Genomic DNA, 243793 nt, shown 5'->3' with positions numbered 1-243793 from the left:
GAGCCCGAAAGGCCTCTGTCAAGCTGTACACACACGTAAGAGCACAAGCACACATTCCAACACAATGCAGGAAAGCGTTGAGCCTTCAAACTGCAGTAATTACTTGCTAAAGATTGGAAGAGTGCTGGCTTTGTTCCCTGCTCAGGCAAGGGGCGTGGGGTAAGAGCCAATGAGGGGAGAAAAACATGAAGGATAAGTTTGCAAGAGAGGGGGCCATGTTGAGGCCAGTGTTGTCTTTTCCTACCACAACTTCATGCACATCGACTCCGCTGCCACAAATGTGGATCCAGAAGGGTTAACAGGAAGCACAAAGAGGACTGTCGATTGGTGTTTTGGGAAAAGCATCAGTGGGAGTAGCAGAAAGGATTTTGCATCTGTTTTTGTTGTTGAGCAACATCAGACAACATTCTCAAAAGAAGATAACAAAGAGGTAAGAACTTAATAGGACTAATATACACTGTTGATGTAAACAGAATTAATGAGACTAAGTGTGGTCAGTTTGAGGTGTCCAAGTGGAACCTACAGCCACAGAGAAATGGAAGGGACACAAATGAAGAAAGAGGACGATGACAAGAAGGAGAAGACAGAAGAGGAGGTGGTGCACCTTCGGAGAGAGATTGGCCTGCTGTCTGCGGTGTCCTTCATCATCGGCACAGTAGTGGGCAGTGGGATCTTCATTGCACCCAAGGGAGTCCTGATGAACAGTGGCAGCGTGGGGCTGTCTCTGCTGGTGTGGGCACTGTGTGGGGTCCTCTCCATGTTTGGTAAGATGGTTGATGGTATAATTTATCTTTGCTGTCTTGGTAAAACACTGTTATTGTTAATTTCTATGTGTCACTTGAACTGGTTTTTATATTGTTGGTTGTTCAGTTACTTTATGTGTTTGGTACAGTGAGTGCCAGAATATGACAAGAAAACACAATATGGAACAGAAAAAACCCCTGTAAAGACTTCAACGCATATTTTGAATCATTTTAAAGCAAATTTTTAGTATTTTTATCCTATAATATAGAATAATTACATAAAATTATTAATTGTCAAATTTGGTAATTAGTCAACTTTTTGGATAGCATCACGTAAGTGTACATCTGATTACTCAATTTCATTTTCAATATGTCTTTCACTGCATTTTTCAATCCATCAGTTTATTAAATTATTAATTGTAATAATTAATCACTGAAATTTATATAGTCATCTGTTGGCACACTTTACACTCCATATGTACAAGGGTCACCCACATAGCCTGTATTAAAAAAGTGACATCACCCATTGGTTTGTGGACTACAGTTTCGAAGCCATGTTGGTCGTCACCATCTTGTTTTTTGGAACTAGAAGTGCCAATGTTTGGACCTGAGGGTGGAGCTGGGGAGGAATATGTGTTGTTACAACGGACAGGTTGCTGACCGTGGTAGTGAAATGTCAATCACAAGGTAGCCATGCCCTAATCATAATTATAAATAGGACCATAATTTACAAAATGAACATCATGATGTGTTGAATAAGTCTTGAAACTAGCAATTGAGACCATAAACTCGTTAGGAAAGTGTTTACTGAGGTAATAAATCATATAAGAAGTAGGGTCATTTTGTTCTATAAAATCTGACTTGCTGGCCATCAGAAATAATTAATTTCACATTTCAGACCCAGAGGTTCCTGCTTGGTTACCCAACATTAAACTGGACCAATTTGCTGCAAGTTGTTCACAAGTCACACAAGACAAGAGTTTACAGTCATGATAGTATCTCTGTGAGATATTTGTACTATCTTCACTATATTAGTTTAGCATGTTAACTTGCAAACATTTCCCCTATTTAGCTATTTAGCACCACACTCAAACTTCAGTGATGCTGATTGAAATGTATGTTGTTTTGCAGGTATTTGGCAGGAAAACAAAGTAATGGACAAATTAAAACTTTGACCTGATGGTGGTAGATGAAAGGGCAGGGGATTAACAGTTATAAGGATTTATCCTGTAGGGGCATGAATGTGTGTACCAAATTTTATGGCAATCCATATCTTTCTAGGGTACTGTGTGAATGATAGCCTGACAATAGCAATCGAAGAGCAACATTGCTAAAACTAGCTGCTTTGTATATTGTACAGTCTTTGTATAATGTTTGAATTCCAACATAAATTTGAGGATGATCCACATTTTAAAAGTTGAATTACATTTCATAATCTTCCCTGGTCTGCTCTGTTCCATTAGGGGCCCTGTGCTATGCTGAACTGGGCACCAGTTTTAAAAAATCAGGGGGCCACTACACTTATCTACTGGAGACACTGGGGCCACTGCCTGCCTTTTTACGACTCTGGGTTGAGTTCTTATTCATCAGGTAGGTTAGTTTCGTTTTGTCCTGTCTGTTCTGACTTAATCTTAAATCACACCACATGACAAGCATATTTACTATTCCCAGGCCAGCTGTAGCTTCCTATGTCTCTCTGGCTTTTGGCCGCTATGTGGTGGAGCCGTTCTATGCACCTTGTGCTGCTCCCATGGTGCTAATCAAGCTTGTCAGCATCCTCGGAGTGAGTGAGTGATTTTATACCTCCTCCTTCAATCCACTATACTATTATACTACTCTATATGTCCATGTAGTGCAAATGGATAGATTTTCTTTTACCAGTTGTTTGTCTTTGTGCCTCTGTAGCATTTGTCGTGGCAGTCAACTGCTGGAGTGTGACCTTGGCCTCTCGCACTCAGGTCACCTTGACTTTCATTAAGATGTTTGCTCTGGTCCTCATTATCGTCCCTGGTATCATTGCGCTGGCCAAAGGTGGGAAGATGTGAGAGTTACACCTGAGAATGCAGGTGGATTTCCAACATTTAGGTCCTGTCAAATGACATTGTTGATATTATTCATTTATTCTCTCTCTCTGCATCTACTTCAGGAAAAACTGAGAATTTCCAGAATGGATTTGAGATTGACTCATTAACACTGGATAGACTGCCATTGGCCTTCTATAATGGCCTATATGCCTACGGTGGATGGTAAGCAATAATTTACAGGTGCTGGTCATATAATTAGAATATCATCAAAAAGTTGATTTATTTCAGTAATTCCATTCAGAAAGTGAAACCTGTTCATTCCTTTTAATTTTGATGATTATAATTCCACACAGAAATGATATATTTCAAGTGTTCATTCCTTTTAATTTTGATGATTATAACTGACAACTAATGAAAACCACAAAATCAGTATCTCAGAAAATTAGAATATTGAGAAAAGGTTCAATATTGAAGACACCTGGTGCCACACTCTAATCAGCTAATTAACTCAAAACACCTGCAAAGGCCTTTAAATGGTCTGTCAGTCTAGTTCTGTAGGCTACACATTCATGGGGAAGACTGCTGACTTGACAGCTGTCCAAAAGACGACCATTGACACCTTGCACAAGGAGGGCAAGACACAAAAGGTCATTGCTAAAGAGGCTGGCTGTTCACAGAGCTCTGTGTCCAAGCACATTAATAGAGAGGCGAAGGGAAGGAAAAGATGTGGTAGAAAAACAAGCAATAGGGATAACTGCACCCTGGAGAGGATTGTGAAATAAAACCCATTGAAAAATGTGGGGGAGATTCACAAAGAGTGGACTGCAGCTGGAGTCAGTGCTTCAAGAACCACCACGCACAGACGTATGCAAGTCATGGGTTTCAGCGTCAGAAGCGTCTCGCCTGGGCTAAAGACAAAAAGGACTGGACTGCTGCTGAGTGGTCCAAAGTTATGTTCTCTGATGAAAGTAAATTTTGCATTTCCTCTGGAAATCAAGGTCCCAGAGTCTGGAGGAAGAGAGGAGAGGCACAGAATCCACGTTGCTTGCAGTCCAGTGTAAAGTTTCCACAGTCAGTGATGGTTTGGGTGCCATGTCATCTGCTGGTGTTGGTCCACTGTGTTTTCTGAGGTCCAAGGTCAACGCAGCCGTCTACCAGGAAGTTTTAGAGCACTTCATGCTTCCTGCTGCTGACCAACTTTATGGAGATGCAGATTTAATTTTCCAACAGGACTTGGCACCTGCACACAGTGCCAAAGCTACCAGTACCTGGTTTAAGGACCATGGTGTCCCTGTTCTTAATTGGCCAGCAAACTCACCTGACCTTAACCCTATAGAAAATCTATGGGGTATTGTGAAGAGGAAGATGCGATACGCCAGACCCAACAATGCAGAAGAGCTGAAGGCCACTATCAGAGCAACCTGGGCTCTCATAACACCTGAGCAGTGCCACAGACTGATCGACTCCATGCCACGCCGCATTGCTGCAGTAATTCAGGCAAAAGGAGCCCCAACTAAGTATTGAGTGCTGTACATGCTCATACTTTTCATGTTCATACTTTTCAGTTGGCCAACATTTCTAAAAATCCTATTTTTTATTTTTTTTATTGGTCTTAAGTAATCTAATTTTCAGAGATACTGATTTTGGGATTTTCATTAGTTGTCAGTTTTAATCATCATAATTAAATGAAATAAACATTTGAAATATATCAGTCTGTGTGGAATGAATGAATATAATATCCATGTTTCACTTTTTGAATGGAATTACTGTACTGCAGTAGCAACCCTGGCTTAAAATCAAAACTCGTTATTGTCTTCTTTTATCATGGTTCTTTACTCTTTGTGGCAGTATATTCTAAAAGTCATAGAACTGTATGTTGTGTGGACGGACTTTTCCTTTTTCCTTTAGGTTTTATCTGAACTTTGTCACAGAAGAGGTCATAAACCCAAATAGGTATTTTACATCTGACATCTGCTCCACTCAATTTAATTTTTAAAAACCATGTTGCCTTGAAAATACTATTATATCTCTCTGCGTGTGCCCTGTCTTGTTAGAACCATCCCACTGGCAATAATCTTCTCCATGGTGACTGTGACGATCTTTTATGTGCTTGTTAATGTGGCCTACTATACCATGATGACTCCCGTTGAGCTGCTGCTTTCTGATGCTGTGGCTGTGGTCAGTGATAGTGTAGAGCACCTGCATTTAACAGTAAAATCATGAGAAATACATGTATTGTATGTTTAAATGTTGGTACCAATCCTGTGTCTGTATCTCTGCAGACGTTTGCGAATCGTGCTCTCCAGGGATTGGCATCTGTGATTCCCATTCTTGTGGCCCTATCCTGCCTTGGAGCACTTAACGGTGGCTTCTTTGGGTCACCGAGGTAATCTGGGCACAGAAAGGTTATTATTGTAATTTCTGTGTGTGCTTTAAAGCAGCAAAGAATGACTGCTAACAGCCTGATTGTAAGGCTTACTGTTTGTGTTGCAGGATGCTGTTCGTGGGAGCCAGGGAGGGCCACTGGCCCCCTATCTTTTCCATGATTCACATCCGCAGAAATACACCTTTGCCCGCTGTGCTGTTACTGGTAAAGTACTATAAAGATGACAGTGTTTAATATTATATTAAATTATCTGTCACTACATGGACAGACAGAAAAAAGAGCAATAACATTTCAAGACAAAGCAGCAGGTATAAGTGTGCAAACATCCAAGCATTGTCTTATATTTGGATGTTTGACAAATTAAAAACATTTTAAACTCAAGGTCCACTTACAAGCCCTTTCCTGTGAGCTTTCATTTGCACCCCATAGTCTTCATCAGCAGATGTTTGCATTGACATTTATGTTCAAGGTCAAGAATGAACTATGTTGGATTTGAATTTTAAAATATGTAAAATTTGAGTTTGTTTAATATACCATTCTGGTCAATACAATGCAATGTCCTTTATTTTATAATGACGTTTAATTCAAAATATGTTATTTTTAGAATTAGTGTCAAGAAATCTGATAAGCCAGAAACAAAAAATATTCTGGGAAAATCATTTTATATTTGCATGTGTTTATGTGTGTGTATTCTGTCTTAGTTTTTTAAAGACGTACAGTACGGTAAAGGGTTCTGGGACTTCCTATAAAAATGAATATGGAGACCTGTATCTGTAGTCACTGTCAGCTATGCAATTACCATATTTTACTGATTCTATTTGAATTCAGTAATCCCTTGTGTTTACTATTGTACTTCTTCACTGGTAAGAAATTAAGAAATGTTTCTAAAAGGGAACCTGCTCTTAATTCTCATTTCTAGTGGTACCTAAATGCTTAATAGAAAATTATAAATTGTGCAAATAAAAAATGCTTTACTCTCGGCTACATCACCATATAGAACCAACAGAGTATAGATATGTCATCACAGCTGTATTGTCTGTCTCCAGTACCCCTTGGTGGTGTTGATGTTAATTACTGGAGAGATCTATCAGCTCATCAACTTTGCATCCTTTGCTCGCTGGTTTTTCATCGCCTTGGCAACCTTGGGGATGCTCATCCATCGATATCGCTTTCCCCTTCACCCAAGACCTTTCAAGGTAAGTTAAAAAGATAGATATTTCCATTATTACTGTACACTAAACTGACTAATCATTGTTTTTTTTATAACCCAAAGGTGCCCCTGGCCATCGCAGTCACCTTCACAGTAGTTTGCTTCTTCATCGTGGGTCTGTCTCTGTACTCGGACCCCTGGAACACAGGACAAAGCTGTGCTCTCACACTGACTGGGGTCCCAGTGTACTATGTGACTGTATACCGCTTTCGCTTGCCCCATAGATGGAGACGAATCTTCAGTAAGTATTACAAAAATCTGCACACTCGTCCTTTCTTAAAGTTTATTTTTTGATTTGTTTCAAAAAATAAGCTTGTATGTAAAGGGGTCAGAGTTTATAATTATGTTGGACTTAACAAATGTAATGTGTGACATAGAGGTCGGTTGCTTGTAGCCTACAGCATAGACAAGTTTGTGTATAATAGAGCGAAGGGAATAGACACAAGAAATAGTACAGGACAAAGACCCTGTTAAACCCAAGCCCACCGCTTACTAAACCCCATTCTGGACATTTTATCTTTAGCTTTGGGAAAAATAAAAAGCTGTCTATCTTTTTATAATTCTGACTATCTTCAACATTCCCAGACTACTGCAGCAAACAGCTGCAGATCCTTCTTGAAGTGGCTCAACAGGAGGTCCAGACATACTGAAGACCCCAAAGACCGCTTTCTTCTGACAGACTTCCTGGATACCACTTTAACTATTCCTAGAACCTTTTATTGTTTACAGTATAAACCAGTGTGTTTTAAGTGTCCATTTTGATACTAGGAAATTTCAAGAAATTGGAAAAAGGTAGTGTAAGATTTTACTTACAAAATAGGATATTAAGGTGAATTGTCAGACACTTTTGCTGTGCCAGTTTTTAACAGCCATTGCCACTGGAACATGAGGTACATTTCTTATCATTATCATTTTTATTTTTACAAATTTCTGTAAGAACCAATAAATTCATTTTTTTTTAATCACAGAGACAATCTATAAATGGCTTCAACCTTTATTCAAATATAAATAAAAATAGGCAACCTTGCCATGTAGTTTTTTCAGATACAATACACTGTAGGTTGTCTATTTACATTGATTAAATGTGAGCAGAGCAAGGCAAATCAAAGCATGCTTATAGTCAAAAACATGACCTTCATGTTTGAGATACCAACACAACAGATTTATTGTACAGTCAGAAATACCAACTTTAGAACACACCAAGGCACATGCTTTGAAAAACATTTGCTACAACCCCTTTTCACACTTGCCTGCCATTCTGTACCAAATGTAAACAACTCACTGCAATGCACAGCCTATTACAAACATGAAGAAATGATTAAAGCCATACATTATTTTGTGGCTTTTTTCAAAAATGGGTATACATGTCCCATTCTATCCTCAAACTATGGTGATAACATGAGGAGTCACTGCATGGAAAATGTACCTCTCTGCAGGTACAAAGAGCCCCCTAAGCTGATACTGGCACACAGATGAACAATTACTGTAAGGATTTATAGAGTCAAAAGGTGAAGACAGTTCTACCATTAATGTACATCGACAATTCTACTGCGGTTAGTGCTATTTTTATTACTTGCCATTGTTTATTGCTAAACAATCCTGCATCACAATCTAAAAGTCGATTCCAGGAGGCCGCCTGAACAAAATGGCACAGAAGCATCTCACTGGGTTATCAGGCAATATATCGTCTTTTCATTTACATATGTAAAAGCTAAATTATATATTAAAATGTGCAAATCAACATACATATTTCTCTTCTCCAGCAATTCCTTCAAGAGTACAGACAGTTATGACATGTAGAATAAATGATAAAGAAAACAAGACCATGTGTGACTTTTTCAACATAGAAAGTTTCATGGATACAAACAAAAGTGATACAAGAGGCAGTTAATAAATGATGAAACCAATAAAAAAATAAAATTAGGCCAAAGGTGAAGAGAAACATCCAAAGTGAGGGACAACAAGTGAGCAGCTTGCTAATTGGACCTGGCAATAAAAATTAAAGTGTCCCAATCATTTATTAAATTATTATTTTACTTTTCTTCAAACATCAGACAGAAACATTTAGAAGAAAGCAAAGCAGATGCAACAGAAAAGCAAATTTAAATGATACTTAAACAAAAGAGGCAAACCATTTTGGCACTTACTTGAGTATTCAAGCTATAAAAAAAGGTTCAAATGAACGGCTGCAGCAGCCGAATTGAAGGGTACATCCATTATATTAAAGCGGCACTTTGTTAGCTTTTGTTAAGTTGTTTTACCTTGGTAATAGTGAAAATATCAAGTGATCAGATAATATGAATATATTGCCAAAGTGATGAAATTAATTAACTGTGGTGCTTTACCACACTCAACCAGATCAATAAAATAATGTCAAACTATAAAACATTATGGATTTTACCTTTAATCCATACAAATCAGTTCATTTAATAGTTATATTCAAGCTAATTAACTCAACTGCTCACTGGCAAAAACAAATCACTGTTAGTATTGATGATATTCCTAATATACATTTGCCTATGCTTAATATTCTTGGCTATATGCCTTATTATGTATCTACTTATATTTGGTGTCTCACTCTGACAAAGTTCATTAACTTCAGTTACCACTATGAGTAAAAAATGTAATGTTCCTTTTAATTCAGTTGCTATAGTCTCCATAAACCATATTCAAATCCAACAGTTTCCTAAAACATTTGTGTACAGACCCCCCCCCCCCCCCAAGATTGGTGATTTTACATAAATGTGCATCTGCTTTGCCGTTTCTGAGTTTGGTTTCTTAACTATAGTGTTTTGGAAAAACTACATGTCATGTTTTTTTTATCCTCAGGCTACTTAAGTTGAGGGATGTACTCAGACCAGCTGATATTGGCCATACCTAGGTCCTCATCATCCAGACCAGAGAAGCTTATGTCCACTAGTATCTTGCTCAGGCTGTCATTCATTGTATCCAGGACGAGGCCCTCTGTAATGGAGCGGTTAGCCGGTGTGGTGCATCCCACCTGAAGCAGCTCTCTGGAGCAGCTGCTTGTGAGGCTTTCGTTGGGACAGTCTGTTGGTTCGGTCACTCTGGAGGGAGCGGATGTGAGCAGCTCTCTGGGGGAGCTAAACAAAGGCAAGTCTTTAAAGGGAGTGCTGTTGAGGCTGAAGGTGGTATAGTCGTGCCGCGGTGTGACTGCCGGGCCACCTGGTGTGCGAATGGGGCTGAAGTCCAGAACGTTTTGGCTCCCTTTACCCACAGGGGTCACTTTCCAGGGCTCGGGGACGACATTACAGGGGGGCTTGCTGGGTGTGGAGGAGGTCAGGTGGCTGCTACCTTTTATGGGGGTCTTGAAGGAAAACTCCCGGTCGGGGCTGTGCTGCTCATGATGGTGCTCATCCAGCTCATTATCTCTCATGTCCTGGAAAGCTGACGCATCAGAGGCTACACCAGAGTCAAAGAAAGTGTTCTCAGGGCAGAGGAGGACAGGCTCCTCGTGCACAGAGTGAACCAGGCGCTGTTTACGTCGAGAGCTGCTGGCTTGTCTCTTCGGAAAGGACTTAGGTGTCTCACATTTAACTGAAACACATACAGTTTCCTCCTTTACCTTGAGGTCTTTGTTCTTCTGAGGATACACTGTCACAGTTGGGACGTCACATTGTGTCACCTGTCAGACATACAACCATGTACTTTACTATTCTACCAGTAACTGTGTCATCACACTCAAACCCCAACACATATTGTTGGCATGACAAAAATCTAAGTCTAAATCTAAAGCTGATTGCACATGTTTTGATAGTGAAAAATCTAAAACGTATATTTGATATTGAATACTAACAGACCTTCAAATCACCAGGAACAACATCAAGACTGTGCGTTTGGATTCGGACATAATTCTGCAATGCATGACAAAGTCTTTACCTTAGGAGCTATCCGCACTCTCTTGGCTTCTCGTGGAGTGTTCCGTTTCTGCTGTGAGCAGGAGGGGGGGAGCTGGGCCGTCGAGGACGGCAGGTAGACGGAGGAGGAGACGGGCAGCTGGATAGGAACAAAGTAGGAATCGGTTCGAGGGAGAAGAGGTTTCATCCTTCTCTCTGAGCGTAGAAAAGACAAAAACCGAAGACCATCTTAATGACCAAAATTCAAATTTAAAAACTGACATCACCGACATTTTTGGTCTATTTTTCCCTCTCCCCATTTAACGCATATCAAAGTCCTTCCACCTCGGTTAACTCACCAGTGCCAGTCGGTGTTTTTCTTGCATCAGGAAGCATCCTCTTTTGTTGCTGTAAAAAATGAATTGACTTAATTTTTGTAGGGTTTAGCAAGGTAGAACAGATGAAAGTCAAAGTTAGACCTCTTTATTGACTGTCCCTACACTTAACGGAGGAATGACATTTCTTAGTATATAGTCTTTCAGCCTCCCTGCTGCTCATTTCACCTCCTGCAACAAAACGATTTGCCTAGACCTTAGACGCCCAGCTGCACTCTTTGGGTCTGGTGACAAAAAAAGGCAAGTGAAAGAGGACTTCTTCTGATTTTCTGTCCCTTTTCTTCTGCCTGACTGCAGAGACGAAGACTGTTCCTAGAGAATTGAGAGAAGGGTAAATCCATCTTACTTGGTGTGGAAATAAAAGCATTGGTACCGGAACAGGAGCAGTCATTGGGTCACAGCCAGGCTGTAGAGAAAAGTGTGGAATGAGATGGCAGAAAACCACAAATAAATTTGAAAGCACTACAACATTGGGTATGACAGATAAAAGGACATTATAGTTGTTAAGGAAGATGGTCACATCAGAAATGTTTTTAAAAGGTAACAGCATTAGGGATTTATCCTAAAATAGCTTGCTGTCTTGTGTTTAAAAAGTCCATGAAACAGCATTAATGTCATGCGACCCAAATTTTTCTCATCTAATCTAATATACAAAATGATGAACAAAAAAACAACAACAATCAAATCAGTTTCAGGGCTTCCTTCATTATAAGAGGTGGAAGAATGTGAAAAGGGTGACAGCGGTAAGAAGTCAGTTGTACTTGCCTTGTACACCTGATCAAGTGTAAGGCATCGATTGGCCTCAGGCCGGATAGTCCAGGAAGAAATTTTACCATCTGGTGACGTCTCACGAATGAACATGTCATGTAGAGAGAGGTTATGGCGGATTGAATTCTGTAATTATAAATGAGAAAGATTTTTTGAATGTGTGTTTCAGCAAGTGATACTCAAAGACTTTAATCTGTTGTCTGCTATATTGTATGTGCTCATGGATTATACATTTATTCTTCAGTTCTAAAGTACCTTCCATCCTGGTTTGGCTACCTCTCTGAAGTAAGGGAAGTGGTCCTCGATCCACATGTAAATCTCTTTCAGTGTCATCCTCCTGTTCTTCCGACTATTGATAGCAAACTGGATCATGGCCATGTAGGAGTATGGTGGCCTCTCTGACATGGGTTGCTGAACAGCTTCTGCATCCGTTTGTGTATCTTGTGCCTACAAAAGAAACAATTTAAAAGAAATAGAGGCTTGAATACATGGTAGATGTATTAAACTGTAAACACATTTAGATTAGTGTTATCATTTTAAAAGTAGCCTGGACAATACAGAGATGTCTACTATATTTTATGCATAAAAACATCTTAAATCTCACTTCAGTCAGGTTAATGAACATAAGAATATGAAAGATTTTACACATTAGATGTAAAATGTCTGGCCCATGTAAACGACAAAAATCAATCAATAACTTAATAAAACAACAAAAATTTAAGTCGACATGCATAATAATGTTTTTGTCTCTATATTTTACTCTTTTTTTCTCCATTTAATTACTTCACATAAGATCTTACAGCATTATGTTAGTTTTCTTATATGAGCTGCTACTAATATTTTATTTACTGTTGTGGAACATCTACACTGGCAGTTACCCTCAAATTAAAATCACAGTCAACACTTTTAACTTAACCACTTCATCATCAAATCATTTCAAATCTAGTAGCACAACAGTTCTATGCATTCTCAATACTATGGAAACCACACTGACATGACATTTTAGAGAGACAGACTAGTTCAAGGATGTTGTTTAGGCGACATGCTGAGACAAGCCTGAGATCACTGATCCCTACACACAAGCATAATGTTTTCACATCAACATTACAATCACAATGAGGTGACAAGAAGGCAGACCTGTGAATTTGAGTTATGGTTCTCCTTGTCGGTCATCTGCTTGGCAGGTTCTGGTTCCAAGGCACATGTGCTCATCCTGCCCAGCCACTGAATGTTGGTGAGGCTGTCATCTAAAGGACCACAATCCAGATCCTTATTCACTAATAAAGAAAAGTAAAAACCATTATAGCTTAAACAAAGGAAGGATTAACATTAGCTAACCAAGTCAGTGCTAATAAGACTTTTTGGTACAGTCATTAAAAAAAAACATTAACACTCCACAATTATACTTGAAATACCATTTAAGGAAGAATTTTTTTCCATACATAGTTTAATTCCAGTGAGAGGTTTAGCATCCGGGGAGTGCATAGATTCCTCTGCTTTCACTGGTTGTCCAGCTGTAGTCCTTGTAGAGATGTCATCCCCTTCAGCTGCAGTCTGACAAAAAGATCCATTGTCAGCACTGCCATTCCCACTAAGAAGGATGAACTTGTTTGGTCCCAGTACACCAGATTCTTTGCCTTTGGCAGTGAGGACCCCAATAACACTTTGAAGGTCTGCAGTTTTGGGAATGACAACCACCTGTGTATCAGACATGGAAGGGTGATCCATAATGCGGATGCCATCAGGGAAGCACTGACTGGCAGCTGAATTAGAAGGTTCTTTGGAGCCTGATGCACCAGGTTGGCTTTGCAACTCAGATGCTGGCGGATCATTTTGCTGAAAAGGCAGCTTTCGTCTTCTGAGGATCAGGGGTCTCCTTGGGCTCCGTCTCATGGTCATTAAATCATTGAAAATGCTCCTTGGTGTTCACTGGTTTTCTGTACAAAAATAGCACAAAGTCAAATACTTTGATTATTTTGAAGCCTGCTATACAATGGTAAAAATAAAGTCTTTTGCAGCAACTACCTAGCATGTATCATACAAACACACAGTCCTAACTAGAAATACCGGTAGATTACCGTTTAACGTTACCTAGCAGACGGTATGAATGCCAAGTTACTAGTTAGGGTTAGCTAGTTAACAGTTAAGCCTTTCTGTATTCAAACCGTTCCTCTGCCCGCTAATTGACACGAAGAAATCAATTCTTATCAAACACCAGTCAGAACACTGCTGTGATGGGCTGTATGTTAACAATAGATCTCAGGATGAAATCGAGCTCCTCATTTTCCGTGTGTCCGTTTTTTAGCTGTGCAACTGGTCAGTTTAGCAGCCTATTTTCAGAAAGTGCTTAGTTATGTTCCCTGGCGACTCATGCCTTCTAGAACAACAGTCGTTAACGTCAAATGTCTTTAGTTGACGACGTGTTTGGTGTAACGTTAACTGCAGATTTCCTGGCAAACATCCAACGTTTGTATGGATTCATAGTTGACTTATTTAAATATAATAAGACAGGTTCTCAAAAAATAAAATAAAATAAAAAAAACCCTCGGCTACTTGATAGCCCTTCCAACTCATAGAATTCCAAATTATGCAGCCAATTCATACTGCTTTCTAACGTTATCGCCCTCTAGTTAACGTTAACGTTATCTAACGTTAGCCAAAACAATTAACTTAAGTTAAGTGGTAATGAAGATAGTGAAAATGATCTTAAAACAAGCGCTGCATTGTTTATGAGCTGTGCCGAATTAAAGGTTTGTTTGTCATTATTGACAAAACATTTTAAATTATTTTTATACAGATGTGCATTTGAAGAAAAAGTAACAATGCTTAGACTAAGTTCAATGTGGCATCCCTTTGTTATGGACACTTCAATGAGGAAACGTCTGAAGAAAATACAGATTAGCTTTGCACCTGGCAAGCCCAGCTAACGTTAACGTCAGCTATCTATGGCTGGACGCTAAGCTAAGTTAGCTTACTAAGGTGGCTGGACATCACGTAGTAGCTAACATTAAGTTAGCTAGCTAGCTAGCTAGCTACATACTTTATTATAACGAACAACAAAACTAGATAAAGCCAAACCTTCATATTACTGTGATGTTTCCGGCAATTCCGCTTGGCTGTACTCCTACCAGTAGTGGAACGACTCTGTTCATATTCGATATTAAATAAAAGGATCCATGATATCTATGCTGTTCTTTCACTTTAGTTTTATTTACATGTCGTCTGGTCGATTCAGAAACGTTTTTGAATTTTGGCGCTGTGGGTGCAGCCTCAGTCTCTTTGATCACATGGTACAAATGTGCACCAATAGCAGCAAGACAAAAACCCACCATGTGCACCAATCAGAGGCTACTTTGGTGCAAACCGGGAAATAATAACTATCATGAAGACGGAAACAAAATAAGTTAATAATAGACGACGATAATGGAATAACTAACTTTTTATACATATATCAGTTGTTGGCGATGATAGCTATGTCATGCGCTACGTACCACATTAAGGTATGTATAATATCGGGCTTGTAGCTGCGAATAAACATGTTCGAAGATAACGTTAAACAGACGGCTGTGGATATCTAACGTTAAACAGTAATGTTAATCTGGGTTTGCGAATAGTAAAAGTCTGATATTTGCATTCCACCAGGTCTTCATGAATTATTTCTATTAATGCCCCGTAAAGCCGTTAAAACAGAGAAGCCTCCCCTGCTGTTCCTGGAACGGTCTTTGTGTGGAGCCAGACTCCAAAATGTGCCTGAAGTCCGAGCAGCACTCAATCCCAAAGATTTTTTCACGGAGACACAAGAACACAACAGCTCAACTCTTAAGTCTTGGGTAAGTTGTTTTGCATAAGTTGTTCATTAATTTTGGCTCTGTGGTTGAAGACACTGCTATTCAGCAACAGAGCTCACTGTTAAAGTGTGATTAAGCATGTGACTGAATCTGTTCAGTGTCTGCAGATAACCTGACTGTTATTTCACACAATATTTGTTAAAATATTTGTACTTTTAATCTTTTAGGTAAGTCCACAATTTGATAGTTCAGTTGCAGCTGCACCTCCAGCGAGACGAGGGAGGAGGAAATGCCACTCTGCCACAAGCATCCTTGACAGTTGCAGTCAGTTGTCCAGGAAAAACAGTGTGTGCAAATTCCCCTCATTATTGTTTCAGACAAGGTCAAGAGACCAGTCTCACCAACCGAAGAGTACACGCACAAAGAAGGCTACAGAGTGTTCTGCTGTGTCTGATGTGGGAAATCAACCACTGGGCTCATGCCGAATCAAAAGGACAGTTTCAAGTGCACAGTACTCAGACACACCAAAGAGACAGACGAGCTCTCTCAGAAAAGGAAATGGTGAGAGACTTTCTGATGGTGCTGCATCCTCCAGCAGATTTTTGGACCCACCTGAAACTCTGTCTATTCACGTGACAGGAATTCCACCAGATGGTGCTTCAACACCTGCCTCAAATACGTTCAGCACCACTGAGGTCAGCAGTGTTGGTCCACCACCTGATGTGGATACGCCAAAAGTAATGCAAGAAGGGAGCAGTTCTCCATCCTCCACCCCCTTACACTTGCTACTGCCTCAGCTGTGTACACCACCATGTAATCAGCCACCTGACATTTTGGTGGCTGACACACCAGAGAGGGATTATGGGGTGAAGGTGACATGGAGGAGGAGGAGGGGTTTGATGTTGTTGTTAAAAGAGAGGGGCCATCTCTCTGCTTCAGACACGTTAATTCACAGATGATGTTGAGAGTTGGTAAGAAGAAGATTAGGCAATGGTGTCAACAAGAGATGAAATGTTGATTATTCATTGGACCACTTCTATGATCTGTATTCTTTCTATGAACTATTTGTATTGGACTGAACAGAGCTGCTGCTTTCTAAAGTGATGATGACATTTCAATTTACTAACTGTTTACGTCATTTAAGATTGTTATGAAATAACACTCTCACCAACCCCCTCTGCACAGCAATTATACTTATGATTGTAGAAATCAAATGACCAAATCAAATAAAAATTGCAGTTATTATTTTAGTATCCAAGAAGCAGGTGTTTTTTTCCATAAGAGAATTTTGTTAAGACAGATCCCAATTATACTGTAATGTTATAGATTATGTTAAACCCCAATTGTGAACTCTTGCAAAACAAACCTATTGTTTGTTATTCTTATGCATCAGCATATTAATAGCAGATATATGAAAAAAGGTTGTGTTCATATGGACTGTAACTGATATCACATGCCCAACATTGAGCAAACACTTTATCCTTTTGCCAGTGACATGAAATCTTGAGTCACTGGTGTAATGGAGGATCATCTGAGCACCGCTGTTGGTGAGCGTAAGCAATGCTGTATATAAATTAAAATTTCTTTGTCTCTCAAATGTATTGTGTAAAATATGTGGAATAAATGTATAAGTCTTAGTTTATTAAAACTTTTCTATTGAATTTAGTTCACTTTTATTACATTTTATTTATATAGTGCCAATTCACAACAACTGTTATCTCTTTGCGCTTTTCTTTTAGAGCAGCTCTGGACTGTACCCTTTGTGATATTCTTCACAACAACCCAACAATTCCCACCACTAGCAAGTACTTGGCGACAGAGGCAAGGAAAACCTTCCTTTTAACTTGACTTGACTTGTAACCACAGATCCAGGCTAGAAACACCTGCAGAAAGTGATAGGAGGAGAGAGGGACAAGAAAGCACAAGACTATGGGAAAGGGAAGATGTCTAGTTAGTAACATGCATTGATGGGATGAGGTTGCATACAGATGGAGAGAGAGAGAGAGGAAGAAAGAGGGAGCTCAGTGCATCATGTTAAGTCCCCCAGCAGTCTAGACCTCTAATAGCATAACTAAGGGATGGTTCAGGACTCTCCTGAATTGCTGCTTATTTTTCTGACCATTTCAGATATGAAGGATTACAGTAATATGAATAGATGTCTTGGTGTGTTCATTGAGTTTCTTTAACTATTTATTGTCATGGTAACTGACTGTGCCAAAATGTTTAATTACATTTTCTGTGACAATCCGTTTTCTTTTCACGCCTGTGAGGCGCATTTGGAATTAAAGCGATAATATTTTTCAAGTTAAAGGAACGATCAAGAGCTCTCTGCGGAGGACAGCTGTCCAGCCCTCTCCTAGGTATGAGCCAATTAACTTCTACCTAAATAATCGGCGGACCAATAGGAACGCCCGTTCTTAGTGCGTTCGGTAACTAAGGGCTGCGTTACAGAGGGCTCAGCCGCCTCCACAAAAAGTGTACTGCTGCACGAGGATCTTCCTTAGCAACCGTGGATAAACATGAGTTACTACAGCATAAGGTAAAAATAAAACATACATTGCTTGTACGGTTGTGTTAGTATTTGTTCTGTTTGGTCAACTGTGGAATGAAAAGCTAGCCGATGTAGTTACCGTTTTCTTTTACCCGACAAACTTAACTGTCGCCCCCCAACTTTTATAAAGGCACCATTGCTTAGTAGAGGTTGGGCTGAGGCAGCTAACGTTAGCTTCTAATGGGAGCAAGCTAGCTATAACATTCCGCAGCTGGCAGAAAAACAACACAGTCAACGTTACCATGTCTAATTTTCTCATTTTGACGATATGTTTTAATTACTAAATGTCAAGCGTAGTGGGCGAGCCACGGCTCGTAGTGTCACAGCACAAATTGCTGCTTAACCATTTTAGCTGAACAACTGAAAAAGAAAGAAATTCATCAGTTGACGCTAACGGTACCACAAGTGGCTAACGTGCTTTATTAGTGTTAAGGTTTGCTTGCAGACAACGTAACTGAAGTTATACACTAGTCTGTTTGGATGGAACAAACGTGGAAAGCAGTCGACTGCAGTAATAATGATCGAACGCATCTTATCCAATAATGTAAAAACCGACTCATGTATGTTTAGGTTATATATATATATAATAGCCAGGCATTATTTATTTAAACCTCCAGGGAGTGTTGTTTCAAATTAAAAAAAATTCTGAGCGATTTCCGTCGATACATTTGAGGTAAAACCTTTTTATATACAGTCTATGGGTAAAACATAATTACACCCTGCCTCCCTGAATAATGTAACGTTAGTTTGGATTGCGTCGAGTTTTTGAATGTAGGATGACTAGATGAAATCCAGCACTCTCTACTTAATTACAGTGTATCAAGTAATCTGCATCACGGACAGTGGGTAGTCCATGTGGAAGCCACACTCTTAACTCCACTTCAAAGCTCTGGTTTAGTGTTGAACACAGTGAAGCAAGAGGCATAAAGGGGAAAAATGTTTGCATGCCTGTTTGAGCATGCCTTCTATGTAGCCGCTGTCATTTCTATGTTATAACATTGCTGTAAGGTAGCATATGTCCTCACCTACCAAATAAAGCTATATACATAATACATTAATAACACAGTGTATTATGCTTCCTATAGTGCTTCCTATAGTTCTCTGCAGATGTCCACTCAGCTGGTCGTCCAAACAGGCATTAGGTTTGTGTCTGTATGTCTGTGTTCATGACAGAAGCTGTGATGCACTGTTTCAAGCACTAGAGCAGAGGTCTGCTTTCATCTTGCATGTAGATAAAAATCAAAGCAGCTCCCACCCTTTCCTGTTACAGCCCCAGTCTGATTATTTGATTGTTTTCAGTTTCTAGACAAGGGCTGTCTTTCAAGGCACAGACACACAATGCAAAAATAATGTTTATTCCAGTTACAGTGATGTTGAAAAGCTAAGTTTTTAAATTGTGTATTGCAATTAAAACAAATAGGTGGCTTGCTTTATAATGGAATATTCTTATTCAGTTGTCTTTGTACTACATAAATCCATAACCTGAGAGGTGCCAGTCAGTGTCATTTGGTTCCTGAGTTAGAAAATGCCTTGGCATAGCACCCTTTCCCCTCCAGGTGTCTAACAAACACTGCCATTCCTTATTAGCACATATATATTGTTTAACGGGTTTCAGTTGAAGCAGTTAGAAATCCCAGAGTCTGCTTGGAGAGCTGACGCATCTGAGGCGGGACAATTTACATAACAGCATCGCAAATGTAATGTTGCCAGGACTGCTTACATGGGTGTCGTGTTGACAGTGGGATGCTGATGAAGTTTCTGGGTCCTGTGTTGCACTGTCTCACATCATTTCCAGGGTTAATGGCAAGAATGTAGCACACAACCAAAATGAGAAATGGGACAGCAGCAGCATTGAACATGCTCAGAAAGATGACTAATCCGCTTCTTGGTTGCCAGAGGAGTTAAGCTGATGATACACGGGGCAACTTTTTGAGCAATGTTGCTGGGCAATCTTGCTAGTGGCTAGTCCGACTATGTTTTGAACAGATAGCGGCGGTGCGGGGCGGGTGGCGGAGTTGCGGGGGAAGGGGATTACAGTAGTAATCTTTACTCATTACCATTGACGGCAACGTTGCCCTGCACGATTGCTCTAAAAGTTGCTACGTGTATCATCAGCTTTAGTTATCAAGCAACTAACTTGTGGCTTTTTCGCAAAACATACATTAGTGGTTTACAGGACTTGTTAAGTGTAGCAGTCTAAACTACCAAATGTATAATATATCTAGTCCCCAAGAGATATAGATATATGAAAATAAATTCAGTACCCATCTTAGTTGACCATTCTATTATAAATCAACTAATTAAAGAAATCTCCACAATGATGGCGGTTGACCTCTGTGACAAGCACGGTTTGTGGTTGAGTTGTGATTTACTATGGTTGTCCAGTAGATTCCAAACACACATGGCCCAGCTTGCCAGAGCAATCCACTCTGCTGCTCATGAACTGAAGAAACTTCCCTGCTATTTGTAATGGACTCACTTTCTGCTTATTGAATGTTATAGCACTCCATACATTTCACTGAAGTTACAGTTTCTGCTGCATGTTTGTGATAAATCTGTGCTTCTGTGTGATGTTAGAGATAGATTTTGAATTTGGACAGTGTCTGACATTTCTGTAACGCTTCCTAAACAAATTAAAGCATCACTGTAGGAGAGCCATGAGGGGAGTGTGTCCCTTGGGGACTTTAAGGGAAACTGTATTATTATCAACTCTTGGCGCTTATTTCCATCATTTGTTTTGAGCTCAATAATTACTCCCTCTGCTGAATGAGTCCCCTGCTTATCATCTGTTGACTTATATGACATTTCAGGACAAACACACGCAAACATACTCTTCATTTTCTCTCTGCTTTCTTTCTCTTGCTCTTGCAAATACGCACAGAAAAATGAATGGGAGGCTCTGGTTTCCTAGCAACTAGATTACGGCCCCCACTCCATTCTGTTTTTAGAAACGGTAATCTATAGGTTTCAGATTATTGAGTTTCCTTTTTAAAACAACATGTGCTTTTCAATATTATTATGAGGAACACAGACTAGGATATCTAACTAATACAGCCTAACATAAAGTAATCCAGTAATGTAGACAGGGCATTCATTTTTAGAAGAGTTTGGGCTATTTAAAGCTCAATAAATTCCAACTTTTGCACATAACTGAGATGCCAGACAGAATGTGCATCTGTGGTTTGATATATGCAGTGCCCCCTTGTGAGTCAGAGGAAATGAGCTGTGACTAATTGCTGAGTCTTTCAGAAAGTTACTTAAAGTAGTCTGGCAGTAAAATAAGGGAACTTAGGTGATAGCAAGTAGTCTAACAATTTTTTAAAAGACATATTTCCAGCCATTGGGAATGAATTAATTCACCACTGCACTTATGGCATGAGTCCTGCTTAAGTAACTGAAGTTCACTGAACATAAAGACTGTTCTCTTAAGGTTGATCTTTACAACACTATTATTTATGCCTATCACTTCACACCTATCCCTAGCTGAATCCTTGTGCATTACTTAAAGTGTGAGGTCATGGTAACAGCCCCAAGCCTCCCAACTGTCACTCCCCTGGGTGGGACGTAGCTAGTCTTTGTCAGTGACATAAGAGCAGAGATGTTGGAGCTTGCAGGGCTCACCGTTAGATAGGACTGCACAGTAACTCTGAGCTCCAGTGCAGATGAAGGTTTTTGTGGCATTGTAGAGAGGAAAGACCGGGACTAGCATTCCTGCAGCCGCATCCATGGACACTGTAAAGAATGGGGGATCTCAGCCTGTCTACAGCCGCTGGTCATACAGGTAGCTGCACACACACAGACACATATACATTATGATCTTGGTGCTGCTGGTTGAAAATAATCTTCCCTGTGCCCTCCAAGACTTATGGCTTATTTGTTCCAGTAGGACAGTTGGCTCCCGCATTCACACACACACACACACAGACAAACACATTTTTGCTTTAGTTCCCGAAGGTGTATTGACTTTTCAGGTTTGAGAATTGCAGAGTGGCCTGTTGCCAGGACAGAGTTCAGCGCTGCTATAATGTTTCTTCCAGTCACTGCTCCATCTCTCTGGTCAGCTTAATGGCTGACCTGCAGTCAAAGATGTGCCTCTCGCTCATGTTTCTGCCACCATGTCGTTACTTATTCAGAGCATCAGGCTGTGACTGTGCTGTAACCGGAGTTGTTGATTTGCGTGTGTGTGTTTGTGTCGAATGTGTTTTTTTTTAGTTTTTTGGTATGCTGCTGGCCGCTTGACTGGAGGGCTCATGTGGCAAAGGATTTGCTTAGCATATCCATCCAACTGATTACTCAAACTGCTGAACTGTGAATGTCTAACTGTGACTGTTAAATGTTTCCTCTTTTCCTCTTTTTTTGTTTCCGCATTTTATTCGTCAAGGCTCAGCAATATCTAGAGTCTAATGTAATGGCCTATGTAACTCATGTTTGCCTTTATTAGTGATCCAGTAAAGGGTTCAGCTAAACTTGTTCATTGCATTTGGAGATGCTTGGGATACTACTTAAGGGTTTCCCAAGGTATGTAAAACAAATGTGTCAAACTCTTTTTTTAGACAGCCTAAGCTGCGATGGGGGAAAAAACTCTATAGGGGGACAAAAATGATGCTGAGGGAAGAGAATTCAGACAGCAGTTGTCATCAGTTGTTTGCTCCACACCCCCTGCAGCTGTAAACTGCACTGCTTTATGTTTGCTCAGTTGTAAAAAAACAACATTTTGTGGACTTTTACTGTTGTGGCTGATCAGTTTTACATAAGTGAACTATTTAGGTGAAAAGCCAAAGCCCAGTAGGTACTGCCCTAGCTTCATGCTGGGCAAGGGCAGATACTGTGCTTGTTCTTTCACTCTTTCAACATGTATTTCGGTATAAATTTTCTCTCTCTGGAAGACATGCGCTGACCCGTAGGGAATTAAGCATTTAATCTTATCAGTCCTCCTTTTATTCTGTATCTTCTCTAAGTTGGAAGCTGAATTGCCCGTGGCAGATATTAAGTTATGCTCATTCAACTTTCAAATTCCCTTTTGAAGTGGCAGAGTGGAAGGCGTTTAATTAAAACGAATAACAGCCAAAGTGGACTGTGTTCCGATAATAAGATCCCTCTGGTTAGTGCTTTGCAATTTCTTAATAACTATGATATTGCCATCGTCACTGGTCAGTTTGTTCTCTTTTGTACCCTGAATCCACAGTGGTGTGATAGACTGTTATTACCTTTTCATAGTATTAAAATCATATTAGATCTATGATACTATACTGCACATTCATATTTGCCTCACACAATCCTCTGACCAAATGTTGTTTGAATAAATATTTTGTTTTTGATGTGCAGCTCAAAACAAATTACCCGCCTTGGCAGACCCCTCCTTCCATCAGTCTGCAAATCTTCACAGCGCAGGGCTAAGGCCTCCAATTACAGTGAAGCCCAAGATCTGGCTGCAGGTTTTTAATCAATGCTGGTGGAGGTGGACTGTTGACGGAGCTGAATCTCCATGGTTACCTTGTTCTGACACACAGGGAAGGGACAACACCGGCGTGTCCTTCTCTTGTCACCCAAGCTGTGATGGACTAATGAAACATTGATCACTCACAGCTGTGATGAGGCACTCTGTGCGTTGTTTGCGTGTTTCATGTTCTTATTTCCTGGTGACTTTAACCTGTTTGCACACTAACCCATGGGGATTTGTATCACAGAGCAGTCTCTACCCGTGGGGACCTCAACTTTAGCCCACAGGTAGATACTGCTTTTTGAGGATAAAGATGTGGTTTTAGGGTTCAGGTTACAGTTAGGATTAAGGTTAGGCTTGTTGTTGTGATGGTTAAGGTTAGGGCAAAAGTTCTCAAACTTTTTTCTGTCACGCCGCCCTTTAGAAGCTAAAAAACATTCAAGCCACCTGACGCCAGCAAATGAGGATTTCATTTTTACCAATCATTAACAACACAGGGGATTGAAATAGAACAAAAGATTCCACTGGGTTAGGTTGAGGGGCTAGGGAATACATTATGTCAATGAGATGTCCCCTCGGGGATAGTGGAACAGACGTGTGTGTCTGTGTGTGTGTGTGTGTGTGAGCGAGTGCACTGCATATGCAAATGTTTTCCAAGAACATTAGTGGGAGAGGGCATTCTCTCAATCCCCAACTGGTCTAAGTATTTATAATAATACTCTGACGGATGTTGTCTTTTATTTTATGTTGCACCTGTTCTACAGATGTCCTCTGTCTTCATTATCAGCTCGATTGACTTTATTGGAAATTTACTGTCTTCCTAAAGCCTTCAGCTTTCATTTAAGATACAAATTAATCATTAAAAGCTTAGAGGAATATGGAGTCCCATGGAGTTCTTGTATTTTTTAAATCTTGGTTCTGAACATGTTTAATTCTTATTTCCACATGTCCTGTGCTACTGTCTGCCTTGCTGCCAAATTGCCATTTCCCTGAAGACCCTCCAGCTCTGCTAGCTTCTCCTCTAACTCAACAGCAAGGTAGGCACAATACACAATAATACACACACTCACTTACACAAGATGGTCTTGTGGAAAAAATTGTGGTATGAAGAGTATGATGAAAATCACATAAACAACTTAGTGTGATTATGTTACTGTAATGGTGATTGTTGGAGAAAGAATAATCACAGTAAGATATGTGGAGGACATTTTAGTTGTGAAGGGCATTTTATCTATGATGTAAACAACTTCTGTCTGAGTTTTTGCTACTTTTTTGGACACATGGCAATTAAACTGTTTCAGGACATGTCGAAGATGTTTCACTGCCAAGACTCTTTAATCAGTTACTATTGCTCTCAAGGCTACAAACAAACTTAACGTGCTTAGCCTGCTGCTACCAAGTGGCATGTCTTTGTCAGGGAGAAGATGCTCTACTATTTCGAAGCCACCATAAAAAAAATTCAGACAAAGATTGCCTCAGGAGTACACCACAGCACCACTACAACAGAAATAATTTGTTTAAGGTTGAAAACAGTAGAGGATGTGTCTTCAGCCATTAATCAGACACAGTTTTTGGCACGACCCAATACGAAATATTAGAAAAAATGTAAACAGAATTATTTATGCTTTTTTCTTCTTATTGGACATGATCACATTAGTTCGAGCCATACTGTTTTGTAAATGTCCTTTGGTAAAACTTGTTGAAGTATCCTAATCCACAGGTCTCAGGCCTGCAGACCATAGGGACTTCCCCAGGTCTCACTGTTGAGGTCACCTGCACAACTTTCACCCATCTCTTTCCTCACCATCCTAAATGACAGTCCCATATGTGCAATTAAAAACTACCATCATCCTCTACCCTCTAGCCCTCTACCTGTCACCAGCACCTGTTCTCAGGTGCCATAATGGCCTTCCAGGGGACCCATCTGTTTGCCAATGTCAACAGTGAGGGATACTTGAAGAAGGATTTACAAGCAATGATGATGACTCACTTTGAAGTAGAATCGACAGATCATGACTCAAGCCTGTGGTGGCTGTGGGGCTACAGATGACGATGTTAACATTGTGGGCTTAATATGAGTGGAATAGGAGCGCTTGGGTTCTTCTCGGTATAAATGGGTTTCTGAAACTCATCACCTTTTGGCATCCAGTGATTGTCCTTCAGAGATGAGCTGTGATGCACCTTAAGTAGCGTGTGTCATCACCTACGCTGGAGCTGCTGAAAGGATATGAGAGTGCCTGGGGGAGATGGAAATAAGGAGTGAGAATGAGAGAGTCAGATATCTGATAAGCCTCATCCTATTTATCCTTTATCCTTTTCTATAAAAAGCTCATTTCAGCCCAGCAGAACATGTGATGTACTTGACAGGAAAAGATAAATGAGATGAGAAATGGTTTTGGTGACCCACACATTACATCAGCCTATGTGAATGACGTGTGTGTTTGACAGAAAGAAGTGAGTAGGGATACTGTAAGTCACTGACGCTGACTTTGACACTACAGAGTCCTGCTGTTGCCCTTCTCTCTCCTCATGGTAGCCAAGCAACATGGGCCCGGTCCCTTTAGATTGGTGTCCAGGGTGAATTCCCAGAGGACTCAGACTGCAAGGCGTTCTCTCAGCTGGAGTTTTGTCCTTTCTCTTTGTCTTGCTCCATTTGTGTCTCTTTCACAAACTTGCTTTCTTTTTTCAGATAATGAGTCATACCATGTTTCACCAACTAGCTTTTTAACCTGTAAATTTTGTCAGTTTGTGGTTTTAGGTTCTAGTCTATATAGGGGCACTATTTGCTATTTTAGTTTTACTGTAGGCTAAATCCTTATAATTATTTCTACATTGCCGATTTATGCTTTTAAACCTGCTACTGCTGTGACTAAACCCTGTTAATGGCTTAATTTGTTAATTTCATAGGAGCCCTTACAGGATACAATTTATTTAATCCCTTGTATTAATGCAACAGCAGTGGTGACCTCTGCTGGTTTCATAAGGAAAGTTCAGTGTAGATGCGTTTACAGATGAGTGTGTGAAATCTCTTAACTCTTTATAAGAAAGGTTTCTCTTTTTTCTCTGTAGTGGCATCGAAGACGACAGTGCCAGTCTTATGCAGCAGAAGCTGGAAAAACAGGTAGGAAGCCAAATTTCATTCACAAATGAGCAACACACTCTTTTTGACAATTTACACTTTTGTTGCTTCTTATCATTTTTATCAAGACTTTGATGTCTTTTGTCATTGATGTCTTTTGTCATTGTACTTTAACAAGAATATCTGGTTTAGTTCATAGCTATTATGCTGCATCTTTAGTCAGATTAAGCCTTCTAACTCACACATAGATGGTGTTTCAGATTGAGCGCTAACCTGTTGTGTTTGCGAGCACCTAGCCAAGATTCCGATAAAATTGGAGGGCAGATGACCTTGCATTCTGTCACACTAGTGTCACCAGGGGGTGTCTGCTGTTGGCAGGAGTAGCTTCAACATCACTGCAGTGGTGTGCAATTTAGTGATTAACATTGTTGGTACTGAAATCTCCTGTTTTTCCCCTGCCCAGTCACTTGGAATTTTAATACTTACTTTTATCCACCCATTACCTGGCATAGCCCTACTTCTGTCACACATTTGTTCTCTTTTCATCACTTCCCCCTGCGTCTCTGTAAGATGCTTTATTCAAAACCGTGCTGAAGAGCTGCGGTGCAGAGCTTTGATTTAAGCTGGAAGCCACACTCCACTATCTCACACATTAAGCAGGAATGAACAGGAGGGCCTAATTGGTGAGTTCAAAGAGAGAGAAGGATTTAGTGCGGGATGCCTGGCTTTGTGTGTGTGTGTGTCCTGGTCCCACTGCGGCTCAGTTGTGCTGCATACTTTCAGTCGGAGTCCAACCAGCTTCACTTAAGAGTCTTCTGTTCTTACGTAACTATTGAGGACAAGGGACAAACACACAGTGGCGCCCCCAGAAAATTTTCCTAGGGGTGGCCAGATGGGACCACTGATAAAACGGGGATGGCACACTAAAACCAAGAATTGACTGAATTTCAGGAATTCTATCATCCAGTATATAGACTAATGAGAAAACTATGTTAAAATATGAGTTATGGAATCACAGACTGATATACTTTGATTTCTTATTTTACAGTTAATGATACTAATTGTCTAATAATTTCCATAGACTAAAAGCAGTTCAGGTAACATTTTATTGTGCTATTTTATTGTGTTATGTATCTGTATGTGTTAGACAATTGTTCTTCAAATACACTACTTGACCTTTTCCTTAAAAAAACAACTACAGCTTTGGAGTTCACTGATTGCAAAGAACAAAACATTTACTGGGAACAAGCCTACTCAAGATTACAGACATCACGGAGCATAAATATTTTTCTTTCATATTAGACTATATAGTTATTTAATTGAAATATACAATATGTGTCTGTACAGAGTTGTTGTGTGATTATTTATTAACCATACTATTTTATAAAAGTGGTTTCAAAACATAGATGCCAGTAAAACTACTACACTCTCTCTAGCTACTGTGTTTTTAACATGTCAACAAACAGCATGGCTCTACCGAGAGAGAGAGTAGTGCATTGACACAAGTTACAGTGCCACTGTCACAAACCTAAATTAAGAATGCAATATTTAAGCTGACACAACCAAGCTCAGAACAAATGAGCCTACAGGGCCATAAGCAAACAGCAGTGAGCTCAACACCACTGAAGTCAACAACAACGCGCACAGACAACATTTTAGGGATCCAGACCCTTTCTATAGCAGCTTTCCACAGAGATCCTGCAATCAAAAGGGAAAGAAAGTCTGCCAATATATATCCCCTTTCCAGCTCCGTACCTTTCACACAGGGCAGCAAGCTGGCATATTGGCATAATAATGTTGGATAATAAAGCAGCATGAAAGCAGCTATATGACAACAACATCATGACAACAACCGCAATCCATAGCCTAGTATCAATCGATCCAGCACAACAGTTTGTCCCATGCACGGACCAGCAGCACAGAGTCAGGATGATAAAAGATGCTGTCACTCACCAGAGCTGAGGCTCACTTGAGGAGAAAGGCAGCGGCACAGCGATCTTTCGTCTGGGCAAACTTCTGGATGACTGAAGTTTTTCATTATGATCATTTTGATTATGATCTGACTGTCACTGAGCTCCTAGCTGTTTTCCTCCACTTGTTTGTTTGCTCAATGGCTCACCTGTGTTGGCCAGTGAACGTTAAGCCCAGTTTCACAGCATCGTCCAGATGACTCCCGCTGTTCTCATGTTTTGCAATCCTCTCAGAAAGATGAAGATGAAAACAGTCACAGGATGGTCTTGTTTGAAGCCAAAGGCGCTTATCAGGTCACGCACTGTCAGTGGGACAGTGTCCGTTTCATGTTAGCTTGATGTTAGCGATGGTGCTAACCTGTTGCTATCTGCAGTCTCATATAGCTCTTACACACAGTACACAAACCTAGCCTACTGACTGAATTGCACTTTTCTGTCTTCTGCAGCATGTCTAACTGTGCTTTCAGACCAAAAGCAAAGCGAGCGTTCAGGGCGGTGAGTTTATATACAAAGTCAATGCAAAGACGTGTAGAGTCGCGATTTCCTGTCGGGCGACACGAAGGGGGCGGTGCCTGCAACGCGAAGGAAAATTTCCAACTCGAGCGAATTTTCGCGGGTTCTGATCGCCTTCTCGTGTTGTGTTTGAACACTTTCAGCAAATGTACTCAGGCGAGGAAAGCGTCACAAGGATTAAATTTGCGTTTGGTCTAAAAGCTCCATAAGTTAACCCTAGAGAAAAACACACGCTGGAAGCAGCAGCCTGACCCATAACTCCGCTCTGCTCTGCCTGTTATGCCCACCCCTTAACCAATCACAATTTTAAACGAATCGGAGCCCTCTGTTAAAATAAACATCACAGTCCATCACAGCTCTGGATCAGAGGTTACCCTCTTAAAGGGACAGAGCCTAATATGACAACACTTATATGCTGCTAAGCACCTTTTAACTCAAACCTAGGAGCTACATAATATATACAGTATATAGCATTTTATGCATATGCTGCTCGCCAGGGGGGGCCACTGGGGTGGCCACCAATTTTATTAGGGTGGCCATGGCCCCCCCTGCCCACCGGAGGCGCCACTGCAAACACATGCACTTGAAAGCACCATTGGGGGGCATGTCACATGCAAGTTAGGGCTGTGCAATTAATAAAATTTTAATCTAAATTATGATTTTGTCTTCCAAAAATAAGTTAATCGAGATAAAACGATTATTGTGCCGCATGCCTTTTTGCAATGAAACTTGTTTTGTCTCATAAATCTAGCGCACCCCTTTCCTTTACAGTGGTGGCTCCAGCCCTCCCTAAAAGCCCAAACTCCCCCAGAGCCAGGCTGTGATGTTTAGTTCAGTTCCCAGCTCCGTACCTTTCACACAGGGCAGCAAGCTGGCATATTGGCATAATAATGTTAATTCCTAACTTGCTAGTCACCATTATTATCTTAAGCCTATGACATTTTGCACTGCATAAATTAGCCCTGCAGCTAGCAGACTAGACACCGTGTTGCTGTCATCCTCTTGCGCTCTGGATGCTGTTTAAAGTTTAGAATGTTGGATTACTATTTCTAATTTCATGAGCTATTTGGATTTTTAGGGTAATGCATATATAATATTTTTTTTAATTAAGTATTCAATTTAAAAGTTCAATAAATGAATGATGTTTCCTATGTCAATGAATTATTGATCTCAATATTGACCAAAATAATTGTGATTATGATTTTTGCTATCTTTTCACTGTATTTTCTAATGTTTTCACTCAGTTGTTGTGTTCCCCAACCCATTTCAAATAGTAAAAGGAAAACCATTCAGACAATAATGCCAGGAGCACTGTGGCTGTGACCGTATCTCTGACTTGAGCACACATCACAGCTCCCCTCCTTCTCTCTCTCTCTCCTACTGGAGCGCTAATGAGTGCTGATTCAGTTAGCAACGGTGACCGCACGTACATGCTGGCGCTCAGTATTTGACTGAGAGACGGACCTTTTTCTGCCGGAGGACCACATAGTACAGAGGAGGTTGTTGGTTAATCGATTGTCAAACTTCCAGTTCCAGATGAGGAATGAGGGACAGGGAGACACAGTCGTGCCCAGCCGGAGTGCTGCTCTTGCGGGGAGAATGTAGTTTCATCTGACCTCAAGACAAATGGGACTTGTAATGATTTTTCTTTAGAGAAAGCTATTAACTTTCACACACAGGGTCACACTTTTTCAGGATGTCAATGGAACGGGTTGGTAACTTCTAATTTTTATTTTTCTGATATATTTTCTTTTCATTTGTGTGAGAAAAGCAGTTTGTTATCTATCTATATTTATACATGACAGTTTGAAATAGGAAAGAGAAATCTGTCACCCACCAACTGACTATATGACTGAGTTCAATTTCTGATGTCAGATTATTTGCAGAGACAAACATTGAAATGAAGTATGTCTCTACAAATAAGATGCACACTTTAGTCTGCTTTTTCTCATGTTTTGGCCGATACAGGAAAGAATGTTGAAGCCTGAATGAAGTCACATCCTGCTCTCAAAATGCCAAGTACTGAGCCTTACAATAGACTGGCTTAAAATAGCAACTAGAAGAGAAGGCAACACATACTGGTCAGACTTTGATTATATGAAAAATTAGTCCAGAGTGTAGGCTGACAGTCCAAGTTAAAAAGATGTCAGTAAACTTTACTTTAGTCTCACTTTCAGGTTTTTCAAATGCATTTTCACTTCATTCAATAATCAGTGTCTTGACAAAAAGCAGAAAAAGTAAGATCACACCAACTGAATCTAGAAAATAACTCCTGACTTAAGAAATTCTCTAAAATATTATGTTTATAGGCCCAGTATAGACTACAATAAATTTTTTACATGATAAACTTCAAAGCAACATTTTGAAGCTCTGCTTCAGGCCAGAATAATATTTACATACACCTTCACCAGCAGCAGTCTTCTGTTGTGTTTTTCCCAATCATCATTGTTATGCATCTTGAAATTTGGCAGTATTTCCACATCCATTTATTACATTTGATCATTATAACAATAATGATGTTCATTATGATAATTCTGCTTTATGTTTTATTCATTTACCGCCTGTATTTATAGCCATAAAGCAAGTATGCAAATTCCGGTCCTCTTAAAGCGGTCTTTTGAAATGATAACAAATCTATGTCCAGATTATAAAGCTCTCAGACCTACTATACATGTATGCATTAAAGAACTAATGTTACTAGTAATACCATCTCTATTGCTTAAACATCCTTTTTTCTTCTTTTATTACCTCTTGCTGATGTTCATAGTAGGGTCATGGGCTATATATTGTCTCTTTGCACTCATGGAGATTGCTTTTTATGGTGCTGGTGATGTAAAATGTTTCCATTAATCCACTTTTTCACTTATAAGTCATAACAGTGGTTATTGTAGTGGCAGTGGTAGTGATAGATGTTGCTGTGATTGTATAAAGGAAAGGAAACAGTGAGATAGATTTCTTAGACATTTTCTGGGTGTTAGCACAATGACTGATGAGCTATGAAAGCTTTTTGGTGTGGCAAATATGAGAGACAAGGCCTCCTGGTCTCTTTCAGCTCAGTAAACAGCATCACTAAACAGGACTTGTTGTTGTGCATTTGACGCACTAATTAAAACACTTGCGTAATCCATCTGCTTTGGCCACAGAGTCCAGAGCTTGAGGGGAGTAGATACAGCATGACCAGGAGGAATTTTCTGTCCTTACTGAAACTTCAACAGACATCACAAATCACTATGTACTATACCACACACTATCTGAAGCATATAACATGTATGTGTTGTCATCGGTTAAATAGCAGTTGAAAAGCAGTTAAGGAAATGGGGGAAAAAAGCTTCATGTCTCTGATCTCATTTAGTTGGATCCTGAAAGACCTCACTCATTTCTTCACCAAATCAAAGGGATTTTAGCCATTATTCGGTGCAGAATACAGCAAATACACCAAATGAGACTCTGGCAGCATCCATTATTCCAGCTATTCAGTGAACCCATTCACTGCACTCAGTGGTATTTTGGCCTTGGCATGATTGTGAGGTTTTATTATGGTGTTATTTTTTGCCCCTCTCTTTTTGCTTCACTCTTAAGGTTATTTTTCTGTTGTGTGAGTCATCCTGTGTTCACATAACCTGTGTGTGTGCTCAATTTTTTAAGTAAATCAATTTCTAATTTTCTATACCATGAGAGGGTTTTTCAACATTTCCCTTTCAATTATGTAAAATATTCTTACATTGAGTCACATATTCCATCATGAAGCTATGCAGTAATTTATCCTGCCGCCTAACGGGCCTAGACAGGATGTAGCCCTCTTTCCTTCTACTGTAGGACCAGAGGGTTTACAAAAATGCGTACTGTATTGTTGTGTGGCTCTTGAGATGGCAATGTTGGTCAGTGGGTTAGTCTATCAGTGCAACACTACCACACACTGTATAATGTTATCCTCTTGGCCATTTACAAAACCTACTGACAGGCTCAGGTTGTAACTCATCATGCATACTAATGTAATTACCGTCAGCTCATAGAGTCAATGTTTACCAGCATGGCTAAATGTTCTCAACCTCTTGTAACATTTATTAGAAGCCACGTGCCTTGAAAGTGAGCATATAGCACATAGAATAAGGTTCCACGCCATTTCTGTTGCCCTGTTTGGTCCACAGAGGGCACTGCTGGAGCAGAAGCAGCGGAGGAAGCGTCAGGAACCTCTGATGGTTCAGCCCAACACGGAGGTTCGGCCCCGACGCTCCAGGACACGGCGTGGTGAGGAGCAGGCCCCTCTGGTAGAGTCTCATCTCAGTATCACCAACGATGTCATCATGGATGGTGAGAAAAAACACCTGTAGCCTATTGTTTATTGTTTTTTTTAATGTTGCATAATTTCAATTCAATTTACAACACATGACAAGATATTTATGTTAGGTCATGTAAAACCACATAGACTGCAATTTTCACACAGTCTTTCCTCTTTGCATAAAAGAGTAGGCATTGATCTGCTACATTCTGTTTAAATGAAGAAGAAGCAGAATTATTTCTTTGAAAGACAACTTTAAATGGGGCCACTGCTACGCAACATGATGCATAAAATATATTAAAGGTAGTGCAGTAATAGATATTACTGCACTGTACACAAGATTTTTGTTGACATGTGAGGTATCCAACAACTTTCATTGCAGTAGACTTTCAGAGGAAATTAACAAAATTAATGTTGCAATAATTAGCACCGTCTCATTGTAACAGCATGATGCATCATTTACTAAGACATTCAAAAACACATTTAAAGGTTCAAGTTCCATATTCCATTTAGTCAGAAATTTGTTTAGTGTTTTATTTGAACAAATTCTTGAAAAACATACAGTATGTTATCCAGTAGGATCACATGCTAAGACACATTTAGGTACAATTTCATGACATCCATATTCACTTTCATGTCATTCAGGCATGTGAACTGATTACAGCAGAATTATACACAGACTATAAACAAAATCTAATTGAATTACTGCTTGGAGTCTGATGCTGATTATATGTCTACACACCTCAGTCTGTCCAAAGTAACAAAGGGGTACACCATACAATGCTTTGGGACAGAAGTGGACGTGGAACAGTTTAGAAATACCTGATTTAAATTGTATGTTAAGTAAAGAATTCCTTTAAGGTTCGGGGTTAACAACACCTCAAGCAAATCTTGAGCTAGTTAAAGTAATGTAGCTTTTCAGCATACTGTATGTGATGACTAAGGTACAGCGGATCTCAGACACAGACAAACAGTTCTGACAGCTACATAACAACTGACTGTTCTTCTCTGCTGTAGGTATTGATGGCCCAGCAGCCTTCTTGAGCTCAGAAGCCCCTGATCTGGGAATGAAAATCCAAATCCTATCAGTGAGCCAGTCCCAGCCTCAGTTCCCGTCACAGCCCCTGTCTCAGCCCCAGTCTCAGCCTCAGTCTCAGCCGCAGTCCCCCACTGCTGAGGAGCCCGAGAGAGATGGAGACACTGAGACACTGTTAGAGCCCAAGACCGATATCCATGAATTACTGCAGAAACAAGGTAAGACCTGGCTGAGCTTAATACTTAAAGCTTGGGTAAGCAATGTTGGAGAACTTAGCAAGAAACAGCTAGAAGTACTGAAAACTGAAAAAATCCCACCCCCTCCCTTCAGGCAGTCCCTCCAAAGCCACTCCCCCAAAACACATTTTCATGCCCAGTGAGTGCACAGGCAGAGTGCGCTTGTTGTTTTATTGTTGTTTCTGTGAAGGAAAATAAAAGTTTGCATCAATTGTTCACCCTTGAAGTGTAGATTTCCAGATATAAATAAAAAGTTTGTACTTATTACTTTGGAATAGAGCTTCAATAGTGGTAACAATTGTTTAAAAACATCTCTGGATGTATAATTAAATTCTGAGGTATCCTCTCGCATCCTTATTAAACGTAAGCCATGCCTGTCATGGATGAGAGGATTTTTTGGATTTTTACACTTTGTTTTCCAATAAGCAGCTGTAGTCAAAATGATATGACGGGTACACACACTACAAGCAACCTCATATCTTGTAAGATTAATTCTCAGTGAGAGAATGTTGAGTAATTGATGGGAAATTACAGTTTATGGTTTATATATCCTTTGATTAACTTCATGAAGGATTAGTGAGGCACTAATTTTCTATTAAAACATTTTAAATCCACGTAGCCTATTGATTTTTTTCTGTGTTAAGGGAAGATACGCCAAATTTAAGAGCCAGTGTGGTTTCATGAGTACGCCTGCTTAATTATTTGCCTTCACCACTCACTCTGTGAACTTCCTTCATGCTGTTTTACAAAAAAGCAAAAACAAATAGGCAAATTTTTCAAGAAAGAATATAAATATAAGCGAGACTGACAAAAATGGAACTAGAAAGGAAAGTTATTCAGATCAGGATGATAGTCAATCAGCTAAATCTTTGAGTGTCTAGTGTTTTTATATACATGTACAACCTTTCTTTTTATCAGGTAGATCTAGATCTCTTTTGAAAGAGAGAAACACTACACTGTCAGAAACAATCGCAGACATCTCTAAAAGGTCAAACATTAAAAGTGGAATTATCCAATTGGATGAGACTTGTAAATGCTAATGTACTATAATGAATCTCATTGATATGGTGCAAAGTACTGGAAGGCGGTCTACCCAAGTTGAGTATTTACTTGTGCGGTGTTGAGAGTTAGCCAGTTCTGAGATCTTAGTTTAAGTTTAACATATCCAGGATACAATTTCGTTAGCTGGCTTTACTATCCCTAACAATCCTAATCAAGCTAAGCTGTCACATGATGCTGGTTATAAACTCAGTCAGTCAACCCACTCAGGGTGGACGAGTCTACTGGCAGAGTGTCATCATGAGCAAACTATGTTAGACAAATACGACATAGTTAAACACACAATCCGTGCTAAAAGTAACACAGCTGCAACTGCCACATGCAGAAAGACAGAAAGAAAATCGCAGACAGTGTGAATGTCTAAGGTAACAGGCGTATAATATGAATGTGTTGCTTTGATGTGTTCTTATGGCATGTATGACTGTTTTAACCTTATTCTTTCAGCTCGGCTGTGTCGGCATTTCCACATTAAAAGCCTCGGACACAAAATAAGTGGTTGTTCATTTCCCTTTCAAGAACTTCACATCCCTTCAGAAATCATATTCATTTATTTAACACACTCAAAAATGTTCCAAACATATTTCTAAATTAACTTCATAAAGCAACGGAAGATCTATTCATGCCATAAAAAGTACTAAAATATCGGTTGAAAGACTGAATCCCAACATTGACTGACCACATTTCCTGTACCCAAATAGCAAAAGGTGGGCACTACATGGCCAGTCTCTTTAATATAAGAAAGAAATGCAACCTAAAGTTATAGTAAATAAAATCATATTAAACTGAATTGTTACCATGGCAGTGTACGCTGGTAAAAAGTGAACCACAAGGACTGAAAACCCAGGGTTAAACCTGAAGTTAGCTCGCAAAGCTCAAATCCTGCTTTGTAGTAGAGGCCCCAGGTCTGATGAACACAGAGTAAGATATTGAGGCAGTTCCTCATGAAATACCTTTATAAACAAAAATAATATTGTGTAGTTTGCCTCTTGTTGCTAGTGAGAACCAGGCTACTACTGTATCCACTCTGTGTTTATGTAGGTGTCACTCAGCTATAGTATTGTTAAGAAAAGTCAGATTTTTGACTACAATTTTAAACAGTCTCCTACTGTAGTATGGAATAGAGATACAGACAGTGGTTTGATTGATGGTGACGCAGTGAGAAATGGGTCATTTAATAATAGGCCAGGGCATTGTTCATACTGCAGTGCTCATCTATGGCATCATTATAGCTACTGCCACCCACACTCACCAGCCAGCTGGCAGGGATTCATAAAGTTTATGGAAGCTGTATTCAAATCTAGCCCAGAGTAGATTGGGTACTCAAATCCACCTGCTACTGCGGAGCAAAAACAAGTTTCTCCATCCTAAAAACATATTCACTTTCATTTAAAGCAAAAAGGTTAATTGTTAAAATAGCTCCACAAATGTCATAATGTTGGCATTGCAGAGCCACAATTGAATCCTGGTTCAAATAATAAAACGCTGCTCTAGTTATCATGTCTTTGTTCTGGGCTTTAGTGCGACGCGATGCCACAGTAGCAAATGTCATTGTCCTTCTCAATAATGCAAGGCCTCATTTTTAATGCCAGCTCAGTTTAGCATAAGAATATGTCCTGAGGACTTCCAGCAGGTATTTTTGGATTCATGTCCTTGAATAATACCCCAACCCCTGAGGAAATGGCAGAAATAAAAATTTTGAGCCACATTCATATTTGATCAGCTCATTCAATCAACATCTGTCTGTAAAATTGAATATTCCTGACCTGCTGTGTGGTAATTATTATGTGGATGTGTGTCTATTTTGGTTTTATTTAGTAGGTTGCTGGTTAGCCCAAGTCCTCCCTGACATTTACAGATAGTTGATTTGATAAGCCTCTGGGTCACATAACTTTGTTCTGTGCCCTGGAGTCACTGTTACAGGGAGGCTAACATTCTCAATCTGTTCATGATGGTTGTGACTTTTTCTCAGTGATAGCTGCATATCCTGGGTTCATCTGTTGTAAATACCCCAGTATAAATATTGTCTTTGTGTGTCACATTATTATTATTGTTCAGTTCTGCATAGGCCAATGCTCTTCCACCCCTCCTACTGTCTAACCTGGGTGGAAGGAGAAAGTGTCAGAAAGTGTCAGAAAGTGTGTGTGTGTGTGTGGGGGGGGGGGGGGCAGGCTTTACCAATGGTGGGAAAAATTGCTTTCATATATTCACTTTAAAGGTGACGATTGGATTACGGTAAATAGGATAGACTTGTATAACATTCTTTATAGTTTCATACCAACCACATTATTATTATTATTATTATTATTACATATTTTTAACACTGCAAAGCTGTGTGGAAACACAATCCCGCCTGCTAACTGAGATCTTTCCAGAACAGTGGACTGCTGTCGTCCTCTGACAGCACATTAAAATAGGCTGTAACTGCAGCCAAGAGTCACGTCTTGGCCGATAAATCCAATTATCAATGAAGAGACAGATGTCTCAAGCAGTTTACACTGGCTGCGGTCAGCTAGCCCCATTTTACATCTGCATGACTGCATGGAGCTGTCTCTTCACAAGTACACAGATGTCGTGGGTCATTTAATAATAGGTTTGGAGGGACATCAGCCCAGTCATCTCTTCACATTAATCTCACCAATGCAGAAACTGATTTAGAAAAAAAAATGCATTGTTTGTGACAGGTAGGGCTTCAATTGAGGCCACTAGCCAAATGTGACCTTTCGTACGGTGAGTGCTGAGCAGAGCTTAACTGAATGATCACATTGTTTTGTTTGATAGAGAGCAGTTTGGATTGGCTCAGTCAGATTCACAAGACTTTATCCACTTTTTTTTTTTTTTTTTTGCTGTTGAGAGTCTCATACTTTTTAAAAGAAATACCACGCTAAACATATTAAAATACAAAAGGGAGTGATTTTAACTGTATTATGCAGTATTTTTGCTTCAGCCATTGCTTAAGTATTGCATCAGTTCATGAGAAATGAGTTGTGAAATATCAAAGACCATAGATGAACCAAATAGCTGTGAAATCCACCTTGGGGACAATTTTGTACCAAAACTAAAGAAATAAAATCTTTGATTCTTTTGTAGTTGGGAATATACACAGAGCCTCTGGGATTTATGTTCCTCCTGTCGTGAGTGAATGAGCTTCCCAGCATTAAACGTGTAAAAAGCCTTCATGTATCATTAAAGCAGTCTCACACCTTTGCTCCTTCTCCCTCAATCAGGTCTGTGTGGCAGTATGAAATTCGATGAAGCCAGCGAGCACGAGGACGATGTGGAGGAGGAACGGACACGTTCTCTGTCCCCAAGTACAGATGCCACCAGACCCTCCTCTGCCGCCAGTGGCAAGGACATTCCAGTGAGTAGCCCCGATAAATGCACTCACCAGGAAGCCTAGTACGTGGGCTTCATAATCCCAATCCCATTGCTAAATACTGTGCGAAAAAAACTGTTAACAAAAGGACTGTACTGTATTTATTGTACCCAGGAGGTGGTAACCCCGGGATCACCCACAGCAGACAGCGTGCTAATTGATGTGGCCAATCTAGAGGAGTTTGTCTTTCGTCCCGCTCCACGTGGTGTCACTGTTAAATGTCGAATCACACGGGACAAAAAGGGCATGGACCGCGGCCTTTACCCAACATACTTCATGCACATGGAGAGGGAGGACGGCAAGAGAGTGAGTGTGGGCCATGGGTCTTATGTTGTTGCAAGGAATTGTAGAGGGATTAGTCGATTAGTTGACTGGCAGAAAATTAATCAGCAACTATTTGATCATCAAAACATATTTCATAGTTTTTCAGTGTAATTTTTTAAAGCAAAAATTAGATTTTCTGTTTCCAGGTTGATGAAGACAACTTGCTCTTTAGGTGCACTAAATCTGATCAGCCCAAGTTGAATCTGATATCAGAGAAGCCTTTAGCACAGCAGGCATGTGAGGATAAAGTCATACCAAACATTTAAAGACCCCCCCACCTTCTCAACTTCAGGTCAGACTCATTGTCTGCAATTACCGGCCAAAACCAGTTTCTTCCCTTGCACATCACAGGAAGACTTAACATCTTCAAGGTCCTCAGCTTATCTTTACTACCGGACAGCCTGAACCTCCTCACGCAAAGCTGGCCAAATGTGAAGGTCATCAAGGCCCCTCAAGTTACTTGACAATACAGAAACCATACATTTCTTGATATCTAATACATTTTTCTACAACACAGGTTGTCAAAATTGTGGATTTGATGCTTTTCATATATTCTAGTAAATTGTCCATCTTTGGGTTTGGTACTATTGGTTGGTGAAATCTCTGGGAAATTATTATGGCATTTTTCACAATTTTCCATCATTTTATAGACAAAACAATGAATCGAGACATAGTTGGCACGTTAGTCTACAATGAAAATAATCATTAATCATATTAATCATAAATAATCATTCATTTCTAATGAATTGTTATACAAGCGATATATAAAGTGAGTAAGACAAATGGACTGTAAATGGAAAATTGATCAACCAAAATAGTTCAGAAAGAGTAATAAAGAGTAAACTACAAGATAATTCACCTCTAGTTAAGCAGAGTACAGTATCTGTGTACAGTACAGACGTAAATATGTTCATTCAGCATTTATTTCCGTCTCTCTTTCCAGGTGTTTTTGCTGGCAGGAAGGAAGAGAAAGAAGAGTAAGACGTCCAACTACCTTATTTCAGTAGATGCCACTGATCTGTCGCGAGAGGGAGAGAGCTTCATAGGTAAACTGAGGTAAAACCAAAATTGTTCTTAGATCTACCTGTGTCCCTCTTGAAGGTCATACTGATATCTGCCTAAATTGCTTCTGAAAATCTTGTTGGATTAACTATTCATGTTTTTTGTACATGCTACTAAACTGCATTTTGTGCTGACTGTATGACTCAAATTTAACTTAATTATAATTCACACGTCTTGGACAGACATTGGCATTATGCCCGCACAATGGGCAAATTACAACTCTTAGTAATTGCTGTTGCTGAAATTATAGCTTTCCGTAGTTATGTTTGGTTGGTTTTAAGAAGGTCAAGCACAGTGCTTTTGCCACTCCACATGACTCAAATGTTAAAAATACTGCCAGCAATTCACAAATGTGAAATGGTGGAAGGTTTTCATCACCAGTGTGTATTGTGTCAGGTCCAACCTCATGGGCACCAAATTCACAGTGTATGACAACGGCACCAATCCCTGCAAAAACCCCGGGGCGCTGTTGGAAGAGAGCAACACACGACAGGAACTGGCTGCCATCTGCTATGTGAGTGAATGACAGACACACACAAGCATTTGCTGCGACAGTTCAGTCATAATATTAAATGAAATTGTCACACGCTCTGTACCATTTGGCAGGAAACCAACGTGCTGGGATTCAAAGGACCACGTAAGATGACTGTAATTATCCCGGGCATGAACATGAACTTTGAAAGAGTCCCTGTAAGGCCTCAAAATGTGAGTCTGATGGTCCTAGAATTGTTTTTAAAACATCTATTCTTTGTTTAATGTGATGTTATATACACATTTATATTCATCTTGACTAAAAAAAATAAAAAATCTGTTTACCTGTAGCCAAACTGACATTTTGCAAAAGTTGTATGAATCATATCGAGTGACATTTCAGTTTTTCTGGTATGTGAACTGCAAAGACATAAAGTGTATGCGTTTTGATTTGTATTCTGATTTGCTCTGAACAACAGCATTGACTGAACATGGATATGCTTGCATTACAGGAACAGGAGAGCCTCCTGAGCAGGTGGCAGAATCACACACTAGACAACCTGATTGAGTTGCACAATAAGGCCCCCGTGTGGAACGATGACACCCAGTCTTACGTGCTGAACTTCCATGGCCGCGTTACTCAAGCCTCAGTCAAAAACTTTCAAATAGTCCACGACAATGACCGTAAGTACCCTCACTCTCTCTCTCTGTACATACTGCATCTCTGTTTCTCTACAAGGAGACAAGGGCACGTAGTAAAACGCTTGTGTGGGAGTAGATTATATTAAAGAGAATTGATATTTGCTTCACTCTTTTCTACACATTTGCAGCATATGCACTGCTCAGGCTTACAGTGATGATAACATGCTGTATGTTGTACTGTTCCCCTAACTGTAGCTGACTACATCGTCATGCAGTTTGGCAGAGTGGCTGAAGACATCTTCACTCTGGACTACAACTATCCCATGTGTGCTCTTCAAGCCTTTGCTATCGGCCTGTCCAGCTTTGACAGCAAGTTGGCCTGCGAATGAACCAGTTGTACCTCCGCGCCACCACTTTTCCTGTCCTCCCTCAAATCTCTTATGGCCAGACTATTTGGAAGCCGACAGAGACGACACAGAAGTTAACTAACAAACATGACACTGAAAAAAGAACAAGAGGATTCTGAGCAGAGGTGTCTGCTCTGTTGGCCAATCCAACAACCCTCTTGGTTCCTGTGTGCTGTTTTTTCAGGCCATTTTAGTGGGTTATTTCAATATCAGTGTAACCATTTTGTACAGTATATGTGTACTTGTACAAATGTATACAACTTAAAAGGGAAAAGACAAGACATCTGTGTGGAGATGCGAAATCTGGTGCAAAAAGAACTGATGTTTTAAATTTAAGACTGAAATATTGTTTGAAAGGCAGTGATGTGTGTATTAATGATGTGATTTCTGTTACCTTTAAATTTGATTTCACTTTGTTTTTTTTGTTGCCACACTAGCACCATGGCTTTAAGAGTGGCACAGTCAGGTGAGATCGCTCTATGGAGCACATACCGTTTTAATTACAAAACATGGCCTTTCCTCTGGCGCCACCCTCTGGCCAAACTTTAGAGTCATTTGGTAACCAGGAATCAAATATTCTTGTCTGTTAAGTAATGGGCATCACAGTCTGGGTGCTAGCCTGACATCTTTAAATGTTTCTACATGGTTTAATCTGCCATCTACACATTTTGACACCATTCCTTTATCATCATGTTGTCGTCGCTCTTTTTATTATTGTGTGGAAGGTGCATAATCCCGAAGAGGCCTGTCTTATGGTTTTTGTGGGTTTTTTTGTGTGAATATGTGTCATTTTTATCTTGTGACTGTGATTTTTCTTTGTCATAACAAGTTAGATTATCATGAAAAAGAAAACAAATGCAGAATTGCACAAATTTTAAGAGAAAGTAAATACATACTGTATATAAGAGAATGCCTTCCTTTTTTAAATATTCTAGTTGTCGTTAAACAACATAAAATGCTTGATGTTATTTCAAGACATGGACTTTCAAAATAGTGGATAGAATAGATAGTTAAGTATTAATACACTAGACAGAGCTTATATTTTCATTGGTACATAGATACAGAAGTCACACCAGACTTTTATGTTTGTATGAAGAGAAACAACAAGAGGTCTACTGTATCTATTGTATTCAAGATATAAGTGGCATTTTACTGTTTGAGATGGAGGTAGAGCCAAGTTTCTACAGTCTACATGTTGTCTGTCTCAAAATCTCTATTTTTTAATCTCTTCTCTTTAATGTGGAAACTTAAGGGAAATCAATAAAGGATAGGAACCCTATGTGGCTTTACATCATTAAAGGTCCCTAATATTTTGGTAATCAGAGTACTGTATGTCTGTGAAGGAAGTGAAAACAAAATGAAAACGTCTGTATAGTACATAGATCTTGCAGGTCATTATTGCTTCACACCCAACCGTAAACAATTCACTCACAATTACTTTTGAGTCGGTCTAATCTGGATCCTTCCGTGGGACAATGGGACGAGGAGGCTTTTCAGGGGTAGATGTAACTACTGTTTGACTAAGGTGTTCCTGCTCAGAAATCCTCCCTAACGTGCAAAACAAACAGATTTAAATACCTGGTTGGTTTTAAAGAAATTTGAAATATTCCAAACATTTTCAAAATAACTGTGTGCCAGGAATTTATGAAAGTCCTGTTTTGTCATCTTGTGCGCAGTGGAGTTTTGAAGCGAGAAAAAGATTCATCGAATATATTTTGAAATATAAATGCTTTTACTACAAGACACAGGTAAAACACATTCCAGTCTAACGTTTGAAAAAACAACAACAACAAAAAAAAAAACATACAATCAGGTATATGGCTGTATTTTAACAGATAGAAATATAACAATGGATGGTCAAACTTGTTTATCATGTTGAAATGCAGAGATGAATGTATCCAGTGAGGGGTTTATTTTCATAAACCTAACAGATGTCAATTTGATTCAGAAAAACAAAAGTACTCATTTCCATTGATGTAAAAATGTTTGAATAACCAAAATAAAGTGCTTTGTGAGTTTGAACTACATTTTAACTGTCTGCTTACATGTCTTCATTGTTGTCAGGGCAAACATCATTGCATATAATCTATATATTGTGCATTTTATCCAAGCGAACTGAGCATTTACTGAAGCTGTTGATGATAAAATTTGATAACATTTCAGGTCATCTTAAAACTGGATACCTTTAACGATGTTTATGTATGAACAATTAACATCAACTAGCTCTCCTGCAATCAATGCCTTTTCTTTTTCATCAAATATCAATCTCCTTGGGCAGGTCTTTATACTTGATGAGGTAATATGGGTAGCACTGACAGCTATCAAAAACTACAAACATGGTGGGTTGGTCCACGTTGTCCACACAGGTGTCATACAGACGGTACTCCTGCCGCTTCGAGATAAGTGGCGGCGGCCGGCGGTAGTTGCTCTTCCCAACACTCACCTTCCCTACCAGGACTTTGGCCAGGAACGTGTGGCGGACCTGATCTGGCCCCGTCTTAGCTGAGTAGGTGTTGGAGAAGGAGGCGGTGGTGGCGAAGTAGGAGCCATAACCGCAGGATGCTCCGTTGACCCCGGCCAGGCGAGGGTCAAAGTTATTGTGGCAGATTTCCTCTGAGGCCTCTTTGGTTGTCCCGTGGAAGAGATGTCTCTCCAAAGGCTCCTTGGACTTGGAATGCTGCTTCTGCATGTAAGCTTTGTGCCTGTATTAATAACGCAAACACATGTGTTTTGATGTACCTTGTGTCTTTTGTGTCTCCTGCCTTTTTACTTCACTCACATAAAAACTTAAAATATAGATGGATATTTAGACTGAACATGTTCAGACGTACTGTGTATATTAGTTTGCCAGTATTTTGTGCTGAAATGAGCTTTTGGCAAATTATTGTCTTTGTTTACCACCTTAGGTTGGATATGATTGTTTAACTCCAACATAAGTCTTGGTATCAGTTAGGACCCATAATTAATACAAGCACAACTTTAACTTGAGTCTTTAAGGGTTGTAGACTAGATACACAAACATCAGCTGTACCTTTGGTACTTGTCCCAGTGGAGGAGGTTCTGGACCTGCTGGATGCTGATGATGTCCACCTTGGTCTCTGGTAGGCTCTCATGGAAGAGGTTTTGGACGGCCCTGTAGGCCTGTGTGCCGGCCGGAACATCCACCAGGCTGTAGTCTTGCTCTGAGGCCAGACACCACACTGGAGGATACCATGAGCTGAACTCCTCTAGGGGGTCCACGCTGAAGTTGGCTGGTGGGGGATCACTGGCAGTCTGGATTCCTGTCCTGGGTGTGGGGAGGAAGGGAAGATACTAACGTGGGTTTCTATCGTAATTCTGCCTACACTGCTATTTCAGTTGATTGAAGCCAGTATTTGAACTGGACAATAGAAATTACATTACCGTACTTACGCTCCTAACTATTGTCACAATCATTTTATATGAAAATACTCAAATTTCTATACAAAGTTACACACATTGTTTGTCCAAAGTGAAGAATTGGAAAAGCATCTGAAACTGTATTTGTATACATGGGCCACAGAAACTTTTCTTTAAAAAATCCATTAAAATTTAAATAATATAAACAATATAAACAACAAACGGTTGCATTTAATCTGGTTAAGAATGTTGTATTCCTTTCAGACCTTTTGACTAAAGAGTACAATAAATATGTAATAACACATTCTGCATCAGAGGTGAAAAAATTAAATTAAAAAGGAAAACTAACACCTTTTTTTGTCAGGAGCAGCTTGCAGGTACATATGAGAGGAAGAAGGGAACAGGGGCATGCTAATAACTGCAATGCTATCTTTTTGTACGCATTAATGTTTCAGCACATTTTACCTTGTTCAGGGTATCTGATTTTGTGCCGATTTAGTTTGTGGACTCTTAGCACACATGTTGATAAATGCAAAGAAACTACTGAAAGTGAGATTAGTGTATTTTCTACCCTTTTACCTTTGGATTCTTCACTGTATCTGCTGAGCTTGTTTCCGCACCACAAACAAAATTTGGAAGTTAAGACGTAAATGCTCTACATTGTTTGTGAATTGAAGACAAGTCGAGAAAGAGAAAAGATCCACAATACTAACTGCAGGTATGGCTGCATGGAATCAGGGGAGCGGTAGACGGGTCTGCAGCGAACTTCCCTCTGGAACCCTGTGGTGACGTTGGTCTGAGTCATGGTGGTGAAGTCAACCTTGTACTCCTGTGAGCCAATACAGAAGGAAGACTCTGGCTCCTTTTTACTCATCTTCTTCAGCAGACAGGTGGACACAGTCTATGAAGAGATGAGCCAATCAATGACCAAGCAGATGGTGACAGATGGTATTGGGTGCAACTTATGGCAAATGAGACAGTGGTTAGAGATAAAAATAGAACAAAACAGGACTATGAAGAGCAGAACAAGAGAACTAATAAATAATAATAAAATAGAGGAAACATTCACCTTGTTGTACTCTTCCCACTCGAAGTTGTTCCACCAGTAGATTTTCCATTTGCTCGGAAAGTAAGGGTTGCTGACCAGACTGTCTGAGTTTGTCAGTCGTCTAACTGCATCATATTTAGATGGGTCATCCAACTCCATCGAGTCAAAGTTCAGAGTGTAGCGTACATGCCTAAAGAAACACATTCCCATTTGTTTTTGACTCAGGGTGAAAAACAGCAGAAAACATCTTCTAACAGCAACATGCAATAAGCTTAAAGCAGAGATCTGACCCCAGCTCTACCCACTTACTCACCCATCCTTGAGGTAAATGACCTCTTGGGTGACATCACTGTAGATCCTCTCCAGTAAGACCTGAGAGTGAGGGGCGATGTCGATCCACTGGTGTGTGATCACACTCCACAGCTGCCAGTGAAACGGGTAGGGAGTGTGGTGCATCTTACACTTCTTCCCGGCGTGACACATATTCAAGAGGAAGTTGTCACAGATCTGGATGTCAGCCGAGCTCTTCGTGTGGAACGGAGACAGGACAGGCACCTTGGATGGGGCTTGCAGCTTGGTGGGGGTGGCTGTCGGGGTCTGGATGGCGGGCGGGACCTCTTTCTTCGTAGGGGTGCTGGGCAGACAGGCAGGCTGTGGTTGGGTGATGATGAGAGGCAGCGGACAGATGAGGGAGGTGGCTGGGTTAGGGTTTGGAGGGCTTGGCAGAGATTGGGTACTGTTCTGAGAGAAGTTGAGCACGACACAGGAGGTGTTCTGGGAGGCGCCATACAGCTGAGCGATGGACTGGATGACCATCTGAGGCTGCAGCATGCTGGAAGAAGGCGCTGAGGTCTGTGCCACGCTCGACGGACTCTCACTTTTGCTGGAAGTTGTGGTGGTGCTCTGCTTAGAGGTCACAGGGGTCAAGTGGATGGTCATGCTGTAGGGGTTGAAGGTCCAGGCAATGTTGAGGTGCTGAGATCTCAGGGCATCCCAGACTGGGAGGCTGGTGTTGGTGTCAGCAGGGATTTCCAGTAGGAGGAGAGACGGGCTCAGCAAGGTGACTTTAGAAGATTTGGACTGGGACTCCAAAATATCCTTCTCTGACTTTCTCTTCTTTGTTCTGGTGGATGAAGGCATCTTGGACCTCCTGTAAAAAAAAAAAAAACATTTAACAATAAATTTTTTGTATTTTTTGTAAAAACGGTTAAAGTTAAAGTGGTTTTCTTTATGTCCATTAACTGGAGGCCATAATTTATGTAATTTAACTTTACCAACTGCTAGCTAACAACACAAACTTTATATTTTAACACACTTGTGAATTTTAAAGACATTTTTTTGCTATTAGCTAACTTTCACGCACTATTAGCATTGCGGCTATAACTTAAGTAATGTTAGCTAATAAACCGATTTGTAAGCTACTTAACGAGTTAAGGATTATCCAACCTTACCGTCAGTCCAGACACCTGCTGAGGCCTGTAACGCTGAATCACCAGCTTCACACAAGTCAACTGCACTCAGAAAATGATGGAAGAAAGAACTTTGCTATCGGTAAGAAAGCAAACACTATATCGACGTGCCGGGCTACAAAGTTTAGTGGGTGGGGTGATGGGGGCAGTATTTTGCCAGTAATTACACATACAGATAAAATGTGCATGCTTAAAGTATACACCATGATTTTCTGAACTTGAATTGAATTTTTCGATAAGCAGATATAAAGAAAGAAAACAAGTTTCTTGTTTATTTATAATAGTCAAATTGTAACGTTAAGTAACAAAAGCTGCCAGGTGTTACACATTGCACTTTAGTTTCATATATTGAAATACCAGACATGAGTGATTTTATAAATACTGTAGGCTACCATGTAATTTTATTATAAAATAGGGAAATTATTTCACATTTCTACCATAACCCTAAGATGATAGAACACGATTTACACACACACACACACACCTTTAATTTTCAACATGTAGCATAAGGCCTACACTACAGGCAGGACTTTTAGGTTGCAAAAAAAATCAAATCAAAAAAAATCAAGGGAAGTCATGATCTTTGCAAATAATTTATTTCTAAAAGGGAGCGCTCTCAAATTTCTGTTACATCATTAGTATTTGCACATAAAGCATAGTCTATTTAGTGTTTTAGTGCCATATATCTGTAGTTATTAACAATATTGGGCTAAGTTTGATCCATCAAATTACAGCTGTATTAATTCATTGTTTCAGACCACACCGCACCATTATAAAAAGTAAGCAGTCGCTTTCTGAAAAGACAAAGTATTCATTCTGTTATAAACTGGAAAACAAGGAAAAGGTTGTCAGACATTGCATTGAACCAGTAAGGCAAGTGCTGAAATTATGCAATTTGTTTTTAGATTCTTAGTGCTTTCTTCATACTATTAAAAAAAAAATTCCTATTCCTTTTGAGCCGAACAAAACTAAAAAGTTGTGAAATTCAAATGTACTTTCAACAATACAAAACAGCTTTCACAGTCACCTCCAGTGGTTCAATCATCAAAGGACACTGCTGACAACCCACCCAGAAGTATGGAAAGACTTTTTCAGTGATGGAGTGCTTGAAGGTGTAGATGTTGGTGTTGTCATGTGGGTCGTAGAAAGACACCCTGCCCTTGTCACAGTCCAGCTGCACTCTGATCTTTTGCGGGTTCCTCTTCAAGTTAAGCCTTGTTAAAGGAGAGGTACCTGCAAAGTACATTTTGTGGTAGAAGTACACGCACAGGTAGCCGTTCTTCAGCACTGAAGACACTTTCTCTTTCTTCTGGACAGATTCTTTTGCCACGCCAACAACCCACGCTGTGTTTTCTCCCACAGTGACGTCCCAGGCATGCTTGCCTGAGGTGAAGCCCTCGTGGCCCAGTACACCGGTGTCGGGGTCATACCTTTCCGGGTTGTCGGGCAGCTTCTGCTTCTCATCACTGTCACAGACGCTGGTGAGGTCGTCTGACAGAACGAGCCACGGGGCAGCAGTGTTGGGGTTCAGAGTCACTGGGGCTGAAGAAATGGCAGATTGTCAGCTGTCTCCGGTAACATACTCATTCAGCATCACAACCCCCCCGCGGGATACATGAAGCAAGATAAACTGCATCAGAAAGTTTGAAGAATAAACCTCACCATGGCCTGAAAAGTAGGCTAGAGTATGTACTCACTGTATTTGACGATTTTATGCATCTTCTCCCATACGTGGAACCCCAGAGATCCCACGTATTTGGCCACATCTAGGAGTTCTCCGGTAGCCATAACTGGATCTTCGATTGGGCAGTTAGCTCTGCAGGGAGCAGAATAAGGCAGTTAATGCCTTATTATGAAAGCAAAGAAAAGAAAAGAAATAGTTTAAAACATAAAAGCTTTCTTCACCTTGCCAATGTCCTCTTGCATTTCTGAAAAAAAAAATTAATAACAATAAAAAAAAAAAGAGGCAAAATTTTAAAATGCATTTATATGCAAGTAGGCATGCATTTATTCAAACATTTACAAACTTACATGAAGGACCGGGATACCCTCCAAAGCTAGCTCCTCCTCTAAAACTCGGATGGATTCAGACACAGACATTATATCGTTGGTTATTTCTTCAATCTTCTGCCTCATTGCTCGACTCTTTTGCTCTTCCTCCTCCTTCAGCGCCTCCATCCTGGCTTCCTCCTCTGCTTGTAGGAAAGTGTGAAGCTTTTCAAACTCCTCACGGGTCCGCCTCTCCACAAATCGAGCCTGGACCTGAAATAAAGACTGCGTAAGCATGGCTTGGAAATGGCCGCATGACCTCTATATCTGGTATGATTTTTCATGAGAAATTTCATCACGAATCATACTCCACCTGAATATATGCCACAGTGTCCTCATAGCTTTTCTTCATTTTGTCAAAAGCATCCCTCTTTTCTTGCAAAGAGGTGAGGGCTGTCTTCATTTTCTCCTGAGTAGGTAATTAAGAGAACATTTATTACATAAGTCCTGTTGAAAAGAAAGAGATTAACCTCAAAAACTTAAGGCCAGTAACATCTTTAAACCTAACAACTCATAACAGCTACTTAGGGAACTCAGAGACAGCCCTAAGGAAAAGCATATCAATATATCACCTGAGTAAGTATTTACCTTCACATCTACAACAGCTTCGCTGACAGGGCAGCAATCATGCTGTTTGTGCTTCCTTGAGGTGTGGCAAACCACACAGATGGGCTCTTTGTCCAACAGGCAAAAAAGTTTGAGCTTCTCCCCATGAAGAGGACACATCTCCCCTGGATCACAGTATAGCTCTCCCGCGGTTTCCTTCGGCCCCTCACTCTCCTCGATGTAAGATTCACACAGGTTCTTCAGGGTGAGGCTGGGTACAGGGTCATCCAGAGACTGGGCTCTGCACAGAGGGCAGTCGCGGCTCCGTCCACTAGTCCAGTACTGCCGCAGACAGGGTGCACAGAAGCTGTGACTGCACTTAAGGACCACCGGGTCTCTGAAGATTTCGCAGCATATGGGACAGGAGAGGTCCACCTCTTGGAGTGAGAGCCTGCCCGCCATTTTGACACCAGCACTGTTTTCCTCTGAAAATGAAAGTAGGGCAAAAGTGCACGTACCGATCAAGTACAGGGAATGGCCTTGTCTACACCCACAAGCACTTGCAATGTCATCTATTTACTTCACCCCATGAACAATACTGTACACAAATAAGTCTTTAAAACCTTTAAGTGAAAACTGAATACCCATCAGTTCCACAAGAAAAGTTACATACAAACATACCTGACAACCAGAGTCCTGTAACAGATGAACGTACTTAGATACGAGCACTTCCTGCTTCCTGTTATGTTGAGTCACCCAAAGGAGGCGGAGTGTCAGAGGCAGAGTAGGCATATTTAACCCTTAACTAACCCTTACATCTATTATCATCGTATTTACAGTCTAAATCAATGGTTCCCAAGGGAGAAAAATGTGTTAACTGATGATTAAAAGGACAAAAAAAGAAAAAAAAAGTTTTATTATGTCACTTTTAAAACTATGTTTAGTTTTTCTCATTTGATTTAATTTTTCTCTTTTTCTTTCTAAAATACTGCATTATTTTTAGCTGTCTATGGGGAAAAATCATTTCAAATGAAACTATCTAAAATTTGTTCTTTAGTTGAACTGCTTAAAACCTTTGCCATGGGGAGGGTGGGGGAGTGTAAGTAGACACTGTTTCAATTTAAGGGTCCACAAACCAAAAAGGTTGAGTACCACTGGTATGAATTATGGTTTCGGTAAGATCCATAATCCAGACTCTTTAAAAATGAAAGTTATTAACTCTGTGCTCAAATTCAAACTCAAAGATTCAAACTCAAAACTCAAATTAAACAAATTAAACCATAAATATGAAAACTGAAAAACTGTAAATTATGCAATACAGTTAAAGCCAATATGAAAATATGTTCATTATGAAACACTGAATAGTCATGTGGGATGTAGTATTTAGGTCCAAAACTGCAGCCTGTTCTCATTCGTCACCGTGACACTTTTATTAAGCCCTAAAAACCTCCCTCTGCATATGACGCCATCTTGTGGCAAAGAACAGCAAAAGGTTTATCTTCAGTGTGCAACTAATGGCTACTGCCACACATATTATGTGGTTGGATGGGCAGTGTAATTACTTTGCAAATTCACTTTTTGCTTGTTATGAGGGTTCACTCTGCAGTCAGTGGCCATCACACTCATTTGATATTTTTATTTTTCATTTAATGGCAAAATACAACAGTTTGTAACATACTGCTTTCCAATTTATGATCATTAGATTTGCATTAAAATGAAGAAAGCTTATCTGTGGAATACGTCTGCTGTAGTGGTAAAGCCCTTAGTCAGACGCCATTTCTCATATTTCTTTCTTTCCATCCTCTTTTATCACACAGTATACTGGAACTGTCCAGAAAGCCTGTCCTGTATTTGTTGCTATTATTATGCTCCAAAGAACAACAACAAATAGACAGAGAAAAATAGAGTCTGCAACTTGATAGATGCATTGTATAACTCCAGAGCATCAGAAAGCACACCCTATTTATCTTTAGTGTTCATTCTGTCCTCTTGGAGTCCAGTTGTACCCATTGACAGCCTCCACATGGTCTCTGAGAATGTAACTTGAAAATTGCATGTGGTAGAAACTTCTTTTGATTGGTTGGAAGCTCCTCGTCGGGCCTGATAACAAGCTGTGCTTGGCCCTTTTGGCCTTCTCTGGTGAGTGATTAGAGCCCAGGACTCCTCACCGGGTCAGCACTATAATCACTTCACATGCAGTAAGTCGTCACATTAAGGGATCCTCCTGCATTTAAACTCTTTATCCTCTTTAACTTTGCATTTAAACTCTTTTGGACATAAGGAGCTGTTTTTAGAAATGTGGGAAAACAAAGACAATTACAATCTCATGCTGCACATTTTCTTTCCCAGAAAACAATTTAGTTAATTCATTTCTTGCTATTGGCTTATTTAGAGGAACTGTAACTTCTTTGTAGCGGCTATATTTGTGGCATGAGTTACTAACTAAAATTATGAGGAGAGCTTATAGCGAGTCTACATCACTTTTGAGAGAAGAAGTAAACATTTCTTCCTTCTAGCTAATGCTAGCTAATGGTAGCAAACTTTAAGTTATTATTGTTATATAGGCCATTTCTGAGCTAAATTGCATCCTTTAATTGTCAATTTTAGTATCACTGGCTCATGTTAACTGTCTTATTTGGAAACAGAAAAAAAAAAAATCTAATTTTTACTTAAATTCATCTTTATTGTAGTCAAATTTTTGTTATTGTAGTTACAAATTAAGTTAACACATATGAAGAACACGTCAACACAAATGTGTTCGCTGTGTGATTCATGCTATTGTACTTATTGTTCATTAGTTATATGTTACATTTTAGCTGTCTAATTCAGCTCACAGGTAGGGATGAAGAGCTTGCTGAAAAGAAACTGACAGGACACTGACATTGAAAAATATAATCCAATCTCTCGCTGTCACTTTTTGGTATGCCACAGAGACTCAAGAGCTTTCATTTTGACCCAGAGCTACAGAAGGTGATTTTACTGTTTGATTGGAATGAAAACTTGCAGTCTTACCCCTGACTGATGGAGTAGTCTGTACATGGCCATCCTGTCACCTTCAAGAACAATGTGAGCATAAAGTCAGCTTTCCAAAAGTTACTTGTAATTGAGTTTCATTTTTTTCAGTTGAAGAGACTTTTGCCCTCTTTGCTTTTTGTGACGTGTGACAGGCGACACAGATGGGCTGTTTGTCATCCATAAATGAGGTTTTGAGTTTCCAGCAGATGTTCTGGTTGTTAGTTTCTTCACTTTCCTCCTGGAATGACTCAGAGTTTTTTAAAGCAGGATGAGCTCCGCTTCAGTTGGCCAATAACATATTTATTTTGTTGATATTTAATGTAATCGTAAATAGGCTGTCATGTCTCTGCAAGCCTTTCACTGTTCATACAGTGAATTACAATTTACATCAGACATCAATGCAATGCCATTCACTGTAACTGTGGTATGATTATGACTAAAGGTTTCAGTGCTTGGTTCAATTTTATTTATTTATTATCTGCTTGTTATCATTCTCACACAGTTTCATAGCTCTTTATGAGGCACATGTCAAGCACATGTGTCATGTCTGCTGTCTTGATTGTAGTATTTGTCACTTCTGATGTATGCAAAACCTGACAGCACCTCTATTGCCTTTATACTGAATTGAAACCAGTCGACATGTTTCCCTGACCACCACTAGAGGTCAGAATGTACCCACTTATGGCAAAGTCAGCTAAAGCGCCATAAGATACTGAACTTACGCTGCAGCACTCAAGCAGAGATGTTCTTCTTACTTTGCATCATAATGAATTCAGATAAACAGACAAATATCAGGGGATGAGATATAATCCATCTTATCCTCCAGCGATTGGGGCTTTGAAAACACCTGCGCTACCTCAGGATAAAGCAGGTAAACGCTAACATTTACCTGGATATCACTGTCTGTGGCCTCTCCTACCCTGTAAATTGGTTGTCAGCCAGTGTGACCCAGGCTAATGGTGATTCATTATTGCTCACACCCTGCTAGTGTTCACAGAGCTTCATCTGGGCTGAGGGGGGAATGGGGAGGGGGGCCATGTCAATCTCTCAGCATCTAATGAGGACAGGCAGGCTAACACACAGCAGAGATAACACCAGTCAGACCTGTGCCACCGCCTGATACCTTACAGAGAGCATTAGCTATACTCTGACATCACTTTGACGGAGCTGAACTGCAAATACCATCGGTTGATGGAGCTCCTTCTTTTTAGGTTGAGGAAAATACTAATGACTGCGGCGGAGAGGGAGCATTAAAAACATCATCAGTGAAGCATAGCATTTATTTCACCCATGTACAAACCTATGTGTACATGAGTGAAAAAATGTGACAAAAAGTCAATAGTCTATTACTCTGCTGTGCTGCGCAGTAAAGCTGGACAGTAAAAAGTGAACTAAAGCCAGTGAATTATGGGGAATTGTAAGATGAAGGAGGATAAATGAGAGAGAGCTAAAGAAGACATAGAGAGAGATTTTATTGTATGGATTGATGTTGTTGGCAGGCAGTTCACCCTAGAGTCTCCTCAACTTCATTATTGGCTGTGTGCTTACACAGCGCATCAGATTCCTGTTACGAAAATGGTAAAACATATCCCTTTATTAATGTACCACTTACTAATCATGCACACTTAATAGTTATAGTGATTAATGGCTTTTTAAATACTCGATAAATTAAGTAACCACAAACATATGCCACGTAAATGACACAACGTAGATAAATCTACATTCATTTCATTTTGGCCATTTGGGGGCAGTGGAAACAAGCTGTAAACAAAAAACCAACCTTTTTAATTTGTATGGTGGACTTAATTATAATAATACTTTTTTTTCAACATGTGGGTGCCTTTCATTGCACTCAGGGACATTTTACAGATTAAAGCAGTTAAAATACATTTCAAGGAGGCAATACAATAAAGAAAATCAAAACATGACACAATTTAAAGATTAAGAGAAAATAGAATAGAAAGAGAAAAACAATTTTAAAAAGCAGTTCATCATGAAGCCGGTGGAAGGTGGAATTAAGTGTGGTAGGCCTTTCGAAATAAGTGGGTTTTGAGCAAAGTTTTAAAGGAGGATAGGGACTCGTAGTGGACATGCTGGCAGAAGGAATGGAAAGTAGTGAGGAAGAAGAGGATCGGAGAGTTCGGGATGGGGTGTAGAAGAACTTTAAAATCAATACGGTATTTAACAGGAAGCCAATGCAGTTGTTTTAGAAGTGGAGTAATGTGGCAGCAGAGTTTTGGACCAGTTGGAGTTTATGAATGAACTTGTGAGATAGACCAGAGAGAAGGGAGTTGTAGCAAACATTTTCTTACTTACAACAACATTAATATTGAGTGGTTGTGTTTCAGTCTGTTGAACATGAGTCCAATATTCACTCTCTGCCAGCTCCTGAGGGAAACATTTGGCTCTTTAGCGACTAAATGCCCCTCTTTGTTTGCTAGCTACTCGCTAACATTGTCTGTCTACTGTTTGGTGCTGACCAATTTAGTATTGTTTTTGTCAGAAAACAGCTTCCTGCTGTGGCTGGTGAGACAATGAGAGCGGTGAAACTGAGAAAACCTAAACAATGAGTAAAAAGATGCTGAAACACTCTCTGGAGTGGAACTGTAGAGTCACATAGTCATTTTAATCCATTGTTAATCTAAAAAAAATTTGATTATAGCAGCTTTAAAGTTGTATTAAAGAGGTTAACCTTAGCAACAGGGATGATTTTTCATTTTTCATTTTTCATTCAACTTGGCACACCATGTTGTTGTTATTAATGACTTCAAACCATTACTGAACTCATTACTTACAACTTATTAACCCTTTATAAACTGTGGTGTCCGAACGATAATGCTGCGATGATGTGTTGAGAAGAAATCCGCTTGACACTGTTCTTGATTATAAAAGTTTATTACATCAAGGAATTCAGCATCAATTACAAGCTCTGCAGCAGCTTGGAGAGTGACCCAGCCCGATGGCCACTCTGTCTCTCTGTACATCGAACACAGCTTATATAGGACATGTTTAGGTCTCTGCTAAATACCATATAAGGGCACAGTCCCTTCATACACACTAACCTCTACTCCCCCTACTACTGGGTCAGAGGTCAAATTTCATAGAAGGGTTCACTCTTTGCACACCCATCAATCATTACTTCCCCATAAGGGTTCACTGTCCCCATAAGGGTTCACTGTCCCCAGCTACAGAGCATTATGTTAAACTGTAATGGTCAAATGCACATATGTTATACACCACAAAACCTCAACTACTATAGGCCTACATTATTAGGTAGTGGTAGCCTGGTGGTTGTTTTAGAACTTCCAAAGATGAGTTCAATTTTAAAAGCCAAGCAAATGTATGCCTCTCTTTAGTCACATGAATTTGACTGTTGGACTGTATTTGCAGCCTGTGTTTATTTGCCACAATGTAAGAACTATACAAATGTTAGCTGTAGCATGCTAGCTAGCAACAGACACAGAGCGTGTGTGTGTGGAGTGTGCCTGTGCTGTATTGGTTAGACAGCTTTGCTTTTTACTGATTTCAACGTGTCACAAATTCAAGTTCTTTCAGTTATATTATCTTCTTTTCTTCTTGTCTCCATTTGTACATGAACCGAGGTGATACCGGTTGATTGAGTGCAACGTTTTGGTAACAGTTGCGCAGATACGTCTTTGCCTCAATTCTTGTCTCCTACCTAGGTGAATTAGCATCCATTCACGTCACAACTTTGATATTCTATGCGATCGCACTGCCTCTAAAATTCACTTCAAATTCAGTCTGACCTCAAGTCAACATTTTCAGTATAATATGTTTCGTTTAGCTGCATCGTGCCTCAGTGTATCCGATTTTGAATGATTCTTATTAACAACACAGATTTCTTACTGTGCTGTTTGACTATAGCCATGGTTGATACACTACTCAAACATATGTGAATAACATTCCACTGAATACTGAAATTGCTGCAGTAAAAAGATTACAGACAGTAGGCAGGAGCTGAGTCAGTGTGTAGTGTGGAGAAGACATTATAAGATTAATCTCTTAGTTTAGTCATAATTGTAATTGTTAACCGAGAGACAAGAGACAGAGACAAGGGCACCAGAACTGAATTACACTTTCTGCCATATCAATATTTGGTCTTTTCAGATTCAAATACTTGTGAGGCATTGACAAATCGTTTTCATGCTCTTCACATCGTGACTCATGAGCAGCGGGCTCCATCGTCATCAGAGGGAAGTACTATAGCACATTCATTTCATAAGAGGATGCTTTCATTCTCTTCTTTCACACATGAATTGAGTGCTCCATATAAATTGGATTAAATGCACAATTTCGCTATGGCTTGCAAGGCACTCTCACCAAAGACCAGGTACTCTCTTTTGCCACATATTGATTTTCCCTTTTGGTAATGGCTGAGAAACTTTTGACAGCAATTTCACAAGGACACTGCAAGGCATGTAGGGTGTACATGCCTTGCAGTACATTAATGTGCATGCCTACACATAAACATCCCGCCATTTCCACAAACACAAATGTAGATGGGAAATTCTATCTTATTGGTGTGGCTGCTGGAAAGCCTGGGGCTCAGAAACCTCCTTGAGTCTCTGGAAGGTCTCCAGACCCTCCAGATTCACAGGAAAACCATGGTTATCAGTATTTCCCTCCCTCTCTCCTTCACTCTCTCTCTCTCTCTCTCTCACACACACACACACACACCTGCATACTGCGACCCAACCCACTGGAGTTTAAAGGAGAGACATCAATTCAATAAGCCCGGCCTAACAGGGACAGCCCAATACACCACAACACAGCTGCTCTCTCTATCTCTTTGCTAACCCATTTCCCCTCCTGGCTTCCTCCCTTCCCTTTAAGCTCCAGCTCAGCAAAGCAGAGTGATGACAATTTTGTTTTAGCCGGATGAATCTGCTGTCTGTGATGACACAAATCTTTATTAGGTTTTTCACTGCTCTGCTATCAAAAATGGCATAGAAAGTGTCAAGAAATGGTGCCCGTGTCTGGAAATTGCTCACAATAATTTCCTTCTAGAATTGAATTATGTGTTAGTTTTTTTCTCTTCATGTATTCTTGAATAGGCAAAGTGGATTAATGGATTTTCTCTCATTGCTGTCCTTCCTAAGATACATAAAAAAAGGAATCTCAAACAGATCAAATTGTACATTAGGCATGTAAGATGGATCTTGTTGATGGCTCTGTGGAGCTGTGCCCGGACTAGAAAGACCATGCACTGACCATCTCTATATGGGTCATTTGGCTCAGTCCAGGCCAGAGCCGCCTGTCACCATCGATGTGTCAAATCAGCTAGGGCATGAAAAGATAGGCTGCGGGGCTGAAAGCAGGGATCTAGCCCAACTAGTGAAGCAGCAGAACGACATTATCAAGCTCGAAGCCCGCAGAACACTAAATGTGATCATCACCTGCATCATGGCGGACCTTATCTGGTGTATCATTATCCACTTTAAGGACTAGAGCAAAGACCTGTACGTGATTTTGTTCTCCAGGAACAAATTGGCCCCAGGCTTCCCTTCATTTCATCTATCGAAGGGAGGCACAGGTCTCTTTAGGGCTCAGATGGATGTGCTTGCTCTACCCGTATGACATCCAATGGGTCTGTCACGTGATAGTGCACATTAAGAACTGATCTGGAAGACAAATACCCTGCCCTTGATGGCTGTATGGATTGCTGAGTGAAACTGCACAACCCCCCACTGACCTCTACAAGTCCTCTATGTGTATTCGCGTGTCACAGTGTGTGTCAGTATGTGTTCCTAGTGGGAGTGATATAAGCACAGGACAATACATCGACAAGTGTATAATGCACATTATTTGCTTGATATATGACCTGATGGTTATGACCTGGACAAAACAGAAGCATAATACAGAGCCCAATTTAAAGATAAATAAGAGCTGATTGAAATCAAACACACCTATGCTGGTTCAAATATTTGCCCTTCTTTTCCTGATAGGACTTTTTTTGACCTTAGCGTTAATTAATATTCCTGAGGCTGCACACATCATAAATTTCAGCCAGTGACAATTCTGTGAGATTAGATTAATATATATTTTTTAATCTTAGCTGCAGGGAGGATATGAATGATATAAATCCCCAAAGCAAGAAAAAGGATTGGAGCTTTCGCCTGACTTAAAGGTGTCGAACAGTCCACAACGGCAGTAATCCTGTAATCTGGGCAGTCAGCAGCACAGCAAAGGTCCTTAGTATGTACAACACACAGAGACACACACCCAGACTGATACAGAAACACAGTGCTGCCATTAAGACTACAGCTGCCACCAGCAACACCACCACCCACATCTCGCCTGTCATCATATACAACCTCTCATTGCTCCACTTTATCCTTGCAACCCTTTGTCCTCATCTGAAATCATCAGGGCCACTGTGGGAGCTCAGTTTCCTTTTCACATTTCCGTGTGTTTTCTTACATTTGTTCATATGACGTGTTTCATTTTATCCATTTATACAAAAGTTAAAACTTTTCCCATTATACTTTGTAGCTGTCATTGTATCATCCTATAGGGTGGGTTTGAAACAGGACTAAGTGTCCGATATGATAGGAGGGCCCACATTAGTAGAACACTGAATACAGTACAATCAGTGGCATTCAAAGCTTTAGAAAGCCGATTCATCCGGGATAAATGTGCACTTGCAGGACAATTACATTATTATCATTATAATAACAACACATAAAATTACAAACAGTTACGCATGCTGTGTTTCCTGTGAATCCCTAATGCGTAGTTAGGCAGTATAAATCTAGCATGAGAATGGTGAATTTATTGAAATGCTATTGCTGAAACAAAGCCGAACAGAAATTGTTTTAAAAAATAAACTAATAAAACAATATTTGTATTTTTGTTTAAACATTTTAAAATGGCAGTTAATATTGTTACAGTTGTAGAGGCATGTACACAAACAGTATATAATTGTACACATGTGAATATAAAGAGATCAAAATAAACAAACAGTTGGTAGTTCAGATGCTAAACAAAGATACTAATATATCCTTAGAAATTCTTTTTGACTCAGGCCTGGGTTGCATCAGTATGAGTAGTAGTGTTGAATGTCAGAGTAAGTACACACTGACATATTCTCTGGTCATGACCCATTAAAATGACTGAGTTTTCTAAATGTGCTAGTCCTTTGAACATCATCATCTTGTTTGCAGAGCCTGCTGGGCAGAAATGAACACACATTTCTCCCAGTAACCAGCCTGTCCCCTCCTACTCCCTTATGTGTAGGTTAGCAGAAAAGATTTCGAAGCTTGGGATAAGAGACACGGACATGTTGCCGGGATACCAGAGGGCTGAATACATTGTGATTGCATCTTATGCTTAAAGATGTACACTGAATCGGATTACGATGGTTGTTTGTACCTTATTAGTCTGACATTTCTACAAGAGGAGGACGGTGTCCCCAGATGACTCAGAGAATTGGCTGCATTTAAATGTCAAGCTACAAGGGCTAATGATTTTTGTGTCTTGACATGTTCTAATATGCTTATGACAGCGGAAAAAAAAAACGAGTCTAGAAAATTGGAGATTGTGGAGCAAGCAGAGAAACTGATAAAAGACCTTCTTTTTATCACTGTGGTTCCTTTCAAGAAGAGGAGACACAGCAAACTCTTCAAGTGAAGCCCCGACTGAGTGCATTTGATGATAGCAATTGAATAATGAGACTATCCGGAAGCTTGGCTGCGTTCTCGAGTTGAAAAATCACAGGTTTAGCGTGGGTGAGTCAGAACAATGCCCTGTTTGAAGTCTTTGTTGTGGTCCTTTTTTTTCAAATATTAATAACTTTTTGCGATGGCCTAAATTTAATGAATGTCACATCTAGTTGAAGGCGGCTCCTCTGTTCCGAGCTGCGTTTGCTTCCTCAAAATGTCAGCACTCACAACAGCAACACGATATTCTTGAAGAATGAAGAACAGCATTTCTTTCATATGAATGAGAGATAACTCAGACTTAAGCCTCCACGGCACTAATATGATGGCTATAATGTGGCCTATAATACGGCAACCTTATTTATTGACTCATGCTGCTGTAGGACTGGTCTTGGCTTGCTTTAACCACAGCAGAAGCTATAATCAGTCATCGATCCACAGACAGAGGAGTTCATGGTAGCTGTATACAGTCAGGCCTATTCAATTTTGATAAAACAATGATGTATAGTGGGTGAGCAGTAGGGGAAATGAGCTGATTCAATTGTTGTTGGTGTTCCCTCCCTGACCACACTGTGCCCTCGGTGAAGGTCATGCTTTATTGAGTGTTCGGCAGCACTTGTGAATATAACTATGCAGTTACGTGGAATAGTGTTATCAAACCTGTTTGTGGCATACTTTTTATAGTATACTTCACAACATTCAGAAATGGTTCATAATATACAGAGAGAAATAATCTTTCAAAAACTTGAGGTTGCAAAAGCTTATCCATAAGGAGGAATAAATTTGGTTGTTGACAGGTGCACATTCTGGGAGCCTGTTGTAAATGAAGCACGTAAAGTCCCATTATCATGAGGTTAGCAGACAGGTGGAGTTGTGATTCAATTTAAGGCTACAGGAGTTTAAGTTGTGTGAGAGAGACACCGCAAGCTCTACTGTAGTGGAGGTAGTATTACATCAAAACGGAAATACAGATATTAATTTTGAAGCTAAAGATTACCTTAATGTGGGAATGTGTAACTTTTGAAAGAAGAAATAACCCACTACTCTTATTAATGAAAACATCATTAGTCAGTAACACACCCTTTCTCAGTTCAATACACTCAGGGGTTTTGCCGCTATAGCCTTACTTGGCCTCATATGACCAGTAGCTTAAGGTGGCTAATGTTAGCAAACTTTAGATATATATTGCTGCAAAGCTGACATCCTCCTGAGTAAACTAGTGATCAGACTTTATCAACATGTTCTCATCTCAGGGCGTCAAATACAGATGCTTTCAGAAAGCCTGACAAAGCATTTCTTTAAGTTTAGGCACACACCCCAGCGATGGTTAGGGCTAGGGACTGTACCTTTAAGATTAACATTGTTAGCTACTTACACTATGGTCCTAGAGATGCGGTTCTGGTCTACTCTGTGAAAACCCACTGGGTCACATATGAAGGCTGAAGGGTACCTTTTGCGTCAAATACCGACGCTTTGTCCGGCTTTCTGAAAGCGTTGGTATTTGACTACTTACTACTGCCCTGCTGTTACTCTTTATCGCATTTACCATTGTCCTGTAATTGCTTAGTAGCTGTTCAAAAGAAATCCAACAAACTTACACTTGTAAGTGTAAATCTGGCAGTGTGAGAGAAATGTTTGCGTTTATTGGGTCACATAATTTTCACTTTACTGTGTTGGCACCATGTTTCTCACATGTCTTTGTGGCTTTCCAGTTTCATTTTTACATATTCAACACCATTCTGGTTTGTGTTGAACTCTAAGTAACAGAAGTCCCGTCATACCCCCCCCCCACCACCACCAGTGCATCAAAGTTTCCCATTTCATCCATCCATCTTCATCCGCTTATCCGGGATCAGGTTGTGGGGTTTCCCATTTCAGTACATTTTAAAATGGATCTAAGTACATATCGTAAATAGCTGGATAGCTAGATAGAGATTAACTGCGAATTAACTTCACCCTGATGTCCCCTCTGCCATGTTGATAGATTCAAGCCTCTTCACAGTGAGTGATATGCGTGACATGCCAGTGCTTCGGTCAGTTGTTTCCAATCTGTCAGGCTCTTGTGACTCATGTTATGGGGTGTTAAAGGGCAACACACTCTGGCATAACCTGGTTGGACTAGGGCTATTCTCAACCTCATTAAGTGGTAATCACAGAGCTCCTCTCAGGCCAGACGCATTCTCATCTGTATGCCAGGAGGTGCTAATACAGACATCGATGTGGCGGGTGCTCTGCTCCGTCTGCTTGGCTAAAATTTACCTAAATAAAACACAAGTGAAACACACCACTGCAGCTGCTGTACTTGTACTTGTGATTTTCCTCATGGTGCCAGTCATCAAGTGTAACTTGTGAATGCAAATAGCTTAAAATAGTTCATTTTTAATACTGATGCAATCCAGGATTATGTGAAAGGCCTATCTTGGAAAAAAAACAAAACCATTCAGATAAGTCTTAGTGGAAGTAAAAAAAATAAAAAAAAAGTGTATGAAAGATGTTGCTTTTGTAGTTAAATTTACAAACTGCTACGTTCCTCCGGATGGTAAGTCCAGGGGGAGGAGGAGCAACAATATTTGAAATAAAAACCGGGGCAAAAGAGGAAGTCAGGGTTATGTGCAAACTAAAGTGTATTTATTCAATATTGACAAAGGAAAACCAACTCAAAACTACTCTCTCAAAATGAGACAGCGAGCCAACAAGGTAAAGCAACAATAAACACAGGGTAAGTAACTGAGGGAGCAAGGTTCAACACTAAATGAACAGATGAAAAGTCCTCTCTCCACTGAGGAGGTTAAAACCAGACACTGTTCTGGACTCACGGAAGATCTAAGCTGGTGTTCAACCCACTGGTTGTGGACTGCTCACAGGTGTTGACCTGCAGTGTGGCCACAACAGGTAGAAATAGAAACAGACCACACACTGTGGGGGGGGAACCCAAGCCTTCTTATCCTCCAGGCACTGAGTGGTGATCAGGCACACCTGCTGCCACTCACTCATGCAGCTGAGGCACGAGGGGGGGGGGCACTACCTGAGAAGGAACACGCCCCAACCCAAACACATGACCCTTAGGGTCGGAACACAAACCCACTTAACCAATTACAATAATGGAGACCATTTGGGAGGCTGCCTTTTAATGCAGCACATTTAATGCTTGTAATAAGAATGCATCATTGGTATACCTCAGTGATAGATGAAAAGTCATCAGCAAGCATTTAAGCATGAGGCACTGCAATGCAAAGGCTAATCCTTACACTTTATCTCTGCAAGAATTTCCATTTCAATCCATGACAAATTGTTCACTACCAAAGCACATTCCTATTGAGGCTGCTGCATGTGGCATCATTAAAAATGCATGTTAATCAAAATGAGCAGATAGTATTGTGATCAAAGTTAAATCCCTATTTAAACTAGAGTCTTGTCTGTAATTTGAGCTGGACATTCATGTTTCTCTCTAGCTGCTGTAGCTTCCTCTCAGCATTAGAATCAAGTCTTATAAGTTGATTAATGTGCCTCTTATTTACAAACAAGTGAGTCACATTAATGTTGATTAGGGAATAAATTGACTTTTGCAAACTTCAATGAAATACTGCCTGAAGACTGGAGGAAATTCTCAAGTTTGATTAAAAGACAGATAGCTTGCTATAATTCCCTGCTGTTTTTACTGTCAATAATGTACTTCATGTGTTGAGTATGAGTGCTATAGTGTGAGTAACAGAGGAAGAACATAAAACCCTGTGGTCTACAGAGTTCTGATTGCAGATGGTCTGAGCAGTGTTGTCAGATGGGCTTTTATTTACTTTACCACCTCCTGGATTGACAGTGAGCACCTGCAAAGGGCAGGAGCAGCGCCCGCTAAGCTGATGTGTGTTTACATGCTTGGCTGACTCAGAGAGGAGCCCACAACTGGAGAAATGAGGCCAGGGGGCCCCGTTGCCAATCACAAACACTTTAGCTGTCTCGCTAAATCCCCCCAAAGAAGAGAGTGTCAAAAATCTAGACAAGCCCATCACTTTTGCATATGGTCCCCATCACCCAGATACTGTCTCATTACTGAAAGTATTTCTCAATCTTTTTATAGAAAGGGAGAACAGGACCGACTGTGGTTGAATTGCAGCTGTGGCTCAACCCTCTGGCGAGGTTGCTAGTGGTAATTTATTTTCTCATCGATTGGGACTGCAGGCCCTTCCCCTGAACACTGGCGATCAGCTGCAGTGAGACAGAGGTGTTTTATTATGAGGATATTGACTTCTATCTAAATTCACTTAAGTACCACAGATAGGTCATCTTTATAAAGCACGCTGAGGCAAGGCGACGGTCAGAGCAAGTTGCAACACAGATGCTTGCACCTGTGCATCATCACACAAGTATCAGGAACATCGGGTATGTGGCAACGGAGCCTGATGTCCCCAGGTCAGTGCTAGTTTCCTTCAGTGTTGCCTCGGAGGAGGTGGAGAAGGAAGGTTCAGCGTTTGGTCACAGAGCTATTTCCTTTTCCTTCTTTCTCTCAATCGGCAGATAAAATTCCTGTGCAATGCCAAGCAAACAGCCCCCAGACCACTGGCTACAGACTAGATGACAGCGAACAAATCAAACAGAAAGACGAGTGCTCCCTTGGGGATTCAGTCTCCATCAGTGATAGCAGTGATCCCAGGCAGTTTTTATCCTCCCTTCCCTTGCCTTTTTTGCTGCTAAGCTTGGCACTAATCCTATTGTTAAAGGTGACTGCCGGGAACAGCGAGACGCTCCGAGCACAAGTACAGAGCTCTGTGTTTTTTGGATGATGACACAAAGTTACTTTTACAGAACCGGGCAGATTTTATGTCATTTAAGTTTTTCTCACCTCTCTTACTCCGGCCCTCATTCTGTCTTTTTTCACAGCAATTCCCTCACTAATTGGCCTCAAAGCTACGTACTGGGGGTGAGAGTTGCATTCAAGTGCAGGCTTTCTTTCTTTTTGAGAATTTGGTTTGTTTTGACAACTGAAAGTTTGAATTGTTAACATATCTTTGAGACCCTGGAAATCAGGAGGAATGTATTTAATGCCCAGTAAAGAAAAGGGTGAAATGAAATATGTAAGGCTGTGTTTATTTCACCACAGAGGATATACCCAAAGGGGAGAGTGAGAATCCATAATCTCAACAACAGTTTAGAACAAAATACCAGAACTACGTGTCTTGTTTTTTAAGGCAGACCAACTTTAGAACCATCCTTTTTGGAATTTGATCACCTCATGTTGAGGTTTTGAATTTAGCAAATATGGAACCTTAGGAGATCCAACATTGCTCAGGTATAAACAAAAGTTTGTTTGTTGTTGAACTACTGTGCTCCAGCGAAGAATCCCTTGCCCTCTATAAACTTACTTGGCCCTGTGCCTTTCCGTGTCTTTCACAAGTTCATCATTCTTGTTTGAACTATGACTTGCTTGAAGCTTTTTTCCATTTTCATTTTCTGTCATCATCCCTCCTACCAGATCTCATACTCGATTATCTGCAGCGCTCACCATCAAATAACTACAAGAAGGGTCACGTACATTTTCTATTTCCAATCTAATCCTTTTCTTTTCTTTTTTTTTAAGAAAAAGACATTTTATAACCTTGCTTCTGCTCTATAGCATAAGATTGAAAAGCTATTAATGAGAACATACGCAGGCCATACTGGGAATACAGAATTAAGCCATTAGAGATTAATGAGTTTTCGGGGGGAAGCGTATGGAGGCAGATAAACGCTGGGCGACGGGACCAGACTGTGTGCTGGGAGACGAATCGGGCGAAAGCTGTTTTCGCCCACGCTGTCACGCTCCACCGGCCAGAGTGCTGGAGTGTTTTGGCTCCTTCAGATTAATTGTCAGTCATAAATTAAGTTCTGCAGTGTTCAAACAGGACGGCCAGGACAGGGGCTTTCACTGACATGGTTATACATGAGTATAGGAGAGGACATGTTTGATTTGTCTGGTTGCAGCCACATTAAAATTCTGCTGAAAAAGTTCTGAGGCATTGTACACAGCAAAATAAACCCTGTACTGCATCAAATTTCCATTTGTATGACTGGTAGAAATTCCCGTAGTCTGACACCCAAGGGTAACTGAAAACGTGACACCCTGTAAGATCCCTGAGGATCACTGGTTTCCAATAAGGACAATCACATTATCATACAAAAGAATCAGACTAATAAATCAGCATTCATTCATTTAAAGTCTTATTATCTTGCTAATCAATACATTTTCACCATTACACTGCAGATTCGGATAGTGTATGATGACTAATTAGCATCAAATGGATTTTAAATGGAGATTAAATACAGCATTAAGGCCTGAATAACAAATGCAGCTGCAGTCTTAGAAACATTAGAGGTAAATCTTTGCTTCATACATTGCTTTATAATGAAAACGTGAAAAAGTCATGCCCGAAGTTGCTAGCCGCTCAACAGCTGAAAAAGAAAACATGCCGATCATATTCCACAGGGAATGTTGAGAATGGTCTTTGGAAAGAAAAAAATCTCTTTACTTTTATTAGCTGGGGCACAGGCATATAAATATTAATATTCAACGAAGAGCTTATGCTTTATTAATGAAACTGAGCTTCTTGCGAAATTAAATGGGCATAATGGGATACCGTTCATTATCCCATGCTGAATAGATGAGAGCCATAAACTTCATCAACAGATAAAGGTTGTGCTTTGAGAAAGATTCGTGATAGGAATCTACTTTACTGAGGTGTTTGTGTTGTGCTTGTGTCTTGTTAGAGTGTGTGCTATTATTTGCAGTGATCAGGTCCACTGAAAATTATCAGAATTAAAATGGACTTTTGATTTCTTAAAGCTGTCCTCATCAGTGTTTTAAAGTAACAATAGATCAAATGACTGTGTAATATTAAAAAAGGAATCACAGTGAATTATTGCCCAACTCTGCAGTTCCCCTCAGGTCTATGGAGTGTTTTAACTTCTTTTAGCTTATTGTTTTGGTTCTCTGGTCTGCAACTTTACTATTACTTTCACCACTCTCGCCAACATAGTTTCCAGCCCCAGCAGGCAGCTGTTTTCAACAAAAAAACTTACCTGCTCAGCACCAAACACAGACTGGTGAGCATAGTGGAGCATAGATATTGCCCTGTTTTTTCCTTCTCCCTTCCCCCTGTCTAATTACAGGAGTGGAGTCAAGTATGTGGGAGTCAAGTACCAGTGGCCAGCCAATCAGATCCATCTAGACCTGCTATTACTGATGCCGGCTCTCTCCTCCAGTCAACGGCAGATTGTAGGCTAACGTTTCTAGCCAGTCATGCTCAAGCCAGTTTTTGACAGTCTCTGTAGAATGGCTCTGAAACTCTGCTTACCCTGTTTTCCTGACTCCTGCTGCCTCTGCTCTGCTCCTGCTTCCACACGACTCTGCTCACTGGACCCCCTTTCAGACAACCTTTTGGACTCACTGAAATCTCCTGAGTGACTTCCTTGGCTTGGTTTTTTGTGTGTAGAGTACTTCTTTATCCAAAAAAAGGCTGGAAGGATACAGGGTGTTGTATGCTGTACAGATTGCAAAGCCCTCTGAGACAAACTTAAGGTCGATATAAATAAATTCGACTGCAGAGAGCTGAATACAAAATTTAGCTGGATACAGATTTAAATGGCGGTCATGGCCCCACAGATGTTCAGTGTGTGTGTGTGTGTGTGTGTATGTTTGTCCATGTGTGTTTTGTCCTGTGTCTGATAAGACTTGTGGCCTAGCAGGGTACATTGTGTGAATCACAATATCATGACATTTTGTTCCTGCATTTTGTCCTCATACACTCTCTTGCACAGCATGGGTATTGCACAGGTGTGCCTTAGGCTGGCCACAATAAAAAGGCAACTTGAAAATGTGCTGTTTCACTGTATTGGGGGGGTCTGGGTGGTCCGGAAAGCAATCAGCATCTGGTGTGACCTCCATTTGCCTTACACAGTGTAACACATCTCCATCGCATAGAGTTGATCAGATTGCTGATTGTGGCCTATGAAATGTTGGTCCACTCCTCTTCAATGGCTGTGCGAAGTTGCAGTCAGGTCGAGTAGAGGACGACGAGCATGCAGATGAGCTTCCCTGAGACGGTTCCTGACAGTTTGTGCAGAAATTCTTTGTTTATGCGAACCGACTGTTGCAGCAGCTGTCCGGGAGGCTGGTTTCAGACGATCTTGGAGGTGCAGATGCTGGATGTGGAGGTCCTGGCTGGTGAGGTTACATGTGGTCTGCGGTTATAAGACCGGTTGGATGTAATACCAAATTCTCGCCTTTGGAGATGGCTTATGGTAGAGAAATGAACAGTCAATTCACGAGTAAACAGCTCTGGTCGACATTCCTGCAGTCAGCATGCCACTTGCACGTTCCCTCAAAACTTGCAACAATCTGTGACATCTTGCTGTGTGATGGAGCTGCACATTTTTGAGTGGCCTTTTATTGTGGCCAGTCTAAGGCACACTTGTGCAATACCCAATCTGTCTGATTAGCATCCTGATATGCCACACCTGTGAGGTGGATGGATTATCTCGGCAAAGGAGAAGTGCTCACAAACCCAGATTTTGACAGATTTGTGAATCTGTTTGAATATTTGAGAGAAATAGGCCTTTTGTGTACATCGGAGTTCAGTTCATGATAAATGGCGGCAAAAACAAATGTGTTGCATTTATAATTTTGTTCAGTGTATATCTAAACAGCTTTTGACTGATTTGAGAGTATGTTCTGAGACACAGCTTTTTCCTCTCCTTCTCCTACAGTCATATATTCAATCTCCATTTTTCCCCAGACATGTTGCACAAATTGAATACTTGCTTTTATATAAAGGTGTGGAAAAATTGCTTTTCTGCTATTTCCTGGTGCTCTCATCTGTGCAGATACTTGGTGGTGTTTGTGTCAGGGAACGATGGGGTGGAGGCAGAGTCGATGGAGCAGTACTTTAAAAAAAAGAGTGAATGAAATGCTGTGGCTTATTTTGGCAGGCTGATTTCATTTGGTTTCATCAGACTCTCACCGCAGACAGGCCAAGTCACTGCCGTCATCTTATTGGGCTGCCAGTGGACACGTACTCAACGAGAAGGGTTAGTGGGGCTTAACGGTGATTTCATCCCTGGCTCTGATCATGCTCACAATGACAGTAGCAAGCGAGAAAAAACAACGAGGGATCTGTTGGATGTAATATAAAGATCACATTTCACTCAAACCCTTTATATCTGTGTAAACTGGTTTCCGGAGCTCCTTTTGTGCTTTCATCCCAACAGAAAATCAACTCACAGAGCCATCAAGGACAATTTGTCATAATTTTTTTCTTTATTTATCATATCTCATTTAATCAAATGAGGGAAATGATATCTTCGGAGGATTTCCTTCTGGATGCCACTAAAGCATATTGCACACTTAGGGGAGGGCTGGAGGGGGGAAGCAAATGGATGAAATGTATTATTAATGAGTTGAACATGAGCAGTGGAATATCGTTATGGGGTGGGGTGGGGGGAGACAGATGCTAAAATCCCAACCCTGCAACATGATGCTAAACATGTGGAACTGCAGTGTTAACAGCTCCACGCAGCATCCAAGGTTTGTCAGTTTGGACCAAATTGCAGGGTAACAGTAAACAGTTTTGCATTCAGTGGTTTGAAAAATGGTTAGATTGTCATTCCCTGTTCGTAGACTGAAAACACATTGCTTTTTGATGTCATTTGGCCATATGTGCACTGATGTGATCCTTCCAATTTCTCAACTTTGTAACTTAAATACTTGTTCTTGTCCACAAATCAATACCTTTTTTCTATTTTCTACCTTAATTTAGATTTTAGATGAGGCCATATCTTTCTTGGGCAGATACCCCAAACAATCTCAAAACCCCTTACTAACGAATCCATTATTTTGCAGATAGCCTATTGCCCACCAATTTTTTATTTTTTTCAACTTAAAACCTCTTTGATGACTTTCGAAACAAACTTTTAGTTGCTAGGCAAAATGTAAATCTTGAATATTTAACTAATAGGACTGTGCACTGAAAGAAAGCACATCTTTAATCCAGCCTGGACAAACTCTGTCTTCTGCAGTACATGTGATTAACAGCTTCTTGTGGTGAGATTGTTTTCTCAACTGCTGCTTGCAATGAACTTTGAATATGACCAAGAACCTCCTCAAAGTGCTCTGAAAAATTTTATTATCCACAGTGTCATGAAAACTGGGCAAACTCTGCCTGCTGATGAAATTATTTTGATATGATCAAAAGCTCCAGAAAAGGTTTTCTCAACTTTTAATCCAGCTTTAAAAGGAAAATGTTCACATGCATTCATTTTAATGCTCCTCATGCAATTTGTTTATAGAGACTTTACTTTGACCTTAAGGATCTGAGACTTGACTCGTCTCAAATTTAACTTAACTTAAAAACAGCTCTGGTGAGAAGATTTTGGTGCTAGTTTTAAGACCAAAGTTTCAGTGTTTGTATTTGTCCATCGCTTTGAATTAATGATCTTGAGTCTTTGTTACAGTTTCTAATGGTTCTTGAAATTGTGTAATATAATCACACTGTGAATGGCTCTGAACAGCACCTTCACAACAGACCCTGGCACTAAAATGGGTTATCTACTGTAATAAATATGAGCTAAAGAGCATGCTTTTTGGTACTATGAGGTATTTTCTCGCTAGACACTCAATCAAAAACCCAAGCCAAGAAAGATAATGTCGTGTAAAAATTCAAGACTTGGGCCAGATAAGAAAGCTTGAACTTTTACCAACATTTTTATTATCAACAAAAACAGACACCAATTAGAATACAAAAGTTCCACCGGAGTGTGTCAGAGATCGGTGCAAAATAGAGCCCCATTCTGTTACCAGAACAGAGACCCTAGTCGACATGAAAAACATGTAATGACCTCCTTTTATAGCTCTGTTTCTTGGCTTCACATCATCTCTTGGCTCTCTTTCCTACTGCTCCTGAATCTGGGAAAGTCCAAGATTTTCACGTGCCTAAGCATTTGGTGGGAAAGTCCCTGACTGCCTGCCTGTCTTTTGCATGCACTTTGCTTGATCATGCCATTTCATCCATAACCTGACTTTTGTGGAATAAACTGCTGTTTTTTGTGCTCTGTGCTAGAAACAGGACATTCTTACTGTGATGGACTGTATGTTTTGTAATACAATTTGCACAAAATCTGCTTCTATATTTTCCTTTGCACGTGTTTATGATGCTGCCTCACTGTGCTCCCTCCCTTTTCTCCCAAAGCACACGAACTTGCTCACACACACACGTGTGCCTGGGCAGTTAGATACAGAAAGGAGCACATACACTCAGAGCTGTAGAGTTTTAACACTGTGATCCTAACTTTACACTATAAAATAACACTTTAAATAATGACAATGTAGACCACCATTGCTCTAGTAATTAATGATAACAATTTAGGCTATAATGCTACAAAATAATTCACAACAAAGACAGCCTTATAAGTTGAAATATAAGGCCATTTCTCTGTGCGTGGACTACAGAGAGTTTACAGAGACTGTCTGACATCAGTACACAAGGCTTTGTGGAGAGAGCTAATGGTAGACTTTATTGATTGTGTGTGCTGTAATCTGTCGATCTAGGCCTGTCCAGCTGTGGCAGAGTGCCTGGGCTGCTCTATAGGGTCATCTCCAGCCATCTGCCATTCCAAACACCCTTAGAGTATATCCACAACTTATTACCACACTCCCTCTAAAAGGATATCTGGCCACAAATGAGAGCTAAAATGGATCTAACCAGAAACATGAGAGGAAGAGAGAGACTACAAATTAACCGGAAAACAACTGTACAAATGAGTCTCAGGTTTAATGATCTAGAGCTTGACAATTAAAAGGATCTATCACAGCTCTGGCTGTGACTCCAGTTTTCCTGTGTTTTCCCTTTCTCCTCCTCCCTTGTGTGTCTGTGTGTCTGTGTTTATGTGTTACGGGCGTGCCTGGCGCCTGGCACCTAACTCGTCTCCTCACCTGACTTCATCGGCCAATACTTCTCCAGTGACACTGTTTGTGTGTTTTCATGATTTTTTTCACCGTTGGGACTTTTCTAAAATATGTTTCTTCTCTGCTGCAGGATTCCAACATTTTTGCTCTGCCATTCACCACTTGCCGCTTCAGCTCCAACCCTAGTCTAACTACACCCCTTCAGCCAGCCTGCCTTCATCTGCCCAGCCAGACCCCGTCGCCCATTCATCATTTGTTCATTAAAAACTCTTTTTGCATATACTATTCCCTCCTTGTCTGTGTCCACTCCTGGCTCTGCACACAAAACAAAACCTAACAGGAGCCTCATTTTTCACTGTTACCATTAAAGTTTATACCCTGCTGACTTTTTTTCTGGTGATAAATTAGCCACTCAGATCTATAATCAAGTACGACTGGCGTTTGGTTTGGGGCTGAAAAGATTAGCCAAAGTTACTTGCAAAAAGTAATTATTTTACTAATCACTCATCAGCAAAAGTAATTGGTTACATTACTGATTACAGCACTAGTTACTTAGCCCAGTTCTGACAAAAGTGCCTTCACACAACTCCAAAGCCTCACACCCGTCATCTTCTGTTATAACCATGCTAACACACGGCTCTATAGATGGCAGTATTGCTTCGTCTGTAGGTAGGTCACACAACACTTTAGTCCAGACAGAAATATTGTAACAACTATTAGATAGATTGCCATGCAATGTTCTACAGAAATTCACGGTCCCCAGAGGATGAATGGCTTTAATGACTTTGACTTTGACTCTGACTTGTCCTGTAGTGCCATCAGCAGGTCACTTCTCCTGAGAATTATCTCAACATCTACTAGATGGATTGGCACAACATTCAGTATAGATTTTCATGGTTCCCAGATTATGATCCCACTGACTTTGGTGATCTTTTAGAGCCTCCACAAGGCAAACATTTACCAGTGTCTAATGTTAGCAAGCCAGCTAAGAACACACAACATGGTTGAACATATAACCTGTGATGCATATTTTTCATATTTTTCAACATTTTAAAATCTAAATGTTTAATCTATTTATTCAAAAAAAGCAATTGATAGTTTATTCTGCAATAGAAATAATCATTAGTTTCAACCCTGTAATGTTCATCTCATTGCAGCTTTAAGTTGTCATGAAAAGCATTGATTGTGGGCACTTTTTTCACTGTAATCATGCAGTCTCGCTGAGATAAAGATTTTTTTTTCTACAGAGACAGATCTGAGAACAAAAAACATTAGAAATGAGACAACCACAAAACCAGAATACAAAAAAAAAACACATTTAAAGACAACCATTCAGTGAAGTGACAGAAACACACAAAAGCTGAAAAACAAATCCAGAGCCCAGCTGGTGTTTGTCAATATTTTATTGATTGCTGTGGTTGGACTCACTTTTCCATGGATCAACAAGATATTTTATATAACTCTGTGTGGTTTGACTGGGCTGCTGTTCCTAGCTTGCTCACTCCGTGGGCTCATCCAAGGCTCCTACAGTTGCATTTTGTTGTTGTTTTTGCTCACAGCTCCTGAATCTGCCTATCTGTTGGCGTTTGGATCAGTGTCTCTCAATCTCTCCCTTCTCTTTCTGTTTATATGTATCTGTGTGTATCCTTTCTCTCCCAGCTCTTTCTCCTCGTCCCCACGGATCTCCCAGGCACTTTGGCTCTTAACTGCTCTCTCCCTTTCTCTTTCTCTCACACTCTCATCGTCCATCTCACATCTTCTCTCTGGTGTCTCAGTGAGTGCCAGGCAGGGTGTCCCTGGAGTGACCTTGGGGGGTAATGAGCTCCTGATCACGAGTCAGGAAACCCGGCATTCAACACCCACTCCACCACCCTCCCCTCACCCCATGCAACACACACAAAAAAGAAAAAGAAAAACTACACAGCTATCGCATGCTCAGCCCACAAAGAGAAATAGTATTGGAGAGACAAGGCAGCAGGGCAGAGGTGCAGATGAAAAGAGACTAGAGAAACTACTTCTTCAAGCTCTGATATACAACTACCAGACCTCCAAAATAAAGTAAGTGGATTTTCTTTTCTGGGTGCACACTTACTGATGCATTGCTTTCGTTGGGTAGGTGTGATGCGATGGTGAGGTGTTCACTTGAGCAGGAAAGCAAGCAGAAAAGTTTGGAGTTGAACTGTGTTCTGTGCAGAAAGACTCGGTGGTACAGATGGCATGAAAGCCATTTTTGGTGTGTGTTTCTCAATGTGTGTATCTGTGTGTCTGTTGGGGGTGGGATTTATGTGATTTCCAGAGCTGCCAATATCAACCCTTCAAGGTCTTTAAATCTCACTATAAGAAAACTTTGGGTAATGTTGCATGAGAAACTCAGTTAAAGTTTCTCTGGTGATCAAAACAGTTATTTGCATTTGTGCATTTCTCCTGATATTTCTCTTTTTCGTTTTTCTGTTTCATATTTTAGCGAAAAGCTTCTGTAGACATGGTCCTAATCGCTTCTTTGTTGCTCTTCCCATTTTAAGCAGATTTTTCCCTGAGGCTGTTGATAGGAGATAATAAACACATGAAAACATAAAAGGCTATTAAGCTTAAATTGCTGAGAATTATAACCGTGGATGGAAAAGTGGCTTGTAGACATGTTTAGTAAACAATTGGAAAGTCCCAATAATCCAGCAGCCATGGGCTACGGACTGTGGTTTTAAATCATTAACAGAGCAGTTTCCTCAGTGATTAAACTTCAAACGTCCATATGTTTTGTACATTATTGCTATCAGCCAAATATACACAAGTAATAAGTAAGTAGTATTAAATATGTGCATGTGCGCTGGTTGAAGTGGGCCACTTTTACCAAGTATGTCGTAATTTGGGTCAGGCCTGACTGGAATGACAAACCCAGAGCGGCTGTATTGTATGAGCGCTATGTGGTCCGGCAGACCTTCTGCTTGCGTTGCCATGGCTTTCTTCAGCACTGGTATAGCAACCCGAGTCAGACCAAACAGTGTTCCTCTCTGTCTTATGGGCATTCCTGCTGCGGACAAAAGCCTTCTCCAGCTCATTCTTGCTCGAAATGAGGTGTCCGCTTCATTTCTTTAGAATCAACACATGGTGTGGTCCTAATGAAAGAGCCGGGGGAGATTAAACATGAGGTGGAGATGAGCTTCAGAAACCAGCTTTGGTCCGTAGGAAGTCAGAACACAATGTGGATTAAGCTGGATGACAGCCAGCGGGGCCAAACTCATAAAACTGCTTCATTTCTAAATAGGTGATGGCATTTTCCTTCCATGGTGGCCACTTGGAGGCCTTTAAGAGGCATTTTACACATTCTGCCCTTTTCTCTTGTGAAACGCTTGCCCCACAGTCTTCACCACGTGATCTTGCCTATATGTCAAGACTAAGCACAAAGCCAGTTCATTTCCGTCTGTGTCTTCACAAATGCTTTGACGAGACTGTTCTCCATGGAGGAGCTGGAGCAATAAGGCATAGAATTGCGCTGTTAGGACCCTGAGAAGTCCGCTCCAGGGGGGGAGGGAAGCGCTGTGAATGAAGCCAATTCTTGTCTATAGGGCACAAGTAAGTGAGCGAGAGAGAGTGAGAGAAAGAAAGTAGGGGGATGAGGATATACACAAAGATCCTCACATTGAGTGGCTGGTTTATTCTTGTGGGGTACGCACTGACCCCTCACATGTGGGATGAACAGACTGAGCCTTGATGGGGTCCGGAGGGCCTCCAAAGAAAGGGAGAACAGGATAAAGAGAGGAATAGAAGTGAAGAGGAGGGGAGGGAAGCCAGTCGAGAGAGGCCTGTCAAGGAACCATCCTTCATTCTATCCAATTGTAGACGTCATTGCACATAGTTGCAATAAAGTTGCAATAAAGTAGAGCTGAAAAAGGTAATGATATGACCCTTAAAGGATAGTTCTGGTATATTGCAATTTCTTATTTTCTTAGTTTTGGCCTCAATTCCTATTCTAGTTAACCAAATGAATTACTGTGATCCAGGAACATGATGAAAGGGCTTTAAGAAGTTCAACATAAACAATCATACATCTTTTACATCACAAGTGACAGATTTAAAAAAGAAAAAGAGTTTTTAAATCAAAGCAGCAGAAGCAGAGACATTCTGACAATGTGCATCAAACTCCAAAAACACTACATCCCATTTTCACAGGACAGGTTTGTAATTTCCTGAACTTGATGCCTAAAATTGGTAGAGTGGCCCTTTAAACAACCCCAGACTAGTCAAACATATATGCAATAAAAAACAATGTGCAGTTATTTCCCAGACTGTCCATTGCAAACATCGATCACAGGTAACGGACTGACTTCCTGGTTAAACCTTTACCTTTAGTCGTGTGCGTGTACGCAGTTTTCCTGTGAAAGGAGGGATTATCATCACCATTTTGAGTGCCTCCTGTTTCAGTTTTACCTCTGAATGAAGTGGTTTAGGTGCTCTGGTGAAATGATTGGCTTGTTTACAGTCTTTTTGATAGTCTGACCACTCGGTCTTTCCCTGCTGCACTTAATGCCTAAACTACAAAAAGTTGTGTCATAGTGGAATTATCTTTGAACTTGTTAAACTTCTTTAACTATAGTCAGGAAAAGCAGAGGTGATCACAACCAAAGTACCTGAGCATGTCTTTTATTATCTTTTATTCAGCGGTGGCAATGAGCAGTGACTGCATGGGGACTGGTACCTGAGGCTGTTGGGTTAATATTTGTGTGTGGAAATACAGACGTTCTCATGGAGACGTGAAGCAAGCAGCCATCTCATTACAGGCAAGAGCGAGACAATCAAAGCTGTCTGCAAAACCTCTAAGCCGTGATGAGAGAATATTCCTCTTGTGTGGTGTTGGTCCTCATTGTCTGAGGGAGCCCATTGAGGAGGCTACTAATGCCTTTTGTGGATGAGTGTATATACATGAGTCAGGGTTTGTGTTTGTGCCCAACTGTTGAGGCATGTTGTGAATTTTTCAGTTGCTTTTTGATCAGAATCAAACATCCCCCATCTAGCTTTGCACGCAAAAAATGCGATAATTTATTTCCTTCCTCACATTCTTATGGATTTTCTACTTTTCCTGTGGAAAAACAAATATCTAATTGTGGCCTGCATCTCTTCACCCTCTCGCCCTGCTGTTGGCTTGATCTGGTGTTTGATCCTCGGGGAGCTAATGATAACCTGAGGCGTTCCACTGTAATCATTCAGCTCATTAGTGTCCCAGTCAGTCACACAGCCACCCACACACACTTACGCACAAATGCACAAACATACACAAACTGTCCCCATGCCTGTCGGTAGGCTACTGAAAGAAGAGAGGGCAAAGGTCTCAGGGCTGGAACATAAGTTCTGTAACTACTGAGAAAGTAAACTGGAGTCCAACTGTATATCAGATTTTAGCCCATTTACTACAAATGACTTTACAACTGATAACTAATCATTTTCCAAACCATACTGACATGTTTTGAAATTGTGTATTACCTTTAGTATTTTGTCTACAATTTATCGAATCAACCTCACATGGCAGGTGTGTTTCCTGTAATGTGCAGTTCCACCTCAGACAATTACAATATTGTGATTTTTCTTTAATTTAAGTCAAGAAGTGAAACTTTCATATATTCTAGATTCATTACACATAAAGTTATAAAGCAATATTTCAGGTCCTTTTTCGTTTTAATCTTGACGTTTACAGCTTACAGCTCATGAAAATCAAAAATCCATGTCTCAAAATATTAGAGTAAAGAATTAAATGTCAACCTGAGAAGAGCCTTTAATCTCTCAGTCTGGTTCAATACACAACTACATTCCTGAGGAAGACTTCTGACTTGATAGTTGTCCAGAAGATATTGACACCCTCCACAAGGGTTTAAGCCACAGAAGGTCATTGTTAAAAGGGCTGGCTGTTCACAGAGTGCTGTGAAAGTTGACTGAAAGGTTAAAGTGTGGAAGGAAAAGGTGTACAAGCAACAGGGATGACCGCAGCCTTGAGAGGATTGTCAAGCAAAGCCGATTCAAGAACTTAGGGGAGCTTCACAATGAGTGGACTGAGGCTGGAGTCAGAGCATCAAGAGCATCAAGAGCCACCAGGCACTGGTGTGTGGCATCCTGAATCAGAGACAGCATCAGAAGTGTCTTACCTGGGCCAAGGAGAAAAAGAACTGGACCATTGCTTAGTGGTCCAAAGACCTTTTTCAGATGAAAGAAAATTTTGCATTTCATTTGGAAATCAAGGTGCCAGAGTGTGGAGAATGATTGGAGAGGCACAGAATCCAAGTTGTCCAGTGTGAAGTTTCCACAGTCAGTGATGATTTGGGGTGCCATGTCATCTGCTGGTGCTATTTTTGCTGAAAATAAGGTTGAGGACGTTGATTGATGTAAAGCTGTAAAACAAAAACAGTGCACTGAAAGACCCTAAAAAGCTCTGTAGAGTTGAAGGAATCTGCAGAGTTGGTTTATAATTTTCTGTGGGTTTATCGCTTCGAACAACCCCTTTCACGTTACACAGTAATTTGACCCATGCTTTATGTAAAAACATTGATTAGAGCAGCTTTAACTATGCATTGTATGGAAATAAGGAGCTATTAGGGAGCTTGAAAATTTGCAGATTAGCTTGTGTGCCGAGATGCAGTAGCTGTGTATCTTTAGCAAATGTCATACAAGGAATACAGGTCCTGAGGGTGCACCCTGTGTGTGTACAGGCTTTAGAGAGTGACACACGGGGGGTGGGGGGGGGGGGGGGGAGGGTTGTGTTTGTATCCCTCTAATGAACTGATCTTGTCTCTCTCATGTACCATGTCATCGGAGGAAAAGCTGGATACTCGCACAGTGAGTTGGACAAACAATGCTACATCAGTTGTACTAACAATGACAAGAAAAACAAGAGCATATTGGAAGCATATGCATATTAACACAACATGAATGCAGTGGTGGTTACTTATAGAAATGAATTTCTGTTTTTAATATTATATTTAATATTCCTCTGTCAGTCTGCCTCTTGATGATAACAGGTGCAGCAGAAATAAAAGTAAGCCACCTTATCGACTTGGAAAACTTTCTCCTCAGTGCAGAACCTTGCTTAATGGCTCAGAGGTAAACCCTGAGGGGACTATTAAATAACATACAGCCAATATGCTGCCAAAGCTTCACATTAATGATGTAATCTTTTGTCTCAATCAATACAATCTCATTTTATTTAGAGGCATTCTTTAGCTGCTTCGTAGCCGGGAGTGGATTCGACCCGGCCAGTAAGTTATTAGCAATATGATAATCATTTCTACAGAGGGAATTTGATTCTTACAAGGTGTAAAGAGTGTGTAGGTTATAAAAGAAAGAAAAAACACCCATGGCAGCCATCTTACTCACAGGGATGCAGGGATTTGTTGTGATGTGGCTGCTGATGTTAAATGGAAAGTTAAATTGATCGTGTGAATCACTGTGGGACACCGTCTGCCACTTACTCTCTCCATTCCAATCCTACTGCTAATTGGATGGCTAATGGTGGCGTTGCACTGGGGTGACAAACTTCTCTGATTAGAAAGGTTTGCATAGTTTATTACGAAATTCAGTCTTTTAGGTTTTAGGTGCAGTGATCCCATGAAAAATAGATCCAATTTCTTTAACATTACTCTGTTCAAATGATTCAGTGAAATTATATGTTTAGGATGGAACATCTCTGCCTTTTCCTTCCTGCATCTCATTTTATTAGGCCTAAGAGTGGTTACCAGGCTGCTTAAATGGCCAAATCTTCAATACTTAAAACCAAAATAAATTTTAACAGTTTATACAGCCTCTTAATGCCAAAGGGGGTGTCTAATCCTTGGTTGAATCTCAGCAGGTTTTAATCTGGCCCATTGGAGAGTTTCTGCAACTCTGGGATGTCTTCATGTTCCTCCCTCAAGGCACTGCATACTGGAGACAGTATGATTTGGAAAGTTAAACACCTAAGATGGATGTGCAGAGGATTAGACAGTCCCACTCTATGGTCAAAAACACCAAGGATGGTTTTATGTCCACCCACCAATAAGTGATTAGAAACCAGGATCAGTAAGGGTGTGTTCAACAAAGCCCTAGGGGAGAAAACGTTCAGTCAGGCACTTGTTCCTTGCCCTAAATGCCTTAAAATGTTGCCAACTGTCCCTTTAGTGATAACTGAATTATGCATTTAAAATCCCTAACTAGAGTGTTAGAAGGTTCATCCACATGGAGGGAAAGGGAGAAGGAGAGAGAAGAGAGTCGAGTGGGAAGGAATCATGAGAAAGGGAGAGAGGCGAGAGAGAATCATTAGTCATCTATTAGTATTCCATCCACAGCTTGTGCTGCGAGACAGCCGGTCTGTCCAAACAAACAACCAGCAGAGGGGGGATGCCTCATTATTACATCCCCTCTTTTTTCTCACCCGGAGTTCACATTCCATCTGACCATAAACACCAGGCCAGGGCCGTTGCCTTGCCCCCTGTCTCTACTGGGGCTTGGGGATGTTAGCGGGGCTAGTAAAGCAACAATTCACATGCTGTTCAGTACATGACAAAGACAGTACAGTACAAGCCAGCGTCCTGGGAGAGGGAAGACAAAAACACAGTGTGAGTTTATAATGTTTAGTCCCCTGAGCGTTTTCCATTGACCATCTACAGCCTGATGTAAGGGACGTCTTTCCACCCTTGAGACGACCGCTCTTCACGCGCCTGCCACTGTCCTTTCCCAACAGTTTATCACTGCATCCCAGTGCTCCCAGAATAAGGCAATTTCACTCAGCTGGCACACAAGCCTGAACTATTGAACGTTAAGACACTTTGACAGAATCTTTGAATGAAAGCCATGTTTTCATTCAAATGTTGAAGATTTTGGCAAAAGGCAATGTAAATCAGTTGCTTTAACTACCTTTCTGTGAAAATATTCATGAGGGCATTATATAATTAATGAAGCATGAGTAACAATGATTCATTAAGGCATGTCGCTTCCCACCTAAGATGGCATTTGTGTTTTGAATTAATATGTCTCTTCTGATGTTTTTATCAGCCTTTATGGTTTATAGAGAAGGAGGTAACATGCGACAAGGGACATCTCTGGAAAGGGATGTTGCAGTTATTTACTTGGCTATTTAAGGGTGGCAGTGGCTTAGAGGTAGAGTTGGTTGCCCACAAATCAGAAGATTGGGTATCCTTTCTTGCATGTCAGATTTTAAACCCCTACCATTTGCACCTTGGAAAGTTATATAATGCACTCAAGTGACCTTAAAACATAATCATCAGGGAATATAAAGATTAGAGTGCTGCCTTAATTTTAATAGCCAATTCCCCCTACAGTGCAGTCCTTGATGCTTCTGTCTCCCACTCTTGGCTTGGCGAGGCTGCAAAGTGAACAACCAGAAGAACAAGTTGGCGTAGTAACCAGGACTTGATCCCACACCAGCTTCTAACGTAACAACACTGCCAGTTGGGGTTGAGCATAGTTGCTGGGAATTATATCACACAGGTTCCCTGAACAGTGTGCTGTCATAACTGACTTTAATACCATGACATTTAACTCAAATATACTTATATATCAGAAAAATATCAGAAACTATTTTGTGCCTTTATGGTTAATCAAAAGGCACACATCTGCTCTCTTGAGGGCCTAGTAATTGACAACCTAAAATCTAAGATTAGTTTTTGTGTCCTACTGCTGCTGAATATAAAACGACTAGATGATTACAATCGAGTTGTGAAGTTTACTTTATTGTTTAACTTGTCATGAGCATTTGTCACATTTCTCCTCTCGTTCACCTAAATTTTTTAACAGTCTGGATGATATATTATTGATTAAAACAAACAAACAAATTATGTGTCCATAAGGCTACATTTTTACTTCTTAGTATAGAATATAGTCCTTATCCTGTAGCTCTTTTGACTTTGTACACTCTGCAGAGACAACCAGCTCTGCACTCGACTTATCAAATCAACGCATGTCAGTTTGGGGCACTTGCATGTTCTTTTCACACAGGGTGAAACTACATTGACTGCAGTGACTTGTGTGACACACATTAAAGTAAAAGAGGGTGTCAGCAGAAGCACAAGTCCCCGCCACACTCTGCAGTGTTTGTACATGAGAACTCAATGTCTCCTTTGACTGCTCTAATGCTCACTGGCAAGTTGAAAGGTCATGTTCAATGCCCTGGGCTGTGGCTGTGGGCAGGAACCATTTCCCCACCACCTTACAACTCTACACCCAACCCCACAGCTGAGCACAGCCCTGCCTACTGCCATTTGCACAGCAGCTCTGGGTTGTGTTTTCACTTTGAATGGGAATGATTGGATCTGTCTATGCAGCAAAATGGATTCCTTTATTTATTTGTAAATTGTGCCACATATAGTATCGCCACGGCTATGGTTTGGTAAATAAAGCTGGAGCAAATAGTGTTTTGTGCAGATGAATGTAGACAATGACAGCGGCGGGCACACTGGTGGGGTTCCTGATGGATGGAAATGGCTTACTGCAGAGGCAGGGTGATGGTGAATAGGATGGATCTATGAGGTGGACATCAGAAAAGACTGTGTTGTGTATGTGAGAAACAAGACTAAATGAGTTTGGGTGGAAAATGGGCCATATTGTGGAAGAAGTTAAAATCGGGAACATTTTCATTTCTTATTATAATACAGTCGCTACCTTTATAGTGAAAATAGATGTTTCAGCACTCTTTAGTGTATGTGGCTCATTTGAATATTGAAGTGTTCAATGTCCTGTTTTATAACACCACTGACAGACAACAAAGTACACAAACTGGCATGACTGTATTTCAAATTTATGATTGCATTTAGAGTAGTATTCTGTCATTCTGCACTTGTTTTAGCATGCAAACAAATAGGTGACAAGAGATTCCAACTGATTCACAGAAAGCTCTTTAGCAAAATAATCTGTCATGAACTTCACTGACGTTCATTGGCCTGAACCATCAATCGAATTGCAAACAAACAAGCTCCAGACGATTTTATTGTAGAATAAATTAGGCTGTGTGGATGCTGTGTATTGAATTCCCATCAGCCTCTCCTGCTGACGTCAGAGGACCTCAGGCGGTGGATCTCTGTGGTGCTGCACGTGCCGTCCCTAGGTGACTGCTCTCCACTTAAAACTCAATCTCTCTTTCAAACACACACACAGACATACGCATACACACTGTTTGGTTTCACTCTGGGACCTGGATGCATGCAATGAATGGGCATCACATATAAAAAAGTTATTTACATGTTTATTAAGTTTGGTGTTACGGCAAGATTTGTAAGGACTCTTTGGAATACAGGTGTTGTTGTAAGGCAGCTGGTAAGAGTGATGTTTTAAAGCTGATTACTGAAGTTTGCTCCTTGTTTGGTTGTTGTGATAGACACCCAGACAGTGCACCATCCTACATTGATGGTGTAATGAGTGTTATTCTCAGATCAGCAGTTCACACTTGAGGGCAAGACCGGACTGTGAAGAATTGTTTGAGTGTTTCCAGACTCTACAGGTTATGGACAGGACTTATCTCTGTCCAGGAAACTTAGCAGTGGAAGACAGTGCTAGATGAAGGCAAGACGCCCTGTTTGCCTCCCCAGTTCCATCTCCTCGTGCCAAATGGCCCCAAAGACAGTGCAATAAAAGTGAAGGATTTGCTTCGGCCAAAAGTCACGTCCTTGACAGATCCAGGATGTCCAATCTTCCTCTGTCCACCATTCTCAGTAAATAACTTAAAGCCCATGCTTCCTCGATGGCTGGAAATAAGACTGTCACCAGATCCGGGAATATAGTGCATTGCAGGCATTTTTGATTCATTGAGGGTCGTGCAGAGCCTATCATTGCAAACTGGAGTAAACAAATTAAAAATAGCAGTCTCTTTGTCGTAGAAGGGTTTCAACAACAAGTTATCATATACAAACCACAAAAGGGCAACTAAATATCAGGACGCCATCCTGATAATTAGTTGCAGCTGTTTCCATCTTAATTATGTCGAATTCTTCCTTAAACTCTTGTTTTGTTTTTTCCAGATCTGTGCTTTTTATATAAAAAAGAATCCCCAACATTCACCAATAATGTTATATACATATAGCTTATATACTGTACATGACCCATCCATCGTCAAACACTTATCCTGGAGCCAATCCCAGCAGACATTGGGCAAAATGCAGGGTCTACCCTGGACAGGTTGCCAGTCTATCGAAGTGCCACACATAGACAAACAACCAGTCAAACTCACACCTAAGGACAATTTAGGGTCTCCGTTCAATCCTAGTCCGCATGTATTTGGACATGGTGCTGGAGCACCCAGAGAGAACCCACACAGACACAGGGAAAACATGCAAACTTGCCAAAGCAACTGGGGTTTGAACCCGCAACCTTCTTGTTGTGAGGCAACAGCGCTGCACCACCATGCCGACCCTGTACATCATCATGAAATAATTTAATAGCAAGAAGTTGAATAAAGCAGTAAAAAAAATCTTGCACTTGGGGCAACAAAATAAGCTGCAAACATAACATTGACATCAATGGCGGCTCCTGACAGATTTCTCAGGAGGGGCAATTGTTGTGATGATGGTTAAGGTGACCAGTTCAATGGTCTTATTCTGCTATAAGACAAGGATTGTTCCTTAGGCTACATACTGTACAGTATTTGTGAACAGCTACATATCGAAGTTCATTGTCAATGACTACAATGAATGAACAGTCCACAGTTAAGATCAACAGACCTTTAGACCTTTGGATGTAAAGGCAACTACTTTAGCATTAATGAAAAAAAGGATGACTCTCACAATCATCTGATTTATCTGTTACAAATCTTTTATTTAGGAACAACAAATCCAGAATAAAGCACAGTATTTACACATAAACAACAAGGCGTGTAAGGGGTAAAAGGTATATTCTATTGTTTTTGGTTTATTTTCTGTGTTGCTTTCCTACGTCTCCTTTCTCTTTTTACCCTCCTCTGACAAGATGCCAGTGGTGGCCACATCTTGCTACCTCCTCTTTCTTCTTCTTCTTTCTTGTTACTGGTTAAGTGCAGCTAACTTTAAATTGACTCCATCAACACATATAAAACATGGTTTAATAACAATCACATTTAACATAAGCATAAAATACGGCTTAATAATAACACAATTATTAGCTTAGCCTATAGCATTGTACGGAGCAAAAATTAGTTAGGTTAGGTTAGTGCGGCTTTAACATATTCTAGTTCCTGGTTAAAAGCAGTAGAAAGCAAGTTTGTAAGAACTGAATCAAATCTTTCATAAACATTTTGTTTCCATTTTACACCAAAACCACACAAATAGTTAAAATGACTATTACAGCTAAATATTTGTGAAGTATTCATTGAAAAAGCATGACTTGCAAAGTTAAGTAAAGGATTCATGTCTCATAGGAAAGTACCTTTTGACACCATATTTTCTGAGAGACAGAAGTGGAGTTTTGACATGTTTGAGAGGTTCTTGTAGTCGGCGAGTATTACATGCCTGTTTCACTGAATGAATTTTGATGGGCTGCTATGGTCCAGGCGTCTTTAACAGTCCCGACAAGCCTTTGTTCTTTCCCTGTTTTCATGTCTGATCCCCAACAGCCCACAGGGGAAGCTCTGTCGGCCGTTCACTCCAAAAGCCTTTCTGTTTGATCAACCTCTAACATATTTAAACAATTTAGGCAGGGATGAGTGCAGGTAATTCAAAGCCTGCCAAAAGAGTGTTTTGGGGAGATGAGAAGGCGCGCGGGTTCACTAGCAGAGAAACTTGGCTTTCTCATTTCTGTGCTGCTGCATACTCCAAAACTACCCATCAACATGAACATTAACCCCTAATGTGGCTGACATTTCACATCTACAAAAAAACATTTCAAATGAACCTCTCTCCCCCCAAACCACCTCTACACGTTCTCTGATTCCCTTTCCTCAGGCAATAACCTATTTCACCCAGTAGAGGTCAGTGTGTAGCTGATGAGGTCATCCACTCAATGTGACAGCTACAAGGTAGAAAGGCTTTGTACACCTTCACTGGAGGTCAGAGTGAAGAGGGGGCCAGGGATATCATTTAGTCCAGTCTGAGCAGGAGAATCACTGCAAGGGAATCAATGGGAGCAGCAGGAAACAAAGAAATACATAGTGTTTGACAGAAAGGTAAGGTAAATGTTAATCTACATCTCTGACATTGTTTGAGGAAGAAAAACACAGTGAGAGGGAGAGAAAAGCTCTGTTCAATATTGCCATGAAAGGACGTTAACAGGGGTGTCATTAGTTACTGCAACAGTGCAGATGAAAGGTCAAGGCCATTATGGATAGATCATGAGAGCCCTCTACTGACAGTTAAATCAAAAGAAACCAATATTACCATCAAAACAAAGTCTCCTGCCTACAATTTCTGCCCCACATTAAGAAGAAAAATAGACTTTACTGAATAGGTGTGATTATTTTCCATGGTTGAGTCATCAGAAATAAGCTGCTTTTCCCCCCTTCATGTGGAGAATTGAAGTGGGACTGGGAAATTCTAATCATCATTTAGTACTAAAATCTTATTTCAGACACCCACCTACTGCTGTAAAAGAAATGAATAAATGATTTAGTGATCAAAGGGGATGTGTGGAAGAGATTAAGATAGTGTGAATATGTTGAAACTATTCACAGCCTTGAGGAAGGGCCAGTGAATTATTTTTAATTTTGACCCTTTACAGTTGAAGCTGTGCAACTTTATAGCCTTTTTATCCAGCATGATCCTGCAGAAATAACAAATGGCGCTCTTCAGTGTGCAAAATAAGTCTGACAGGCTCACACATTGCGACTAGTCAATTCACTTATTTATTTAAATGTGTCACAAGACAACAGTCTTGACAATTAACTTATCTCTCTATAGTGATCAATTTTTTCACTTAATTTAGGAAAAATAAGATGCAGAAATTATTATTTAAATGAACAATTCAAGTTACTTATTCCTTCTGCACAATTTCACACTCCAAACCATTTTATTCAAAGAAAGAAAACTAAAGAGCGGTTGACAGTATTCAGCGACAGATGTAGCAAATACTGGTGGGAAAGACAAAAAAAACCAAATAAAGTTCACTCCCCCTACTCCAAATTCACCTCAACTCTGTCTGGCTATGTTTTGGTTTCAGACAGGCTGCCAGGGGTATTTAAAGAGAAAAACTGCAGGGAGAAACAAATTCCCAACAAAAGCAGCATAGAACCACCGTTATTGAGCGATGCATCTAAAACTCCCGTCCACCTGGGAGCAGCATGTGAGTGAATATTAAGCAACCAAACATTTCAAACTGGAGATAGAAATCGAACAGAGGGTTTGGATGTGCACTAATTAATCCACACGTGTTGGGCACATGCAGCGCAAACTTAAGGGTCACTGACTAGTGTCCTTGGGAGAAAATAGTTGAATGAAATGACCACTGATGATTGCCTCCTACCAAATCTTACAGGTTTGTGATTAAAAGGCCTAAACTCGCTCGGTTGCAGTCATCCCTGAAATTGGACGGATATCGAGGTAATGCTGTGACTCAAAGGGCTGTAGAGACAGACTATTATTATATTTGAAAATCAATAGTCTTTTCGTAGGCATCACTTGGGGGGCTTGACTGGTGGCACACTGCTGTGTAACGTCTGTCTCGTAGATGTTGAACTGTATTTCTCTTCGCTGCAGCCGTGTGATCTGAGGTGAGCCTCAGCCTGGAGGGAAATGTACTACTGTTTGCCTTTGTGAGGCTTTCGTAATCTGCAGTCAAGCTTTGTTCCAATGCCACACAGGCTACAAGGGAACCAACAGGGCTTTGGTGCTTCAGCAAAACAAAGAAACCATACTGTATCTTTGTTATTCTACATCACAAGGCATATGGCCCTGTACCTTTAATACTTATTTCAAGAAGGCATAAAGAATTCACAGTATGAGTCACAGTATGTGGGCTCAGGAGAGGACCGGTTTAAATGTAATAGGTAAATATATATAGCATGTACTGTATATATTCTGCAGTATCTATGCCAGCAGAGTGACACTAATACTTTAAACACAACATTGCATCTCCTCAAAATGGTGGGAAGAGCTGTCAAAACTGTCCACTACAATTTGTTTTGCTAGTGAGTAAACACGCCCCCCCCAACTTTCTCAGTTATTGTCTTGCTTTGGTGTCAGAAAAGTCAGAACTTCTCATCTCGTGCATGTCTCAGTAACAGCGCAGCATAGCATGCCTTGCAAGCTAATGTTGCCACCTCAGTCACCACGGCTTCCCTCAAGATGCAAGATGAGATCTGCAGGCAGAGTGTGAGAGGAGGGTGAGGAGGGGGGAGAGGAACATTAATGAATCCTACACTTTCACTCACATCTTCTCTCTCAACTCGCATATATAAATGTGCGACACTCTCTGTAAAATAAAACAGAAATAGCAAATTAAATTAAACGTACGAAAGTAGATTATTCTGTCTTTGACTTTGCCACAAACAACAAGGCAGCGCAAACAGAAAATAACCCTCTACCTCGCATTACTCAACATTATTTGGCCCAAACCTGACGCATAAACCTGTTTAATCAGTGTGGCTGGCAGAATCTAGCCGGTAATGTGCTGTAATGCCTTTTGGATAAAAATATCCAAAAAATGTCGCATCCACGACTCCTTGGCATTTGTAGATTTCTAAAGACTGAGCTTGAAACTCTGTTGTATTCTATTATGTGAAGAGTGTTGGCTGGGTTTAATTCACATGAATATTTAGACCTTGTGGGCTATCACACTGACAGAAACGTCTGGCTTGTGAGGCTTCTCTAAAATCCATCCACATTAATTTATCTTTTCTTTATTTTGTTAAGGCTTTGCATAGTTCCAATTTCTCATCTGTCACAATTATATCACAGGTGCCATGCCATTCAAGGTGGTGTCCTAGGCCCTCATATAGATTTTGTATTTGCCTCATCAACTTGGAGGCAAAGTAGTACTGTAATGTAATAATGTTTGTACTTCTCACTTCTGAATGTGAACAAACGTGAATGAATGTGTGCTCCTTGCAGTGTGTCTGCCCACAAAGTAATAATCTGTGACATTTTTCAAGATACATTTTGATTTCTCATCTTATGAAAGTATAGATGTGCTGCTTCAACCAGCAGGTGTCTGTTACTGTAGTTGCTCCTTGGATTTTGAGAGGGGGATATGACGTTTTTTGTTTGTTTTACATATATGAAATCTAATCTGAGTAAGCGAAAGCCACCAGTAGGAGCTCAAAGTTCAAGAGAAAATGAAAAAGACAAAAAAAAAAAAAGACTGAGAGTGCCCAAACACCACGGTAACAAAAGCACATACAGCCTTACAGTGTGTGGCTTTTACAGTAGATTTTCCCAGTCTGGTGTGAAACCTGGCCCTCTACTGTGCTGTTGTTGGACGTGTTGCTGTGACCATAATGGTGTGTGTGAGAATCTGGTGTGGGATTACAGGTAACTGAAGGCTTTATCGCTCCACTACCAGCTGTAGTCGTGCTCCCTCTCAGCCTCGCATTGTGTGACGCCTGGTTTGGGGGAAGTGGGTGGTAAACCTCTATGGGGAAATTATGGTGTGTGTGTGTGTGTGTGTAGGTGGTAGATGTAGGTTATCTGCGAATGTAATCATCGTTAAATCCAGAGGATGAGCAATGAGCTGAATCAGAGGTCGTACTGTTTATAGCCAGCACAAGGGAAACATCGCTTCTTAGTTTCCCACAGCCACACAGGGGACACCATATGATGAGACATTTTTGGACGTTGGGGGACACTAGAGCAAAGTTTGGAATTATAACTTAACACCGTAAATCACTGTTAAAACAATTTGGGGTCACAATTTTAAATTTGGTTCTGAATTAAAACATTTAGGGCAATCATTGTTGGTTGCCATATCAAATTTGCCATTATATGGATAATAGCTGGATATGTATATTATATATAACATATTTAGGGATTATGAAAACAAGTTTTAGGGTCACTAAAAAAATTTGAAATTTAGGGCATTATAACAAATATTTGTATCATATGTAATTACAATGTTTGGGGGCTGATTCTTTTTGGAATTTGCTGGTGTTAACATTTTTTGCCCCCATACCAATTTTTGGGATTCGGTAGTGCTACAAAATATTTTAAGATTATAACAACACATTTTATAGAGTACCTATTTTGGGATTAATGTACACCAAACAAAATAAATTCAAATATTTCAAAGCTTTAATATCCTGTGATTCTTCAGGTGTTTTTGTATTTAAGCTTTTATATTGACACCTTTCATAATAATAACATGTACCAAACACTTCACATGTAAATGTACATATAGGGTTCTTGCATAAAAAGTGACAAAATATGTGTGATCCCCAGAAAGAGATGATGTGGGCTCACATGGAATCACTGCGCAGGTCAGGGTGATGGGTGGGTGTATAGACTTTAAAGCAGCAGAGAGTCTCTCAGCATCTTACTCAAAGAAAGCACTGGAGCACACAGATACTTAAAAAGTGATTGTTTTGCTGCACGTCCTTGCATTTTGATGTGACTGCATCATCATCAGAGTCAAACTTCTTCTTTCTGTTCTACTGATCCTATTGTGTGTGGGAAACCTTCATTCATGTACTTTTTTTTAACTCCAGTGATTACGTGAAAAAGTTCTCATCTCTGAACCAACTTTTTGTGAGTTTTTCTTATTTCACCCAAGCGTGGGCCTTATCCCCAAGCTCTTAGATATTCAGTTTCAGTTTTAATTAAAATTTTAACCATAAAATATACAGTAAATTTAAACCACTAACCTGTCATGGTGGCAATATTAAAGGACTCTTCAGTCAAAATAATGCAATCCTGTACTAGAAGAAGGCAGAGCTGGACTTGGACAGAAAAATCAGGCATTGCTATTTTGGCCCAGACACAATCGGCTGAACACAGTTAACCATCCTTGCCCCCCCCCCTAATTGTGCTTACTGTACTATTCTACCAAACCACTAAAGGCTGCAATTCTGCAACGTAATCCTTTGAGACAAATGCGCACACTAGCGTACATCGACTAAAAAGAACAGAAAGGCTTGGATGCTTGGACTGTCACATCATTTCGGCTCTTTTATAACAAATAGTTGTTTGCTACTATATTAATGTTCAGAATCTCACAAAGAGAAACTTTAAATCTGTTTATTAAATGTAATGTAACTTTATACAGAGGAACTATATGTGTTAAATAGTTAGTTATAGCTAAATTAAACTAAAAAGAAGGGTGGCTGTGTAAAGTAACTCTCTAAATGGATAGAAAAAGACAACACATTAACATGAACCTTTTTGTAAGCTCAGCACAGTACATAAGTGGTTTGTGCTGTAAGTGGTTTGAAATCTTTCTGTGGACATTCTTATTCTTGTTTAAGCCATAGAAACTTGTAACTATTGGAATTTACTGTAACTGCAGATCCAAATTGACCTCAGCCTCTATTTCCCCAGCACTGGAGGTTTAAGAATGAACAGGACCACAGACTGAAATTGTTCATGCCATTGTGACTCATGATATTTTGTAAGTTACTTTCTGTTTAAAAGCTTGCTCACAAACTGGGAATTCAACAGACACAATCATGATGTAATAACACTGTTGCACATAGGTGGTTGCTGAGTTTGTAACCGCATAAATAGTGCTTATTTTAGGCCTAGTTTTGTTTTGAAAAACGGTAAACTTTTTGCAGCCATTTTCAAGCCTACTGGGAGCTTGATATAAGGTGCATATTTTGGCTGGACTATCATTCTAACATCCAGGGAGGAAGTGGTGCAGTAATTAATACATTGTAATGTCATTCAAATTGACTCTTTATTAAATACATTCGGGACTTACTCACTGGCATTCATGTATGGTATGCCACTGCAGAAAGGCTATTTGTACACATCTTCACAGTTGGAAAAAAAAACTGTAAACGAACCTATAGATAATGTTGAACTTTATAAATTAAAACGTTATTCATATTTTACTGTATTATTCATGGGTGATTCATGAACGGCAGGCATATCTGCCACAGCATTATTTACCTTAATCCACTGCACATTAATTGCATTCTCACTTTCAAGAAGACTGTGATTTCCAGGCTCCTTAATAAGCTTTCACTGCCTTTCCACTCCAAACATGAAAATTCACAGCCTGTTTACAAGCAAAATTAAATACACAGAGATACCAACGGCATTGCTCAAGTGGACAGAAATACAAATTCTCTCTATATCTCTCAGCTAAATGCATTGAATAAGAAGTGGAGAAAGGAACAGATAGCGGGAGAGAGAGGCAGACATGATGGAAAAGAAAAAAGAAGGGAGGATGGCTTAATCAAAAGACGGACAAAACCGCCCACACTGTGTGCAAAGGCTTTCTCATCCAGCATTTTTTAATGAAGAAGTGACTCAAGGTGCTTTCAGTGGGAACACGCACACACACGCACACGCACATAAAGATAAATGTTGCCTATACAATTACGCAGACACCTCTAAATTGGTGCCTTTGGAGAGTAGGCAGGAGCGAGCGCCTGAGAGAGGAGAGAGGGAGGTGGTGACTGTTGATGCTAACAGCGTGTGGCTTGAGGGACAGAGCTGTTTCTGGGCTGTCAGCAGCTGCCAGGGGGATCAGGCTGCACAGGTCCAGTATCCAGACAGCCATTATCTAAAGGGAACAAACCCTGTTAGTTCTCAGCTTTCAAAAGGCACCCAAACAGAGAGAAAAGCACGAGGACGAGGAGTGGCGATAAGACTTCCTCTGCAGCCAGGCTGTACAAAGGTGGTTCAGCTGTAGCTTTCTTTACTGAGAGGAATGTAGATGAATGGTCAGGGTGAAAATACATGAATACAGCACAGATCAGTGTGATCTAAAATGATCAAACCTGCTGACTCACAATATTCACACTGTGTAGTCCTTTTCAGCATGTTCTCTAAATGTGCTACATTTGTCAGAATGTAGCCTGTGAACCCTTCTTCTGAGATCTAGTACATGGAGAAATGAATACTGTTGCAGCTTGAGTCAAACCTAATGTCAGTTTGTGTTTGTATAAGTCCAAGAATCTGTGATCTTAATATTGCGTGGATGAATGCAAATTTGACCAAACTCTGCAATATTTGAACAAGACTTTTCCAGTTCTGTAAAACACAATTTACAGATTACCTAACATTTTTAACCCTAAACTGCTACAGTGTATTAAGACAAACATTAGCTGTGGGCCCCTATTGAGCCCCCTTAAAAAAGACAACCTTCAACGCAGCTAATAATTATCACCTGAACATGCTTTACATAGCTTTACAGTAAATTTCAGCTGATTGTTTAGCTGTCTGGCTCACAGACAGCTAAACAGCTGTTTGGCTTAGCTGTTTGGGTTACTGTCATGACATGATTTTCAGCCATAGCAGGCAGCTGTTTTCTATTTTTATGACAGGGACTCTTGAGTGTCTACTTATCGGGACCTAAGAATTAAAAAAAAATCTCTAATATTTTCGTTGTGATATGAGTAAAACTGAAGCAGGCTGACTTCACCAGAAAAACGACCTTATATGTCGTTTGTTCAAGTAGCTTATTGCAGCCCATGTTTACTTTTATTGTGGCCATGACTTCTTGTGGCCATTTGATGACAGCAAGGGAGGACATCAGGTGACGTAGAATGAAGACCGACGTAGTCCATGTTAGCAGGTGGATGGGATGGATGGATGGGTCAAATCCAAAACTTGCATACATGAGACTGGTGTTAGAGTCCCATGTGAAACCAAGTCAATGTTGACGTAGTTAGAGTTTTAAGTTAAATAGTGTTACTGACTTACATGACTTACATAACACACTTACTTGAACCCAAACCCTGATGTTTTTCTAACCCTAACCAAGCACCTTATCAATGTTAACCATATGTTTAATGTCATGTGACTTACATTATGTCATGTGACTTACGTAACGTAGTTAAGGTCAGTACCTTATCTTAATGTCATATCATGTCGTTTTTGGAGGCATTGACAAACAAACTATTTTGTCGTTTAGGTAGGAGAACATGTTGAACTCAAGGCCGGTCCACTTCTTAAAACTGAGATAAAACTTTCAAAACAACTCCAAACAGTGGCCATCTTTCAAATGTTTGTGCTATCATTCTTAGCGTCCTAATTTTGAACATTCTCTAACATTTGTTTGAAATGTTTACCCCTTGAGCCAGTGCTGAAAACATGTTTTTTTGTGTTTTACCAACCTGTCTCCACTAAAAAGAAGACGTTATTGAAAGTTTAATCCCCCAGTTGTGGCCCCCCAGGCTCTCTTTGTGCAGCCTTTTTTCTATGTGAAAACATGGCTAAAATATTACAAAGCTGAATAGACTGATAAAATGAGAGGGAGGGAGTGGAGTTACATTTGCAAAGAAAGTTGAATACAGGCTGTGGTGTTGCAGTTTTCTAATCCTAAAGAAGGAGGGTAATAAGGGTAATAAAGCATACCAGTGACTGGATGAGGCTCTTAATGTCCTCATATGAGTGCTAATAATAAAGAAAAAGGGGGCCACAGAGATGAGTGGGAGGATAAGTGACAGAGTGGGTGTTTGCAGGCGTAGATATAATATGATCAGCGTAATGGAGGTATTCATGCATAAACTGAAGTCTTCAATTTCAGCTGTTTCAGCTCAGATGCTCTCACAGAGCCATTGTTTGTCACCCCTATTATTGTGTTTTTATCATTAAACAAGCCCGTCATTCTGCACTGCTGTTCAAACTGAGCTCCGTTCTCAAGACTTGGCCTCAAACACAGTACACACACAGAAAGGCACAAACACACAGACACACACACACAAACACACACACACTCACATGGAGTGCCGCACATGCTGTTTTTGTTCGCGGATCCCTGGGGGCTCCTCCAGGGCTGTTTTGAGAGATAGCGGGGACCCTCTCTCCCCCACTGTCTGACCTTTACAAAACACAAGTCACAAAATGTGTGGCATTTTCCTCTAATCATCAGCACCTAAACAACCAACATGAAAAATAGTGGTTTACGTCAATTAAGGAATCCGACAGCCCCATGAGAAATGATTCTCTTTTCTTCAATGGCAGTAAATATAAAACCCAGAGGTATTGTACTGATCAGCATTTCTTTAGCTTTCTCTTATATGATTTACTATATATTTATCAATATTCCTGCTGTAATCCTTCACACAACTGTTTATGCCCCCCACCCCACCCCATGTAATCCGCTGTATTCTTTTGTGGCTGCATACTGGAGCGATATGGTTGACTTTACATGCTTGTCTGCTTTTCTGTCTCTTTCAAAGGCCCTCCTCCGTCCTCTAGTCAATACACTTCTCATTTCATCTGTGCTGGAATCTCTCAAAAGCTCAGCTCAAGAAACACACGGACCGAGAAACTCCTAAATAAATCCTTTCAATATGCCCTGTGTCTAGATGAGGCATTCGCTCTTCTGAATCACAACTACTGAGATGGGAAAGCCACTCAGAAGTGGATTTTTCTGCCTGACTTTTCCCAAGGACATTGTGCTCTGTTCTCTGTCTGTAACTAAAAATAAACAAACAGTGAACCATATAAGTCAATAAAATGTGTTTTCTAAATATCTAAAATACTTTTGAGATGTTTTCGGAACAGAAACCATCCTCCAAGTAAAACACATTTGTGTGTGAGATGTTTTTCAATTTCTGTATTCAGTTCATGACCTCTTTGTTTACCAGGTAAGTGTCATCAATTTTGCAAGACAGAGGACAGGCATCGGTCCAACTGAGATTTCTTTTTGTGTGAGAACTTTCAAAGACAGCAACAGTACAACACAGCAAGTAGCAGCAAAAACTAACAGTATCAATATCAAAAATAGTTCAAATACTACAACAAAAGCACAAAGATCAAACAATGCATAAAACAAAATAACAAAAATGCAAAAATGTGCTCGTAAAGCAGTATTTATGTTTGTTGCCTACTTGGGGGCGACAAACAAGGCATTCATGTTAGAAAATGGTTACACATCCAGCAGACAACAAGGAGCAACATACGCATTAATTAAGAGTCGTTTCTCTGGCCAGCTGATGGGTTTTAAGACCAATATTCACTCTCCGTGTAGCTCTCTTTTGGTTTCCACCTCCTGTTGAGAAAAATATCTGGCTCTCTAAGTGCCCCAAAATGATCACGAGCTAGTTGCGAACTGTGTCTTTCTGCTATGTGGTGCTGGGCAGGTAGCATAAGGTGGGTTTATCAGAGCATTTCCTGTTGATAATAGCTGCCTGCTGTTGCTGAAAATTAGGTTGATGAAGGTGGAGAACCAAAACAGTGAACTGAAAGATGCTAAAACGCAGGGAACGGCAGACTCGTGATATATCTATGTGGGTTCACCCTCTTTACATAACACATAAACTCATTTTCAGTTGTTCATATAAAATTATTGATTAGAGCTTTAAATAAAGAATCGAAATCTGGCTTACACAGTAGAGACACTTTCCCTAACTTTGTTCTGAACCAAGGGGCAGAGAGCAAATTCCAGAGATTTGAAACTTTGAGTTTTGAGATTTGAGTTTAGGAAGGAGTTGGATCAAGGATATCTTTATTATCCCCGAGCAGCAAGTTGCTGTGCAGTCAGCACAACATTCATCACACAACCATCCAACAAGCAATCTATACATAGGCAAATAACCATAGTTAACATGAAGTAAATGATAAAATAACCAGCAGTGAAATAGAATCAGTTTGAATTATTTAAAAGGCCAGTGGCAGCTAGGACAAATTAAATTTTAAGTATCTTTGTCCTGTATGCCGGCGTACTCTATTTCCTTGAACTCCTTAAACAGAGGGTGGGTACAATCAGGCAAGATTGACTGGGCCTTCTTCAAAGTCCTAACCTTATACAAATGCCAAAGACCAAAGGTTTTAAGGTTAACCTGTGCCAGCTGACAAATGAGATTGTAAGAACAGATTCAAACAAACATTTTCATAAAAGTGGTATCAACTTTAAAACTCAGAAGCTTATGATAAGCACATACGCTGGCTCTCCTACACAGAGTCCACCAAGGCTCGAAGGTCAGCTTGTCATCAGTAGTTGTGCCCAGATATTTATACTGCTGAACAACTAACAACCTAATCATCGATCACCACAGGAGGACCATATCTTTAGTTATAGTGGCATTTATGTCCAAAAAGCACAACTTACGCCACTCTCAGAAGTTCCATCACATGTGCTGGCATGTGGAAAGTAAAGGCACACTGAGATGCACACAGCTGCTTCTTAACTGTTTTATGGACTGTGTCTGTTGCTTTTCCCTTCCTCAGCAGAGGTTAATTTACTTTAGTTTGCAAGACTTTGTGTTGATTGGCCCCACTGCAGATGTGTGCATTTGTGTTTTTCCTCCAGGCCTATGCTAAAAATTGGGACACAGACATGTGAGTTGTGTGCTTGTCTTCTGCATAGTGAAGAGACAGGTGAAGATGGTTCTTTCCTCTCCAGGTCAATTTTTGCACCAGGGATACACATATGTGACCTAAGTTACTATTTCCATATGAGAGCAGTGTTTGGGAAGATAACTGTGGATGCTACACTTTCCTTCCGTTTGCACATTCATGTGAAATATACCTCCAAAATTGAAAGTAACTATGAAAAGACGGAAAAGCTAGAGGGAGAATTGGGGAAAAAAGCTTATTGCACAAGACAAAACATGCTTATTGCAGCATGTTTTGCCTTTGCCATCCACAACGTTCCCCTCTGCCTAAGTATGCAAGTGCCAGTACACATGGGGAGTTATGTGTTTTTTCTCACTGGCCTGTTGTTCACTCTTGTACAGTCAATCAGCCTTACGTCATGGAACATGTTTGGCTGCCATCCCTCTTTTTACTTTGCAGATGAGATAGGTGGAACATGGTGACTTTTTCCTGTCCTGACCTGCTATCACAGTTTGTCGCCTGTTACAGGCTGTGTGAAAAACAACAATGGTTATATATTGTAAGTCTGGCTCAATACTCAACCCCTGACATGTTTACCTACCATTCCATTAATCACTGAAGATGTAATAAATTCATGGCCTCTTTATAATTAGCTGAGCAAGTATACACTGTAAATGCAAATGTTGATATTCAAAGTTGAGGGACTAAGCCAGGTGGTTCCACATGTAGTGGGATTGTTATGCCAAGATGTAAATATGTACCCTTTTATATTGAGTGGAATGTAAGTATGTCTGAGTGTTTATATCGAGACAACCTTTCATTTTAATATAGAACATTGGTCTAAATTTTATTTGATATATTTTTCTAAATTCAAATGATGACATAAATTTGCAATAACTGAGTGTGTGGCCCACCTGGAGGCAGCAGAAACAACTTGTGAACTCAACATTGTCATATCATCACCTTTAAAGTTCATATGGTGAACAGTTGTCCATCTGAACAGCCAGCAGTTATGTAACAACACACTGTCTCTACTGACCTTTGAGGAAAATATATGTTTAGCTCTTTAGCTGCAAATTCTCCACTATGTTCACCAGCTAGACACTAACTGTATGTTTGGTGCAGAGCAGGTAGTGTACAGTGTACGTTTTTAGAGCTTTAGAGCTTTTCCCTGTAAACAAAACAGTATGGCTGGAGGCCGGACAGCTAAACAATGAGCTGACACTCGCTACATTTGTTGCAATGTGATTATCAGAATATAGATTATAGCTGCTATAAGTTTTTCTACTAAAATGCCATATGCATATTTGTGCATTCTAAATATTGTTTGCTGCTTTTTTACATTACTCAAAGGCACATATGGACTAAAATAAAACATTATATAACACTTCATATTAACACAACTGTAAATATTGTGTGATGGATTCAGAGAGAGAGAGCTGCGAAAAGCTTGCCTTTGGAAACCCCAGGGAAAAAGAGTTATTAAAAAAACAAGTATAATTCATGTACAGCTAAGAGATATTAAAAACATACGTGTGTGCTGATAATATTTGTGTTCATCATTAACACACCACAGAGAGGCTGTTGCTTAATTACATGCTCCCCATATGTATGTACTGTATACAAGTTCTCTGATTAAGAACTTTGAGGTGTTAATGATTTAAATTAAAGAAACCAAAGTCCATTCCTAACTGAACGATAACGGTGGAAATCTTTTCCCTCATCCAGTACAGCTAATAACCCATGTGATCCACCTAATTGATTCGTTAAACTGCTATATCCTTCATTCCTGCACTGTGGACTCCATCGCCTCCTGCCTTTGTATCAGACGCAATAAAGGATCTAATAGTAAAAACAGATTCTCCTTTATGTACTCAGCAGGGATTACGTCAGTCCTAATGAGAGAGAGGAGAGTGATGGAGAGCGTTTTGCGTCTCCAGAGGGGTGGAGCGCCTTGTGTTTATTTGTTGGAGCACACAAGGAGTCACTGAAGGTCCATCGATTTGTGGCAAGCATTGGTTTTCCTCCTCCATTCCCTTAACCAGGAACACACATCTGGGTCTGGATCAATGGGGCGAATTGAGGGTTTGATGGGACTAATTCTCACTGGCTCATACGGCGTATAGGCCAATGGATGTTTCTGATGTGCCAGCTAAAGTAACCCCCACGGTGTAAGGTTTGCAAACACTCAGTTCTCCTGTTCCTGTCTTAGCTAAATGGGGAACTCTACTAGAGTTCGTCTCGGGTTACGTATGTAACCCGTGTTCCCCGAGAAGGGGAACGAGACACTGGGTCAGTGACGACACTATGGGAACGCCTCTGGGCGTGGCAGAGCTGAAATCATGAATGAAACTACTCCAATCCTATTGCCGTTGCTAGAACGGTAGCGTCTGACGGCGTAACTGGAGGTATATATAAGCACGCCGGCACACCGGACACATTAGCTCTTCTCGGGGAACAAGGGTTACATACGTAACCCGAGACGTTCCCCTTCGAGGGAACTCGAACTGCATCGGTGACGACACTTTGGGAACGAGAATACCCACTATTCCACACCGAAGCCTCCGCCTGCCCCCCCAGCGTGCAGTAACCTTAGGCATGACTAAGAGGAGAGCGCACGGGTGCCGGGTGCAGAAGGAAGGTCCAGACTGGATGAAAGTGTGAGGAGTGGCCCAGCCAGCTGCCTCACACAAATCCTGGAGCGAAGCCCCTACGAGGAGGGCCCTAGAGGCCACCATGCCTCGAGTAGAGTGCGCCCTTACGGCCAGAGGTGAAGGTAATCCGCGCACCTGGCCAGGGAAATAGTCTGAACAATCCAGTTGTTGATCGTGTGTTTAGAAGCGGGGAGCCCAGCCTTGGGGGACCCGAAACACACCAGCAACTGGTCTGCTTTCCTCCACTGGGAGGACCTCAGAGTGTAAATACTCAGTGCTCTGACCTGGCAGAGCAGATGAAGTCTCCCGTCCTCCGCCGTCACATGAGGTGGGGGATGAAACGCCTGCAGCACCGTAGACCCTGCCAACCTGGACAGAACCTTAGGGACAGGGGTGCAGGATGGCTCTGACCCTCCCCGGGACAAACTCCAGGGATTGAGGAGAAACCGAAAGTGCCTGGAGATCCCCCACCCTCCTCAGAGAGGTGATAGCGAGGAGAAAGGCCATCTTAAGGGTCAGGTGCTTGGCCTCAGCCGACTCCAGGGGTTCGAAGGGGGCCTCAGCCAGCGCTTCGAGAACCACCGCCAGGTCCCAGATGGGAAGCCTGGAACGAGTCACGGGTCTCATCCTCTGGGCTCCACGGAGGAAGCACACGACCAGTGGAAGCCTCCCCAGAGGCCCATCCCTCAGAGGAGCGTGGAACGCCGCCATGGCACCCACATACACCTTTAGTGTGGATGGGAAAAGGCCAGCAGAGAAACGGTCCTGGAGGAACTCCAGTGCCGTAGTCACCGGGCAGGTAACTGGGTCCACTGCCCGTTCTCTACACCAGGTGGCAAACACATTCCACTTCAGGCCGTACGTCCTTCTCGTGGACGGGGCTCTGGAGCTGAGCAGCGTCTCGACTGTTCCCGCCTTCAGGCCCGCCTCCAGGAACTGGGCCCCCTCAGGGGCCAGACCCACAGTCTCCACAGGGCGGGGCAAGGGTGAAAGACCTGGCCCTCCACTTCCTCAGCGGGACCTGCCATGGCGGGCCCTCGAGGAGCGATATTTTGTCCGAGAACCACACTCAGCCAGGCCAAAATGGGGCTACCAGCTGGAGGCTGACACCGTCCTGACGGACCCGCTTCAGAACCGCATACCGGAAACGCATACAGACGCAGCCTCGGCCACGTCTGCACCATGGCATCCAGCCCTAGCAGGGCTGGGGGCGAGAGGGAGAACCACAGGGGACAGTGCGTAGTCTCTCGAGACGCAAACAAGTCCACGTCGATGGGGCCGAACCTTTCGCACAATAACTCCACCACCTGGGGGTGGAGTCTCCATTCCCCGGGCCTCAGCCCCTGTCTCAACAGCAGGTCTGCACCCTGATTCTGGGTCCCAGGGACGTATGTCGCTCTGAGGGACAGCAGTCTCTGCTGGGACCACAGGAGGATCTGATGTGCCAGTTTGCATAACGGGCACAAGTGCAGGCCACCACCGCCGTGTTGTCGGTCCTGACAAGGACGTGGCGACGTCGGAGAGCGGGCAGAAAACTCCTCAGAGCTCTGAAAACCGCCAACATTTCCAGGCAATTTATGTGCCAAGAGAAATGAGAAATGATGCTCCTGCCAGGAGCCTCTCGCAAAGCGGCCGTCCATGACCGTGCCCCACCCCGCGAGTGAGGCGTCTGTTGAAATAATTGTCCGGCGACATGACGCTCCCACCACGGGACCCTGGGACAGGAACCAAGGCTTCCTCCATACTGACAGGGAACGAAGGCACCTGCTCGTAACCCGTATCATACGGAACGGTTTTCCCCTCGGGGAGAATCCCTTGGATTTTAACCACCACTGCAGGGCTCTCATGTGCAGCAGGCCAGACGGGATTATGCTGGATGCTGCCGCCATGAGACCCAACACCCTCTGAAAGTGTTTCACAGTGATGGTGCGGCCTAGCTTCACTCTGGTCACCGAGGACAAAATGGACCTGACGCGTGCAGGCGACAGGTGGGCCCGCATCGTCGTCGAGTCCCACACCACCCCTAGGAAGGCAGTCCGTTCTTCGCGTTGAGCCACAGCCCCAGACGCTGGAGGTGGGCATCCAGCCGTCTTCGGAAAATAGAGCCGCACAGGACCCCAGCCCCCTCGAGAGCTGACAGGAAACACACAGGGCATGAGTGTCCCCAGCCGTGATGTAGCGTGGGCATGGAAAGACACACTGCCTGAACTGCTCACCAGCCATCTCCTCTGCTTCTCAAACATGCCAGAGTGCCTGCTGAATAGAAAAAAGCTAATGTGTCCGGTGTGCCGGCGTGCTTATACACACCTCCAGTTACGCCGTCACACGCTACCGTTCTAGCAACGGCAATAGGATTGGAGTAGTTTCATTCATGATTTCAGCCCTGCCACGCCCAGAGGCGTTCCCATAGTGTCGTCACTGACGCAGTTCGAGTTCCCTTGAAGGGGAACTACACAAGTTGTTAAATGTGATCTCATTTTGCTGGAAAGAACATTATAAAAGTATACATTTATAGTTGTTATATCACCTTTTTTGATCATTTATTCGTCCAGTCATTTATCAAGCAAATCATTCTTGGTTCTAGCTTCTCAAATGTGATAATTTGATGCTTTTTGCTGTTTATATTACTTTAAATTAAGCATCTGATTATATAATTGGCACGTGAGTCAAGAGTAAAGCCCTAATCTGAAAGTGGGGTTAATTGTTTCAGTGAAGCTTCAGCACACATTTCATACACACATTAAAGGCATGCTTTAAAAGTTGTCTTGTTATTACAATGAGCACTCTCTCTTTTAGAACCTGTCACAAAAAAAAATCACAAACTCTACGTTTTTCTGAAAGGTAAAATCGTGCTATGACCTCTGAGGCATGATTTTCTTCTAATAGAAGCATTCAGTTCACTAAACCTTCAGGTATTCAATAGCCAGCATCACATATCTAGCTTAAAATTTGAATAATGACTGATGACCCTTCTCATTTGTCTGGCTCTATGGGTATCAAGTTTAGCAGAACACTTAAATATGTCTTAATCCTTCATATAAAAAAAACGGGGGGGGGTTCTTGCAAAACAAAACACCACCTCTTTGATGGATGACGTGATCTGGGGGACAATGATGCATTGAGCCAATATAAAAATCCAGTTGCTTTAGCCTAATTATGGGGGTTTGAGTCATGAGAATAAGAAAGTCGTGGTCAGGTTGCCAGGGGCCAAGACGTGAAAGGAAAAAATGTCAGTTGGTGATTTAAAAAACAAAACAAACCTCCTCTTCTTTCTGTCACAAAGTGTCGAGGTGTAAGTGTGTCTGACTGTGTGTGTATTGAGGAAAAAAAAGGGGAAAAGCATTTGTGGAAGAGCGCAAAAAGATGTCCTTTAAGTTGGCAATCCCCAGAGTTTCTTATCAAAGTGGTACACAGGCAGCACACATGCTGGACGAATGATAGGCAAATGCTCCAATCCACCCAGTCATCCATTATAGGTGCTGTCATGCTCTGGAAATAGGAGCTACATGGTTGGTAGAGACTTCCATTTAATTTATTGACCTCAAGAGGAGGAGAAACCTGTCGTCTCAGAGGATTCTCTCCAGCTACAGAGGAAATGGTTGATTCAGTTTAATTCCAAGACTTAACCTACTGTATGGAGTGCTCATTCAAAGTCATCAACCTCATCCTTTTTTATGCCTGCACTGCACCGAGAGCCCATCACTCTGTGTATGACTAACTGAGGAAAAGGCTTTCTTATCTTTTGAAAGGCCACAATGCCTTTCTCTTGGAATATGATCTTTATCGGGGAGCTTTCATTGGGTTTTCTCTCTGAAACACATTGTATACACTTCTTACAGTTGGGATTTTTTTTTCTTTATTTGGGTTATGGAGAATAGTTTTGAATGTTTTAAAAAGAGTCAATATAAAAAAAATCTGGGACATGGAGTCTGAAGTATTTAATCAAAATAGTGTTCGTCTGAGCGCTGCCACAGTCGGAAAAGTATAAAATCAATCGTGTGAAGGATTTAGACGGCTTTTCCTGGCAGGCTGACTACAGCAGCTGCCATAAGGCTCATTATGAGTTTCTAAGAAGTGCTGGGAGACATTAACTCCTAGGTAAAATGCACTACAATAACACCTAATTAAATATAAGGTTTGAATACCTATTTTAAATTTCAGAGCGCTTTCACCGTCCTCTAAACAGACTTAACTTATTCTTAAGTGAGTGAAATGAAAAGTTCATTACACAATAGGGTAGGGGTCTCTGAGCCAACTTATGATTAATTAAAAATGGCAAATGGATATTATCTCGCTGCCAGGCTCAACCTTTCTACAGGAATTTGAGCACAGGGGAGCATTTTTGGAGCCAGACACTTGGTAATTGCTTCAGTCTCATGCAGTCTCTCCTCTCAGAGAGCACTGTCTGCTGGAGGATTTCTCTCAAAAAAAAGGGGAAGGGGGGGATGTAGGCAGGGAAGTTGAAGAGAGTGTATTTTGTGTAATAATTTCTGGTGATAGTAACAGCTTTCTGCTGATCCAGAACCAACTGGAGGATTACATAATAAAGGCTAGTTTGATAATGTGGAGTACTTTTTAGATTTTTTAAAACCTTCAACCAACTAAAACCTGTCAGCAGCTCTGTGCAAACGAGCAAAACAAAGGTTTTGTCTGGACTACAAGTAAATTGGAATTGTTTCTCGAATCAAATCTTTCTCATTTGCAAGTGATCATATTGAATTTGTGTGTCCCATCACCAACTTATCTGAATGGGTTACTGCGGTAATGACTTAGGCGTCAGTAACCACATATGGTGGTGAGGCGGCTATCCAACACGCAAGCATGAGAAAAGGCGATCCATCCAAATAATCATGCTGCCCTCCTCTATTGCACCAGACAAACTTAGCGACAGAGTAGTTCTGCAACAGGATTCTGTTCAGCCACTCTGATGCACTTCCGTAACTCTGGATTTAATGTTGTTTGCTGTGATGCAAAAGACACTTTGAAATCTGATTTTATCCAGAGTCTCCAAATGTAGCTTGAATCAGATTAGCAAAAATTTCATTTGATGTTTTCTGCTGTCAAGACTTTCTAAAATCAATGTGGATACAATTGGATATACCAAACAAACGTATTTGGTCTTGTAATCTGAACAAGGCCAAAGAGACAGACAACATTGTTTTTCATGAAAATTGTATAGTGGCAATATATTGTGGCCTCCCAGTCGTTTTGCTCTTTTCTCGCTTTCTTACAGCAGGCGCAATTTCTGTTGAACTACAAGCCTCTGCATCTTCTGGCAGCTAAAACGTGAATACTCACACTAAAAATAATAATAATAACTCACTCTAAACCACCTATTTCGCTCTTCAAACATGTTGTAAATAGGACTAAAAGCATTTTTTCCCTAATATCACTGTCAACATATCTTTTTTTTGGGTAGAAATGTATCTCATATCATATAAAATATATTAGGACAACAAACAAACATTGTTTTTTTTCCCACCTGTTTCACAGATGATAAGAACTTTAGGGAACTTGTGAAGATTATCCAGGCAAATCCTTATTTTGACGTGTTATTAAGTCATAAACACAGGAAAGAAAACTAATTAGATCAGACTTAGTCAGACTAAATGGATCACCAAAATAGTTTTTTCTTACTTGCCTATTAGGGCTTCCATATTACTGTATGGAACTCAACACAGGTAACACCAGCCCCTGTTTCTACACCTCAAGGATACAGACAACACTTTTTGTGAGTAATAACCATGTTGAATGTATTTCCTGTATTTCAAAAAATTTGAAAAGCACTTTTTTTCAACATTTTGGCACCTGCTTTGCTTACATCCGTATTTACTTGCTAGCAGTGTTCTTCTTTACTGCCTTTTGTTGGCACATTGAAGTGTTTCTTGGGTCATTACCGCCACTTGCTGATCAGTTAAATGATGTAAACCACTGGCATTGGTTCCACAAACAGACATCCGTCAAGGAAGAGGCAGAAGGCCCAATTTCTCCATTGATAACAGCCTTGATAGTAAATTCAGCCTCTATCTCATATTCTGAGCAAAGGTTGATTTAACTTCAGCCAAGGTCTGTGACATCTTTAATATAGTACATTATTAATAATCAACATTATCAACATGATATTTTTGAATGTGTTGAACGTCTCTTCTTGCTTTGGACTACAGGGGGTAGAGAAATAACAGTTTTGACAAATCAAATCAAACCCGTATGGTGACTGTATCTACCTGTGACACGGTTTCAGAGATTGACAACAAATACAACCGTGACTGACAGTGTAGTGGCAGTGCAGACAATCAAAATGTTGATATTGGAATCCAGCACAGTGGAAATAACACAAGATGAAAGATGGAAATACCCCAGGCGATTCTCTCTCTATCTCATGGGACTTGGGACAACTATGGTTCTTTTTCTCCTTTCTCCTGAGCTGAATGTATCAAGTTCAGGTTCAGGAGTGTTCAAAAGTCATGAGTTCTCAAAATGCAGTTTTTTGAAATGTAAGAAATCATAAATCAACATAGAAGTAGGGATAAACTTTACATTCCCCAAATAGCAAACACTGGTAACACTTTAACTGTGTAAAGAAAGCCTCTAACGATAGTCTTGTCTCTCTTTCAGAATGACTGGACAGAAGCACTTGACACGGGTGGCTGTGATGGCACTTCTGGTGCTAACGGTGATGGCAGCTGAAGGAGGCAAAGCAGAGAAACAAGGTGAATCTTGTAAAGCGAAGGACTGATTCTTCAATTATGGAAACATCTACAGAACAAATCTACAAAAGGTTCAGATTTCCTTTGTAGCGTAGTTTGAAATTAAACGGGAGCACTGTGATGTTCTGTATGAAATCCATTTTAAATGATTACATTGTTAAATACATTTCCTTTAACAAAGAAAAACATAAAATGTAACTGATGCTTCACTGGTGTCAAATTATGACTTGGCATTTCACAGCTTGTTTGATGATAGACGGAGAAGCATGTCTGTCTGTTAACCGCACCAATATTAAAAGGACTGCTCCTGGAGTGGCATACAGTGCTCATCACCCCACAGAAGTCTGCACTGTGAGAAATGTTCCTCTTTACAACCTATTCTGCTGGACACAACAAAAAATAGCCTTTGGGGTTGAAGTAATTTGTCTCCTTTGAGAATTTACCATATCTTACAAGAAGTAAGTCAGACACCTCTTGGGTAACTTGGGCAAAGGACAACAACATTTAGCCTAATTTAAATTCAAGAAAAAAATGTCTGCAGTTCTGGTTATACAAAACATATTAGAATCTTGGTTATTAAACAGAAACTGCAAAGTGCTACTTGCAGTGTTTATAAAAGTATTTAGCCCCTCCTGGGCTTTTTCAGATTATTTCAAGGCAGTTGTAATGGGTTTAGGTGCTTGTGCTAATTTCCAATGCAAATGAACTTTTTTTCTTGAATTTAAATTAGGCTAAATGTTGTTTTCTTTACCCAAGTGGGAGTTATCTGACAAATTTTGCCTTTCTTGCAAGATATTGCTGTTTGTTTCTGGTAAATTCTCAAAGGAGACAAATTACTACAACCCCAACGGCTACTATTTTCATTTCATATATTTTTAAGAGTTGTGTCCAACTGAATAAGTTGTTAAGAGGGACATTTTCACAGTGCAGCCTTTTGGAAGGTGATAGCACTGCGTGTAACTCCTCTTGGGAAAAGTCGTTTTTATGTTGATGAGGTTAATTGACAGACATTGCTTCTCCATCATTAAACAAGTAATGTAAGTAATAAAGTCATATTTTGATACCAGTGAAACATCAGCTCCATTGCATACACTTTCTTTGCTACTTAGATAGATAGATATTTCTCTTTGTTGAATTAAATATTTTTAACAAGTAAACTCATCAACTCAAGACATATAAATCTGAACTTGAGACCTGACTGCAGTGAGACTGGACCTAAAACTTGATCCCTTACATGACTTCCCCCTGAATGCAAAAACCTTAAAGTCTGAAGATGGCTGCTAAAATCCATGGGAAACTAAATATAAGACAATGTCTGGCAAACTTTGCAAGGCCACACATGGACTTGAATATGTGTCTATATTTTAAATAATTGATTATTAGGCCTTAACTTGAAAGAACTTCTCAGCTATGTCAAAACTAACTATTACACTGGTTTTAAAGAAAAATGTTATGGGCATGTCATTTTAATGGGTAGCACTCAGAGATCTATGGACTTGCATGTGGACTTGCTTATGAAGACTTGCTTATGTGACTGTATTGTGCACTCAAAAACCTTACACATGTATTGAGCCTTTGCTTTGACAAGAGTTGTCACTTTGAACACTGCACTACGTCCACTAGTTTCAATTGACTGGAGACTTGACTTGACCTTGCCCCAAAACAACTCTGTATCAAACTTCATCTGGCTTCATCTAATGTTAGAAGGTTACAGAACTGGTGCATATGTGGTCCTTCAGGAAAGAAGGAGCGCAAGTCGGACTGTGGGGAGTGGCAGTGGAGTGTGTGTGTAGCCAATGAAGGGGACTGTGGACTTGGTACCAGGGAGGGAACGCGTACTGGCACTGACTGCAAGCAGACCATCAAAACCCAGCGCTGCAAGATCCCCTGCAACTGGAAGAAGAAGTTTGGAGGTAAGGGAAGACTTTTTAGACTGGGAGGGAATATGGAAATAGGTGCTATGTGGGCTGGAAGAAAAAGTCTACTTTAAATAGTATTTAAATAATCTAAGACCCAGAAAACTTCCCTCCTTCAGTACATGGCTCCCATCCCTCTCACCCCACACCTTCCCCACCTTGTGTGCTGTCATTCACACAAACAATGGTTCCATTTTCACAATAAGAATGAGTAAGCTAGCTAATTAGAGGTACAACAGAAATGTCTGCTGAGGACGTGATACGTCGTCATGGAAAACACAGGAAAAATCATCCTGCTTTGTCATTTGCTTTTTGGGCTTGAGACTGTACAGCCTTCACAGCTGAAATGTCTTACAGTGACAAGCCTGAGGGACTTTTGTTCCCCCAGTAAGGCCTGTCAGGCAGGAGCCCGCTGCTCTGCAATGAGCCTGTCAGAAGTGATGAACACACTGCAGGAAATAATGGTCCCGCTAAATAGCTATATAGATTATGGTAGCAAAAGTTTTTGGAGAAGTGGCAATAAGTTACATGCCTCTGGCCTTTTAAATTGTGAAAAGTTACTTGAGAAAAGAAAAGAAAAAGGCTAGCCCATCTTGTGTTGTAGAAGCTGAAATTCCTTGCAATCTGATCCACTGACCTTTCTTTATTTTGGATATTTTTGCAATTAAAAAGATAAATAAATACTGTAACATTTGGTGCCTATGCCCCACAAAATGTGTCAGAATTGGTGTGAAAAGACCCTGCAATTTAACTCTTGCAGTTAAACCTGGATTCAGATATGGTGCTGCTAAATAAAAGTTCTGCCACTGATGTAAAGACTATTTTGCTAGTAGACTACTATGCCAAGTACTGGTACGCAGCATAGCATTAAGGAACAACACATGACTTTAGGTACTATTACAAGAAAAGAAGCGTAAACTTGGAATTATGAGAGTCGTTCCAGACTATTTTCAAAACTGTTACATGTGATTACAATATTAAACTCCAAGAGATCCTTAAAAACAAACAAGTGAAAACTAGGTTAACAGTGTTTTAAGTTTGCAGCACATGGCCCAAATTGTCTTTTGCAACTCACAGGAATATGAGAGCACAATGCAGGGAGAATATAATAGTTGTGCTTAAAATAGGAGTGTGTGTGCATAACACTGTAAAGCCAGGTTTGTCGGCTGCTTGACCCCAAAAAAGAGGACAACTGTTTGGGACAGGTGACATGGGTAACCAACACTACAGCTAGTGGGTTTCTATACACTAGACCATAGACATATTCGTACAGCGAATGCACAGACGCAAAGCCCAAAACAGAAGTGATGTTGAAAATGAATAACCTAATAACATATAATACAATAAATACTAATAAATTATTTTAATGTGCAAGGAAATATATTATTCTTCAAGACACTGAAGTTTTCCACATCAAAGTGAGATACTTGTCACTACTCGGGGATGCAGACACAGTTGTATAATGTCTTGTCTGCATTTGGAGGCACTCTCCATAGTCTGGAAAAACACCCTAATGTCATCAGTGTTACTAGTTTGGGCTTGAAGACAATATATTTATGCTATATCTAGTGAAAAAACAAAAACAATAATAGCATACAAGCATGTAGAAGGATTCAAAGGCCGTGAAGGTAATAATAAAATGTTTTATTTGATTTTAGAATGTAAAATATAAAAGACAGCTGAACCAAAATATAAAATCCAGACTTTCTTAAGCTACTGTATTTAAAAAACAAAACGAATTACATTATTGTGATGGTAAATATTATCTTTATAATTATTATTATTATTATCATGTAGATGTAAGTGTGTAATACATCAACAAAACTCAATAAATAGCACCAATGTACAATGATAATATTTGATTAACGAAGAATATAGACACCAGGCTGCATCATACCTTATAAAGATATGTAGAGTTTATTCATGGATAACCCCTTGAGGTGAAGCATCTCGTTTTAAAGGGGGTCCATCTGTTTCATTTTTTTCACAAACTGGCCCTGTTGCAGTCATGTGGAGAACTTTTTTTTTTTCAATGCTAAAAATATTGTGAATGATCTCCTGAACTAATTTTGAGTGAAGAAATTGGCAAGATTGTAAAATGATCAGATGTTTTCCAATCATTCTGAAATCTATTCCCGCAAATAGGACTCTGTTTGGATGAAGGGTTGCTGATGAGTCGGTGTGTTCACACTTGTATATGACACCTTAAAGAGGACATGGGCTGCCTGCCAAATTCCCAGGAGCCAGCAACGAAACTCTCTCTCTTTGAGACAAATTATAGAGGCGCAGGGTTTTAAAGTTGGATGCTCAGAAAGTCCCTGTAGGATTCTTCCATCAATGGCCCTGTCACCCCCTCTCTCAACTCTCCGTCCCTCCTCTCCTCACCCCTTCTCTCCCCTCTCCCCTCCTCTGATGAGCACCCTGGGAACTCAGAGGCTGTGACAAGGGGTCTGACGCTTTCATGTGAGAGGAAGCTAAGGAATGAGTGTCACAGCCTCCAGGGAACCCAGCTAGAGTGGCAACAAAATAATGGAAGGAGATATTAGAGACATGGACATACAGTACACAAACACACACACACACACACACACACACACACACACACACACACACCTACACACACTTAGGCTTCTTCACATTTCTATAATATACACCAGCCACTGCTACTATTTTCTAGAGCAATTTTGCATCCTCTGGGGTTGAGATTAAGGTGGGCTAATGAAAGCTCATATGTGAAATTTATTTGATGAGCTGCTGAAAGTACTTTCACTTCTCTGCTGCCAAAATTTTATGTGTGCATTATGTCCAGGATGAATAGGAGCCAGGCTGTTTTTGATTACATTCATCTGTCAGCACGTTTCTTCATATAGGAAATATAAGATCAAATCTGTGAAGCCCCATCTGTTAGCAGAAAGGTATAAGCTTTTTTTTTTTTTTGTCGTTAAAAAGAGTGTCTGGTGATGAGGTTATAGCAGATTTCACTCCGTGGATCTTGGACAGATTCTACTGATAAAGAAGGAGATAATAGTCAAGTATATTAAAACCGCTCATCAAACAGCCATTCAAAGTGTACGACTCACAACTCCTCAGGCTCAAGGGGCCTGTTTCATTGACTGATTACAATTGACTTGCTTTTTATAACAAATATAGAAGCTGTATTTTGTCATTTTACCAGGTTTGTGACTTGATCATGCCTCTATTATGCCTCCTCAGAGCTACTTCACTAAACAAAAGCATCTAATTTATCATCTGATTTGTGTGTGCAGGGGAATGCAAGTATGACTTCCAGGCTTGGGGGGAGTGCGATCTGGCGACGGGCAAGAAGAACAGGACGGGCACGCTGAAGCGAGCGCTCATGGATGCGACCTGCGCAGCCACTGTCACAGCCACCAAGCCCTGTGGGAAAATCCCCAAGACCAAGCTGCAAGGTAAGCTGAAAAGGAATAAATCATCTCTACATAAAATGCAGCCCTCGCTGGACATGTTGAGCTTTTCAGCAACAGTGGGGCACACTTATGTCCCGTTGATAAATCACCACATTGTAAAAGAATATGGCATGAGGTGAAGATTCAGAAACATACGCAAAACATGAATTAATTTTAATGTTGGCACTTAACCATTCAGGGCTTTCTTCATCCGACTGTTAAACAGCATTGGCCAAGATACTTTTTACAAAAATGCAAGTACTTATTATATAGTACTCACTGGAAAAGTAATTATACTATCAATTAATAAAATCGTAATTTTACTAATTACTCAACAGCAAAGTAGTTAGATACTTGTTGCTTTACTTCTGTTGGTCAACTCAGCTTAATCAAAGGTGCCTTTAAACAACTTAAAAAGCTCTACACCCATATTCTGCATAGTCTGTATTTAACTTAGCAAAACTAGAAAATGAGAAATAAGGTTTAACTAGTAGCCCGCCTATGTTTGGGAGATATTTACTGACCATCAACTGCTAGCAAGTTAGCAAGGGTGGAGAAACAGCAGAATTTACACACCCTCCAACTATGAACTACTGTAAACCAGGTGATTGCTAATCTCCATTAAAGCTATTGTCAGATGAGGATTTAGCTTATTGTCAGTCACGGAATGCTAGATCTTTGCTTTTTAAAAATGTATCTGCATTCAAGTCAGACGATAGCCACTGGGTTCTGAGATTGCTAAATGATCTGCAAACAATGACCGGTGGCATAACGTGATGGATAACTTTGAAGTTATTAATATGTTAATATTAATATAAATATAAAATATAATATTAATAATGTGCAACAACTTGATTCCTTCAAGAATTTGTGGTGTACCAACACATCACTGACTTTTTTTTTTTACAATTAAACTTATTGAAGAAGGTTCTATTCTGAAATATTTGTATTTTGAATAAAACTTTTCACCCAGTCCACCCAAATTCACCCAAGACAAACCAAGTCTTTTTACCAGACTTTTTGATGGACTTGATATAATGATAACATAGACAGATTTGTTGATCCTAAAACCTTGCATGCACTACCCTTTTGAACTAGTTTAAAAGTGGGAGTGGAGTGTTATATACTCTAGAGAAATCATGTCAAGGTCAGTTTGGATGACTGACAAAACAAACTTCTGAGAAGAACAGTTTCAGTATTTTCTTGCACTGTCAAATCATTGTAAACAGTTTTAGGGAATGTTAGATTAGTTGGTTGTTTAATTAATCATAGCTGAAGGGATGTTTATCATTTGGGTGTCTCTGTTTCTTCGGCTGATTTTCCTCCTGACAGGCTCGTATATTTTGAGCCTTTTTGAATGTTTGGTGTGTTTTAGCTATAACTCACAGTTCTCTGAAAAATCTGAAATGAAAATACCTGAATTTAATTTTAATTGTGGTGAATTAGCATCAGTACATGTATAAAGGTATATTTCAAAGATAACTTTCTTTATCCACTCACAATTATTGTGTTCAATAGATAATAGTAGAAAAAGTTCAATAGCTATTTATCTTGTCTCCTGGTATGTCTCAAATTGATTGTATCTTTGCTAAATCCAACAAACCCTTGGAAATTATTTAAATCTCAGGCAATGAGATTTACATTTGTATTCAATCCACCACCAGCATGATGGAAATCCACCTACTTAAGTGCTAAGTTGACGTGGTGAGTGACAGTGTTAAAGCAGGGGTGAATAGGTTAACTCACTATTCAAATGTAATTACATGCTTTTAGCTTTATTCAATCATGTCAATGAAACTGTAGTCAGGGAACTTTGTTGCTCCAACTTCCCACATTTTACGGGAAATAGGCAGGTATCGGAAAACTTGAGCTGACTCAAGATTTGAACTAAGGGAGAATATTTAATAACCATGTGGACACATGTAGAATATTTTATTGTCTGCTTCAAATGATTGGAATAAAACTGGTGATAAGAAAGCACTCGATTCATTCCAAGTGAGTCAATGCCCTTTGTTAATCATGTAAACAGGGATGTAACTGACCCAGTGTGAATGCCCCATTGTCCAAACAGGATTATAATGAGTGCAGAATTGCTGCCAGTGGTCATAAACTGCGCCCTTATCACGCTCAGCAGATGACATGCACACAAGGTTTGCACATGGAGTTTGCTTAACCTTACTGTCACTTCGTCAAACAGCCACAGTCAGGTGAAGCCCCAAATTACAATGATAAGACAATGTGAGCACTCTGCGACATATTTATATACTACAGGATGTCTGCAGCGGCAGTGCTGCCAACTGTAACACATCTGTCTGCTCTGATGTTTGTCTTAAGATTTTATGCCAAACTGTATTTGACTTTCAAAGGAGGAATCTGTTAAATTTTTCACTGAGTAGCACATCATTAATGCATTGTGACAGGAAGTTCCTTGAGGAGCTGTACTGTACTTGCCATCTGTGATTCCACAAAATATATAGTACACGAGGCCACTGTTAAAACATGTGTGTGGGTGAATGAGTGTCATTCACTTTATGTGACAAATAGTTATATGTGCTGTAACGTGAGACTGTACTCCCAAGAAACATTATGTAATCTGTCGTTTTAGCAAATGCCCAATAATGACATATGTTTATGTTAAAGTGACAAAGACCTCTAGCAGCCACAATAACCACTCTTCAGCCAAGGGAACTACATTACAAAATTATTATTTCCCTGTTAAAACTGGAGGACTTGTTGTGTAATGTCCATCTATCAATTTGTCAATCCATTTTCTACATTGATTTATGTTGTCCAGAGCATAGACTGTATAAAAGAAGTGTGTGTGCCCACCGTGACGAGTTCCATTGGTTTGTGGACAACCGTTTTGAAGCATCGAGTTTGGCGAGTCTTGGTTTTTTAGAACCAGAAGTAACCATATTTGGATGCAGGGGTGGAACTGGGGAGCGATAGGCATTGCTACACCTGACAGGTCGTGAAGAAGAAGACTTGAAACTAGGAAGTGAGACCAATAACCCATTAGGAAAGCATTTACTGAGGTAATAAATTAAATACAAAAGGAGGGTCATTTTGTCATATTATCATTGACCTCTGTACTTCTTTTTGCAACCAGTGCAATCAAATTTAATTTTTAACATGAAGTTTAAAACTGTAAATGCATATATTCACATGTATTGGATGAGCATGTGTGCATGCAAGTGAAGATGTGTTTGGTTTGCAGCCATGTGTGCAGCACTGTGCACCTGTGCGCATCAATTCTAATGAAGGCCAGATGCGTATACGCTGAGTGACAGCCTAAGAGGTGTGAGAGCTGAGAGCAACAGAGAAGCAGAGGGAGGATGACAGTGGTCGAGATGAAGGGAGGAAGTTGGGAAGAGAAACTTGCTTTCTGAGCGATGTGATTGCGTGATTTCCCATGTCTGCCAGTTGGAAGATAAGCCCTGGGAAGCAGAGGGGTTGCTGGGAAAGAGAAAGAGAGGATGGTGTGCACAATGAGGTGTGTACGGGAAGAGAAATTGTGTATGCTTTTCTATGTGTGTCAGGGGATGGCAGAGATACAGTCCACAGCAGCGGGATCAGAGGGCTTATGAAAAAAACAGAAATGTTTGGCTTCAGAGTCACTGAGATGGAGAGAGGAGAGGCTATCTAACCCCCGGATGGGAGCAGAGATCTGCCCAGCCGAATCTGGAATTCTGAACAGCCACCTTGGGTTTTGGAGATAGGTTTTCCCTGACCGCTGCCGGTTACTGTGATGGAGGTAGCATCTGTCATTTGCAGATTTTGGAGGAAACAATGCTAAGAGGCGCCTTGGGAGCGATCTGAGATTCAGAGTTGCGTGTCTTTGCTGTCTAACCCAGGTGAAACACAGACCCTGCGGAGCGAAAGAGAGAACAAAGAGTGACAGATATGAAACATTATGAATGCCTGTAGAAACCTCAAGGTCCCCGCCTTCTCTTTCAGCAGAACAGGAGTGCGTAGCATGTGAGGGAGTGTTTGGATGCCAGAGTTGATTTTAGGTTAAACAAAAGGCTTTGTAGAAATATTTCTGGCATCTCTGAATTTGTTTAGAGGGATTTTTTTTGCATTAGTCTTTCTGGACAGACAGGTGTTGATGTTAAGTCAGAGCCACACAGAGCATTATTATTACACTCACAATATTTATGCCCAGCAGAGAGGTGTAACTGCAGAAACTGTGACATTAAAAAAAGGTTGAAGTTTGTAGAATGGCCATCAAAACTGTGTAGCAGGTGCCTAATAACCTGTAATTTTATGCCTTTTTAGGCTTTCGATTTGTCTGTGATGATGACCTCCTTGAATTTGTCCAAAGGCAGACTGTATCTTACATTACCCTATCTTATGGCAAAGTGCAAGGAAAATGCAGTACTGTCTTGTCCATTTTTAACTAAATTGTCAGTATGATATATTCATCTATAATGAAAATGAACACATTTCTTGCATTAGCTGTGTAAGTGGCTATCTCCCTGTGACATCTACACTGTAGCTATTACAGTTTGATTCATATTCAAAAAGGCTGTGGTTATCTCTAGCCTCAACTATTGCAATTGCCCTCCTAGCGGGTCTTCCAGCTGGTGTGGTGAAACCACTAAAAATGGATCAGAACACATGTCACTGTCAACTGCCAATGGCCTCCCGAATCAAATTCAAGTCACTAATGCTTGCATACAGAGTGATTACTGGGTCTGTACCTATTTACCTAAACTCCATAGTACAAGCTTACATTCCTTCTCGGCCACTGCCCTTCTCAAACAATGCTGCCTGGCTCTGCCATCCCTACACGCCAAGTCAGTCCCGTCTGTTCTCATCTGTGACACCACGATGGTAGAACAAGTTACCATACAATCAGAGCAGAGGTGTCCCTCTCTAACTTCCAGAAGCTCCTGAAAACTCATCTCTTCCAAGAACACTTCCTCTTTTAACATCTCTAACACCTAATCTCTAACATGCTCTTCTCCTTTTTATCTCCTTACAATTTTCTTGTATTGATTGCACTATTTTGTGAACTCTTACTTCTTTACCTAGGTATTTCCCCATTGATGCCAAATGAGGAAAAATGTACATGTAAAATGTAAAATGTTTTCTTTAAAATAGTTAATATATATTTTCACTAACAAAAGACCACGCCTACGAACGTAGAAGATTTAAAATGGTTTATTGCTTCTAATGGAGCCTAGATAGATTGTAAGAAAAGAAGAAATCGAGTGCCCAGAGGGTGGGCTGAGGGATGTAGAGATGGGGGAGCCGTCTCTTAGTCCGCAGACGTGCGGAAACCCCCAAAGAACTTCACGTGGAAAGGTGTGCGTGAGCGTTTCTGATATCGTTTAGGTCATAACGGATGTAATTGAGGTATGCTGGTGAGGACCAGCGGCCAAGGATTTAATTTTGTTGTCTGGGATTCCCTGCCTGGAGACGGCGGAGGCAGTTCTGATGTGGAATGGATGCCCAAAGTAGAGTTTGGGGGATAAGCCGGATTTGGATAGAATTTGACGGAGGTGTTGGTGAAACCAGAAGAGTGTGGCTACTTCCCTGTCTCTGTGACGAACAGAGGATCTTGGGGGGAAGCGTGGCTGGCTATTCTCGAGTCTACGTAGAGTTGTATTGGTTTGTACGGACTGAGGTAAGGATAGAGTCGGAGGAGGTAGATGGGTTGTGGTAGACCAGATTGATTGGTTTCACTGCGTTTGAGGTGATAAATGAGTGTGTCAGCGGATTGTATGGAAATGACAGGCCATGGTGGCGAATAGACTCGGATGGTATTGGAGGCTGGAGGTGGTGAACTCTGAGCAGCGAGAGAAGCCAAAATGCCAGTAGGAACATGGATTCTAAGACTCTGTCCGCGAATGGAGTCAGATAACCCGATCCGTGCAAGAAAGAGAGTCAGCGATTGTGTTTTTGTGGCCTGGGATATGGGAGGCTCGGATGGTGAATTGGTGCTGTGCTGAAAAACAAGGTGACCCTCTGCATGAATTGCATTATGACTGGGCAATGGGACCGTCCTCTGTTAATTATGTCTACCACTGCACTGTGTCTGTGTATATTGTGATAGTTTTCTTGGACCGTTTAGACCCCCAAAGAATGGCTGTGATAGACTGAGTAGGTGTCGTAGATGGTAGGGGAAGGAGGGAGAATTCGGGTGGCCAGTCCGCTGCGGACCAACTACCGCCGTAGTAGCCGAAGACGACATCTATGAAGAGCTGGATGGCTTCTGGCTTGGTGACGTGGTCATCGTGGAACAGGGAGATGCCGTTCCAGGATGGAAGGAAATGTAACCGTGTTTAAGCTTCATTGCATGCATCGTCTAGTTTGATGTGGGACGGAAGCGGCTATGGAAAGGAGATGTGACGAGAAGTAAAGACCTTGTGGGATGATCTGGGTGGTGTAGTTAAGTGACCTAGTAGTGAGAGAAGACGGTGTGTGGTGCAACGGTGGCCAGAAGGAAATTGGAAATTAGCAAGGAAATGCGGTGGATTTTCTCAGGGGCAAGGATGCCTGGAGTAAACCTGAGTCCAGGGTGATGCCCACGAACTCCAGTGATCTGTTGGGGCCTTCTGTTTTCTCTGGGGAGAGAGGGAGTTTGTGGAGTGCAGAAGTCAAGATGTTGAGGCCATAAGATGGTGGTGTAGTGACGTTAATATATGTTAAATATATATTGTTTGATATATATCAATTAATTAAATTTAGTTATGTCTTATTATTTATTTATTTATTTCATTTTATCTTTTAATACTAAGGTTAGACAAGCTGTGAAGTAGTAGCGCCTTTCCAGAGAATGCCGAAAAGGTGCCAGTAGTCGGGGTGAATGGGAAACACTTCGAAGCACTGGTGATATCTGCCTTGGATGGCTAGGCTCTTTGCCCTGCGGTGCAGGCGATGGTGTGATCGATGGTTGAGTATTGCATTGGGACGTCGGCAGACGTGTGGGAATATCACATAAAAATGTACGGCGAAGTGTTAGATGGTACCAGAAGATGACACCAATGGAAACCCGAGCTTGTGGTGAAAAACTTGCAACAGAGGCAAACATGCCTGAGACCGCAGCAAAAGGTGTGCGGCTGTACGTATGTACTCTGCAGGTGCAGGTCTTTATTATACAATTTATGGTGCACGCACATGAGGAGAAAAACGCGCACTCTTCACTTTCTGTCGGTGTGTTGCTCGCGTGTTTGGCTGCAAGCAAACCATTTTTATTTATTTATTTTTTATTTTATTATTTTTTTAATTTATATTTATTTATTTATTTGTTTTGCGATCTATTTAGAAAAAGTAGGCACACGTGTCGACTGAAGTACTGTATTGACTGGAGATGTTTTGATTCTATTCGATGCCGGGCTGTTTCAGTCGATACTGTAAAGGTAGAGTAGTAGACTGCGAGGGTGCATGCTGAGACCGGATCTGATGGTGTGCCGCAAAGGTTGCAGGTCAAGATGTGGAAATAAACTTGGGGTCTAGAGTGCCCCAGTATGTCCCTTGGTTGGACTGCCGTACGCGGCCGGCAGCTTGAGACGAAAAGAGGACCTGGTAGGTGTGGAAACCGCTGCCGCCGAACCGCAAGGCCAGGTCTAAGATTAGGGACAGGTAATCGTCCAGCTCTGGCCTGCAGTCGGGGAAGACTGAACTTATATTGTCGGGGTATGAAGAAAAAGTGGAGTGAAATTCTGCTGGTGTAAGTACTTTGGATCTGTTAGGAAGGGGTTGCTTGAGTTCGATAGGGCTGGGAACAGTTTGCGGTTCCCTGGGAATAAGCGGGTTATGGGAGGATGGATTAATTGGTGAAGCGAGTTTGATGTGGTTACCGCTGAGAATCTTTTTTCGTGAAGAGGGTGACACTGGGGGTGGTAGGGAGGGGGAAAAAGAATAGACAGGAGGAAAGGTCTGGCCGATGGCAGAGTCGTGGGTCGCCTGTGTGGGTGCGGTCTGGGTTTCTGCGGTAACAGGTATAGAGGCAGGAAGGACTGAAGGTGCCAGAGGAGATGGGATAGGGTAAGTAGAAACAAGGGAAGAAGAAAGGATGCGGGGATGGAGGGATGCGTGTGCTCGGGTTGACAGTGCTGTTCCAGACGTAGGAAACGAATGAGAAAGGGGTTGGGGTGCAGCTAGGTTCGATACGACCTGGGTCTGTGTGAGGGCTGATGAGTGGTTGTATTCTGCGCCTTCAGCTGGGGGATGCGCCGCCGAGTTGCTGTTGTTGCCCCGGAAGTAGCGCTGATGAACCGGAAGTACTGAGGAGGGTCGGCTTTGCGGGGATGCGGGCTGTAGCGATTCCTTGTACCACTAGAAAAGTTTTGCTTTCCTGTCGGAGTGATGGAAGGAGATGTTTCTCTTGTTGAGTTGCTGTTTGGAGTGGAGGGACGGTTGGAGTGCTGGCTCCGAGGTTGCTGGTAGCGATAACGGCGATTATCACTCGAGCGCCTGGACCTTGAGCGGGCCGGCGAACAGTGGCTAGTTGAGGCTGTTTGCTCGGAACGCCAAAGCCGGGATCTCCCCCTGGAGCTGCTGGCAGGCTAAGGCCCAACAATATTTGAATTGCCGGAGATCGTAGCTGAGATCGCCGGGGAATATGAGTAGCTGAATGCAGCTGAAGTTTCAGATGAAGTTGTTTGGGAGAAGGCGAAGACTCCGGTGTATCTGACGTTAGATGCTCATCGAACATGTTGCTGTCTGAGAGGTTGAGAATGAGTTCTGAGTCCGTCGGAGGTAAGTGATTTTGTTTGTTTGTCACGCTCATGAGAAAGCCGAGTCAAGGGGAGGTGAACGGAAACGTTGTGCTTAAGTACTTGGTGTGCGGAAATTGGATGCGTTTGAGGCGTGGTCTTAGTTCCCGAATCCCGAATAGTTTATAAAACTTCATTTAGCAGTAATGTGTAAATTAAACAGATGACAGTAGAGAAATGACAGAAAATGAGGGAGAAAGAGTGCATCATTTCTACAATGTGATTGAATGTTTGTATGTAAAATATGTGTCAGTTAAATTAGTATATTATTTCCCTCTGAAATGTTGTGAAGTAAATGTATATGGTAGCATAGAATTAAAATACCAAAGTAAATATATAAATGTACTTACACTTCAACTCTCAACAAATGTCACATTCTGCTCTTAACTCAGTTTTGGCCAAATGTCATCACCGTGTTTTGGCTCAGGGCTGATTTGAGCTGGAGAAGTCAGCAATGCCTGATCATGAGTCTGTGTCAGAGGCAGAGAGGAGAGGGAGCAGTGTCATGTAGTGTGCAAATGCAGCAGAAAGTACTCCAGCCTGGTATGAGAGTTCCCATCTCATATATGGAGCATACACAACAGAGCGAGAGTGAATCCTTTTCTCCATCTCTCTCCCTTGGGTGCAGAATATGCTGACAAAAACATCAAAGGTAGCGGGGAGGAAAAGAGAGAGAAAATATTCAAACAAATGAAAACAAGCAAACAAATGGGATGGAAAAGTCATTTCCATATTGGAATGGGTGAGAGTGTTTTGCACGTCAAATTCTCAATGCTCATGGAAGTATGCAACCAAGGGGACAAGAACAGATTTCTAAGATTTCCTTGTAATGCAAGTTCAGAATGCAGACCTGCCAACACACACCAGGTTTCTTGTGTATTGTAAGTTCATCACCAGACGCCCTCTTACAATTTATTGTAAACTTTCACACTGAGTCACATATAAGCAAAAAAAAAAAATCAGTTGTGGGTCACTTTGACCTGACGTCTGAATGTGGCCTAACTGGTTGCAGTATTCTTGCGTGGGCGTGTACAGCAGCTGTGGCCTGCCTCTGTCACCAGATTCGTCAATAATTCACATACTACTGGGGATTTTTAAGTTGCATCTTACATCTACTGCTGCAGATATGATCGTATAAGTGAGCACTACATTACAGCAGCCTATGAAGAAAGAAATTTAAATTTGCAAGATCGCATTGAGCTATGGGTTCAATCTCACTAGAGTATAGTGATACTGCTCTGCCCTGCAAGCCACTCAAGGTTTCACAATACTTCTGCTTCCAGTCACATATTGAGTAAGCACATCAGCATCCAGGTAACATTTTGTTTGGGGCTGATCTAAGACAACTGGTTACCTTGGGCTTAGAAAATACCCAAACACATTTCAAGTTTTTTTTCGAGGCTACAGCCATATTTACCACTACATTGCATTAAAGTAATTTAATCTCTTAATAATTTCCTGGGGGCGAAATTCCCCTAGGTGGCGTAGTTGACATTGTTGCAAGCCATCCCCTGCTTATGCCACAGGCTGAACAGTGAATAGGTCCTGTATTTTAACCTAAATGTTGGCAGGTATGAAAATGTTAAAAGGTTGAAACTCTGTTGAAATCTCATTGACTAAGTGTACTTTTGTTTGACATTTGACAGCCAGTTGAGTTGGGAACCTAATCAAAAGTGATGTGGGAGGATCTAAATTTAGTGCAGTAGTAGGAAGTTGCTTTGGATTACTTACATGGTCTAAACAAAACGGTGTGGATTAGCCAGTCTGATATCTCTGTTCAACTTATCATAAAATGAAAAGAGAGAGATTAACAGGAGCAAGAGATTAGCAGTGCCAAGCATCTAAGAAATACAAAAAGATGAATATATTTTGATCTAATTAAGATGTTGCATCTTGTTTGTTTGGCTGTTTCCCACTGTTTCCAGTATTTGTGCAAGCTAGCTGACTACTGGCGTTAGCTTCATATTTAGAATACAGATATGGAGGTGGTATTGATCTTCTCATCCAATTTTTGTCAATAAAGTAATCAAATCAACAAGTCAACTGCCATAAGGCCGAGACTTTAAAAGTTGGAAAAAAACATTACCACTTCCATCGGATCAACCTTACAACTAGCTCATCTAGCTTACTTTTTTTTGCTGTTGTTTCTATGGTGAAAAATATAAAAGTGCACCGATGCTTAACCTATGATTAAATGTTACACAATAATAAACCCATAACATGGAAAACTAGTAGTTTATCTAATTGATCAAACCTCATACAAAATATTTGGTATGCAATTGAATGCAAAACAGTGTAAAAAATTGTCTAATATGCCTCCTTATATGATCCATATGAAATGTAAGTGGTGTTTAATGTAATATATATTTTTATGTTTTAATTATTAAGTTAAAAGAAAAAACAAAAGAGCAAGACCAATTCCTTATTGCTGAAAGGCCAATATCAGGATAATTCAGCCATCCTTAAGTCATCTCTTTTGCAACCACAAAAATCTTCAACAAATGTCAATTTAGATTACCCATATTTACACACTCCTACGCACATACACATCTTTCTGTAACAAGAACCCTGGAACCAAGTCTTGACCCTCAAAAAGCCCTTTAAACTTGTGGGGTCCAGCATTTTGGTCATGCGCACACGCACAGACACACACAAACGTGTATGTTCAAACAATAAAAGACACAAAAACAAGCTGACAAGCAGATACACACAAACATCCCAGCAGATTGACAGTCCAACAAACTGCTAGCCAGGAGCTAGCTAGCCAAACCGCTGCAGGTTGTGCTCTCTTCCAGTTCACCAGAGCAGAGAGGCCGCAAAGCAGAAAGGGAAGCTATGGACTATGGCTTCTGTCATGGCTGCCAGGTACCAATCCACTGTTGCAGTAAGTTGATAAAGCGGGTTTTCACGGGGCATACACCAGGCCACCGAATCAGTCCCCAGGAGAGAACAGGAGGAGGGATTGCATGCGGTGTCACAGCACTAAACCTGCACTTTGGCAAAAAACAAAAACAAATTTAAAACTCTTATGGATGATTATTTGTATTACAATCTGAAGCAGAGCATCTATGCTCTTCATGGACACAATGGGATTTGTCTATTTTCAAAAACAACACCTGCGGCAGAGAAACTGTCAAAGTAAACACTGTGGGTTGTAACTTGTTTGTCTTTTCTCTTCTTGCAGATGCAAAGAAGCAAAAGAAGGAAGGCAAGAAGCGAGATCGCACCCAAATGGACTGATGAGGTGGTTTGTCCCAGGGAGGAAGGAAGAAAAGGATGGAAAGACGTCCACTGCCCTATTTCAACACGGTTCCTCTTTGTATGTCCTGTAGGTTGACAATAGGAGCCTATAGAGCTTTGACAAAATCAGTGGAAATATGACTTTTAGTGACAAAGTTGTTTTACTTTTTCTTCTTTCTAGCACCTGATAAGAAACAACTTGTGTGTTGCAATAGGAAATATAATACTCAGCGGTAGGGACAAATAATGAATATGAAAGAGATTTGTTTACTAGTGTTTACCTAATGATGTAATTTCTAGGATTATTTTCTTAAGAATAAATTGAATAGGATTTGTTTTACAGTTGCATAGCCTAACTCTAATTTGGAAAACTCTTCCATGTCCCGACTTAATGAAGCAGCTTGCTAAAAGTGAAGCTCTAAACATCTTCACTTAATTAATTTGAGCAAAAAGTTGTGCATTTGCAATTTTTAAAGTGGCTCAAGTTCATAGAACACTTTTCCTCATTACTCTGTGCTATATGATATTTTTCTTTTATTTCCAGTAAGAACAAATATAAGCTAGTTCTTTCTGGAGGCTGCATGAAATAGCTACTGTACAAGTGTGCAAACTATAATTGTTTTTAGTTTGTTTTCCTTCTGCTGCTCTGTTGTACCTCAATTTATACCCACTGATTTTTACTCTCCACCTCTCCACTGTAAAAAAATAAAAAAAATAAATAAAAATGAATAAAGTCCTTCCTATTGTAGGCCTCAGATGGAGTTAGAATTTCCCTTTTTTCCTAATACATTTCCAAAAATAAAAATGAACCAAAAGAAAGGAGGCAGAAAATATGTTTATTTTTCACCTTGTGCATCCTGACAGTCAAAAACTCCCAAACTTTAAACACATTTTGATAGATTTTTATTTGAATTTCATTCTGAGAGAATATGGCACAATGTAACCACTTAATGCAGTTCATCTTACAGTGTCGTAGGTGGCCAGCGATAGTGACACTCAGATTCATTGTCCAGAACAAATAATCAATCAAGAATGCATCAAAAAGGAAATCATTACCATTGTTACTGTACAGCAAGTATCATAGTAGGGGAGGGGGAGGAGAATAAATGAGGGATTTTTTTTGGGGGGGGGGGGGGGGACATTCAAATAGTAGCTATTAAAGATGTGTATGTACATTTCAAATGTACCACATCCGAATTACATATAATGTATTATCATAGGTATATACAACGCAAACAATAGACTGTTGAATTTATTTTTCCTATTGCAAGAGAAGCCACAAGCCACAGCGAGTGAATACACAATGAACATCTATATACTTAAGCAAATGAAAAATGAGCACTTGTATGTACATTTAACACTTGCAGCTGATTTTTGTTTTTTGGTCTTTTTTTTGTTTGCTGATTTTGTTTTAAATCCACACTTTATTTGCGACGCTTAAAGTTCAGATTGGGTCAAACAGCTCAACCCTTAACACCTTTGTTGCTCCACAACACTTTTTTCCCCAGGATGTTAAAATTGCAAAAGTTACAAAGTATGTTCAGTAAGATAGCAGACCACTAGCTTCTTCCCAAGGTGAGTGTAAAGCCTCATACATTTACAGGAGAAATCAAAATGAAGCCCTTGCCTCTGGGCCTTTTGGTTACATTTAAACTAGTTTAAGTTTTTGTCCTCCGCCAGGGTTCCAAGTTTGCTCCTTTTTTTTCCTTTCTGGGTGCAAAAGCCAGTCTTGAAATCCGCTGGGACCCTGAAGTTTGAATCCAGTCGCTCATTTTGCAAGGCAAGAAACCATTTCTTAGAAAGTCATGCCCCCAGAAATGCACATATATTTATATGTTCTACTTTTATAATCATATTCTCTTTAAAACACTTCCATAACCAATATCTGTATAGATTTTAAATGACATTTTTTAATTTCAAACCAAACAAAGAAACTCTCTGGCTGTACACTAATGATATTCTAATTTGTTATACTACATTTGTACTTTGTACAATGATAAAAGAAATAGAAAATGTGATAGAAAATGTACAATATAATGTATTTATATGTATTCCAGTACCACACAAAGCTGTGACTACGTGAGTCTTTGGAAGCCTGTTGCTATTTAAAGACTGTTCAAAGAGGAAGGAGTGATGACAGAGAAATAGACAATCACACTGTGTGCATCTTCCCTGATGTGTGCCATGATATTTTGTCCAATCTGATGTCTTCATGCATTTAGAAAAAATAAAACAACGCACAGCAAGTTGCATGCACACACACACACACACACACACACACACACACACGACAGTACTGATCTTATAACGCCAGACACGCAGGATTTGCACAGGGAAGCACAATTTCCCACATGACAAATATTAATGCAGTCGCGCGTGCACGCACACACACACACACACACACATACTCACACACCTGACACATACATATTGGATGAAAAATCAACCAAAATAGCCGGCTGTGCCTGCAGGATAGTATTGAAATATGTCACTGCTCTGACAGGATCCTGTACAGTTTTTGATAGATTATTTCAAACGGCATTGAGATGATAATTTTAGATTGCTCAGTCCAAACTTTCATTGCCACTGCAATCAGGCAGTGGCTGTTAAGATGGAGATTAGAGTAATGGGAGCTCAGAGCTGAGAAACACAATAGATTTAACAAAAAAAAGGAAAAAAAGTTCATTTAGGAAGGGAGAATAGCAAGCTCTTTAATGTGCATCACATTGCAGCACCATCTACAACTTTCAGCACAGACACAGTAAAGATACATCAGGGATTTTAGGATAAAAGAGCAATTTGTTTATGTCACACTTGATAAGGCACTTAAAATTGCTCTGTACAATCTGGCGATATATATTTCCCAATAAAATTCTCACAGCATGTACAAGCTGCTGCGTTTTCACCTCTGCATGGCTGCATAAATTTGTTGAGACTATTCTCAGCAACGGCCCCAACAGCGAAACCAGAGAAAACTTTAAATTTTAAGTCGTCTCTGATCAACGTTACATGTCTCCGTAAAAGGAGTTTAGCCCTTTGACATAAGCCGTATGAAGAGGAGCCCAGCTAGCTCTGACGGCACATTATGATCTGTTGATTACAATAGAGACAATGTTTATTCTAGTCACATTAGACAGATGAACACTACTATATGTCCTGTTTGTGAGCATATATGCTTTAGAATGGACTTGGAAAACATAAAGGTTATGATCATAATAACCACAAAGCGAGAAGCAGTGGATTCTGTTTGCACAACATGAGAATGAGACGCAATAAAAGCACAGGCGGGATGGTAAACATGCCGTATCACACTGTGTTTACACCAGGCAGCAGGTTTCGTCTGGGACACTCAAATTCCTGCAGCAAAACCCTTGGCTGACCTGTTCAGAACGGCTGTGGCTTCTCCAAACATGGTCCACATGCAGTGGGATCCTCTAGCTTTGGATTTTGTCAGTGACAACCCCCCCTATTAACCCCTCAGTAACCATGACAACAAAGGCAAGCTTATCTGTTTCACATGTACATAGTGTACACCTTGGGGGCTTTCAGCCTCCTTTACGCCTCACATGCGTGAGAGCCGTTGTCTTTCACTGTCACCTAACAACACTTTCTCGTTCTATCACAAGCCCACGTTCTCTCACATCACCCACCTCTCCTGGGTCACTTTCCAACAAAAAAGACAACGCCTAACACAAGAACGTTGTTTTGTTCTCATCTCAGCAACTTGGCAAGAGAAGCAGGGGGAGTGAAACGATTTATGTGAACTTTGTTCCTGATGTTTATAGTGCACGGTGTGGAGATAACCACGGTAAGCACTTTTGTTTTTTAGATGCATCTTGCCCTTTTCCCACTGCAGGAGGTGATAAATTGCCATCACCTTCTATCAAACACCTAAGCAGCTGATCAAACTGGGACCCCTGGACCTCCCCTTGAGCTGTGAGACACTTACTCTCCTGCTGGTATCACTCAAACGACAGCTTAGCAAAGATTAATCAGATATTCTGGAAGGCTCTTTACCCACTACCGAGATGTGTGACAGATGTCAGACAGACATGGCCCGACTTATCACCGTGACGGATGGTTGGATGTTAAACTTGGATGGATGCCTCGGTTCCTGCTGAAACTGCTCAGATAGATAAACATGGATCATCCATATTATGTGCACCAGTGGTGGAAAGTACATTTATTCAAATATTATACATAAGTAAAATTTTAAGGTAGTTGGACTTTTTTTTAACCCCCTAACCCGTTTTATAAATTTTCTGCTACTTTATACTTCTACACTGTCACATTTCAGATTGAAACAATTTTTACTCAATTTATCAGCTGTAGTTACAAGTTAATTTGTAGATTTTTCATATAAAACATATGATCAGCTTATAAAGTAGTGCACTGTTATCTGTCCAAAATTCAGTTTTTACATCTATCAATGTAGTTACAATGTAGTTAATCAACTAATTGTTTCAGGTCTACACTTTCATAAAGCTGTGGGACCCACAAGAGACAGATTCGAATGGCCAAAACTGATGCAGCAGAAGGTGAGTTATCTTGGCTTTTAGTCCCTAGTAACAGTCAAACTCCGAAGACACTGGTCAGTCAGATCTAATCAAACCACATCCACACAGACATGATGAAACAGACTAGCTGAGACTGCTGGAGATGCATTCACAGCTTCTGGATGGCTGGTATGTTAACATAGTATTTACCATTTTACTGTAGATTGCCAGCAATGAAATGTAAATGTCAGTGTGCTAGGGCAATGCAACATTTAGATTTATTTCTGTGACTACATCCATGAAATGTTTATGCAAGTGCACTGGCTCTGCATGTATAGGAGCTTTAAAGTAAAATAGAGAAAAAGAGAATTAATGATAGAGCAAACTAATGAATGTACATGTGATATTTACATTACATTCATGACCTCATATATGAGGTAGAGACTATAACAGGATTAGGACTGAGTGGAGCACTAAGTGGGGCATGAGCATGTAGCATGCAAGCACAAGCTGAGCGTGTAATGGGCAATCTTTAATCTCAAATGTAGGTGTTCCACATCATCCCATAATCTGATCAGCCTCATGGTGAGTTTTCATTTCAGGATCTGTCCCAGATCTTTCTTTAAGGAGACAGCCTTGAGGAGCTATTTGGTGCAGGCGTAATTCTGTGCAAAGCTCCCCTACCAGCAATTGTGGAGGCCTCCTGATGGCTAATGCTCATGCATATTCATCACTACAACTGGTGAGCATACATTAATGTGACCGAGAATTATCTAATGGGTTGAAATGATGGATGACATGCATGAAGACACAGAACATGTCTTACAGTAAATTGATTTTCTCATTTATTTTGTAATTAAAATAAGCTATTTAAAATTAACTATTTGTTAATTTTAATCTACAAATTTAATGATTGACATAGATTAACGTGAAAATAAAAAGAAGATGGATCACAAAACAAGTACACCAAAGATGCGGAAATAGCCCTTATTTAAATCACAAGGTTGTAACCTGTGATCAGAAGTAAACTCCACTCTTGGAGCAAACACACGTCAGCATGTATACCCACATTCACCTCGCACAATAGGCACCCACACACATACATACACAGGCCTTCACAATCACATCATTACAGTGCGGTACAGTACACACTGGCTATGTTCAGACTGCAGGCCTTCATGCTCAATTCCGTTTTTTTCCCAGAGCCAATTTTTTTATTTGACAGTTCACATTATTGTTTAAGTGTGGCCCATTTCAGACTCCAGTGTGAATTGTCCACGGCCTGAAAGTGACCCGCATGCGCAGAAGAATAACATGCTGTCACACACAGCAGCACACCGTCGTACAGAAGAAAACAAGAAACCACAGATGTCAGCTCCGGTTAGGTCACACTTGCTAACCCTCCCAATTTTTACAGAAGACTCCCGTTTTTCATTGTCCTCTCGCGGGTCACATTTCTCCCGAATTATGACAAGTGTTCACAACCTTCTGTCCTTTTCATTATGGTTTCTGGCGCTGGACAACGCATCTAACCAAACTCACTAACGTTACAGTCTCACATAACTCAGAAGAGAGCTCGCGGTCCGGTGGATTTCAGGTGTAAGAAAGGGAACTTGTAAGCAGATAAAAGCAAGGTAGAGAAGTAAGAGAGTCACATGTTTAGCTTTTGTGGAGCTTTTGCGTTCACTGCGGCTCCATCTACAGCAGAACAGCTGCTCTACAGTGACGTCAAAGTCACATCAATTCCGACCTGAGTGTCCAGACTCAGGTCGCATTTAAAAAGATCCGATCTGTATCGGATTTGGACCACATATGGAAGTCGCCGAAATCCAAACTGGAAAAAATCAGATTCCAGGTGACTTGGCCTGTTCACACTGTCATAAAAAGATCAGATCTGAGTCACATAGGCCTATGAGCAAAAAAATCGGATTTGGGTCACTTTGGCCTGCAGTCGTACGTTGAATGTAGCCACTGTGACATCAATCCACTAATCAGCAAGATCAGACATCTCCCACTCATCCACACACACCAAAAAAAAATAAAAAATTTAAAACTACACACCATAAAATGTAATACCAGTAATAAGCCACAGCTCTGAGCTCCAGCCACCTGTTTCATTCACAGAATAGAAAGGTTCCTATCAGTGGCGAATAACTTGATAGCAAACACAAACATCTTAATTACCACCATATGCATCAGACTTCCTCTCTACAGTTGTAAAAGCCTACACGGTTGTAAATGGCTGGCAAATCAAAGAATGCAACAGAACAATCCACGTTGTTTTTTCTATTTAGTCATAACTCTTGTTATTTGTTGTTTTTACAGCTATTTGGTTATTCTTTATAATGATACAAAGAATGTGAAAACAACAAGTTGTGGTTTTATGGGGGTTATGGGAAAGACTATTTGTTGGCCCGGTGCAGTGACTACCTTACAATGACCACAAGACTCGTCTCCCTGCCGGAAAAAATAGTCCCACACAAAAACGTTGTGAAACCACAGCATGTCGTTTTTGCACTTCACTGTTTGTGCTCATAAAGCAAACAAGATATAACGTGTTAATTAGTGAGCTTTGGCGTTTCTGGTAGAAAGCTTTTTTTTACCTTTGCACAGAGCCAGGCTAGCTGTTTCCTCCTGCTCTCAGTCTTTATACTAAACTAAGCTAACTCTATCCTGGCTTCAGCTTCATATCCATAAAATCTCCTCATCTAACTCTCAGCAAGACAGCAAATGGATATTTCCCAAAATGTGCCTTCAAATCAAAGTGGGGGGGGGTCATTCTCTTGTAGGATCACTGATTCATTATCACGATTCATTATATTGTTCCAAATTAGTTGCATGTCCATCTATTCAATAAATTATGTATTTTATAGAAAATACAAAAAGGGTTAACATCCTTTTTTAACCGTTTTCATTAGAAAGTAGTTCTACTGCATTCTATTGTTGTTGAGGGTTTTTTTTGGGGGGGGGGTGCTGAAGTCTGATATGACCATGTGAGAGGCAATCTACACATGCTGCCTCACTTTATTTTACAGGTTGCTGGCTGGAAGTGCCACGATGAGGATCACAAACAGATAGAAAGAAGGCAAGCAGAGGGGGCACACATAGGTGTACACACATATTCCGAGCCAGCACACTCCCACACGTGCACTCACATAAATATTGAGTATACACTGATATGTACAATTATCTACAGGTATCTTCACTGAACTTCAAACTTCTGAGGTTTGTAAATTCAGTCAGCCCTATTTTCCCATTTTGATGTTTCTTGTGTTTTCGTAAAGCGCAGATCTTCCTCTGCTCTTTTTTTCTTTTTTCATCCGCTCAGTGTCACTCCCAAGTGCTCCCTGCTTTACAAGCTCTCATTTCTTCTTAGCTTACAACTCTGAATGAAACTGGATTCCTCACAGCCTTCCTTATCTATGCTGCTTCTGCATGACACATCTCAAAGCAACTGGCATCAGCTGAATTTGTGCAAAGTGCTACAACCGGTTATTGAGAGAGAAACTGAAAAAAACAAACAAATGATATAGTTATGGAAAGTAACTTCAAATGTTCTCTTGCATTCTTTTTCATGCTCACAAACCTTTTTTACAGACACACACGCTCTCACACACACACACACACACGCCTATACATGGATGGCACACACACACATATACACACACACACACACACACACACACACGCACACAGGCACCTCTTTCTCCTTAGAAAGAGCCCCTATTTATCTGGCTGACCTTATATTTTTATACTGGCAGAGGAGAAGATGTTTGAATGTCTTTTTAAAAGTGGCATTGCACAAAGCGTAGCAGGCTGGGTTGATGGTGCTGTTGATGTAGCACAGCCAGTAGCCAATAGTCCACACTGTGTTAGGGATGCAGCTGGAGCAGAAGGTGTTAATAAGCACCATCACATTATAAGGAGTCCAGGTGGCTACAAAAGCTACCAGGATGGCCATTATGGTGCGGGTCACTTTTTTCTCCCGTGATGGCGGTGCTTTCTTCTTCTTGTTAGGAGGTTGCTTTGTCATCTTCACAATCTTCCGTGCCACGTGATTCTGCCGCTCTGAGGCAGGGACAATCTCAACGGTGGCGTTGGATGGTGTGTAGCAGTCACCCTTGGGTGATTTTGTCTTGATCTTGATGCAGGTCAGCTTGGAGCCCCCTGCCTTGGCTCGCTGACGTGGGAGCGGCTGGCTTGTCTCTGCACCGGAGTTGGCGGCAGAGGGAGCCGCCTCCTCATCCTTCTGATTGGACGCAGCCACACTTCCTGATGTTGAATCATTGGAGCTCTCCTTTTCTTCTCCAGGAGTGCAGTTCTCCCTCGCCACCTCATCACCTTCAGTTTCTCCCTCAGCAGTGGTCGAGGAAGGTCCTTTGCCATTTTGCAACTTTCCATCATGCTGGTTTGCTCCATCATCAGCATTCAGGCTCTGGGAACGCACCGTGTCTTCCCCTGGTACGTTGTTATTGTTGGGTTTTGGTGTGTTGTTCCTCCTCTGGCCAGGCGACAGGGGCTCTGGATTGGCTGCTGATGGCTTACGGTTATCCTTCTTTACACGGCTCTTGCTCGCTCTGGAAATCTGCCAGTAGAGCTGAATCATGATGATGACAGGCAGGTAAAAGGCGGCGATGGCAGTGCCAAAAGTGACTGCGGCATTAGAGAAGAACTGGATGTAGCACTCCTTTTCAGGTACTGTCCGCCCACCAACAATGAACTGCCAGAAGAGAATGGCTGGTGCCCAGAGAATGAAAGACAGGACCCAGGCTGCAGCAATCATCATTCCTGCCATCTTGGTGGTCCTTTTGACGGGGTAGCTGAGCGGCTTGGTCACACAGAAATATCTGTCAAAGCTTATGATGAGAAGATTCATGACAGATGCATTGCTGACAACATAGTCCAAGGCTAACCACAGGTCACACACCACCGGCCCCAGTGGCCAGTACCCTATTACTATGTAGACTGTGTACAAGTTCATAGAGCACAGTCCAATAATTAGGTCTGCACATGCAAGGCTAAATAAAAAATAGTTGTTGACAGTCTGTAAGTTCCGATTAACTTTAATGGAAAGCATGACAAGGATATTTCCAATAACTGTAACCAAACTTAGGGAACCGGCCACCAACACAATGAACACCACCTCCACAGTCTTGTAGGCGCTTTCGCTCTCTTCCACAACTTCTGTGTCATTGCCTTCAGAGGCATTCCAGTAGGTATAATTGAATACATCCATGGCATTTGGTCTTTTGTTGCCACCTCCTACTCAGATGGAACCTACAAAAGACAACAAAAGAGAGAAGATTTGTAATGAGGTGCAAAAGATGACTATGTCAGCTTTAGCTTTTTACTGATTTGAAGACATTTGAATGATATAGGGTCATGGGTAAAGCAGTTCTATTATGCGATTAAGGTCAGGAACTCAGGAACTACTTAGTACACTTCTTACTCAACTCAGAATGAACTTTCAAACCTTTCTCTTCAACTTATAATTCAAGTATTTAGGCAAACACTGTACATGTAAGAGAATGAAGTCTAAATGTAAAAACACACAAGAAAAAACTGTGATCTAAATTAAAAATACCAAATGAATGTAGAACAACACTTAAACATTTAAAATGCAATTATTGGTTTCAGTCACATTCAGTAAAAAATATTCAATGTGCAACAAAAGATGCAGCAATACAATCTTTTAAGGTGTAATGGTATAAGGGATGATTAATGGTGATCCTGAGGTAGATTATAAAATATAATTTTATACGTGTATCTAAGCCATCCGTATTAGCAGTGTCTTTTTCTGTGTTATATCAGTTTTATCTTGGCTAAATGCAGTTCATCAAATAACAGTGACAATTTTGGCTGTACGCCAATTAGATTGGTAATTAAAAGCACAGATATCTGGCACAGATATTTTTTCCATCAGTGCCTAAATAACATCTCCCCATTAGACACCTGCTTCATTATTTAGAAAAAAAACATAAAAAGTGCACAATCTAAATGCACATTAATGGCTGATGAAAAATGAGATGTGTGGTATCAAGTTAAATGAGGATATCACAATGATAGCTTCAGCTTGATGCCACAAAGTTTAGTATTCAAGCAAGAACAGATCACCATGGCACCAAATAATAATAAAAGACTGGCACCAAATTTCTCCATGTAGAAATCTATGTGATGTCTGAAAATGCTTTTGCTGTCTTTTCAAAGCATGTGTGTCTGTACTGTTATCCACTTCATATTTATTATTTTTTCATGCAGAGTGCTCACAGCTATTATTTTTTCTGTTCTCTTTTGTCTGCCTATCCACTTTGATGGATGCATTTTTGACCACATAATGCCTACGTTTTTTGGAATACTAAAGGCTTGAATTTGTGTCTTTTCATTTCTTCTGTCTTCTGAATGTGTTTCCAAACCCCTATATTTGCAGTTGATGGGCATTTTAAGATCAATCTTACCTCTACCTCGAATAGAGTTTTTTAAACTATGTAATGTTAGCCTGTACATTCTTAAAAAGGAGAGGAAAAAGTGTAATTATACACCGCACACACAGTCTATGTTACCAAGAGTTCAATAGTAACTTTAAAAGGAATTATTGACAAAATGGGTGCTGGCATTTTATCTTCAAAGGTCCATTTCCAACTTGCACTTAAAAATTCTCTTCATACAGCACTTTAAAATTCTTTTGATCCCCAAGTGACCCACTAGTTCTCGCTTTTAACCTTAAACATTTGCCTATTTTGTAGACCTTGCTTTGATTTATACACTGCTCACTTTTGCATTTCACAAGCATTTGATATTAAGAGTAATGTGGTTTGTCTGCTCTGTGTCTGGAGCTGCGCCACATCTCTTGGAGCCTTTTCAGGTGCTGTAGGTCAGATTTTATGGCACACTTGGCTGCTTATCACTTATCAGTTTGACATAAATATCATCAGGCTGGAGAAGTGCTTCACCTTTCCTAAAGCTGCTTTTTTTTGTAAGAGAACTAATCAAACTTGATTCACCCTGTATATCAAAAGCTTTTTGAAAGTACCTTTCTGTTATAAAAGAAAGATCAATGTGTTGTCCAATAAGTTTCTTGACATTGCAGTGAATAGAAAACTAGGGCAATTTGACTAAAAACTACTAAGAAAAAACACATACATTTAATCATGTGTTTTTATATTTATGTTCAAACAACATCTAGGGTTTAATCATGCAAGATAGAATCTGTTATGTTTGGAGATAATTGCAAATTGTTAGCATGGACATCCTCACCTGACCCTCTGATCATTCACTTGCTCACTTGTTTTCACTACCCTACACTACACATACCATTTATCCTAGTTGCTATGTTTCTGTCTACTCCTTAACCTGCCAACCTACTTATCTGTACATGCCTGTAAGCTATTCTCATTAATAAATCACTGAACGGCATCTGCTCTGCAGCAGTTCACTGCATTTGGGCCCAATCGCTTGTATTCCTTTTACCCTGCTTGTACCAACCATGACAGCTGTATGTAAGACACTCACTTGATTTGTACAATAATGTCTTGATGGTGACAATAGATTGGTCACTGACCATCTGAAGTATAAAAAAAAGTGAAATTGATGTATCACCGTGTAGCCAAAGTTATTGGAAGTGTTATGTGTGACACACTATTGCAGCTGGAGAGCTGTCTTGTCCAAGACTTTGCCATTTCGGCTTAAGGTCTTTAACAGTTGAGCACAGTTGCTGAGTAACTAGTGAACATTCACTTATCTGCTGTGCCAGAAATCCCTAATCATTGCATTAGGCATGGAGCTAAGCTGACCTAATCCCCATAAAATGTTTAAGTCCACCGATTTATATTCAAAAACACCAACAATACAAATGGGACACACTTGTGGCTCGCTTGAGACAAGTGGATTAGAGAAGTAAAGTGGATCACTATAGATGGTCATAGCACAGTGGAGGCAGTTAACTCCCCTTGCTGCTCTTTGTCCACCTCCAGCTGCCATAAGCCTCGTCCCACACCTGAAATATCTGCCACAACACGTCGTGCCCCGGCTAGTGTCAGCTAAAGATGCACAAATCCTTTTCAGCTCAATGTGGACATCCATGGTTTTTTAAAAAGGTCTCAGGGGAGCCGAGACTTTGTTTTAAAGCTTCCATCCACATATTGTGAGTCATGTTAGCATCAACCTACTGTGGAAAGACACTTCTGCTTCCAAGGAATTGTACTTTATTTCACCCATCAAGCTATAGTTTCACAATTTTGCCATTTGGATTTTTGCCTTGATATCTTTATCTTATGTCACTCAAGATACAGCAAGCAATAGGACATCTTTGCTTCAGTGTTGACTGGTAGAAATGCTGGCAGCCCGCTGAGCATGAGTGCAGTTTCCATCGCCTGGGGAGAGCAGCAGTGGCACTCTCCGCATAGCTATCAATCATAGAGCTTACCTGCAAGCCTCAGTACTACTGTAGTAGCGCCCAATCAGAACATGAGTGACACATCCATTATCATCCTTAGAGAGATGAATATTCAGATTTTTCTCATTTATTTCATCACACTAATTGATTAACATACTCACTATATTTGAAGTAAAATATGGCATCATGGTTCATCTTTACCATCCTTAAACCTCCGCTTTGAGTTAATTGTGTGTCAGTGGATTACGCAATCCTAAATGCGCCTTTTTTGTTGTGTATTAGAAAAAAAGTGAGACAAGTCAGTTGCTGCCATGGAAGGATGTGAATAAATGAGTTTGAGTATTGTTCTGTGTTCAGACTTAGGTATTCCTAGAGCTGGCTCACTAGAGCTGAAAATTGTGTATGCCCTCTGGGAAGCAGAAAGGGCTAACCTCATCCTTTCTCCAAAACCTCTGTCCTCACTGTCTTTTGTAGTGGACTCAAGGATGGCCAGATAACTACTGAGTAAACTCAAATTATTGTACTGAAGAAAGAAACAATTGCTGAATTTTTGTTTAAAACAAAAATTGCTTTTATCTGAAACTAAAGAACCATTTACACAGGTCACCAGTTTTGTCAGGGACAAACAACAGGTGTCAGCTTTCTGTTGATGCAGCTTCAAGCATATTGTTTCCCAATGTGGCAGCTGTGTAGTTGCTCTTAAACCAATGCATTTGGCTGCCTCCCTAGTGTCCAGATTCCTGTTCCACATCTCTGAGCACTGATCCAAGATAAAACCCAGGGCACTTGCCCCCTGCTTTCATTTATTGCATGCATTTCATTGCTGGTCCTCTCCTGCAGGGTTAGGCCTCCGTTTACTTGCTGTTTGCAGAGAAGCATGACTGGAATGCAGAAGCATGACCGCAATGCAAAGCCTATCATTGCTGCATTACAGCTGCTCCACAGGGGATGCAGATCAATTCAGCAGTCATCCCAGTTATATTAAAGTTAATGGACTTACAGAAGGGGGAAAACATCACTACTTTATATTCAAATCTCAATGCTTCCCTATTGTGAACAAAAGTAGACAAAAAAGACGAAGTCAGTTTTCTAACAAACGTTAAGAGAGGTGTAAAATGATAATGTGGGAAAGTTTGAAATGATCATCGATGATGGCTGGTAAACAGACAGTGGAAGGCATTTTCTTCACTGAGACAATCTACTGTGTCTTTTTGGACTCTACTGTGAGGTTAAGTTCCTGCTTACGTAAATATTGCCTAACAGTGTGTATAAACTGCTCTGCAGCCGGGCTGTCATTCAGACTGGGAAACTGACATAGCACTGAGATGCACAGAGACACAGAAACGCATACAAATATTTGAAGAAAGGTTTAGCAGGAAATGAAAAAGGTTCCGATAACCATCGAACCAACACTCATCTCAGTGTTGTGATGAAACATGGCTACAAAACGATCCGAATCTTGAGCTGGTGAAGTATAATTACAAATTTGCATTTATTTCCTCAAGCTCTTTCCACTGTCTCAGGGGATTTAGACTGTTAGAGAAAGATCTTGACAGATGCCTGTAGAGATTCAGTGTAAATATTTATACAGAGAATGATCAAAGCCATTTATTTATCCATTTTCAGCTATTTAGCTATTTATTTGGGGACTGGATGATGGTGGCAGTGGGCTAAACAAAGTGGGTGAGACATCCTCCCCCTCCAGCAACAGACCTGGGTTATCCTGGGTAAGTATTCTCCTGATTTTCGACCTGGGAAGAGACCCAGGGGGTTACCACCACGAGGAATACCCCATGGGAGGCATTCAGGTCAGAACAACTGACTCCTTTCAACTTAAAAAGAGCAGAGGTTCTACTTCTACTGAATCTGCTTGTCAATCTCATGCTCCATCTTACTCTTAGGGCCAGGCTATGCTAGGAAAGAACTGGTTTGTAGGACGTGTTGTCTGACTACACTGGAAATGAGTTGTAAAATTGGTCACAGAGAGTGACAAAGCACAGATAAGAGCACATGGTAGAGTAAGAAATAAAACCTAACCTTTTTTAATAAAACATTGTTGGACAAAGTCCCCCAACCACCCCAACAACCAATTCCTATGTTGGAGAGATGTAAGGGGAGATGGTTTTCGAAGCTATTCAACCATCTGACAAACTGAATAAGTATAGGCTACTGGTACATTTTCTCATAAACCTACTCCTTCACTTAAAGCAGCAAGTTACAGTGGGGGAAATAAGTATTTGACCCCTTGCTGATTTTGCAGGTTTGCCCACTTACAAAGAATGCAACGATCTATAATTTTAATCATATGTACATTCTAACAGTGAAAGACAGAATCCCAAAGAAAATTCCAGAAAATCACATCATATGAATTTATTAAAATTGATAACCATCTGATGAGGAAAAACAAGTATTTGACCCCCTGGACAAACAGCATGTTAATATTTTGTAGAAAAGCCATTATTGGCCAGCACAGATGTCAACGGTTTTTATAGTTGGGGACAAGGTTTGTGCACATTTCGGCAGGGATGTTGGCCCACTCCTCCCTGCAGACAGCCTCCAAATCATTCAGGTTCCGAGGTTGTCGCCTGGCAACTCGAATTTTAAGCTCCCTCCAAAGATTTTCAATTGGATTCAGGTCTGGAGACTGGCTAGGCCACTCCAGAACCTTGATGTGCTTCTTCTTCAGCCACTCTTTTGTTGCTTTGGCGGTGTGCTTAGGGTCGTTGTCGTGCTGAAACACCCATCCTCGACCCATCTTCAGCTCTCTCACTGAGGGAAGGAGATGTTGGTCCAGAATTCCACGATACATGGCCCCGTCCATCCTCCCCTCAATACGATGGAGTTGTCCCGTCCCCTTGGCTGAAAAGCACCCCCAAAGCATGATGTTGCCACCACCATGCTTGACGGTGGGGATGGTGTTCTTTGGGTTGTACTCGGTGTTCTTTGCCCTCCAAACACGACGAGTTGAGGCCAAAAAGTTCTATTTTGGTCTCATCTGATCACATCACCTTCTTCCAGGCCTCTTCTGAGTCGTCCAGGTGGTGAATGGCGAACTTCGTGCGGGCCTGTACATGTTTCTTCTTGAGCAGGGGGACCTTGCGTGCGCTGCAGGATTTCAATCCATGACGGCGTAGTGTGTTACCAACCGTTTCTTTTGTAACTGTGGTCCCAGCTGCCTTCAGTTGATTCATCAGTTCCCCCCTTGTGGTTTTGGGATGATTCCTCACCGTTGGCATGATCAGGGACACCCCACGAGGCGAGATCTTGTGTGGAGGCCCAGACCGAGGGAGGTTGGCGGTGGTGTGGTGCTTCTTCCATTTCCTGATAACTGCACCGACAGTTGATCTTTTCTCTCCAAGTTGCTTTCCGATTCTCTTGTAGCCCATCCCAGCCTTGTGCAGATCAACAATCTTGTCCCTGATGTCCGTAGAAAGCTCTTTGGTCTTGCCCATGGTGGTGATGTTGGATGCTGGTTGTTTGGGTGTTGACTTGTGTCTTTTATACAGGTAACGAGGTGAGGCAGGTGTATTTGATGTAGATAATTGGTTGGGATTGGGGCTGTGTCTTAAAGAAAGACTAACTGGCTTGTAGGAGCCAGAATACTTGCTGTTTGGTAGGGGGTCATATACTTGTTTTTCCTCATCAGATGGTTATCAATTTTAATAAATTCATATGATGTGATTTTCTGGAATTTTCTTTGGGATTCTGTCTTTCACTGTTAGAATGTACATATGATTAAAATTGTAGATTGTTGCATTCTTTGTAAGTGGGCAAACCTGCAAAATCAGCAAGGGGTCAAATACTTATTTCCCCCACTGTACTTGCAACCTGAAAAGGGCAATCCACTATTATCCAGCTGAGTAACAGGCCTTGGACTTAGAGATAGCAACCTTTTCCACAACTGCTTTACACTTGGCTGGGCGCTTGTTGCTGAAGATCGCAGGCAGACATCATCAGCAAAAAGTCGGCATGAAATCCTAAGTTCACCAAAGTGGGAGCTCTTTACACTTCAGCAATGCTTTGAGACACAGTCGATCTCAGTTGGGTTCTTGTGGCCTTGTGACACTTGGCTGGTGCCTCTCACTATTGGCAACTTTGGAGTCCAGCCCTATCCATATATGTTTCCAGAGCATGTGCTTTGCATAGAGATGAGGCCAACTGCATCTAGTTGGTATTCCTCAGCCTTCCACACAAACTCCCGACCCAGTCCTACTGCCAGGTTGGAGTTTCCTGGTTTCTCTATTCTGTGTGAGGTCACTCATTTCCTTGCCCCTCATTTAGGGCTAATTTGTCTTGGGAGATCCTACCAGTAGCTTTCCCCCCCCTGGCAAACTCCCCAGGTCATGGGGGCACACAACCTCTCCAATATGAGACTGTGATTAATGGATGGAGCATCAAACGCTCAAGGAATAGCTTGAGAGTGGCCTCTCATTAAAAGTTAGACAATGTCATTATGCATAAGAGGGTGTAATTACAGGGAAAATATCTTCTTTGCAGGTGTGACAAACCCAGACGTCTCTGGCAGTGCTTGTGTTAAGTGGAACTTGAAGCAAAAGACGTTAATGAAGAGTTAACAAGCAGGAAATGGCATTCAAGCGGGTGGAAAAACAAGCTCTGCAAACAGTTAACTACCCAGAGATTCCCCGGAGAACCTGTAGGTGGCCATGTGTCACTGTATGCAAAGTGAGGGGAGAACACTGGAGATTTTGCATGTCTTTTTGTGTACACATTTTTTGATTAAGAATACAGTGAGGGGATGTTTGAATACAGGTCTTGGCCAGACTCTTAGGCATCTTCTGTTTCAGTCCTAATGCGGTCAACCAAATCAAGAACAAGTGACTGCTCCACACTCCCTCTTTATTTCTGCTGATGAATTGTCTTGAATCTTGACAGCAAGAGGCTCATAATTCTTTCACTGTGACCTTTAGATGCCACTTCATAGAAATTATATTCATACAGATTTACCACAAATTATTTTCAGCATCGCAGGAATGTCATTTTAGGTGCCCTCTATCCTTAACTCTTCAGAGAATGTTCAGAGATTAGCCTATTGATATTCCAGCTACTTGGCTATAGCAGCCTCCACACCATCTGTGAAAAATGACAGTGTCACACACGACCTCTACTGTTCTGCCAGGCAGCCCAGCTATCGACTCCAATTCACTGTAAGCTGCCACAATCAACTCACAAATCTTTTAGATACACATTCTAAAGATAAAGTTACTGGAAGCATGTTTTCGCCTTCTTCTGAGTATAGATTAAAATAGTCTACAAGAGCCAAGTCAACGTATTTTGAACAGATGCAGGTCAATGGAAAGATCTTACGCATAGTTGACAGTTCAGAAGCCACACTGTCTGGAAAATATCACAAGCCTTCTGGGATGCAATAACACTGGAGCTCAGCCAGTAATAAATGAAAAAAGTCCTCAAGCAAACTGGGAAGGTAAAGGAGACGAGTCAATTTTCTCCTGTCATACAGAGAGACCCTGCAGTAGCTTGACTTGACAAACACTGTCAAGCTACCTACTCCAACGCTTGCTCTCTCGCCTCTCACTTCACATTAAACGTTTTATTTCATCCAAATAATTTACCCACGACTGAAAAACCCAGCACCATGTATCCTCTGTTGATTTGGCTTTAATTAGCAGATTTCCATATTTCTAATCATAATTGCTTCTCAAGAGTCGAAGCTGTGGTATGAGCTGCTATCCCACCTAGTACAATTTCATTAGTCTGAATCTCAGTGGAGAGTTTTAGTGTCTTATTATAGTTTAAGTAACGTCAGTTGTGTTTCCAGAATCAGCACAAATACCTGCTTTTATCAGCAACCTTGATCTAAAAATACCATTATCATTATCTGCCATAAAACATCCATGTTAGCTAAACTCTAATGCAGATCAGAAAACACATCACAGCTTGTAAGACATTGCCTCTTTTACATTTTCCTGATGGAGATCGTCCCAGGTGGCTCTGTTAGCTGATACATGACAGACACTTTTCACTGGGCACTGGGCAGCAGCAGCCCTAAAACAAGCTATAATAAACAGACAGACAAATTAAGCAACATCTGGCAAGCTAGCCATTCCTCTGGTGAAATGCTGCAGGACATTGCCAGCAACAGACAGCCTGCGTATGTGTGCAGGGCTAATGCTATAGAAGGAATAATGTAAATATGTGAAGTGATCTAACACAGCATGGAGAAATCCTTTGAGCTTGAATAAGAGTATTGACATTTCCATTTCTTCCCTCGTAAAAAGATGCCCATTTTTGATTATCTAAACTGTGTCTCATGTGGGCAAAAATAGAATATCGATGATTGTTCTTGCATGATACAGTGCATGCCTTTCTCCACAGCTCCTCTTCAACAGACCTGCTGCATTGCAGGCAATGATTCAGATAAATCCAAGGAAAGGATCCAAAGATAATGCGGTCATTATATGTGGCAGTATGGTGTCTTACCCCATTGTTACTTTCAGCTAAGAGCATCTTCCAAGACATGTACACTGCCATTAGAATGCCAATAGCCTGTTTCCTTTTCTATATTGACTCTGGGACTCCCCTGCTGTCCCTGCTTCTTCATACTATGCATGGCAATAAGCTGGCCTGCTCTCTCTCTCTCCTGGCAGTTTCCTGACTCATTACTGATTTTACATAGACCGAAGACATGGATGCGCTCCCCTCTGAGCTGTTGTATTTATGTAGTGGCTCAGTAATCTCCTCAAGCAGAGACCTGCTGGTGCTGCTGCGGGGCTTCCTCTTCCAGGCTTTGTTCAATAAACCCTACTCTATGCTGCCACCACAGAACAAGTGTATAGTTTTGCATTGACCAGTATGGAAATGCATATGAAAGGAATGGATAAGTGTTACAGAAATGTACATACTTCAGTTTTGATCTGTTGAAGGTTGAAGAGTTCAAGAAAGCATGACTAAGAGGAATAAAAATAAAATAGCGTCTGCTGCAAACAAATGGAAAGGTCACCTTCGATTAATGTGATGCAACACTGCCTTTGAATAATGAGACCATGTTATGCAAGTGAGCTCTCAGACTTTGTACAATGAGTGGTTTTGATTGTGCCACCGGCTCTCAGTGTAGACTGACTTTATGACCAGACATTTTAACTCAGGCCAATGAGCAATTGTAACTAACCCTTTGACTGAAGTTTGCTTAGTGGGAAGTGCATACGCCTGTTAATGTCACTCTTGGTCTGGCAAACTTAAAGGTTGAACTGCTTTTCTAACGTTGTTGAGCACACAGAAAGTATCCAGTAGTTCAGGATCAGACAAAAGTCATGTGTTATTACACACACCCAGGCTGTAGTGGGTAGTAGAGTCCTGTCCCAAGAGCATTCTTTTTTAATCATCCACTACTGGAAGTTGACTGGAAAAAAAAAACAACAACTTTATTTATAGAGCAATTTTCAAAAACAAGTTTACAAAGTGTTTCACAGACATAAAAACAGGAAATACAAATTGAAAGTGCAGCAAATTAAAATAAGTTAAATGCAGTCAAGAAATAGATAAGACATTGAATAAAACTCTTTAAGCAAAAATAACTGAATTAATTCAAATTGATTTTATAAAAATTAGTGTTTTAAAAGAGGACACTGAGGTAGCTTGTCAGATTCCCAAGTGAAGGTTAATCCAAAATTGGAGCCCTTAGGACCAATGCCCTACTACCCTCAGTCTCAAGCCTTGCCCTGGGGACCGAGAGCAACACCTGGTCTGCAGATCGAGCAGGGGTTTGAGTTCTTTTAAGAACCCTAGATGCATTGTTTTTCACAATTGTGAATTTCTTTCCAACACTTAATAATTTAATAATACTTAATAAATAAATAATTTTAGTGTTGCAGTCGATCTGTTGCTTGCGGACCATTCATCTCGGTTTCCCTGGATTGGATTTGTGGAGGGAAGGGGGTAGCAGCATGCATTGCAGTGTCTATTTTTGATACTACCATTAGAAGATGCCAATAAAGAATTCTGCACATAGTGTAACATGCAGATCTTAAATGTTTTAATTGTTACTTCTGCATTTAAAAACACTGAAACTATTTAGATCTCAGGTTTCAATACAACTAAATTGTCTCTGCTACTTGTCATAACTTGGGCTCATCCCTTTTTGATCTTGACTCAAACTCAACTTAACTCAGACTTGGAACTTTTACAAGTTACACAAAATGAAGTCCTTAGTACATTTTCATCTTGAGGAGATGATGTGTGCCTCTTGCCATTTCCCTGAGCATGATGGTGCTCTTTTGCTCACACTCTGTGAATCAGCATGCCTGTCTAAGCACTCCTAATCGCTCTGCCAGCATCGTCACTGTCACCCTGCTACTGTCCTGTCCTCATTCCCCTGTATGTGTCCTGTCTGTGATGTATCACACTGGCACCATCCCTCGATAGAAAGCTACGGTGCTCATTAAGATAGAGAAAGATAGCAAAAATGGAAAAAAGGCAGGGAAGGCGAAGGGAACGAGATAAAGCGTGTGCCTGTTGGATTTGTTCCACTTCATTGTTTCTGTTTTTCGCTGCCCATCCCCCTGTACTCTGTCTTTCTCCAGTGATTCAGACTATAGTGATAAAAAGCATAGCTACAGTATGTTGCCCTTGGACAGGTTGCTCTATTTACAGTACCTGCTCTAGTTTTCTCCTATGTAACAGTAAGCCAGAACATGATTTCCATCACAATATGCATTAATCTTTGGCAGCATTCAATGAGGATAATGTGAGGCCTTGATCAGAGTAAATTACGGTATACTCTTTAAAGGTTTTTGCTGGTTTAGAGAAATGTCTCATCTCCAAACTCTAGTTTGCTGTGTTCTTTAAATACAATAGGCAAAACAAAAGCAGAGAGACTATAACAAACTGTCTATTTCAGTGGAGCATTATGGGACTTGCGGTCGAAGAACCACTGATGTATGAAGGCCCTCTGTGGTTGTTCATTTGCAGAGGGATCTGGCTCATTCTTGTAAAGAGGCAACTTCAGCTAAGTCAGATAAGACAGGAACACAATGTGCCACAGCCAGTCACAAGTGGCCATCAGCATCCTTGGCAGTAATCTGCGCTCTGAACCCTAGTGGTGTCGCTGTAAATAAAGCTGACAGATGCTAATCCATGGAAGTCAACCTTGATCCAAATAACAGATGCGGCATGACCAAAACTCAAAGCCTTCAAACCTGATGGCCTGTCAAGCCATGTTGTCACAGAGACACCCAATTTTGACAAGACCCACTTATGTGGCTTTCCCGATTTAATTACCTTCTCACTGCCTTTTATTTATCTGCTGATGAAAAGAGATTAGTAGTGAAGTAATGTGATACCTGACTGGTATTGGCAATTTTTTCAGCTTTTATTTCACCTCAGTGCTCCTTCTAGTGATGATCTACAATGCTTTTGACAGTGTTTACATAACTTAAACTAATACTAATAGTTATTTTAAAGCCTGAATTTGTAAAACACTCAAAACAAACCCTATTGGAGACCATCTCTGAGCTTCTTTTAAGAGTAAAATTATTATAAGCTTTCACCCTTCGAATCTACACTATATTTCACAGCTGTTATCAATTATACATGTTTTATATTAAATACTCCAGCTTCACTCTCTGCCCTCCTCTTATTTGCATTGCCTCGAGAGGCTGTCCCGCCTGGAATAACCATCCATAACATAATTGTGACTGCTTAGTTAAATTGTGTTTGTGAAGTTTAAAAAGATAAATAATAATCACAGCATTTAATTTTCTGAAAACAGGACTACATTGGAAGAGCTGCTGGCGTGCTGTGAGAGGCATTTTGATTGGGCTGCTGTAGAATGCATGAAGCATTTTGAAAGACAAGAGGCATGCTCCTGCATCATATTTGATTTATTTAAGCCATCTGTCTTTCTAGTAGGTCTTCACACACAGGATTGATAGCACTGACAAGCACTGTTCTCTGTATTCAAATCAAATCAACTTTATAGTCACATATACAATTGGGCACAGTACAATGCATGCAAAATTTGCATTGCATTTAACCCATCCTAATTAGGAGGATTGCACGCTAGTGCCATGCCTGGGGAGTTATTCAAAAGCTAGGCCAGTTCAAGGGAACTGACTGGAGAAATTAATCTAAATGTTTTTAATGGTGGGCAAAACCGGAGTACCCCCACACAAACACAGGGGAGAACATATAAACTCCGAACAGAAACACCCTCCCCCAGGTGGGAATTGAACCCAGGACCTTGGCTTACCACTGGGCCAACGTGCTGTAAATCATACAGCACCTGGTATTCTCAGGTGGTCTCCCATCCAAGTACTAATGAGGACTGATCCTGCTTATCTTCAGAAATTTAAAGGAATGGATGGCATGGCCATAAGCATAGGTATTACCATAGGAATGCCACAAACTGCCAAAATTGTGGCTTTGCTCAGTACAAGAGTTAAATCATTGCTGTCCATCTCATATAGTAATGTCCTAAAAATAATAAATAAACACATGCTGACACAGCAACGCGCACCTAAACAAAGCCATAATTGCGAAATCATTATGAAAATGCGAAAACATCCCTTGCAAAAGGATGTTTGAAGGCAGGAGGTGTCAGCTATGTAATTAGCCCTTGTTAGTCTGTCCTCCCATTGCTTTCAGTATCTCATTCCCGTGTGCTCTGACAGACAGCTTTATATTTCAGGGGGAACATGCCACTGGACTTTTGTGCTCAAAAACAACTATCCATCATTAAACATGGCTAATTGGTGTTTTACATTTGCTGGAGCGACAACAGTGCACCTCACCTAACATCTCATCAAAAAATTGTGCCTAGAGCCAATCAAATGGTTTCAACTAAACATTCTTTAGCAGACCTGACACTGATGACGGCTATTTTGTTGACATTAGGGGATGCAAAGGAAATCAGCCCAAGGAAACTTGCTGTCATTTCTGATTCTGTTAATTGGTAAATTTTGACAGAATGTTGCCTGTAGTCAAAATTAATTGAAAAGGCCAATCTCTGACCCATTTTTACTGATGAGAATATCTTTCCATACCTTGGACCTTGTTTTTACGCTTGATTTATATATTGACTGTATTTGCTCTGTTGAGCTGCATGTTACTGACCATGAAATATGTTGTGTTAATTTAGATTCTCTACCCAATAAACGTGTAAGTTGCTCTTGCTCTAATCACTTGCATGGATGCAAGTGATTAGTGGCCAAACCTCACTATCTATAGTTAGTCCTTTAAAACTTTTGACTTCGTATTGAGGCTTTCCTTTTCCATGTATTTTTTGTGGCAATTTCCATCTTGCCTTGAGGCATCCTTCCAGCAACCTCCTCTGCAAATATGTATCTATATCAGTGTGAAGATTGCCTGTAGTTTTTGTGTGGCCGGTCATTTCCCAATGATAACATCTATGACAATTATGATAGTGGTTATGATGAGCACAGTGACCATAACAGCTGCCTGCTCCGATGAAGCCTATTGTAAATCAGGTACAATCCTGGTATAGGCTACATAAATTACTCGCCGCTGGCTTAATGAAACTGACTACTAGATTATAACAGGAGCTGTGTAATGAACATACATTGTGGGGGGGAAAAAAAAGGTCTCAAGAGAACCATTTTATTCAAAAGACATTTCTCAGACCAAAAAACACTTTTCAGGTGAATACCCCAAGGAACCTATCTTGGTCCCTGGCCTATCTCACTCAATCTACTATAAGGCCTTTGTAATGTCTACATTATTATATGTGTATATTATTAAACGAGCTGATGGCTGTAATTTATCTTTATAAATATCTAAACCTTTAACTAAACTCACTCAGGTATTGATCAGTAAATTACAAAATGTATTTGTTAAGTAAAAAGTTACTAAATAAGAGATTAGACTGTTGTGTTACAGTTTAATGTCTTATTTGGTGACATAAGTTCAAGACAACTCTTGGGTGTCACTCTTGACTGTAAATGGTCTCAAATCGTATTAGTGGAACTAGAAAGCCTACTGGTTGGGATTAAGACCTTGTTTTAGACTAACTATTGCTCAGTGAGATCAAACAAATAAAAGATATAATAATTCTAAATTTAACCAGAATACAGTCTTGTCTTAACTGACTTTAAGTGTTCATTCTAATTAGTGCCTATTTTGTTGGATTTGGTCGAACCTCAGGAATTAACTGCGCATGAACATGCACAGTTATTGGGGATCCCAATGAACCAACTGAAGACATTCATGTTAACACAGTGGTGACACACATGCACCACTGTGGTACCATAGTAATTTAGAGAATTATGCCCATATTCACTCAAATTATGTTAATAGACCAAGTTAATGTGTCAGAGTATTTCAGTTCCTTTCAGCTCTCAGTGAATTAATTTTTGGCAGTTGTGCTCCAAACACGATTATGGAAAATTACTACACATGATATGCTGTTAATACACACCGAAAACCCAACAACTTGCAGCACATGGAGCAACACTGAACACAGTGCTCTTTTCAACCACCTTCAAGAAGTTCAACTGGCGAAATTTCAACTTGCTGAGTTATTATGTGATATTAGAGCTAAAGGAACTTTTCACATCAAGTCAGCAAAGATAATTTGGTAGCCCCACACACTCTCCTCTGTTGCTCATGTTCCTGCCCTAGCACTTGTCAATCATCTGCTACCTATCTTGAACACAGTATTCACTCATTATTCAGGCTATGGCTGACGTGACGTCATCTGCACCACTAGCACTGAAGAAGAGTCTATGTTGCCAAATTTATTTTTATTTTCCACCACTGCTGTTACACACCTCACATCTAACACAGTCACAACAAAATAACACATCCCTCAATTTCTTTGTTCATGCACATTGGGGAATTTAGGCATGTCACAGACAGACTGAATACTAGATCATTTTTTAAAAGTAAGTAAAAATAATATATTACTGCTTTCTTTTTTCTAGACTAGATTTCAGTGATGAAAAAAAAAAACATTCTCATAAAAACATAATTGGTACACGATAAGATGATCAGTTTACACAGTGGTAACCAAATTATAAGGGCATGGGCTTTGTGTGCAGTGCTTTCATGTATGTTTGTTTGTATTGTTCTGTTCCCTCAGTGTAATTCCTCTTATCGTGATTGGAAATGTGGAAGTTAATGAAGCTAGTGAAGATATACTGAATGGATTATTTGCGAACAAGCAGGGAAATAAACATTGCTATAATCAACCAACAGGTAACAATCATTATGTTATATAGAGCAAGACAGCCAAGTAAATTGATTGACAATGACCACACACATACACAGTAAATGAGGCTTTGCAATAGATAAGCAAGGACACTCAGCTATCCATGCCACAGTGGCTAGCAGCTGGTCCATAACACACAAATCACAATCACTGCACGTACTGCAGCTGCTTTAATTTGATGTTGTTGTGATTAGAAACCTTTTACATTCATAATAAATGCTAAAACTGTTTATTTTTTACAAATTGGTTAAAGCTTTATCTTATACCCTGCCTGAGGGGGTAAACCTGACCTCAAAAAATCCAAAGGGAGACTCTTCAAACTTAGCTTCTAACAGAGACTGAGCACAGCTTCTGAGTGTTAGAGTGCCTACGCAAATGTGACAGTGACGGTGACAAATTCAGATTAATTCCAATGAATTCATCCCACAGTTCTGCTCAAACTTTGTCATGGTCTATAATTTACAGGAAAAAGGCTGATTTTGATCCCCTTTGTGCATTAAATCATATGATTACCGATTACACAAAAAAGGATAATTGACCAGAGTGAAAGGGCAAGAACATCCTTGTCTCTGGAGAATAGATTCAAATCTGTCTCAGCTCATCATTATGCTGCAATCATGGTGTCAGTCAAAAAGAGAAGGTGAAAGTAGAAGAGCAGAGCGGTCCATCATGAAAAAGAAAAAAGTGAACAATGTGCTTAGCAGCTATACTGAGGAATCATGTTGAAAAGATCGTGTTTCAGTATGACTCACTCTTTTAATGATGTTTCATTTTCATTTACTTCATGTTCCCCCATACGTTGTGTCAATAAATCACATAATCTGCATATGGACTACCATTAAGCAATAAGAGAGCGAAGGCTCAGACGGCACTGCAATGTAATTGTGTCAGTGATGCAGGCTGTTTCATTCAAAGGCTACAAGGAATCATTTCTTTGTTTGGTTTAAAAGACAAAAAGTCGTTTGCAGCAAAAGAAATGATGAAATACTGGGAAAGTAAGTACTGTGGTTGTGTCTGGAGAAAGAAGTTTGCCAATATTTGACCCCATTATAACTTTCACAGTGATGGATTTGGATTATTTTAGTATTTTTTTGCCTTAGTTTTGTATGGAAAGTCCATTATTATTATTAATGTTACTGTCTGGACTTTACAGTTTAATTTTGCATTTAATCAAATTGTAATGCAATAGTATGTGTCATACAAGGAAAGCTTTATTTACTGAATGCTTACTTCAATGTAAGCTTCTACTACAATAGTGTCTGTTGATTTTTTGTCTCTTTTCAACATCCTATTCTCAATTTCTATACAACCTCCAGAAATAGTGAGGACTTTCCTTGCCTATTTTTAGACTGTAACCTTCGCAATTTCTATAGCCATTTTTTATCCATTCAATTCAAATGTCAACCTGGAACATTGCATCTACTTGCACTCAGAGAGATTTGCTGATTGAGCTCCAAAATGCACATTCCAACATAAACAATAAGTTTCAGAGGCATTTGTGATTGATGGATATGGTTCTCTGATTAAGAAATACAAAAAAAATCAACCAAGCTCAAAAAACTTCTTGTCGGGTATTTTCAGCTGGGTGAATCTAACTAAACAAACTATCACAACGCAGCAGAAATGGTCTGCAGAACCAAAACTGTTTTGACACTGTTGTGAGCAGAGCCTCAAAGGTTCTTGTGTATAGAATAAGTGTGCAAAATATATCAGCTCTGACCCCAACCACCATCTCACAGTTAAAGGCACTCAGTCATTTGGTGATCAAATTAGATTATCCAAGCTACAGAGATCAGCAATGCAATCATGTGGTTATTAAAAAAAGGGTCATCCAGTAAAAAAATAACTAGATCTATTTTGTTCTCTTTTAATAATATGAAAAGTTACTGAACACTACTAGAATGTCATTTATTAAAATAGTCCACTAATTCTATTCTGTCAGCAGACAGCTGCTATCCAGTGCATTTGATAAAATATATAATAACAGTCAATTAAACAGATAGACGTGATGCTGTCTAAGAGGTGGATCACATTTGCAATGATTTAGAGATGGACATTTTCCTACATGGGTCATTTAAGCCCTGAATAAGGTCAGATATAATGGCAGAAACAACTCTAAGTTGTGAATAATTATAGAGAAAAGAAACAATTCTCTATAAATTACTGTGTGACCTTTGAAGTAAGTGACACAACTTTCCAGTCCATTGCTCATAAGTATGGACATCATCGACTGAAACCTAAACGTGGCTTTTCAGTATTTTTCTTACGTATAAATATCCACAGACTGAATGACAGCTTGTTTAAATAAACACAGTTTCTGTCTGCAGACAAGCTAAAAAGACCAATAAGTAGCAACTAGTCTTTGTAGTGTCATATTACATTTATTGATTGATTATTTGCGAATTAACCTCACAAATAATTGTTCCAGAAAAGCCAAAAATAAAATGGTAAAGGGTTACTCCAGAGATCTTTTATTCCACTTCCATAAAGTTGTGGGACTCCTGAGAAACAAATTTTAAAAGTAGACAAAATTGATGTTAAGTTCTCCTGATTTTTATTAATAAACAGCATGTGTGTAATCTCCAAAAATGTTGGATCCTAATCAGACTTATCTGCCAAGTGGATGTTGTATAATTGTAAAACTCAAGATTGTTTCCTTTGTAGACATTACACATCCTGTGCTATTTTAATTTATTGCAAGATTTGAAATGTTTACAAACTGAACAATATTAAATAATGCATAACTTCTTCAACAAAAACTGTTTTGTCATCATGTTAATGTTAGTAAAACAGCACGCCCACTGAAACTTAGCAAACATAAATCAATTTGAAAGTTTGCCAAGCAACAAGCAGAGACTCCAGGAAGTTACTGGTCCCAGCCAAGAAATAGTTCTGCTTCTGCATATAACATCCCATAAAATGAGGATTGTCTCTGATCTTCTTACCTAAATCTCAACAAGCAGAAAGTGAATAAGCCTACTTCCTAAAATGTAAACTATTCCTTTAAATCAATATCCTAAACATGACTGTTTTCTTTAAAATCACTACACAATTCTTAGCATAAATAGGGCAATTTTGCTATAACTCTAACCAAAGATGTTCAAAATATGACAAACAAAAAGGCATACTTTATTAATCCCTCTAGGAGAAATTAAATGTTTTCACTCCGTCCGCTGTTCGTACCACTCCACTAAGCTCCTCCCACCAAACCTACAGAAGTAGCCGGTTGCCCTGCGAATCCTCAGCCCACGTAGCCTCAGTCTGTGTAGGGCTCACTCTCCCCAGCGAGAACTTTGACAGTACCCTGGTCCCTCTCACCGCAACTCGCCCAGGCCAGACTGCCCCAGGCTTCAGAGGCAGCAGGATTAGAGGCTAGTACACCACTGCCCCCCATCGAACAAGGTATCAATGTAGTTTATGTATAATTATTCAACACAAGGTTGTATAACAATAAGAAAGTTTGTCGTCCCTCCATGCTACACACACAGAAATTAACACATAATTAAATGTAGGCCTGTATTAAAATATGGGATGGGCAGTTTATGTTTTTGTTTTTTTTACATAGTCTCATGTACTACTGTGAGGATATAGTGACAGTTTCAGAAAATATGACAAAAAGTTTGTTTTAAAAGAATTACCTTCTGCAGCTTTACGTATGGCTGCCATGTAGTTAGGCGTCCCAAGCAGTTAGAGGGTTCAGGGCTTTGCTCAAGGGGATCTTTGGCAGTGCCGAGGAGGTAAACTGGCACCTCGCCAGCTACCAGTCTACACTCCGTGTGACTGGTCTATGCTGGACTCAAACCGGCCACCCTCCAATTCCCATGCCAGGCCCCCACAGACTAAGTTACTGCTGACCCAAGAACACCAGCCTTACGCAAGAATCAATGTAGAAAAGTTTCAGATTAATGTTAAGTTCTGTTCTGCCCATATGATGTTTCTATGTCTAATGTACTGTTAGGTATCAATTCACTCAGTGCTTGTAATTCTATCAGGGGAGCCTACCCATGTGCTGGTGGTATATCTTCACTGTCATGCAGTTAAAAGCAGTGTGGCTCACCTGACTCAGCAAGTCAGATCACAATATGCCATGTCGAGTTCAAACATGTGCATTTATTATATACCTATTGTATGTACTGTTGAGGGTGTCATGGCTGAGCTGAAATACGAAGAGGCTTGTGTCAAGTATTGTTACCTGTACTGCTATTGAGGCTTTGCTAACCCACAGGCATGTTACGTTCTGTGACAGAATAAAAGCAAGGTGGGAGAATTTAACATGAATTGTAAATAATAAAGTGTTACGTCAAGATTAGCAGTAACTTCACACAGTGTTATATTATATTTTTGAGAAAGCCATGAATGTGATTGGGAATGTGTAAAATGGAAAGAAATGTAATTGTAGAGATATTTGATTACTTCCTCTGTCATATAGTCATATTCATTTCATTCCTGATAATTGTTTATATTAGGTTTGGTAATATAAGGCATATTACTGAATATGGGTGAAATTAATGTATACATTTTATCCTTCATTAAGTTGGATTTTATTACTCTTCCTCCTTATTGAAACCACAACCACACATAAATATCCAATAGTTATTGCATGACTACTGGAAGTAAACAGTACAACCATCTCTCAGCTCTTTATTTCGTATTCTAGAGAATTTGGAGTGGTTTTTGGACCGACACACTGGTTAAACCTAGTGACAAACACAAAACTAGCTCAAAACTAGCCCAAACTAAGCTTATCCCCATTAGCTACACTACAATCAAAATATGGCTAGTATATTTTCATATTTAAATGTATGAGATTGTGCAAAATCATCTGTCTTGTAATTTGTTGCTTGTAGTATATTAGATTTGAACCTTCTCTAAGCTCTGTAGGTAGATTGTGTCATCTTATTGGATCATCTGAAGACTGAGTGCCTGCAGCTGTAAGATGGTGGGCGGAGTCATATAAATATAGACTGGAAGAGTTGAGACATTATCACACACACATTGAGATACATCTGCACACTGAAGAAGGCTTAAAGTGGAAACATTTGTGCTCTTTTAATTCCTATTTGCTAATAAAAGTACCAAAAGCATCCAGGGAGTAAATACAGTGGAACTTCTATTTTGGGAAATTGACAACACATTTTGTTCATTAACTATAAAAATGAGAATAGTGCGATAAAATAAGATTATGGTTAATATCCACTTCATCTGTTTTAAGCCACTGCTACTGGCAACTAATTTGTTTATTCTCTTCTGCAACCTGTGCTTACCATGTCCATTCCGCCCTACAGAATGAGCGGAGTCTACCAAATAAGACATTTAATTTTAGGTGGATAATGGAGGTTTAACGGTCCTCAAAAAAGCCTACTATGTTGTGTTTGCTAGGTTTAATGCTTTTGATTTGTTTGTTTATTCTCTCCCCGTGTCTCTATGTGATTTCCCCAGGCTCCCCTGTGGAGCAGTGCTAAATGAAATGTAGTCTACACACATACACACACACACCCAATGTGGCACTCACAGCCAGCGGGGGGGTTGTATCCATCACTTCAGGTTTCATCCAGAGGAAATGACTGATTTTGGGTTGGCCGGATCAAATGATAAATTTTAAAGGCGAGATGCATTATTTTGCTTTGATTTTAAAGAGTCAATAACATGACAACTTATTGGCTTTCACATTAAATAAGACACTTTCTTGAGGCCAAATCAGACACTCAAACCTGGGCATTAATGCACTTGAACACTTTACTGTGTTTCTCAATGCTCATCTCAACTGAACTCTGAATTAAACAGACTTGATGGTGCGCTGTTGCTTATTTAGTTAGCTAAATATAGCATCTGTGTGGTCAGCTTTTTAACTCTGATTTGCTAATGAGCCACTGTAGGCCAATAAGTAGCACCAAGACTTTTTTTGCTAATTAATCTGATGGACAGATGCTCTAGCAAAGCCAAAAATAAAAAGGTAAAGGGGATGATTTTTAGTATTTCACTTCCATAAAGTATCACACAAGTCTTAGCTATCCTGACTTTTAGTCCCTAGTATGGCTAAAGCTCTGAAAATACTACATTTCACATAATGCAAATTGATAGCGTCTTTATATTTACGGGGTGGCTGTGGCTCAACAGGTAGAGCGGGTGTTTCACTAATCAGAAGGTCAGTGGTTTGATCCCCGGGTTCTCCAATCTGCATGTCGAAGTGTCCTTTAGCAAGATGCTGAACCCCAAATTGCTCCCAATGGCTATGCCATAGGTTTATGTAGTGTATAGTGTGTGTCTGAATGTTAGTCAACCACTGCCAGCGGTGTGAGAGGGGGTGAATGATGGTCGGAAGCCTAGAAAGGCGCTACAAAAGTACAGACCATTTACATTAGACTCTCACTGCATTGAAATTAATCTTTAGAACTCTGAACCCCTAGTTTAAAACGAACGCTTTCTGTGAGAGAAACGTCATCTTCAGTCTAAATCTAAGATGACCCTGATATTGAAAATATATGATGTCCGGGCCTCTGGAAATCTGGCTACAGCTAGTACTCAACAGTTGCAGACAGTTCCCTGTCAGTGTTACCAGTGTACTTCAAATGACCATAAACCTCATACAGAGGACATTTTAACATACATAACATGAGTACACTGCCAGTTATTTACTATTTAGACTTATGTATAACCAAAAAACATATCCATTAGTCTGCTCCCTGTCTATTCTGTCCCACTGGTGCTCAGCTGTGTCTTAATCAGATTAGGACATTATATTTGAGGTTGTTGGGCTAATCAGTGTAATAAAGGGTCTCTGAGAGCATTGCTGCCCATTAACGTCATTAGGCTGCAGCTGAAAGGAGGGCTTTATAGAATCTGCTTGATCACCGTTGCTTGGAGGAGGTGAGCATCCATCTCTCAGGTGGGCCTATTGATCTGTTTACTCCCATATGAGCCGGCAGGACGTGTAGGAGTTAGCCGCCACACGGGAGCTAAAAGAGCTGTGTTCTCCGAAAGAGCTGCTGTTCTGTTGCATAACGACTTCATTTCTGCTGCTGCCGCCTTCTGTCTTAGGAAAGTAACCTTGTGTTGCTGTGGGAATGCTCTGTTCACTCATCACTTTAAAGAATATATGTTTTTCCTACATTCAGATGTATAATTTTTTTTTAAATTGCTATTATACAGAGACTTAAATGCAACCATAACACTGTCTGGATCTCCACTGTTTCAGTATGTCATGAGTGGATTGTTGAGTGTCATTGTTGACACAAGGACTCCAAGATCCAACAGCTAGGACCAAACTCAAAGGCAAATTTGGATGAATCGACAGTGTTTGAGGAGCGAACATTGTCTTTTGGTTAAATTCAGCAGCAATTTCAGCAAAGGCAAATGGAAAGGAGACAATAATTCTATCTGACTCAGAGCTATGACTTTTGTCAAATGTATTGTTAGTGCGTTTCTTCTCGCAATGACGGAGCGTTGAGTGGTTTTAATCTGCAGGCCTCACGCTGTCATGCTTCCATGGCACAGTGGGTTTGATAAACCACTGCTTAGCACCGTGTGCCAGTGATGGCAGGAAGCGAGCAGAAGCACTGGCAGGCGCCAGTCCAGCTGGACGGCCGTAGCTAGACTCCAGGGGCTGGCATCAGTACACTACACTCAGCTATGCCTCCTTTATGTGGCTGAGGCTGAGAGGGAGTGGCTTTGCCAATTTGATTTATAGCCCCAGATTAGCAGCTGCATCGGAGGCTGGAGGTTGTCATCCTCTTGTCCATATGGAGATATGCTCTTAGGGAATGAGGAAGGTCTTAAGAAAACTTGCACTTTAAATTTCAACAAAGGATGTATGTGTAGGAGCTCCATTATACACATCAAATCCCTCCTGTGTGTGTCAATATGTATATGGAGATGAACAACCACATGGTCCGTGGGCACTGGGCCGCTCTCTGCTCTCAGAAACAGTCATGAAAGAACCATTATCAATGACCCCTGTAGTAATAAAAGCAGCAGCTTTGTGCATGAGAGACTGGGGAGGCTGTAGCCAGCAGCCAGAGAGGCCAGACTTCAGTAATGGGTCACTGCACACTCCTAGCAGAGAGCTCCTCAAAGCCCTTTCCTCTGCCAACTTCCGTCGTCCAAAGATGATTTTTTCTCATTACAGATTTCACTGATGTAATTGCCAAAAGTTCAGAAGTGCATATTTTGTAAGTTGCTAAGTATTGAGGCAAATTGGTATAGCAGTATGGTATTTGATAATTCTGCCGAGGGTTTGAAATAAAGTTTGGGGAAATTAATTTGTTGAAGCAGTTAAAATTCTTAGGGACAGCAGTAAAAAGTTAGTATCATTTCTAAAAAGCTGAATGGACGTTAGATCAAACCTGATAATGAAATTCAGTGATGTGGGCTGCAGACTGAAGGTTAATCTACAACTTAAAAATATTGTACTGTGATGACTATGTAAACTCGGGGTTGCTGTAGCAGTAAATAATAATGGTACTAGGAAAAACTCTTTTGTATATTCAGTTTCCTTTTCACATTTGCAGCATATGTAGTGTGAATTGCTAATTATTTAGTATTTGGTTCCTGAGTACTGTCTTCCAATTTACCAGTCATAATAATAATAATAATAATAATAAGGTCTGCATGAGTTCAACCTCTCCTCCACGTGGCGCGGACTGGGCAACGCAAGCATAACAGACCAGTTATGAGGGAGGCTAAAGAGGCTCTGACAATTAATATCTTCAATGACAGATCAACCAAACAAATTATCATACCGCATCGTTCGTCACGCGGGTCGACAAGGACCACGACCATCAGTAGGGAACCAGGCTGAAGTCGAAAAGTTTGTTACTGGAACAAACTCTACCCAACAAGCAAATGAGGATCACCACGGCGAGGATATTCCTCACAGAGGCCCTGCACCATCTGAAAACCGCCGAAAGCCCACTAGAACTAAATGGTCAAGGGAAGAGTATAAAGAGGTGATGGAAGCACACTACAAAGCTATGTTAAACCTGACAACATCAGTCAAATGACACTCTAGGTATAAATCCCCCCAAAAAGGAACATAAGAAAGCAAAACAGGCACATTGGGAAATATCAAAATGAAAGCAAGTATCACAAATGAAATTCAAAAAAAATGCACTCTCTGAAATAAATAAATAAAACAATGTAAAAGAGAAGAAGAAAAACCCTCATGAAAAAAATTAAATATGAAAAGACATTAAAAAGTTGAAACAACCGTTGCAAGTTAAAGCACAGAGAATAAGACAATATAAAAAGAGGTTCTTCTTGAGAAAGAAGAAGAAAACACCCAAAAAATTCTACCGAGAACTAGGGAAAAAGAATATTAAAATTCTGTTAACACCTGAGAAAGAAGCTGTTGAAAACTTCTGGGCCAATATCTGGGAAAGGGAAAACACCCCAATGAAAATAGTGAGTGGATAAAGCAAATTGAGATGGAAAACCAAGATGCACCTGTACAACAATGTCCAGAAATCTCCTGAGAAGAGACACTAACAGCAATACAGAAGTCAAGCAGCTGGAAGGCTCCTGGGATTGATGGCATATCATACTTCTGGCTAAAACATCTGCCAACATTACACAAAGACCTAAACTATGCCTATAACAAATGCATAAAAAACCCAGAGTGCCCCAGCTGGTTGACAACTGGTACCACTTACCTTCTCCCCAAAAATGAGGAAACCAACAACCCCAAAAACTACCGGCCTATCACATGCCTTCCTACAATGTACAAAGTCCTAACATCCTTAATAACCGCTAGAACCTTCAAGCACCTGGCAGACAACAACCTACTACCAATGGAACAAAAAGACTGTAGAAAAGGGAGCTACGGATGCAAAGACCAGCTGCTCATAAATAAGGCTATAATAGAAGAGGAGAAAAGCTAAGAAAAAGAACCTTACAACAGCTTGGGTTGACTATAAAAAGGTGTTTGACTTTATCCCCCATAGCTGAATAATAAAGTGCCTAGAAATGTACAACACCTCGCCTATCTTGACAACCTTTATCAAAACAAACATGACACAATGGAAAACAACCCTCAAAATCAACCACAACGAGGGAACTTTAATATCCAGACAGATCAATGTCAACAACAGAATTTTCCAAGGAGACCCTCTCTCACCTCTTCTGCATTGCTCTTGCTCCACTGTCCTCTCTTCTGAATAACAGTGCCTATGGTTACAAGACAGGCAACATTGTCATCAACCACTTACTTGCCATTGCAAAGGCTTTAATGATGACAATAGAATGGAGTTCAGCCTTGACAAGTGTGCTAAAGCTACTTTCAAAAGAGGCTAACTAACCAACGCTAAAAATATCGAGATTGCTCCAGATACCACCATCCAAGATATAGAAAAAGAAGGCACATACAAATACCATGGTGTGAATGAAAGAGATGGGATACAACACTCAAAAATGAAAGAGAAATTCCGAAAAGAGTACTACAGACGAATACGACTGTGGCTTAAATCAGAACTGAATGCCATCAACAGAATAGATGCAATCGACACCCTCACAGTCCCAGTCGTCACCTACAGTTGCAACATCATCAAGTGGAAACTGGAAGAACTATAGAAGCTAGACCGTAAAACACGAAAACTACTGACAGCTGAAAATATGCACCACCCTAAAGCAGATGTGGATAGGCTTTATACATACCAAGAACATCAGGTGGTAGGGGCTTTATCCTAATTTAGATGGTATACAAGACAACGACCATCGGTCTTGACACGTATTTGAACACCAAACAGGACTGTCTACTTATGATTGCTAGAAACCATGAAAGAATGAAGAAAACATTATCAGTACATCATGAAGCTGACAAATACAAAAGAGAACACAATACACCAGAAATTGAAATCATGGAAAGTGAGCCAGCCACCAACTATGCCCGAAGAAAAAAAAGTTAAGGAAAAGCCAAACAGTAAATGGGAAGAAAAACCTCTACCCAAAATGAGTCAAAGTCAAAGATGTGGATCCAGCTCAAACCAACCAATGGTTAAGAACAGCAGGACTAAAATCTGAAACTAAAGGGTTTATTATTGCTGCTCAAGACCAGTGCATTAAGACCAACTATTTTCGGAATAAGATTCTGAAAGATGGTACTTGACCAATGTGCAGGATATGCAACAACCACCAAGAGACAATAAATAAAATAAATCTAATCTCGGGCTGCCCAATACTGGCCAAAACAGAATGTATACAACGGCACAACAAAACAGCAGCATACCTCCATTGGGCAATCTGTAAGCACTACAACATCAAAGTAAAGGACAAATACTATGAGCATGAGCCATCAACTGTAATAGGCAATGATGAAGCTACTATAATCAGGGACATGCCAATTCAAACTGATAAAGAAACCAAGGCCAACAGACCCAAAAGAGTAGTAAAGGACAAGGAGAGAACTTGTCTGCTCATCAACACGTCTGTCCCCACTGAAACAAACACCTCCCTGAAGGCCACAGAAAACTCTCCAAATATAAAGATCTGGAGAAAGAAATTGAAAGAATACGGGAGATGAAAATACCAACAAGGTGCTCTTGGTCTGGTAAAGAAAGGGATGGAAAGTACACCAACAAATCCCTGGCATCTCAAAGATACAAGAAATCCAGAAGATTGTCCTCCTCAGCACTGCTCAGATTTTAAGGAGGGCATTATCCATCAAATAAATCCATCATACCCTCATTGCCAGGGTGTTATTGTCAGGAGTGGCTCTGCCTTCTACCCAGCTTCTCGTTTCTTGTGTTTTCCCCTCCCTGCTGTCTTTGTCTGTCTCTTTCAGTCTGCATATGTTATGGGTGTTTTCTCCTGGCTCCCTCTCTCTGGCTCACCACCTGCAGCTCCACTCACCTGAGGCTCATCAACAATCAACCCACTCTGTTAAAACCCTGGCTCTTCAGTCACTCCCTGCCAGTTTGTCATTTAACCTGTGGTAATACACGCTCTAGCCTGGTTTTTTTGCCTACTGCTCAAGTGATTTTTGTTGCCTTTTTGCTAATGCCTGTTTCCTTTGCCTGTCTACAGTGTGAGACCTCAGTTTGGAGACACTGCCTGCCAGCCTGGAGAGAGCCCTGTCTTTGCTACTACAATCCCAAATAAGCCAGAGACTCTAGCTCCACCCAGCCTGCTCGCTTCACCCCCTCAGTCCTGCTACCTGTGTTTTGAATAAACCTGTATTAACATTCATCTGCTTCCTGGGCTGCTTTTGAATCCTTTTAGAGTGAAACTTAACAGCAATGGTCAATGGACTCGGCTCTATGAGTGAACAAAGCAAGACATTAAGAAAACAACAATAATAATAATAATACCTCAGTCTTATCAATATTTAGCTGTAGAAAGTTCTGGGGACATCTAGCATTTGAGATCAAGGATGCAGTTGAGCGTATTAATATGATAAAAATCAGTGGGGTTGAAAGAGATGTACAACTCGGTGTCATCTGCATACGAATTGAAGCTCACATTATGCCTGCAGATAGAAATACCCAAGGGGTAACATGTAGAGAGAGAGCAAGAGGGGTCTGAGGACAGACATCTTCAAAGATGATTACTGTTTGTTGCTATTGGCTACACACTAAAAGATATATCTTGTAAATAGGAATAAAACCACCTTAAAACTGAACCAGAGATGCCAACACAGTGTTTGAGACATTTTAATAAAATAGAATTATCAGCAGTATCAAATGCAGTACATACATCCAACAACTACATCTAAGGAACATGCAGATTATTCATTACTTTAAGGAGTACAGTCTCTGGATTGTGTATTGCCCTAAATCCAGATAGAAACGTATCAGAGTCATTTTTCTGTTTAAATAAACAATCAATTGTTCAGCAACAACTTTTTCTAGAATCTTAGAAAGAAAAGGCAGTTTTGAAAATGGTCTGAAATTATTCAGAGAGTTGGGGTCTAAAGAGGGTTATTTTCAGAAGGGGTCAAACAATTGCATTCTTAAAATAAACAGGGACAGAACCAGCCAATAGTGACGTGTATTATGGAGAGAATATAGGAACTGAAAGATCCATTTACTTCATTTATAAATCTCTCACACAGGATGTCGAGAGTATACGAAGAGAGCTTCATGTTATTAATCACCTCAGTGAGAGCAATAAATAAATAGTCAATAAATATTGGGTGCAGGCTCCAGTGCAGGAGGGGGAAAATGCATACTGATGCTTAAAAACTAAGGTTAAAAAATGTTCATGCCTTTGTGGCACAGTTAATTCCACTAAAAAAACCTGGAGTTGTGTATGTTCTTTTCAATATGCTCCAAAAAATACATAGCTCTGGCATTTTTAGCCTCGGTATTAAAATTTCCTATAGAGTCTCTTAAAATGTCAAGATGCTTTCAACTCTCGCTCTGCCCTACAACAGTCCCTCTTTAGGGCATATAAGCTGTCAGTTATCCATGGCAGGAAAACTTTAGAGAGTTTATTCTGCTTAAGTGGTGCAGGATCTGGATCAGGTATAGACTTATAGCCAATGTCAGTTTAAGAATAGCTCAGTGATTCACAAAAACGTTCACATGTTTAATTAACCTCTAACTTTGCTGATATATACTTATTGTACACAGAGTATTTAGGATTTTTGTAGAATCTCTGGCCTGGTCACACTTTTTTTTTGTCATGTCAGTATTGGGCCCCGCCATAGGGATCTTTCCATTGCTAAAAGTACAAACAAATATATTTACATTTACTCATTTGGCAAATGCTTTTATCCAAAGCGACTTACATTTGAGGAACAACATACAAGCATCAACAGAGCATCAAATACAGATCAACTGACAATACATACTAGTAAGAGCAGCAATAAATACTAGTAAGAGCTCATAGTACATATCACATCAATGGGGTAAATACCTAGGGAAGGAAGTAAGAGTTAACAAAAAGTGCAATCAAAACAAAAAAGTGCAATCAATACAAGATAATTGTAGGGGATAGAAGAAGAAGAGCACAGGAAGTGCATGTTAGAGGTTAGGAGTTAGAGGTGTTATAAGAGGAAGTGTTCTCAGAAGAGATGAGTTTTTAAGAGCTTCTTGAACTTAGAGAGGGACGCCCCTGCTCTGATGGCGTGTGGTAGCTCGTTCCACCATTGTGGTGTCACAGATGAGAATAGCGGGACTGGGATTGCTTTGTGTGAAGGGAAGCCAGGCAGCGTTCGTTGGAGGAGCGTAGCGGCCGAGAAGGAACGTAAGTTTGTATTATGGAGTTTAGGTAGATGGGTGCAGACCCAGTAGTCACTCTGTATGCAAGAATTAGTGACTTGAATTTGATTCTGGAGCCAGTGAAGGTCACTGAGTAATGGAGTGACATGAGTCCTTTTGGGCTGATCAAAAACCAGATGCGCTGCTTCGTTCTGAACCATTTGTAAGGGTTTCACCACAAAAGCTGGAAGACCTGCTAGGAGGGCATTGCAATAGTCGAGGCAAGAGATAACCATGGCCTGTACCAGAAGGTGGGTGGCGTACTGAGTGAGGTAGGGCCTAATTTTCCTTATGTTGTATAGAGCAAAGCGGCACGATTGAGAGACAGCAGCAACATGGTCTGAAAAGGACAGCTGGTCATCATGACACCCAAGTTTCTCACCACCTTGGTTGGAGTGATGGTTGAGGAGTCAATTTGTAATGTGATGTTATGGTGGATAGATAGCTTGGCTGGAATGACCAAGAGTTCAATCTTAGAGAGGTTTAGTTGAAGGTGGCAAGCCTTCATCCATGCAGATATGTCCGAGAGACAGTCCGTGATCCGCACCGAGATGGTGGGATCGCCTGGCGGGAAGGATATGTAGAGTTGCGTATCGTCTGCGTAGCAGTGGTAAGAGAAGCCATGCGAGCGACTGATCGGCCCCAGTGAGGTGGTGTAAATTGAGAAGAGAAGGGGCCCTAGCACTGAGCCTTGGGGCACCCCTGTGGAGAGGCAGCGGGAGGAGGATAATTGCCCTTGTCACAAAACATTGTAGGAACGCCCAGAGAGGTAGGATTCGAACCACAGGAGTGCTTTACTCGAGATGCCCATTGCAGAGAGAGCGGATAGCAGGATCCTGTGGTTGACTGTGTCAAAGGCAGACGATGGGTCAAGCAGGATAAGAACCGAGGATTGGGCTGCAGCTTTAGCTGACCTTAGGGCTTCTGTTACAGACAGAAGAGCCGTTTCAGTAGAGTGGGCACTCTTAAAACCAGACTGGTATGGATCAAGGAGGTCATTCCGTGAGAGGAATTCTGAGACCTGTTTGAATACTGCCCGTTCAATAGTTTTGGATAAAAATGGTAGAAGAGACACTGGTCGATAGTTTTCAACTTGAGTTGGGTCAAGTGAGGGCTTTTTGAGCAAAGGTGTAACCCGAGCCCTTTTGAAAGTGGTCGGGAAGGTTCCTGAAGCCAGAGAAGTATTTATCACATGAGTGATTGTCGAGACCATGGTAGGATGTCATGGCTTGCAGGAGATTCGTAGGAATCAGGTCCAGTGGGCATGTAGTTGGACGGCTACGGGTCAAGAGTTCTGATACTTCGCTCTCTGTGAGAGGAGTAAACGAGGAGAGTGAAGAACCACTGACCTGGGAGGGCAGAGGAAAAGATGTAGTAGGACTGCTACAATGGTTGAGTTTGAATGTTTCAGAGAATTGGCTAGTTATAGCCGCCACTTTGCCTGTGAAGAAGGCAGCAAAGGTATCAGCAGACAAGTTTGTGGGTGGTGGAGGTGGAGGAGGATTTACTAGCACTTTAAAAGTGGAAAATAATTTTCTTGATTCAGTGGCACTGCTAATTCTGTTATTATAGAACGCAGTTTTGTCAGAACTGATGCTTGTTGAGAAGGAGGATAGGAGCAATTGGTAGCCCTTAAGGTCGGCGGGGTCTTTGGTTTTTTGCCATTTTCTTTCAGCAGCTCTGAGATCAGTACGGAGCCCACGGATGGTATCAGTTAGACACGGGTGGGACTGGTTTGGGCGAGCAGGCTTGGTGGATAGAGGACACAGGCTATCCAGGCACGAGCTTAGTGTAGAACACAGAGATTGTGTGGCATCATTGACCTAAAGTGAGGAAAATGTGTTGAGGGAAGGTAGAGCGGAAGCTACCACTGAGGCAAAGTGAGCGGGAGACAGGTTGCGGAGGTATATAGCTGATAAAATTATTTATTACTTCAAATAATACTTTACTCCCCTTAGCAGCAGAAGGCAATCTAATACAGTAAATCCAAAAAAAGGAAAAAAGGGTGCGACTTAAAGTTTTGCCTCTATATTCAAACATCCCAGTTGGTTGATCCCACTATTACTTCCAAAAAAATGTCCAATGTTTAATTATTGGAATACCTGAACAATTTATCCTGAAGTAAATAATAATTGCTATTGATAAGTGACAATCAAATCTGTCTAAATTGTATATTTGACTGTACTTTATGTCCCTCTTGGAATATTCATCAGATAGAAGATTTTCCTCTCCGCTGGCCGTCAGATTGGCTGAGATGAATGAGACTGTGGCATTATGACTACTGAAAAAGAGTAATTTTCCATTATGCCAGAGACAAATTAAAGGAGGATGGCGTCTGAGAAATGTAGAAAGCGGGCAATGTTGATCACATCTAATTAATTAGGCGTGCTCTGCTCCTTCAGCCCTGCCCTGCCTTTGTTACTTGTATCATAAAGTTGCCTTAGCACAAGCCATTTCTATCTACATACACCACGGGTCCCCTTACATGGACATCGCCATGTTGCTCCGCCATGTTTCCACAGTAGCCCAAATGGACAAACTACTCTACAGAACATGTTTTGTCACTACGTAGTAGTAGTAGTAGTAGTAGTAGTAGTAGTAGTAATCGTCTGATTTATTTGAAGTAATAAGAAAACTGAAATTTGGGCAAACAGAGGAACACCGTAGCTTCTCCTGCGCCAGGGTTATTCAATTAGAATTCAAAGAGGTCCAGTTAGAGAAAATTTCCCGAAGCAAAGGTCCGGAACATCAAAACGACTAACTTGCGTTATCATTCAGTCAAATCAAATAAGTCAGTTTTCACATCAAACTGGAGGGATAATAAATAATAACTACTCTAATAATAAATTCTAAATTTAAGTAAACCGAAATAAAGTGCCTAATTTTTAGAAAAAATGAAATAATAAGTGTAGCTTAACCAATTTTATAATAACCACTCAACACATCATAACAAATGAACAGCTGTAATGCCTCCTCTTCTCTTTCATTCCCTCTTATAGAGCTACCACTTTTCTACTTTCTCTTGTTCAGTGAGAAACGTGAGCTGTAGTTTCTCCTGCCAGCTAGCATTGGAGATCTATGAGATATTCTGGTTCTGAACTGCCTGTGGGAGGAATGTACATGTAAAACTCTCTACATTCTCGATTAAAAGCCATGTGAAATCGCTTTTCCCTTTCGTCTCCTCAATTCGTGTGTGTTTCCAAAACGTCTCTGGTGAATCTCACGGACTCGACTCGCAAGTATCAGAATGCACAGATTTGATTGGCTGAGCAGCGTCACATGAGACGATTGGAGCACATGAGATTGGTCTGTGAGTTTCCTGGGCCACTAAACCAGTACAGTAAATGCTAGAAAAGCTGCGCGTTTAAAATAGAAACACTCCATCACGAGGTAGTAACTCTCAATAATAAATCGGCTGTAGGTCGGCGGTCCGGAGAGGACAGCGGCTGTGTCTGGATCCGGACCGCGGTCTGCCTATTAGTGACCTCTGTCCTACGCACTTGGAAAAGGAGGGGTAAGTTGTGAGTGTGCCATTGGTTGCAATTTGCAACCCTCTCCACTAGATGCTACTGAAACACACTGAACCTTTAAAGGAGTAAAATCTTTTCTTGTGTTTAGCATTTATTACTCTATTGGTGGATTTCTGCTATTTACTCCAGCTCCAATCTTCCTGTCACTTCCCATGCAGTCAGAGTTCCTCACACATTCCTACGTCATCATATCTGGCCAATCATCTTTCTCCCTGCAATCCTTGAACTAATCAGTTGCTGCTGCCGTACCATTATTATATACTATTGCACAACCCCCACCTCCCACTTCCACCATGATCAACAGATTGTTCCAGGAGATTCAAATGAGATTCTGTTTTCCACCTATGTTGGCGTTCCCCACCTCCAGCAGCATCTAGAGTCCCGAGGGATCCTGTCCCATCTCCTATCTTCATGGGCCTGCATATAATGAATATATTTCACGTTGATGGAGCCCCAAGTCTTTTTCTATGGCTATCTCAATATCGTTATACATTCAGAATTGATCTCTCAACATTCAAATGCAGTACAAGGTATTGTTGCACTCTCTCTCTTTTCTCAAATCAAGCCGTTGCTGCTATCAGCTCCATGGCAGCTAAATAACACAAATGGGAAACACAAGGATCTTTAGGTTTAAAGGGAATAAAGCCACCACTACTATTTTGTGTGAATTTGACCTTTTTTCTGCCCTGTGCTCAGCTCCTAAAACAGCTACAAATTCTGACTTGAGCTAACAACCCCCTCAGACCAGATCAAGGTGAACTGACATTCAGTAGCAAGAAAGAGACAATTAGAGTGGTGGAATAGAGTCATGTCTGGCACATTGCCAGCCTAAGCATCTTAAATAAAGTTCTTCGAACAATGTCCTGTTGCTACCATTCAGTAGTGGGATTACTTAATACGATTTCCAGCGCCGCCAAATCAACCGTGGTGAATGTAGCCCATAATTACAGTGAGAAGATGAGTAAGGTGTATGACAGAGATTAGAAAAGGTGAACTCCAGTGAGCCATACAAAATATGCCCCCGCCCAGCTCCAAACATCCTCACCAGAGTGTTTTTTAATTTGATAGATGAGTTTTCACAATGCAGACTGTGTGGTTCAGAAATTTGAAACAGGACTTGCACACTCTATGTGGTATTCTTCTGATGTCTTTAAAACTGGCATAAACGTCAACATGCTTGCACAGTGTTTTTCTGGTTAAAGGGATAGTAAGTGATTGTGATACAATACACTTTTTGTTCAATTCAGCGAACGTTTCCTCACAGTTTGCTAGGTCTTTGTTTTGAGTGTACTCTGAAAAAAAAGTAAATTTTTCCTAGCCCTGGCTTTGTAAATGGAAAACAAATAAAGTAATGTAGACCTTACCAGGCAACATTTGGGAGCAGAGCTTCTGAGGGGTCACTGGGTGTATATCTTTGCCAGTTGAGGTGTATTCATAGTTTTCAGTCACGTGACATGCACGGTGACCTGGAGGGCAAAACAACAGACCAACATAGCGGTTCACACCGCGACTCCCCCGTAGAGAGCAGTCAAATTTTATTCGGATCACCTTTCAACTTAAGAAAAATAAAGATATAAACAGAAACTGCAAGTGTTGGACATATCCGATCCACATAACATTACAGCATCCGCTGCTACATTTCTACCGTTAAAAACCGCCAGGTCCTTGCCACTGCTTGACTGCGGTATGTTTACTTTTACCTTCTGGGGAATCCCTCACCTAACACAGCCCAGGCTTGTCTCCTCGATTAGTGTATCTGAAAACAACAACCATCCAGCATTTTGGCAACGCAAAAGTAAGAAACTCAAAGTTACAGTGTATCACTTGCTTATTGTTTGGCAGGCAGGGGAAAATTGCATCTTTTTTGCCCTCCAAGGGAGCGTTTTCCTTGGAATGTGACGTCACGTGAAAACTATGAATTAGTTTGTATTTGTTTGGCAGTGGAGTTCAAATATCAACAATCCTGCAGAATCACTCATCCATAGAAGCACTGCATGGCTAAAAATCTTCTCACTTTAATAAATAAAAACTAAACTAAACAGTGTGCATAGCTAGATAGCACTAGTGGTTAAGATGGAAAATATGTGTTGCCCAGTGGAAAATGTCATATTCAAACTAAAGCAACTAGCCACTGTGCCCTTTTGGGTATCCCTGAATTAAGGTCTTTCAGAGGGAAAAGCGATGATGTAAAGAGCTTACCGTTTTGAGCTATTAAGCGGTGGTGTGATTTCAGCTTCCAAAGTCAGCCAGTATGTTTAAAATGTTACTTGTGTAACATTTTCTGACGATGGTGATTCAATGGCCCAGTGTTACAGTGGTACAGATGGAGACTAGCTGCTCGTTAGATGACCGCAGAGCTGGTACTTTCTGTTCATCTTATAGAGATAAGTATTTTGTGTTTGAGAACATTTAGAGCGTTTTCATAGTACCAGAAGTAATGTTTGTGTTCATTGTGTAGTGCGGTATGGAGGTGATGGCCAGCGGCTGCCACGTGTCCATTTGAGTTAGCACTAATGCCAACTAGTGCGTATATGTTGTTATACTGCAACTTTTTAGTTGATATTAATGTACCAAATGTTTCATATTCTATCTAAAACTGATGAGGTTTTGTTTATTTTCATTTATGTTGATAGGAGAGTTACTACTACAGTTATTTACACACTGAATTTGCACTGAAAACTATACACTGAATTGATGTACCAAATGGAATTTGTATCAGCTCAATGTGAGACTTTTAACTCCTTAACGCCGATTGTCGCAAATTCGCATCACACCTCTTCTTTTCAGACTGCAGCAGAGATATCGTATGTATTCCAATGCTTGTTTGTGCATAGTCGATACGTACCTAGGAACCTTTTGCAAGCACTGGTTTATTGTTTGTACCTGAGATCCACCACTGTGTCCCTGAGCAAGACACTTAACCCCTAGTTGCTCCAGAGGCATGCGATCTCTGACATGTATAGCAATTTTACGTTGCTTTGGAGAAAAGCGTCAGCTAAATGATTGTAATGTAATGCCTGTTGTTGCTAATTTGCATCATACCTACATCATGCCTGAATTTATATATTTTCTATGTTCTAAATACAAATTAACTAATCTCCACTTAATTTAGCATCAGCTTGAAAGCAAATGGAAACAAAAATAATACATTTTCTTATATTGTAAATAAATTCAGGCGACAAAGGATTAAAGTGGTAAATTTGATAGAAAAATCTCTTTAATACCACTCTCCCATTTGGAGAGCGGTCGAGAAATAAAAATAGAATATAGTTTGTGTCCGGTGTCATTTAAATTTCACCCAGCAGCATATGTTTGTGATTTGGGTCCATTTGCTTGTGGTTTTGAAACTACAAAAGGCCACTAGGTGGCATGTATAGAGTCTCAAGATTTTACTTGACATGACAGTCAACTAGATTGTACTTAATTTTACCCCCTTGCTGTCTCTTCTCCCATGTGAGATACCATTTATTTTCATTGCGTCACATAGATGTTGACATTTCATTTACCTGACTCCACTGGGATTCATCTCAAATAAACTCCAGGCACCTGGAAGATATGGTAAATCTTCCTTACAGACATGCCCTTAGGGTAAATGAAAGTGAATGTTATGTCTTCTTGAGGTAAAATCGCAGAGAGCGTAATATGCAAAAAGGCTGGAAATGGGACCCACGAAGATGATTATTTGTTGTTTATTCTGATGGGAGGAAAAGAGAATTCTCCTGATGAAACATTTCTCCCATGCGCCATGTGATTGCAAAGACGGTAAATTAGGATGTGAGAAGTAATTTAGGACACATCTGGTTTCTGCGTGTTTTATCTGTTTGAACCTGGTGCACATGTAATTGATCGCCAGTCCCCTTGCTCAGGCTGTTCTAATCATCATCCATCTGAAGTATTGATTAGGTTATGCGAATACAATACAATCAACAGCTGTGATTTAGTTGACATATATGTCTGAGCTGACAGTCTTGAGGAAGCAGTTCTTCAGAGTAAATATGTGTTTTTGTTCTCAAACCTGTGTTGTGCAATGTATATTTTAAACTTAGACTATATACTGTTCAGGTTTTTGTGAAATGTCATGCTTTTACTCATCTCTCTATACTTATTTTTGCTCATACAAAAGACCCTGAAGACATGCTATGCTGAAGGAAAATTTATTTTGACATCTAAATGTTAAAGGAGCCAATGTTTTATGTGACACAAACAAACTGATTAATCATTAATGTGCCCACGTGGCACCTCTGATGTCTCACTGCACACTAGGATGCCACTTAGATGAGCTATCACGTGTGTTTCAGTATCTGGCATCTTATCATTTGGCTAACTTGCAAAGAAATGCAGTCTGTGTCTAGGAAGCTGCACACGTCTGTCCCTCGACCAGTGTCCAAGCCATTTCATGAAAGAGCGCACAAAGTCAAGCCCATCTTGTTGTAGTGGACCAACAGGTAATAAGATCCCCAATGTGATACATGTAAGGTCTTTAATGTCAAAATAGAATTCTCCAGCTTCTGTATTGCCTCTATCCCAAAGAGAGAAATGAGCCTTACCTCGGAGGAAGGTGGCCATCCATCAGCAATTTTTCTCTGTTTATCAACCTGCCCAAGTTGAAGTGCACAATGATGTCAGGCATTAATCAAATGCTGACACCTCATATTCAGGACTGAGACATGTACCCTTTTCTCCCTGCCCAAATCTGGTCATTGTCCTGCTGAGGCTCTCTGGCTGCAGATTTAAACCCTTTTGGTGCTGCACGCCAATATCAGACAGCTGGAGGATTGTGCTGGAGCCATGTTGAAAGAACAGAAAGTGCAGAGACCATACAATGAAAATCCAAAAAGCACCATGTTAAAACTCTTGTACTTCAGCCACTTCATTACAGTTTTATTCTCACGAATATGTTGCAGAAGTGCTCTTAGAGGCTGCCCCCTCACAGACGTGACATTTACTGTGTGTCGTCGTGCTGGGAATAATGCTATTACTGAAAATGCAGAAGGACAAGGAGAAAGAACTTCTTGTGGCGGAGTTTCCTCTAGACTCCCCACTAACCACTCATTCATTCTGTTTAGAAATTACTGAGTGCTATTGATGTGCTGAATCAAAACCAGCATAGTAGTGAGGGTTGTCATAAATCGAACATCTTGGACACTGTGTGGCTGGCTGAAATTCTCAACAGGACTATAGTCTGTACATTTTTCTAATGTGGGAAGCCAAAGCATTGTATATGTAGAAAACAAACTGTAGAAAAGTCTATCACTGATGTAAGTGTTTGCTTCAGCCTAGGAGAATACTTTAACTCTTGTGGATGTTCATGAAACCCTATGGAGGACTTGACTTTTTTCAGATGGATGAATATCTGGATACAAAATAGCAAGGAGCCAGATGTGACCCTGGAACACATCCCTTCATTTCCTCCCTACTGTCAGAAAAAAAGTATGTGTTGCATATGCTATTTGTTGCTCTCATTTCTTCCCTGTATTTTGTGGGAGAAGTCATTGCAGGACATTTAAACTGGCACAACCTCTGAGTTTTATAGTTTACACAAGGGATTGGAAGCAATCCTGTCGTAGATACCTAAGGCATGAATTCTGATTTTTAGTTCAGCATCAGATTTCATTTGTTGATGACACTACCACTATGCTAGACGGTTGTTTCATACATGATTAGACCTTATGATGTTATAATTATCTTCCCCACAGTAATTCGTTTGACATCAGAGTAACGTCTATTTTACCTTGTCTCATCATCATATATATCATCGTCCTTTACTGTGATGAAGAGCAGCATTTGCAGCTACCAGAAGTCCTTGTAGTCTTCAATTAATTCTACATCTCCGTAGCCATACAGCATGGCTACAGTGTAGCTACAGCAGCTATGTCCCACAAGAACAACAAAACAAAATGTATAAATGTATATAATAAAAATCTATTTCAATCAACTAATGCAGACACATGATCCAAATTGTGCATGCTTAAAATGCACTCACTAATAAAAATCCTTTTATTGACCATTGGCTATCCTGATATCACCCCACCCATCACCACACAAGAATGCTGATATTGAACAATTCTGTTAAACCCTGGATTTACGTTCAGTGACAGCACTTATACTTCAAATGTCCATCCATCCATCCATCCATCGTGAACCGCTTATCCTGCGTACAGGGTCGCGGGGACTTCAAATGTCAATGATTTAAAATTTTTATTTCTGCAAAATACAAAATATGGATAAGATATGGTTAGGGTTAGGCAACCAAAAGATGTGGTTAAGTTTAGGAAAAGATTAAGGTTAGGGTTAATTAAAAAAAATTAATGTTTGCATTGGATGAACTGCCCAATATGAATGAAATTCCAAGAGACAGTGGGCTGTGTCACTGCACGAGCAGCCAATAAACCCTGGCAAACGACTAGGATTGTCGCTTTTATCTACATTTTGATATTTTGATACTCCAGTTACTCCAAGTATTTCATTTTACTGAAATACGAAACCTTTTCAATAACAAACTTTAAACATTGTGCACCTGCAATGAAAATCATGAGAAATGTCCACAACCACGCAATTACAGAAGGCATGCACTCTCTCACACAGCTGCCAGCCTGAAGAGTGAGAAGTCACACAGAAAATTTCATCTTTCATGATACTCACTGATGTAACATTTGGTGTCAGAGAATCTTTCCATCAATAATTTGGTAGGAATGCAATATGGCTTGTAATGGAAGATTATGTACAGTACATAATGTGTGTGCACTGAGAGGTAATGTGTAGCTTTTATGAGAGTATCTTTTCTAATGATAATAGCTGTGATGAATGGTAATGATCTGAGAGAGCAGCCTTATCATGTTCCCACTGCTAATGCTTAGATGACCAGCCAGCCTTCATGATGGGCCTTAACACCCCTGCAGGCAAACACAATAATTCAATACCTTTTGTCCTTACAGTGCGACAAGTGTGCTATTTAGATTGACACCCTGCTGATGTCTTTTCCTGGTGGCTTTAACATCACCCCCACCCCCTAAAAACAATCAAGAGACTCCGACTGTAGTGTCTTCTTTGTCCAGCTCTGAGATGATGCCATGTTAGAATCCCCTTCTGTAATTCACGTGGCTCAGGTGTTGTCAAGACTCTCTGGGGAAATGGCTACAATCAACAAGTAAATACACCTAAAGGGAAAGATAAAAATTACTCTTAACAGCCCTTGTTAAAAAAGAAACACTCATATCAGCCTCTTTGGACTTGGCGCAGCTATGGCTAAGGGATTGCGTTATGTTTTGGGCATGTAAAACTTCAAACATGGTCTGTTGGTAGGAGATGGGACACGTGTGTCACATGCATTGTGTGCCTAATAATCCACCTTGACCTTCTCCCTAAAGGTATGTTTAGTAATGCGGCACAGGTGTGGTTGTTAAAAATCATTCTTTCTTGAGAGAACATTTTGCACTCATCCTGAGGCTCTGTGACTCAACTGTGTGAATGTACACAGACAAAGAAAAAGGAGCAGGGTCTGGGTGAAAAGTAAAATATCTTGAGGCCAACCAATACCCTAAGAATTATGTTCATATTGGAATTGCAATCTCAATATTAAGTAGGTAGTGTGCCCCAAGGTGGAAAGTAAGGGTGTAACGGTCTGGGTGATGGATGGGAGTATAGCGCATCTTACTTTCATGCAGGAGACTAGAATTCAACTGACATTTGCCTTTTTATTAAATGTAACCATGACTTTCCCTAACCCTAAAAAAGTGTTTTAGTTGCCTAATCTTGATCATACCTTAGCCATAATTTATTTGACATAACCGCAGCCTTTCCCTAACAATCATATATATCCAGATATTGTAGAAAACAAGAACTGGATGTAACAAAATGTTGCAACTGAGTGTAATCATCCAATGTCGATGTTCTTGTCTTGCAATAGGGTTGGTCCGTAGTTCTTTAATAATAAATAAATCTGTCTTTTTTTAGGTTGCTAGTTAGCTTAAAGGTTCAGTGTGTAAGATTTAGGTTTAATCTAGTGACAGAAGTAGCAGTAGTAGTAGTCGACTGCTTTATTAGAAGTAGGAAGAGAAGTGAAATATGGACAAATGGAGGCCCATTTAGCACAAGGGCTGACAGAGCGTGTAGCTGACAGAGCGTGTAGCCACCGTAGCTTCTCCTACATCCTTGGAAAGGGAGGGGTGAACGGTGCATTCATGTGGCGTCGTAATATCGAAAAATAAAAATAAAGTGTACATGGGACATAAAGAAGTATACAGAACTTTGATTCGTGCAATATCACGTACTGCATATACATAATGTGCAAACATGTAATTTGAAATATGGTTCATAATGGTTAATTTGCTGTCCATGTAGAGTGAAGTAGATGTCTGCATGTTGTTTATAGGTTCTGATAATGTTAATCCAACACAACTTTGTCGTAGTGTCTATGTTGATTCCACATTCCGACTTAAGAGCACATGAACACACACTGATGATGGAAGAACAACTTCACAACTCGTGAAATGGGACCATCCGAGGAGCACGTGAATGCACTGCTAGCTTTATACTGCTACAAAAAAAAGTGTTTTTGTTAGCATTGTAAAGTCATGCTACTTCCATCTATGCTACTAACAAATGATGTGCATGAACCAGGAGGTTGCTGTCAAAAAATAAACATAGGATCAAACATCAATTGCTGCCATTTTTCTGTCGAGTACAGTCGCATACAACCCAAGATAATTTAAAAGGATACAATCCCTGTCTATGTTGTTGACCCATATCATTAACCAACTGTTATCTACCTCGTGGATTACGCTTTAATTGTCACTGTGCATGGCCGTCTTTCCCCACTTTTTAATATAGAGGTCAAATCTATATGACTTACATAATTCACGCTGCCTGCACAGACACCATGACTAGATGTATCATCACACTAAATAAATAGGTGTGAAAATGTCTTTAGTTTGGACGAATCATCAAGTCTGAATCCAACTGGATTTGGCTATGGCATGCAGTGACAGTGGTATGAATAATACTTGCAAATTCAGCAAGATATGTGTTTTTTTTTACAAGCCATAAGGTCATATATTGCTTTCAAACAGATATTTGGATGTTTCCTTGCCTATAAATTCCCATAGGGCAAGTCAGAGACAGAATTGCAATCAATGACCTGGTTCCAGTAATTACTGTTTACTTTAGCTCATTATTCTAAGCTTTGATTAAGCAATAGCCCTCATGTGAAGGTTACGTGGCCTTAATTGGTGGTGTCCAGGACACACATCTCCCACTTCTGTTGTGATGTATATTGGAAGGAATGGAGGTCAGGAAGTGGGAGACGCCTCACGCAGCTATTCTTAGCCCTGCCTTTGAGTCATTCACATTCTCTAATTGTCCGACGAGCCAACATGTGACAAAAGATGAACAGCAGTCCTTCATCCGGCAAAGCAAACAGCAAATACTGCACATATGCTTCACACCGCGGAAGAGAATGCTTCATATGTTGACATTTACAACCTAATTAAAACCAAGAAGGGAAATGATCCACACAGGGTCAGATATTTCTTACATGCTGGTGCTTAAACACAAAACACACACAAGTATACAAGCATTTGCACAGACGAGGACCCGATCCTGCACACAGTTTAACTACCCTACACACATTTAGGTGAGCATCGCTAATCCCACCCGGCTGAAAGAACCCGCTCATTTGAATCACTGAAATCCTTAGATGATTAAAATATATTACCATGTCAGAGAATTTCATACTCGTGATATTAAAGATGTATGTATGCACATAAATTCCCTGTCGCCTACTGCGTTTTGATTAGGAGCTGACAGAAAAATGGAGGTAACAAATAAAATATATAGAAGATGGAATTTTAAACAGAACAAAGTTGTTATTAGAATATATTTGCACATCATTGTATTATTTGTTCACAAGCACATACACACTCAGCTATCCAAGGCTGAGCAGAGTCTGCTGTCACATCTAACTTGTCAAATAGGAACATGCCTCTCAGCCACTTTTTTCAGTCTTGCTGGCAACAGCGGACATAAGCTGAGCTATGGTCTTCGGGGTAGAGGATGCTCTTTTAAGCAAAGAGCTTGAAACACATTGTAACTGTGTGATCACTTGACTTTTGTTTTTCAGTTAGACGTAAAACTGGACAGGAAAACAAAATTATGAAATATGATCAGTGCACCAATCTCCTTTTTAATAATTGTCTACATCAGAAACAGTATGTCCCTCCATTTCCACTGCATTCCCCAAGTTACATTCATGAAAACGTCCTTTGAGTCCTTCCCTGTGAAGAACAATACCATGTAGACCATCTAGACTCCCCCCACCGATAACCACTGCGCAAACACTTGCAGCGGTGATATGTCATGCTGTGTTTACTTGTGCAGAGCCTTCTGTTATGACATCCAATACACCACTCCCCCAGTTTATTGTTGTTCTAGTATTCTTTCACTTAAGACAATATTAGGTTATGGAAAAAATATGGGGTTTTGATTAAATACCAAAATAGCACTAAACTTCATCATGGAAATTGTTTTACCATATCTTGAACAACAGTTGTCTGTCCACATTTTAGCCTCTAAATCCAGTGGTGCTTGTTGTCTAGTGTGTGTTAATCACTTGCAACAGGCTTTCTCCCTCTTATTTTCATGGGTAATTGGCTATGCAGCACATGGAACCAGAGACCTGCAGGCAGCCACAGAGGAGGGGTAACACTGGGATTGAAGAAACTGAGATTACTGAAGCGTGTCAAGTCCTATTCCCTTCATTCAATTTCTCTATCCCATTGTTTACTTATTAATTTTGTGCTTTCCGTTTTCCTCAAACACACCATGCTCTGACCAACTGCCTGTACATATATTTTTCAGATTCCTCCATCTGTCTTGCCTTCCCTTAAATTTCCTCTTCATTCTCACTCCTACACAGTCTGTGAATGCACCCATATCTTGATTAGACCTCTGGTAACGCCTGTGCAATTTCCTGAAAAATTATAGTGATAGATTTGCACAATATCAATCAGAGCAAATGTGGGGCTCGAAATAGCCCTCCACCATCGGCAAAAGATGTTTTTTGAGCAGTGGTTAAAGTAGGGTGATGTAAAAGTTTTCAGTCACACTCCCAGCGTGCTTTTGAACTCTTCTTTGAGCCCAGTTAATCTTTCTCATGATCAGAAATTACGTACTTTCAGTTCTATCAAATGTGCCGTTATAATTATTAAAAAACAGAAATTCGGGGCACCTGACAGCAGCCACCTCAGAAGATGAGCCGCTCCCTGGTGACTCTACAACTTGTACTACTTCCCTTCAACAAGCCGCTCTGAACGAGGTCACATTCCTCTGACCTCAGGGCATTATTACCCTGTAATCATGTGTTGCTCTGCATGGCTACATTTGTTATTTCTCGTTGACAGCTTAATGTTAGAAGAAAGCAATTTTACCTGATGGATGGTCATAAGAGAGGCAGAGGATATATCAGCTTCATGCCTCGCCAGTGAATTATGCACAACAAAATCCCATAGATGCCCAAGCCGGCTGCGCCACAATACCTGCCTTCTCAAATATACTAGTAGTCTACGTGCCAGAGCTGCAAGGACTTTTCAGCTTGTCAGAATGTGCATGAGGCCTATTCATTACCGCAGTTTTTACTTGTCCTCTCAAATTAAACAGGCTGTCAGTCCTTACATTACCACAGCGCTATAAAAAATAGTTGACTTATTTTCAGGCAGCATAGCTTGGACTACTGCTTCACAGGTCTCAGGCCATTCATGATCACAAAAATCAATCCAAGCTGCTCCTCTGGCCCGCACTTTGTCTGTTGGCGGCAATAGGGATAACGTATCAAAGTGGGCCTCCTCAATCTTGTCACTTTAAGTGCAATCAATACTGCTTCCCCACCAACCGAATGCCTCTGAATACCAGCCCCTCACTCCTTACACTAGGCTGAACATTTCAATCAATATCTGACTAGAGGCTAAAAACATCTGCAGAAGCAGCAACAAAAAGTGAGACAGAATTAAATGCTTTACAATATACTGAAGACAGTGACACACAGTAATGCAATGAATGAAAACAGTTGGATACAAAAAGGAAAAATTTTCTCATAATCTCTATGACGTGTCTACACAGACCATGCTTGTGTGGTGGTGTACGTGTTAAATGGTTCAAGTCTTGACACAAAGTAATTTCAGTGAAAACAACAACTCACTTTCAGCACTGAGCGTGTATTCACTCAGCTTAGATAATCAAGCACCACAAAACTGCTCAATTAGTGCTACAATACAATTAGCAGAACAGAAAGCTTTTTATCTTTCAAACAGGTTTTCCAGCATGGGTTTTCATTGTGAATATGTTGTCCCCACAGCCTCATAAATCACTGTAGACAATTCTCAATGCATGGCCTGCTATTGGCTTCCAGACGGCTCCAATCCATAAAAGCAAGCCTCTGGCCAACGTACCTGTAAATTAGTCTACCTAAAAAATTCAAGCATCTAGGTGCTTGGCACTGGAAACGATTGCATTAATTGCCTCGAGGATTAGGAGACACAGACCTCCACTCCCTCATGCATATTTGACACTTCTAGCAGCATGCTTAGGCCGCTGTTGTAGCTAATGGATGATGTTTGGTATGGTGCCGCATATGTATTAGCTTCCAAGCTATGAGTGGGTATGTGGAAAGCGCATCCCCGTGCATGCCTATCTGTCTGAGCATGTGGTGGGTTGGCTCTGTTATCTTGAGCCAGCCAGGGTGAGTGTAGGGCTGGGTGGTCGCGTTGCTGCTTCCTAATTGTTGTGACTGCTCCCACTACCCTTGCCCTCAAAGACTGGCACTGCCCTCTCCTGTAAATCTGTCCTGGGGATTTGGCTGGCTTGACACGGAACTGACCTGATAGTCCTTTGGGTGTGTTGTGTGCAGAGACACACAAACTCTCATACAAATGAGCGGCACAGATATGCACTTAGACAGAGAAATGCACGCACATATCTATACACAATCTCAATCTCAGTGAAATTAAAGAGCCGCAGAACTCCATTTGAGATACGGTTCTGGACAGCATCGCTGTGATGAAGAGGGAGAGCTCTTGACAGTGTTGTTGGTGGAATGGCATCAAACAGTGGTGTGAGTATGTGTGTGTACGTGCAGATTCCACGTCTGCTGATAATGTCCACACACACACACTCCCACAGAGAGAAGTGAGGTTGTTATCAAGTGCTCGCACATTGCTATACATGACGTCCTTTTTGAGTGCAGAGATTGTCTGGCATGACAGAGTGACACCTGATCTGATGGGGGTTTTTTAAACTTCTAAATATGCACCACAGCCTCAGAAAGATATTCCTGTCCATGAAAACAGTTGGATGTGTAAGTGAATCAATTGCTTTTTGCAGAGGAAAGTCAATCTCTAGTGACCCAAAGCGTCCAAAGAAGAAGTCCAAAGAAATCTAAATAAACAGTCATTATACAAGAACACTGTTGCAAATAGGTGTTTTTTGAGCTATTAAACTTCTAAACTGAACAACAAATACCAGTGAAACAAGGCATGAAATGGTTTACTGATGTGTATACTGATGTCAATTTGCAATGCATTAGGGATGTACCCAAATCGGAATATGAGCTAGTTATAATGGGACAGACAAGCTGAGTGGAATGGTTATAATATGAAGTGAGAATGGTCAAGCAAAGAAGTTTAATTAAGATGAGATTGTTGAGGACTTTGCGGTGAACAAGACTCACAGAATGACATTCAGACAGGTACACAACCATTGTTAAAAATGTGCAGTTCTCTGTGATTTGTGTTTGTGGCTGTGGCCACTGTGGAGTTTATATTGTTTACACATCTCTGTGTTGTCTGCTTTGCCGAAGTTTTATTGTGCAGTGGCAGTTTATTTCTTATTATTATTATTTTCTTTATTATAAATAGTTTCCATTTCATTGTAGAAAACATTGTTTGCAGTTTCTGATTGTTGAATGCCCCCAGTTAGAGGTTGGGTGGCGGTGACCTCCTGTGTAAACTACATCCATTTCCGGTCTCTATCCAAATACACATACAGAGAATGACTTCTATGTACACCTCTAGTATGCATTACCATGAATGACTACTTAACTGAGATCATCTGAATTGTCCTTTATGCAACTAACCCCCCACCACTACTCTAAAGCCACACTGTGAGCACTACACTGTTTATATGTTCAAGGTGTCAGCATGACTGTATCACAATGCAGTATGTGAGGATTCGTAACTCTGCTTTTTACTTCACGGTCAAGAGCTCTTTTCCATCTATTGATGTAGAACAAGCTCTTGTAACACCATTGACAAGTTAGAAAAATGTCGCACACATACTATAATAATGGCAGAGAAATACAAGCATTTGCATTAAACCATCCTAGGACCTAGACTTAAGTGCACAAAATTGAAGGTATCCCTTTAAAGAATTCCAGCAAATATGACAGTGACAGTGAACCACAAATTACCTGAATGGATAATGATCACATTTTTTCACATGCATGATGAAAACATTTAGAATCATTAATGCTACCTACCAGGTTCAGTGAAGTGATTCAAATTTAGGGGAGGTATACAATATTTAAATATGTCATTTGTCATTATATTTCAGTCTGCCAAGATTTCATAGATAAGTTGAAATTAATGCGAGCACTGACCATGTCAAGACAGACATAACTCTTTTTTAAAAAAATTGAATAAATATATTTCACTCCAGAGTCAGAGTGTGTTGGTACTTACAGCAGGTGTTAAGCAGTCCGTTGGGCTTTCTCGCACTTGGACGGCATATTCAGAGAGTGTGAGTTCAATGTAGCACCGGAGAGGCTTTCTTTGACAGAAGGAAGCGATGGACGTGTCTGGCTCCAGCTTCATGGTTAATAGCCATGGCCACTGTTAAAAAATTTAAAAATAAATCAGGGTGAGCACTGGGCAAATAATGTAGTGCTGCCTTCAAGTCACTCCAACTACAACTTTAAAGCTATGCTAGGTAATGTGTTTCAGAAGCAATTTTTGTTTCTGTTGAAAGTATCCCTACATCCTGTGCACTCATTGTGCGTGAAAATGTGTTTTAGGGGAGTGGCTTTAGAAGGCTCACTGGTGACATATTTTCAGTTGGATACTAAAATATAGGTGTCTCTTGCTAGTTTCTCCAACATTACCTACCCTAGCTTTAATTGTGTGCTCTTCACAACACCTATGCATGTTCAGTGCCAATGGTTTAAAATGATATCTGAAAATTCTGTTCATGGCAACTTCAGTGTGGTTAAGATGGGGAAAAAAATCTATGTCTAATGTTTAGTTTTTTGGAAAATACTCTTTTCTTACTGAGAATTGGATGAGAAGATTATATAGCACTCATGTTTGTCTGTTAAATATGAAACTACAGTCAGAAGCTCACCATAAACACTGGAAACAAGGTAAAAACAGCTGGTCTGGCTTTGTCCAAAAGTTACAAAATCCTCCTACCAGCACCTCTAAAGATCACTGGTTAACACATTAGATACCTCACATTTACCCATACCAAAACCTAGCTGTATACAATTTTTGGTTTTACAACAGGTCTCTCAATCTTTAAAATAAGCCAAGCTGTCTCTATATATATGAGAGTGGTGTTGGTCTTCTAGCTCTGTGCGAACTAACTAGCTAACGGTCAAATTTGATTCAATAACCCCCCACAAGATCAAGGTGAGTCATCAACAAATATTATTACTGACAGAGAAAAAAGATTGTTGGATTTCTGTAAATAATATCAGTACAGTCTACACCTGCTCTTTTATGATAATGTGCTATGAGATAACTGTTGTTGTGATATGGCGCTATATAAATAAAATTGAATGTGAATTTGTAAATTGTTCTGTCTTGAGCACATAATTCATGCATTGCCGCTTAATGTTGACATTGGGTGTTGTGTAAATCATGCAAAATATTTTTCCTTTAGGATTCTGCGCTGGTCATCCATGATCAGAAACCACTGATACAGTTTAAAGGTTAAAACTGGTTTATTGAGCTAGCCTGGGGTTTAAAATTCAGTTCTCACTATGTAAATTACACAGTCCTCAATCCCTACGGACCAGTAACCCCAAATACAAGGAAGGTATACATCCTGCATGACAATGAAAGAAAATGATGAAGGTTTTGATCACTTTCAATGTAAATGACTGTGACCTAAGTTCACTATATGTGCACACCCTTTATGGAAGCCACAGTCCTTTGAGACTATTATCCTAAAGTGCTGTAGCACTCATATTTCCAGAGGAGCCAATAACAGGAACAACTCATGTATAAATGTAAATTTCACCCAGAGCACCTTGCAGGAACCACAGCAGTTTAGAAATCTCTTTACCCAAGCCTGGCACGCTTATTAAAAACAGCGCTTAACAAGCCGCTGTTTGTCTTTAGCATATGAAGAGCAAGAACAAAACAATGTCACACCTGCTTTTGAACTGCAGGCAGAGCAATATCTAGAGCTGTAGAAGTTGAGGGAAGGACAGCAGCTGATAATGGGATAAACCCTGAGGCTACAGTGTTTAGTACACTAAGTCAGTCATTGCTGGGGAAGAGATGTATTGTCATGATAACAACTTGTGTTTATGGCATGTCCCGGCACAGACACATTAGCCATTGCTGTCTGCTGCATGCCATTCACTGTTATGACTAATCACAACACAAGCCAGCGGAGAAATACCAGAACCCCCAACTTTTGAAATGAAACAGCTTCCTTGAAGAAAAGAACGTTGCTTCGGCAGAGCGCAAAAAACAGCAGGGCTTTAGTGGGTGAAGGATTTGGGGAAAGCTGGAGGGTGAAACATGTTGAGGCTGTGTGATGCATCGCTCTTGTCTCACATTGTTAGACAACACATTGTCCGAATGATTTCCCCGTGGTAAAAATCTGCGTAATGATCTTTATCTCTGGTGCTCTAATTCATTTATTATGCTAATAGGAAAAGCCGTTGGTCTGATCAGACATTGCATAAACATAAGTGTACTTCAATGTTCCCTAATCATGTTGGAAGAGGATTCAAAGGCTCCTAGCAATTGTGCGGCATTATAAGATGATGAAAATTATTCAGAAATTTGTCAGATGATGATAAGGGTTTAAAATATCTAATAGGCAGCCTGGATGTGGATTGCAATCTCCCTCGCCAACAGGCAGTTAATTCCCCCATGAGCAAATCTGAGAATTCTGAATAAATGTGCAGTAAGGCTTAACATATACAGATGAGATATACTGCACACTGATGGCTGTAGGGTTGCATGACCTTATCAGAGTTTCTTTGCTGCTCCAAGCAGTGGACTTACTGTGTGTGTGTGACAGTGAAAATGTCCATCAAGAATATAAAGAAGAGTGCATGTTTTCCCTGGGCGCAGCTTGACCCAGGCAGCTGTTTTTATCCACACAGCAGACTGTCATCACTGAGGAGCACTAAATGTTTGGTAGAGAACATGCTTGTTGAACTGCTTGGACACTACGTGGACAATGAAATCCTGAGATGTGTCTAAGTCCTGTAAAGATATAGGAATGAACTTGCCAGCTGGTTAGTGTGCTGGCTCTTAGCTCAAGAAAAAAAAACAACTTTTGTGCTATTTTAACTACACAAATATCACAGTTTACATTTTGTGGCTTGGATCGCCAACTGAACTAATTTATCCCAATTATTGTGTGGACAATCAGATTTAGTTCTGCATGCCTCTGCTTTCACACCCATAATCATGTCCCTTCAAGATACATATTAAATTGGGTGCCTTAGAGCTTGCTGGGCTGCCAACTAAATCACATTTACATCTGATTACACTTCTAAAAGCACATTTTGTAGATATGTGTGCCTAATATTGAAACTTATTTCCCAGATTTATGCAGTTTTCAGCCGAAATAGTGAAACAGTGGTTGTTGTTCTCTCTCACTGATAACAGTGCTTATAATTGTTTTTGTTTGACAGCACCTTAACTCTGTTTTTGATTGCTGACGGTCAATTTCATTTAATGTCCAGAAGAACGGCAGCCTGTGGGAGTGGAAGGTTGTAAAATACACTGGGTAAGATATCTTTAAATTGATTGTTCACTAGTATCAGTAAATTACAACAACTGTAAACTCGAGGTAATGTCTGTGAAAATAATCAATATGCTTCTGAAGAGACATTTTAAAGCTGCCTGTTTGCTCACATTGTTTTCAACTGTTTTCAATTTTGCCAACAGGATGTAGCAAAAGGAACTGAACAAACAACCAGCAACCACCATAGTTCACTGTGACTGTTCAATTAGGACAAATACACAAAATTTTCAAAATAACCATCATAAAAAATGTTGACGAATATTATTGATTTTATATTTATAGTGTGTGAGTGTGTCAACATTTAGATGTGGTTGCAAGTTAGAGATATTACTCAGTTAAACTCTTTAGTTCATAAGTTTGCCTTGATTATACGGAATCATTAACAGGTTATTGTTGCGTTTTGGACTGCTGGTCAGACAAAACAAGACATTTGAAGACATCACTTTGGGCGTATTTGAATTTGTTATGAATATTTTTATAATACATGTAATACTTTTTCCACTAATAGACAAGTTCTTTGCAGCCCCAATAAAAATTTACTTGTGGCATGTCACAGAGTGAAGCTTCAGCCCATTTTAAGGTTTTACATCTGGTCTTGCTTTTATTATGAATATAGTTCACATCGGGTTATCTCAACAAAGCAATATAGTCCAGTTCCATTATGTAGAAAACTCTACACAGAAGAAAGATGTGGCATGCAGGCTATGGAAAATGAGTTTAGGTGTTCGCCAAACTAAATTTGATATCCACTGAGATTAAACAATTCATATCACTTTTATCTTATCACAACTTCATCTTAGAAAACCCCTCTGTGAAATTGTTGTTTTATGTCTGATGGCTGCACTTCTACACGAAGCCCCTAAGAGTGCCATTTTAACTGTCTTATAACAAAAACATGTTCACACTGCTATGAACTGTCAGAAGAGGTTTGGAGAGACCTCATCGAAAGCATAAGCAATAAAACAAGCCTTCCAGTGTTTCCATTTTTAAATACTCAGAAGGGAACGTCTTTAATGCAATTTCCTAGTACTTGGTGTCCCCTGACTGCCACTGCCAGGGCCCTCCTTCAAGTATAGGCTGCAGCTTTACTGCAACATCAGCATTATGATGGGGAAGAGGGAGGGGTTGGTTCTCCAAATCTGAACCTGGTCATAGATCTCAGCGGACATCTACAGTGGCTCTTCATTATCTGCTCTCAGCCAACATCCCAGCAGGGGGGCATGTGTCTGGGAAAAAAGCCTTGATTATGTAACTGTCTGAAAGGCTGGCTGTCAGCCTATTTACAGGCCAGCGCATCAATCATCTACTGACTCTGCATCTCTTTAGACTATCTGCGACTTATGCTTCGAATATACATGATGGATCTATATCCATGGTCTGCTGGTAAATGTTTTCCATTTAACTGCCTTCTGATCGATCAAGAAATTCAAATAACAAGTCACTAAACATGCATGGACAAGTGCCAACATTTATTAAATCTGAATCTTGACTAATGTAGCCATCACTCTTATTTTCAGTGGGGGGATGTTTCCGCACCTACAGTATATATCTAGCCAAATGTTTAAGCTTGAGAGACACATACAGCAGAGCTGCAAATACACTCGCCCACCGCTCCAGGTGCCGCCTAGATGAATGCAAAACCCAAACCAAACAAAGAGAGTGATTAGTGGATCTGCTTAACCTCAGGGAAGAAGGATCCCGTTATTAGACCAGAGAGTTTACTTAGCTATTTGCACTGCTGTCTGCCTTACTCCAGTCCTCTCCCTCTGCAGTCCCAACACAGTCCCACTCAGAGCTAAAAGCTCTAATTAGAGAAACTACCAAAGGATTTTTTGGCCGAGAGTGCAGAAGGGATTTTGCTCTTGCAATGTCTGTCTTGATTCAAGTCATCTGTGCCATTCACCCTGTAAAATCTGTAATCGTTAGTTGAGTTATTCCATTTTATTCTGCTTTATGCTTCTGCTGTAACAGAGCAGGACCAATTAATTGGCTGGGCCAATGTATCAGCCAGAACAATTGGTACCATCACATTCTGAGACATCATACATAACATTGAATGGTATAACACTGGACCAACTTGTCACTCAACTCCACCTAGTTGTCATGGTGACTCAAGTCAAGACAAACTGTGTTTCCAAATTTATATTTCAGTATTTTTACATTATGGTATTGTGGTATTGTTACCTTTAGTAAACGATAGATGTACATCTTCCTCCACTACATATTTCCTGATGCAACATTCTCATGTCTTCTGCAATTGTACTGTTCATCATGGCCATGTCTATTAATTTCTTTGAATGACAGAGATCACCTCTGTCCAGGTATCGTCAGAATATAATGACATTGTAATGAGGTTGAGGCTAACAATGTTTTTCAGCAGGCTGCAACTAGATGTTTACACTAACAAGACAATCACTGAGAAGTTCACTTGATGCAGCCGCAGGCAACTTTTTTCACAATTGTGTGTTCATTGTGCTGAAAATGAAGAACAAATACAGCAAATAACATGGATGGTTTGTGGCTGTTAGCAAATGTATGAGATCAAAATCAGATGGAAAAGTATTTGCTTGCGATAAATGTTTTGTGTACGTGTTCTTTGTCAAGTTTAATAATTTAAAAAAACACAAATGCAAAGATAGATGTCTGAGGATTGAAAATGTTTCTGGTCCATTCTCAATTTCTGTTTATTTAACTCTTCACTGAGCATATTTTAGAAGCAGTCCAATTTAGTAGTTTAGCCCTTTGACGAAACCACCACCTGCATATTTATCAGAAAATCCATGCTATTGAAAAATGCTTTTACACTGTTAATCTTCTCTTCAGTGGAAATAACTCTCTTGGCCGGGCTCAAAACTTTACATAAGGATGAAAAAGATTTGGGCTGAAGGTTCAGGGCAAGGCTTCAGAGAGAGGATAAGATCCCAATAAACACTTGGTGAGGATCAGATAAAGGTCAGCTTTGCAAATTACAGTCAATCAGAGGCTCCAAAGAATCCCTCACAAAGAGATTAGATGAAATTCCACTACACTTTGATTTAACAATAATCTTGATGGCAACTGGCTGGACCTTTCATACAATGCCATTGGGGTTTTTAATCATACATGTCGGGGACTGCATTTAAAAGCTTGTGTCAAGAGGTGGAATTGACAGAATCACTGTGAAAGAAGGTGAAGTTGAAGAAGATATTCTCTGCCAGGACTAATTAATACACAATGGCAGTTTTCAGGGGAGACTTACTTAAATTATATATTCTTTTAACAAGAAGTCAAACAGTAGGAATATTTCTACATGGAGACTTTAGTGTAAGTTTTTTGTTCTCTCTAAAAATTCTGTTAAGCCCTTTTTACACCCAATGTAGTGCATATATGCAGTATTTTTAAAATTCTGGGAAACCCACTAAAAATGGCCGCCAGTAAACATGTTTTTTTTTTTTTTGATGTGTCACTTTCAAAGTTATGAACGTGTCCAGAAAACATGGTTAGTAAACAGTAGAAAGCAGCATGAAGGCCAGTGACATTGTTACAGTGGTTGCTGTGTGTAGTAGACTGTATAAAAATAAGGTGTAGCCATGGTGTTTCTGGTTAAAATCTCCTTGCTGGACAGGTGACATGTGTCTTTATGGTGTTTGTGTGCTCTGAAATGCTCACAGCTGTCACAGCTGTTGGACTGTTAGCCTATTATGCTAATACATAAACATATGGATAAGATGTTTATAGACATCCATAGATAGAAACAGATGAATGAGTTGCATCTGAAAAGCAACCAAAACTTGCTTGTCCACCTGGCACTGGTGGGCAGAGCTCTGAAAATCTTTACTCAGAAGTTCTTGGTCAATAAAGTATTTAATACAATTATTTAAATTCTTTTAAATCTACATGAAGGTATGATATAAAGGGTGCTGCATATGCTTTGCCTTCTCCAATAGCACAGGCAGCCAATACAATATAATTATTCCTAACGCATCTATGAACATAATCTTTACAATATAAATAATTATTGTGGCAATATCATGGGAGTAGCCCATTGTTGAATGAGGGTAAGCCTGTATGCGAAGAGGGAGACCTATGCATCACTCGTAAATCCCAACAGGACTGTTTCATCCACCCAGGCTTCTCTCCTTATGCTTGTTCTTGAATAAATAACAACTACTGAGTGATAGCCAAGACATTCTATTTAATGAATTCCCAATCGCATCGCTATAAAACATAGCAACCAGTGTGAATGAAAAGAAATAGGCTAAATTCCATCAAAAGAAAGCCATGCTCTGCGCAACAAGAGGATTGTGAGACTGGAGCTCTCCTGCCTCACAAAAGTGAGTACACACCTCACATTTTTGTAAATATTTGATTAAATCTTTTCATGTGACAACACTGAAGAAATGACACTTTGCAGTGTACAGCTTATATAACAGTGTAAATTTGCTGTCCCCTCAAAATAACACATCACACAGCCATTAATGTCTAAACTGCTGCCAACAAAAGTGAGTACACCCCTAAGTGAAAATGTCCCAATTGGGCCCAGAGTGTCAATATTTTGTGTAGCCACCATTATTTTCCATCATTGCCTTAACCCTCTCGGGCATGGAGCTCACCAGAGCTTCACAGGTTGCCACTGGAGTCCTCTTCCACTCTTCCATGATGACATCATGAAGCTGGTGGATGTTAGAGACCTTGCGCTCCTCCACCTTCCATTTGAGGATGCCCCACAGATGTTCAACAGGGTTTAGGGCTGGAGACATGTTTGGCCAGTCTATCACCTTTATCCTCAGCTTCATTAGCAAGGCAGTGGTTGTTTTGGAGGTGTGTTTGGGGTCGTTATCATGTTGGGATACTGCCCTCCGGCCCAGTCTCCGAAGCGAAGGGATCATGCTCTGCTTCAGTATGTCACAGTACATGTTGGCATTCATCGTTCCCTCAGTGAACTGTAGCTCCCCAGTGCCGGCAGCACTCATGCAGCCCCAGGCTGTACACTCTTGACGGTAGACAAGACACACTTGTCTTTGTACTCCTCACCTGGTTGTAGCCACACACACTTGACACCATCTGAACCAAATAAGTTTATCTTGGTCTCATCAGACCACAGGACATGGTTCCAGTAATCCATGTCCTTAGCCTGCTTGTCTTCAGCAAACTTTTTGCGGGCTATCTTGTGCATCATTTTTAGAAGAGGCTTCCACCTGGGACGACAGCCATGCAGACCAATTTGATGCAGTGCGCGGCGTATGGTCTGAGCACTGACAGGCTGACCCCCACCCCTTCGACCTCTGCAGCAATGCTGGCAGCACTCATTTCCCAAAGATAACCTCTGGATATGAAGCTGAGCATGTGCACTCAACTTCTTTGGTTGACCATGGCGAGGCCTGTTCTGAGTGGAACCTGTCCTGTTGAATCGCTGTATGGTCTTGGCCACTGTGTTGCAGCTCAGTGTCAGGGTCTTGGCAATGTTCTTATAGCCTAGGCTGTCTTTATGTGTTATTTGTCATGAGGTGCCATGTTGAACTTCCAGTGACCAGTATGAGGGAGTTTGAGAGCGATAACACCAAACCTGAGACCTTGTTACACTAACAAGTCACATGACACTAGGGAGGGAAAATGGCTAAATGGTCCTAATTTGGACATTTTCACTTTTGTGTCCAGGTTTAGACATTAATGGTTATGTTATGTGTCATTTTGAGGGGAGAGCAAATTTACACTGTTATACAAGCTGTAGACTCACTACTTTACTTTGTTGTAAAGTGTCATTTCTTTACTTTTGTCACATGAAAAGATATAATCAAATGTTTACAAAATGATACTGTAACTGTGCGTACACATATTGGATGACAGCTCATTGCAGCAAAATCCATAGCAGATTACATTGGTTATGACGGTATAAATGGCAAATGTGGTGATGTTAAAAGGAGATTACTGGTCCCCAAAAAATGCTTGAGTAAAGAGTAACTGTACACTTTTAAAAAGGAATGTTAAAAGTTACCATTTTATATAAAAACTAACTTTTATACTCATTTGCATTGCTTGTACTGAGTTACTACCCACACCTGCCACCCAGGTGTCATGTTAATATCACTGCCAATCGAAGCTGGAGCCAATTGACCCAGAAGCGAGGGGAACACACAAGAAAAAATCTAGGCAGGAACCCGAACCCTCCCTATTTTTACTCGTTCCTGCTTAGATTTTCATAAGGGAAATTGCTTATACCTGTTGTACACAGTTTCTAAAGTGTGTTCACTGCACAGATATAATCTATTGTGCTTGAACGTACCACAAACCCAGCTACTGTCCAAACATTCAGTGGAAATGAATGACATTGCAGGGTCCTGGAACTAGTCCCCAAAGTAGCGTTTCTCTGTCAGCTTTGTCATCTCATCGGCTACAGGTGTGCTGGAAGCTGCAATGATGTTGATAGGTAGGCGTCCTGCGCCTAAAATCCAAAAGGACTCAGTAAACTCTCTATCGACACATCCTGTTTACCCATTATTATGCTAATGTCCTGCACAAGTACACACACACTGTGCAAAGTCAGCTGTCAGCAGAGGAGAGAGGCTGCGGTGGAGAAGTGAACCAGGTGATGGTAACTTGAAGATTACTTGAGTGGATGACAACTACGATCGTTACTGTAAGAGCAATTAAACCTTTGCAATTAAAAGGCCAATACTTAATCAATACACAAGCATAAACATGCAAACATGTAGACAGCATGAGAGCAGCAGAGCACATTTTTAATACAGCTGAAAGGTAAATTTATACTACTCCTGATCACCATAATCCTAAAAAGATGAAAGATGAAAGAAGCTATCCTTAGGCTTCCAACATGTAGTCTCACGTCTCCTGGCCAGTCAAGAAGTAATGACTCTGATTATGATGATCACCTAATCTGAAACAGCAATCCTCTAAAAAGACTTAAATATTTGATGTTGCTGTTCCAATTGTAACTAGATGGACCTTAATTTTCCTTGATTATAATGCTGAAACAAAAGCATGTCCATACATTGCAACTGTACAGTGATAATGACTGAAATAAAAGATTAGCGGATAATTTTACTTCATAATTATAAATAGAGCCCTTATTCAAATTTCACAATGAATTAAAAACATGATAAAATATTTGTACTTAAATATTGGTATATAACTTTTTTTTACAGGCTGCGAATCATCTCCTAAATCCCTCTGCAAATCATCTTGCGATCCTCTGGGAGGTACCGTCCTGCAGTCTGCTCAAGATTAATACAGAGGCATTTCCTTAGAATTGATTATTTAACTTTTTTTAGTGTTATGTTTTATCTCAGCCCAGCAGAATGGCTCTGCGCTGTCATAGAGGGCTTTGCCAGTGAATTGAAATCCTTCAGTGCAGGTGTGGAAAGCAGAGTGGTGAAGAGGCTCCTTCACTTCTGCACTCCACTGATAACTTTAACATTTGACCACGTATTGTGTTCAGGCAGCTGGTCTCATGAAAGCAACGATGCTTTCCTCCAAACAGATTCACATTTTTGTTCTCGCACGAGTTTTGAAAAGCAGAGTGAACTCTTGAAGAAAAATTTATGGCACGCAGTTCAATTGCTGCTCGGACTAGATTAATGAGCATTTCTTATCAGCAATCTGCTTATTTTGTTGCTAAATTGGTGGGAGCTTCAGACATATTGAACCGCTCATGCCAAGTGGGTAGTGAAGTGAATTCCTAACAAGATGTATTTTTCATTTACCTCCACTGTGGTCAAGTTTGAGATGATCATTTCGAATAGTCAGCAGTTTCTATTTTTCAGATTGAGGTTATAACAAACGGAGAGTTCTGGCACTCAAATGCCTTTATAATGAATTAGTCAAGCTTGGAAATGAAAACTTCCGCTGTCAGCTGGATGGCAGTCAGACCTGTTCGCACTGCTGCTAGAAGAGAAGAAAAAGATGAAGTGCTTGCATGCTGATTTTGTAACTAGGTAATTGGTTACCCTTTCCCCGCTTCTTGCTCTCACTCTTTCTATTTCTTCCTCTTCTTCTCTGCCATAAGTCCGTTAGTGTTTGCTGGAAGTCATTCTTTATAAAGTGCATTAATATATCCAAATGAAACTTCGAAATTATAATAACAAACACATAAAAACATGGAATTTTTATTTCTCTATACTCTGACCTTGCTGTTGCTTTACAAACCAATGACCCCCACCATCTTCACACTGCAGCCATTTTCCGGAGCGATTTCAGAGGATAATAGCACTCACAAATCATCTGCTGGGCAGTGGAGCCCATGAAATTGATGCGCCTTCATTTTAAAACAATGGAGGTTCCTTATGAGGGGCCTCATGATGTCATAACTTTAGCAGCTGACAGGCCAGGCAGGTGTATTTTGGCCCGAGGATTGGCACCGGGCCAATGAAAATCCAGTCAGGATAGCTTAATCTATTGCTGTATTGAGTGAGATGGCAAGACTGGTGTAAGCAGCCACCAGACATGTTCAATCACGTTCCCTGTACTGAACTGAACTGATAGCTTTTACTTGGAAAACCAGGCCTCCTCATCTCCCCTGAGTTCAGTAATGCTTCACTGTCTATATGAGACCATAAAGACAAAAATTGCTAAGACAAAAGTTAAATTAACAGCGTTTTACGACACGTACACAATAGAGTCTGATACCAGTAAGAGTTGCTTGAGTTTTGTTAGAGAGATTGAGTAATAAATTATTCATGTGGCCAAGTGAAAGGATGTTATAAATCTCTGGAGTTTTTGAACTGTAAATGAGGGGGTTGGGCATCAGCGGAACTGCCATCCTGATTTGAACACATTAATTAAATTAAAACAAATGAACTGTATTTTTCACAGGGAAAACTTCAACGTTATCCATCAGACACATTGCCTCTTTTAATTAATTCCTCCTGCACTCGTTGACATTTTTCAAAGAGGGTGCATGGGTTGAGCACTCCTCCTGTATGAAAAGATTAAAAAGCCACTTACATGCTAAAAAGAATTATGGATGACTGAGGAGCATGGCTTAATGGGAAATTGATTGACTTGGCCGCGTTACACCTGGTCTCATAACATTTCACATCCCTCATGCATAAGGAGTTTGATGCATTTTCGCAGTAAGCAGCTCCACGGCAACAGAACCTTTTCATACTGGTGTCTCTCTGTGGAGAAAGTTGTGTGGATGAAGACATGTTGCTTCAGTAGATCCAAGCCATCACTTCAAAGAGACAGAGTGGAGATGATCATTGCATGACGGATGCAGCTTTCCTGGATGTGCTGCATCTCATATCTGAGCTTCATGAGCCATTTCCCTGCAAGTGCTACAAACAAAAAACACACGAAAGAGGAGAAAAATCAGCTCCTCCTTTTCCAAAATGGATGCCGGGTGTCATTTTGTGGAGCCACTGATTGCATCTGCTGAAAGCAATACTGTGCAAATTAGCAGATTTTCAAATTTTCACATTTGGGTAAGAATGTGGTTATGCTGTACTCCAGGAAAACGATCCAAGTACAGCATTCTAAATGGGGAGCGTGCTTCACCAAATTGGCCACCATTTGCAATCTGCATGTAAGCAGTGCTCGCGAATAACCTTTGTGAAACAGGCCCCAGATGTTGAATTTAACTTTTACCAGCTGTTTTGCAGTTTTGTCACTGAATGAAAGATGCAGGGACTTACATTTCTACAGCAGACTTCTCTAGTGAGGTAATCACATAAAGCTGCAATGACACTTTTTAAGGCTGCTCTTTCGCCTGGCGGAAATATTTAAATGTTTTTCAACCAGAAAACCCTGTAACCAAAAGTTGGCAACTTGCACACAGCACACCCTTTTATCAACTTTGGCACATACCAAGAATGGCTGAAAGAGGCAAAGGCTCTAAGCAGAACCCCCCTATAGCTCAAAATAAAAGCAACTGCACAAGCGCCTTCATATGAAGTTTTTTTTTATAGCTGTTAGATGTTGCCTCCAGAATACTCCAGCAACAAGTGGGTTGTTTCAGTTGACCATACGGTCAACTGAAACAATCCATGTGTTTTCAACTAATCTGGGATGCATTTCACCAAACTTGAAACTTGAGATAATTTCCTTGATTATTCTGACATTTGACCATTTGATTTGACAAAAAGCCAGAATTAAAATTATAGAACCCTTCAGTCGATTATATTATATTTTATTTTTGCTGCACTTACCTTGAAGTTGGTACAGTTTGATAATGAAATGTCACTCTAAAACACTCTACTTTGCAGAAAAGCAGCCTTGTTCTAATGTGTCTAAGTGGTGATGGCTTAAAGATTTACATTTAAAGTGCATCCGATGAGTGCATTTTGGCACATTTGTCTTAATTGGTTGCCACTTGCTCAATCCTCCTTTTCTTCACCCAGGCTCCATCTTGTTCCCAAAGAAATATACAATACAGATCGTACATCTATGTTTTCTCCAGCCAATGAAAGGACACTAGTCAATCCATATTTCAATTATATTTGTGAGACAGCTTGTTTGGAATTTAACTTTGGACAACAATAGCATCCATACCCAAAGTTAGAAATTTACTGAGGGATAGATGATATTCATGTCATTTCAATTGTAAATTGGATTATTTTATCAGTGGTCAGACAATACAGGTTTACTTTTACTTACAAACATCATGGCAGAGCTTTACATTAGGGTTTGTAGTACTTAAATAGATTACACATCAAGCCACAGGAGCATGAGTGGGCATAGCAGACAGAGACCATCTTTGTGATGGAAGGAAGGCATGCATGGCTGCTCCACAGGCTCCAGACAGACAGAGACTGACAGGAGAAACGTGGGAATGGCGGATAGAGGAAACTCCTCTCATCTGCCTAAATACGTCAGCCAGGGTCACTGGCACAGCAATCCTCTAGCTAAGCACAATGGAAGACAGACAGACGCACACACCTCTCCATGAACAGAGCACATCGCTTGCTGTCAGATCAGACCGAGCAGGTTAAGGGAGGTCAGAGTGGCAGAGCAGGAGCAGCCAGACAGCTTGTCAATGTTGTTGAAAACCAGATGGATGAACCAATACTTCAGGGAGCCACAGTTCTACTTTCCTGTTTATTAACACATTGTAAACTGCACTTGGACATGCCCCAAAATGCTTATACTGGTTAGGTATTTACTGTAGACATATGTTAACAGAATTTGAACATTCTCTGGTGAGTAAAATCTTTTGCTCTATTTTCTCATATCTATAATCTGTCTGCAAAGCATTTCAGCTCATGACAAAGCCATGAATCTATATGTGTTGTTTATTAGGCTTGGTTGGCTCAAGCTGGCACATTCATTTGTCACTGCTATGAAGCAAAATCTGATCCCAGAGTTAACATTAACATGGCTTTTCTAGGGCAGCAACTTTGTTATTGAGCCCCGGCATGGTGAACCAGACCATTACTGCTCCGGAGAGAGAGACCGAACATAGAGTGAGGAGGGGAGATGGAAAGATGAGAGGAACGAGGATATAGGATAAGCAGAATGATGAAGTGGGGAGAGGGAATGAGGGGGTATGAATAAAGGATGCCTGCATGGGGATGGACGGAGAAAAGAAGTGACCAAATAAATCACCAGCCAACAGATAATTGGATGAGCTGCACTCAAGGGACTGTTGCAGAACCATGAAAAGTGACACTGTGATTTGCAATTAACTCCAAGCAGAGGAATGGGGATTTAGTTCCCTTTGGATTAATTCCAGGAATTTGATACCTGACAAGATGGTCACCATAATGAATCTGGTGGGCTGCAGGAATCATTATTATCATTTAACTTGTATGATGGTCTCTCAAGGGAGAAAATGCCTCGATCTGAGAAGTAGAAAACATAGCAAATTAGACCTGAAGGTAGAACTGCACACCTTATGACCACGTGCAAGGATGCCAAGACATGGCTGTACTAGTTGAGTATTTTTATGTTGTCATTTGAGCTGTTTCCATAGTTTACGGCACTTGTAGTGATGTATTGTCCTTCTTATCAGGTTAGCTAAATTCTCTCACTTTCCTGTAGTATTACATAGAGAGTTAAGGGACCTCAAGGACAAGATGATTCAATCAGGCTCAATGGCTCGGTGTCTTTTGAACAGAGGTCGTCCGACAAGGCTGTAATTATGCCGAACACACAATCACACTCTTGCAGAAGTGTAATTTAAAGATAGGATCACACTGATACAAGGTTTGTGTTCGTTTATCTACAAAAATAAATGTACTTCCTAATAAGGAAGTTGGTCTGAAGGCATAAAACTTTCTTGTTTCACTCAATTGAGATACAAAGACAAACTCATCAGGGGCTTTAAAGGCTAAATTAAATTTATAGCATCTTCTTCCTGCAAAACTCGCTCTTTGTGAGATTTCAGAGCAAGAATTGTCCTTGAGCAACTTTCTTGTTAAAAAAAAAAAAGACACTCAGCTATCCTATCCAAGGTGTTGTTAGACACCTTTTGTAACAGTCTGAGCCTGTCAGGGTCAAAAATATGCACTTTTTGTGGACATTATTTTTATGGCCACAATTGCCCCAAAGGAATATGTTGCAACAAGATATTTCAGAGTGGTAAGTTATTAATTTGTAACAAATTGATCTTTCATACGTAACATATTAACTGTGTACTGTCTCTACATCACAGTAACAACTTTATGTCCATTGACTGCGTGCAGGGTATCTAACACTGTTTTGGTTTTCAGGGTATGCTCCACTAACCGCTAGGTGAGCATTATGACATGTGTTACATAGTGACGCATATAGGTTACGGAAGTAAAGGCTGGACTACAATCGAGCTTGTTCCAGGTAGTTCAGGAGCAGTGTTTTCTGTGGGAAATGGTAACTCCCTTTGGGCTTTTTCACTTTGCAAACCTTTTACATGTTCGAAAAAGATATATAACACAATAAAGGAAAGGGAAAAAGCCAAAAAGCATAATATGACCTCTTTAAGTGTCGAAGTATTGCACTGGAATAAAATGCCATGATCACATTACAGTCCTTCTTTTATTCCCTTCGATTTATGGCATTTCTGCTTTTTAATGTGAAATCTGACAAGAGATATGACAGGAAATACGGTAAAAGAGAGAGAAAGAGAGGATGGCATGCACTTTGAGTGACTGGCCACCTATTTGTTTGTCTTTTCAATAGTAATTCATAATGCCAGTTGCCAATTGTTATTATTTTTATAATTCTTATCTGAAATTACCTGGATATAATTGGAAATGGACTTCACCTTCATCACTCTGATTAGGCACCTGTGGCAAACATACTGTGTATTTTCCTTAAAATGGATGTTATGTGTTTGCAGCAAACTGGGTGACCTTTCTAGCACATCTTCCTCTAATAAAGCACTAATTACAGTATGAGTCTCATTAGGATCCAAGAGATTGCCAATAAATAGGTCATTAAATATAAAATAAGATACTGAGCATTGATCACTGGAGACTGTGCAACATAACCTAAAAATTATTACTTTGAGGAGTGAAAGTTGTCTTCAAGGAGAAAGGTCCTCCCCAAAAAAGAAGTTCAAAGTACCTCTGATCACTAAGGCACACATTTTGAGAGTAAGCAAGAGAATGGGAACGTCTCTGATCAAATAAGGTCTGTAAAGTGTGATGAAAGGTCAAAGAAGTGCTAGCAATGCATGAGGCTAGCTGCTACATGTGCCTATTTAAAGGGATTGAGACCATTTCCATTTAGATCTTAATCATGTATAATAAAACAAAAACATGTCAATTCACATACACACCTTTACTTAACTTACGTTAAGTATAGGGTTTACACAATTATTTCACAAATCAAGCAGCGTCTATACTAAATATTATGGTATACAATGCTCAAAAACACAGGATAATAATATATTTGGACTAATGTGAAATCAATTGTTCACTGTCAGAGTAAAGAGTAGTTTAGCAACTCTGTTCACTTTACCAACTAAACTAAATCGCTTAAGTCCCATTGATTTCCCTAATAAAAATTCAAGTCTTTCAAAATATGTGACTAACCAATGTGGAGAATGAGGAACTGCTGATCCAACATTTGAACGTTGGCTTTTATCACAAAGCAAATGAGCCTTAGTCTCATTCCATAAAATGCAAGAAGCTGAGCCAATTGATAATCCTGTCCTGTCCTCCATGCTAACAGCTTACAATAACCAGCTGACTGGGGAAAGAGACTTCTCTGATTTAGTCATATTGGGCAGTATTGATTGAACTGGAAAACTGTGTAAAATTAGAGAGAAGTGGTATGACCTTGTCTTTCGTACTGCTCTCCTGATCTCCTCCTGACAAATTAGAGACAGCTGTAGAGATGTGTGTGAGATCTGTCTACCTGCATAGCAATGCTCCCAGTGTGTTATAAAGACAGTGAAATTGCGGTTAGAAGTGGCACATGTCTTAGTGAATAGCTGGGTGGGGTATGATTTCAAGAGATTTCATTTAATGGCTCAAAAGTGAACATGCTTTGCTAGTGCTAGGTCTCTGGAAAATCACAGGGATGTAGAGATGTAGAGGATTTGGGCACCACCCACTCCTCCTTCACGTGAGTCATAAAATCAAGAGCCCACAAATATACACTTTATGGCGTTTTTCCATTGCTGGTACCAGTTTAACTCGCCTCGCCTCTACTCGACTCGGTTTTGGCCTGCCATCATCCATTTTTCCATTGCAGATGGTACCCCCTCAATGTAGCTGGTCATCATAGAAACGGCGCACAAAACTGCCACAATGTAATAATGTTCAACGCGACAAAAACCCATTACCAACACACCAGGTATCTCTTGACAAACATTTCAACATTACTCAGACTGTAAAGACAGAATAGCGGTAAGAAAATCTTAAAGCTGGTTTTTCCTCAGGCATTGTCGCTTGCATATTGTCTGTAAGCGTAACTGGCTGGCTAGCTCGCTAGCTTCCCCCAACAGCACTTGTGGAGCTTCTCAACTCCGAAGACGTTTGAGCACATTTTCAATCTGCCATCAGTGTTCATAAAACTGCCAATATTTGAATTCAAGTGCATTTAGTTGTAAACTGTCATCCCAAAATATTAAAATATAAAACACTGTCCCTCGTCTGGTGGGTGCAATGATGATGCTGTGAATAGTGACGATTCCCTCTGACCAATTAGTAGTCTGCAGTGTGGTGGTGCTGGTTTTCTCGTCACCTTTTGGCATCGCTTCAACTCGACATAGCTTGTTTGGAACTTCAGTGGAAATGATAGGCAAAAAGGTACCAAGTTAGCAGGTACAGCTTTTCCCCAAAAACCAAAAAAGGCGAGCACAGTCAAGGCAAGTCGAGCTAGTACCACGCAGTGGGAAAGGGCCATTAGTAAATGTAAAAAGTTTTGCCAACTGACACTTAATGGAGCCATGATGTCTCTTAGCTAGCCACCATAACCCACTACATGAACTAACCATGTATGTATGTAGTCCAGAGTGTGTCAGTACACCATGACATCACTGAGTCAACAATGCTGGTGATACTGGATAGAGGAGAAACTTGAAACTTTCAACCAGAGAGGGCAGTAATATAATGCTGGTATAAAGTTACTGGTTAAAGTATTAAGTTACAAAGCATCTGCCATAATGTCCATGTGTACTGACAGCCCACTGTCCAAACTGTGAAGTTAAAACACTAGAGGTCAGCAAAACTGAGATTTCAGGGGGTGTTAAGTTGCTCTTTAAAATCTTAGAGAAAAGTAGAGAAAACATAGGGGACTTACATATGTGTACCATCTTTAAATTCCTAAAAATGCTATTGCTGACATATCATGTGCTGCTGAATTAATTGTTCTGCTATGACTTAGTTTAAGAACTTGGAAAAAGTATTTCTTTCTTCCACTGTGTCTTTAAGTTTTTTCATGTGATCAAACATGTCTTTTTTCTGCTATGACTGCTTTGTTTGTGAGAGGGCTGTCAAAAAAGGCCATCAGAGAGTGTGAACATAGGGGCAGTGGGTGCCTTACACAGTGAATCTATCTCACATTCTGTTTGTGTTCCACTGACACAGTGTAGTCTCTGGACTCTGTCGGCAGTCCTGTTCCTGTCAAGTCAAATAACAGCATTTCAGAAGGGCTCCTCACTCTGACACGGCGAGCCGGCTCAATGGGAGGCCAGAGAGGTTCAAAAAACTGGTAGGGAAATGTACAAAACCTGACCATGTGTCTGCTGCAGAATGCAAAGAAGAAGCCCTACAAGTTCCACAACACACATGCATGCACAAGCTCGGATAACCTAGAATTACCTACTTTCCTTCTTGCTGGCATTTCATTCAAATGTCAAATCATTCACCTAGAACAAGCTACACAGACCTTCAGGGATCTTCTTTGAGAATGTCAAACTGAACCATGAATCTGTACAAAGCTTCGGATAAAGTACAATGTCCACTCGCTTCTCATAGTGAAGCCTGAGGGGAGGAAATGAGACATCAAGGTTTCAGACGACTCGGTCACGCTGCACTTATCGAGTGTACATGTAATATCAGGCCTATGTTTTGCCTCTTAAATAACCCGGTCAGTTATGTTTATCCAGTGGAAGTATCTCAAGACCCCATTTCCTGTGCAAATTGGAATAATACTGTATGTCTGCATACTCCAATGAGTTCCTAGCATGTCCCCCAAGGCATCGCAAAAACAGGACAGTTGTCTTTTCTGAGGGAAACAAGACATCCACCAAATGCCATCAAACAAGACAGTGGTATTTACTACCATTATCTGGGTTTCGTCTCACGTTTACTTTTAAACAGACAGTAAAGACAGAGTCAATATATTTAACCGGCTGACCACATAAAAGGAAACTACAGTTTACAGAGCCTGGGGGCATTAGAAGAAACATAGGATGACCCAGTTATACCTGAGGCAATAAACAGGACTTCTTGAGCTGACACACAATTCAATAACAATAACAGACAATGATTGTCACTGGACTTAATAATATCAGCTCAGGATGAGATGCATAGCAGCCACTATCACTCTTCTTCCACCTCTCTGCCTCAGCTAGTGCTGTAGTGTCCCTCCTGACATGGAGAGAAGAATGTTTACCTTTTTGATTTGATCCACAATATCCAGGGTCAGGACCTGCGTTTATCTGTTGAGTGTGCACACAGTACTGAGCTTTGTGTCAACTCCTCTGTCTCTGAGGTAGCTCTAATTCAGCTTTGATTTCACACATGTTTTTCTCACTGGGAATGTGAAGAGGATAATTGTTTTACACAGTTTTGGACAATTTGTAGACTAACTGGACACATGTTTCTGTTATTGTCACCTGTGCATAGAAGACCTTAAAGAAATCCCTTGAGCTACTTAAGCAAATAGTTCTTGTGGTTTTGAATGGGTTTCCTTCTATGGAGAGCCTTGAATATCCTGTCCTTAAAGCCCCCTTTAAGAAATATCTTTCATTGTGAAAGAAATGGATGGACTTGGCAGTTTCAGGTTACTTGTGTTGGTCACAGGGGAGCAAATTTTTCAAATTGCTTTGAAAGCCCAGGTACATATTATGCCAACAAAGAATAAAGATTAAAAAGAAAGCAAAAAAACACAGATTTTTCTTCTTTACAAGTTTCTGCAACCTGATTTATAACTGCACAATTGTAGGTTAGGTCTACATTAGCAAAATGTTAGTCGATGATAATCTAGCATAGCTCTTATGCCAATCCAAAAAAACGTTTGCGTGCTTGAAAAATGCATATTACAAAGCATATTTGTTGTTGCAGCAATTATATCTTCAGGCTTTAGGCAATGGAAGGCAGACGGTAGGCTAATGCTGAATTATTTGATCCCCAATACGGTTATAATTTGATATAGATTAAATTTAGAGTTTAGTTTAGGATCTGCTTGTGGTGGCAAACAGAATAAAAATGAATTCATCAGTGAAGACTAAGAGTCTACATTCATGCTAGCTGCTCTGTGAAGCTGTACTTAGCGGGTATGTAGGTCTTGTGACCTAAATGCTAATGCTAGCATGGAAAAATGCTCACTGGTTCAATGCTAACATACTGGTGTTAACAGATAAAATGTCCACCATCATAGTTTACTGTGTTAGCATGTTAGAATGAGCCAGTTAGCACTAAACACAAAAGTATAGCTGACGTTGATGGTAATGTTATTAGCCTTTCAAGAATCTAGTCATAAACCAAGAATCCATCCAACAGTTGCAGAGACATTTCTTTCAAAATCATAAATGTCAACCTCATGGTGGTGCTAGATGAAAGGTCAGGGGATCACCAAAGTCATAGGATTTGTACGGGTACTATGAATGTCTGTACAAAATGTCATGACAATCCATTCAGTATTTGTAGCGTTAATGCAGTCTGCACCAAAGTGGTGCCCCGACCAACAAACTGTAACCAGGCTGAACAACAGAATGACAATGACAAGAGGGCAGTTATTCATTATTGACGTCAAGTACATGGTGCTTACACATGGCAATTATTCCTGTTTTTCAGCTTTGGGCAGGTCTGTAATTAGGACAGCAATACCTTCAGGAGTTTAGTTTGACTTTTATTGCCTATTCAAATAGAAACCATCTGCCAGCAGTTCATTGACCTACCATAAAAAATGGATGGATTAACACTTTGATACTTCTAATGAATCACACATAATGCCGTGTAATCTATGGTAAATCTACAAAACTCTCAATAGGATATTCAAGGTCGTGCAAATGGATCCGTGTCTAGTGTTTGGGCATTTTCTACTTCCTTTTTAAAAATGTTCAAATATTCCCCTTGGTCTTGTTTTTCTGTCTAAATGATTTAAGCCGCTTTTGTATCTGCAGTGGTTTTTGCTTTGATGTACAAGCAAGACCTCCTGTTAAAAAAAAAAAAAAAGAATAGTCTTTGTAAGCTAGGATGTTGTCCCCTGTAATACCGAGCGCTCTTCCTGTTGGCTAATTGCTTGTTAGTGCTCCTGGCCCATGAGAAGAAATAGTCACACAGGGCTACTTCAGAAACACCCACACAAGCAGCGTCTGCAGCAGCAATGTGATGCTGGCGCCATTTACAAGAACTTGTGACACCAGCCTGAGCTGTTTCCCCTGCTGCAAAAGTTGCAGCACAAACATTTGACGTGAAAAGTAATCACCCTGTCATTTCATTCCTACTTTCCTTTTTGCCCACTAAACTTTATTGTATGCACAACAAGTGTGTGTGCATAAGTGTGCAATGGGTCAGAGGGGAAGCTCGAATCCACATTTTTTTTGTTGTCTCATGTCTTATAACCTTCCTCCATAGAGGAATTGCTGGCAATTACAATAACCCCTCCCTGCCAAGGTCCGATAAGAGCAGATGGGCACACTGACTGTTTTATGGAGCCAATGATAGCGGCAGAGCCAGAGTTTGAAGTTGCCGGCTGGAATTATCTGGTACTGAGGTTTAGAGTAATTAAGAGCAGGGAATGGCCGCCCGACATTATTGCTGGATGAGTGGCAAGACTGAGAAACACCTGAGGCTTTTGGAAGCAGAACACATTGAAAGGGATCCCCTGAGATTTTGAGGTTTAGTGCTACAACTGCTGCTGCTGCTACCGCTGTCGCGACTGAACTGCTGTTCAGATTTTCACAATAACTCAAATGTATGGTTCTATTATACTGACATGTAATGGAGACAAACACTTCTAGGGTGAAAGGAGTATCTGGCATTGTGAGTTAGTGCTACCAAGTACTATTTATAGTCAGCTTGATCAAAAAGAAAATATTCTTCTGTAATGTGCATAATAAACAAAGTGAAAGAGAGAATTCTTTGCAGTGTTCAGTGCTACTGAAATATAAACCTCAACTTTCCCTTTCTGATGCAATATGTAATTATATATATATATATATATATATATATATATATATAGAGATATATATAAAGTGTAATAAAAAATCTCAATAAAAAAATCTGACAATAATGCATCATGGAAAAAAAAAATTGTGTAGTATCAAATACATTTTAATAGTTATGACTTCCAAAAGGGGCTGATTATTATTATTTGCATATAGAGTACAATAACTCTCAAGAAAGTCTCAACAATTGCCTAAAAATGTTGAAATGCTTATGGTCTTTAAAGACTCTGTCCAACTGAAGCTGCAGAAATCTAAACAGTTTGTGTGAAGCTGTTTAAACTAGGTTTTATGACCTACGAAGGTGTTTGGAGAAAGTTCTAAACAAGTAAATTTGTTCTTCCTCTTTCTAAAGACATTGTTAGCCAGGCATGTTTATTCTTCAGTTTATTTGTGTGTAGATGAACATCTGCTTTTAAGTTCAGTTACTTGAATGTAGTTCAAGATTTTCAAGACGTATGAATTATTGACAAATATATCAGGGATTTTGCAATCATAGCTTGTTTTCATTCCAACTTTAAACCTGCTATAATCAGATTTTTTACATTACAAATGAATCACATGACTGTGTGACTTGAAAGGTCCGGCTTTTATTGACGAACACAAAAATAACTATCACTCGATTCTGCAGTTCCCCTCAGCTCTAGAAAGTATTTTAGCATCTTTCAGCTCACTGTTAAGGTTTTACAGCCCACAAATTAACAGTTTGGATTAACTCTCACCAGCAGGCAGCTGTTTTCTTTGATAAACCCCACTGTACACTACCTGTGCAGTTAAACATTAGCTGGTGACCATAGTGGAGGATTAAGCAGCTAAAGAAACAGATATTTCCCCCAGGAGTTTTTAGAGGCCAAAAACAGAGCTAAAATGAGAGTGAATATTGGACTTCAATTCTCCAAGTGGACGGAAACACAAATCCACATGAAGGCTAATTTTGCTCCATATTTGCTAGATTTGTAAGTGGCAGTTGTTTGCTAACAATTTTGCCATATTAACAGCTTGTTTCTGCTGCCCCAAAGTGGTCAATGCATGTTTAAAATCATGAGTCCTGAACAATGAGTGTCTGCATCATCACATTGTTGCTACTGCCTTTACTAAGACTAAAAATAGAATATGTTCTCCTAACCCTGTATTGAGCTTTTGATCCATAAATCATAACTCACCACTGCTGTGGTGCCTGCAAACACTGTCAAACATCACTTTAATTTCTTATACATGTCAAATCCATGTAAATCAGTAGTGAGGTTGTCAGATGCATTCTGAATTACATGAAATGTGGGTCCACGCGGACTACAGACCTCCGTGAGCTTTTACAGGTTCACTGAATCCATTTGTATGTTGATGAAATATGCTGACACAATGCTGTAAGTGACGCTTAGTCCATTGATTCCGAGTCTTTTGTTACAAATACAATTACACTGGTTTGTTTCGTCTAACTCTCTCTGTCTGCTTGATAATGACCTTAAGCAGGAATCTCCCTCCTCCCATCCTTTCCAATCAATGCCACTTCTAGCGGTGGTTTAGTGGCACTTCATATTGTAAAGCTCTGCAATCACTCAGAATCTGATAAGGAGCTAAAGGGTACACTAGCCATTTGCTCCACAAGCTTAAGACACAGCATCAGCATGTGGAAATCTGAATGTTCTGATTGTGGACACAGTTTACTACATGGACGTTTAGGCTTATGACATCATATTTAGATATATGTATGAGTCCTCATCCTGTCAGTGTTGTCAATGGCACAACCTTCATCCACTCATACATTTATACAGTTGTACACTGCATGTTCATTGTTATGTAAAATCCCTTCATCGAATCTCTTTTCATCTCTTCCACAAAATGTCCACACATTAGCAGAGCCAATCTTCTTTTTCTGCTCAATTAGACCTTCATTTAACACCCAGCTGCTGCTGCATGGACTTCCCTTCACATCCACACAGAGCAAAAACAATGTTTTAATAGTGTAAAAAATAAAATAAAAAGTGTGTAATGAAAAAGAAAGCGATTAGAGCAGGGGCTCAGTGCAAATAGAGGAGCCTACTGCGGTTGAAAGCGTGATAATTAGACATTCCTTTCTGTGTGCGCCAGCTACACAGATTCACTAATGTGCACTGTGCAGCCGCTCTACAACCGAGAAGCTTATGTCCATGCAATGAGGCACCCACCGGCTAAATTTAACTTTTACAAAAGCAACCTCGCCTCAAACACTGTTTCCACTGCTGCCAAAAACACAGATTTAGGAATATGTGTGCAACGTGAATTCATGTTAGGTAGGAACATTGGCATGAGCCTCTTTCAGTCTTTTCTCCTCTCTCTGTCCTCCATGTGAGTGAGACCAAGGAGGAGTCTGTGTGTGTGTGTACATTCACATTTAGCTATTATAAAGCACGGTGTTGGTTTACATCCTCAGAATTTCAATATGAAAGAGAACAGCAAACACTGAGTCAAGGATCAGACCTGTCAATGTCTTGATTTCACCACAGGGGGCAATAAGTACTTTTAGACAAAACTACAAAAATCTGCGCTTGCTTCTTAAAACATCAAACTTCTATGACAGATTTAAAAGAACATGCCACTGTACATCACTTTACTCACATCTCCATTAACAAAAATGACAATAACCAAAATTCATGCAGAAATGCTGGCCATCACAGTCAAACACATTTACACCTCCAGTAAACATTTCTATTTCTATATCTGCATATCTAATATGATATCAATAGATTTAGGGAAGGGCATTTAAGAAAATGAAGCTGCATGTCTGACCTTGGTAAACCTCAGAGGGCTGGCAGAAATTGAAAAACCCATCAAATAACTGTTCAGTCACACTGCATCTAAACCTCATCCATCAGGATGTCAAACAGATTATAAGTGGAAATGGAGAGCAACAAGTTTGGGAAACTTCTGCAAAACTTACGCAGAGACTAGAGCAGTAAGTAACGCAACCCACTGGTAAGATTAGAGCATAGAATTATGCAGCCTTATTAAAGATCTTAATATTTTCGGCTGATTTGAAAGGTTGCTAAAGTGCACTCAGATTTTTAATAATCCTGAGAAAGTTGTAATTGTTTCAGAGGATGTGGGTAGTACACTGAAATAGCCATTGTTAAACATATCAATACTAAAAGAAAATGCATTGGTATACCAGTTGTAAATGATTCTCACATTTTCAATGAACAATAAACTTTATGATTATAATGTGATTATGCCATAGAAACAAGCACATTTAGAGACAGACAAATGGAATTGTTAAATTCTTATTATTCTCTTAATAATAATAATAATGTCTCACTGCTAACGTCTCATTGCTGTGCTTTGACTTTCTATGATTGTATCAAGTGATTTATGAAACCAGAAGTTTTTTTTGTGGCGCTACAAACAGCGTTTTCTATGGAAACATAATAGGGTGTCAAAAATCTTTTAGCTACAGGTAAACAAATGGCTCTTCTGTAATACCTGTGGTTCAAGTGTGGTAGCAGATTGTACCCAGTCAAGAATCCACCAAAAATGAGATTTAAATTTTTTCTCATGTACAGCAACTGTTATCAGTTTTATTTTGATACCACTAATGGATAAAAATCTTTTCTGCATATAAAATATGGACATGTGAGTCTTCACATGTTCCCCTGCAGTGTTGTTTCAAAACCAACAGTGAATGGTTAAAATTACATAACGTTCTGGATTCCAAACGGGAAAATGCAAATCCTTTCCCCCAAATCAAAGTCCTAATTGGAGATCTGCATGATGAATGTGCAAGAAGAAAACCAGTATCGAACTACACACCCGGGAACAGACAGCGACAATAACAGATCAGGTGACGTGGATCGTTTTTGTTATCCTGCCTTCTTTTCAAACAAAACCAACTAGCAACTTAATCAAGGTCAAGCCACATTGATACACTGCGCAACAAAGGGCTAAATTAATATCAAATCTTTGCACAGGTTTGTGCTACAGGTGAACTGTATCTGCAGTATTATTTGGAACTGCTGTAAAGGTACATAATCCGTTCTCAAGTAGTGTGAATATTCTAATTTCCCTTCCATTTTTTAGTTTTACCAGCTTTACTTACGCACACGCTTTTCTTACACACACTTATTAATGTCAGAGTGGAGTTAATTGATCCAAAACTTGAACCTACCTCCGTCCATCACATGTAGACCAGCCAAATGATAGGACGAGTCGACATTTTTGTTTTTGGCTCCCCTTTTCAAGACGTGACTCGTGCTGTAACTGCAACTGTAATCCTGATTTTTTTAAAAATAGGACATGCAGTCTAAAAGTGTTATAACGGAAAAGCACCTTGATCCACCACAGCTGTGTAAATGTCGAGTACTGAGTCCTCCAGTGGATTTATGGGCAACAAGCTCACTGCACGTCATTCAAAGCATGATGTGGGAGATCCACTCTGCGCGTATAACAGCCCAACTATAAAACCCACAGTCACACAATCAGACACAAACCTGCCGCCTCAGGTTCTTTCGTTGCGCTTTTACGCACATAGGCTTTGGCCGCGACGCGAAATCACCTCCTATTCTTATATAGGTTTGTTGATCTCACTGCATATATAAGCACCACATTGTACTACACTGGTTGTTTTATCGACTTAGAAACACAAGACTCATGATGTTGCATAAAACATGTATTTTTTCCAGCCCTCTGTGGCGATGATCACACGCGCTAAAATCAAGAATGGTTGATCGAATTGAGAAGACAAGAGAGAAGGCTGCTCCTGGGCAAATATAGACTCACGCAGATCTGCACATCAAGGTTTTTAGCACAGATGAAATAAAGAGGATAATTGTGAGAAACCAGTTGTTATATGAGGACAGGAATAAAACGATATGGACTCGCTTTTATCCAAAGCGCATTAGAGTGCCATGGGCGCATTCAATAATAGCAAATCGTTTGGTATTTCATTAGATACACATTCAAAACATAATTGGTCAAATCGTTGAAAGAAAATCCTGAGAAATAAGAGTTAACAATGCTTATTGCACCGGATATTTTCTGAGACAGCGCGCAATCAACTGTAGGTGCGGGGTGGCTGGATGTATTTTGTTGAAAAATAAAAATGATAATGACATTAAACGATTCTGCAGTACAATTAGATACTGAGACAATTTGAGCTGTGGATGCTCAGGATATGAAATAAACCACAAATAAAGTTCTGCTGTTCGTCCAAGATGCGCCTTATAGGCAACTGTGGATCAAGCGTAAAACATGTCGTTGTCCTTGTGCGCATCATGCAAAGCTTGCCGGGCAGTAGATATTGGCGGGCCAGTTTTCTACGCCATATCTCAGACGATTACTTACATCAAATATTTTATCAACAGTCACACAGACCTGGGGTGCTCTGAGCACAAGTTAGATCTACCTGAAAATAAAGTTACACACTTTTGTCACCAGGGCAGACAAGAATACTTTGAAATGTCTTTTTAAGAAAACACTCAGAATATTATTGTAATGATCGACGTTCCATTTTTCGGCGTTTTACGCGCTGAAGGATCATGATTACAGGTGTCGACATGGCTGTGTGAGCAACCCGGCGGTTAGACAGTCCAGTATACGAGAAGTCTCAGGTTTGATCCCTGGCACCAACTAGTTCCTCCTGTCGGAGTGTCCTTGAGCAAGACAGCTTATTCAAACCTGTTGTCGGCTTGCTAAGTCGGAGGAATAGGAATGCGTGTTCTATCTTCTGGTTTGGGAAAGTCAGGTAAACCTGCTGGTGAAATATCGATTCCTTTGGTTTTATCCATAAGGGTAAATATTATTCAGTTATTGGCTTACCTGCTTTCATGCTGTCATGCTGGTGGCGTCTTTTGGTCCGTTTCATCGCAGCGTGGCTGCATGTCTGAGGACATGCTTCTGGAGACAGGTTTGGAGACGAAAAGCGCCTCGACTGCACTGGAGAAAGTGGAAAGGTGGGTGTGTTTGTTTGTGTGTGTGTGTGTGTGTGTGTGTGTGTGTGTGTGTGTGTGTGTACGAGAGAGGGAGGGAGAGAGCGAAAGAGCTATAAGAAGTAGGCTGGCATTTCGATAATGACAGTCGTTATATGCCTTTTAGATTTGGGGAAACCGGGCTGAGCGTTAGTCACAAGAGCAGCAACGCTTGATTAAAAATAGAAATAGCCCAAAACCTTAAATTCCATTAATGCGTCAATACGCCAATTAAACCTCATGCCAGCATGATCAGACATATGCCACCAATTTTCAAAGGAAATCAACTCATTTAGCCTATGACTTTGTTCAAAGTACGGACACTTTTTCTTATGTAGCCTATTCTTTGTGTTTTTATAGGCCAATTAACGGCGATTTCATTCATCTTTCACTTGTTAGTAGAAAAACAAGTTGGTTTGACTGCGGTATTGGGAATGTGTGGGTAATAGGACAGTTTCCATTCAGAAAAAAACATGCAGAAATTACAGCCGCTTTCAGCAGACTTTTTGGTTTCAGCACCGAGGAGAGCGCTGATTTGGAGAGGAGAAAAAGGCAACATTTAACTCTGAAAGATCGTTGTCATGTAAGCTCCACTGAGGGACACTATTCTTTGTACCACCAGCCTGTTGTGTCATCCAAAGCACGATGCAAATACGCCAAACTTAATCATTCAAAGTGAATTCCCAGTCAAACGAGGGGAAATCTGCTAGTGGGAAGGAGACAAATCACAAAACCCTTTCAGTTAATTTGATACATTTCTAAAAATTAATTTGAAATGGGAATATTTAAAAGTACAGAAGACTTTAAATATTACATTTCATGATTTGTTCCTTTTTACATGAATTTGGTCCGGCAGGGACCCTGTTGATTATCTGAACACATGGCCAAGAAGACCTGCTTTTCGTCACGTTGTATACATTGTGTGCCCTGAGCTGCTCTCCGTCCTCTCTCTGGGGACAGCTGCTAAAGCCAAATGTCTCGTTTTATCATAATTGGCTGGCACTTATTAAGATTTACCTGCTTAACACTTGTTTGAAAGGAGAATTTATTAAAACATTGCAATCGAAAATAGGGCTGCTGGTATTAAAGGTTTAGTGGGATTTGACATTATTTAGTATTTACTTTTAAAACTTGCCACAGAGCCACGATTGTTATGGAAAATAAACATAGGATGGGAATGTTTTACTGACATCTACTGGGGAAATATTCTCAAAAGACCTGAGCTCTCTCTCTCTCTCTCTCTCTCTCTCGTGTGTTTGAGTGTGTGTAGGCTATGTGTGTGTAGGTCAGCTGTCTGCCCACAGGAGGCAAAGTTAAAGCTAGTTTCATAAACAGTCGGCCCTCTTCCCCCAGTTCCACACACCATACTGATGGACAGGTAATACCAACTTTATTTTAATGAAAATGCTCCCATAACAGTTATTGCAGGCCCCCTCCCATCTCAAAATGCTATCACTCCAGATTTCATCCTATGGCGGTTAAGACTTTTATTTGTTTTCACATTTGGAAAAGAAGCCATTAGGCACAGTTTGACTGGTGCCATCCTGAACTTTAGCTGTCAATTAAAATGTATCAAGTGGCAGTGGTTTGGGAAACACATACATAATGTACTTGAATTATTTAACAATGTGGCTCCTGTGGCAACTGGATATTGGTATTTGGTATTTGGTATGCTGAAATGCGGAGAGGTTGCATGTGAAGTAGGATGAAAATAAAAACTGAAACAGATGATACAGGGGGAAAAAGGCTGTTGACACATTTTTAGATATTTTAACTTTGATATAAAGCATTAATGGCTCATGTATATTCTCCAGGCAGGGCAATATGTTATTAGCACCACAGTTAACTTGTCTGTTTTCATTACTAAATTCCATCTGATGACCAGAGCCAACAAATGTGTTGGGTGACAATCAAAACACCCACCACATGCTATAGTTATTCCTTTTCACATCTGAAACACACGACTCATGCACACATACTGTTTATTATTCATATGAGCGTGTGTGTCTGCCTTTTCACTGTAAACAGGCACCTAAATGGCCATGGGCGGATCATGTGTTGCATATGCACCTGTGTAATGCTGATCATCAGGAGAGCCTCAAAGGCCGGCACCACAATTAGTTGAGGAAGATCCCAGTTTTTAATGGACTCGCTATTGCCAAAGTAAGAGAGACGCATTGAACAAAGAGTTATCTAATGCATCATCCCGTGAATGGCAAATACTTCAAAGTGCATATATAAAATTGAGTGTTCATGTATTTTTCTTTTATGGCTGCAGAGAGCTGTCAAGGCCGCAGTGTGCCCCTGCTTCAACCGGTCACATCATAATCTTTTGTGTATTCAGTTCCTGTCCTTATATCAGGGTGAAACAGCTCATCTGTTGCTTAGTATTCTATTATTGCATCATGTATGATCCAAAGCCTCTGTGTACCTACTTGTTAAAGTGTTTTTTCCACATGTCTAATGTATGGTATTTGCACTTTTAGTGTCGCGCAAACCTCGTCAATCACACTAAGCAAGAGGCAATTCAAAATTCCACACATAATACATAACTGTTTAAAAAACACAATGAATTTGGCTTTAACATAAATTTGGATATAATTTTCCTTGAAAGAATATAATTTACATTAAAATAGATTTCAGATTTCAACTTTTGTCACTTCTTAAAAACCAAGGTCCTCTGCAGTGTTTATTTTCTTTGTACCCTCCCCTTAACTTATAAAAGAACTCTGACATCATCCACACCACTGGCCACAGTAACTCAAAATAATATAACAATAATATGGTACAACTATTGTAACCATTCATTGTAACTTACTATGACTAATCATGAAGTATTTTACATATTATACTTCTTTTCAAGCCTTACAAAATATATCTTTTATACAGTCCAATGTCAAAAAACAACAAAATTTGGTGACGTAAGAAGTGGTTGCCCTCTTGTATTTAATGCTGTTGTACTATTGGCATCAACATTCCTTAATTTTTCTGTATCTTTTCAAATTTTATTTATTTGTCCTTTCTTCAACTTTCCCTGTTTTGATTGCATTTATTGCAGATATCTATCATGTATAATAATAATAATAATCATAAATCTTAAGCACATTCTTTGATTCAGCTCACGTTATTGACTAAGTGGTGTTTCTCTGTCTACCTTTAGTTTGTGGACTATCATTTCATTTCATTTCATTGTGTTTTAGAATGATTTAATAATATATAATAAATTACCTTGATAACTTGATACATGATGTCTTCATCTAATGTGATTTCTCCTCACCCAGTCATAACGTTCTCTTAGTTTAACTACTTCAAGTGCTCTCCGCAGTCAGTGGGAGTTCAGATTACTGAGTGCTTATTGATCATTGGGCTGTCAATCTATGTGAACAGCTGTCTGGAAGGTTTGAAAAACCTGAAGTGCCACTTTATTGAACAGAACGATGAAATAATCCTTTTGGCCCCCTAAAGCAACTTTTTCTACTGTGGCTATTAAGTCTTCTCCTACTCTCCATCCACTCGATTCATCCTTTGATTTCTTGATGAAAATTAGAAAGAAGATGATGAGGATGGTCCAGAAAAATTTGAGAAATTGAAAGTTGGGATTTGAAATTTGAATTGAATTTCAAACAGATCAGTATTTAAATTACAAGATTTAAACCATCATAAAAGTTCCACATTTTTACCCTCTAGGAAAAGTTAAACTACATGATAATAAGCAACTGTTGCATCAAGGTGAGTGTATATAAACTTACAAATTTAAATATAAGTTAAGCCATTCAAAATTTTATTGTGGAATTTCAATTGGGTTCTGATATTACCAAATGATCATGAGCAAGGCACCAGAATACCCTGCTCCTTAATAAGTACTATGTACCACAGCTGCCTTGACTTTTAACCTCAAACAACAATTTGGCATGGCAGTATATTGTATCACAATAAGTGAACTATTCTAGTGGTATTCACGACACATCCAAATCTTGGATGTGTCGTGATATCAGGTAAATGAGCTGGAGTAGGACCAGTTTGTCTTAATCAGGTTTGGCATGTCACTGACAAGCTCGGCCCATAATTCTCTCAAGACCGCCAGAACAAAAGAAAGAAACAGAAGAGGAAGGAGGCAGCGAAAGGAATACAATATGTACAAATCAATAGAGAGGATGGGGAAGGTGATTTACCTGAAATCCAGGGAACAGGCAAACAGCTGTCACAACAATTTGATGAGCAGGCCAATTAACAGTACAGAAAGACAATGTCTTGCTTTTTCGTTAGTGTTAGTTTAAAAAAAAATTATGTTGTTCAGTCTTTTTCCCCTGTATGTTAATTGTCCTTGTACTCCTGTTTACTGTTTGGCATGATAACAAGTAAAGGGACTGTTCTGTATGCATCAGCGTTTTGGAGTATGTTTCACTACAGTCGGGTGACCTGCCTGCTGCTCTCTATGTTTTGCTGAGCTATTAGTCTTTGTATTTGGCAGCGCTATTAGCATGGCAAATCCACAGCTTCAGCATTATCCAGCCCACTGATGGACACACCCTGGATGGAAAACCCGACATGTTTGCCTCTGCATTAACCCGTATCGTGTTTTCGTCGTTTTCTGTGGTGATGCTGTACAGTTTACTGAGCTTTCTTTTTTTGTCGACTTTAGAGGTCCACTGATTACAATTTTCTGTATCAAATGACTATGAGTAATGTGAAAGGTGTCACTTGTACCCACCAAGAATTATCTATGCCGCTCCCCTTAGCTTTACAGAGCTTTTTAGCCAGTCTTAGCGAATTGTTTTTTCTGTGTTTTCTGGTCAACAAATTGTATTTACAGCTGTAGCAGGAATAAGGATAGTGTCAACATTACCTGCCCAGCACCAGACAGTCAATCATCCAGCAGCTTAGCCACTACAGTGCAAGATATTTTCACCAGATATTGGTGGAGATATTAATAGAGCTAAAAGAAGGTTGATTATTGACTTCCATTCATCAGGGTCAAATGGTAATTGTTTATGTATGGTATTGTGTGGTAATGGTATTGATAACGTAACTTTTTCACGGAATCATATGTTAATGAGTCTAAGATTTTCCGGTTTTTATTTTAGTTTTTCTGTAGTTGAGATGTTCAAAAATCTGTTAATGCAGCACAACCTTTAACTGGCCTTGCCAGATGAATTAAATTGACTCATGTCACTTGTACCTAAAGGGAGACTTGCACTCACTCACTGCATCAATAGATTTAATTTGTAAATGTAAATAGTTTCCAGCTGACATTTCTCATTAAACACATGTAGGAACACATGAAAGCATGAGCATCCTGAATACACAATTAGTGGTTGGGGTTGCGATGGCATAGTGGATAAGACACATGCCTTTGGTTCAGGATACCTGGTTTCGATTCCCACTGTGACACATTGACCATTATGTCTCTGAGCAAGACACTTAACCCCTAGTTGCTCCAGTGACCTCTCATATACAGCAATTGTAAGTTGCTTTAAATAAAGCATCAGCTAAATGATTAAATGTAAAAAAAAATATATATATATATATTTATGGTCAGTGGACCAGATATTAATCTGCAAATATTGATTGAACTATTTAATATTTTTGTGGTGGATTTTTGCTTTAAGCTCACATTTTGTCTCTGTATAAAAAGAGGGGATAAGGGAGTGAAGAGGCTTATCTATCGTGCCTGGGGTTAATTGCCCTCAATCCAGGATCTCCTTTTGAATGTTTTCACGTCTCCAAATTAGTTCATTAGCAATTCTTTGCAATTCTTTTATAGTGTCTTAATTGAGGGTAATTAAGTGAAGTGATGGCATTAGTGGATTGGTGGACAAAGCATCAAAACCTCTGCTAGTGGTGTAGCATACATGAATATGTCATTAATGGTGACACTCAAGAATAAATCCCACAACCTCTTATTGTGGTAAAGCTTTAGATGAGCAATGTGTTCATTTGCCTGAAACGTTTTTTTTTGTTATTTAGATTTAGAAGTGGGATAATTGGAATAGAGATGAATGTTGTACCATAGTGCAGATGTGCAATAGAGCTTTGTTGAAATCGTGCAGACCAGCAGGATTTGGCCCTCAGTGTCATGCCTCAGGGACCCAACTATCTCTCCAGAGAACTAGTTCAAAGTTGTACCATCTGCGGTAAAAATGACATGTAAGATTACAAAACTGAAAGAATGCATTACTACTGGCATGTACATATTTTGGTTTTAAAGGATATTACTTTATACTATGTCTCTTGAAATAATTTAGGGTTTTACCAGTCAGGAGCTAAAGACACACAATGAGAAAGGCAGAGTCTGAACTATCTGTGTGTGCACTGGACTGTTGCTCATGAAGTGAAAAGTCAAACTTAAAAAGAAAACTTACAAGTTCTTGCCCCATATGTGAATTTAATGGTGTTGGTCCTTTATTGAGATATTTACCTTTGTGCATGTATTAGGTTTGCAAAGTGAAAAAGCCCAAAGTCCACCCCAAAAGGATCTCCCACCGAAAACTCTGCTCTGAACGGCCTGAAAACAACTCATTTTTAGTCCAGCCATTTCCCTTTCATCCCTGGGGATGAAAGCTAAATGCACATCATAAAACGCTCGCCAAGCGGCTAGTCCGACACGCCCTCAAAAACACGGTGGAAAAACACTGAGCTGCAGCACACACCTCTCCTCTCCCTTCCAAACACTAGCTACCCTCCAGGCAGTCAATGGACATACAGTTGTTACTGTGATGTAGAGACAGAGCTCAGTTAAAACTTTATGGATGAAAGATATATACACAGGGTGAAAAGAGGAGCTGCAGCAATGTGCAGTAAGACAAAAATATGGTGTTTTTTGAAAATTAAACCATGTAAACCTGTTCTGGTACAAACCCTAAAAAAGATTTTGAACCTGAAAATGAGCATAATGCCACCTCTTTAAGCAAATGCCCAAAAACGACTTGTGTTAACTTTCAAGTGACAAAGCCCTCTAGTAGCTTATTCAGGTTATTAATACAGCAACAAACTCAGACATTAACGCAGGAGATGGACATTAGGTGCCTATAATGAAATCTCTTGAAATATTCTATGTTTCTTCTAGAGGTGACCCCGAATAGTCGAACATTCGATGCTTCGATGGGAAGAACCTGATTCCACTCCCGATCTCACAGTCGAATCTTCGCAGAGGCGTTATGAAACAAGGATTGTGCCATTTTGGGTATGTGGGGGTGCTTAACGTCTGATTTTACATCCAAAATTGGTTTTCTCTCAAGAAGTTAATACACAGCCAGTTATGATATAAATATCAACATATAATGCTGTAAAATAAATATTTTTAAATTAAATAAATCCAGAATTGTAACCGTAACCCTTAAGGTAGGGGGTGTCAGTGGAGTGGCGATGTACAGAGTTGTGCGTGAACTTTGCGGGACTTTAAAATCATTTATCACCATTGATGAACCACACAAAGAATATTATATTGTTTTTACTTGGAAGTACTTGGAATAGACCTGCGAGGGACCGCGATATGCATGCAATTATTGACAGACATGCTCAACTCTGCACAAGCTGAATAGCAGACAAGCAGAGCAGAGAGGTCAACAATAAGCCTCAATTTAGCTGGAAACGTACTCTGTAAGTTACAGTGACTAATGACTAGAGACTGCAGCTCTGCAGCTTCTCAAGATTAAAGCAGAGCTACCATGTGTAACCCTCCACCCCTCACACACACACACACACACACACACACACACACACACACACATACACACACAGATTCGGCCATCGACTATAGCCAATCCTTGACTATTCTGATTCAATTATGTAAATCCTTAGTAGGGGACACCCCTAGTTTTTTCTAATTATTCCTGAACCATAACCAGTGTTTATTATTGTAACCGTGACAATAAAGTTTCCCTTAACTTGAGTACTTATTTTAACTCCATTTTAACACCATATATTAAATTATTATTCAGCTGTCAGTTTTGACAGTTTTGGAAGTTACAGACAAATTTCTTTGTCTTGCTGATAAGGGCGTCTGATCAGAAAGCACTTCTTTGAGTCGTTCTGAAGGGCACATGCAAACAACATATTTTGATGTTTAATTGAAGAACTTGTTGAGATACTGATGCAGGTAAGTGAGAAAGTATAGCTTTTCAGAATTCGGTTGAATCCCCCCTTTAATTCTGAATTAGTGTCAAAATTTGCCTGTCACCACAAAACACCATGCACACTAACAGGTGTACTACTGCATAGGTCCACTCAAAGACAAACAGCAACAGTGTTTTGGCTGACTGTCATTAGAGACCAGAATGAAAGTATCCAATACTTTTATTTGCAACCTTTCAGCTCTTAAGGCTGCTACATATGAATGGATGTAGTCAGGCATCCCTAGCCTGAAGGTTGTCCAACCCTCACCTTGCTATTACAAAAAAGGCAAGAGGATGAAACAGTACTTGTCTTGGCTATAAAGACTGTTGTTTTGGCTTTGCTCCAGGTCTGTTTTGTTGAGGATCCTCAACTCCTTTTTAAATGGTGCATCTACCTGTGACTGCATTTAAGGGAATACAACACTGCTTTTGTGTTTGTGCAGAGGTTATTGTAGCCTCTAAATACCTCACCTACAGCAAAAGCTCTGCGTTGCAGTGACTCACCGAGACAGTTGTTTTGATATAAAAATGCACCGTAATTTGGCCTTTGGCTACGCGGAGCTAAGACAAATACTGAGATTACATGTTTTAAATCTGTCTGATTCTGGCAGGTGTTGTGCCCATAATGGAAACCCTTTGTGAGCAGGCAGGGGATATTTAAAAGTAAAATCTCTGTGTGTTTCTTCTGAGTTTTATTCTCCCCCTCTACCCTGCGTTTTCAACTTTTAAATTGCTTAGATAAGGCTGTGCTATTTCTTATGGAGACAACTGAAAATCACAACAACTACCCCCAAGAAGTGTAATTTACAGAAAAAGCAAGGCCCACTAGGAGCTGTGTCTGTGACGTGAGCACAGTGCCAAGAACATTGTCTAATTTTCAGTTAGGGATGATTAGAGCAAAAGCAAACACTCTGTGACAATGTTGCAAAGCCATCAGAAAGGAAAATTGCTTTAAAACTTTATGTACAGAGTTTTTGTTTATGCAAAATGTGTGCAAGCAGTAGCTGGAGCTGTTTTGGAAAAGTTTCTGTCACTGAATTATTAACTGAATAAAGATCTCAAAGGAACTTTTCAAGGAAAAAACCCCTGCTATATTTCTGTCTGAGCTGTTGCATAAACACTTGTATTTGCTCCTGGTGTGTCATTAAGTTACAATGCCAAATTCAGAGTGATTTCATGGGAAACGACAGACAGATAGCACAAGTCATAAAAATGCAAATGCTGTCTCTATGGGATTTTTTTTCTTCATTTGCTTCCATACACTGCAGTCTCATATTGCGTGGACAACAACAAGCTTGAAATTGGACCTGTGCAGTATATCGTCAAATGGCCAGACTGTATAGCTGTGTTCACAAAACAAGATTTCACTTGGCACAAGTCCTCTCATTATTGTAATCAAATCTGACCTACGATGAGCTCCATCAGCTGAGGTAACTGCACAAAATGAAGTGGAGAGAGAAGGAGGCTGGAGGAGGATGAGAAGGTGGTCTACTTTAGTGGAGCAAATTATGAAGGACTGTGGAATAAACTGGTACTAGATCAAAGATTCTTAGCCAAGCGTGGCTCCCTTTGTCTCTAAATAATAAGAAATTGAAATTGATTATGCCAAGTGGAGCAAGACAGTGGAAAGGAAATTGGAAACTATTGCTGTTGAATGTAGGAGAAACTCAGTTTGGGGGGGGGGGTACTTAGCCTATGCTGATTTCAGGCATGGAGTATGAACCCTGTTGTGATTGTGTTTCCATGATAATCTTGGACCAAAACGCATCCAAGAGCAAAACAGCAGAGATCACCTTAGGTCCAAAAAATATGGACATTATAGATCTGATTCCACACGTGACACAAGACCAACATTATTTTTACTTGTAAGATAAAGTGTTATCTATTTGTTGCTTACAATCCAATACCCTATGTAATTCATTTTCCATCTATGGGGCCAATAAGACAAAGATGCTTTGCTAGAAACTCATTGCCAGCAAAACAATTGTTTTCACATGGTACGCTGCACCTGGCATGCCCTACTCTCTTGTGAAGCACATTACATTTTCCTAGTGGTTCTTCAGCATACTTTTCAGCACAAGGTGCCCACTTGTCACCCCTGTAGTGATGCATCTCTGTCTGATCGTCCCCTATATCCTAATAATTTGCAAAATCACTTTCCCTAATATTAACCTAAAATTAAGTCCTGAGAGTGCCTTGCTTTGGAACAAGACAAATCTGCAAGCTCGTGTTTCATTTGCTCCTGCAGCTACATCTATCCCCCTTCCCATTCAGATAGATTACCACCCATCCCAACTGTTTATTATATCATATTTTATTATATTTTTTTAAACAACCAAGATGGCTGATGTGAAGCCACTATCACGTCAGGATGTTGCTGGACAGTATATTTTTTCTAAAAGAAGAATAAACAACAGCACTTGGAGACCACTGTTCATGTCTTGGAGACAGGGGCATAAGTATAGACAGTGCAGCTCCACTGAAGCCCTTTTAAGGATCGGAGCAGCCCGATAGGAGTTGGTCCATAACATGTATAAATGTTAAAACCACATTGCATCTCATCATTCAATGGTAATTACACAATTTATGTCTAAGTATGATAACATCAAAAGATGAAAAGAAGAAAGAAAGTGCTATATACAGTATACCCTCATATGTGCATGTGCCCCTATGCTGTGGTGTCAGATGCCACAGACTTATGTGTGTAAAACTGCAGACTGCAGTCAGTAGTTTTACACACAAAAGTCTGTAGCAAGCACTGTACTATAAAATTATAAATATAAAAAAAAATAGATTCCACAGATTCAACAGAATGATTTTTGTGTTATTTTCTTTGGTATTCATGTCACATAGCATATGCAGTGATGATTGCTGGGTAATATGTAAATGACTGCCCAATATTAAGTTTCTATTTGATCATGTGACAAGACGACAGGACTAGCAAAATCTGGCCAGGACTAGCAAAATCTGGGCAGTAGATCACACGTGCAAGTTGGAACTCGATGCTATTTACACATAAAAGTAGTTATAAGAAGAGACAGGAGAAAAAAAGAACAGGAGGAGAGGGTTGCAAAGCTCCCAAATTACATTGTTTTGGATTACTGAGGACATTGTCAAAGATCTCGCTGAATGCAAGATCGTCGGATGCCTTCTTAAATAGGTGAGTAACTTTACAAATACTTTTTCAGTGGATTTGATGTGGCTGCCATGCCGTTGTTTACAGGCTGTTATCATTTCGTGGTCAGGTCGCACACAACACAGCTGCTGCTGCAGCGTGTGTGTGTTGGGAGAGACGCACACAAAGAGAACTGTTGAAATTAATATGTTAACATGCAAATAAATCAATTTAAGGAGCTTTAAATTAGATATTTATTGCATCTAATCGTATCAGTTGTTAAACCGTGGCAAAATGTGGAAATAAGGCACATACATCAATATAGTGTTCCCTTCTAGACACAAACGCAGTGTGTGTTTGCGTGTGATTCCTAACGAACGGCGTAGCCAAAGGGCCCATCATAACAGCCTGTACTGGGGCCCGTTGTTACTACCTTACCCCGCTGCTTGGAGACCACTGTTCATGTCATCCTTAATTTATTTTAACTTGCGTAACATATTTAACTTATGTCACATACCTGGGGAGTCAGGAGACAATAGTTGTATAATAGGTTTTTCAAAAATTGTGAATCACAGAGGTCAGAGTTTCTTGAGCAAACGGTCATAAATGTGCACAAAAAATATTAGGCTGATGGGTCAAGTAATAAGCAAGATTAGCTGCGGACAGATACACATGCACGTGAGCACACACACACACGACCAAACGGATAAACCCCTCCAGGCTTGTGCCTGGCTGAGATAATAATCCCCAGAGTAATCAATACACGGTTGACATACCACTTTGGTAATTGTAGCAGTGGCAATAATCTTTTAAGGTTGCGGCCGTGAAAAAAAACATTGTATTCATCTGTTCATTCATTCCTGTCCTTATTATGTGTTGCTTCCAGAGTAGAGAACACTATTGGCTTTATGGCCATGGTGAAGTTTACCAATATGGTGTCAGTGGCAGTGTAATTGAACAATGGCTGCTGGTACCTGGCACTGAGTCTAAATCACTTGCTGTGATGAGGGTAATAAAAAAAACCACCAGAGGAAGAATGAGAGACAGGAGTGCCTTTTATTTTACACTAATTACACTGTAAATTCGAGTGGTAACATTAAGTATCGCAGACCAAATCTAAAGGGAAATTATGTGGCACAATTAATTAGGAATCAGGGAGATGGTCAAGCTCTGTATTTTATGGGTAGATTTTAATTCTATTGGATTTGGTTATTACTACCTAGAGGGTTTAATAGTCAAGGGGGTCAGCAGCCCTATCTTCTCTCCTGGATCACTAAGTGGGTTTACACAGTACCATTGGTAATGAGGAGACCACAAAACCTCACAGGATAAGATCCTAAGAGTACCTTCATTTTTCACAACATATTCTTTACAGCAAGATGAAGCATTACGTAACTAAAATGATGGAGTATGTATTGCCCTGAACAGTGAGTAGCCTACTAATATTAATATTTTTCAAAAGTGAGGGGGTTTTAAATTCTCCCTGCTGAGAGTTTTACAAACGTGGATGACTTCTGATTTCTCATTTTTATGCCTCTGAATAGGTTTGCCTTGGATGTGGGAAAAAATAAGTTGTGGGCATGATTACAATCTCCCTGAGACGTGGAAGGTGCACTGTAGGAGTCCATCGATGTTCTTTCACAGCTCATCAGAAGGCTTTGGGAAAGGAAAAGAGGAGAGGCAGAAGTGTGCAGTGCTGACTGGCAAACAGCCAAAACACTGTGGCTTAGGCAAAAAAACTCTATGACTGGAAGCTGGTCATGACATGTCATTCACATGTGAGTATGATAGTCAAAAACAATTCTGGGTTTTCTTAGACATTTCGTCTTATGAGTGAACTGTGGAAGGTCTATGTATCCCCCAGGATGCTATCATCTCAGACACTTCTGATGATTATCACTGATCTTTCTATAAGCAGGAAAGGTAAGTGTAAGAATACCAAGACACAACAACACAAATGTACTGACGTTTCTAAGCAATAGCCTGGTGTTGGTTGCTCAAGACAAAATCAGCTATCCACAGCGGATCTGGTGTTGGTAATCACACTTTGACAAAGCACGTCACTTAAATTAGACACTGCAGATGGAAAACATACCTGCCGCCTTCACAAAGATCTAAAGGGAATTAATCAGCTAAAAGAGAATAACGTCATACGGACAAGCTGTTGTTTGATGCTGGAAAGAAAAGAAAAAAAGTAATACATTTACAGTCTTCCCTGCTGCCAGTAAAACTTTGTCTGTGACGTTTTGCAATCATCCAGGTCATAATATATCTAGGAATTCTAGTCAAAAAGCAACAGGACTTTGTCCCAGAGACAAATGGATGAGAGGCGAAACCTCTTCAAGAATGTAAAGCAAGTCAGGTTGACTTTTGCTTTAGCCCTTCTAGGTAATAAAACTATTTGCTTCTTTGTGATTATGTGGATCTTATGGTCAATGAATGTATGATCAGAGTTACAAAGCTTCAAAGAACTTTTTTTGAATGATTTTGGCAAAGTCTGTGAAAATATTAGCAGTGCACACTACGCTGTTGACCTGGTCTGAGGAGGTAGGAAAATTGTGAAAAAAGTAATAAATACCGACACTAAAACTGCTGGATTGTGATCGAGTGATGAGAAAGCAAGACTAAATTCCTGTTGCAAGCTAGTGGCTTTGTGAGCCTTTGATGGTCATTGTTGAGAAAACCAACTATTTAGACAGAAAAAACAAAGTATTGATGATGATGATGATGATGATGATTGGCGGCAGCCACCAGCCATACCAATGTAAACCCTGCTACTGCTGAATGACTGAAGCTAAGCAGGTTTGGGCTTGGCCAGTACCTGGATGGGAGACCTCCCGGGAAAACTAAGTTGCTGCTGGAATAGGTGTTGGTGGGCCAGTAGCGGGCAGTCTTCCCTCTGGTCCTAATAAGATCCCAGTGTCGTAGATGCTGTCCTTCGGATGAAACGTTAAATCAAGGTCCTGATTCATTGTGGTCATTAAAGATCCCATGGCACATGTCACAAAGAGTAGGGTGTTCCCTGGTATCACGGCAAAATTCCCAACCTCGCTTTCACCATCTAATCATCCCCCATGGTAATTGGCACAACATTTCCCTCCCTTTCTGCCTCAATCTGATGTGTGGTGAGCGTTCTGGCACTAAATTGCTGCTGTGCATCATCCAGGTGGGTGCTACACATTGGCGGTGGTTGAGGTGAGTCCCCCCCCAATTCACTGTGAAGCACTTTGAGTTTTCATGATAAAGCGCTATATAAATGTAAGTCATTATTATTATGATGATGGTGATGATATAGACACAGATATAGAGACAGATATTTCACTCATCAGCATGTTATCATTTAAACTTTCTCAAAATGTCATCTGTGAAAAAGGCTAATTGGAGTGCATCATACCCATTTGGGTGGAATACGGTTTTAAGATCACTAAGATCTTTACCCCACTTTTGGAGACAAGCCAGGTGCTGAGAGTTAGTTGATAGATGTTGAAAGACTGAAAACAGTTGCATAGCCAACCAACCATTTTGAGAAAGTTGCTGTTGTGAAGGAGTCATGAATATTTAAAATAATTATAATGAGAGGCTTACTTCTGTGAGGCACTTAATGGTCTCTAAGTTATAGATGAGCGGTCAAAAGGTTGAAGCCAATGTGAGAGCTCAAGACAAAGTCGTAACTGTTGTAGCAAGTTAATTGGTAGCGCCTATTGTTTCCAGGTCCTACGCTTCCTCACTTTTTTTCTCTCTGTCATCAATGTCTTTTTCCACTTCCTCCGTCTTGTTTGTTACATACCCTCTTATAGTTTTGCTGCTTTTTTCTTCTTTTCTTTCACTTCATGCTCAGCTATAATCAAGGCTGTGTTTATATTGAACCATACAGTGCAGTGTAAGCTGTGAAACAGTAACAAGAGGAACACTGGCTCTTAAGGAGCTTGTGTAGTCACTCTTAAAGCGCAACGTGCAGAGAGCTAACGAGACACACTGACATTGTGCTTACTCTGCAAACTGCTCTGAAAAGAAAAGTCAAGCCAGTCAATACTTGACACTTGGAACAGTTAACACAGATCGATTAAGTTCACACTTTTATTGGCACTATGAAAAGAATACACTTCTCTAAGCCAAACAAGTTGATATTATCCCTTGAATACATGTTTACCATCCTGTTGGTCAGCATACATGACATGGCAAAAAGGGGAAAGTGTTTGAAGCTGTTTTCTATGGTGCATTCCCATTTCATAATTCATTTCAATTCAACTTTTTCTCAGTGTTTCTTTTGTGATGAATTTAAAAAATACTTAGAGTCCTGTAATAAAGCTTTTGTGTTCAGCCAGTAAACCAGTTATTTTAATTAAATGTTTACAGCTTAGTTTGTTCTAGATGCCTTTATTATGTCATGGCTCTACAGTGAAGTACAATTTAGATCAAGAATTATTCCAGAGATTGTTTAAAACCTGTTTTCTTACTTTCCACCATTATGACTTTGTGAGTTTTATCACTTTGCTTCACTGGCAGGGGCGGATTGGCCACCTAGCAATTCTGGCAGAGGGGCCGAACTATTTGTTTCGGGGTGGGCCGGTCGGATTGATATTAATATCAGTGTTTCCCACACATCAGCTTTAGTTGGGCAGCCGTTGAGGTACGTTCAGAGAGCTGTGGTCTTCTTGTAGGCTAGTGCTGGGAGAAAGGATGCTACTGTAGGCCTAGCAGAGACAGGGAGTGTGGTAGAGGTAGGAAGAAAACAGTCACACAAAAATGTTCAGGTTGTAATTGACTCTGCAGTAGAGAAAGACAGTAACAGCAGACAAACGGACAGAGAGCACAGACTCTACAACATACTCATATGGACAGCCATTGTTTTATCTGCATGTGCAAATTTGTTGTGTGCTCTTAAAAAACTATTGAGCATTGTGTGCCAGTCACATACATAAAATGTTACAAATCTGTTACCATTGGTGTCATTTACACTAGGGTTTTTGAAAGCAAAATTGGTTAAAATATGTTCTGAAAAATAGCTTGGAACAAGCAATGTTAAATCACAAATGAAAATGCTTTGTTTATTTGCACAATAAGAAAGAATGCAATGCAATTTAAATATAGAAGAAACAAATATGCATTGTCCAAGAAAATTACTTAAGCAACAAAAAAAAGCTACTGATTTTACTGCATTATATTCCATTTTATTGTTATATTTTGAATTGTCACCTGCTGAATTTTGTGCTGCCATTCATATAAATACAGACATTTACTCCATAAATTGGTGCAGAAAATGTCTCCAGAATGCAGGACATTAAGTGTTTAATGCTCAAAATCTTCTGGGGGAGACCTACATGTAGCCTAAGTAGTGAATGTGTGTTCGTGGGGATATGTGGTAAGGTGGGCTGCCGTGGCTACAGTGCCAGGGCTGATTTTTTATCCTAGTCCGCCCCTGTTCACTGTTAAGCCCTATTAGGTTTTCCAGCAGCACTGCTGCCAATGCTTGCACAGCCAACTCCAAAGAGAAAATGAAATATCCTTTAAAACGTCCATTGGTTGCTTTTCGGCCACTTTGGCACAGCACAACATGTTGTAAACCCAACATTGCCATGTTACCTTACCTGAAGTTGTTGTGGATAACATCTCCTGTTTGTAGCCATCTGGTTAATGTAAGTCTAATAAGAGATAAGATAATTTCCAGGTCAAAGGTAATGTTTTATAAATAACTACTTAAACATGGTTTTCTGCGCAAGTCTTACTCAAGACTTACTTAAGTCCAAGAGCTGTGAATATTGGACTTACATTAACCAGACGGTTACTGACATAACATACCCAATATTTTCCTAAACCTAACCCAGTAGTTTTGTTGCCAAAACCAAGAGTATACAATTTTAAGAAAAATTGTAAGTAAGAGATTTCTGAAGCAGGATGTTGCGTAATAATTTTTTGGATTCAAGTGTTGGCCTTACTGTATGTGTGTAATGGAGTTTATAATACTCTGTAAAGCTCTACAGTTGAAGTAAGTAATGAAACTTTGATTCGGTATCAAGATGGCAAAACTAGGAAAATCAGGCAGAGTGAAACTGTTAATATTTGGTTCATTATTAATATGATTTTAAGTATTTTTGTCGGTTGTTTTATTTGCTTCCCAGTTCTGTGAAACAGTTTTCAACTAACTGTGTCAAAAAAGGGTAACGGGGTCATTGTTGTGTCTGTTTGCATGCTGGGTCTGTTTGCATGCTGTGTAGCTGTAGGTGTGTGTGTGTGTGTGTGTGTGGTGTTTGCCCATGTTTGTTTACTGTGGATCATCAAATTTCAAATGAGCCACTCAGCCTCTCAACACTTGATGAAATGCCACCTTTCCAAAAATAGCCTTGCTTTTGTTAAAGGAAACATTTTAAAGTGAAATAGGCAACTGCCATCACTCAGTTCAAAACAATTATAAACCATTCACATTCACTGATTTATTTAGTTAATGTGCTTTATAAAACAACATGTCAATACACATACACTACATATTTTACCCTCGAGCTTGGTATTTCTCACAAGGTGTGAAATTAAACTGCCATTCATTTGAATTCAGTCCAAGGTGCCTGCAGTGTTTCCACCTGAGTTATTAACTTTATATGCTGCTCAAGTCAATCAGCTTGGTCAATAACTAATATGCTGGATGACTGTCTTTTTCTTTCTTTTTTGGCAAATACACAAATCTTCACCCTGTTGCAAGTTATTTGCTTTGTACCTCGCATGATATATCCTGAAGTCCTGAACATGACACGTATTATCATTAATATCACTATTTTCACAATTTTTGTTCAAAGAAATTGTATGATAAGATAATTCAACACATTTTGTTCAACCAGTGGATTGCTGTGTCCCCCTGCGAGATAAGTTGCTAAGGTGTGAAAGCTCATCTTGCTCTATTTTTCTTCAATAAATACTGATTTTCAGTAGTAGCTGTCCAAATACCATTTTTCTACTTTTCACACCTTCCATCTTTGGCGTTTTTATTTAGTTATTTCTCCCACCAAGACGTGAAAACCAAAGAGAAGCAGTCATTTTGTGGAGTTAATTCTAAGTCTTTCTTAACAAAAAGGAGTCAACACTCTGTCTTATCTAATTTCAACGTGTGGAACTCTCACTTGCTTCTGCACACCCACTCATCATGCCACTCTGGTCTCATTTAACAAGTTAGAAATGAAAATTGTTGTGATCCACAGAGACTATTAGCTTCTCAACAGAGCCTTTGGCAGTTATGTGGTCCCATTTGCAATCATGCATCTCTATACTTAGACATACCTTGCTTTCCAGAGCAGAATCTTACATAGCTATTAAAAATGTACTGTAGTCTCATTTTAACATATCCATCAAAGGCAGTTTCTGGAACACTGTACCTACACATACTGAAGTTGATACTTTTAAATAAAACAATAGATGTTCGCCTTTAGGTCTTTTCACACTGGTGGTCCAAATCCAGATACATTTTGCATCAAAATGTGTCACTAAATCCTCTCTCAAACCCAGCAAAGGATGAGCACCAGAGTTTACTTGCATAACACAGCCTGAATTCCAGTTAATTTCAACTGTAGTATGAAGTAAGTATTGCTTCAACACAGTCTACACTCAGGACCTAAAACAAAAATGTTGACAGGATGACGCCATTGGTTACAGAACTAAATAGATATGTGTCGTTCTTGGGGGCATTGACAAACAATCTATTTTATTTAGCATATGTTGAGTGGGTCATAACTTGTTATTCATCCATTAATGACCAGTGGTACATTTTAGTAGCCCAGCTGTCCCTTCTTATCAAGTTGCACAACCAGCAATTTTCACTATTTCTGAATGTCCTATAGTGTCTGAGCCACAGGGAAAGAATACTAAGCCTGCTGAATCCGTTCTTCTTTCCCCCTTGTACTTTCCTCCCTTATTCTCTCTTGTAGTTTGTGGCGATAAGAATGCAGGGAGTAATTATGAACAAGATATAGAGTTTCTAACATCAATAGCTCTGCTGGGTTGTATAAAAGCTAAAAAGCAGCATGTTTTCTGCCTGATTAAAATTCCTTTGGTCCTCACTTTCCAGACTTCTAATGCATCAGTTCCAGAGATTACCGTTTCTTATGCAAAAACAGGGCAACCACCCAAGCGCATTCCAATAAAATATGTCATTCTTGTCATGAATTGCACATACAAAGAAAATTTCAGTTTTATTATAGGTAATATAGAAGGACAATGTTTAGAGCAGCCAGTGCATAAACTCTTATAGTTTTCATTGTCATTGCATATATTTGTCCACCCGAGGGAAAATTTCACTCTGCAAATATCAAGACAAATGCGGGACACATAACCACACACAAATCAAACCTTACATATAGAATGTCTACAACCATCCATGTCTACATGTACTGAACAAGCAAGTAAGGCCCATTTCAGTCAGTCTGTACATTCTGACAGTTTGGGGATAAAGCACTGAAATATTGAAAAAGCTTCTGCATTGAATCGAACAGCTGTAGTCAAGGTGACTCAGAAATATGTAAATGCTCAGTATATCTTATTCTTCAGTTGTAGTGATTCATGATTACCCCCAAAAGATGGCCCAGTATCCACCATCGTCCTCTTTTGGTTTTGTTTTCTTTACATCAAAATAAATAAATAACTGACAATACAAAGAACAGTCCAGTGAATCTATAATTAGTTTTTATCCACACATAGTGTATGCACATAAACATACCTGACATTAAGCAATTGCTGTTTAATCACTCTCACTGGCCTGGGACCATCACATTTCCTGAAAAGCTCACCTCCCCCAACAAAAGCATACTATGGGTCACCAGCCCTCCCAGTGCTCTAAATGGACTAACATTGTTCCAAACCATTAAATGAATTTTCACACAACATCAGTACACAATGTAAGACATGATTCAATTACTTGGAGACATTCCGCACTAGGCAGTATTTTCATATCAAGCCAGAGTTTCCCTGCAGGTCACCGTCTGTAAGGGTGGATAATATCACATAAATGCATTTCAACACTTACCATGGCGGCCTCATTGTGTCCTGCTCAGCGTGAAGGACAACAACAAAAAAAAGAAAATCAAGGAAACAGGCGTGCATATCAAGCAGCTATGATTAATTTCCCAACAGCTGAAACTTTCCAGCTTCTGCAGTAGGAATAAAAAGATGAGTAGATTTAAATGTTTTAACTCATCACATTTATTCTCACGTTGCTCTGGGAATAAGCGGATCCCAGTTAATGTTTTTCAATTTATATTTCCACCTGCTAGTGTTTCTCTCAGAAGCTTACAGTGAAACACCACCTCAGCACATCTAAATTAATTTTCATAAAAGACTAAATGAGTACATTATTAAATAAATGCTATAAGCTGTTCTACCTCATGTTCGACACTAGCTTTGGGTAAAAATTTTACATCATTGTCTTTCAGTGGTTTTGGCATTATAAGCTTCATTGTGCCTACTTTTGGAGTCTGTACATCACAGTGTGTAATTGCGAGTGCAACTTTTGTCTGTTTTATGAAAAGGAAGTTGGAGGCGGAGATTGTCGTTCCTCTCCAGCAGTGTGTGTCATGCATATTGTCGTCATGTTGCAACAGCTATAAGAAGTGATTAAGGTCTGAGTTGATGATTAATGGTGTGTACTTTTTTTCTAAGCATGAAAAGACTATCTTTTATTATTCAAGAATTATTAAAATAAAAGAGCAGAAGACACAATAAAATCATGGATTTCTTGTGTCCTGTAAAAGGAGAAACTTCAAACTAATTTGTTGTTCAGTATGAACAACGTGTTTCAGTGATTGCACTTGACTGGCTGCTTCTCAAAGCAGAAAAGATTTGTCATCAAGCTTAGGACAGCAGAGGTATTGAAAGTACTGGTACATGTTGTTAATCAAAGTGCAATTTCTGCAATGGTAAGTTCAGATGTTATCAGAGCATAAAAGTGTAACTCTTTGACATGTCACTAATATGTGTGTAATCTATCATCGTCATTTTAAAATAGTGATTAGTCTGAACATTGTTAACACATCCGTCACACAAAGATTAATATGAGCACTTTTTTCTGAAAGCGTTGGTATTGGACGCTAGGGGTGGGAATCGCAGGGTACCTCACAATATGACACAACACACGATACATGGCTCACCATAACGATAATTTCACGATTCAGCAATTGTGCGATAATCCATAAATCGTTTGACATATTAATGCAAAATGCCCGATAAAAAGTTTACTATTTATTTGCTGCAAATCCAAACTGTTAGAAAACAGCACAATTCTCCTCAGTCTGTTAATAAAACTACAGAGCAACTATGAAAAATTATCAAAACATTTGTTTATAAAAGGCACATTAAATGCAAATTCACAAAATTTTTACTGCAAATACAAATTGCTGTGCACCGCCTAAGTCTAATATGTACATCACATTATATTAATAACTGTTCAGTGACACAGCGTTATGCTGCACTTTCTCTTCCTACTGATAGCTGTATTTTTAGGCCACTGGCAACATTGGGTTTGAGTTTTGACCCTTTGGGGTTGCTGTAGCTGGGTTTTGTGGAGTGCATGTACTTAAAGTATTTGCACAGTATCTCACTCAAGATGTTCAGCATGTGAAGCAAAATGTGTAGTTTATGTTAAGATTGTATTTTCGCGGTCGCGATGCTAATGTCCGTTAGCACATTAATGGAGATTAAATGATGGCATTGAGCTAACCGTTGAAGTGCTATTTTTTATTAATATTATGTATCAATATGATGGGCTGGAATATCAATACAGTACCATGTAAAACTGTGCAACGATATATTGCTGTATTGATTTATTGTCACACCCCTATTGGACGCCAGAGATCAGAAGGGTCTGGATTGACAGGTCGCCATGATAGTGACTTGTCAATCACAAGGTAGTCGCGCCCTAAAGCATATACTGCTTTATCATCTATTTCCCCCTAAATGGGACCATACTTTACTAAATGAACATCATGCTGTATTGATGAAGATTTTAATATAGCCACTGAAACCATAAACCCATTAGGAAAGTGTTTAAAATAAATCAAGTTAGAAGTATGGTTATTTTACCATTATTTGTCATGGAGCCGTAATAAAGAATGCAGGTTCAACTTACTTCCTGGATGGCTTCACTCGTGAGAGCTGGAGGATGTCGCTTGATCTGAACGCAGTGATGAAATTCACTTAAAGGTTTTATTGATTCAAGTACTAAATGGGTCCAGTGGATTTCTATACAACGTATCATTAATGTGTTTCTAGCCACTGTAAATACACTACTGGCATCTGTCAACATGTGTAGCTTAAGGTTTGAAGGAAGCAAAGAGGCAGTGAAACTGTGTTTTTATTATTTATTGTTTAAATAATAGAGTTCCGCTGAAAGGGCAATCTATAATGCTGTAGATGTTACTTTTTATATTCTTTGTACATCAATACATACCACCAGAATCCTGTAGAGCTCCATTTAAAAGGCTGATGTTTCTGTGAAGTGTACATGGGGGGAATGTAAATACAATTGTGTACAAATGTCCATACTAGACTGCCCAGTGCAGAGAATCAATAAAATAAAAAAACGTGATAATGTTTTGGATCACTTCTCTTGATCACTTGGTTAGCAAATTATGAAGCCACAAGAATCGGAAGCAGCTTACATTGATCTGTGAAGTCTTGCTTCAGGTTAACTTGTAACCTCCCATCCAGGAGCCGCCAGGTTCACTCAATAGGGCTTGCAGGCTCAGCAATCAAATTACACAGTCGCTGCCTCTGTGAGACCTTACTGGAGCACAGTGCAGATGTACACAACATGGAGTAGGTACTCGGCTGTGGTTAAAAGGGCACCATTCCCACTTAAAATGAGTTTTAATGCCATTTCTAGCACAGGTTAATCTGTTCCTACACAAGCAAACTGTGTCTAACCTTCACCCACTGACAAATTTAGTAGCTCTTCCACTAAATTGATGTTTGCTTGAGCTTTTAAATCAAAATGACCTTCATTTCATTATATTACCAACAGTTACGGACCATAAAATGTGACCATATCCTATAAAATCCCAGGGAGAGTCAGTGGGCACCAGCCAGTGTCCTCTGCACAGTAAATGGTCAAAGCATTTGTATCCTTACACCTTTAGGAAATTCCAAGCTCTCTTGTGCCCAGCATGTGGAAAGAAACATGACTGTGAAGGCAAGATATCCCTTACAGTTTGTGTTAAAACTGGAAGACATGAAAGTCCTTGTTGTGTCGAGTTTAACACAAGCAATAATGATGCCAGCACAGGGTACAGTGACATTTCAAACTGCGCTTTTGGAGTTAAATTTAGAAATGTATTCATTCTGAAGCCAATCTCCAAACCCATCAGCTAATCATGCATGATTGGTCTCTGGAGGGAATGGGCAATGTAATGGGACTGCAGTGCAATGATTAAGAGTAATCACTTTTTATCACCCACACATAAAGTAAGTAAAAAAAATCCTAATGAAAGGTAGAACCACACATATTAGTATATGTAAATATGTGGTATATGTACCGCATGTATCTTTATGGGTTTGTTTTGCAGAGAATTGAAAATCTGAATGTCTGACCATAAAAGTAACATTAAGAGATGAGAAGTCTCCCGTACTTTAGCTAGACATTATAATGTCTTAGGCCATGAAGTCTGTACGCTGTGTTTTATGGTTATTGAGGTAGTTACACCAATGAGGGAGGGAGGATATGGGGATAAAAAGCCTTGTGCAAAGAGAAGCTTATTGAATACATCATTTAAAATCTAAATATCCTAAGGGTTTGAATGAGGAGTAAGCACTATCTTGCTCTGTTAGTAATGAGTTTGTGCAGAGGGGCATTTCAAATACTGTTTTTATTAAGATTGTATTTGTGAAAATAAATGTGTTCATTATATTTTATGCATATTTATGGAACCTGACCTAACTGAAAACATGCGCCACTCAGATACTGATGTAATGACTCAATAAAAAGGAGGACTCAAGTATGATTCTTAAATTCCATTTTGATGTTGGTGTCTTCAGATAGAGAGGGGGGGACCATTCCAAAAGGAAGACAGCAGTGCAAGGACAATATAGCCTCTGTAGTGATCAGCCAGTGTGGATTTGTTCATTTTATATCAAATAAATTTGGAGATCCCAAATTCTTTTTCTCTCACTGAGAGATAAAGGAGGGGATTGAGATATCAACCCTCGACAGACAGTTGAAGCGACCCCAAAGTAGGGGGTGAAAGGTTTGCTTTCCCTAAGTGCTGTTTTGGGCAGTTCGATCGTAAAGAAATTGCCACCTTTGGTGCAGCCAAGATAAGACTCAGTGCCTGACTGTTAAAATGACAAATGCTAACACTAACCAGAAAATAACTTTCTCCTGAACAGCCTATCAGAACTTTTAGGAGGGAGGGCAGGAAACCCTAAACTACCCCTCCACACACGTAACCATCGCAACTGTCCTTCCCCTTTGTTTAATTACCTCACATCAAAGGATATTCTCATCTTCACACCCAGATGTGAATTGGTGAGAAACTCCAGACGCCGGAGAAAGGACACAGTCCACATTCCTTTGTGTGGACAAAGGAATACTGTCTCCTCAAAACTTGCATTACCTTGTTTAAAGGCAGGGTAGGCAATTTGCTTCTAAAACACTTTTTGTCATATTTGTTGAAACTGTCATTATACACCAATGCATATTAAAAAGTTAGGTGCACTGAAAAAGAGAGTATAAAAATCGGCTGTCTGTAGTCCTCTCAGTGCTGCAGTAAACACAGACACTCATTTCATTCGGACCGAATGCAATGATTAGCTGGCTGACTGCCACTCTCCCTCGCTGCCATGGCTACCAGCCCTGCTGCTACAGGAGCTGCCCCCGTGCGCGTACCCGGGCAGCTCGCTCATACCTGACGAGCGAAACGTCAGACAGGAGGTAAAATCTGCATGGCTTTTCAACGATAGTGACAACTGAGGAACACCAAGGGGCTGACACAGCGTGGTGGCTTTATTTCTGCTGGACAGGTAATCTGGCTTTTATCATTTTGATGGTGGTTTGTTACTTTCATCACTAGCAAACATAGCTACCTACGCATAGAGCTAACGGTAGCTACGAGTGCAGGCTGGTGTAGGAGCCAGAGTAGAGACGATGAATTATATCTAGCTGTAGGTGAGCTGGAAAACAGCAGTGCGAGCTGTGTTTTCCGACGCTAACATTAGGTAAGACAATGTAAGTGTAGACTGCGCTGGTTTAGTTATTCACCATGTAGGTTTATTGTTATACTATGTTTACACCTAACTTTAGTTATCTTTACCTTGTATCTAATTTGTTTGTGATTATCTTATGTCTGCAGTTGATGTTTGACTGTATGTTACTTTTACAAATGTGGTGATGTAGCTGTGTGTTTGTAGTTATGAGAAAGACATTTCAACGTTAGTATACATAAAAATAATCGCTAAAGGTCCCCAAGTATCTGTGTTTCTGGTATATAAGCTACCTATAATATAGTTTACATTGTTCGTAGCTAAACCTACTATGTGAAAACATTTTACTGTAACTGGTGCTCTTATGCCATTACTTATTTTACCAGAAGTAAAATGTACTGTATGTTTTATTTCTACTGTGTCCTCAGGTCACCTGCAGTCTTCCAACACCCTGTGCTTCACACCAGTACACTGATCGGACCATGCTGGCTGGCCTGGATTACAATCACTGTGTCCACAGACCAGCCAGGAGAAAAGCTGATGACACAATTCAGTATGTTACATTATGAGTACTCTTGTGCATTTTACTCAATACATTTATAAGTGATGAATCAAAAAATATTAAACAGTATGAGGAATACAGATAAATGGTGCTGATTTATTGTTTTGATTGCATTTTATGTGAAAATGCCAAATGCTCTATAAGAGAACAATGTCAGGTATTACAAACTTTTGACTAAGCTGATCCTCCTTTCTGTATTATCAGGTACAGGAAGTGGACTGAAGGTGGACATTGCAGACCTCTAGAGTGCCATCCTCCTCCTCTGATGGTTGTCTACTACTGAGGAGATGCCTAGAAGCAGAACCAGGAGACCTGATGATCCCTGTTAACATGGGGTTCAGTGAGGTGTCCCTGCCCCAACTGTGTTGCTAGATATAGCAAAATATAAAACAAGAGAGGTGATTGTGATATATTTATATGTGATATGTGTGATATATCATCTCCACAGCAGCGATATGATGCTACATGCAAAGTCTGAACTGTCTTCATAATCAGTCAGGACACCTCTGGACACTCCTTGTCTTTCTTCCTGTATATACTTATTTTTAATGATGTTTAAAAATTATCTATTTGTGATAAAGGTTGTAGTTTTAGTAGTATTTTAATAACAATAAACAAGTTTTATACCACATTTCGATATTATTGGAGACATAAGGCATAAATGTAGTTGTTTGATTGTTTATGCTGCAAGTGTAAAGAAAAGGCATTTATCATTTTCAATGTTTTATTTAAAAAAGAATGAAAATATTCTCCAGAACAGGGAAAAATATACTTTGTATTTTCTCTACCCTCCTGGGCATAAAACAAAAACAATGTACAGGTATTCATCCACACAGTGGAGGGAATTATTTGTGTAGCAGTTAGTGACATTCCATCTTACACCCTGCTAGGATTAAACCTCTGTGTTGTCCTGGTGGATCAGGAGAACAGTTGTGTATCTTCCATAAACAGCAACTCAGTATCACGACTCTGTGTCTAAGTGCTCCACACTGCCCCATTACAAACTGTCCGTATGCTGCCTGACTGAACTGTCTGTTACTCTGTCCTGGGTCTGGAAGACCAGCCATGTGTGGTGCATGGAAACACTAGTCTGGATGTTGTCCACAGTCCTCAGATTCTGGCCTGTAAAGGAATATATAGTTGTTAGAACTCCAAATGGGAAAGATCTGTGTAATTGGAAAGAACATTCATCAACATCATCAGATATTTTTACTGAACAGGGGTTTGTTTTTCTCTAACAGGACTTCTGTGTCCACATTACACACCAGTTCAATGTACATGACACAGATGAGCCGATGGCTGAAGCAGAGCTGTAGTTAGTTGTTGTAATCAGTAAACAATAATAAAATAGTGATGGATTACATTTATATAGCACTTTATTTTTGACACCCAAAGGGCTAAGGGGGAAACACCAGAGAAACTTTGAGACAAGTACGCTGGGAGACAATAGACTAATATTAAAATATATATACCTGTTCATATAACGTTGTTGGAGTGTGAAGCTCGACGCAGGTCCTAGAAGATGTGCTGCTCGGCTTGCACCTCGTCCTCCCCGTCCTGCCTCTTCTTCCTCGGACCCTGGCACCCCTCCCTCCTCTGCTTCGCCTCGACCCCGGGCCGGTCCTGTCCCGGTCTGTGCTTGGCTCTGGAGTGCAGTCCTCATCAGAGACAATAATGCTGTCACCGTGGATGCTCTAACATGCAAAACAACGTACATGTTATGAGTCTAACACGAAATTCACGTTCGTGTAGTATAACTGATGGAAACTGGGAAATGTGTATCAGCCTGTTTTTAGCTTTGCCCAATGTTACTGCAGCTGTTGCTAACAGTTAGCTCGCCAACTCGTTACTGAATCAAAGTCAGTCTTTTTAAACCTATCCAATATTAACATGCTAGCTTGATAGTGAGTACTAACAACCGGGTTAGTTTAGTTAGTTCATTTTCACAACGACAAAGTTCAATGTTTTCGTTTTCGTACCCCTTATCAGGGGTATCTCGCTGCTCTCCACTCGTCACACTGTGCTCGTCCTCCAGCAGAGTCAGTAACGCGTGTTCACGTGTTCTGGGGGCGTGGCTTTGAAAGGAGCCCAGAAGGGAGGGGGTGGGACTTTCAAAAATATGCAGTTTCTTGCTAGTTTCTCAAACTTACCTACCCTGCCTTTAATCTTTGTTAAGTTACTAAACAGGTCTCTCCACTCCATTAGAGTAGTTATATTACTGTGTTGTTGCTATTGAAAAGAATCCATATAAGTTAATTTCGCAGTGTTTTAATCTTTAGCAAGGGTCCCTGACGCTCTTAAGTGATGTTGTAACTAATGCTTTATTTCCAGCTCCTTCTGACTTCTTATACTTAGAAATGATATACAACCGAAATGTTATCCTGTGTTAAATAATTAATTTCCCCAGCTCCTGAGCAAATGATTGTTTAAAGAAATAATCAAAGCTATCTTCAGTCTCCTCATGGAACCAGAGTTCCCCCAAGAGGACAAATAAGTATTACATGCCATCGTTCTGAAATGCCGTCTCTGATGTATAATTGTATTTATCCGTTCGTAATCTGATGTCATGTTCGTGTAACTTGCTTATATTCTTTAAGTAAGAATGTATAACAGCCAATATTATCCAGGAAGCTAGTTAAGTTCCTTTCATCTGATGTGATTCCTATGAAATGCTAACCATTTTATTGTTTAACTACTGACAATAACTTAATAGTTTCCTTCTTATCAAATGCTTAAAACCAAGAACGGTATAACCGTTTGACATTAAAGGTTTGATTGTGGAAAGATATTTGATTAAAATACGCGCAAATAGACTTTTAAAATAGACATTACATTTAAAGGAAACAAGCCTTTAGAGGAACAAAGCCAAGCCCCTGGGGACAAGCCCCAAGGGACCAGACAAACAAAACAGCGGAGCTCTTTGTTGCTCGCTCTCTTCGCTCTTCTCGCTCTTCCCTTGGACTTCGACACGCACTCAGCGTGCTCCATCTCCCAGCAACGGCCTAAGAAGTCCGGCCCGGCTCGCCGCGAAGATTCCTTTGTTCTTTTCAAGCCACACACGTGAAGCGCCGCAATCTCGGCTTTTCCTTCGTTTCCAGCAGCTGACTTGCTTTATATTTTCTTTTGTTTGTTAAAGTTATCAGACCGTTAAGTCACACAATTTTAATTCAAGAACGGCCGAGTTCTTTTAAGCTTTATTCCGTCAAGTTAACTTACACTGCTCCCACCGAAGTTTGGACACAGGCACGTGGGTCTTGCCAGCAGTAACCCAAAGGACATCCAAACCAGAACAGAGCCTAACTGCCAGGCCGAGAACGGACGCCACTGGAGTGTTTTTCTTCATTCAGCCATGGAGAACCCCCGGAAAATTCCCTAGCATAAAGCCAGGAATCTGGCAGCTAGCGTGGGGACTCGTGCAACAGGCCAAGGCAGGCCAACGACACCCAGTAAGGCAAAACCAAGGCATTCTGTGATCAGTGATGTCGAATAGTTAATCCATTATCTTTAATCCTTAAAACTCATTGCCAGTTATTATCATACCTTCCATTTATTAGTTGCCTTCATGAATCATATTCTCCCCACATGAGAACCCAATTTACATTGAACTCCACAACATTCTCGTTGTTTGCCTCATGTTTGTTTAGCCATTGTTTATTCCTTTGATGTATATTTAACGGCATTTATTACACCTTACACGTAAATTACAGGAACTTTGTGTGTGTATTGTTTAACTCCAAGTCACTGCCAGGAAGGATTTACGCCCTTCTATATGAGATTGACTGATTGATTTAAGATAACTGAGTGATTATTAACTAACTGATCACTAGTGAATAATTGTGTAATTATTAAACTATAACATTAGTCAGGGGTCCGGAGACCCTGAGCGATCTGAATCTCCGGTGGTGCCTTTTTCGATGAAGTAATATTCCCTGAATATAAATAGTCATAATTTGTATTACAAAAGTAGGTAGGCTACACCTCTTTCTTTCTTTCTTTCTTTGTTAAAAAACCAAATACCTATTAGCTGTGTGCTCATCATCATACTGGAGAAGTAACTGTAAAAGTAAAAGATGGATGAGTACTTCCTATATTTGTACTTTTTAAACAGAAAATACACATTTGATATTGTCCTTATAGATGTTTCTTTATTGGAAATTACATACAATATAGCAAACAGCAAGTAGTTTCTATTATTTAGGTAGTTTCTAGTTTCTTACCAGAAACTTCATGCTCCCTGGAGATCTTCCCCCAGCCAGCTGCCACCACTAGATAACTTGTTATTTAAACTTCATGAATCAGCCGTTTCTCCTCCATGCAGCGCTTTCAATGCCAGCAATTGGAGTAAATCGAAACAGGGCGTCGGACAAAAGTTCATCTTGAAACGGCGCGCCACATTGCCGCACTGCTTCACTCGTGGTCAGTTAGGAGATTGCAATAGAAAACAATGCAATCAAACTCATTTTGTTGCTGACGCGTGCTTGTATCACATTCAGTAAGGGTAAGTGTTACATTAAACCGGAATATTGGATACATTTTTGACTTGCTTAGATAGGATACAATTGCAGTGTGTGTGTGTGTGTGTGTGTGTGTGTGTGTGTGTGTGTGTGTGTGTGTGTGTATTTCGATTATGTCAAAACCATTCATCCAATTGACCTCACATGTGGCGGGTGTGAGTGTAGTGTCGCATTCGGTGCAATTTGGATACACAACAAGTTCAGAATTGATAAAATTTTGAACAAACTACAGTACAGCTTGGGCTGCTGGGCTTATGTGCTACGATGTGGTATTGAATTGTTGAAATGGAGTTATCGTCATTACACAGGTTTGATATATATTAGAAACAAATGTGTTGAAACAGAGTTGTAAGAGTTTTATGAAGTTCTAAGGAAGTGCTGAATATCTAGCAGGATATCCGCCATTGTTATGTTCTTCCTGTGTTATTAATACTGTATTATTAATGCTGTAGGTGAAACCAATGTGAGACGCTCAATTTGAACAAGTACTGCACTGAAAAACGCAGAAGGCGTCACATTGGTCCCTGTGAATGGGTACTGCACTAGTTCTGTTAATGAGATGTTTTGGTTTGGGACAAAAAAAAAGTATGACCAAAACAATTTTAGTGTTACATCTGAGATTGCTTCCCATTCTAAGGCTGCATATGTCTAGAAGTACAATAGAAGAGTTTATATCTAGTACAGTGTAGTCTGTAATCATTTAGAAGGTTCAGCTTGAATACTACTTGGGAACCTTTTTTTTTTTAAAAGGCGTTTTTGTTTAAAGTAGACTGCCAACAGTGTTTCCCAAAAACTTGCTGAGGAAATTTTGTCTATAGTGTAGCATACAGGTGCATCTCACAAAATTAGAATATCGTGGAAAAAAATTTTTTCGTGTAATTTATGTCAAAAAGTTAAACTTTCATATATTTTAGATTCATTACGCATAGAGTGAAATATGTGCCTCATTTTCTTTCAGTTTTGATGATTACAGCTTGCAGCTCACGAAATCAAAAATCCATATCTCAAAATATTACAATATAAGAATAAAAAATGTATAATACAGAAATGTCGACCTTTAGAAAAGTGGTGAAAAA

General features: G+C 40.3%; 8 protein-coding genes and 1 long non-coding RNA gene across 18 annotated transcripts; 5 read left to right on the top strand and 4 right to left on the bottom strand.

Moving 5' to 3' along the window:
- Nucleotides 1-275: 275 nt before the first annotated feature.
- Nucleotides 276-8278, top strand: si:ch73-352p4.8 (cystine/glutamate transporter). Its single transcript, XM_038738989.1, has 12 exons — nucleotides 276-764; nucleotides 2207-2333; nucleotides 2415-2530; nucleotides 2649-2774; nucleotides 2890-2989; nucleotides 4676-4720; nucleotides 4822-4945; nucleotides 5050-5153; nucleotides 5261-5357; nucleotides 6200-6349; nucleotides 6427-6604; nucleotides 6949-8278. Exons 1-12 carry the CDS (start codon nucleotides 479-481, stop codon nucleotides 7011-7013), a joined length of 1518 nt encoding a protein of 505 aa, XP_038594917.1. The 5' UTR covers nucleotides 276-478; the 3' UTR covers nucleotides 7014-8278.
- foxm1 (forkhead box M1) lies at nucleotides 7342-14628 on the bottom strand. 6 transcript variants are annotated; one of them, XM_038738988.1, is made up of 10 exons: nucleotides 14462-14628; nucleotides 13082-13320; nucleotides 12799-12937; nucleotides 12521-12660; nucleotides 11639-11830; nucleotides 11381-11509; nucleotides 10962-11021; nucleotides 10580-10628; nucleotides 10264-10436; nucleotides 7342-10009 (listed from the first exon to the last, which is right to left on the bottom strand). In XM_038738988.1, exons 2-10 carry the CDS (start codon nucleotides 13280-13282, stop codon nucleotides 9194-9196), a joined length of 1899 nt encoding a protein of 632 aa, XP_038594916.1. In that variant the 5' UTR covers nucleotides 13283-13320; nucleotides 14462-14628; the 3' UTR covers nucleotides 7342-9193. The 6 variants fall into 6 exon arrangements, with proteins under 6 accessions (XP_038594916.1, XP_038594909.1, XP_038594911.1 ...); XM_038738981.1 differs by having other exon boundaries at nucleotides 12799-13320; XM_038738983.1 differs by having other exon boundaries at nucleotides 12826-13320.
- Nucleotides 14629-14723: 95 nt separating this feature from the next.
- On the top strand, nucleotides 14724-16808 carry rhno1 (RAD9-HUS1-RAD1 interacting nuclear orphan 1). The gene is made up of 3 exons (XM_038739220.1): nucleotides 14724-14883; nucleotides 15026-15213; nucleotides 15399-16808. The coding sequence occupies exons 2-3, from the start codon at nucleotides 15049-15051 to the stop codon at nucleotides 16128-16130; spliced, it is 897 nt and encodes a 298-aa protein (XP_038595148.1). The 5' UTR covers nucleotides 14724-14883; nucleotides 15026-15048; the 3' UTR covers nucleotides 16131-16808.
- Nucleotides 16809-17615: 807 nt separating this feature from the next.
- On the top strand, nucleotides 17616-43640 carry zmp:0000000711 (tubby-related protein 3). Of its 3 annotated transcripts, none has more exons than XM_038738589.1 (12): nucleotides 17616-17710; nucleotides 24158-24199; nucleotides 26232-26283; nucleotides 32873-33035; nucleotides 34021-34257; nucleotides 38559-38692; nucleotides 38822-39013; nucleotides 39975-40087; nucleotides 40490-40607; nucleotides 40700-40798; nucleotides 41077-41248; nucleotides 41462-43640. In XM_038738589.1, the coding sequence occupies exons 1-12, from the start codon at nucleotides 17691-17693 to the stop codon at nucleotides 41593-41595; spliced, it is 1476 nt and encodes a 491-aa protein (XP_038594517.1). In that variant the 5' UTR covers nucleotides 17616-17690; the 3' UTR covers nucleotides 41596-43640. The 3 variants fall into 3 exon arrangements, with proteins under 3 accessions (XP_038594517.1, XP_038594516.1, XP_038594519.1); XM_038738588.1 differs by lacking the exon at nucleotides 17616-17710 and adding an exon at nucleotides 21358-21503; XM_038738591.1 differs by lacking the exons at nucleotides 17616-17710; nucleotides 24158-24199; nucleotides 26232-26283 and adding an exon at nucleotides 30111-30435.
- Nucleotides 43327-47577, bottom strand: LOC119918064 (protein mono-ADP-ribosyltransferase TIPARP-like). Its single transcript, XM_038738587.1, has 6 exons — nucleotides 47491-47577; nucleotides 46353-47189; nucleotides 46061-46229; nucleotides 45705-45892; nucleotides 44645-44899; nucleotides 43327-44315 (listed from the first exon to the last, which is right to left on the bottom strand). Exons 2-6 carry the CDS (start codon nucleotides 47177-47179, stop codon nucleotides 43868-43870), a joined length of 1887 nt encoding a protein of 628 aa, XP_038594515.1. The 5' UTR covers nucleotides 47180-47189; nucleotides 47491-47577; the 3' UTR covers nucleotides 43327-43867.
- Nucleotides 47578-48085: 508 nt separating this feature from the next.
- LOC119918066 (tripartite motif-containing protein 35-like) lies at nucleotides 48086-50870 on the bottom strand. The gene is made up of 7 exons (XM_038738592.1): nucleotides 50785-50870; nucleotides 50146-50588; nucleotides 49871-49966; nucleotides 49540-49770; nucleotides 49414-49436; nucleotides 49206-49324; nucleotides 48086-49050 (listed from the first exon to the last, which is right to left on the bottom strand). The coding sequence occupies exons 2-7, from the start codon at nucleotides 50563-50565 to the stop codon at nucleotides 48506-48508; spliced, it is 1434 nt and encodes a 477-aa protein (XP_038594520.1). The 5' UTR covers nucleotides 50566-50588; nucleotides 50785-50870; the 3' UTR covers nucleotides 48086-48505.
- LOC119918067 lies at nucleotides 49768-73011 on the top strand. The gene is made up of 2 exons (XR_005447387.1): nucleotides 49768-49827; nucleotides 72857-73011. It is a non-coding gene; the product is annotated as an uncharacterized LOC119918067 (long non-coding RNA).
- A 1477-nt stretch (nucleotides 73012-74488) lies between these two features.
- Nucleotides 74489-125464, top strand: ptn (pleiotrophin). Of its 2 annotated transcripts, XM_038738863.1 has the most exons (6): nucleotides 106312-106318; nucleotides 107212-107213; nucleotides 107309-107403; nucleotides 109140-109313; nucleotides 112583-112744; nucleotides 124652-125464. In XM_038738863.1, the coding sequence occupies exons 3-6, from the start codon at nucleotides 107310-107312 to the stop codon at nucleotides 124705-124707; spliced, it is 486 nt and encodes a 161-aa protein (XP_038594791.1). In that variant the 5' UTR covers nucleotides 106312-106318; nucleotides 107212-107213; nucleotide 107309; the 3' UTR covers nucleotides 124708-125464. The 2 variants fall into 2 exon arrangements, with proteins under 2 accessions (XP_038594789.1, XP_038594791.1); XM_038738861.1 differs by lacking the exons at nucleotides 106312-106318; nucleotides 107212-107213 and adding an exon at nucleotides 74489-74784.
- Nucleotides 125465-132514: 7050 nt separating this feature from the next.
- Nucleotides 132515-212222, bottom strand: chrm2a (cholinergic receptor, muscarinic 2a). 2 transcript variants are annotated; one of them, XM_038738859.1, is made up of 3 exons: nucleotides 212095-212222; nucleotides 183245-183394; nucleotides 132515-134480 (listed from the first exon to the last, which is right to left on the bottom strand). In XM_038738859.1, exon 3 carries the CDS (start codon nucleotides 134437-134439, stop codon nucleotides 132931-132933), a length of 1509 nt encoding a protein of 502 aa, XP_038594787.1. In that variant the 5' UTR covers nucleotides 134440-134480; nucleotides 183245-183394; nucleotides 212095-212222; the 3' UTR covers nucleotides 132515-132930. The 2 variants fall into 2 exon arrangements, with proteins under 2 accessions (XP_038594787.1, XP_038594788.1); XM_038738860.1 differs by lacking the exon at nucleotides 212095-212222 and adding an exon at nucleotides 210446-210648.
- Nucleotides 212223-243793: the final 31571 nt, after the last annotated feature.

Source organism: Micropterus salmoides, unplaced genomic scaffold (assembly GCF_014851395.1).
Source record: "Micropterus salmoides isolate LMB-PRFRI ecotype aquatic unplaced genomic scaffold, ASM1485139v1 Ms_hic_scaffold_23, whole genome shotgun sequence".
In the NCBI taxonomy this organism is placed as follows: Eukaryota; Metazoa; Chordata; class Actinopteri; order Centrarchiformes; family Centrarchidae; genus Micropterus; species Micropterus salmoides.
Note: the sequence above shows the minus strand (reverse complement) of the source record. Positions and strands in the feature narration are given on the sequence as shown.

Excerpts from the sequence above, each read along its gene's own strand:
- rhno1 (XM_038739220.1), top strand. The coding sequence starts at position 15,049 with ATGCCCCGTAAAGCCGTTAAAACAGAGAAGCCTCCCCTGCTGTTCCTG. Across the intron at positions 15,214-15,398 it reads GCTCAACTCTTAAGTCTTGG|GTAAGTCCACAATTTGATAG; the intron begins GTAAGTTGTTTT and ends TTAATCTTTTAG.
- ptn (XM_038738861.1), top strand. The coding sequence starts at position 74,612 with ATGCAACACACACAAAAAAGAAAAAGAAAAACTACACAGCTATCGCAT. Across the intron at positions 74,785-107,308 it reads TACCAGACCTCCAAAATAAA|AATGACTGGACAGAAGCACT; the intron begins GTAAGTGGATTT and ends TCTCTCTTTCAG. Across the intron at positions 112,745-124,651 it reads CCCCAAGACCAAGCTGCAAG|ATGCAAAGAAGCAAAAGAAG; the intron begins GTAAGCTGAAAA and ends CTCTTCTTGCAG.
- zmp:0000000711 (XM_038738588.1), top strand. The coding sequence starts at position 21,448 with ATGGACACTGTAAAGAATGGGGGATCTCAGCCTGTCTACAGCCGCTGG. Across the intron at positions 21,504-24,157 it reads TACAGCCGCTGGTCATACAG|ACCCTCCAGCTCTGCTAGCT; the intron begins GTAGCTGCACAC and ends ATTTCCCTGAAG. Across the intron at positions 40,608-40,699 it reads AACTGGCTGCCATCTGCTAT|GAAACCAACGTGCTGGGATT; the intron begins GTGAGTGAATGA and ends ACCATTTGGCAG.
- LOC119918066 (XM_038738592.1), bottom strand. The coding sequence starts at position 50,565 with ATGGCGGGCAGGCTCTCACTCCAAGAGGTGGACCTCTCCTGTCCCATA. Across the intron at positions 49,967-50,145 it reads AAGCTGTTGTAGATGTGAAG|GAGAAAATGAAGACAGCCCT; the intron begins GTAAATACTTAC and ends TTACCTACTCAG. Across the intron at positions 49,771-49,870 it reads ACACTGTGGCATATATTCAG|GTCCAGGCTCGATTTGTGGA; the intron begins GTGGAGTATGAT and ends TCTTTATTTCAG.
- si:ch73-352p4.8 (XM_038738989.1), top strand. The coding sequence starts at position 479 with ATGAGACTAAGTGTGGTCAGTTTGAGGTGTCCAAGTGGAACCTACAGC. Across the intron at positions 765-2,206 it reads TGGGGTCCTCTCCATGTTTG|GGGCCCTGTGCTATGCTGAA; the intron begins GTAAGATGGTTG and ends CTGTTCCATTAG. Across the intron at positions 5,154-5,260 it reads GGCTTCTTTGGGTCACCGAG|GATGCTGTTCGTGGGAGCCA; the intron begins GTAATCTGGGCA and ends TTTGTGTTGCAG.
- LOC119918064 (XM_038738587.1), bottom strand. The coding sequence starts at position 47,179 with ATGCCTTCATCCACCAGAACAAAGAAGAGAAAGTCAGAGAAGGATATT. Across the intron at positions 46,230-46,352 it reads GTCATTTACCTCAAGGATGG|GCATGTACGCTACACTCTGA; the intron begins GTGAGTAAGTGG and ends GTGTTTCTTTAG. Across the intron at positions 44,900-45,704 it reads TCCATGCAGCCATACCTGCA|GACAGGAATCCAGACTGCCA; the intron begins GTTAGTATTGTG and ends CCCCACACCCAG.
- chrm2a (XM_038738859.1), bottom strand. The coding sequence starts at position 134,439 with ATGGATGTATTCAATTATACCTACTGGAATGCCTCTGAAGGCAATGAC.
- foxm1 (XM_038738981.1), bottom strand. The coding sequence starts at position 13,282 with ATGACCATGAGACGGAGCCCAAGGAGACCCCTGATCCTCAGAAGACGA. Across the intron at positions 11,831-12,520 it reads ACCATAACTCAAATTCACAG|GCACAAGATACACAAACGGA; the intron begins GTCTGCCTTCTT and ends TTTCTTTTGTAG. Across the intron at positions 10,437-10,579 it reads AAAAACACCGACTGGCACTG|AGAGAAGGATGAAACCTCTT; the intron begins GTGAGTTAACCG and ends TTCTACGCTCAG.